The sequence below is a fragment of the Notamacropus eugenii genome, chromosome 1 (assembly GCF_028372415.1).
Source record: "Notamacropus eugenii isolate mMacEug1 chromosome 1, mMacEug1.pri_v2, whole genome shotgun sequence".
Lineage (NCBI taxonomy): Eukaryota > Metazoa > Chordata > Mammalia > Diprotodontia > Macropodidae > Notamacropus > Notamacropus eugenii.
In genome coordinates, this window is record NC_092872.1 from 567,747,451 (window position 1) to 567,990,254 (window position 242,804).

A 242,804-nucleotide genomic window follows, 5' to 3' on the forward strand; every position below is an offset into this window, starting at 1 on the left:
TCTTGTGCCAGTGTCTCCCATGTTGCACAGTCAAATCCTAAGTTCTTGAGAGAGACCTGAGAGTGTCCTTGTTCTCCATAAAATAATCTTTTTGGCAAGTGTACATTTTGCATTCAAACAATGTGGCCAGCCCATCTAAGTTGCCCTCTCTGAAGCATAGTTTGAATACTTAGCAGTTCAGCTCCAGCAAGGACTTCATTGTCTGGTACCTCATCCTGCCAGGTGATCCTCAGGATCTTCCTAAGACAGTTCAAATGGAAGTGATTCAGTTTCCTGGCAAGGTGCTGGTAGACTGTCCATGTTTCACAAGCATATAACAATGAAGTCAACACAACAGCTCTGTAGACCTTCAGTTTGGTAGTCAGTCTAATACCTCTTCTCTCCCAAACCTTTCTTCAGAGCCTTCCAAACACTGAGCTAGCTCTGGCAATGCTTGCATCAACCTCACTGTCAATGTGTACATCCCTGGAAAGTACACTACCAAGGTAAGTGAACTTATCCACAGCATTCAAAACTTCTCCATTTGTTGTAACCAGTGGTTCCACATATAGATAATGTGGTGCTGGCTGATGGAGCACCTGTGTTTTTTTGGTGTTAATTATTAGGCCAAAATTAGCATAGGCAGTAGAAAATTGATCCCTACTTTGCTGCATCTCAGCTTCAGAGGCTGCACTGAGTGCCCAATCATCTGCAAACAGAAATTCATGCACCAACACTCCCTCTACTTTGGTCTTGGCTTGTAACCTTTTCAAATTGAAGAATTTACCATGGGTACAGTAGTTGACCTTGATGCCATGTTCATCCTCATTGAAAGCATCTGAGACCATGGCTGAAAACATCATGCTAAAAAGCAGGGGAGCAAGTACATAGCCCTGTTTCACTCCATTGGTGACTCAGAAGGCACGAGAGCTTTGTCCATTATCCAGAATCCAGGCAAACATGCCATCATGAAATTGACATACGATATTGATGAACTTCTCCAAGCAACCAAATTTTCACATAACTTTCCATAAGCCCTCATGACTAACAGTGTCAAAGGCTTTTGTCAGATCTACAAACATTGTGTGCAGACCTCTGTTCTGCTCCTGGCATTTCTCCTGGAATTGCTGGACAGCAAACACCATATCGACTGTTCCTCAGCCCTTTCTGACACCATACTGGCTCTCAGGTATATGCCCATATTCTAGGTGAAGGATCAGCCTATTAAGGAGGACTCTAGCAAGAATTTTGCCAGCAGTGATTAAGAGAGAGATTCCCCTGTAATTGTCGCAGAACAATCTATTCCATTTACCCTTATAGAGATGGACAATGGAGGCATCCTTAAACTCCTGGGGGATAACCTCCTCTTGCTATATAACCTGGAAAATTTCAGTCAGCTTTTGTATGAGCAATGGTCCCCTTGCCTTGTAAATCTCTACTGGAATAGTATCAGCACCAGGTGCTTTGACACATGAAAGGAGCCTAATGGCCTTCAAAACCTCTTCTTCAGTTGGAAGTTCAACTAAGGAGGGATTGACTTCAACCTGAGGTAAATGGTCAGTGGCCTCAGCACTGATTAATGATGGTCTGTTGAGAACACTATGGAAGTATTCAGCCCATCTCTCTAGGATCATGTCCTTATCACTAATCAATGTGACTCCATCAGCACTGAGTAGTTGTGATACACCATAGGTTTTTGGTCCATAAGTAGCTTTCAGGGAATCATAAAAGTGCTTTGGATTGTTACTATCTGCATAAAACTAAATTTCATCTGCCTTCTTACTGAGCCAGGAACGCTGCATCTTTCTAAGCTTTGCTTGTACTTTGCTTTCGATGGAATTAAATGCTGCCTTCTTAGAGGTGGATGAACTATCCTGCTGGTACATCCTGTGGAGTTCTCATTTTTCATTTATTCTGAATTTCTGATTCAGATTCTGAATTTCCCCATCATTTTCATCAAAGCAGTCTTGGTGTTTACAAGTGTTCTGACCCAGATGAGCAAATGCAGGCTGTACACCAAATCTCTGAGAGTTGCCCACTCTTTTTCTGCTTCACTGTTGCCAACTGTGTGTTGGCTCAACTTTCCCTCCAAGTCAGCCTCAAAGTGTTCACACTCAGAGAAGAGCTCTAATTTGTTGACATTGTTGTTGTTGTGTTCATCCTTCATTGCCAAAGAAGACCATGCCATCAGAGAAATGATGACATGACTTGCACTTGATTTTGTTTTGAGTGAGGGAGCACTGTGCACCAGCCTCGCTTCTCCTCCTGAGCCATCTGAATCCAGTGACCAGATATTCATCAGTTTGACTGGAGATGGCCCAGGATGCACTGGGAGACCTTGGCCCCTTTAGGTCAAGGCTTATTTGGTACTCACTTAGGGTGAGGTAACGTCCATTCAGTGAACAGACCTGTTTAAGAAGTAATCAGGGGGATGGCCCTTTAAATGAGACAATGGAAATTTGAAGCAAGTCTCTCAACTGAAGAAGACTGATAAATCCTGTGCAATTAATAATCTTAAAGAGTTACTGAAATACTGATAAGTAATTTGCCCATGGTCACAAGGGCAGCGTGTTTTAGAGGAGGGTTTTGGACTAAACTTCTCTTGACATTGAGACTATTTTATTTCCATTGTACTGTTCTGACTTTCTATATTAAATTAACCTCTTCAATTACTTTTAGAGGTAGAAAAAAGTAGGTCATTTTATCCTATCAGTCATTCAGACTAAAAAATATCAACTAAAACTCAGTCCAAATATTTCCTAAAACTAGGAATTGGTGAGTGGAAAAAAAAAAGTGGAGTTCATAAGTCTGAGGCTTTGAATGATCAAGTCTCCAACCATGAGGCTTTTGTTTGTTTGTTTTTGATTTACTCCACTGTTCCCACCTTTGACTAGTGCCTTGAACTGACAGACATGTTTAATAATGCCACTGTTATTTAAATTCAGCAACAAGGAGAACTCAGAGATAAAGAGCATTGGTTTTGAATCCCAGATCATAGGTTTATGACTGGAAAAGGACCTTAAAGCTTCTGGTTTAACCCTTTCCTTTGATAGATCAGGAATTGACTTTATTTCTTCTAGTAATCATTTTGCCTTGGGGGCAGTGCTTTTGATGAATGCAAATATTTAGCTTGGAAAGGATAAGTCTATGATCAGTCCAGCACTCTGCACCACACATTGCCTTTGTCTCTCTCACATTTTGTCTGTTTCTTCTCCTTACAATCACATAATCTATTAGATGCCAGTGTTTGCTGCAAGGGTGCATCTATGAAGTTTTATTGTGTTTAAGTAAATGGAAGACAGTGTTGGTGATGAGAAGGTCATGTGATGCACAAGTCTTCAGCAGTAAATGACCACTGCTGTTGCTGTTTCCAACTCCATTCCTCCCTCGGACTCCCTACCAAGTCTAGGAGTCTGAGCCTACTCTAGCATTAAAGGTATAAGAATGAAAAGCTGAGGATGACAAATGAGATTCTTTTTTATATATTCTTTCACACTTCACTTTGAAATCATACTATAATGTATTTGATTATTAGGTGCACTTTGAGAAACATTCATTTTCCAAAGTCTCACCTTGATTATAACCCATAGGTTTTCTTTTTTGTTTGTTTATGTTAATTATTATTTTATTCTTCAACAAATAAGTATTTTTATTAATTTGTCCTTTCACTATCCCCTTGCAAGGCATATTAAAAAAAGAAATTTGAAAAATAAAGCTCTAAATGTACAACTGCATAAGATGACACTGAGTTTGCAAAACTGAGTGATTGAAAGAAAGATTGTTCTGTCATCCTTCGTTCTCAAAGAGGACTGATTACATAATAAATCACAGAAATACTGAAGACAGGAATGGTGCTGGATTTTGGGAACAAAGATGCATTTTAGAATCATAAAATATTCAAGCAGAAGAGGATATTTGAGATTATCTAAAGTAATATGCTTAACCTTTTTCCATTTCCCGCAGGTGAAGAAACAAAACATATGCCTCTCTCTAATGTCATGTACTGGATAAGTCTCATTGCTACAACCAGAGACTCAATTTCTTTGTTAGTCTGAGTAAATTTTCTAAGCCTTTACCCACTATATTGTTTAAACTATCTATTATAGATGATTGGTTTTCACATTCACATTTATATTATAGATTATTGTAAATTTCACATTTACAGCAACCACAATTAATATTTATGGATGGTATAAAAACAGATTTTTAGCATTTTTTATTAGCCTCTTTTTGCTTCTCTACTATCATCAGTCCAATTCAATTTGATTGAACAAATATTTAGTCAGCAAGTGGTGGGTGCTGTAGATAAAAAGACAAAAGCAAAGTTACTCCTGCCCTCAAGGAACTCATCTCTGTTAACATGTAAACTGATGCTTGAAATGAGGCAGAATAAGCAACTCAGAAGAAAGAGCCACATCCATTTAATAGACCTTAAAAGGAATAACAAGTGACTGTCTCCTGGACCTCTCTCTGATTTACAAAAATGCATAGAACATAGTTTACTTTTTCTTTCTGGAACTTTCCATGAGGGTAGTTGATGCAGCAGATGTGGCGGATTTAAAAACTAGGGTTTGCTTGGGCTGGCCTGACTTTGGGCTTTGGTCCTCTGGATGCATCTTTTGTTTAGAATTTGCTTTTCTGAGCATAGGTAAGCAAACAGTGATCCTGAGAGATGGACTTTTTATCCTTGAGCATCTTGCTTGAAGAGCTCTTGGGTTCATCAGTTTACTCCAGGAGGTGCCCACTGTGTACTATGTTTCTTAGAGGAAGAGGAGTTCTAATAGAAGTATAAGCCTAACCCATGGCCTGCCTTGACAGAGATATGGATATTGAGGGAGATAGTGCAGAGCTGAGGTGAAGTTGAAATACTGATTCATCAGTCCCTCAAAATGCTTCATGTTTTAATGTTTAAGTATCATTATAAGTATTATTCTCCCAGGAGAGCAGAATATAAGTTACATTATTGCTTCATGTTTGAGTCTTGACCAACATACCTTTTTGAGTCTTTCATGCTCTTTACCCTTTGTTTTGTGTGGAGGAAATGAACAATTGGCTTATACATAATATTCATCATACCCTAAATACTTACATACTCTATTTTTTGGGGGGACACCCTAGACATGAATAATACATAAAATTTAAGTGATTTCCCCCTGGAACTCTTGATAAATACTTGTTGACTGATTGACTGATTGGAGGTGTAAAAAGCCAGAGTTCAAGAAAAATAGCCTAAGCCTTCTTTTCTAAGGCCATGAACTTGATCCTCATGTGTGGGTCCAGAATCAGGGGCCTCTTTGAAGGGGGTAAGTAAACTTTCTAGCACCCTGGTCTCTAAAGCAGTTCTATGTTGTTCTTACTATATCTTTTCTTTTTGCATTTACTCCTTAATTTGCACCTCATGGTCTCCTTCCACTTTTGTCATGAAAGCTTCCAAGTAGTAGAGGCTGCTAAGAATCATTCCACTTTTAGTCTATAAACATTTTTGACACTTTCATATTTAAAAACAAAAAACTTTTTTAAAAAAAATTTCCTCGTGTGGATTGGACTAAATGACTTCTGAGATTCTTCTCAGCCCTAGGTTTCTAAGATTCTAAAAAAGAGTATCTTACTCCACAAATGTTTCATTTTCCATCTAACACAGACCAAAAACAACTGCTCTACATTTTAGTAGTTCTTGATTTCATGAGATGCTGTGGACAAAAAAAATTAATCATCTGACAACTCACCTAATTCAGAGCTATTATAAATGAATTAACTTTGTCTCAGTAGCTACCGAACTTTTCTGAGACTGTTTTCTCATCTGTAAATGGAGAAGGTTGAATCAACCTCTGAATGTTCATGATTCATTCCTTCTCCAAGATTTTTCTGTAGTCCCAAAGGAACAAATCCAGTTTTATCTACAATGCTACCATCTGCTGGTGCTCATGAAATAATGCAGTTTGTGGCTGAGCCAGGACTTTTACCCAAATTTTCTGATTCCTGCTCCAGTGTTCTTTCTATTACATTACACTGCTTTCTTTAAGAAGCTTCATCTCCTCCTCCTGCCTCCTTCCAATCAGGCTGAATACATAAAAAGTATAACTGATTAGCATGCATAAAGTAAATCCTCTGTTTGGCTGTTAAAAGTTCTTCACTGCTTACTGGCTTCAAGCTTCAAGGCTTACTGCACATTATGCCTCCTCTTTCACTTTATACATCAGTCAGGCTGGCCTGGTTGCTGTTCCTCTTACTGAACATTTTGTCTCCTGTCTCTGTGACGATTTATAAGCCATTCCCATACCTGGAAAACACTCCCTCTCTCTCTGTCCTTTATAGAACCACTCGCTTTCTTCAAGGTTCAGCTCTGCAGACCTGTCCTGATGCCCCAGATATTGGTATGCTCTCCTCAGAAATTACTTTGTATCTATTCTGCATTATTTAAAACTTAATTTTCTTTATGCTATTTTTCCCCCTCTTGAATAATGTAAGCTCCCTGCGGGCAAGAGCTTTTCTTCTTTCCCTTCCTTCCTTCCTTCCTTCCTTCCTTCCTTCCTTCCTTCCTTCCTTCCTTCCTTCCTTCCTCTGTCTCTCTTTCTTTTTGTCTTTGTATCCCCAGTGTCTAGCACAGTGCCTGGCATTTGAAAATATACGTTGAATGAAAAATCTTTATTAAGACTGTTCAATCGTTCTTACATTTGTTTGCTCCTTCCCCCTAAAGCCCAAAATTATTATTTTTATTGTAACCACATTCACTTCCTAAAATTGAGATCCATTTATTTGTTTTTTGGATTGAGTACTGAACATGAGAGTTGAGGGGTTTTTCTCATCACCGAGTGGCATTTCACCCCCAAAGATGTATAGAAAATCTCATGTATTGGGAGGCAATGCAGTATAGTGGAAAGAATGCTGCATTTGGAGTTGAATGACTTGGGTCCAAATCTTGCCTTTGTCACTTGTTATCTTTGTGATTTAACTTAGTAACTTCACCTCTTTGGGCTTCATTTTCCTTACTTGTAAAACAAAGGAGTTGGACTAGAGGACCTCTAAGCTCTTTCTAGCATTAGACGTGATCTTCCAACAGTCAAAAACTACTAAGAAAAAATACACTAAACATGTTCTGTGCCAAAAAAAGTGGGAGATGTTAATGTGTTGTACTAATGTAAGCATTCATCATCATTATCATCATCACTGTGGTCATCACAGAGGAGTGTGTGTTTTAGAAAATTGTGCTTCTTTTCAAGACAAAGGACCTAGATTTCACCTTGGTTTTCCCACTTATAGCCAGCATGACTTTGGGCCAGTCCCTTAACTTCTCTGGCTCTCATTTTTTTCATTTGTTAAATTATGCAATTATACTGGACAATCAGTAAAAGTCATTTCTAACTCATGAATATATCATTGAAAACAAGCATCTGTCTATATCAGATGGCTAGGTGTACAGTGGTTAGAATACCAGCCTAGGGTTAGGAAGACCTGAGTTAAAATCAGACCTCAGATACTTGCTAGCTGTGTGACCTTGAGCAAGTCACTTAGCTTTGTTTGCCTCAGTTTCCTAATCTGTAAAATAACTTGGAGCATGGAAATGGGAAACCACTGCAGTATCTTTGCTAAGAAAACTCCAAATGAGATTATGAATAGTCAGAAGTGACTGAACAACAATCTATCTACATCTTCAGGTCTTTGAGACCTCCTACTATGTTTGAGGGGTGGTGGTGGAGTAATCCAGATCTGTGATTTCATGAATGTAGCAAGTAGTATAGTACAATGTGATGGATGGCATTGAGAGTGACTTGTCCATTATTACACTGCTAGTTTGTGTCAGACAGGACTTGAAGTCAGGTTTTCTTAACTATCTACAATATCAAACTGCCTTTCTCTTTGAGCTACAAGGGAAAATAATTCTTTTGATCCCATAAAAGGAGGACATATAGTATGAAGAGACATGTTCTTATTGTTATAGTTCATTAGACAAACAATGTGGATCAGTGAATAGAAAGCTGGCTTAGAGTCAGAAAGACCTAAGTTTAAATACTACTACTGACCCATACCACCTATGTGACTTTGGATAAGTCATTTAACTTTGCATTAACCCAGCCAGACTCTCTCATACTATGCATTGTATCATAGTTGCTTTTCTGCATTGGTAGAGGGAGTTGTCTCATTAGGTGGTTCCTGTACCAATGAAATTGTAGGTCTGGTCTATATTCATTAGAGATGGAAGGGAAAATTTGATTGAGTTGTGAAAAACAACTTATATATAGCTCTTACCACTTTGTGTCCTTCAAGTAATATAACTTCAATTCACAGCCATCAGTGCCACAATCAATAAGGTAAGAGACATTTCTAAGGAGCCTTTGAAGAGGATAGGAACTAATGCATGGGGTATATGGAGCCTTAGCTATAATGCTGTATCAATTCACATTTGACCATAAATTTGATCTATGACATTTTTCCTAGTGTCCCTTTGATTCTGAATATCCTTGCCTCCTAGGGAAAATGATGAAATGTGTTATTAATTCTATTTTATGAAAGCCATTTTTCAAATTCTAAAAAAGGTGCATAGCCCCTCATTTATTTTGTATTATATTAATTCTATGGCTTTTAAATGATCAAGCACCTATTTCTCTCCCTCCTACTCCCTCTACCCCCCACTAGAGGAAAAAAGAAATATAAAATTCCCACTTTTCTGTCAGGAGGCAGACAATTCTTCATCATCAATGCTTTAGAACGATGATTTATGATTGTGTTGATCAGAGTTCTTAAGTCTTTTGGAATTGTTTATTTTTACATTATTCATGGTACAAATTGTTCTAGTTTTCACTTAACTCTCTGCATTCATTTATACAAGTTTTCTGAAGTTTCTCTGAAAACATCACTTTTTTTCTTGTAGTACAATAATATTTCATTGTATTCATTATTCATCCCAGCTGATGGGCATTCCCTTTGTTACTGGTTCTTCATCACTAAAAAGAGCTGCTAAAATATTTTTGTACATGCAAGATCTTTTCTTCTTTCTTTGATATCTTTGGAGTATGAGCCTAGGAATGGTATGGGCTTAAAGGTTGGGTTCAATGGCATGTATAGTTTAGCAACTTTTGGGGAATAGGTTCATATTTTCCTTCATTAAAAACAAACAAAACCCTTGCACCAAAAAGGGCAAATCTATCTTCTATCTCACTTCTTTAAAGTGTTATTGTTCAGTGCAAGGTCTTTTTAAAAATTTTTTTTAATATCCTGGGCTCTAGTGCAACAGAATGGGATATGGTTGATACTTTGATTCTTTAATAGACGCCCATTATGACAAACAGAACTTTATTGAGAGTCTTGTATGACACGTTTATCAACGTAAATTTCATGGAAAATTCGTAATGAATTGAAACAATTCAGAGCATCTATTGGTATATGTATGTATGTATGTATGTATGTATGTATGTGTGTGTATGTGTGTGTATGTGTGTGTGTGTATGTGTGTGTGTGTGTGTGTGTATGTGTGGTTCAGATACTCCTTTGATACCTCCATAAGTGTTGAAGATGGGCTTTGAGGTCTCAAAGATTATGCCGATGGAACAGAAACTCTGCCAGGTCCTAACAAGCTGGGAAGCTTTTGAATGTGGTCCCAGTAATACCAGTTTTAGTCTAAATAGATTGGAAGAGCTTCATCATTAGGTTCAATTTAATTCATTTCAGTTAAATCTTTATTAAGCACCTATAGTCCTATGTGCCAGGCACTGGGGGTGCAAAGAAAACTATTTTTCTGACTTCAAAGTCTCTGACTTCAAAGAGCTTACATTAAAATGGCATACATTATGCATATATGCAGGCAAGTGAATAAAAAGATAATTTGAAAAAGAGGGCAGTAATGGGAGGGATCAGGAAAGGATTCTTGTAGATGTCACCTGTGTGAAACCTTGAAGGAAGCCAGAAATTTCTAGCATTGAGGATAAGGAAGAAATAGGTTCCAAGAGACAGCCTATTCAAATGGAGGGAAATGTGGGATGGAATGTTGAGTTTGGGGAATATATTATAGACCATTTGCGTGGAATGTAGAATGTGGGAAGGGTAGTAATGTGGATAAATAAAGCATTTATTTTGCACTTAGTATGTGCCAGGCATTTTTCTGGCTGCTGAGGGGGCAGCTAGGGGGTATAGTGGAAGAAATGTTGGCCTTGGAAACAGGAAAACCTGAGTTCAAATCTGCTTCAGAAGTCTACAAGCTATGGACTTTGGGCAAGTTAACTGGTTTGCCTCAGTTTCCCCAACTGTAAAATGTGGATAATAATAGCATTTACCTCTCAGTGTTTTCATGAGGATAAAATGAGATATTTGTAAAGTGTTTGGCATATATTATTATTATACAAATAGAAACAAGCAAGATAATTCCCACTCTAAAGGACCTTACATTTTACTGGGCAAAGACAACACATAAAGTAATTCAATCAACAAACATTTTTAAAGTACCTACTATGTGCCAGTCGTTGTGCTAAACACTGGGGATATAAACAAAAGTGTCCTCAAAGAGCTTACAGTCTAATGAGGAAGAAAGCATCCAAACAACTATGTATGAGCAAGCTTATAAACAGGCTAAACTGGAAATAATCATCAGAGGGAAGGCACTAAAATTAAGAGAGACTGAGAAAGCCTTCCTATAGAAGGCAAGATTTTTATCTGAGAACTGAAGGAAGTCCAGGAAGCCAAGAAGCAAAGATGAGGAGGCAGGGCATTCCAGGCATGAGCAACAGCCAGAGAAAAACACCCAGAGGTGAGAGATGGAGTGTCCAGTGACATTGTAATGCACAGTATGTGGCTGGGAAGCAGGTTTGGGAGGGGGGTAGGAAAGAGACTTGGCACACTAGATTTATTTTTCCTTATTCTCCTTATTATTATAAAGGTGTCGTGAGAGACTTGGTCCAATGCCTTGGCAAAATTGTTTCATGCGCTTCTCTGATCAAGTAGTATAGTATCCTTATCAAAAAAAGAAATAAGATCAGCATGGAGGCTGATGTGGAATAACCTGTTGTTTCACTAACTCATTCTGGCCATAGGCACCCAGTACTTCAATTTTAGTGTTCACAAACCATAACTCTAATAATACATTCTAGAATGTGGCTAGAGATAGAAGTTAAGCTACTTAGTCTATTCTTTCTTTTGCATATTTTGTGTCTACTTGATTGTATACATGTTCCTTCCCAGGCAGAATTTTTTTTTGTCTTTTATTTACAATATCTATGGCACACAGTGTTGGCTTAATAATGTGTATTGGTCCATATACCTTCTTCCCTAGGAGAATCTGAGCAATAATTACCAATCTCCAGTCTGATAGCAACCTATCTTGACTTCTACGCATTTTCAAAGATCACAACTGGGTTCTGCACCAGCCCACGATATCTGCAAGTTCTCAGTATCCCAAGATATACTTCATTTAGCTTTGATAATGAGAACTCACTGAAGGCAGCTAGTTGCTCTTCTAATGATTCTTCATATAGTATGGATTTCAGTTCCTTCTTGCCCACTTTTTTTGGTCTGTATTTTTAAGACTGAAGATTATTCTCTTTGACAGAGAAAACAAGTAAAGTAAGTAGTTCAATCTTCTTTGTCATCTGCTTCTAATGTGTTGTTTTAGCAGTAGACCTATGGAGGCTTTCAACTGCTATATATAGTCAGTTATTACTGTGATTGAATTTAATACAGAACCTTAGGGCTAGAAATGACCTTAATGACAATCTACTCTTTTTGTTGTTCAGTTATTCAGTCATGTCTGCTTCTTTGTGACCCTATAGAACCTTGCACACCAGACTTTTCTGTGTTCCACTGCCTCTCAAAGTCTGTTCAAGTTCATATTCATTGTTTCCATAACATTATCTATCCATCTCATTCTTCTGCTGTCCCCTTTTCCTTTTGCCTTTAATCTTTCCCAACATCAGAGTCTTTTCTAACCATCTCCTATTACAAATGAGGGAACTGAGGTTCAGAAAAAGCAAAGGAACTTAGCCAAAGTCAACATGAAATTGGTTCGAGAGCTGGAACTGGGACCTAGTTCTCTCAGTTCTTAATCCAAAGCTCTTTTTATTATGCCAGCACAAGTCTAGGTTTCCTCAAAGTGTTCTAAATTTTGTAAGAGCTAACAAAACCAACATCCTATTGTGTTTTTGATGCCATTGGTAAGTCTGAAGAATCTTGGCTCTTAAGTACTGCATTTGCCAGTTTTATAATGCTTTTATTTTGCAGGGTTCAAGCTGATATCCAGTCACCTGTGCCTTTCTAGTGTGGAGACATGAGTGATTTTTCACATTGTTTTTAGAATCAATTCAGTATAGTCATCTCAAAGGTGAATAACACAGTTAACATTGTTTATATAATAGAATGAGAAAACATTCCACTATAAAGGAAATCAGTGTATAAAATTATTAGTCTTACTGATATCTTTTATTTTTACATTGAAGTCAATTCCATAAATCCTACTACCACAAGTCTTCCCTTTTTACCAAAGAAAAGCACTTAAGCAAAACCAACTGTGGCATCAGAAAGAGTGGGGCACTCTATTTTCTTTTGACATGTGTAATGCTATTAGAACAAGTTTCTATTTTAGTGTTAAATTGGCAACCACACTTAACCCCTATGCTTCATCTTCCTTAACCTTGGTCCTTATGCAAGGCTAATCAAAAGCCAAACAGAATCCACCTTATTTAGAATCCACCCTTTCTTGAATCCCTGAAGCCAACAGTAGACTAGCAGATTAGTCTTTCCTCCCCTAAAATATAATAAACTGCTCCCAAGGTCAATGACTATCCTGTTGTCATCTGAGCTGGACTATGTGTTTTATGTATACTGTAAATGCCTATGGGGAATAACTTATATTAAGAATAGCTTATATTGTCTTGTAGAGACAAACTTGCCTGTGTACCAACTGAAGCTTTTCCCTGTCTTGGCCTTTCCTGACTGGGCCTACAAATCAGAGGCCTCCCCTGACTTTTAGGCGATCCATCTATGGCCCTTAATCTTAGAGCTGCTGCATAAAAATTAATGCCAAGATGTTACTGTGTGGAAGATCAGCTATGTCTTATTTGTTATAAAATACTTTGATTAGGTGGCATGATGTGGGATGATGAATGATTAATTATAATAAAGTAGATTTTCTCTACACTTAATAATCTTCACAATAATCATGTCTGAAAGTATATATGTATCATTTGATATCAATGGTTCCCTTCTTCTCCAAAGAAAGGAAAGAAATGTATTTTCTCTTCTATAGGAACAAGACATCCCTGAAATGATACTGTGTGAAACATGTTTCAGTACTCTCTTCATTCGCATTATTGTAACTATTTTGTATCTTATCCTGGTTCTTCTTCCTTCACTTAGCATTAGCTCATATACATCTTCCCACATTTCTCTGTATTTGTTATATTTGCCCTGTCTTACAACTCACTAGTGTTCCATTACATTCATATACCATAGTTTGTGCTTCTGAGTACTTGCCTAAAAGAACAATGAATTTCCCCAAATAAAATGATGACTTATGCTTTATTTTGCATCTGACTTGATATATAGGTTATTTTGCCCTCTGTTTTGCCAAATGAGATCACATTATGGCTTCAGAAAGCTATCCTAATCTTATCTCTCCTTACTGTAAAACAAAGTCAGCAAGATTCAGAGATGTCCCAGAATTAACTGACCTAGTCAACACTCTCATGCTTCAAGAGATAGGTCAACAATGAGAGTGTGGAAATTCTTTTTATGCCATGGCATACTCCCTAAACTAATTACACATTTACCTTACTTAAGCAAGAATAAATGGTTCTTCTAATTAAAAAAAGTTTGGTATTTTAGGAGGGAATAAAAATAACTGCCATTTACATGTAAGACTTGAAATTTTATAGTTCTTGTCACATATTATCCCACTTGAACCTCACCACAGCCTTATGTGGCAGGTACCATTGTTATTATTTACTGCATTTTGCAGTTAAAGAAATTAAGGCAAAGAGGTTGCATGACTTACCAAAAATCACACATTTAGTAAATGTCAGCACTTAACACAGTGTACCAGGGTACATGGCAGCCACTTAATAACTGTTTGTTTATTGATGGATTGGTGTGGTAGGAGCAATACCCCACTCCCCCATCCCCACACACATATAATTTAGGTTAGTTTTCCCTCTAAAAGGCAAGGAAGCCATCTTTGAGAATTGCTTGGTTCAGACTCACCCTGGTCCTATTGACCTGGCTCAATGATCACCTGAAAGCATAAGAGGACACCCCACATGGAGTCAGCGCCCTTGAGATTTGGCAGGTGTACCATCCCTGGAGTCATTATATCCTCCCTTGCTGCTCAGATCAGGAGGGCTGTGCCTTCTCAAGCAAAATGCCCTCTTCTTGTTGAGTTTCTTATCCATACTATGGTCAATAAACCTTTGACACATGCCTCATTTCATTCAAATCCAGATCTGGCCTGTGTTAGTCCTAGGTTGGATGTGAACTCCAGTCTTTCTGTCTCCAATTTCAGCATTCTTGCTACACTGAGGCAGAAATACAGACTCTGAATTTTATCTTGCCTGTGGATATTGTTCTAACACCACTATAGTCTTCATTCAATACTTCATTGTGGCATGGAGGTGATTTGAGGTCTTCAAAGTTCAGTCAACAGAGCACAGACTCTGACAGGTTCTCCCAGGCTGGGAAGGCTTTGAGTCTGAGCCCATTAATAAACTGAATTTCATCTGAGGATCAGCTTAATTACTTTCAGAGAGGCTTGCCATCAGCTTGGCCACAGAGTGATGAAAGCTTCAGCCACTACCACTTATGAAGACCAGCTTCTAAGTCTTTCAGGGGTTTATGATTAGTGTTAATAGAAGGAATACCCACACTCAGGAAATTTCAGATCCTTGAAGAATTGAATAGTATAGAGAGTAAATACAGAATCACCTTTCCTCAATAGGGCTCCTAATATAAAACATCCCTCAAGGCAATAGAATTGTAAGTAGAATGTGTAACATTACAAATATCAATGTTCAGGTAAGCTTAAAAAATTGCCCTCTAAATTTTTTCTTGAATTTGAAATGAGTCCTGACTTAAAGAATATGTCTCAGTCAACTAATATTTAAGTGCCTACTGTGGTTGTGGTTTCTCCCTTGTTCTAGAAGAGGACCATGACATCAGGGAGATGATGATATGACTTGCAACAGATTTTAATTTGAATGAGGGAGGGCTATGCAAAATCATGAGCCTCATTTTCTCCTCTAGAGTCATCTGGGTCCAGTGGCCAGATCTCAGTCAGGGTGACTGGAGATGGCCCAGAATGCAATAGGAGAACTTGGCCCATTTAAGATAAGGATTTTTTCAGGTTCTCACTTTGAGTAAGGCGATGCTTTAAGAAGTGAGCCAAGGGATGGGAGAAGATCCTCAAAGTAACAGCTTTGTCATTGGTTAGCTATGATGACTTTAGGCAAGTCATCAGAGTTCTCTGAGCCTCCATTTCCTCAAGTAAATACTTAACATACCTCACAGAGCAATAAGAATTAAATGAGATAATGCAAATAAAGCATTGTGCACCCACAAAATATGATACAAATGTTAGCTATTTAGTAATTATCACAGAATTAACTCTTTATTTCTCACACATCATTTCCCTGTGCCCTCCTTCCCCCTCCTGTCCTTGTTTTACAGCTTCCTTTTGTGTGTTATCTTCTTCCATTAGACCGTAAGTTCCCTGAGGTCAGGGGCTGTCTTTCTTTTTCATATTTGTATCCTCAGCACTTACCACTGTACCTGGAATACAGTAGGAATATAATCAATTGCAAGTCATGTCATCATCTCCCTCATGTCATGGTCCTGTTCGAGAAGGAAGGACAAAGTACAATCTGTGATTAGTCTGAGTTGCCTGAATGGGGATGATCTCGGAAGAAATGAATGGGCAAGAAAGAAGGATGCACTGGGAGAAGGGGGAATGGATCGGAAGAAGGGAGGAAATTATCTCACACAGATGGGACCTGTGAAAAAGAGCTTTTATAGTGGAGGAAAAATGATGGGTGGGGAGGTGGGCAATACTTGAACCTCACTGTCATCTGAATCAGTTCAAAAAGGAAAGAATACACACACACATACACACACACACACTCATCTGGGTATAGAAATCTATCTTAACCAACAGGAAAGTAGAAAGGAAAGGGGAAAGTGATGAAAGGAAGGGCAGATTATAGGAGGCAGTGGTCAGAGGGAAAAGAAACTTTTGAGAGGAGAGAGAGAGAGAGAGAGAGAGAGAGAGAGAGAGAGAGAGAGAGAGAGAGAGAGAGAGAGAGACAGAGAGACAGAGAGAGAGAGAGACAGACAGAGAGACAGAGACAGAGAGACAGAGACAGAGAGACAGAGACAGAGAGAGACAGAGAGAGAGGAGAGAGAGAGAGAGAGAGAGAGAGAGAGAGAGAGAGAGAGAGAGAGAGAGAGAGAGAGAGAGAAGAAAACAGGATAGAGGGAAATGCACAGTTAGTAATCATAACTGTACATGTGAATGAGATGAATTCACTCATAACATAAAAGTGGACAGTAGAATGGATTGGAAACCAGAATCCAACAATATGTTGTTTACAAGAAACACACTTAAACACAGACACACACACACAGAGGGTTAAAATAAGGAATGGCACAGAATCTATCATGCTTCAGCTAAAGTTTAAAAAAACAGCAGGGGTAGTAATCATGATTTCAGCCAAAGTAAAAGCAAAAAATAGACCTGATTAAAGAGATAAACAGGGAAACTACATCTTGCTAAAAAGGGATGCCACAGACAATGAAGTAATATCAATACTAAATATACATGCACTGAACACAGCTAAGGGAAAAGTTAAATGAGTTACAGGAGGAAATAGTAAAACTATACTAGTAGACCTCAACTTTCATCTCTCACCTAGATAAATCTAAACAAAAAACTAAGGAAGAAGTTAAGGAGATGAATATAATTTTAGCAAAGTCAGATATGATACAACTCTGGAGAAAACTAAACGGGAATAGAAAGGAGTATATATCTTTTTCTTGGCTATACATGACACTTTTATAAAAATTGACTATATATTAGGGTATAAAAATTTTACAAATGCAGAAAAGCAGAAATACTAAATGTACCTCTTTCAGACTAATTCATCAAAAATTATATTTAATAAAGTCCCATGAAAACATTAATTAAAAATTAATTAGAAACTGAATAATCAAATCCTAAAGAATGAGTTATGGAAAGTCATTAATTTTTGTTAAAGATAATGGCAACAATGAGAAAACATACTAAAATTTTTGGACGCAGTCAAGGTAGTGTTTAGGGGAAGATTTGTATCTCTAAAAGTGTATATCAAATAAGAGGGAGAAAGAGTAGATCAGTGGATTAGACTTGCAACTAAAAAAACACCTAGAAAAAGAACAAATTAAAAATTTCCAATTTAACTCCAAAATGAAAAAACTGAAAATTAAAGGAGAGATAATGAAAACTGAATGTAATACAAAACAAAGCATTGAACTAATAAATAAAACCAGGACATGGATTTATGAAAAAAATAATCAAAAAAATAAACCATTGGTTAATTTGATTTAAAAAAGAAAGAAGAAAACCAAATTACCAGTATCAAAATGAAAAAGATGAATGCATACCAAATGAAGATGAAATTATGAAGAGTCATTTTGTCCAATTACACCAGTAAAAACTGACAATCTAAGTGAAATAAATGAGTATTTACAAAAGTATAAATTCCCCAGGTTAATAGAAGAGGAAATGGAATACTTAAATAACCCTATCTTAGAAAACTAAATTGAACAAACCGCAAATGAGTTCCCTAAGAAAAACACCCAGGACCTGATGGATTTAGAAGTGAATTTTATGAAACATTTAAGGAACCATTAATCCCAATGCTACATAAATTATTTGAAAAACTAAATTAAAAAGGATTCCTACCAAATTCTTTTTTATGACACAAATATGGTTTTGATACCTAAACCAGGGAGAGCAAAAACAGAGAAAAAGAACTATAGGCCAATTTCTCTAGTGAATAATAATGTTAAAATTTTTAAATAAAAGTACTAGCAAGGAGATTACCACATTATATCACAAAGATCATACACTATGACCAGGTGGGATTTCTACCAGGAATGCAGGGCTGGTTCAGATTATGAAAACTACAAGCATAATTTAACATATCAATAAAAAGCCCAACAAAAATCATATGATTATATCAATAGATACAGAAAAAGCTTTTGACAAATACAATACCCATTCTTATTAAACAACACTAGAAAGCATAGAAATAAACATAACCTCTATTGAAATAAGTAGTATCTCTCTAAAACCAAGAGAGCAAGCATTATCTGTAATGGGGATAAACTAGAAGCCTTTCCAGTAAGATTAGGGGTGAAGCAAAGATGTTAATTATCACTATTATTGTTTGATGTCATAATAGAAATGCTAAGTAAGACAAGAAAAAGAAATTGAAAAAATAAAAAAAGGCAAGGAGAAAACAAAACTACTGGTTTATGCAGATGACATGATGGGATACTTAGTGAATTCTAGAGAATCAACTAAAAAACTAGTTGGAAAAGTGAGCAACTTTGGCAAAGTTGCAGTATTTTAAAAAAATCCTCGTGAATCATCTGCAGGAAGAATTAGAAATTCCGTTTAAAATAAATGAAGAAAATATAAAATATTTTGGAGTCTATCTGCCAAGACAAACCCATGGACTGTATGAACACAATTATAAAGCACTTTTCATATAAATAAAGACAGATCTAAATAACTGGGGAAATTTTAATTCTTCATGGGTAAGCCAAGTCAACATAATAACAATTCTACCTAAATTAATTTACTTCATTGTCGTATCAATAAAACTATTAACAATTATTTTATAGTGCTGGAATAAATTTCTCTGGTGCTTCTCCAGTGAAGATTTTACATATGTTGAGTCCTCTAACCTAAAATTCTAAAGAAAATGATCTCTTAACCTATAGATGAAAAGATAGAATAAAGCTGCTAGATAGTACGGTGGATAGAATCCTGGACCTGGGATCAGGAACCCAGGAACTCACATTTCCAATGTGACATCAGATATTTAACTAGCTGTGTAACCCTGGGCAAATCACTTGATTTCCATCAACTTCAGCTTCATCTTCTATAAATTGGGGATAATAACAGTATCTACCTCCCAGGGATGTTTTGAGAATCAAATAAGATAACATTTTAAGAGTGTTATATGAATGCTATTGATTATTTCTAGCTATTAACTCTCACCAGATGGCTTTCTTCTCTAACTTCTTTGTCCTTTACTTCTTAAGGACTTGTCATTCATGAGTTACTTCTTGATCCTTAGGGATGAGGTGGGAGGGGAACATTTATCTTGATGAGAAAAAGGAAAAGGATCAACAACTGGCAGAATCTATTCTCCTGCTTCTAACTGTTGCTTGATCTTCTCTGTCATTTGTATTTTCCAATCAAGATAAGAAATTTCTACTCAAAAAAACTGATTGGAAAAGCCATGGCTGTGAATTTAAATAGTTTATATCAAGTGATAACTAGGAGGCACAGTCAGTAGAGTGTTAGAACTGGAGTCAGAAAGACCTGAATTCAAATTTGCCCTCAGACACTTGTGTGACCCGACAAGTCATTTAATCTTTTTCAATCTCAGTTTCCTCATCTATTCAATGGGGATAATAATAACACTTACCTTCCAGAGTTGTGAGAACAAAATGAAATAATATTTGTAAAGTGCTTTGCAAAGCTTGAATCACTATACAAATACAGGCTATTTTTATTGTTATAAACTGGAAATCATAGGTAAATGTAGTATTTTATTCAATTATTCAGTATATTTGTATTGATCTGATATTATGTGCCACTCTGATTATATCATTTATTCAAAAATCTTTAGCAAATCCCCACTGCCTGTTGAGTAAAATATAAACTTTGCTTGCTGACAAAGCCTTTCACAATTTGGGTTTAAGAAAAGAACAGAGGCTTATTTCAGCTTTATTTCCCACTATTCTTTTTTCAGCCAAATTGGCTAAATTTCTGTTATTCATCTTCATCACTCCTTATTCTGAATCTGTGTCTTGCTCTTGCCTTCCCTGGGTACCTGGAATGAACTCTCTCTAACCAGCCTTTTCTAGGCTAAATTCAGGTAGCTCCTTGTCCGTGAAGCCTTTATTGCTGGATATCTGGTCACTGGATTCATATGGTTCTGGAGGAGAAGTGAGGCTGGTGACCTGCACAGCCCTCCCTCACTCAAAACAAAGTCAAGTGCAAGTCATGTCATTATTTGTCTGATGGCATGGTCTTCTTCGCCAATGAAGGACGAACACACACACACACACACACACACACACACACACACACACACACAATATTGCCCAACTGAAAAAAAGATGTCTTCCTCTCAAATTTCTCACAGTACTTTATCTATACTTCTCCTTTACACTTGCCTCACTCCTTTTTGATAGGTTTTTTGTTTTATCCCTCTTACATTATATCTTATGATCTTAGATTACAAGATCTGTTTATGTTTGCATTTTCCAAAGTGGATCTACTGAATTCTATTCAATTGAATAAATCTTCTTTTGAGAGGAGATTCAATAGAAATATGTCATAAGATTGTTATTTAGAGTGAAAAGCAAACATGTTGGGTGGTTTTTCAATCATGTCTGAGTCTTTGTGACCCTATTTGGAGTTTCTTTGCAAAGATACTGAAGTGGTTTGCCATTTCCTTCTCCAGCTCATGTTACATATGAGAAAACTGAGGCAAACAGGGTTTAGGTCTGTCCAGGGTCATACAGATAGTATGTCTGAGACCAAGTCTGAATTGAGGAAGATGAGTTACCCTGACTCCAGGCCCAGCATTCTATTCACTGTACCTACTACCCAGCTGCCCCTGAAGCAAACTTAGAATGCATCTCGTCCAAGGTTTCCATTTTAAAGATGCTTTTGATCCTTCCCAGCATCCAATCCAGCCATCCTCTTTCTATCTGTCTTACTGTGTGTGGTTTTCTCTGGACCATTGACTTCCTGAGACCATGCCATGGGTGACTTTATCCACTTAACTTTGAAACTGACACTATTACCATGCTGCCTTGATTGCTGAGTCAGTCAGTGCAGATACATATGGCCTATAATATATGGTCAACTCCAGACCCTAGACCTTGCTTCATATCCCATTGCATCTCTTTGCCTTCTATTACTTCTTTACCATTCTTTTTGCTGTTGCCAAGTATCATACACTCTTTCTTTCCTCCTCTTACCATGGGAGAATCTGAAAATTTCCATGGTATAGTAGTTGATAGACAGCTGGCCACAGAAAAAGAAAGAAATAGATCCCAGTACTAACTCTTATAATATATACTGTCTTTGTGATGACTTTGTGTGACTCTGGGCAAGTCACTTAACCTCTTGATACTGAGGTTATAAGATGATAAGTTTCAGAGAAGAGGTTTCTATATCAATGAGACCATAGTTCTAGTCTCAATCCACTCCCTCTTCTGGGAACAGTCATCCCATCAATAATACCATTGCTTCTGGAAAAAGCGTGTCAGTTGACTTCCCTGTGGCTCTGCTCACCATCTCTGTGACTCAAAGTAAGTATCCTTCTCTTGCTACTTCTCCCTCTACTACTAAAATATGAGCACCTTTCCTGGGCCTCAATTTCTTATGAGATGGCTTCTGAGATCTCTTCAGAGTTAGCTCTGTGATCCTATGAAATTCCAAGCTAAGTGATATTCCTGATATAAAATCAATATAACCTTTTAGGCAGTAGATAGAGCAAATGATAGACGAGTTCAAGCTGGCCTCAGACACTTATTAACTGCATGACCCTGAGCAAGTCAAGTAACCTTGTTTGCCTAAGTTTTCTCATCTGTAAAATGAGCTGGAGAAAGAAATGGCAAACCACTCATATCTTTGCCAAAAAAACTCCAAATGCATTCATGAAGAGTCAGACAGGACTGAAAAATGACTCAACAAGATTTCCTTCCTAGGTGTAATAACACCTAACAAGTGGGTATTCAGCCTTTGTTGAAGACCTGCAGTGAAGGAGAACCTGTAGACCTCCTGCGGAAGTGCATTCTACTTTTGAATACCTCTAATTGCTAGGTGCATCATATTTACATTTGCCTCTTTGCAATAAATAATAATGAAATAAAATGAAAATAAAGTGAGTGCCCATCAATTGAGAACTGGATGAACAAAATGTGTTATGTGAATGTAATAGAGTACTTTTTTTTCAGTAAGAAATGGTAAGGAGGAAGAATTCAGAGAAATGCGATTGTATGAACTGATGAAGAGAGAAATAAGTAGAACTGAAGAATATTATTTACAGGAGATAAAAGTGTCTATGAAAAGACACTAAAAGAAAGCTAAACTCTGAATAATTTTTATAATAAATCTTGGTACTTAACAGATAACAAAACATAGACATTGTCTCCACAGAGGAACAAGAAATCTTGCATGCTATTATCAGTTTTTTAAAATTTTGTCTTGTTTTGCATAACTGTTTTGCTTTTTTACAAGGGAAGCTTCAATTTCAGCCTAAGTGAGGGAAAGGGGGTGGCATATCTAGAAATGACTGATGTAAAAAGAGATGACTGTAATAAATCTTATTTTGAAATGTATAACTCTGCTGACACTATATAATGGGCTATCAACATCAAGATGCCCAGGAACTCTCAGCTTTTAACTGCTGCCCACTTGCAGCATCAAAGGGGAAGGGAGGTTACCGCTTTTGTCTAGGATAGTGGCAACAGCTGCTGCCTTTCTGTCCCTGATCATTGTAAGTGGTGCTTTCTTTAGGAGAACTTCAGTTTCTGGGCCTCAAACACTGTTTATATTTCACCTACTTTAGGAGAGGGTTTCTTTTTAACCTATAGATATTTTAGAGAGGTTTATGGAGAGAAAGAGGGCGAGACAGAGAGAGAAAGAGAGAGGGAGAGACAGAGAGAGAAAGAGAGAGAGACACAGAGACAGAGACAGAGAGAGACAGAGACAGAGAGAGAGAGAGAGAGAGAGTCAGTAGAGGCAAGGTGGTTGTGGCAATGACTCTAAAATGCCCTGAAGCATGAGCTTGGAATATCTTTTATGTTCCTAGTTTAATGTATTTCTAACAATTGGATTTTTCATAAATGTTATTGATTGATTGGACATTCTAAATTTGACTCAGCCCTGCTCCATGCCAAATGAAGTCTTTGTGCTCCTCTCTAATTATAGCTATTCTTTAATGGCCCTGTGTCTTGAGATCGCTGTCATGACTGGCCATATATGTATTTGTGTTTTCTCTTGTATATGAAGCTCTCCATTCACCCTGGACACTGTTTTTATGCAGGTAGTTTTCTCATGTCACTCTTTTCCATTCACATGGTTGCAAATGTATAGTCACACCCAGGTAGTATTGTAGAACCACTGGACCTGGATTGAAGAGAACTGGGCTATTGGTCTACTAACCAGGTGCCTCACAATTCGAGTCTCCAAATCATCACCTCATTGTTCTCAGTTTTCATTGCTTTAAAATGAAGGGTTTTGTCTGGAAGATCTCTAAGAAAACTTCTTTCAGTTAATAACTTCTCTTTACTGAGAGGTAGGTAGTGGGGTCTTGACTCCCAGTTTAAGAAGTGCTGAAGGGGTCTAGAGTGGAAAAAGTTTAAGAAGCCCTGGTAGTAGAAAGAACATTGTTAGACTTAGGATCAGCAGTGTGAATTCTTCAAAATTTACCAAATATATTATCATGAATTAGTCACTTAACCTTTCTGGGTTTCAGTTGCCTGTAAAATCTGTAAAATAGAGACAATAAGATTTGTACTATCTACTTCACAGGGGAAGTTGTATCTGCTTTTTGAACTGAATAATCTTCTAGGCTGATTTACAAAGCTGTTTGGATTACACAGCTCAGTGGTCCTTTTCTCTTCCTAGATTCTGTGTATCTATAGTACTATTTCTATAATCTATGTCCTATTATTATACTTTCTACATGGGATGTACTGAAGAGAAGCCTAGGTCTTGTGGCAGGAAGACCTGAGTTCAAATCCTAACTCTAACACTTAAAGGCTATGTGACCGTAGGCAAGTCCTTTGATTTATCAGTGCCCCCAAGATAGTAATTTTTCTAAGAGTATATAAAAATAGATAATTGCTTTTTTACATGGGAGTGGGGAGTGTGGCAAATAGATGAAAATATAGGTCTGGACAAAAGTGGTTTCCTTCTCCGATTAAAAAGCAGTTGCTTGTTTGCTTCCTTAGATACATGCCTTTTTTTTTAGTAACTTTTACTGGTTTTTTAATCTAGAATTGTCATTTTTCACTGCAAAATCTATAGTAACATTGATTTAGAAAATGTTGTTTTAAGACTTTCAAGTAATGGGGAAAAATCCTTATACTAAATTTAAAAATAAAAGCTTAGGATTATAGATTTTTGAGTCAGAAGCGACCTAGAAGTCATCTAGTACAAACTAATTTTGGAAAGGAGGAAATGGAGGCCTAGGGGATTGCGCTGCTGAAGACCTCTTAGCTGAGAGAGCCAGGATTTGACTTCAGGTCCTCTAACTTCAAGTGCAGTGCTCCTTCTCAATCACTGTGGCAAATGTCTGAAACAAGACAGAGGGCTGGCTTTTGAGACAGGAATGTTTGGATTCAAATATTACTTCAGACATATACTAGTCCTTTGACTACGGGCAAGTCACTTAACCCTTAGGTGTTCCCTTATAATTTTCTAAGATTATAAATTATACAAGGTGACTGATCTGCTGAAGCTGGAGTTTTCTTGACTGGAGTCCCTCACATTGACGAAATTATAGTCCTGACCAAATAAAAACAAAATCCCTTAACATTGGAGATTGCATGCTCATTGATGGCATTTATATAACATGTGACCATGAGCCAAGTTGTTCTGGATCTTCCTATTTATGTCTCTGTTTGTGAAGGCAATTCACAAGAGGTTTTTAAAAAAAATATTGTTAAGGTTTTTAAAATATAAATTCTCATCACATTTGATTTCTTTTGGGTCAATTAAACCGGGAAATTTCAGGTGGGGACATTCTCTCTACCAACTGTATCACAACTGAGAATTTAGAGAGTTGCTTGAGGATATTGAGAAATTAAGTAAATTGTCCTGAGACACACGGCCAGTATGTGTTGAAAACCTCATGAAAATCCGGAGGCTGGTTTTTTGTCCATCACACAGCCTCTTGTTATCTGTTACTTTTCAAAAAAAAAAATTTTTCTCAAAAGTGTTATTGAATCTTGTTAAAAGAATGATCAACTAAAGGCATTCTTTAAAGAAAAATGAAAAACTATTGTGGTGGTTTGTGGCTCCATCTAGTGGATAAAGGTCAAATAAACCAGCCAGGTTGTTGAAATGCTTTGTTGGTAAAATGATTTATGGAAGGCTAGTTAAAAAAAAGATAAAAATAAATACATGCATCCACCTAATCCTAAACAGCAATGATATTACTTAGAGACTTACGTTTTCTAGTTCAAATTATTTTCATTTACATAAGATGGAGTTTCCAAATTAAAAAATCAAAATTAAAAAAGTTTTGAGATTCAGAACCAACTTATGCTAAAATGACATCCTTTGTAAATTTATCACAATTCAGACAGGACTAGACAGAGTTTTATATCTCTGCTCTTTCCATTGTTTGCTAAAAATGTTGAATGCAAATTAGTGTGGTTGTACCCTATTCTTAAGCTCTTATTTGACAAAGCTTTTCTCACTTGTATATAGATTTGTATATAGACTTGTATATAGAATACAAACCAGCTTTTCATTAATTTGGTCTCTTCCAGTTGGAGTACGAACTACAAAATTCCCTCTACCTTCACTGTTACCAAGATGTTTCTGGAAGCAGCTCCAGGTAGCTGGTATTACTTGGCCCACTGCCCTGAGAAAAGTCTGGTGATGGATGTTCAGTCTGGATCAGACACGTTCCTCTTGAGGTAAGTGCTTTTACAAAGGGAGATCCATCATACTATCAGGGTACTGGAGGAGAGAGGAGGCAGAGTCACTATGAGCCTACATGGAACTGGATACTGAGACTTGTTTTTGATGAGGTGAACACTATCCCTAGCGTGTCCTGGAAACCTGTTTCATATGACTCATGAAGGCATGAGAATTGTGTCCAAAAAATGATTTAAGAGAAATGGAGATGTCTTTTTGGTTGAGCGTTCTTCCTATATTGGGGCAGTGACTGAAAGACTGATCCCCAGTGAAAGGTCAGAATGCCATCCACTGAAGGTTGAGGAGAAGGACACCGTCATGCAAGCTACTTCCTCCTAGGATCTGGGAGAGCTCCAGGAAAGAGGAGCAGAATCAGGATGCTGGGTTGTGGAGAAAAAAGAGTGAAACAGGTTACAAAAATGACCATCACCTACTAAGAGGGAGGGCTGTGGAGGACAGCAACATAGAACAATGATGAGATGTTGCCTGAAAGTAGCGAGAGGTGAGAACTGTGGAGAATTAGAGTGGGAGCACGGAAAGAAACACTGGGGTGGAGCAAAGCCTGACCAAGCTCTTTTAGAACTCTACCAAGGAAGCCCTAGAATCTTTGAGGCTTTACAGATTTTATACATGGGAAGTTGCCTTTACAATTAATGACTCAAGTATAAATACTGTTTTTGTTAGCTTCTAAATGAAATTGTGTTTTCAGCAATATGGCTCTAAATGGTTATGGAGGGAACTGACTGCCCCTGGGATATATTAGGTACTGAAATTTTTTAATCATTATCAACAAACCAGAGAAATGGGAAGTTCCCCCCATATTCTGGGACCCTTTGTGTCAGGGAAAACTTTGACATAAAGATTATATAGTTTATTAACTTTCCCGGGGATAAAATGAGAGTACGTCCCATAGGACAAATCATAAATCTCTGCAACAACGATTTTGTAAGATAAATGTAAGTGTAGTGAAACATTGATTAGAAGATAATTAATGTAATTATATTGTTTTGAGGAAGGGAAATGAGAGGAGTTGTTTATCTAAGATTTTATATATATATATATACACACACACACGCATATACATGTGGAAATCAGGGCTTTAATACCTAAGAAGTCATAACTTTAAAATATTAATTATTTAAAATATTAAATAAGCTTCTCAATATTAGAAGAGGAACAGGCACCAAGCGGAAACCAAGGAGAACTGGTTTCTAGACCCCACTTTGTTGTGTGACTTTGGGAAAATAACTTGATTCCTTTGGACCTTAGTTTCCTCTTGGAATATATAATCTCTAAGACTCCTAATCACTCAGCCCAGTCCTGACATTTTACAGCTTAATCTGCTAAGAGAACCCATAGTATTTTGGTCTCCTTCCCACACTTAAGGTCATAAATAGTTTGCCTGGGACTCTGCATTTAACAGTTACTGGTGCCAGTGGCATGAGCGCTTAAATCTTCATTACATTTCCATTATGTTATAATGGCCACATTTATAGCACACACTCATGCAATTATGTTGGTTATAATCTTGAGCCATTAAGTATTTTCAAACTCAAATGTTTTCTTGGCATGTGTGTTTGCTTCCTGGGTCCTACTTCCTAAATCCTGCCCTGAATCAGATAGCTGGTCAAATTATTTACATGCATTAATGTACCTTCACACTAAGCCTTGATCCTACAGGAGCAGTCTCCTCCTCCAACCATATTTCTGACAGATTAAAACTACCTAGAAATGAACTTGCATTTGAGAAAGGATTACAAACCTACTGATATCAATATGTGGGGCTAAATCATGTGAGCTGAATCTACATGAGAAAGTATGTCATGCTTTTAAATCAAAATCAAATCAAAATGATTAAGCAGTGTAGAAGAGTAGGAGGAATGAATTTGGAATCATAGGACCATGGTTTGAATTCCAGTCGTTTCCCCTGGCTACTTTTATTATCTTGGGGCAAGTTATATAAATTCACATGAACTCAATTTCTTCATTGCAGAAAGAGGGAGTTGGATTAGATTATCTTGGAAGTCATTTCTATCTCAAGATCAGGGGTTATTAAACTTTTTTTTTCAGTCATGGACTTTTTTTGTAAGTTTGGTGAAATCTACAGACTCCTTAGAAAAACGTTTTTGAATACATAAGTAAATTACCTAGGATTATGAAGGAAACCAATTGTATTGAAATATAGCTATTTATCATCTATCTATATATATATTTTAAATTTCATGGACCCCAGGTTCATAGACTTCTGCTCTGGATCTGTGATCCTGTTATTGAATACTTACTCTGAGCAAGGCATAGTTTTGGGCACTTTTAGGATACCATTACTAATCCCTAAGTCAGTGTTTGAAGTTACCTGGCACACATCTATTAAGGAATGTAAAGCATGATCCAGAATCTTTGTAAGTTTCTTATTTCTTACAGTTGTCTTGTCATATAATCTTAAATTTTAACAAGGAGCAGAGCTGGTGTGCTGCCATAATGCTGAAAGAAGTAGTGGAAAAAGAATAACACAGACATTAACCTTTGATGTGGAATCCCTGTCTATCTCTGGGTATCTATTCCTAATGTCCTCTTAGTCTTTTCCATTTACCCAAGACAACTTTGTAGATCACACTGTGTCTTCCATGACGGGTGCTGCTGACCTACACAAGCCAGGAAACTTTCTTCTCAGAAGTGAGTACAGCTAAATGTAGCTGCAAAGACAGGTTGTCCAGGCATGCTGAACCCAATACTCTCATCTCCTTGAAGAACAGCAAGGAGGTCATGCACACAAAACAGACTGTGAACTACGTCTGCTTAAAGCATGTTTGAACCTTAGAGAACTTGGCCACAAGCTCTGTTTTGATTTATAAAAATGGAAAAACCTTCAGGCACTACTACATAGCTATTGTTCAGTGCCCAAGAGCACACTTACTAATAGGGTCTTGACTTTGCCATTTGGAAGGAAGATCTATGTTTCCCCTTTACCAAGTTCATTTTGTTAAGAGTTAAGAGAGAGATGTGGTTATAAAAGTTTTATTGATTTGGGGCATAAAAGGATATTGGCATTAAGGCTTCTGCCGCCCACAAGAGCTTTATTCCCAGGCCTGTCTTGAACTTTAGTGTCTGGATCTTGGTTCCCATAAGACATCAGGTCAGTTAAAAATGGAATGTAATTCCTTAAAAAACAAAGAAACAAAAAACCAATTGATAATGGCAAATAGAAAGTTGATAGGTAGCTCCAAAGAGGCAGAATAATAGATGCTTTTAATGTCTGAGGAATTTTTAAGAAGTTCAGTTTTTACTAAAAATGTCAATTATGATAGATATGGGCTTAGACACAAGGTTGGGGATAGAGGGATGGATTAAAAAAACAACACAGTTGGAATGGAAAAGAATTGGTGAAAGATTACTTAAAACAACTTGATATAAATCATATAGTCAGGGGCCATTGCTTTCTTATCTGCAAAAAGAAGGGATTGGAAGCCAGTGATTTCTCAGGCCCCTTCCAGTTTTAGTTCCATGATGGATGGGCACAATTGAATCTGAGCCAAACAAATGGCTTAAAAAAAGTCATACATCCAAGGAACAGGGAGAGCATATTAAGACTAGCTTTTGAGGCACCTAGGTGATGTAGTGGATAGGACTTTGGAACCAGAGTCAAGAAGACCCGAGTTCAAATCCTCCCTCAGATAGTCAGATAGCTGTGTGACCCTGGGTGAATTACTTAACCTCTTCTCACTTCAATTTCCTTGTCTGGATAATAATAGCACCATCTATCTGCCAATGTTGTTGTGAAAATCAATTGAGATACTATTTAAAAAGAACTTTGTAAATGATAGCTTATTATTATTACTTTGAAAAAAAAGGTACAGAAGTGGTTGGACTGATAAAAGCTTCCCAAATAAAAGCTTCCCAAATACATTCCCTAATCAGTGTGAAAATATCACATATAATCACAAAGCAACAAATAAGATTCTGAAACTAGTACATTGGGGATGTATACTCACTCCACCAACCATGAAGGACATGAAATACCTTGGACCTGATGAAAACAGGGTCACTCTTAGGGAAAACTATAAAGTCTAGTATCTCCCCATACTCTTTCCTTTTTATTGGCATACGCCTCCTACCTTCCTATACCCATTCCTATTTCAGCGAAAAGGTTTGTTCCTTAGCAAAACACTCAAGAGTCATCAGCAAAAAAGGGTATGATTTGGAGGAAGTGGTTTCCTTGCTTTTGAAGTCATTCTATGAATGATTAAGGTCAACTGAAGAGGCAACCTACTTTTCTCTTTTTGAGATATATGGGAGGAAGGAGTGGGGTCATTGGTCACCTTCCCTCTCTCCCCCCCATCAAATACTTTTTTTGCCTTCTAACACCAAGGCAGAGTGGCAAATCAGAAGTAATAAGAATTGGACAAAATTGGACCAAAAAATACGGTATTGCTATATATTTCTCACTGTGAATTGAATATATTTTCCTTTACTTAGGTGCTATGTCATTTTGTATCTATTATGTATGTATATATACACATATGTATGCATACACATATATATTTATTTAGTATAGTTTCATTATTTATGGTGCCATTAAGAACAACATAGTTTCCCTACTGTTGCTCGTCTGAAGTTCTGACTGCTATGTCTGGTTTTGAAAATTCATCTGAAACATGATAAACTCTGCTTTAACCCCTCATTTCAATTGTATGAATCTTAAATTTTCAAGGATGTTTCTTTTAGACAACGTATTATTACATTCTACTTTCTAACCCAGTCTTCCACTTTATGGATCAGTTTATTCCTTTCACAGGCTCTGGTTGTTAACTGTGTTTCTCTCTCCATCATATTCTCTCACCTTTTCACTTCTTTTTGCTCCATGACTCCATCCTTGCAAGTAAAAAAGTGAGGAAAGATAAGGAATGAATTCAACACTGGACATCTATAATCGAAATGGTGATTCCACTTTTCTGCCTCTCCTTTGTTCGGTCTGTTCAGATACCCAGCTCTGGTTCTTATACTTTATGTCCTTTGAATTCCCTGCTTATATCCTTCTCTCTGAAGTTGAAGTTTGTTTTGCTTATAACTACTTCCTCTCCAAATCTAGTTTCCCTCTTAAGCCCCACTTTTTTTCTCTTGTCCCCATACTTTTCCCCTTTTGAACCTAACTTATTTCTCATATGTCATAAGAAGTTAAAAAGATATACTTTCATAGAAACTTGGGAAGACTTGCATCAATTGTTTTAGAGTGAAATGAGCAAAACAATTTATACAATGACAAAACATTGTAAACGCAAACAACTGTAAAACACTTAACAACTCTAATAAAGGAAATGACCAGTCATGGTTTTAGAGACTTATGCTACCTACCTCCTAAGAGAGAAGTGAAAGATCTAAGGGCAGTGTAGGAATGTTTTGTTTGACAATACTTATTTGTTAGAAGTTATAGGGCTAGGAAGGAGAGGAAATAAATGGTTTTTAATTGAAAAACAAAGTAAAGTGAAAAAAAGATAAATTCATGTATTTCTATAGAAATTTCTGTATATGTATATTTAGCTGTCTTTGCCCAATTCATACAAATAAGTTTCATGAGATGCTCATTTTTCCTACTCTCATCTTTTTATATTTTACTTCTGGTGGACGCCAATTGTGAGATATAAATTGTACCCTCTTTCTTTTTGCCTTCCATACAGGACTGTTTTCATTCTCTTTTCTTTTCTCCCTTAAAGTCAACAAAATTGAACAAAACCACCCTCCCCATCCGCCCAACCTGATTTTTGTCTTTATTCTCTTTGTGATCCTTGAAGATAATGGGTTTTTAAAGGTACAATTGTCTCTTCTCTTCTATAATTATGTAAGGACGTGATTATCATTCAACCATTTTTAACTGCTTAAATGCATTTTTTTCATTGTTCAGTCATTTCAGTTGTGTCTGACTCTGTGGCCCCATTGGGGTTTTCTTGGCAAAGAGACTGAAGTGGTTTGCCATTTCCTTCTCTAGCTCATTTTGTAGATGAGAAAACTGAGGTAAACAGGGTTAAATGACTTGCCTAGGGTCACACAGTTAGTGAGTGTCTGAGGTCAAATTAGAACTCAGATCTTCCTGTCTCCAGGCCCAGTGCTCTATCCACTGTGCCACCTAGATGCTCCTGCTGCCTAGCTGCTTCCAGGTAAGCTGCATTTTACCTTTCTAGAATTCTCTCATCTCTTGTGATGGTGTTTCAAAGAGCCAACTAGTTCTGTTTTTTTCTTCAGGCATACTTGAAAGTCCTCTATTCTAATTTTAGCACTACTCAGAGGCTACTTTCCCAATTCCCACTTGTACACTTGTGTTGGAAGGCTGAGTCCCCAGAGGGACAGTTGTTACCGCTCTCAGAGTTCTAGGGGATAATCCTGAGTTTCTAGTACTGTCACTCAAGAGCTTTCTCTTTCCTGTTAATAATCAGCCAGTAGCCTCAATTAGCTTTTAGAAAAGGCATTCACTAAGATAGTATAGTAAAAACATATCCTTCTTCCCACCCCCAACCCCAAATCTGGGCCACTCTCTCCCACAAAATACATGAGCTCTATGGAAAGAATGGGCACAAACTTAAGGACAAAGATAGGAAGATACAATCTAGCAATTTCCTCCAATTCTTTGATTCTCGCAACTGTAATTCTTATATCATTAGACTGGTTCACTGCTAGACTGACTGATATTTTTGTGATAAAATCCACTTAATCCTCTCAGATTGATTAAAGACTTATTCATACAATTTATACTTTTTATTGATTGATTTAATCATTTCTGGGTCTTTGTAATCATATTAATTGAATTGGAAACTTTACATATTAAAAGTTCATTTTCATCCCCACACTGTTGTTTTTTTCCTTCTGGAAAATCATATTCCAAGACTTCCTTTCCTCCATAGCAGTTTCCATATAGTTTTGGGTAATTCTAATTGCACTTTCTTCATATTTTCTGGATGCTAACCATCATTTTTCTTTGACCTTGAAGTTCTATATTTTGATCAAGGCATTTCTGGGTATTTTCAGTTTGAGATTTCTTTTTGGAGGTGATCAGTTTGTCCTTTCTATTTTTACTTTGAACCCTGGTTCTAATACATGTGGTCATTTTTCTTTATAATTTCTTGAAACAAATTTCCTTTGTTTGGTCATGGTTTTGAAGGAATCTAATGACTCTTAAAACTTTCTTTTTCCTTTATCTGTTTTCCAGGTCCACTGTTTTTGAGAGTAAATACCTTACATATTCTCCTAGCTTTTTTTTAAAAAAAAATTTGTTCTAAAATTTCTAGTTTTTTTTCACTGAGAAATTGAGCTGTGTTTTTCTCCATTCTACTTTTCAGGGGCTCTATTATTTATATAAGGCTTTTCAACCTGATCTAAGCTATTTATTCTACTTTATTTTTTTTTTTGAGTTTTAATGTCATATTTTTTTACTTCTTACTTTATTTCTTCCATCCAGTATTGGAGTCCTTGAGGTCAAACCATCCTTTTCTTCTGATTTTCTGCTTGTACTTGTGTTAATCTCTTCTGAGTTTACCTTTTGAACTTTGCTTAAACCATAATAATTCTTCATTGTCTTCAGAGTTTCCTTCTCTTTGCTTGTACCTTCAGACTCAATTCTTGTGTTGGAACTTTGTATCAGGGCCATGATTCATCTCTTCTTGAATTCTTGGATGAGTTAGACAGTCTCTGACTAGTTCTATTTCCTTTGAAGTCAGAATGTTGCTGCTGTTTCCTTGTCACAGTTCTGGTTGTGGTGGCTGGGACTGGCTTTCGCCTTCTGCTCCTTTATCTTGAGTCTACCTTTCTGGGTGGCCCAAACTGAGTATTGGCCTCAGCCTCCTTTACTATGGCCTTGATAAGTTTAGCTAGATGTTGTGGTGTAGGATATGATCAGAGAAGACCTCTGAAGAAGTACCTCTGGTGTAAGGGCTGCCAAGTCCTTTTCAGGGCTGTTCATTCATCTTTGGTGTCCACCTGATTCACCTAATTCTCACCTTTTCTTCAGTGGGTGGATGAGAACAATTTGTTCCATTGACTGTGAAGGCAACTAAAGAAGGTGCTGTGGAGCGTGTAGAGCTTGGTTAGACTTTTGAAGACACCAAGGTGGCATCCTGGCCATTACCAGTAGTCTTGGCTTTATCTTGCCACTGGTCTTTGACGATTCTGGAAAAGAGTGAGGCCAACAATTTTGTGCAACTTGACTTCACTTAAACCCAATTTATGTACCCATCAAAAGGCATCATCCATACCATTTTACCATTTTTACCTATTTCAGAGTCCTGTGACAACAGGCAAATGACAAAACAGTTGGTCTGGATACACTGGGGGCTATAGTCACAACTCTGCACATAGGCTGCCCAGGCCATAGAATTGTCTTCTCAGTCTCTCAGTGGTTTTGGCAGCTCCCTAGGTATCTGAACAGCCTTTCTAAGGATCACACTGTTCACCTCCTGGTGTGAGGAAGGGGATAGAAAAGGTGTTCTAAAATTTGTCTGCATCCAACCCTGTACCACTCACTGTGGCAGATGGGGATCCTACCTTGTGGTTGAAACACAAAAACAGTACAAAAACTTTTGTGAATATTATTCCACTCCCATCAGTATATGGAATGTTTGCATACTTATGGACAACATGAAGTCCAGTAGACCTAAAAGATGAATGTTGAGAGATAACTCAGCAGTTATCCTATACAAATAGTAACCTTGAGTGAAACAAGGTTGGCAAATGAAGTCCAGCTTACTGAAGCCAGAGCTAGGTACACTTTTTTTGAATAGTTTCAGTGATGAGTTGCACCATAAAACTGGCATAGTTTTTGCAATCAAAACTGTTAGTCAACAAGTTTGTAGGCCTACCAAAAGGAATAAACAATAGATATGTCTGTTGTTTGCCCCTTGTGATTGCCACTTGTGGAAAAACACCATGATGCCATCATTAGTGCATATGCTCCAACCAGGTCAAACCAGGCCCAGATGAGTAAATGCGGTGCTTTATACCAAATCTCTGAAAGCTGCCCACTCCTTTTTTGCTCCACTGTTGCCAACTATGTGTTAGCACACAATTAACAATGAATTGTTCCTGCTCAGAAAAGTGCTCTAATCTGTTGCCTTAAGTTTTCTGGTAGTCCTCTTGCCTTAGGGCTGCTGCTTTTGTTGAATGTGAATATTTTAACTTGGAGAGAATAACTCTATGATCAGTCCAGCACTCTGTGACACACATCACCTTCATCACTCTCATGTCCTGTCTCTTCTCCTTTCAATAACATAGTCTATTAAATGATAATGTTTGTTGCAAGGGTACATTCAGGAAGTGTAATTACATTTAGGTCAATGGAAGACAGGTGATAAGAAGGTTATGAGATGCATAAGTCTTCAGTAGTGTGTGACTGTTGCTGTTTCCAACTCCATTCCTACCAAGGACTCCCTGCCATGTCTGGTAGTTGGTGCCTACTCTTGCATTAAAATCACCTCTTTCAGTATATTGATGATAAGGGTCTTCAGAAATTTTTTCTTTGACCTCATCAGGATTTGTTATGGTGGGAGGATGGAAATGGCATCAAGGTCCGCTACCGCATTGATAGTAAAATATTTAACTTGAAAAGACTACAAGCCAAAACTAAAGAGGAAGGGGAGTTGGTGCATGATTTTTTGTTCACAGATGATTGTGCACTCAGTTTAGCCTCTGAAACTGAGATGTAACAAAGTATGGATTGATTCTCTGCTACTTGTGCTAATTTTGGCCTAACAATTAACACTAAGAAAACAAAGGTTCTCCACCAGTCAGCACCACACCATCCATGTATAGTATCATTGGTTACAGTAAATGGAGAAACATTGAATACTGTAGATAAGTTCACTTATCTTGGCAGGATATTTTTCAGGGATGTACACAGAAATGATGAGGTTGAGGCACACATTGCCAGAGCTAGCTCAGCATTTGGGAGACTCCAAAGGAAAGTGTGGGAGAGAAGAGGTTAGACTGCTTACCAAACTGAAGTTCTACAGAGTCATTGTGCTGACCCATTGTTATATGCCTCTAAAACCTGGACAGTCTACCAGCATTATGCCAGGAAACTGAATCACTTCTGTTTGAATTATCTTAGGAAAATTCTGAAGATCACCTGGTGAGATAAAGTCCTTACACTTAAATAGTTTCTTGAGCTAAACTGCCAAGTATTCAAACTCTACTGCAGTGATTGTAACTCCAACAGACTGGCCACATTGTTCAAATGCCAAATGTGCATTGACCTAAAAGATTATTTTACAGGAACTCACACAAGGTAGGTAATCATAGGTTGGTCAGAAGAATTGATACAAGGATACTCTCAAGGACTCTCTGAAGAACCTTGGTATCAATTGTGTGACATGGGAGACACTGGCAAAGCATGGGGTACCTGGATCAAAGAAGGTGCTGTGCTCTATGAGTAAAGCAGAATTGCAGTAGCTCAAAAGAAACATGTGATGTACAAATTTAGAGAAATTTATATTCCAAATATTCATACAGACTACTTGTGCCCACTTTGTGTAAAGCCTTCTGAGCTCATATTGATCTGGTCAGCCACAGTCAACATACTATACCTTGACTCTAACATAGTGATGTCATTTTGATCTTTTTTGAGAATGAAAGACAACAGCCAACCAACCAACCAGCTAAATATTGGAGATCACTCTGATTTGCAAGCTTTTTGGATATCTTTCCTTTCTCATCCATCCTCCTTCCCCCAGGTACCTGGATTGTGTGCCTCCACATTTTTTTGGACAGCTACTTACCAAGAACTGAATTGCTTTAGGTTTCTTGGAGGACCCTGAACTGTTCTCACACTGCATTGGTGTAACCAACTGGTTTCTTTGTGTATTGACATAGTGAGATTTGGCCTAATTTTCTGCTGTCCCTGACTGGCTAGGGCCAAGCTCCTACTGACTTAAGACCCCCATACTAGAGATGGTGTGGACTTTTATGGTACATAGGGTGTAGCAGGTATTCAGGAAGGATTAGCACCTCTAGGATGAAGGCTTGCTAAACCCTTTTCAGGGCTACTCATCTACCTTTGGTGTCCACCTGTCAGTCAACTCTCACCTATGACTCCAAGAAGCTACAGCATACACAGTAGCTATACCCCAGTAAAACCATCTTAGCAGATGGGATAAATCATGTTGGGGGTAACTGACAGGTCTCAGCCCTATCTGTGATGTAGGAGGAAGTCTATCCCAAGCATATGAAGACTTCCCCTGGTGGAATGGGTGTTTGAGAATTAATTGTTCTAATGACCAAGAAGGCAGCTGAAGCAGGTGTTGTGGAGTGCTTAGAGTTTGATCAGACCTTGGAAACACCAAGGTCATTCACTACATCCCAGGCCATCACCAGTTATCTTGACTTTTGTCTTGCCGCTAGGCTTTGATGACTTTGGAAGAAGGAATGAGGCTGCCAACCTTGTGCAATTCCTCTCCATTTAAATCCAATTCATTTTACATTCACATGATGTCTTTGGTCCTCTGAAACTGAAGGATGAACAATATGGCCCATCTCTCCTCAGAGCACCCAGAGGTTTCAGTTTATCTCCTTGTGCAATCCTGGATTGGATGAAGAGCTTAGTCATTTTCCTTTTGGTTTTATTGCCTATGACTTCATCTGGTACCCTTTTACATTTTTGCTGTGGTGTTTGTAAGGGGAGCTGGATTTGGCTAAGCCTGTTTTAACTGGAAGTCTGCTGGAAGTCTGAGAATTCAGAGCTAAAACAATACTTAGATGATGAAACATTGGCAGAGGGCATTAGTGTATAATCAACATATGTAGATTATACATGTATAGATGCTAGTAGTCTACATGTATAGTATATATGTATTTAAATGTGTAGATCTCTCTATATTTAAACACATATTGATGTATGCATATACATATACACACATATATTCATTTATGCTAAATATGTACAAGCGATATATTTCTCTGTATAAAATACACATATAGGAGTGAAAATGTATTTTTTAAACACTATGTACCAAGTCCTGTGTTCTCTGTTAGGAATAGAGAGACAGTACTTTCCCTCAAGAAGCTAACATTTCAGAAGGGAGAGACAGTAAACAACAGTTGTTTTTAGGAAAGGAAGTTTTTCTAGGGAATCACAGGGCTAGTAAGTTGATTGGTAGGGGAGCAACAGTAGGATTAATTTTATTACTGTGCCCAGAGCAACAGGTTGGAAGGAGGAGGCAGGAGGAAAGTTTGTATCCTATGCCTTGCAGGCAGATGGCAAGATTGCCTGGGGTGGACAGCTGGATAGAATGTGAATGTAAAGAATTGAGGATCTACCCAGATGTGAGCAATAAAATAGTGAAAAGCTCTAGTGCAGAACCTGTAGTAAACTTTAGAAAGTTTGGTATGAGAACCAACTAAAATGATTCATCAAAAAGGACATTTCTACATGAAACTGAAAGAAATACAAAAAATGGACACAATATGGTGCAGATTTGCAATAATTTCTATAGAGATATAGTCTAATCAATGACAGTAAAATTGTAATTTGGCAGTCTTTGATGTGGAAATAAGTAAATTTCACTTATTAACATGAACCTTGAAAGGGTTTCTGTACCCTATCAGCTAGAAGTGTGTGTAGAAGGCAATGTAATTTTATGACAAAAGTTATTACTCCTAAAGAACACACATCAATAACTTATTGATACCGTAGCAGCTGTTTGTGTGAAGTCAAGTTTTTCAAGGATTATTCAAACCCAAAACCAGTTTTACCAAGGCATAAAACAGAACAAAAATGAAAAGAAAAACAACAAAATTGACATATTACTACCGTGAACAATATAAACAATTCACAGAAAACCAGCCAATGTCTTCCAAGAGACCTGGCAAGTGGAGGGGTTGTTTTAGATTCTGCTAAGGTGGGGCTACATGAAGGTAAAAGAATAATGCTTAGACCAGTAAAACAAGCAACCATTCCTAACAAAAAATCCTGTGAACTGTTACTATTGTGATAAAACCCTTACCATGGCCAAGATAATACAAAGATTGGAGTACTGATTTAAAAGTGCAATTTTTAGTGATAAAATTCACTATTTTGTTCAAGGCTATGCCATAATCTATGTCAGAAGAACTACAGGTAAGCCTATGCAATCTGGGCAATTTTATCAGGATGTAAATTATCCATCACCCAAAATATTTAAAAGGTTTTTTTTTCACATGAAATAGACAATGGGATCTTGGCTCCATTGATGGAATGAGAACTCTAATAAATATATTGATAAACTTAGAAATAGAACTGTTCTATAATTTTAGAAATTCCCCAAAGGAGATATGCTTAGGATACAGGGCCTGGTACATAATATATACTTGATAAAACCTAGTTGACTGACTGAATACCATAACATGGCCTTGTATCATGCCACATTTCACAAAAGATTTAGAAATTTATCCAATAGATGGAGAGTAACATCCTACAATGACTTGGGAGATCATGTGATTTAAATATGGAAAAATGTACTGTTTTCAAAAGTAAGGTTAATATCTAATGTGATGATACTTTTACAATAAGTGACCCAGAGGCCTGTGGTTTTTGAGCTCATATTCCTGTTTCTTTTATGACTTTAAACTCCCTTTAGGAATCACAGACTCTGGTCTGGAAGGGACTTTAGGTTAAATACCTCCTTATTATATGGGTGGTGAACCAGAAGTCCAAAGACCTGATGTGACTTAATAAAGGTCACACAGCTTGTGGTAGAGCTGGGAATAGAATGAATTTCTTGATGCCCAGTGCAGAGTTCATGCTGCCTCTCCACAAAATCTTCTAGTTCTGCTTCTGTGCCTATCCTTTCCAAACATCTAATTTTCCATGGAATCAGGATCCAAACAGCCACATTTATAAGAATCATATCTAAAATGAGAATGAATAGATTCCAAAAAAGAGAATGAAGAACTTTTCTATAAATAAAATGCCTGTACATTTAGTGTGAATTTTGTGACATCAGTTTGACCCATTTCTTTTAAAAAATTATTATTTCTTAATTTGAGTATATGTTCTGAATTAGATTCACTGAGTTCCCCTACTTGCCCTCCAAGGAATGATTCTGATACCACCCTCTCCATGGTTTTCCCACCCAGAAGTAAGCATTTCTTTCCCATAAATTTCATTGTACTTTGTACTTGTTAGGGACTTTTCATACTCTAAGTTATCCTTTAGCTGTCCTTGCATTTAATAGACACTTAAGATGCATTTGTTGAATGAATGTACAAATTGTTTTGTTTGTATCATTTATGTAATGTGGACACACTACGTGTCCTTTTTTAGATGCAGTATGTGACAACAGCTATAAATAAAAGATAATTTTCATGATGCATAGGGGACCTTGCTGGTTAAAATTCTTTAAAAAACCAGACAAAACTAATCTGGGATGAAAGCACGTGATGCTAATACTGATGACTTGGAAAACATTTGAATTCAGCAAACCAAGGCCAGAAATTGGAATCTTTCCCTCTTCTGATTCACAGAGGGATTTTTTATTTGTTTGACATGGCTTAACAAATGGCAATAATGTTTATTGAAATTGAAACAGTCATTAAAGACTCATCAAGGAGTGTCATTTTACATGCCAGGGAACCACAGTGTCTAAATCGGAGGGACTGACATTTGGCTTAGAAGGCTTAAAACTCAGCAGTGAATTCACATTTAACAATCAAAGTTTAAAAAAAAATTAAAAATGTTTTTTTTACCCCTCACACTTACCTTCCCTTATTATAATCTTTTATGAAAGAAAGTACACATATGTTGGAGGAACAATAATGATTAATTTTTCTTTCTTCCATCCTTTCCCTTTTCTGAAGTGTGTTCAATTTAGGGGAAAATTTGTAATAATTAGGAATCTGGAAGATCTACTTTACTTAAGATTAGTTCTAGAATTTATTATGTAGTTGTCAATTTTGGGAGAAGATCTCCCTCTATTCTATATATAGCATACCCTCTGGCCATAAATGGGGAGGGAATGGGCAGGAGCTTTCAAGACAGAAATTATTTTTGTTTTCCTCAGCTAGAGCTTGGTGAGCTGGGTGGGGAAGATCTCCTCTTCTCTTGGGCTATTTAAATTTCTCATTAGGTAAGTTTCCTTTTCTTTCTTTTCTTACACAAACTTGATGTAGCATAGGAATAAATAATATTTGGGTGAATGCTTGTATGTAAGGCTCTCTCATAGTGGCAAACCTGAAGATTTTCAGGGTAAGCAAGGATTAGGGATATGTATGCCTGGGGGGGCATTATTAGAAAGAGAAGTTCCAAAGGTCCTTGGGGGATAGAAACTCTTTGACTAGGTTTAAATAATATTTATCTACTTATATTCCATAGTGATGGTCATTATTATTTCAACATTCCAGTGGCTCTCTAAAGTAATTTGTACTCTATACTTCTATTTGGGAGACTTTTATAGTACTTATAGGCGGTACTAGACAGATAGATGGCATTTGGAATTTTCCTGCAATTATCTGAATGAAAAAAATTTCCTAGGAGAATACAGGACGGAAATAATACAAAGTAGAATACTGTGCTGCCTACCTGGGGACTTAGATTATTCCTTTTTGACATACGAGGAGAAAGCAGATGAAAAAAAGAAAAGAAAAGAAATACAGATCATTTAGTCTAGGCTCCTTAGAAGGGGGTAGGAGGAAGAAAGTAGTACTTTGGTCCTATTAAGACTTTTCAAGTAACTGCCTTAAAACTTTAGCCATTAGAGAGCTGATTTCTCTTTCTTTTTTTCTTTTATTTCTTTCTTCTTGATGTGTTAAGAGATTTCTGAAATTTTCAGCAAAATTACTTCTAATAGAACCTTTGCCTAACCTAAGTAAACTCTGAAACTATACCTGGCAAAAAGAGATAGTGGAATTGGATGATTGTACACAGAGACAATGAATGGACACTAATGAAAGATAACAGGGATTGCAATGGTTGGAAGCACCTAACATTTTGTATCTTACCTCATTTCATATACTTTATTCCTTGGCTAGAAAGATAGTTGTATTTACAGAGCAAAGAGAATAACTAAAATTTTAAAAGATATTCTTGGTAAATCTCTTTAGTAGATGAAGTTAGGGCATTTTGCGTTAGGTAGGCATTAAATAAGGTGGACTTAAGGATGTTGTTTGCTTGTGTGTGTGTGTGTGTGTGTGTGTGTGTGTGTGTGTGTGATTTTGTTCTTAATTTTGGTTTAGAATTATGATTTTCTTGATGTGGGAAACACCTGACATGAAAACTCTTTCTAACTTTCATCTTTGCAACTCACTATAACTATATGATTATATATAACTATATATGTTATATGTATATAGTCTTTGAGAGCTGACTGAGGCTTTGAGATGGATAGCATACATGAATGGTAGGACTTGAACCCACATCTTCCTGAGTCCAGGACTGGCCCTCTGTTTTCCATGTTGCAGTGACTCTTAATGGCTATTATTTAATTAATGCATAAATAATCCCTCTGAAGATCATTATCATATAAAATATAATACGTGACTACTTTTAATTCATTCAGTTTCTGAAATATATAAGCATTATACCAGTTAATAGGAAAATGTACCTCTTCTGAAAATGATAAATTATTCTGTCTTATCTATACTCAGTTATTCATTGCTTAAGCATTTAGGTGGAATACATGATGTACACTTAAGCTTTGGCTTCTTTATAGCAAAAATACACTTAGTTGAAGACATTCCTGAAATCACCTATCACATGACTCCAAAATTTTATTAAGTGATAATATATTTGGAAAAATATTTGAGAAATACTTTGAAAAATGCCATTTTCCTAAGGTCAACCATCAAATCCCAAAGGAATTTATCACTGAGGATTAAGAGAGGCAGTAAAGTACAGGGGAAGGAGCCTGGAGTCGTGGTTAAATCCCGGATTAAAATCCTGGCTCTGACATTTACTACCCATGACCTTGTGTGAGTTATGTCCCCTTTCTGGGTCTTGGTTTCCTCATGGGTTTCTTTCAGCTCTAAAGATATGATTTTTTTCTAAGTTTTGCACATAATTGCCACCCTTCTAAGGTGATTTTTTTTTTTTTTGGAAAATACTTTTAAAGAATTTCACTAAATTAAATAAGGACCCATAAGGCATCCTATGGCCCATGGTGTAGTGGAAACAATGTTGGAACTGAAGTCAGAACAACTGGATTTGAATTCTGGCTCTGCCACTTACTTCTATGAACATAAAAACGCCTTTTAATCTTTCAGCTGTGGATTTTTCCTCACCTGCAAATTAAGAATAATACTAATTAAGCAACCTACCTTATGGGGTAACTGTAAGAAATTTATTTTGCTCAGCTCAAATTCCTACAGAAATCTTATGCTAATTATTTACTAGAGGTAGATTGTCTTAGATGCAAAATAACATTTTCACTTGGGCCTTCAGTGTATTTACTTAAATTCAGATTTTTACCTTTATACTAATTGGCCATTGGATTCAGGAAGACCGGGTTTATATCTAGTCTTGGGCACTGCCAGTGTGACCTTGGACTTAATTTTATCTTCTATAAAATGAAGAGATTTATCTAGATGACATTTGAGGTCCCTTCTGGTCTTAAAGATATGGTCCTATGATCTAAGTCATAAATGGGTTGTGACCTGTATGAGGGGAGAGAGTTCCCATTCCAGGAGTTCCATCACATGGATGAAATCACATATCCTTCACGTAAGCATGGGATAATAGCTAACTAACTCAGCTTATGAATGATTCTTCAGTACTCATCAAACTGAAATAAATGCTTAGCAATTCCCTTAAATTTATATATTAAAATACTTTCATAGAATCACAAAACCAGAGAATATCAGAATTTAGAGGGACCTCAAAGGCCATTTAGTCCAACTTATAACTGAACACAAATTCCCTTTACAACATTCTGGACAGCTGGTTTACTTGAAGTCATCCGATGACGGGGAAATCTGCTTTGTTGCCAGGCAATCCATTCCACTTTGGCATATCTCTAATTGTTAAGAAGGTTTTCCTTACATCAAGGAGAAATCTGCCCCCCGGTAACTTTCACCGATTGCCTCTGACTCTTTTCCTCTGTCTTTAGATGGCATGGGAGAGCTGGTCTCAAAATATTCCTTGCAGAGTGGAATGAATGCTAAGCATAACATTGACAAACAGTCCTCAAAATTTGATGACAGCGTAACATTTCATTCTGATGTTGTAATTCCTTAACCTGACTGGGGTTTTCTTTAAGAGTCTCTAGGAAGCAAACTGAACCTAGAAGCCACATGCTATTATGATTTTTACTTTGCTATTTAGGGGACCGGGGAGATACACTCCCTATTTGCACTGCATTTTGTTCCCTCTTTTGGAAAGGCTTGTAAAAAGTTAATTATTTCTTCCCTATAATTTTGATGAAGTGCTGGCCAAAGAACTGGAATTTTCCTTCTAAAATATAATTAAGAGATAATTTTGAAGAGGTAGGATGGTGTATAAAGATCACTGTATTTAGAGCTTTTACCTACCAAGACTGTAAAAATGTGTTTTTTGAGACTTGGGTTCAAGTCCTGACTCTCAGAAAAAACAATTGATATTTCTGAAAGCCTTTCTGGTAAAAGGAGCAAAAATCTACTGCAAATAGGGAATGCACTTCCTGGGCACCTTAAATAGGAAAAAAAAGCTGTAATAACTGGCGTACTCTAGACTCGGTTTGCTTCCTAGAGACACTTACAGAAAATCCCTGTCAGGTTAAAGAATTACAATATCAGAATAAAATGTTATAGTTATTAATTACTGACAATGGTTTGTTGCTGATATGTTTAATACTGAGTCCACTGTGCAGGGAATCTGTAACCCTTGGGCAAGTCGCCTAAGGACTCCGAGCCTCAGTTTCCTCATCTGAAAAACTGAGGAGTTTAGACTGAGCAGGCACCCAAGTCCCTTTCAGTACTAATATTTTGAATTCCAAGAGGTCATTTAGAAATGACACCAACTGAAATCCTTCTTCTCTTCCCCATGGTCCTGTTCAGGTATAGCTACCTGCATGATGCCATTTAAGAGATGTTTGAAAGAACTAGGGATGTTTAGCCTGGCAAAGCCAGTGTAGACATAGTATCAGTCTTCAAGTGCTTTGAAGGCTTGTTACAAGAGTAGGGAATTACATGGGTTCTTCCTGATCCCAGAGGGCAGAATTAACTCTAATATATGGGTGTCATGAAGAGACAAATTCTGGTTCTTTTAAAGGGAAACAAAAGAAAAACAAAACTTTTCTTTTTTTAACAGTTAACTTTTTAACAGAAGTGGAATGGACTACCTCAGAAGGTCATAGGTTCACTTCTAGTAATGGTCTTTGAGCAAAGGCTGGATAACTCAATTTTGTAAAGTGACTTTTTCAGGACTAGATCATTTTAGGTGATCATTTATATCCCTCTTAACCCTGAATTGTGGTAGTATGACTGACTACCTCCTTATCTCAGACAGATATACTTTCCCCCTCCTAACTTTACCGTTAGTGTCTTTCTATATGTAACACAGTCTAATTTATATTTGAGTTTAGTACTAGGTGGCACAGTGGATACAGTATTGAACTTGGAGTAAGGAAGACCTGAGTTTGAATTCTGACTCAGACACTTAATTGCTGTGTGTCTGCAGGCAACTCATTTAACCTGTATTTGTTTCAGTTTCCTCATCTATAAAATGGAAATAATAATGTACCTCTTGTCAAGGTTGTTGTGTGGACCATGTTTATAAACTGCTTTGTAAACTTTAAAGCACAACGTAAGTACTAGTTCTTACTTCAATTACTTGAATCTTTCCCTTCTCTCTCCTAATGGATTGTAAACTATTTGAGGGTTAAAACCATGTCTTATTTTTCCCCAGCATGTGGCACTGACTTCTATATATATGGTAGACAATAAATGTTTGTTGAAATGTTTGTGGGAAGGGAAAATGCATAAAGTTCAATAATAAAAATGTCCCAAAAGCCTTAGTGCAGTTCAAAACTATTAAAGCTTAAAAAGTTATTTTAGCTTAAAAAGTTTTTCAAACTTAAAAGAGAACTAAGACTTCTGGGACACACTGTGTTAGAAAATAGATACTGTCACTGTTCTGATGAGCAAAAACTCCTAGTGACTTATAGAATTGACAATCTCATGTCTATCTAGAATTGCTTTTCCCAGCAAAGGAGAATTGGGGTAAAGGAGGATTTAATTTGAAAGAGAGCTGTTGAAAAGGGGTTTAGGAATGTAGGAGGCACAGATGATAAAAAAGGAATTGTGGACAAGTGGCAGAATAGTCTCTCCTCACAGACTGAATCATTCTGTGGTTCTCCACCACTATCCATCCGATTTGAAATTGTGTAGTTCTGCATGCAGTCAGTGCGGTGTAGCAAAAAGGCTATTGAATAAGGAGTCAAGATCTTCATTCTGGTCCTGGCTCTGCCACTAACTGGCTGTGTGACTTTGAGAAAACCATTTCCCTTCTCTTAGTTCTTATTTTCTCCCTTGAAAAGCAAGGGGGTATGTACTGGAGGCTCTCCAATGTTCTCTCTAGTCTTAAAAAATGTAGTTCTATGTTTTACACTACAAGGGATGCCTTTCCAAAAGACTATCCTAGCACTTGACTGGGTGTGGAAGCAGTCACCATGGCAGGGACTGGTCTGTGTGCATAGACAGTTTTAGAGTCCTGCTTGGCAGAGTATCAATAAGAGGTAGCAACGATAGCAAGAGCAGCTGTGTGTTAGCAGACTCAGGATGTTTGGGAGGAATTCAGGATGAGGTCAGCACTATACTGTGAATCTCCATGGGACATAGGACCAAGCAAAGTAAGGGAAAAAGAAACATTCCGGAGCAGTAGGCACATTTGTAGAAGAAACATTGAATGGAAGACTTAGAAAGGACCTTACAGACTCTTCTAGAGCAACCTGTACCTCACTAAGAATTCTTCCTACAAGTTCTGGAGACCATAGAAACTGAGCCTAAACCATCAAGCTCAGAGATCAGAACTGAACTCAGGGTTGTATTTAGCCCATGAAACCTTACTTCCAAGGATGTAAACACGTGCTGTACTATAATTATCAAAGGATGTCTGAGGCACACCTTAAAACTTTTGCTTTGCCTATGTAGAAACCACAGAATGAATGTATAATTTATCCAAGTAATGGGTCTAGGAATAAAAGGAAGCTTTCTTTTAATGTAGCTGTATTCCCCTCATGGCTAGAAAGTACACTCTGAACTTCTGTGCATGGATTTGAATAACTGCGTGTCCACACATTGTTTGTGAAACTAAACAAGTGTCAAATTGAGTTGACAAGTATTTATTGAATGCTGACTGTGCCTGCCTGTGGGAGGTATGGTAAGGCTTTTTTAAAGGTACCTAATCAGCTGTTTCCAGAAGGCTTGAATAATGCTGACCTTTTTACCATGGGTATTGCCTTCAAAATGGGAAACTAAATATAATCATTGGGTCATATACATTTTGTGGCTTTTCTGATGCAAATTGTAAGTTTAAGGTTGTCCTGACCCCAATTATCCAGTGCAGTTTTGGGTCACCCCTTTTCCTCCTACTGCCACAAGGGAAAAAAATTAAAATAATCAAAATGTAATTATGAGATCATAGATTTAGAGATCATCTGTTCCAATATATATAAGGAAATTAAGGCCCAGAAAATTGACTTGTTACCATGGATCACATTTTTCATGACTGAGGCAGTATTTAAACCTGGCTGTTTTGATTCAGAATCTGGAGTTCTTTATATTTCATTATGTAGCCTATTTAGAAGGTAAATCTGCTGAAAAAAAAAAGACTGCTCGCATAATGCATTTTAATTCAAATATTAGTAGAATGTCCTGGTGTCTCATTGTGACAAAGAGGTAAATGAGTTCTCAAAGGATATGATCAAAACAATATAAGCTCTTGCTGATTTCAGAAGCTCTGACTTGAAATGGGACTCAGAGGCCATCTAATATAACCTATACCAGATTAATAAATCCAATGCATCATTTACAGTGGGTGGCCTGGTCGCTGCTCAAGTAAAATCAACCATTGATCTTAATTCTTGAGTCTCTAGCAATTGAGAATAAGTCTGGTCTCATCCAAATAAATACAATTCTACTATCTTCAGGTACTCCATTCCACTTTTGAATAGTTCTGATACGTCTTCAATGTGATAACCCTTCAGATAGTTGAAGACAGCTGCCATGTCCCCCTTAAGGACTGTCTTCTCCACATTAAACATTCCAAGTTCCTTCAATGGATGGCATGACTGTCATTCCTCTCACCATTTTATTTCCCTTTTTCTGAACAAATCCTACTTTGTCAATATTCTCCTGACAATATGGTACCCAGAATTAATGCTGATATCGCCATAGACCTTGCATGCCATCTGGAACAATCCTATTAAGGTCCCTATATTTTCACTTCTCTATCTATGAAATAGTTAGAAAAAATTATAAAACCCAGTATGCTCCAAATGGATATGAGACAAAAATATTAAAAAATTATGCAATAAAAATTGGATTAAAAATTCTTAACCAAACAAGAACTAGAATTCATGAGAGAAAACATACAATTTCATTATGTGGAAGTGAAAGCTTTTACATAAACAAAATTAGTATATCTAGGATAAGATGGGAAAACATCAATAGAGAAAAATGTTCTAATCAACTATCTCTGATAAAGGTTAAATTCTAAGATATATAGGAAATGAACATAAATATATGATCAAGAATCATGACAAATTATCAAAGGATATGAACAAACAGTTCACATGATTGAAAATAGAGAAGTATAAATCATTAAAGAGTCATATATAGATCATTCCAAATCATTAAGATAAATGCAAATTTAAAAAATTCTTACATTTCATTTTAAACTCAGTAAATTGGTAATATGACAAAAATAAACCATCAATATTATAAGTACTATGGGGAAATAGGCACACTAATTGTTGGTAGCAAAGCTTAGAATTTATCTGACCATTTTGGAAAACAATTTGGAATTATTTGAGAAAAACAATTAAACTATTCATTCTCTTTGAAATGTTCCTTTGATTATTTACAGATGCTTTGGGGAGTGGGACACCACCTCTTCTGATTTCAGGGAATTGCACCTGTTTGCTCTTGCCCTCTCAACTTAAAAAGCCCCTAATCTTTCATCCCATTAGAAATCAAATTACCTAATATTGTATTATTTCCTTTTAATTATTTGGCCTTAGTTGATTAATTGTTTTTAATGTATAAAAGTCTCCTGTATTCAGGGTCCAGGAATAAGCTGAGGAGGACTGGTCCTGATTTGTTAATTCCCTCACTCACTAAGATACTATCCTTTTTCAGGGGTTTTTTTTTTTAAACCTAGTGATCTCCAGGCACTCATTGATTAATGGAACTGAAAGGAATCTTACAGGGTCATGTAATCCAGCCTTATTTTACAGGTGGGGAAACCAAATTCCAAGGAAGAATAAAAGAGTAGTATCTTTTTAAAAAAATTAATTTATTTTTAGTTTTCAACATTCATTTTGAATTCCAAAATTTCCCCCTATACTTTGCCTCTGCCCACCCCAAGAGGTTATGCATTCTGATTACCCCTTCCCCAATCTGCTCCCCCCTTTTATCATATCTCTTCCTTCTCTCATCCCCTTCTCCTCTATTTTCTTGGAGGGCAAGATAGGTTCCTATACCCCATTGCTTGTCCCCAGTTGCATGTAAAAACAATTTTTAACATTTGTTTTTAAAACTTTGAGTTCCAGATTCTCTCCTTTCCTTCCTTCCCACCCATCCCCACTAAGAAGGCAAGCAATTCAATATAGGTTATACATGTATAGTCATGCAAAACACTTCCATAACAGTCATGATGTGAAAGAATAACTGTATTTCCCTCCATCCTATCCTGACCCCCATTTATTCTATTCTCTTTTTTGACCCTGTCACTCTTCAAAAGTATTTACTTCTAATTATCCTCTCCTCCCATTTGCTCTCCCTTCCATCTTCCCTCATCCCCATTGATCCCCTCCCCCCACTTTCCTGTAATGTAAAATAGATTTTCATACCAAATTGAGTATGCATGTTATTACCTCCTTAAGTCAAATTCAATGAGAGTAAGGTTCACTCTTTCCCTCTCACCTCCCCCCTCTCTTCCCCTCCATTGAAAGAGCCTTTTCTTGCCTAAAAGAGTAGTATCTTAATGAATTTTAATTTATGTATATTCTTTGAATTATGTAAATCCTCCCATATCAACCCATTAACTTATATTTTATGGCCATAATGCACATTAATACTATTGGCTAGAGAATCACAGATGCATTTGAAAGTCCTCATTAAAGCAACACTAAAGTGTCATTCCTCATTTCCAGGAAGAAGCAGAAATGTCATCGGTGGCAGTCCCCTTCTACCAGAAGAAACACAAACACTTTGACCAGTCATATCGCAATATTCAGACACGGTATCTGCTGCAAGAATATGCAGCCAAAAAGTAAGTTGAAGTTCCCTGGAAGTCGCTCCAGAGTTTATCCCAAGGTGCCCCAAAATGCAACTATGGGAATTGGGGGTGGGAAGGGGAGAGGGTGATAATAAAGTCACAGAGCAGAGGAAGAGGTAGTCGTACCAGATATACTTTTCTTTCTGCTAGGAAAGGCAGGGCATTGTGAGGAGAAGGCAGATCACATGGCAGCAAAATCCAATTTGGAGATCTGTTAGTTAAGATTTTGAGATAAGAATAGGTAGATCAATGATCTATAGGTAGAAGGGACCTCAGAGGCTTTCTTGTCAAACCTAATCATTTTACAAAGGAAGAAACTGAGTCCCAGGGGTGTCAAATGACTTGCCTAAGGTCACACACAGATAGCATGTGAAAGAGTTGATCTCTAAAAGTGATAAGGTTCTGGACTTTTAGTGGCTTCTATACAAAAGCATCAAAGGTGGGATTTGAACCCAAATCCTCTGACTTTAGAGTCATTGATGTTCCTATTGTACAAGATATTATTGGTTACTATTATTAATATATTATTAATAATACACTATATCATAATATATACTATATTATGTAATTGTATATTAACATAGTATCTATACATTATATAATAACATTAACTACATATCATTAACACTAATATAAACTTTAAAGAGCTAGCTTTATAGGATATAAATGCTAGCTATTATTTTTGCCATTATTAATAATTTAAAAGTTATTTCTTATCTATAATATATTTTATATATTATATAATACTTATACATATCTATATATAATTATTAATAATTTAAAATTATATTTTATATATTATTGTGGGCAGCTAGGTGATGCAGTGGATAGAAGGCTGGGCCATGTATGAGAAAGATTCATCTTCTTGATGAAGATCTGACCTCAAACATTTACTAGCTGGGAGATCCTGGATGTTTGCTTCAGTTTCTCAGCTGTTAAACAAGCTAGGGAAGGGCATGACAAATCACTCTAGTATTTCTGTGAAGAAAACCCCACATGAGGTCACAAAGAGTTGGGCATGCATGAGGTGAATGAATTAACAACAACATATTATTTTTTATCATACTATGTTATTATTAATAATAATAGCAAACCTATCATTTATGTAGCACTTTAAAGTTTTTAAAGCACTTTACAAATATTACCTCATTTTATCCTCCTATCAACCTGTGAGATAAATGCTAGTACCATTTCCATTTTACAGACAAGAACGAGACACAGATTAAGTGACTTACCCAGGGTCACACAGTTTGTAAGTGAGGCTAGATTTGGACTTGGATCTTCCTGACTTCATCTGCCTGTTTGTTCCACCAATTGTTGTTGTTCATTTGTTTCAGTTGTGTCCAACTCTGCATGATTCCATTTGGGGATTTTCTTGGCATACAAACTGGAATGGTTTACCATTTCCTTCTCTAGCTCATTTTGTAGATGAGGAAACTGAAGCAAACAGACGTAAGTGATTTGCCCAGGATCATACAGTTAGTAAGTATATGAGGCTGGATTAGAACTCAGATCTTCTTGACTCCAAGTCTGGTGCTAACCACTATGCCACCTAGCTACCCACTACTGATCGGAGTTTGATAATTTAGGCCCTGGATACCTGGCCATTATAGGATGTGCCTATTAAATTTAATTGTTCTGCCTTCTCCCCCCATCCCCATCATAATAGAATGGTAGAGTTTTGAATATGAAAGAGACCTTAAATATAATCTAATCTAACACCTTCATTTCACAGATATTTCTCAATATTTCTTCCAAATTCACTATTAAAATAGGAGTAAAATAAAGATGACTATATTGAAAAGGGAAGCTAATGGGATGTATAATAGAAATGGAATGGAGTCCAACATAAAAATTATCACAGAAAAATATTCATGTTACTGTGGCATGAAGTAGATTCCATTAATTCTTTATTCCTTTCCCAAAGTGTAATCTTCCCAGTAAAGCTCAATCCAGTCAATAGTATTCATGCTTTTATTGGTTAAGGTTTCATTCCTGTACTCCAGTTGCCTCATCCTGGGTCATCTCCAGTCATCCTGATGAATATCTGGTCACTGGATTCAGATGATTCTGGAGGAGAAGTGAGGCTGGTGACCCGCACAGCCCTCCCTCACTCAAAACAAAGTCAAGTGCAAGTCATGTCATCGTTTCTCTGATGACATGGTGTTCTTCGGCAATGAAGGACGAACACATACTCTTACTGGGATGGGAAGAGACACAACAGATGACGGTCTCTGGTGTTCACTAGCTAAATAACCCTGGGGTGTGCTATTATAATTCATAATTCCTGTAATGATTTTAACTGACCTGAGGCAGGATAGTGTAGTGAAAGAATTTTGAATTTGGCATCAGAAAATCAAGAGTTGGAGCCCAGCTGTTCCACTTACGACCAGGGTAATCTTGGGCAAGTCACTTAACCGTTCTTGTTTCCATTTTCCTTAGTGATAAAATGAAAGATTTGAACTAGATGATCATTAAGGTCCTTTCCAGGACCTTATGATCCTATATGACAGCTTACTATGTATTAAACATTGCATTAAGCATTAGGATTACAAAGAACTAAGGTGAAATCATTCTAACCCTCAAGGAGCTTCCATTTGAAAGGAACCGATAATATGTTAATATAGATATATGTGGAAGATACGTATGAGATAGATAACTTTAGGGGGATAGGCACTAATGGTGAGGGCGATCAGGAATGGTGGGCTTGAGCTGAGGGAAAACCAGTGATTAGAAGTAGAGATGAGGAGGAAAAACATTTCAGGCATTGCCAGTGCAGAAACACAGAGATGGGAAAAGGAATATCATATGTGATGAACAGAGTAGAGGGGTGCAATGTATCTCACTCAGCTTACACGTGTAACCCAAACACATGTAAGACTAGCAAACACACTCTCTTGGGGAATACACACATATGCACCCATGGTCCTGGAGTTTGTATCCCATGGATAGAATCCATAGGAAACCACATAAGTTACACATAAGGCAAGAAAGAAATGAAATTCACATTGATCTAAAGGCAGAATAGGTTCATTAACTACTTTACCGAATACCAATGAATCATTTCTGAACAAGTACCCTGATGCTGGTAGCTAGGGAGAAAGGATAACCATCACCAGGACCTACCTGCAATTGTAGGCAGCTGACTCTAGGCCTCTAGCTGTCATTACCCTCCTGTCTGCACATTCACTCCCTTTGTCAGCAGCTCTTAGACCATCATGGGAGTGTGTGGTCACTAATCCCCCATGGCCTTGTTTACCCACATTCTTGACAGCTATAACTTATCAGACTACTTGACAGAGATAATAGAATTGACACTACTCACATGTTCCTGATGGAGGATGCTGGGGCTTGCAGGGAAAGAAGCCCTCCAGCCACTTGGGCTAAATCTATATCTGCTAAAACACCCTATATTTAGAAACATTTCATTGCAGTCATGTTTATATTGCTATTCCAAGTAGAAAACAAATCAACAGATTCACTTTCACTGCCAGTGACAATGGATAATTTCAAGGGCATCAAAAGATAACTCTGTACAGACCTTAGGCTTAAAGCCTCAGTATGGCATGGGCTGAGCATGGCGAGAATAAGGACTGATAGTGTAGATCGGCTCCCAAAGTCATGGTAGGTTCCTCAGTGGCCATCTAGTCTGACCTGTACCTGATAAAGAACCTCCAATACACTATATATCTTGTAAGCCCCCAGTTTCCAGAAGCAGAAGTAGAGGCCAGACACTTGTCTGAAAAAGAGGAAGGGCTGGATTTGAATCCCAGATACCCTGACTCTAATCCTAGTCATTTTTTCTCTATGTTACTGCAGTGACCTTTCACCTGAGTGTTACTGACTCTCAGTTAGGTCAGTCTCTCCCCAAAGCCATCCTGTTTGTTTCTAGGAGCCCAGACTGTAAGATGAGGGTCTAGAGGATCATGTCTCTACTACCCTCTTTTCCTTCTCTTCTCTTTTATAAGGTAAAGGAACATGCCCTCCTTCAAACCCCATTGGTGGCAGGGATGGGAGCTCTTCCACAGACCCTATTTCCTTTGTCCCTTGGTCCTATAGCTTCCCTCACCCAACTCAGACCCAGGCTTTTTGTTCTTCAGGAAGTAGAGGTGTGTGTGTGTGTGTGTGTGTGTGTGTGTGTGTGTGGTGTGTTCTTTACATAGTCTAGAAACTGTATTTTTGACCACAGGGATCATAGCATCATAAATGTTAGATTTAGATCTAGTTGGGACTTTGGAATTTATATCATAGTTTAGATGTGAAAAGGACATTGGAAGTGTACTCTAACTACTCCATTTTGCAGATGAGAGAATTGAAGCTTAGATATGATAAATAACTTGCCCAAGATCATACAACAAGTAGCAGGGTCAGGGTTTTAATTCAAGTCTTCTGATTTCCAGTCTGGTATTCTTTCTACTGTATTATGATACCTCATCCTGGGGTTTATTCTCCCTTGCTCATAAACTCTATTTTGAGGTCCATGTAATTTCCTACCTGGGATGGAGCAGAGTGGGGAGACTCACAAATATTAGCTCCCTCTTGTCACTCTTTCCAAATGTATGGGGGAGCACAGAGCAGGTCCAGAGAATGGAGTGAAAGCCCTGGTTCTACATGTGGAGATTTTTTTTTAGTAAAGGAAGATAATTTTGGTTTCATCATTTCTTTGATCTATTATGATTTTTTTTCTATTTTCCTTAAGGAGAGCTACCACTCAGTCTTCCTCTTCCCAGAAGTCATCTTCCCAGAAAGCTTCTAGCAAGACATCAATTGGAAGAACAACCTGCAGACTTTGTGAAAAAAGGGTGAACACCTCTGAAGAGGAAGAACAAGAAAGCAAAAGAAGGTAATATCTATCTATTTATCTATCATCTATCTATTTATCTATCTTTCATTCTCACCTGCAGTGAACAATGCTCCACAACAGTGTTTCAAAACACAGTTGAAATCATAGAGACAGTGCAGTAAAGAACCTTAGTGATCCTTTAATTTAGTCCAGTTCTCTTGGTTTGTAGATGAAGAAGAGAAAGGTGCATCACACAGTCAGTTATTAGCAAAGCCTTGATAAAACATTAATATTTCCTAATTTCCAGTCCAATTCTTTTTTTAATCAATACTAGTCTGTTTCTCCCAGATCAGATTATAAAAATGTACATCAGAGAATTTTAAATGTAATTGAAGGTGTGAAGCATTTACAACATGTTCTTGAACTATAAGAATCCCTGGCTTTTCTAGTTCTAAAACAAAGAAACCCACATCCTCCCCCACCAATGGAAAAAAGAATAGGAAAACAACTGAGGCCAACTAGTAAGAAACCTTTAGAGAAAATAGTCTGTTTTCTGTTGCCTGCTTACAATTACTTCCATCCTTTCTTTTCAAAATATATTAGGGGCATAAAGAAATTGAGTAGAATGGTGTGGACCAGAAAGCCAAAGTAGAATTATGGTTTTTAAATACTTATTAAGTGGCAGTCACTGCACCAGGTGCTTGGAATACAGAGAAAATAGTTCTTGCTCTCAAGGAATTTACATTCTGTTGGGGAGAAAACATGCACATTTATACAAAATCAATACAAGACATTTTTTCCTCAGGGGGCTGATGCTACCAGTCAGGTGAATCAGCAAAGTCTTCATGTAGGAAGTGTAGCTTCAGAGATAAGAGGTCTGTTCAGAACTTGGCTAGAACTTACATGTGACAGGATAAGACTGAAGAAAGGTCAAAGACTAGCAATTGGAAGAAGAAGGGAAGTGAGGTTTGTGCTATGAGTGGGTTGTGGGGAATTTTACAAGGTTTTTTAATTTTGCTAATATATGAAATACTCTATTCTTTCACATATGGTAGAGATTTTCTTTACCTTCTCAATGAGTGGGGACAGCCTTATATGGAAACAAGGTGGGTGGCTGTCCTTGTGGTTTTATTTAAGAAGACTTCCTGCCTGAAATACCTCCGTTAGAAAACTCTTCCAGGAGAATATAAGCTTCTTGAGGGCAATGTTTGCTTCATTTTGTCTTCAGATGCCCAGCACCTAGCCTCATATGACACATAGTAGGCTCTAAATAAATGCTTTTTGAATGACATTGAATTTTGAAAAATCGCCTAATAAAATTGTAAATACCTCTGAGACAAATAACATCTTCCATTGTTTATTGAATCACAGAATGCTAGAGTTGTGGGGGACCCTGGAGATCAGGTCACAGATAAAGAAACTGAGCCTTAGAATGGTTTTTCGAGTGCATCAAAATGAAAGGCAAACTCAGGAGTGGTCCAGTCTCAGTCTAAGATCTTTCCTCCTATACCAGCCTGCTTTCTACTTTACCTTAGTTCAACCTTCTAGTTTGATAGATGAGGAAATATGCACAGAGAAGGCAAATGAGTAACTCATGACACAGCTTGACTGTAGTAAAACAGAGCACCTCAATGTTTTCTGATTTTTAATCCAGTTCCTTTTCAAGGCTACGTCAAGCTCCATCTCTCAGACTGATTATTTAAATGTATATCAGAGAATTTGAAATATAATTGAAGGTATTAAGTGAAATGTTGTTGTCTGGAATCATATGCCATATATCTAGGAAGGACCTTATGGATTGTTTAGTCCAACCATTTCACTTTACAAGTGTCAAAACTGGGAGACTTGGAGCTTATATCTTTCCATTCCTAGAACTTTCACATGCCCTCACCCCCAGTTCTCATTTTTACCAGGGCTTCTTTTATCAAATCACTTTAGAGTCTTTGTAGTTATCTGAAGGTCAGTCCCTAAAAGGATGGGACTCAAGAGAGGTGTTTTCCAGTGGCGGGGGAAACGGGGATGCCAAGAGAACCCAAGACAACCGAGAAGCAAGTTGGGAAGGTGCCACAGATAAACTTCAACCACTTCATGGTTTTGTTATGGGTTGGCCCTGGAACCGAGCATTAATGGAATGTGTGATAGATGCTGACCAAGAAGAACATTTCATAAGGGCGTACGTTTTGTTTTTTTTTAAGACTCATGGCATAGTTTATCTTTAGCAGTACAAGGTACATCTCAGGCAAAGAAGCTGCTCTGATATTCAGGTTCATAGGATTTAAAGGTGTAATGGACCATAAGGATCATTTATTCAAACCTACTCAGTTTATAGAAGAGGCAAGGGAAATGAGATCCCAAGTTAGGAGAAATGAATTTCACAGTAAGTAGAAAAGTTGGAGATGGAGCTCTGATGCCAGATATGGGCCTTCTTCTACATTGTACTGAATCTTCATAGGATCATAGATGTATATCTGGAAACCATAGCGATAAACTAGTGAAAACCTCTCATTTTTACAGATGAAGAAATGGAAGCCTAGAGAACTAAGTGACTTACTCAAGGTCACGTTGGTAGGAATTAGCAGAAATGAGATTTGAACTTAGATCCTTTGACTTCAAATCCAATGCTCTTTCCGTGGCATTACACTGTCTTGTTTGTTTTCCTTCAAGGATTCTATTTGTTGAATCAATAAATGAATTTACCCTGAGACATAAATGACTATCTTCTTTCCCCCAGATGACGTGTATTTTAAAAGGAACTAAAATTTAAAACCAAAGACTAAATCTCTAATGGTAAAATTTCAGGGAAAAGTGAATTGAGTTTGGAAGAGCTATTTGGAAAGACAGGAAAACCTTCCTGAACCTATGAAACCTTACCACATCATGGGTTGCTGACTCTACCACATTGTGTCATCCTTTCTGTTCAGCCTTCTTTTCAACTTTCTTCCCTATAGAACCAGTACTATGTGTGATTTACCAGGATTTTCTGTCTTACTCTGCTTTATTTCTTTTACAATCTTGTTATGTTACATAAATGAGAAAATCCCATGAGAAAAATAGATTGAAAAATTCCCCTAGATGAAAATATTCACATGAAATTACTAGTTCTAAGCACATATCCCTGGACCCTTAAGGTGGACTTTTCTGTTATACAGGAAAATCAGACACTGAGAAGAGGTATCCCACATAATGTTTGTGCACATAGAAATTTATAGGTAGAAGATGGTGGTGATATCACTAGTTAGAACACCACACTTGGAGTCCCGAAGATCTGACCTCAGACACTTACAAGTTGTGTGACTGTGGGCAAGTCATTTAGCCTCTGTTTTCTCTTTTGTAAAATAGGGTTGATAATAGCACTTACCTCCCCTGGTTGTTGTGAGGATCAAATAAGTACAAATAGGTACTTAGCATAGTACCTGGCACATAGTAAGCACTATTTAAATGTTAGCTATTATTACTGTTATCATTAGATATCAGTGTCTTGGAAAAAAGACTGTAAGCACAGTGAGGTAACTGTGTGATTAGGTAGTCAAATAAACCAATGCACTTTTAAGCTTAATTAAAAGTCGCTGAGGCTGGGGCAGGAAGTGAACAGGAAAGTATGATATGTTTCTCCCAGTCTCCATCACACCATATCTGGAATGTTTTGATCAGTTTTGAGCATCACATTTTAGAAAGCTGGAAGAAAAAAATGAAGAAATCAAAAAGCAACTGGGATAGCGAAGGACCTTGAGATCTTACTATCTGAGGACTAGTTAAAGAAACTAGTGCTGCTTATCCCAGAGAAGAGAAGAGATTGAGGGAAAGGTAGAGCAGAGGGGAGAAGATGGACATGATTGTTGTTTTCAAGTATTGGAAGGCATGTAACACAACAGAGAAATTAAAATTACTCTGTTAAGCCTCAGTGCTCAGGACTTGAAGTGATGGATGTGGCCTGAAGGAGACACTTAAAAACATCGTCGTCATCATCATCATCATCATCGTCATCATCATCGACAACAAAGCTTCCCAACAGCCAGAAGCTATCCTCAAGTAGACTAAGCACTAGCTTGCTTTGGGGGTTAGGGGTTTACCAGCCATTGCAAGTTTTTAAGCAAAGGTTGGATCCCCACTTGTTAAGTTATATTGAAAAGGGAATTCTTTATGAGCTGAACCAGAGGGATTTTGATATCCCTTCCAGCTTTGAAATTATGCAATTTGGAGATGCTGATCATGGGGTTATTCAATTGTTTAGTCATTTTTCAGTCACGTGTGACTCTTTGTGACCCCTTTAGGGGTTTTCATGGCAAAGATACTGGAGTGGTTTTGAAGAGGTTTGTGGTACTGGGACCCTGAAAATGCCAAAGTAGAGTTGGCTGGAATGAATTCACGCATTCAAGCTGTCTTTCATTAAGATGCATTTTATTATAATGCCAATAGAAGCAGGCAAAGTCCCTTTGAGGAACTTGAAAGAGAATAAGGATGATGCTGGGGTTCATATGGAAAAGGGGCATGTGAAAGGAATGCCAGGGATACTAATTAGGTAATCTAAGGGTCCAGGTGTCTTCAGAAGCTATGGAAAGGAAGGTTTAGGGAGTACGACAGATACTGAGGGAGTTGTGAGAGGCATAGACCTTGGGGATCTGGTGGGAAGGAGAGTCCTTGGGCCAGCTAGGGACAAAAATACTTAGGCCAGGCACCCCTCTGTCCTGATAAGAGAATATGTTCTGCGACAAGAGAAAGTTATCTCACAGGACAGGGGCCTGATGAGAATTTGGGAGGCTTCCAGAGACATGATCTTAGGGCTGGGGCCTGAGTGCCCATCATTTTTGCCATTTCCTTCTGCAGCTCATTTTACAGATGAGGAAGCTGAGGCAAACAGGGTTAAGTAATTTGTCCAAGATCACACAGCTGGTAAGTGTTTGAGGCTGGATTTGAACTCAGGCAGAAGAGTCTTCCTGACTCCAGGCCTGGCACTCTATCCACTTTGCCACCTAGCTGCCTAATTATGGGGATAAGTCAGTTCAAAGTAAGAAAAGTAAGAAAGTAAGAAAAAATGCTTAACTGAGTCATAGAATTCTAGCCATGTCCCTTCCCCTAAAGTGGCTATCCATCAGAAATGAACATTGACAACAGATGCTTGCTAATGCTTTTATGAATCTTTAAAAGAGACTCTATGTGATACACATGAGTGATAATTGCACAAAAGAACAGTATGGTTACAAAGGCACTAACTGCAAAGGGCTGAAAGGGGTAAAGTGACACATTTCTAGGAAAATCTGACAATTCTGCCTTTGATTCTTTGCAGATTGTATGTGCTCATATGGGCTATATGATGAGAGAAAAACACACAACTGAGAAAACCAAATACCTTTGCATCCCATTTTGAGCTATTTCCTCAAAGGATAATGGAAAATACAGGAGAGACACTCCAAATACAGACTGTCTGAGAAAATGACATTTTCACGGGGAAAGTTCTACATGTGTAAATTGAGGGAATATAGAAGGATTCTATAGACAAATCTTGCTTCACATTTCAACAGTTAGCTCTAGAAGGGAAGGTGCCATATGAACATGAAGGATTAGAGAAAATGTCAGTACTCACATTATTGTCAGGTCAAGACAGAACAGCTGGTGATGACTGAAAACTATTCAAGTCACCATACCAAAGAGTTAAAGGTCTTAGGTTATTTATCTCATGCTACTTATTAAGCTTAGTGTTGTTTTATTTTTATTTTCTCTCTGTTAATTAAAAAAAGAATAAAGCCTAGATGAAAAACATATCATCAGAGAGTGGTATTTTGTATTTTTATTTATACTGTGACAGGCGAATCTACCACAGAACAGGAGTACGTGGTTTATTCAGAAGTTTTCCCCTTGAAGAGTTGTGTATTGGTTTAAGTTTTATAAACTGAATTGCATTTTGAATAGCTTATAGTAGCTTTGAAGGTTTCATTTGAGAAACTGAAGGATCCTTTTGCAAAGCAATTAATCACTTAACTAATTTGTCTGTTTTGTAAATATGTCTTTAAAATATCAGGTTTGCTTCAAGTGATGTGCAAATTTTATATTCAATAGTTAATTGGACTGAGTAAGAGACCTGCTTTTGAGCCCCATTTTTTTAATCAGTTACATACTGGTGTGACCTTCAGCAAGTCATGACTTTTCTGTGTTTCAATTTTCCCACTAAAACATAGGGACAGTGATATAGTTAAACCTGTAGCAAAAGGAATGTGTAGATAATTATTATCTGGTTATCACAATTTTCTGCATAATTGAGGGTTAAATGAGTTTCAGCCCTAGTTATTTTCCTTCCTGTGACATATATAGCTATGGGACCATGGATAAACCCCTTAATGGCTCAGGCATCTCTATAAGACTCTAAATTATAATAAAATTTACAGCCTGCACTGCTGGAGGAAGTTTCCACCCTGGGTATTCCCTTCACCAATTACATCACAGATCTAGAGACTGTCACCTAAGTTATCCTGTCATATCATTTAATAATTGCCTAAAGTTTTTCATATGATTTGCTTATAGTTGTACAAAATGGAAAGAAAAAAAATTCAGTTATTTGAGGGTTTTGAGTAGTTGAAATTCCAGACACATAGAGGTTTCAGTCTAGTGCTGCCAACGCCCCTTCATATAACAGTATTGTGTGTATGAAGGAGCAAGAACTTTTCCTAAATTTATTGGAGGTATAAGGAAAATTCAAACTCTTATAATGAGATTTTTTTCATTGCTTTTGCTAGCCTGAAGTTTTATTTATTCTGTACTTCTGCTGATAGTTATTAGTCTAGGATCTGAGATGAATTGCACTTGTTTAAATGATGAGGAAACTACAGATATGCACCTATTTAAGAGACTGCTTATTATTTGATGCATGGTAATATTATAGAGAAGGATGTGATCTGACAGATGTGACCATGTCTTTCTGGAAGATATAGAAGATTAAAAAATATTCCTTAGATGCCTTTAATTCTATTTTGGAAAAAAATGTATTGAGGATAAATATGCAGGTTATTTCTGTGGACTTCAAGAGTAAACAGATGAGGGGTGAAGCAATTCTGTATTGAGTAATGTTAGACTAAATTTTGGCATTTAGAATGGATTTCTGAATGTGCTGGAAAAGAGTATTTCAAGGGAGAGATTCCTAAATGGATATAGATTGAACATTGCAAGATGGAAATGTGTGGTGGTGCTATTGGCCTAGGAATAAACTCGACTTTGAAAAGTAAAATCCACACATTGGAGGAGAGTTTTCAGTTAGTACAGGTGAAGGATTCTGATCCTTCTTAAAAAAATCACATTTGCTTCTGGGATATCTGAAGACCAGCCTTTCCTAATAGCATATTTCAATAGCACTGACTGTTACATTCCATTAGAACAAAGATCTCTGCTAAGTGACTAGTTGTTAATCTGATAAACTAAGACCCACTAATGTGTTAAAGGCCATTAATGTATGGCCTTCCTGGGTAGTACATGTATACTTTAAAGGAGGCTTTCTGGAGACAATATCTTCATGGAAAGAACAGTTCACTAGTAAGAATTTAAGGGATTTAAAGGACAGTGTGGGAGATATTTCTGAGTGATCAACTCTTGGCTATCCAAGATCATATTACATTATGTAGACAGCTGTCTTTTCCAGTCCACCATTCCCCCTCCTTTACCCTCTTACCATCCAATATAGTCTCACCTTGGTCCAGGAACCATACCAACTACTACATATGTTTCTTGAACTTCAGAACTGAGCACTTAGCGTGACTAAGGCTTTGGAGTAGATACCTGTATCAATAAGCACCCCAACATATGCAGGGGCACCTGCTATCACAAGTTCTTAGATTTGCATTCATGAAAGGAAAGGCCACTTTAGAGGGATTAACAATCACTTTAATCAAACACATGTCATAGTCCTTTAGTCAAGCACATGTATCATTCACCTAGTTCATAGGAATCAATACCCTGAACCCCAAACTACTCAACAGACATGGCTTCCTCTGTCTGACCATAATTCAACAGACCAGTTACCAGAGAAGGAAACATGACAATCTGGGCTTTCAAAGCTGGGGGGCTCTTTAGCAGTCTCCCAGAGTCCTCATCTGGCCCAACAAACACTCTTACAAAAACTAAGCCCCAAAATAAAACCTCAACCTCAGAGTATTTATACACTTTTCAGAGCCAGAGGGCATAACCCTCTGACTCAGTGCCTCCATAGAAAAATCAAAACAACTCCCCTACTGGGCAGGCCCATCAGTGGATGGGAAAGATCCTCCCCAATCACATTATTCAATCAGAGGCACTTTTAGTAAAACAAAAACAGCAAAAGATTTTAATTTGATTGCCATTACTTTAACTCCTGGGAAAGATCTTTATCTTATACCTTAGTTAAAGCTGATGGGTACTGAGATAGTATGGGGTTCTGCATCTTGGATACTTATTAGCTCTGTAACCTCAGCTAAGTCAGTTAACTTTATCGTGAATGTTTCCTCATCTGTATAATTTGAGATGGTCCAAGCTAATGGTCTTTAGCTTTTATTATATGTACATGAGTCTGAAATTTTCAAGGTAGATGTTATTGATAATTGGGTGCTTACACTTACAGTCTGGACTGATGATTATCGATAACTCATCTGGCCGATGACAAAGAACATGAATTCCTTTCCCCTTCTTTCCCATGATTAAAAATAAAATGGTTCAAAGAGCAATCTGATAAGGCAAAGCTCCTATCCTATAAAGGGACTTGGTATATTCAGTCAGGGCCCTTTGGAGCATTGCAATCTGACCAACAAGGAGGACAGGAAGAGGGAGAGGGGGAGAGAGAAAGAGAGAGAGAGACAGACAGACAGACAGATAGACAGACAGAGAGGGGGAGAGAGAGAGAGACAGGGGGGGGGGGGGAGAGAGAGAGAGAGAGAGAAAGAGATCCAAATTTCTGCAGCACCAATGGATCGATATTCACACCAATTACAGTAGCTATGAACATGCCAGCACAGTTCTGAATCATAAGTATAACAGACTCTGCACATGGAAGACCAAACCAAAACATTCATTCAAACACCAGAAAGGCAAATCCATCATAGCAACAAAGAAAGCTACCATGGTAAATAAGAAGTCCATACACGTTAACAGGCCTTCCCACAAACAAACACCCTCAACCACAACGCCCTTCTCTCACCCACAGCCAGCTGCCTGCTTCCTCTCTCTCTCTCTGAGATCTCACTAGTCTGACAACTTCCTCTCAGCTCCGCCCCTTCCTGCTCCGCCCCTTCCTGCTCCGCCCAATCAGCAAGCTCCTCCCACCACATGTGACTTAGGCTTTCGTGTGATTTAAGCAGGTCAGAGGGGCCCATGAATGGATGGAAAAGATCTTCATATTAAGAAAAAAGATACATTAACAATATAATTTCTTATGTGGGTATATTAGAACGGCTGAGCCTTCAAGCTGGACAGGTTCAGATGTCGATTCTCTGCTTTTGACTTTTGTACAAGGCAGACCTGTTTTTACCTCTGCTTCTGCTCATTCAAAAGCCTCAGATTTAATTTAATGCCCAGACATAGACCACAAAACAATCTTCTGGAATGCTAGGCCAACCAAGTGGATCACATATTCAAGGCTGGAAGGGAACCATCTTAGCCAACCCTCTCATATGATGGATGAGGAAACTGAGGCCAACGGAAGTTAAATGACTTGCCCAATATCACCTGGATTTGAACCTCTGACCCTCTGTTTGATCAAGCATCAATCTGTGTGTGATGATGATGAGCCACAATGCTCCTGTGCTCAAATTAGATCATTAAAAAGAAAAAAATGAATATCTAAATTTCTGTATAAATATTCATTCATTAATATCCCTATTATGAAAATGAAATAAAAATAATAAAATTAAATTATTCAAGTGAAATCACTAAAAAAAAATAAAATTTCTCTGACATTAACTGGGTATGCATCATAAATCTAGAGCTAAAATTTAGTCCAGTCTCCTCTGTTTTCATGTGAGGAAACTGTGGTCTAGGTAGGTTAAGTGATTTAGCTGAGAATCATGCAGGGAATAAGTGTCTGAGACAGAATTTGAATCCAGGGTAGTTGGTTCCAGGACCGGTGTCCTTTCCACCATTTGCAATTGTGTAGGAGCAGCAACATACTCTATGCCTACTTAATTAAGTTGACAAAGATGCTTTTGGTTTTACAGATCTCTGTTGTCTTCTTATGGAGAAGCAAGGAGACAGCGTTTTCTCAATGAACTGAGTTTCATAGAAGAAGATGTGCGCCTGGCTCGGTCTCATGCCAGAGAAAAACTGGACAAATATTCAATTCAAGAATTGGTAAAAATACTTTAACTTTCCTTCTACAAGTATAAATTAAATAGCCATTGAATAACATACCACTTGGGTGGTTTGATATCGAGAGTAAATTTCGGAGCAGTAATCATTTGCAGCTTTCTGCTGATTCATCTTTATTTCTTGGGTAACAGGTGAATGATAAAATGGCCTGGGAGAGGCATCTATCTGAGGAAAGGATAAGTCGAGCTCCTGAGATTCTGGTGCGACTTAGGTCCCACACTGTCTGGGAAAAGATGAATGTGAAGCTTTGTTTCACTGTACATGGATTTCCTACTCCTGTGGTACAGTGGTCAGTATTTTTTTTTTTTTTTGACATTCCAATGACTCAAAAATAATGTTAATGGTTTTGCCTTAAGGGATTATATACATCTGCTCAAAGGGTAATCAAATGGGAGCTAAAGCATAAACTTAACTCCTAACCATTTTCCCATTCCCCTCCTGAAATGAAAAGAGTTTCACGCAACTCTGGACACAGTATATACTTCTCAAACCTCCCAATACACTAATTCTAAATAAGTGCTAACATTTTTATTCTAGTGCAGCTCTATTAATGATTCCCGATAGGGTCATCTACTTAAGAACAGACTCTTATAAGTGACATGAATTTAAATGAGTGGACTTTCATCAGGTTTGCATTTATGTGGTGAGTGATTCCATTAACTGAGTCTTTAGACACCGTGGGATTAATTTTGTTAGGCCACATAGTGTGTGGTAGTAAACTTTTATCAGTAACCAGAATGCTTAGGGAATGGGATGTTTGGATTAACTGAGTTACCTTAAAAAATTGTAATTGATAACTTTTGTTTTTATAACACCTACATCTGCCAGCATGGTACTCCTCCCTTCTGCTCCTAGAGAGTCATTCGTTATAACAGATTAAACAAAACGAAACAAAACAATTCAGTGAAACTAACTAAGTCAACCAAGTATGGTATTAAATGCAGTGTTCTATACCCATAGTCTCACACCATCTTTCTCATACATCTACTTTGGGGACAAAATTAGTTGGTATATGAATTATCTTTTAAATGAAGATTTTTCTGTATTTTATAAAACAGGTTAAGGCCTCAAACCTTTTAGTTTCATACATTTTTGTTTGCTATTTTCCCCCAAAATGTATTGGATCACTTTCCTGCCTTAGTAAACAGGGTACACTCAAAAACACATACTTCACATTACACCGCATCAAAGAAACAGTGCCACATTGAATGGACTAGGTGACAGGATGATTTGGGCTTAAATTTTGCCTCTGACCCTGTTCAAGTCCTTTAAACCCCAAGTGCCTCAGGCAACTTAATTACCTATGTCATAACTTCTAAATCACTGATAGTGGGGAACTGGATCTATATTGGAGAATGGAGTTCCTAAATTGGGATATCCCTATGTGATGACAAATACTTTCACTAATTAATTTTTTAATTTTCCAGGGTTCAGTATGCCAAACATCCCTTATTATTGCATAACACTGAGGATCATAATGAACATATTCAATTGACCAGAGCACATTCTTCCTCCCTTTGCTAGTCAATTGAGGTTTTACTGTAACATACTATATGTACTATGGCTCCTTTGAGAAAAATTGCAAGTGGGCTGATTTCTGACTAAGTGTGTGAAGAGATATTTAGGACTATCAAAGCTATTAGAACATTGGTTCTGACTTTAAAAAGTGTTGGATAAAAACTCTTCTATATAAATGGAGAAAAAACTCCATTATTTTAAGGTATCAAAACCTTAAAGTTTCACAAATGGGTTTCTTGCTTATTTGAAATGAAGGTGACTTCTGATTTGCATCACTGTTACATGCTTCAGATGTCATTAGTTTGTAATGTGTATTATGATTTCAGTTACTTTCTATTGACCTTCACAATTTTTATACACTTAGAGATATGGAACTGATTGACCCATTTGCAGATAGCCACTGTTGGTTTTCCTGAACTATTTGATGTTTACATGTATATGTAAATAAGTATGTTTACATATACAAATGTGACATACATGTGTGTACTATGTATATTATATGTATGTTAAATGCAATGAGTATGCATACATGTCTGCAAACAGATATACATAGAAGGTTGTTTTTTGAAGGGATTTTTGAGATCAACTGATCCAATTCCTTTATTTTACAGATGAAGAATCTGAGTCAAAAATAGAGGATATGACTTCCCAGATTTAGTAAATGTCAAAGTTGGAATTTCAACCCATGCTCTCTGAAGAGTTCTTTTCCTACTACCTGCAGATCTCATAGATATATTGCATATATGTCATATATATAGTGCATATATGCATATATCTGATTCACATACCATAAGATCATGAATCAGAGGTGGAAGGGGCATTGGAGGTCATTGAGTCCAACTGCCTCATTTTATAATCGAGGAAATTTTGTGTGGGAAAGGTTTAGTGTGGGAAAGGTCTCACACATTTAGTAAAAGTCTGAAGCATGATTTAAATTTACATCTTATTGACTTCAAGCCCAGTGCTCTGTCTACCATGCCACCTAGTTGAATCTCTCTCTCCCCCGAGATTTTGGCAATATACGTACACATATACACATGTGGACATATGTACACACATATATGTACACATATGTTCCATGAATGATAAAGAGAAACAGACATGACATATGTGGCATATGTCTGAGAAAATTCAATATCTATCTATATATATCTATATCACCCTTAGATCTGTATTTCAACTCTAATTCTCATATTGCTGAAAACAAGAAAAAGAATATGGCTTTTAAATATCAACAATACTTGACATGCTGTATAGTATTTATTAGTTCTTCTAAGAAGTCATATACATTTTAGAACTCAATCCCTGTAGAGGGCTTTATCTGTGAGACTGTGAATTTGCTTTTTCAGTTCATAGGATTCAATAGAGTCCTGTGTGTGTGTGTGTGTGTGTGTGTGTGTGTGTGTGTGTATGTATGTTGATTATGCTAACAGGAATGTACAGCTGGAAACATTATAGATGCAGTTCTAGCCTGAAGTACACATCAAATACATTGCCATTTGATCCAGTCACATTCTTATGGAAAGATGTCATTGTTGTAGTTAATCGCTATTATATGATCAGAGAAAAACAATTTCTTTCTTAACCTAATAAATATTACTTTTCATCTCTTTCTGTTTGTGTTGGTTCCACTGCCACCATCATATCCCAGTTTTTGGACCACATGTCAGAGTTTACTTTATACAGTTTAAAATTATATTACAATCATTGGATTTAGAACTGAAAGGAGCCATAGCCCTTATCTAATCTATAATTTTATTACATAGTAGGGAAACTATGTCCCAGCAAAGGTTATACAAGGTGATAAAGAGGTCCTCTGACCCTCAGTTTAAGTGTCAGTCTCTTATTCATGAGCACCAATGAAAGGTCCAGCAGGTCCCTGCACATGACTACTATACAAAATGAGCTTGTTATCTACTTGGTTAGGGGAGACATATATATATGTAAGAGCAAATAAGATCGTGTATCTGTCACAGACATACCTGTATGACTCTAGGCCATTCTTTTCCCCTTTGTGAGTTGCAGTTTCTCCATTTGTAAATAATGACTGGCATTAGTACCTTTGTCTGCCTACCTTTACTGAGCCCAGCTACTTGAACCATTAGTAGTGATTCAGAACTTCCAAAATACTGCTTTTACTATGACTGGTGCAGAAATGGGGCACTTGGTGTCTTCTACTCTTGCTACCATTAGGGCTGCAACAGGGAAAAATGTGTTTTTGGCATATAGAGTTGCAAGTCAGAAAGAGCCATGCAATGGAAGGAGTGCTGTACTTGAAGTCAGAGGGGCTGCTCTTAATTTCTAGATTTGTTGTTTTCTGCCTATGTGAAATTGGCAAGTTAAAAAAAATCTCTGAGCTCAGTTTCCTTATTTGTTAAATGAGGAGGATAGATTGGATGACTTTTTAGCCTCTTCCAGTTTGGAGTCTATGATTCAGCGAGGAAATAATGATCTAAAAGTTGCTAAGGTTCCATGTTGCTATAAATAAGATTATTCAGTTACATACTTCTGTGAACCTGCCATTTTAAATATGGTCACACCATATTTATTTGCCCATGAACAGTGCAAACCAGGCACACCTTCTCATCCCATGTGATTATTATTCAGGTTCTTTCATAAATCCTTCATAGAATATGTGATTACTTTGCCAGCAAACTTCCTCCATGTCTCTGACAATTTCTTTTTTTTTTACTTTGTGATTTATAGTTTCTTTGTTTTTCATTTTTAACATAGTTCGTATCATATAAAACAATTCTAACTTTTGATCAGGTGATACTTCTTTTAAGGCATTTACAATACAGACCACAAACGAATTTTTTTTAACATTAACCAACTGAGACACAAATAATAACTATGTGTGTGAACTTCATAAACCCTTGACCTAATTGTCTCCACACTATTACTAAGAATTAAAAGACCCTAACGTTGTTGGTCTAAAGTCCTAAGCCTAATAGCTTAATTTTAGACTTAACCTCAGATGTTCCTCTACCAACAATCTGTAATTTAATAGATCTGGTATTAAGCTTACAAACCTTTTGATTATAGGAAATTGCCACTAAGAGCAGGAATGTTGCAGGCAAACAATATCTCCCCAACCTCATGGCAGTTGCAGGCAGAAGTAGATTGTCAGCTTGCATTCAGTCAGGCTTAAAGTCTGCCAGGTGTCAGTGGGGAAATTGAGTAAGGAGAATCCTACCTCAGCCCAGGCTGAACAGCTGGTCTCCCGCCCTTCCCATGAGATCACCTTTTTCAGTTCACATCAGCATCTCACAGGCTTACTGGCATCATGGACTGGAGGCTCAGACCACCTTTCTTGCTATCCATACCTGGAGTTAGACTCAGAGGAACAGTTAGTTAATAGTCCCATAGAGTCTTAAAACAGCAAGTTCTAATAACCAGGTTTTAGATATAACTATAATTTCCCATTGGCTAAGGAATATCTTTTGAGGCAAGTCTTAAGTGGCTTACATGCCTTTCTATACATGTTCTAGTTCCTGCTTAAATAACAGTCATAAAATCAAATTTACCATTAAATTAACTTTTCCATCAATGCCGAATTTTACCCGAGGTTACCTGCCTCTAGGAAACTTAGACTAAAATTCTTTTCCCCAAACTAAAGATGTCTCTGATTTAGTCTCAGTAATTAATTCAGTCGATTGTTTTAATACTAATTGCTTTTACCTCACTTTGTAACATATCCAATTTTTCTCCCCATGTCTCCCCTCCCCCTACCCCCCAATACCTTGCATTCTGATTACCCCTTCCCTCAATGAGCCCTCCCTTATATCACACCCCACCCTGCCCTTATCCCCATCTTCTCTCTTTTCTTGTAGGGCAAAATAAATTTCTATACCCCATTACCTGTGTTTCTTATTTCCCAGTTATATGCAATAACAATTCTCAACATTTGTTTCTAATACTTCGAATTCTGATTTCTCTCTCTCCCTCCTTCCCTACTCATTCCCACTGAGAAGGCAAGAAATTCAATATATGTTGACTAAATATATGTTGCTTTGCAAAAAACTTCCATAATAATCATGTTGTGTAATACTAAGTATATTGCCCTCTATCCTACTCTATCCCCCCTTATTTTTTTATTCCCTCATTTGACCTTGTCCCTTCCTAAAAGTGTTTATTTCTAGTTACTCCCTTCTCTCATTTGCCCTCCCTTCTATCATTCCCCTCACCTCACTTGTTGCCTCCTCCTCTACTTTCCTGTAGTATAAGATAGATTTTCATACCAAATTTAGTGAGCATATTATTCCCTCCAAAAGCCATATGTAGAGAGAGTAGCTTCACTTTTCCCCTCTCCCCTCCTCCTTTTTCTCCTCCATTGAATAAGACTTTTCTTTATCTCTTTTATGAGTTATAGCCTGCCCCATTCCATTCTTCGCAGTATTTTCCTCCCTCACCCCTTAATTTTTATTTTATTTTGTGAATATCATCTCTTCTGATTCAACACAACCTGTACTCTCTGTCTATGTGTGTGTGTGTGTGTGTGTGTGTGTGTGTGTGTGTGTGTGTGTGCAATCCCTCCACCTACCCAAACACTGAGAAAAGTCTCAAGAGTTATAAATATTTTCTTTCCATGTAGGAATGTAAACAGTTCAGCTTTAGAAAGTCTTTTATGATTTCTCTTTCTGGTTTACCTTTTCATGCTTCTCTTGATTCTTATGTCTGAAAGTCAGATTTTCTCTTCAGTTCTGGTCTTTTCATCATGAATGCTTGAAAGTCCATTATATCATTGAATGACCATTTATTCCCTTGAAGTATTATACTTAGTTTTGCTGAGTAGGTGATTCTTGGTTTTAATCCCAGTTCCTTTGACTTCTGGAATATCTTATTCCAAGCCCTTTGATACCTTAATGTTGAAGCTGCCAGATCCTGTGTTATCCTGATTATATTTCCACAATACTCAAATTGTTTCTTTCTAGCTGCTTGCAGTATTTTCTCCGTGACCTGGGAACTCTGACATTTGGCCACAACATTTCTAGGAGTTTATCTCTTTGGGTCTCTTTCAGGAGGTGATTGGTGGATTCTTTCAATATTTATTTTGCCTTCTGTTTCTAGAATATCAAGACAATTTTCCTAGATAATTTCATGGAAGATAATGTCTAGGCTCTTTTTTTGATCATGGCTTTCAGGTAGTCCCATAATTTTTAAATTGTTTCTCCTGGATCTATTTTCCAGGTCAGTTGCTTTTTCAATGAGGTGTTTCACATTATCCTCTATTTTTTCAAACTTTTGGTTTTGTTTTTTAAATGCCTGGTTAATCTCATAGTCATTCATTTCCCTGAACTCAATTCTCTCTTTCAGAGAACTATTTTATTCAATGAGCTTTTGAAACTTCTCCTCCATTTGACTAATTCTGCTTTTATTCTGCCTTCTTCTCCTCGTTGGCTTTTTGGACCTCTTTTTTCCAACTGAGTTAGCTTCTTTTTAAAGCTGTTATTTTCCTCAGCATTTTTTGTGTTCTCCTTTAGCAGGCTGCTAACTCCCTTTTCAAGCTCTTCTATTGCTTGACTGCAGTTTAAGTTCCCTTTGGAGGCCCTGGAGGCAGGGCCTTTGATTTCCTGTGACAGTATGCCTTGTTCTTCCTCATCCCAAAAGGATGGGAGGAGATACCTTACAAGAAAGTAACCTTCTCATTACAAGAAAGTAACCTTCTGTGGTCTTATGTTTTTTCCATTTTTTGGGCATTTTTCCAGCCAGTTACTTGACTTCTGAATCCTTTGTCAAGAGATTCTACTGAGCTGCTGGGTTCCCCTGGGCATTGGGTGGGGTTGGGGCTGCACTCAGGGCTGTGGTTTAGCTCAGCTTCTCCCTACCACCAGAGACTTTAAGCTGAGCTGCCTGAACAATGGATCCAGGTTGCTTCCCAGCCTTAGTTGCTGCTTGCAGTGTGCTGCCATGACCTCTGCCATTGACTGGGGCTATTGCTGGAGAAACCCTGTTCTCGCTAGCCCAGCTGGGAAAACTCTCCCCCACTGACCTTTGCAGCTTTCTTTGTTGCTTGTGGATTGAGGTATCTGAGACCCTCCCTGCCGGAGATTCTGCCCTGGAGGCCTGTTCTGGTCCTGTTCCTCCCTGTGCCACATGGCCAGGGCTGGGCTCTGTTCCACTCAGCTTCCCATGAGATAGACCTTTCCTACTGGCCTTCAAGGTTACCTTCAGCTGGAAACCTCTTTCTCTCTGTTGTTCTATGGCTTCTGCTGCTCTAGACTTTGTTGAGAGCTATTTTTTGCAGGTAATTTGTGAATTGTGAGGGAAGTGCTAGAATATATGTGTCTTTCTGTTCCACCATCTTGGCTCCGCCTCTGTCTCTGCCAATTTAATGAACACCAGTGCAGAACTCAAGTTATTGGTTGGTTATTCTTCACTGTTTCTGCCTGACTAATCCACCTCCTATTCTGGTCATCCAAATCTCTGATCATATCTTTTATCTTTTTGTGTTCAAGTAATTTTTGGTAATATACAATTTATTTAACTTACCATATGTCTAGCCATTGCAATCCTGTGTGTGATGGACACATACCCCCCCAATACACAATATATGTATATATGTACTTATATATACATATATATGTATATATACATATATGCATATATATACATATACATGTGTGTGTATGTGCGTGTGTGTATATATATATATATATATATGTATATATATATATACTCTCTCTCTCTTCACATACACACACACGCACGCACACACACACACACGTCAACAAGCATTTATTTAGTGCCTACTATCTGCCAGGCAAAAAATGAAATGATCCTTGCTTTTAAGCAGTTTATTCAGTTCCACTTTGTATTACATAGGCTTTGGGGGGCTGGTTTGGGAACGTAGCTACCATTTATAGCATTATTTCTATAGAACAATGTGACCTGACTTCCAAATCACTTTTGTGGAATAAAACTCATGTGTAAATTCAGGATGATTTGTTTCTATTAGACATAGGTGTATTTCTTTGCTTTCAAAAGTATAGCATGTGCTTTACTCCTAATAGTATGTTTTTTTGGTAATTAATAATAAAGAGATATTTAAAGTCATGACATACAATATTAGCAAAGCCCTAGAGAGAGCAGAATCAAAAACTAAAAAGAAAAACCATGCCATTAATTTTTAAAACAAATCTCTTTTCTATATTTTAGGTATAAGAATGATAGTTTGATTTGCCAAGCAGGTGAACCAGGAAAGTATAGGATTGAAAGCAACTATGGAGTGCATACACTGGAGATAAATAGGTAAGATATTCACATGAACGGGTTTTTTTTTGTTTGTTTGTTTATTGCCTAGTATTGGATAATTAACAGAAGTTGAAGGGAAGAAATTGAGAAAATACTAGAGCCCAAATATCAGCGAGTGTTGTCCTGTAACTTTAAGTGTGTTCAGTAGTAACTTTAATTGTGCTAGCAGGTCTTCTTTGAACATCCTGGGTGTGAGGCCAGAGGAATTTACAATTAATGGGCAACCGTGTCATGACACCATTCTTGTGAACAAAAGGTTTGAATAGTTTAAGTGGAGATAATGACTTTGCAATGTAAAAACTACAGTGGATTCCAGCTGGAGCTAATTTGTTTAGTCCTGAAACTGTAGCTGATTCCCATGCCCCAGGAAAAGTCCTTTTAAGAAATTTGTAGTGCACAAAAGATTTATTCAGATTTCTTAGACCAAGGAGCTTTTACAATTGTATTTAAAAAATTAATTTTCACTTAAAATGTACTGTAATCAAAGTGTCCAAGATTAACAATCAGAAACTCCTGGTTCTACTTTTGGTGTTCTGGCATTTAATAGCTGTTTGAGCTTGAGCTTTTCTTATTTATTTTGTATATGGGATAAATGTTTGTACATGGTTGTTTGCTGAATGTCTTCCCTACTGGACTGTGGACTTCTTGAGGGCAAGAAGTGTTTTTTGCCCTTTTTTGAATCCCCAGCATTTAACAAAGTGTCTGGCACATAGTAGACAATAAATGTTTTTTGATTGACTGATTTAGTTCTACTGAGACTAATTGTGAAATGGGACTAATAATCCCTGTTTTGCCTTTCTTAGAGGGTAGTTATTAGAATCAATTACAAGGAGATATGTAAAACAGATTGAAAATTAAAGTGTACTAAATGCTTTGCACACCTTAATATCTTATGTAAATCCTAGCTGTTATTATCATATCTAATCTATCTATCTATATGCACAAAAATACATATACAAATAAGATTTCACCACAAGTCATTTGAAAACTGTTGTAAAAATTGGATTGCAGTAAAGTTCACTGAATATTTTTCTTATTTAATATTTAATTTTTTCACAATTACATATAAAAACAATTTTACCATCCTTTTTTTTCTTTCAAATTTTGAGTTCCAAATTCCCATGTAGGAATATAAGCAGGTTAACCTTATTAAATTCCTTATGATTTCTCTTTACTGTTTACCTTTCTATGCTTTTTTTGAAGCATATTTGTATTTCAAAGTCAAATTTTCTATTCAGCTCTGATCTTTTATCAAGAACACTTGAAAATCCTCTATTTCATTGAATGTCTATTTTTCCCCCTGAAGGATTATACTCAGCTTTGTTGGGTAGGTGATTCTTGGTTGTAATCTTAGCTCTTTTGCCCTCTAGAATATAATATTCCAAATCCTCTGATCCTTCAATGTAGAAGCTTCTAAATCTTGTGTTATCCTGGCTGTGGTTCCATAATGATTGAATTTTTTTTTTTTGGCTGTTTGTAGTATTTAATTCTTGATCTGAGAATTCTAGAATTTGATTCTAATATTCCTGGGAGTTTTCATTATGGAATCTCTTTAGGGTGATTGGTAGATTCTTTCAATTTCTATTTCCCTCTCTGTTCCTAGAATATCAGGACAGTTTTGCTTGATAATTGCTTGAAAGATAATATCTAGGCTCTTTTTTTTTGATCAGGACTTTCAGATAGACCAATAAGTCTTAAATGATCTCTCCTAGATCTATTTTCCAGGTCTGTTGCTTTTCCAATGAGATGTTTCACACTTTCTTTCATTTTTCATTCTTATGATTTTTTTTATTGCTTCTTGATGTCTCATAAAGTCATTAGCTTCTGCTTGACCAATTCTAACTTTTAAGGAATTATTTTCTTAAGTGAATTTTGTATCTCCTTTTCCATCTGGCCAAGTCTACTTTTTTAAGGAGTTCTTCTTAAAAAGTAGTTCTTCTTTAAGGAGTTCTTCTCCTCGGTGAATTTTTGTATGTCTGTTATCCATTTAGTTAATTCTGCTTTTCAAGACATTCTTCTCCTTATTGTTTTTTGTACCATTTTTTAAAATCATTTGGCCTGTTCAGTATTTTTTTGTGCCCACTTTACCAAGCTGTTGACTCATTTTTTCATGATTTTCTGGTATTCTCATTTGTCTTCCCAATTTTATTGCTTCTTGATGTCTCATAAAGTCATTAGCTTCTGCTTGACCAATTCTAACTTTTAAGGAATTATTTTCTTAAGTGAATTTTGTATCTCCTTTTCCATCTGGCCAAGTCTACTTTTTTAAGGAGTTCTTAAAAAGTAGTTCTTCTTTAAGGAGTTCTTCTCCTCGGTGAAATTTTGTATGTCTGTTATCCATTTAGTTAATTCTGCTTTTCAAGACATTCTTCTCCTTATTGTTTTTTGTACCATTTTTTAAAATCATTTGGCCTGTTCAGTATTTTTTTGTGCCTACTTTACCAAGCTGTTGACTCATTTTTTCATGATTTTCTGGTATTCTCATTTGTCTTCCCAATTTTTCCTCTCCCTCTCTTACTTGACTTTAAAAATCCTGTTTGAATTTTCTCATGACTTGAGACCAATTCATATTTTTCTCGGAGGCTTTGGATGCAGGAATTTTGACTTTGTTGTCCTCTGGCTGTGTTTTGATCTTCCTTGTCACCATAGTAAGTTTCTATGGTCAGATATTTTTCTGTTGTTTATTTATTTTCCAGCCTATTTTTTGACTTTAAACTGTATGCTAAAGTGGGACTCTGCTTCCCAAGTGGAGGAGACATGGTCCCAAGTTTCAGGATTTTTGTGCAGCTGTTTTTAGAGGTAACTCTGGGGACCTTTAAGTTTTTGACTCTTGCAAGGTGGTATGATCTACAGAAAGGTGAGTTTCCTACTTTCCTGTTTAGTGCACTGGTTTGCGAACAAACATAAGCACTCTTTTCAATTCTGGAATTGTGACCAGAGTCCCTGTGACCAAAACTCTGCTGTGCTAGTGTTCCTCCTCAAACTGGAACTAAGACCCAGGATTATGACCCAGATCTGAGTATGGGAAAGCAACAGTATTGCCCCTGGTACCAGCAAAGGGACCCCTGTAAATCTCCTTCTGATCCGTTATCTGATCCTCTAACGTCTGTGGGATGAGAGGTCTTGAAATCACCATTTCTGCCTGAGCCCTGCACCTGGTTTACTGGGGCTGCATCTGGACTGTGATGGACTGTGCTCCTCTCTCACCTTGGTGCAACAGACCTTTCCTGCTGTCCTTCTAAGTTGTCTTGGAGTGTAAAATTGTTTCATTCTGCAGATTCTGCCACTCTAGAATTTATTTTGAGTCATTATTTAAAGGTATTTGGGAACTTTGGGGGAGAGCTGAGGTGAGTCCCTGCTTTTACTCTCCCCTCTTGGCTCTGCCTCCTCATTGAATATTTAAATAGATGTATTCAGTAATTCTCACTGTTACGCTTATGAGTATCAAATGTGAGGGAATCAAAATCAGTATATCCATAGAATTTTTTAATTTCATGAAACATTCAAGTTCAAGATGAAAAAGGAAGTTTTTCAAAAGCATTTAAAAAAGATCTCTCTAGGATACTAGCATTTCTTTACAATGATTGTGATCTTCAAGGTTCCCTCCATTTTTTAGCTGTCCTCTAATGCACCTGGCAAGTAATGTCAGCCATTGTAAGAATAAATTTATGTATCTATCCTGTCACTCAGCTAGAGGATATGCCTCATGAGGGCATGAGCAATATCTAATTCTAATTTTGTCTTTTTCAAGCATCAAGTGCAATGCCTTGGACACAATAGGAGCTTAATGTCTGTCAAATTGAATGGAAGTTGCCAACATATGCTCTGGACAATATTACTTCTGGCACTTCAGCTCCCTTATTCTCCTACCATCTTTCTATTTTTCCCTACCTTTTTCTGTCTCATTCATTCTCCTTCCTAAATTCTCTGTTGCAACCTGAGAATCAGCCAATCCTTGCAGGAAACCCTTTGTTCTCAACACTTCAGACATCTCAAAAGAAGAATACCTACCCACAGGGATTAGGTATGGTTGAAAGCAAAAACCAAAACCATGTGTCTAGTATCAGAATCTGAGTGTAAATCTATCCTCTTGTAATTAACAATCTGTGTGATTAATCATGGCTAGTCATTTTGCTCTCTGGATCTCACTTTCTTAATAGGTAAAAAGAAGGTGTTTGACTATAATGATCCCTAAGTTTCCTTCTAACCTTGAATACTGTGAGACTACAAATTAATAGGAAGATACCAGGCAAAGGTGCAAGGAAGATAACTAAGTATGCCTTTTGATTCCACACAAATCTTTTGTTTTTTCAGTGTTGTGTGTGAGCACTGTCCAGCAGTTATGGGCTCAAATAGAAGCGGGGGGCAGGAGAGAAAAGACTGTTCCCATTGTGGTAAACTGAAAAGGGTGCCCAAGGACTGTCTTTTGTATCTGTTGACCATGGATTCCATTGCTCTGTGAAATCTATTAACTTTGACTAGAGAAGATGAATCCTAGGATGAAACCTAAGATGAAAATATTCAGCATCTTTTGAGGATGGATGTGACTGTGGAATTAGTTCATTTTCTATCTTTAGGAAAATTTCTTTCTTTTTGAGTGCTATGTAACTCATTTCCTTTTTAGAATCATGAACGGCAAACATAATGTTCCTCTTTTTTTCTGAAAGTGGTAAAAAAAGTGCTTCCTTTTACAGTAAATAATATGGTGCAATGGAAAGAGTACTGTACTTAGAATCAGAAAACCTGTGATCAAATCCTACTTCTGATTTCGACTACTTGTATGACCATGAGCAAATCACTCTTTCAGCCTGTTTCCTTACCACTAGTAGGACTGATCATCACCCTTTTCGATTAAAAAATTTACTGATACCTCTAACAAACATAAATAATCAAACAAAACACAGAGTGAATTTTCTTATGAGACATTAAAGTTTGAGTTCTCTATATTTTTATTTTTAAAAATAAAATAACATGAATTTTTGCAAAATAATAAATATGTCAACTTCTTTGTTCCATGCTCACTTCTGAATTTCCTATGTGAAATTGGGTAACGTATTATGGATGAAATGATTCAGTTTTCTGATATGTTTTAAAATGTTGTATGTACCTAGCAAGAAACTTCCATCTGCTATTAGGCTTGATGGCTAAACAAATGTTTAATTGAAAAAATCTGAAAAACTACTGGAAACTCTCCAAATCAGCTTTGTGCTCTCAAAATCAATCAATTAATTAATTAATAATCAAAATAAAAAAATTAATAAACATTTTGTAGTTCTGAGTAGATGGAATGATTATACTTTTTAGAAATAGAATCACCGTGAGTATCACTAATTCTTGGGCTCTTCTCAGCTGTTCATACCAAACTGCTGAGCTGCAGTCTATCTGATCTGTGGCCATTTTGCATCGCTTGGAATGTATTGGCTCCCATTGCCTGCTGGTAAGGGAATTAATTTTTCCTTCTGATGCAAGTGTGATATTTATTCCTATGAATGTCCTTTGGCTGTGGTGGAAAATTTCTTGGAGGGCTGAAAAGGAAGCATAAATTGCATCAATTTAACATTGTAATCAACACTTTCCTATGCTCTTATGTTTTTTTCTCTTGGGCCTCATAAAATTATGCCCAATCTTCAAAGAATTTTTTTTTTATTTGTTCTTAGGAAGTCTTTAGGACAAATAGTTTTGTGCTTTCCAATGATAACTTTCCATCCTACAAATGTAGAGCAGTGTTAAGTCTATTACTTTGGTTAATATTCTTACACTTCATATTTAGCCTTTAACACTAGAATTGTCATTTTAGCTAAGCCTGACACAACATGACACAGCTCAGAATCTGAAAACACTGAGCCTTGTTCTATCCCTAAATTAGTAACTTTTGCTTTTCGCAAATCTTTTCATAATATGGCTTCCTTTAACACAGGTGTGATAACATCATTTTCTCTCATGGAGTTGGTCTTAGCTACATCTCTGGGATTATAAAGGAACCTCAGATAAATCTGCTCAGATAGAGACCAAAGAACTTTTGCTGGGCATCTGTCCAAATGGAAAGAAATTAGTTGCTTAATCAGCAGATTACAAATTCTCACAGGACAGAGTAAGGGCCAAGGATAGGGACAGGGATATGGATTAGAACTATAATTATATAGTATTGATACATGGATGAAATTCCCTGTACCAATGCAAGTTGGCACTGTCTCTGCAACGTAGTCTTATAGAGTTACTTGAAGCATTGAGAGATGACTTCCCTATGTTTGCACAGGCAGTATATATATTTAAAAAAGGGACTTGAATCCAAGTATTCTTATAACAAAGCCAGTTTTATCTATTGTGGCCCAAGTGAAGTCTAGACCAAAATTCTGATGATCAAATGCTTACCTCTGGCAACATAAATAATGCTCAAATGACTCTATTTTTGCAGAATGGATTAGGAAAGAGAGGAGGGAGAGGAGAAATATAAAATATCAAAGGAAGTTTCTGTGGGAGTGGACCTTCTTTCTCAGAGTGTTCTAAGCAAAAATGTCATGTAGGAAAATTCTTTTGTGACCTCTCTTTCTTTCCACCTTCTCTTTCTAGAGCACTTTATCCTCTTTCAGATCTCTCTATCCTTGGCTACTACTGTGATGTCCCACAAAGAATGTGGCAACAACTCATATTCTGTACCTTTTCTTACCTTATTTATCCCTACTTTCTGTCCTTCCTTGGATCTTTTTATTTTTTTTAAAAGGAAATCACTTTTTATCCAGTAGTATGGTTTCCATTTATTAATTTGATTCCCATCCAAGAGAATATTAAATGGGTAGAATTAATCATTTACTGTTCATGGACTGCTTTTGGAGATGAATCAATCCTGATCCATACCAGGGTTGATCCTCCTCTGCCCTTTCTCAGTCTTTCTGTTTCTTGGTTCTTTAATCTCAGGTCACCTTTGCAGCTTCTGCATGTTCTTTCATAATTCTGTTCAGGAAGGCCTTATCTAAGGAGCTATTCACTTCATTAAAGGGTGTTTGAAGTATTCCCAATGTTTTAGCCCATTGGTTCTTGAGTATTATTCCTTCAGGGCTTTGCTTTCTGCTCAGGGGCAACTGTGCTAATTGGGGACTAAAATGAGCTAATCACTGCTAATGTGTTAGCCAGCTAATATCTCATCCTTTGCCTACAACATAATTCCTTAGCCTTATTAAAGTGAATGTGTTTCCTGATGGCCACTCTAAGGGTAGGAATTTGGATCTCCAAGGTTGGTTGGGGACAGAGTAATAGGCTGTTGGCCTATGCAAACATATTTCTGGCCCTGTTCCTTCTACTTTAATCAATCAAAGAACATTTATGGAACATCTACCTTGGGCCAGGCATTGTGCTAAGCTTTGGGGATGCAAAGACGTAAATGAAACAGTTTCTGTCTTCAGGAACCTTATATTCTATTGGGGAGGAGGACACAGGAAGAAGAGACATACACATTATAAGTAAATATAAAATATCTGTTGGTTCAGCACATATATCACTATTTTCTTGAACTCCTTTTCTACATCCCCAGGTAAAGAATAGTGAGATTACAAATGTTCAAGCCTTAGAACTCTTAAAGAGTAACTTGTTTGCTTGAATATTTCAGGGAAAGTTGAGGAGAATGTCTTTATTCATGGCTTCGTTAGTGATCAACAAAGGGAAAAGGGCCAGATGATGCCAGGATCATAGGATTAAGAACTTGAAGAAAATATAGGCATAGTTTAATCCAACTCCCTCATTTTGCATCTGAGGAAACTGGGGACCAGAAAGAGGAACTGAATTGCTCAAGATCCTAGAGGTAGTGAGTAGCAACACTGATTCCCTTTCTGAACTTTTCACTTGTTGAGCGCAGAATTTCTTCTCCTCTAATCTTACCCTCCTTTGAAGAGGGTTTGTGACAGCTCTGTGAAAATAGAAACCGAAATTTATTGATTGTTTAAGGTATAAATGGAAAAAGTAATAACAACTTACTTTTACAAAATTATTGATAATAGATGACTGATCTCACTTTAAGGTTTGCAAAATGCCTTACATCAGGGGTGGGGAATCTCAGACCTTGAGGCCACATGTGGCCCTCTGGTTCAAGTGTTGCCCTTTGACTTAATCCAGACTTCACAGAACAGATCTCCTTAATAAAAGGATTTGTTCTGTAAAAGTTGGACTTGGCCAAAAGGCTGCACCCCAGGACCTAGAAGGCCACGTGTGGCCTTGAGGCCACAGGTTCCCCACTCCTGCTTTATATTATACTGTCTCATTTGACCTTACAATTCCCTGTAGAAGTACTATTTCTCCCCTTCCCCCATTTTATGAATAAGGGAACTGAGTCTCAGCTAGTTTAAGTGGCTTGTCTAGGCATATATAATTTATAGCATTATTACTGTAGTATTACTATAGTAATGCTAGTACTATAATGCTATCCCCTTAGGATTTAGGGGGAATTTGAACTCAGGCCCTCCATTCTCCAACTCCAGTGTTCTACCTATTATGCCAAATTACTTTTAACATTATTCTTACAGAGTACTTTAGTAGTACTAGTTGCTGCTTCCATTTATGGAAACTTTTGGGTAAAAAAAGTGCTTTATATACATTATTATCTCATTTAAGCTTGACAACAATCCTGTGAAGTATGTAAGAGATGTCAACTATCCCCCCTTTATAGGTGACTTTAAGTAAAATATTTACAACCAGAATCAAAGATGAGATTTGAACCTAGGTTTTTCTAGCTCCAAACATAAAATTCTATACAATATCTTATACTGCCACTGAATGGAGGACTTGGATACAGAAAGAACTGAGTTTAAAACCTGCCTCAGACATTTACTAGCTGTTTGTCTCTGGGAAAGTCAGACTTTATTTTCCTCATCTGTCAAATGGGGATATCTTAGAGAATTGTTTTGAGGACTAAATGGTGTCATAGTCTGTGTATAGAAATTTATCATTTAGGAACTTGTTTAATATAATTATAGTATTATAGCTTATTTTTAGGTGGTAAGATACCTGAGAATTTACATCTTGACTTCTCAAAAATGATGTAATGAGGAATTCCTTTTATAAGTCATAAAGTTTAAGACAGAGTCAGTGTGCCATAATGGAGAGAGAGTCAGCTCCAGGGCCAGGAATATCAGGATTCACGTTCTGCCCCTGACACATACTGGCTTTGTTACCCTGGGTAAGTCACTTATCTTTTCAGTGCTGGGTGGCTTTCTAAGCCTACAAGTTACAGAGAAGGTATCAACCTACTTTATTAGAAGGAGGATAGGAACTATCTTTTATCTCTTTTTGTATCCCCAGTACTTAGCACAGTGCCTGGTACATAGTAGGTGCTTAATAAATGTTTATTGGTGGTGATAATGATGATGAATTTCCTCACTGGGAGTTCCCTTTACCCATGAAATCAGAGCTCTAGTCCCTATCCTTAGGTTATAAGGCACTGGTAATGACAGTTTTTAGTGATTAATATACAATGCATGTTAATAAGTGTTCTCCCTTTAAGGCTTATTCCTTCTAGAGATGCCACTGTTTCTAGATCCTGGTGGCTGTTATTTACTGGTGCCAAGGCTATACCCCCTCCTTTCTCAGCTAGTTCAGTACCTAACTCAGTCTTCCTTGACTCAAATCAGGGATTTTGATATATATCATGACTTCTCCCCGACGTCTAGTTTATCAGCTTCTTCTGGTCCTATGAGATTCATCTTGACTCTTCAACCACACACAGGAATATTCACACCCCATCACTCACAGTCTTGAACTCTGTCATTATTCTATTGAACCCTAACCTCCCATTCTTCTGTCTCTCCATTTGCCTCACTCCACCCCTTAACCTATTGCCCACTAATCTTAAGTTATTCAAACCATTGCTTTTCCGGGTCCATAGTCTCTGTTCATGCCTCATTTTCTTCTCTTTGAAATTTTGATATGAGAGTTAATGACTCCAGCTTCTATCTGTCAAGTTCTGTAACTCTGTGGTTCTATGAATAATGCTCTTTCTTCACCTTTGAATTTTCTGTCCTTTAAAGCCCAACTTGAAACCTCACTTGATCCTTTATTTTTTCTACTTTCCCCCTTGGATCAACCAAAGTTTTTAACTTTGTAATGTGTTTACATGTAATAAAATTGTTTATGAATGTGTTTGTCCCTCTATTAAGCTTTTAGTTTCATGGGCATATGGATCTTAGATTATCTAAACTTTGTATCTCTCTTAACTCCTCCACAGAGTTCTACTCAGGGCATAACTGCTTAATAAATATTTATTGAATCAGATGATCTATGTTCATATTTCACCTGTTACCACCTATGTGATCTTGGGCAAATCACTTAGCTCTTATGGACGTCAATGTCATCACCTGTAAAATCAGGGAATTGGACTAAAAAACCTCTGAAGTTCCTCCCAGCTCTGAATCTTAGGATGCATCCATGATAAATGCATTCTAAGATTGCTTTCACTTCAAATTCAAATATCATGGAACCCAGTTATTACCACATTGGAGGACAAAGTTAACATCTGCATTGTAGTTTATTTTGTCATAATGAGAGAGTTGGCATATCATTGCGTACCTGGGGAGATGATTTTACCTGCAGTATAACTAAATTAGTGGCAAAGCAAGGTGCTTTGAAGTAGGGCTTGGCTGCAGTTTTACTTTGTATTGCTGCCAGTTTTCCTTCAAGGAGAACAACCAGATGATGACCTTGATGACTAAACCCCTGTATGCTTTAGGTCCTGGTTGCCTGTCACACCAAATCTCTCCCCTGAGCTGTGGCAATTAAAGGAGAGCAGATGGCTTTCAATGGCACTTCAGATCTGCATTTAAACTCTACAAGAGAGGCAGGGAAGTTCTTATTAGAGGGCACAGGTCCCTGAGACTTTATTCTTCTTGTGTGCTAAGACACTATGTGCTCATGGGTAATGGAATTTTTTTTTTTTACTCCATGTAGAACTAAGGCCAGAAGTGAGTTTAATAAGGGTACTATAAGAGTATCTCAGTTCTTTCTTACAGAAGCTCACATGGTATGGCAAGTAGAAAAAACACTAGACTTGAAATCCAAAGACCTAGGTTCAAGTTGTGGCTTGAGAGGTACTGACTAGATGACATTGGTCAAATTTCTTTACCAATCTGACCCTCTGTTTCCTCTTCTGTAAAATGAGGAGCTTGGTTTGGATGATCTTCTAAGGTTCTTTAAAGTTCTATAGTATTGGTCTTAGAAAAAAAGGGCTAGACTGCCCTCAGTTTTTCCAGTTGGCATTCTAGGCAGACTGTAAAATTGAGGACTATCTCATGGCCATAATGCATGGGTGGTGGAAGCTACTTTAACATGATTATTTATATTCTTATGTGGAAATTATGCAAAATTATGGAGGAGAGATCATGGGATCTTTAAAACCTCAAAGCTCAATTCAAATGCTACCTCTTTCTCCAAGAAGACTTCCTCTCTTCCTATGGTATGTAATTACTTTCTCTCAAAGAGCTCATAAAATTTGTTTTGTACCTCTCCAACGCAGTAGTATCAAACTCAAATAGAAGCAGGGACCATTAGGCCACATGTAAGGACTGCGGTGAGGTGCATATGGAGTCAGTTTTAAAATACAGTATTATCTATGATTTGTTGCATTTTCATTAATTTTATTACATTGTAACGTGGTTTGGGCCATCCTCAGAAGTGCTGCGGGCTGCATGCTGCTTGTGGGCAGTGTGTCTGCCACCTCTGCTCTAAAGGACTTATCTTGTAACTATCTTTGCTGGTGCCATCTTTCTCCTAGCCTGGAAGATTCATGAAGACAAAGGCAAACCAATTAAAAAATTTATTGTGTTTACTATGTGCCAAGTACTATGCTAGATTTGGAGATACAAAGGCAGAAAGTAAAGGAGTCCTTTTTCTTAAAGAGCTTATGGTTTTATCCATAATTTTTTCCTCCTCTTGCATCTGGTAAGTTGTTCTATTCATAGGAGGCACTTGGTAGATGTTTATTTGAATGCATCAAGAAATGAAAAAAATGAGTAAATTGGGTCATATCTTTGAAACAAAAAGGTTACTCAACTACATTGAGGGTCACAGAGTCATCTGGGGATGAAAATTAAACCCTTACAGAATGCAAGACATGCTTGAGTTTGCAATGAGTCTGAAAGTTCCAGAAGACATCCTGTGTGGGTGGATTTTCCAGTCCAGGAAATAAGGATGCCAGAGAGGTAGAACTAAATAAGATTCTTCCAACCCTGATCAGATGGGTATCTTACAGGGGACAGGAAACTAGAGTTTGCACAGACAGTGCTTTGAGTCCTTTGGGATTTTGGTGATTTGACAGTTGCCTCTGTCATTCACAAACTGGATATGTCTCCTGGTATTTGTTTTTCTGGAGCACCTCAATCTTTTCAGCACTAAGCTCAAGGCAAATTGTTTTCTCACCCTGTCACCTGTAACTAGATCTACCTGAATCTGTCTTCTCTTAAAACCTGTTTACTTCTCTTTGTGTCACTTGGTTTGGGAAGCTTTTGTGGCCGGCCATCAATCAATAAACATTAATAAGTATGTGTGATATATCAGACGCTATGCTAGACGCTGGGAATGTAAAGGCAACAATGAAATAATCTTTGCCCTCAGAGATCATTACACAACATTACAAGATAAATTCTTTAGAGAGGTACAAAGCAAGGTGTTATTCCAGATCTGTGAGGGAAAATCATTAGAGACCATCAAGGAAGGCTTCTATTGGAGGAGAGACATGTAAAATGTGTCAAAACATCGAAAACATATACAAACCAAATACAAAGTAATTTTTTTTTCACCGAGGCACTAGTAGCTGTCAGGTTCAGTAAGGGCTTTGTATAGAAGGTAGTATTTGATATACTTTAGTAAGGTATGCAGACTTTCCTTTTCTTTTTTTAAATTACTATTGATCACTGAAGGTCAATGTAGTGGTGATCAAAGTAAGATCTTTGTAAACTACAAAAACTCTGTAAAATTGTAAACTATTACTAGTTTACAGTAATAAAATGGACATGCACACACACACACTCTCACACACATTCATACACACACACACACACACACACACACACACACATACCCCCCAAAGAAGCTATTTCCCAAACTCACTGCTACATACATGCAAACATTGTTATAATGCTAATGAGTCATCGTTCCATTTTAGGATGTCCCTACACCTAGTTGTAATTTCTATGCTTTGTCAAGTTTTTATGTACTCAATCACACTATGAGTCTATCAGTACAAAAATTCTTGGAGGTATGTTTCCCAGTTTTCACTAGTCAGTACCAATCTTTTCTTCGACATTAGAAATGGATGTGGTTTTTTATCAGAGGAAATGAAATGAATGAACATTAGCATTGCTTTTCCATTGCACGTTAAGGAGCATAGGACGTTTTCATCTGACTTTCATCTGAAACATGCTACAATATTGTCTTTCTCCATTACAATGTTAGCTCCTTGAAGGTCAATTTTTTGTCTAGATGCTCACGTCTTAGCACAATGCTTGGCTAATAGGAAGGGCTTAATAAATATTTTTATTCATTCAGTGAACAGTCAAGGGTCAACAACTAGACTTTGAAGTCAAGAAGGCTTGTATTTAAATCCTGTCTCAGATACTTATTAGTTGTGGGACCCTGTGTAACTCACTTAGCAGTCAAAAGTCAATAATCAATAAATTAAATACTTGCTATGTACCAAGTACCGTAGTTAGTGCTGCTGATACAAAGAAATGAAAAAGTAGAATCCTTTCCCTCAAGGAGTTCACATTCTAAATGGAGAGACAATCATTCATTTCATTTTCATTCGTTCACTGATAGTCTACAGTCTGGGAAAAGCAGTGTAAAATACAGGGAAAAAGTTAGAACATAGTCTGGATTTTCCTTTTGGAATTAATAAGGATTTGTCATTATCTTCACTGGCCAAGATTAAAGGGTTGCCTATGTCTATAACTAATGTTGTGGATCTCTTTGTCATGTGAATTATATCTGGCATTTTTTCCCCCTAAAGTCATCATTCATTCATCACTGTAAAGGATCTAGGTCAGAAGCTTCACTCTCCAGGAATACTTTGTTCATCAGTTTGATCCATTCAGCATTAGATGATGTGACTATGATGTATTCCAACCATTGTTTTATAATGATTGTTCTCTCATTTTTTCAGAGCAAATTTTGATGACACTGCAACTTACTCAGCTGTGGCAACCAATGCCCACGGACAAGTCTCTACCAATGCTGCTGTGGTTGTTAGGAGTAAGTATTAAAATGGGAAGAAATCTGCTTCTTTCCTCCCTCTTTCTTATTTGCTTTTGACAAACTTCAATGAATTATTTTGCAGGGTTCCGAGGAGAAGAAGAACCGTACCATTCTGTGGGACTCCCCATTGGGTGTAAGTCTTTTATTTTTTCTTTTTCTGAAGGACGTCAGATGCTGCATACGAATCATTATTTTACAAATCAACATTTTATCTGATATCAAGTAGCGAATATATTTCCAAAGTTTTTCAAGGATGGTTTTCATGCAGTCCAAGATTTAATTAGCTTCTTTTCTCCCAACCCTGTGAAAGACAGGATTAAGTGATTCTTAAAAATATGAACTGAAAAAACCCCCTGTAGACAAAAGGATGTTACTGTATTTAAATCAAAATCTCTGTCCAGTGTGTTTGATGGGGTAGGCCAATACCATTATGAATAAAGTTTTAAAAAACGATGAAGCATTTGCTATATGTCAAACTTTATGCTAAGGGCATGGGATAGAAATGAAAAAAATGTGATCATCCCCATTCTGAAGAAACTTGCATTCAAATAGGGGAAAGCATCATATACAGGAGGACATGACCAAATGGAGGTATTTTTCTTGGTTTGTTGCTATGGGCTACTTAAAGTATAGGGCAGCTTATTTATAAATCCCTTGGATTTTGTTGGCCTACAGGAGATAAGAAGTTAGATTGGTCCAAACCTGTTCTTAGCAAAGTCCTATGAATAACTTCCCCCTCATTAGTCCATGAAATTTGAGTCAACATCTTTCTGACTAGCATAGTAATTTTTATGAACTATGAAGGTTACTGGTAGCCTAGTGGGAAAGTATCTAAAGATCAAGTCTGGCATAAAGGAAAAGAGAGAGATCACCTATAAGCTACGTACAGTTTAGCCTCTCCCTGAAAATGATTGCATTTGCCTACAATGGTTTTTTGACTTTATTCCAGTTTCACAGTTTGAATATTACAAACCAAGGGTCTGTATATGAAAAGCCAGAAGTAAAATATTTTGTGCTTCCACAGAATAAATCAGTAGCAATTCCAGTGAAATGAAAAGATATTCACTAAAAACTATACACTAGAGCTGCTACATAGGCTTTGCACGCTGTTAAGTTCTAAATCATATCTGGATGAATTACCAATGGTTTGGCATAGTGGACTGGACTTGGAGTCAGGAAGACCTGTGTTTAAATACTGCCTCAGACATTTACTGACCCTGGGCAACTCATTTAACTTTTCTGTGCCTCAGTTTCCTCATCAATAAAATGATAGGGTTGGATTCAATGGACTTTAAGGTCCCTTTTAAATTTATTTTTCTATGATCCTTTGTATCCTGCTGTAGGCTTTTAGGTTGTCAATTCATAAACTTTCCTGACATTCATAATAGTTTTTTTCAAATGCTAGATATACATGCGGAAATGGTGAGTGAGCAAATGTTTGAATGTGTCTTAGGTTATTCCCTTGACTATATTCTTAGGTCAAATAAAAATTAATTGATTTGGGAGTTATCTTAATAGTGGGGATTATGGAGGGGCCTTAGAATTTATCTATTTTCCAAATTTTAAAAACCAAGTCCCAGTGTTATTAAATGATTTTCCAAAGGTCTTTTAACTAGATAGTGACAGAATCAGGTCTTCTGCCTCCAAGTATGGTTGATTTTCCATGAATTATATCAAATAACCTCTTATACTCCTTTCTCTGTTCCCATCCTTAGAATAGGTAATTGAGAGACAATCATGTTTCCTGATTCCTTAGAAGTAGTTGTTTTTGGATACTCTTGTACAAGTGGTAGCTCATACTTTTAAGTAATAACACTGTAAAGCAGTATTCTAAACGACCTAGCTTATGTCTTTTGCTTTAAAAATCTATGTGGACTGCCTATCATTCTTACAGATGCCTGTTACTCATTTTTGCAGTGCCCTTGTCATCTGTAATTCCTTATACCCATTTTGATGTTCAATTTCTGGAGAAGTTTGGGGTCACCTTTAAAAGAGAAGGTGAAACTTGTACTCTCAAGTGCTCTCTGGTGGTTACTCCTGACCTGAAAAGACTGCAACCTCGAGTTGAATGGTATAGAGATAGTAAGTACTTTTACTTCTGTCCTTCTGAAATCTGTGATTTTGTTAGTATGAGTATCTCCTCTAACAACAGACATCTTCTGGTGGCCAAGCATCTCTGACTTTGGCTAGGCTTGCTCTCAGATGGTAGTCTATCCCAGGGTCTATTCTCAATGCCTTTCCAGTTTGGTAGGACCATGCAGTTTTCATTTTTTTGTCATTGTTTTTGAGAGCCCAGTGTCACCTCCACTTTTTACTTAGGCATCAGAAGAGGACTTTAGTAAGAATATATTTTTTAAAAGTTGGACATGTGAACCTACAGAAAGGAGATTATTTGGGCAGTTTCTCACTTATCTCCGAGTTCTATGCATGGAAATCAAAACTGATTCATTTGTATGGATTTTTGCAGCACTTTTACTACTTTTTCAGATAAATATTTGACTACACCATTACCTGAAGGCAGCCAAAACTGTGTTGAGTGACTAGATAGAATTTGGCAGCAATGTAATTGACCTTGAGAGCTATCCAAAGGAATTGTTGACAGGTTAACTTTGGGGACTGAATTTAGATGAGTTCCCAGAAAGGAATTTCTATTGCTACTTAAGAAGAATATCTACCTGACAGCCGCCTTGAGCCAAAGAAGTGTCAGTTGTACTGTTGTTTCCCTTGGCATGGTAGTAGGAAAAGTATTCTTTACTTGCAGATTTTTGAAGATCAAAACCAATCTGCCTCACTCCTGGGTTTTTCCTGAGTTGTTGCTAGATATTTGAGGGAAATATTTACCACTGTCGTCATTGTCATTTGGTTTGTGCATTTCTCCATCCAAAATACCAATATTCATAATGTAATACTATGTGCAGAGCATTGTTCTGTGGTATGAGCAAAATTTCAAGTACTTGCTTTATGTATTAGGCCTCCTGTTTTTGTTGTTGTTTTTTGTTATTGGTAAGGAAAATCCCTCAGCTAGTGCAAGTTGACCTGCTCTCTCTGGATAGTCTTAGAGAATTTCTGATAGCACTGAGACTTACCCAGGGTTACATAGCTTGAATATGTGGCAGACAGGACTTGAACCCACGTCCTCTCAACTTCAATATCTGACAATAAATATTTTAGTAGTTTAGATGGAGAAGGAAAGCACTAGGGACTAGAGACGTCTAGGAAGGGTTCATGGAGAAGAAGAAGAAGTTTAAATTGGGTTATAAAAGTAAATTTAGGGCTTGAAGGGATCTTAGAAGTCATAAAGTCCAATCTTCATGAGAAAATTTAGGATGGGAGAAGTTAAATTACTTGGCAAAAGCCATACAAGTGTTAAATGAAAATATCATGTGTCAGATTTTAGAATTCTAAATTCAGTGCTCTTTCCATCAGTAATATTTTATTTTGTGGAGAAGAGGGATGTTAAAAGAAAATCTTTGTTTGGTCCTTGCCCTCAGTAATGAAGCAAACCCAGGAAGAGAAAATTTAAAGGAGTTTATTGTAGCATCCAGGGCAGCTAGGTGGTATAGTGGATAGAATGTCAGGCCTGGAGTCAGGATCAATTTGATCAATTTGAACTTCATAAGTTCAAATCTGGCCTCAGACACTTATTGTGTGACTCTGGGTAAGTCCCTTAACTTTGTTTGTCTCAGTTCCTCATCTGTAAAATGATCTGGAAAGAAATTGAAAACCAGTACAATATCTTTGCTAAGGAGAACCCAAATGGGGTCACATAAGAGTCAGACACAACTGACATGATTGAACAATAACAATGAAAATTGTAACACCCAAAACAAAAGTGCGTTGTATAGGGCCAGGTCACAATTTCAACATCCACACATTCCCCCTTCCTCCCACTCCCCATCCCTTTATTGTGTTCATCCTTCATTTTTGAAGAGGACCATGACATCAGAGAAATGATGACATGACTTGCACTTGACTTTGTTTTGAGTGAGGGAAAGCTGTGCAAGGTCACCAGCCTCACTTTCTCCTCCTGAGCCATCTGGGTCCAGTGACCAGATATTCATTAGGATGACTGGAGTTGGCTTAGGATGCAATGGGAGACCTTTTAGGCTAAGGCCTTTTCAGGTACTCACTTAAAGTGAGGTAGTGCCCATTTAGTGAATAGGCCTCTTTAAAAACTAGTCAGGTGGATGGCCCCTTGAATAGAAAAGAAAAAAAACACTGGCAGGGGCAGGAGCCTCACGGTTGTTGTTTGGAAGAGAAACTGTTACTATTGGCATTCACTCTAAGCTAGGAGGATCCAAAAACAGCTATTGAGTGGAGATTGGACAGGAACTCCTTGTTGTTCGATCCATGGGCTGCAAAATGTACTGGGTTTTAGGGGAGATGAAAGAAAGAGGGGAGATGAAAGAAAGAAAGGAAGAAAGAAAGGAAGGAAGGAAGGAAGGAGGAAAGGAAGGAAGGAGGAAAGGAAAGGAGAGAAGAGGGGAGGAGAGGAATCTAGCCAATGTACCCCAAATTAACTGGGAAGCTTCTGGCTTTATAGGCAACTTTTCAAATTAAGAGCAAGACAGTTCTCATAGTTACCTGTTTTCAAAAGGGGACATGCCATTGCTCTCAGCTACTCCCTCATTACCATACATTTTAGGGAAATGAGATGAGAGATAAAAGGGATAGAATGAAAGCCCATGAGGCTACGTGCATACTAGCAGGTAATGCCAAGGACCAGGGGATGGAATCAAACTATTTTTGGGGGCACTCAACAGACTAGTTGACACAAGAAGACAAGAAAGACTGGGAACAATGGGGTCATTCTGACTGAGCATGGATTTCAATATGGGGAAGGATTTTTCCAGGGAGGAGGAACAGTATATAGAAAGGGAAGGAGACACAGAAGTGCAAATGCTTAGTGGGATTTCTGGTTAGGTTATTTATAAACATGACAATAATTTCATATTAATTATAAAAGGTTGCTTGAATGAGGGGAAAATCCTCGTGGATCTGTAGCATAATTTGATGCGGGTTAGAGAAGCGGAGAAAATACATAATTTGTTGAATTAGAATTTCAACAGGAAAAAAAAGTCCCCATAATACCTAAAAATGATACTAATATCAACCTTTGATGGTAGAGAGTGCCTGGATTTCAGATTCCAAGGAACTTTAATTAACTTTGATCAATTTGAGTAGAATATATTTATAGGAAAATTTGCTGAATTTACACTCCACTTTCAGTCATTCTTGTGATATTTGAACGTGATTTTGCCATGAAAGCTGCCCATCATAACCAGTCATAATCAGATCTTTTAGATTTTGCTATTTAAATGTAAAGCTATAAGGACAATTGTCTGTGGTTTGTTCCTAGTCATTAAAATGCAAGAGGATATTTTTACTATTTCAAATTAATAAGCTGCAAGCCACTTGATGGAAAGTAAGCCCCAGAGGCAATGTCAGTCAGTTGAGTGAAATCCTTTAAAAAAGTATGGAGAAATGGACTATGCAAATTGGAAATCTGATATTAAAGACAATTTAAAATGAATCAACCCTCTGAGGCTATCATACTAAAGCAGTCACATAAGAAAAAATCCAACAAACTATTTACATAAAACCACTCTTTTTGGTTGACTCAAAGTCACTTTGGATATTATTTCTGCTGCTGATGTTGTATTAATGACACCATTACAGCACACAGATATAAGTCTCAATTCATAGTTCTGGTTTTAAAAACCTTAAAAATTCTGACTTCTTAAAAAACTCAGTGACAATGATGAGCCGTGAATTGGTTCTAGTTTAGTGTGAATACTGGCTGCAAATTTTAATAATGGTCTTTTCCTTTAGTGTAAATGAGGAACTCCCATGAACAGGAAAAAAAAAATCCAGATTTTTTTTTTCTATTGATAATCATCACAGAAACATGGATAATTTGCAAATCATTTACAATGTCCATTTCCTCAGGTTCAGCAGTGGTGACCTCCCAAATTAGGTTTTTCTGTGCATAATCTTTAGCAGGCATTAAATGAATATATGCTGATTTGAACAGAGAGGTCCACTATCTACATACATGTGGAATATCTATACTTATGTATTGTAGTGAGCTAGATGACATTTATAAAAGTGAGATATTTTCTGATAAATAACTCCAGGGGAAGTTAGGTTTGTTGTAAGAAAAGTACCTTTGTAACATTAAAATGTTGGTTGTTTTTTTTTTTTTTTTAACACTCCCTCAGGGTTTACTCTCCCAATTTCCATTTGTTCTAGCAGACTGGTTTTCTAGAAGGCAATAACTACTTCTCCTCTCAGGATTATAGGGCTAATCCTGAGGGACTGGGTCTATTTTTCTAGCTCTTTTGATCACAAGTCCCTGTCTGATCTTTTACTCACTGATTACCAGCTATCCTGACCTAATTAGCTCTTAGAAAGGAATATTTTCTGAAGTGGTATATTAAGAAGTTTGCACAAAATATGATCACTTCAAAATGGTGGCATGCTCGTAATTGAAGTAGAGCCCAGGGAGCAACGAACTCAAGCTTAAAGATCTCATGTGCCCAGAGAGAGAAGCCTGGTTTCTGGTAATGGATATCCTTGTCTTCCTTCATAGAGGACTTAGAAAATTCCCCAAAGGACCATTCTTTTCTGGCCTCTGAGGGTTGGTGCCTCTGTAGAGTCCATAGCTCCAATTCCCTCTGCCCTGAAGGAGTCAACTCTCAGAAAGCTCCCTTTCCTTGGTGTTTCTAGTTTGTCCTTTTTTATGTCCTGGCTGAAAGTATTTGCTATTGCTCTAGACTCTTGCATGACATGGTCTAAATGTGGGGATGACACTCCTTCTGGCCTTATTCTCCACCTCTCCTAGCTACCCTTTCATTAAGCAAAGCTGTCTCCTCAAAGTACTTGGAAACATTCTGCTCCCTGCTGGAATCCCTTATTTGATATACATAAGCCCAAGGCTAATTCTGTAAGCCAAAAGGCAATACATTGGCTAGGTATTGTCTGATTTCATCTAACACCTCAAAGTATTTCACTTCTCCCAAATTGATTAAGGACTTGTTTATACTTAGTTATACCTTAGAGTGATTCTGTAACGCAAAGAAGTATTCTCACCAGATAAATGTATCAGGGTGCAGAATTCTTTGTATAGACAGTTTGTACTGGTGATTGTTTTCCTGAGAGTCATGGGAGCTGGGTGAATCTGGCCCATGCTCTAAATGCGTCATGTCAATCTTTGTAGCTATGCTTATGTGGAAATAGGCAATTCACTTGGAGAATCTCAAAGTTGCTATGGTCACAGGATTGAGTCAGAAGAGACTTTGAAGGTCAGGTAGTAGAACCGCTTATGTTAGGGATGCAAAAATTGAGGTTTAGAGAGATTCAAGTGATTTGTCCCAGGTCATAACTGTCAGGATTCTGTTTGGAGCCTAGGTCCTCAGATTCCAAGTCTAGCTCTCAGTCCTCTGAACCACACTGCTTATTGTAACATTTCTTCCTTTATTAGACTGTAAACCTTCAAGGAGCTGAAATTAAGGACTTTTCTTTCTTTATGTCTCTTCTCAGTATCTAATATTGTTTTCTGAAGGGAAAATCTGTTAATTAGAGAATTGTTCAAATGTCCAGGTAAGTTGTACAGAGCTAGTGAAGAAAGATTATAGTGTTGTTCAGTGGTTGAATTAATGAGAGTCATGTGTGTATTCGTTCTTCATTGCTGAAGAAGACCATGCCATCAGAGAAATGATGACATGATTTGAACTTGACTTTGTTTTGAGTGAGGGAGGGCTGTGCAGGTCACCAGCCTCACTTCTCCTACAGAACCATCTTAATCTAGTGACTAGATATTCATCAGGAGGACTGGAGATGACCCAGAATGAGGCAATTGGGGTTAAGTCAGTGGCCCAAGGTCACATAGCTAGTGAATGTCAAGTGTCTGAGGTGAAATTTGAACTCAAGTCCTCCTGACTCCTGCACTGGTGTTCTATCCACTGTACCACCTAGCTGCCCAGCTAATGAGAGTCATACATTTGGAAGAAATGCAAAAGAAAGTCTCTTTCCTCAAATTATCATTATTGTTCCTAAAGTCTAGGATAGTTTAAGCCTAGAGAGACAACTGTACTCCTTCCCTTTTATTTCTAATGAGAGGAAATGCTCAGATGTATGATGCTCAAGTATATATCCACACTTGTATATGTATATATGTATACATACACATATGTTTCTTCCCTATGGTTGGCAGGGTCATAGATCTGGAAGAGACCTAAGAGACCATCTAGTCTAAGGATGAAGAACCTATAGCCTCGAGGCCACATGTGGCCCTCTAGGTCCTCAAGCGTTGCCCTTTGACTGAATCCAAATTTCACAGAACAAATCCTTTAAGAAAAGGAATTTGTTCTATAAAACTTGGATTTAGTTAAAAGGCTGTACCCAAGAACATAGAAGACCACATGTGGCCTTGAAGCCAAAGGTTCCGTACTCCTGATTCTGGTCAAACTCTCTCATTTTATAGATGAGAAAATTGAGTTCTGGAAAGGTTAAGTGACTTTGCTAAGGTTAAACACTTTCTTCTCAGATTATAGCAGTGGGGATATTTTCAACAGAATGAAATGACTGATTTCCTCCACAACTCTTTTTCCCCCTCCCTTTTCCCCTCCCCCAGCCAATCTCTTCTGCTTGGGCCTATATGCACTAACTACCTATTTGATATCATATGGAAAATTTCTTAGTGGAGTCTTAACTTTTAAAAGCAAAGATCTATGTGTAGTAGAAAACATTATGCCCACTAGCCTCACAACTCTTGGAAATTACCACAAGCAGCATCAGAATGAGGGGTAACTAACAGAAAAGCCTATCTCCTATGTGACCTGCTTTGAAGATGGCTTGAGTTACATCAGGTTTAAGAGAAAGCTTGCCTTAATGTGTCAAATGCTGAGCATGTAGTCAAGAAGATCTGAAGTCAAATTTTACTATAGATACTTCCAGGTTGTGTAAACTTGGGCAAAATATTTAATGAGGCTTGGTTTCCTTAATTTTAAAATAAAGACACCATACAGAGTTATTGTGAGGATGAAATGAAGTAATGTGTATAGAGTGCTTTGTGAACCTGAAGTTTTATATAAACGTGATTATTATTATTTCACGTTGAGGATTTTGGCTATCAAAATTATGCTCTCTAGATTAACTCTTTAGTAATCATTTAAAAAAATGATACAGATGAAATAATCACAGGACTTAAATCCCAAATGGACATTTGAGATCACTGAGTCCAAATCTTTCATTTTATAGATGAGGAAATAGGAACCTAGAGATAAAATGATTTGCCCCAGATTATAAAAGCCAGGAGTCTCTCTGATAAAATATGCTACCTCTCACAAATGTTAATTCAATACCATCTAATTAAACACACATTCATTATTAATAATCAAATAAGACAGTATTGTAAAGTGATTAGCACACTGCCTGGCACATGGTAAGTGCTGTATAAATGTTTAGCAATATTGTTGTTGTTATCAGCTACTACAGACAAGGTTCTAAACTCAGGGACTGAGGTGACAAAGGGAGTACAAAAAATATAAATCCTGCTCTCAACTTCTGATGTAGTGAGGAAATTACACACACACACACATATGTGCATATACATATAACATATACACATGTGCATGTGTGTATATACCCTTTATGCATGTAGTATATATGCACACTATATACACATACACATACAACTGCATACATACACGCATATATGATGCCATAAGGCAAAGTTGGAGGCAGCCAAGCAGTTCAATGAGTAGAGTGCTGGGCTTGCAGTCAGGAAGATTCCTATTCCTGAGTTCAAATATACCCTCAGACACTTACTAGTTGTGTAACCCTGGACAAGTTCTATTTACCTTGATCCACTAGAGAAGGAAATGGCAAACCACTCCACTATTTTTACCAAGAAAACCCCAGGGAGAGTATTGGCATGCTGTGGTCCACAGGATCACAAAGAATCAGACATGACTGAATATTTAAACAGAAATACAAGGTGGTGTATGACTCAGTGGAGATGAGTGGCACAGACATGAAGAGCTATGAATTCATAAGAGAGACATATCCCTGTGTTGGACAGGAAGGTTTCATGGAAGATGGAAATGGAGCAGGGACCTAGCATTGATTCTGTAGGTGTATGGATAAGCCTGTGTGTTACATTAATGTATTTGTTACAATATTAGTAAAGAATGTTCTAGAATTTTAAAATATGGAAATATATTCAATCACAGAAAAGAGAAAATGAGAAAGCAACCCCTTCTAAACTTAAAATAATAATTTAACAGACTGGTTAGTTTGCTGCTTAAATGTTTTTGTGTGTGTGTGTGGAGGAATTTGAAAACTGGGAAGAGAAGCAAATATCCCCAGATAGCCTGATGCCAATCTGAAATCTGAATGTTTTCCAGGTGTATTGCTGAAAGAATCTAAGTGGACAAAAATGTTCTTTGGAGAAGGACAGGCCTCGCTGTCATTTGGCCACCTGAATAAGGATGATGAAGGCCTTTATACTTTAAGGATCATTTCAAGAGGAGGCGTGACTGATCACAGTGCTTTTATGTTTGTGAGAGGTAATGCTTTTATTGTCTTACTTTTATCTTCACTTTATGGATCTGTACTTACTAGAGGCTAGGGTTTCTTACCTTGTTTTCCGATGATGGACCTTTCAGACAGTCTGGCAAAACCTATGGACCAAAGGGAAGGGAATAAGAGGAGGGAATGATAAAAGGGAGGGCAAATGGGAGTGGGGGGAAGGGGCAATTAGAATGTATGCCATCTAGGGTGGGGAGAAACTTTGGAACTCTTGTGGAAAAGAATGTTGAAAACCAAAAATAAATAAATAAACAAACGCACAAACAAACAAAATACCTGTGGACCTCTTCTCAGGATAATTCTTTTATATGTGTAAAATAAAATACAGAGTTACAAAGGAAACTAATTATATTGAAATATACTTGTCATAACATAAAACAAAAGTTCCTAGGCCCCATTATTAAAGGATATTACTTCCTCTGCACCTTCTTGTCCTGAAAGATTCCTGTCCACCTTTTCCCCTTAATTTCCCATGAGACATTTTCTCATTACACTATAAGGCAGACCTCTGCTTCTTATTTTTGGTTCTATGTATATATAAAATTTATTTTCAGTTTTCAACATTCACTTCCATGAGATATTGAATTCCAAGTTTTCTCCCCATCTCTCCTCTCCCCCACCCCAGGAGAGTATGCACCCCAACCACACTTTTACTCAAACTGCCCTCCCTTCTATCACCCCACCCACCTTCTCCCATCCCTCTCCCCTCTATTTTCCTGTAGGGCAACATAGATTTCTATACTCTGTTGCCTGTACAACTTATTTCCCAGTTGCATGCAAAAACAATTTTTAACATTCATTTTTAAAACTTTGAGTTCCACAGTCTCTACCTTCCTCCCTCCCCAGCCACCCTCACCAAGAAGACAAGTGATTTTATATAGGTCATACATGTGTAGACATGCAAAACACTTCCATAACCGTCATGTTGCAAAAGACTAACCACATTTCCCTCTATCTTGTCCTCCCATCCATTTATTCCATTTTCTCCCTTGACCTGTCCCCCACAATAATGTTTGCTTCTGATTACCCCTTCCCTCAATCTGCCCTCCCTTCTGCTATCCTCCCTCTCCTATCCCCTTCCTCCCACCCCACCCCCCACTTTCCTGTAGGGTAAGATAGATTTCCATACCCACGTGAATATGTGCTATTTTCTCCTTAAATGAGGGTAAGGATCACTTATTCCCTCTCACCTCTCCCTTCTTCCCCTCCATTGTAAAAGCTCTTTCTTGCCTCTTTTATATGAGATGCTTTACTATATTCTACCTCTCCCTTTCTCTTTCTCCCAGTATATTCCTCTCAATACTTAATTTTATTTTTAAAGTATCCTCCCTTCATATTCATCTCACCCTATTCCCTCTGTCTCTCTCTCTCTCTCTACCTACACACACACAAACACACACACATATATACACATGTACATACATATGCATATACCTTTACATATATAATATACAAATACATATATAGACACATATATACATATAACCCTAACCCTAAATGCACTTCTCCTCCACCATCTTTGCCCTGCCCTCCAGATCTCTGGTTCTTTTAATGTTTCTTAGGTACTGGTGCATCACTGGAATTTACCCTTATTGGCCCTCACTCATATGTGAGGAAAATAATGGTGCTGCCTAAATAGACTCACCTGACAACTGGAAATTATGAAATGTTCATTATTATTTTTATACTTTAGAGACTAGATCTAATGGCCGCAGTGTTAAATGACACAGTAAATGCTATTCTAACCTGGTAGTTCTACTTGCCGAGGAACTATTTCTTGGGCACACCAAGCTACAAAATATATATTTTGAAATGGTGAACCATAATCATAGCATGTAGTAGAGAATTAGGATGTTTGGAAGTAAGGAATATTAATTACACATATATGCATATATATGTATATATGTGTGTGTATGTATATGTATATACATATAATGTGTGTATACGTATATGTATATATAGGATGTATCTGAATGCTTCCTACTTTCTTTTTTAAAATGGACTTCATTGATGCCTTCTGTTTAATATGACCTACATTTCCACCTGTATATTCTTCCTTTCTCTTGTCCCCAGAAAGCAAATTAACAAAACCAATCAACACATTGAAAAAAAAACTGCTATATGCAATATTCTACACCTTTGCAAAAGTAAAGGAGAGAATGAGGGCTGAGATATCTTTTCATAGCTCTTATTTGGCCTAATTTACCTTCTCATAAACACCTAAATAATTGGGAAAAATAGTCAATGAAGGAATAAGGTTCAGTTAGTCATATAGAATTTTCCCCAAAATCTTATAACTTGAAATATTTCCCAATCACATGTTTGTCTCTTGTACACTATCAAATGGTGTCCTTGTGTGTTATAAGAATCCATGTGCTTCTCCTTCAATTGGGTCTTATGTCAGGGTGAATACAGCCCAATACTATTAATCTGTATGTTATAGAAACCCACCTAAGCATCATTGATGCATCTTTAAGATAGGGACAATAATAGTTCTCCCATCTACCTCATGTGGTTGTTGTGAGCAAAGGTTTTCTTTTTTTATAAACATTAGAGCCCTACAGGAATGCTAGTTATTATTATTTTTTACCATCTTTTTTTTCTTTTTGGATGGACCTTTGATTTCATTTGTGTAGTGAAAACCTCATGAGAAAACTCTTCCCAATGCAAATCAGTGTCTGTTGTTCTATGAGTCTTAAAGAGGTTTCTGGGTTATTGACTTGTCCAGGGTCATACAGAAAGTATATGTCAGAGGGGACTTGCCCCCTTGGAGTCTTCCTGACTCCAAGACTCAGTTTTCTATCCACTCGGTTATCATGTCTCATCATTATCATGCCTTTCCTGCTTAAATGGTGAAGGTCTTCAATATTTCTTTCAAAATCCTTCCCTCCCATTGCACTTCTGTCTGAATATAATGCAAATTAAAGTATTTGTGACATGCTTACAATATGCAAGGCACTGTGCTGGATTGGAGCTTCAAAGAGGAAAGAAAAATAATCCTTGTTTTCAAGGAGATTATGTTGCGGAAGGGAATAGGTATCCAGATAAGTAGATAGAAGGTAAATTGAAAAGACCAGAGCTCTAAAAATTGGAGACCAGGACAAACTTTAGATAGAAAGTAACATCTGAGCTGAGGTTACAGGGAAGCTAAGGGTTCTAGGACATTTAGGTGAGGAGGGAGGGCATTCTAGGCATGTAGGAGTGTGTTTGTCCTTTGTTGTCGAAGAAGACCATGCCATCAGAGAAATGATGACATGACTTGCACTTGTCTTTGTTTTGAGTGAGGGAGGGCTGTGCAGGTCACCAGCCTCACTTCTTCTCCAGAGCCATCTGAATCTAGTGATCAGATATTCATCAGGATGACTGGAGATGACCCAGGATGAGGCAATTGGGGTTAAGTGACTTGCCCAAGGTCACAGCTAGTGAGTGTCAAGTGGCTGAGATGAGATTTGAACTCAGGTCCTCTTGACTCCTGCTCTAACCACTGCACCACCTAGTTGCCCTAGGCATGTAGGACGATCTGTGATAAGACATAGAGAAAATAAATGGAATTTTCTTTTCAGAGAATAGCTAACAGTTCAAGCTGATTAAGACAGAGAGGGGATAAAAGGGAATAATGCAAAGTAAGTCTGCAAAAATAGATTGGATGAGAAGAAAATAACTACTCATGGTCAAAGTGGCATCATATGACCACTCAGAATTATGGGTCATGGCTGTGTGTCTCAAGTAAGTTCCACTTCTACATGCCATCATCCCCTTCCCCTTCTGCCCCCTGCCCCCTATATCCTCTGTTGCATACACCTTCCATACTGCTAAACATAGAAAGTTGTAGAATATTTTTTACTTAAAGGAGGTCAGTCACAGCTGAACATGAGACAATTATTGTCCCTGAGGTTTTCGTTACTTTATAAAAGATCTGTGTCCTAAGTCTGCTTCTCTTTTCTTGTATCTCTAGGTCCTGTCTAGCCTCTGGGGCCCTCAGATTTGCCCAGCATTTTTGCCCTAGGGTATCCCTCTTCCCTGGATTATTAGAGATGGAAGAGGCCTGAGAGATAATTTAATGCAAGCCCTCTTTTATAGATAAGAAAACTGAGACCCTGAGAGGTGAAAGACTGACCCAGCTTGAATGGTTAAATCCATTCTTTTCACCCACATTCTCTCTCCTCTTGTCTAGCTGAGGTGCAGTGGTGTCTACAGACACCCATAGGAATATTTGTACATTCTCTTTGACCTTGTCTTATTACTTTCCTTGCTCTATGGAGGGAGAGAAAAGGAGAGTGCGACCTGAGCAAGACAATTTTCAGATCTGCTTCAAATGCATTTGGAAGAGGGACCCCTTAGTAAACTGTTGACTTTACATGGTTAGGAGAGCTCAGCCTCATATCTTTGTAAGGTTACTTTAACAAATAAAACTGCCTGATAGACATTCAGGGTTTTTTCTTTTGGGATAACAGGTAAATAGAGGAAGACAGAAGGAGAAAAGACCTTTATATACCTACCAACCTCTGTAAATTTTCCCTATTGCCACCCAACTCCCCACCTCCCCACCCTAACTCCAGACTCCTAGGATCTCATGTGCCTTTCCTTACAGGAACCTCTGAGATGAGGTTGATCCTCCTCCTCCTTGTTCTCCTCTAGCATTTTGTAAGGTTTGCAAAGTGCTTTTTATTTATTATAATCTCCTTTGATCCTCCCAACATTTCTGGGAAGTAGGTGCTCTTATAGATGAGGAAACTGAGACAGAGAGAAGTTAAATTACTTGCCCAAGGTCATGTTACTGGTAAGAATCTGAGGCTAGATTTGACCTCTGGTCTTCCTAAGTTCCTAAGACTTTCTCAGTTCAGTGGTTTATCCACTGTACCCTCTAACTACCCTCATGGGGTCTTCATCAATGTGCAACAACAGTTGTAGGATTGGGATATTTTGCCTTTTATGTGAACATCCAGAACATAGCATAAGAGAAGAAACTCATTAGCAATAAATGGCTTTAGTTTGAACAAAACAGGAAAATATAAACTTTTAACGTCAACATTAGGCAATTTTACTACTGGCTAGGTAGACATTAAAATGTACCTTCCATTTTGTGCACATAGCTGATGGTAAGACTCCCTCCTACCCCTAACCCATAAAATGTAATCAACATGGCATCGTTTAAATTGTCTTGCTTGTTCAGCACCACCAAGAAGAAGAAAATGATGCAAATATGGGGGAGTGAAACCATTCAGATTATTTTTTTCCTGTATATTTTAAATGAAAGAGCAAATAGCTGGCTCAACAGTAAGATATTCTAAGCTTTTAATCTGCTAAAGGGAATTGTACAAGAAGCTGTATGTTTACATGGTTAAGTATGCATAATATAGCCATGGATATGTGTAGAGATACATATTTTAGACTAGACAAGTAAGCATGTTTCAGTAAATTAGTACACTAAAGTAGATTTGTTGACTTTCAGCAGATTTGGACTTAAAATTTAAAATGAATGAAATTCAAGACAGAGGGTCATAAAGAGAGAGGAAGTGAATGAGTGAAAGGCTGGCCCAAACATTGCTCAACATTCCATAAAACATGATCAAACTTAGAATGGTTTAGGGATTTTGAAAAAGAAAAACATCTGAATGGATTTTTATCATGCTTTGACAAGGCGAACTGTAGCACAAACAAACAATGATTCCCCTCGCTGCTATTTTATTCTAACTGGAAACAGAAGAAATGGAAATATTACATTTTATGCTTGTGTGATTTTCCACTTTTTGGGTCAAATGATGAGTGACCATGGAATTGGGAGTTTGTGGAGAAGATACAAATGTTGTGAGCTTAACCAACCAAAACTCTGAAATAAGGTCTTAAAGCTTTCTCATCAAAGGTTCAGCTTGGTAACTGGGGTTTGTAATTTTTTTTAGAGGAGTTTGCTTAAGAGGTAACATTAGAAATTATACAGTAAGAATAATTTTTCCCCCTCAAAAAATCTGACATGGAATTCTGTAACAAGGGATGTGTAATTTTGGGTACTAAATAACAGGCCATTATATTAAAGCAAAATAAATATTTTGCTGATCCTATTTATTTGTTGTTCTAAAACTATGACTATTAAATTAATTATGTTCTGGAAGATAGCACTGTAAGTGGGCTACATGGTTACCCCTCTGACTTGACCAGAAATACACTTTTTCCTGTCTGTTCCAGATGCTGACCCATTAGTTACAGGGGCCCCAGGAGCCCCCATGGATGTGCAGTGCCATGATGCCAATAGAGATTATGTCATTGTGACGTGGAAGCCACCAAATACAACTAGTGAGAGTCCAGTAATTGGCTATTTTATTGATAGGTGAGTAGACATCAGATTTTTCTGAGACTAAAATGGCATCCAGAATTTTATCAACAATCTCATGAAGGCTACATTAGAATACTTTGCATATTAATTTTTTGTGCCACTCCAATTGAGTATATGGCACCCTATGGTTTAGTATTGTTATTTGCCCTGTGGAGAGCAATTTTGGTCACTTCACTTGTCCAATAAATTGCATCAACATGGTCACACTGTTTGTGTATGTATTAATGGGTTAACCTTCCCCATTAACACACACCTCCTCATTCCTCCTAAATCTTCCTAGTTAAGCTTTATACATTTATGTGTGCTAAAGGTCTAAGCTTGTTTTGATGCCATATGGAGTTGACACTGGGTTCTCAAAGACTATGCCATTAGAGCACGCACTCTAGCAAGACTTAGAATGTGGATCTAGTGATGAAATGTATTTCTGTTTTACAAAGAGCAGCCTCGCTATCCAGAGAGAACCTTATAATACCATTTTGGACAATGTGTGCGTGTGCGTGTGTGTGTGTGCGCGCGCGCGCGCGTGTGTGTGTGTGTGTGTGTGTTTGGCCACAAACTGCTTTAGAGTACTTTGTACTAAGTTATAAAGGACTTGTTCTCTGCATTTGCAGAGAGGACAAGAACTGATGAAATTATGAATCTCTAAAATATTGAAATATCTGTAATAGATAGAAATGAAGACTTGCTTTTGAGGACTTTATACCAAACCCTTTCTTTTATCGAAGGTCCAAAATTCAAGCATAATTGCATGTGATAGCTAATTAGTGAGTTTACAGGTTTATGCCGTATTTCTCAATTCTTTTCTTGCTCTGTTGAAAAATTTCAACGTTTTTCAAGAGATTTGACATGGAGCTTATGCAAATATTAAACTAATCATTTAGTCCTAGAAAAATTAGCATCTTTTGGCTAATTTTAATATGAGAAGAATGATGTCATGGAAAGAGGAACTGGCTATGAGTCAGTCAATAAACATTTATTAAATACCTGCTATGTGCCATATACTGCATTAAGCACTAAGGATACAAAGAAGGCAAGAAACAGTCCCTGTTTTCCAGGAGCTCACAATCTAATGGGGGAGACAACATCCAAACAATTCTGTACAAAGCAAGCTACGTAGAGGATTAATAGGAAATACTGGAGGGTAAACACTGGAATTAAGAGAGTTTGAGAAAGGCTTACTGTAGAAGGTGGGATTTTAGTTGTGACTTGAAGGAAGCCCAGAAATCCAGGAGGTAGAGGAGGGAGAACATTCTAGGCATGGGGGATAGCCAGAGAAAAGTCCCTGAGCTGAGAGATGGAGTATCTTGTCTGTGGAACAGCAAGGAGGCTAGTGTCACTGGGTCAAAGAGTACGCAGAGGGATGTGATATAAAGAAGGAAGAAGACTTGAAGGGTAAAGGAAGGGTAGGTTATAAAGGGCTTTGAAGGTAAATAGAGGATTCTGTATTTTAACCTGGAGGTAATAGGAAGCAATTAGAGTTTATTGAGTAGGTGAGTAACAGGATTGAAACTGTACTTTGTGAAAATCACTTTGGTGGCTGAATGGAGGATGGTCTGGAATGGGGAGAGACTTTTAGCAGGCAGACCAGACCAATCAGAAGGTTATTACAGTAGTTCAGGTATGATGTAGTGAGTGCATGCATTAGGTTAGTGGCAGTATCAGGGTAGAGAAGGGGACATATTTGAAAGATATTGCAAAGATGAAATCCATAGGCCTTGGCAACAATTTGGATATGCAGAGTGAAAGATAATGTAGAATCAAGATTAGAACCTAGGTTATGATCCTCAGTGACTAGAAGGATGATGGTGTCCTTGACAATAGTGGGGAAGTTTGAAAGGGAGAAGGGTTTTTGGGGAAAGATAATAAGTTCGGGTTTGGATATGTTGGGTTTAAGATGTCTATTGTATGTCCAATCAGAAAATCTGGACATTGTTCCTGGCTTCAGCCTAAGTAGTAGAATACTGGACAAGTCACGAACTCTTTGAACCACAATTTCCTTTATTGTTTTATAAGATAATTTTTTTCTGACCCATCTCACAAGATTTTTGTAGGGGTCAAATGAAATAAAGATTGTGAAAATATTTGCTAAATTTTAAAGCATAATAGAAAAGTATTATTATTGACTTAGCGATAGCAGGGAAAAAAAGGAATTTGAACAAATCCAGTGAACTCATTCTACTACGTAATCTCTAGGACTCAATGCGCAATCACATTTCAAACACATAGTCTCTCTTATTGCAATCAATGACCCATTTAAAGCAAATACTCTTAGAAGTAGGATTGTAAGAACATTGTTGCCTGAAGTAACAGGAGATAAATTTCAAATGACAGGTATTTAGTGGATCATAGAACTGGGATTGGAAGGGATCTTAAACATCATCTTTTCCAATGCTCTCATATGTTAGGTAAAGAGATGCATGCCCAAGTGGTCAAATTATAACTCCATTAAATCTGTGTCATCATCACTTGAATACAGACTCCAGAGGTATATACCTTCTAAGATTTCTCATTCTATGTGACTCTGATCCATGTTCTCTTCGAAATCCACCACCCAACATGATAGGGGCCTTCCTTTAGATCTCTTGACATTAAGTAGACACTAATAAAATAGGTTGTTGTTGAATTGTTCTATTAAACATTTATACCAGCCACATATCTCTCTATTGCTCTCTGGTCGACCAACAACTTTAATTCTTGAGAGACTATGGTATTCTATATTTTACAGCAATATCACACTGCCAGATAGGTAATTGAGGCAACTATAACCGGTAATCACATCAGTTAGTGAGCTTCATGTTGGCAAACTATTTGCATTTTCTACCTTTCAACTTGCTATTCTCGCACCATGTAGAGCCAACTAAATTAGGAGTTACCCTTTCTATGAAATAAAATCATCCACTTTCTCTTTTCTATCTCCTTTTCTGCTTTTCCTTCTTAGGCTCTTTTTCTTAATTTGTCTTCTCATCTCTTTCTTCCTTCACTCTGCCTCTACTTCCTTTCTTCTTCTTCCTTTTCTATTTTTCCTCCTCTGTCTCTTCATTCTTGAGTTATCCCTTTTTGCCCTCCATTTTTCTCTTTTTCCCCTTTCTTCCTATACCAACCCCTCCTGTTCCTGATCCTCCTCTTCTGGCAACTCTGGCATCCTTAGCTTTCTGCCTTTCTTGCTACTAGGCCCCATCCACACCCACCTAAGGACACAGAATTTTGAAAGAAACTTGAAGCATATAGGTTCTAGAAGTGTGTCATTCTCTTCTAGGAAGGCAGGGTTCAGAAAGTTAGGATGAAGGGTGTCAACTATCTTTGACCTCCTCACTGCCATCTCTATAGTTGTCCTGAGAGAAACACATCTCAAATATATCGGAATAGAAAGCCATTTCTAGCCACAAACATCTGTTGGAAAATCTCTACTTCCTCTTCCATTCTGAACTAGAGAAAATACACTAGTATTCTCACCCAGGAAAAAAATTTCCACAACCCTGAAGTCTTTGGGAGAAAAACCTGCCTCACTAACCATAGTGGAATGGTTACTTCTGATTAGGTCAAACTCTAGAAGATGACACATGCTCCAATGATGTATTTAAAACTCCACCTCCCTCCTCAACTCTGTCCATGCTAGAATAACCTTGAAGGATTGAGCTCCTTGCATCAATGAACTTAGACACCTCTGAGTCTCAAAGTTCTTTTTCTCTACTTTCCATATTCCCAACCACTTTAGTTCTTAGCCTGAAGCCTCCACACTCCCATCAGCAGCCACTTGTTATCAGAGATATAGCTTGTGCTTACCTTGAATTGTTTGAACTCTGAAATTGTTCTGTAAAGTTCTGTAAAGCTCAGCTCAAGCATCCCATTCTACATCAAGCCTTTCCTGAACACAATTGTCCTTATCTTTCTCTGCAATTACTTTAATTGATTTTTGTATATACTTAAATATTCATATATCTCTCCAAACAAGTATAAGCTCCTAGGAAACTAGGTAGCACAGTGGATAGAGTGCTGGACATGGAGTTAGAAAGACTTGAATTCAAATCATGCTTCAATTGCTTTCTAGCTATGGAACTCTGGGCAGTTTGTTTAATCTCTCTCATCCTGTTTCCTCAAATGTAAAGTAGAGGTAATAATAGCAACTGCTATATAGGACTGTTGTGCTGTTGTGACTAAGATGAACAGATGATCAAAAGCTCTTTGCAAATCTTGAAGCATTATATAAATACTAGCTAGCTTGTAGACAGATACACTCCACTTTGTGTCCGTAGTCCTGCCTTTTTCAGCTCCGCTAAACAAGTTGTCATAGCTAGAGTAAGCTCATCAATACGAAATTCATCATCATGCTGCTAACTCAAGCCTTTATTGATTCCACCTCCCTCTGCCTACTCTCCTCATTTTTTTGGAGGGCAGAATATTAAATTCCATCCAATGTTTTCCTTTATTGAGGGCAGAAACTAGACTTAGTTCCTTCCATTTTGCCTTTGCTGTTCTGCATGGTTTCAACTCTATGGAATCCAGGTACCCCCTGGTATTCCATTATACTCCTCACCATTTCCTGCCTCCTTTTGTGTGTTGTCTCTCTCTTTAGATTATAAGCTATGTGAGGGCAGGGGCTTTAAATTTTTTTTATTGTATTTCCAATGCTTAGCACAATGCCTAGAACATAATAGGCACTTGACATAAGTTTATTGGATTTGGATATTGTTGCATTTCTGTCTTTATATCTCTGCTCTGTCTGGCACTTAGTAGGTACTTAAAGAATACCTATTGATTACTGGATTATTTGATTCTGAATTAAAATAAATCCCTGTTCTGTACAAATTGGCCATCCATTTGAAAATCAATGAATTTTCCTAAAGATTATGAAGCATAAGAACATAGATTTACAAACTTGTTGCTGATATGTTCACTTCAATTTTTCAGTTTCTGATGGATATGCTAATTTTGTTAAACATTTGGGGTTCTAATTACATCTTAATACTTGTAAAAGGCTTGGCAGTTTTTATTTCAGAAATGTTCTGAAAAGCCAGGTGTTATTGTTATGTAGAGCAGTTGCTGTTATGATTTTGGATTCTAATAAGAATATCAATTAAGCACCAAAGATTCTATGGTGTGGTGAAAGTCACAATGTATTAGGAGATGGGGAATTTGGGTTCTAGCTTTACTAGCATTACCTTGGGCAAGTTTTTCTCCCTAGGCCTCAGTTTCCTCATGTCTAAAATGAAAGAGGAGGCACCATAGTACAGTGGAAAGAGTGCTAGATTTGGCCAGTTATGAACTATACAACTTTGGGCAAGTCATTTAACCTCTCTGGGCTTCAAAATTCTTATATATAAAATAAAGTGACTGGAATAGATGATACTTAAGGTTCTTTCCAGTTCTAAGTTCTATAATACTGGAGAGATTGTGTGTATGTGTGTGTGTGTGTGTGTGTGTGTGTGTGTGTGTGTGTGTGTGTATGTGTGTGTGTGTTTGTAAGGGGAAGAGCATTTTATTTTCTAAGTCACTGCAACACTGTTATAGCAACACTGTCTTTACTTTTTTGAGGTCTACACTGGTTGAGCAGAGAGAGGCACATTATCAGTAAGTTGACTAAATAAATTCTTTGGCCAGGGCAGCCCAGGAAATAAAGAAAAATGCAAAATGGGCTTCCACTCTGTGTTTCTACAGTGATGGGAGCAGAGCGTCAGAATAAACATTAACTGAACTGTTGGTGCTTTAAATGTGAGATGTTTGTCTGGTGACTAACAAATAGACACGACTGGAAGAACTGAATTGCAACAATACTGTCATTCTTACTATAAATGAAACAAAGAGACAAAGGGAAATTGTAGGTAATGGAAACATTGCTCAGGTTCTCCTTGGGAATGGAGGGGCAAAAAAAGAAGTAGATAAAGTTGGTCTTGTTGTGTGTACAAATGCAAAAAGGTTATATTGTCTTGTTGTAGAGAATGAAGGAGAGAAGTTACATGAAGAAATTGATATCCTTCAAGTTAAAGTAATATATACTTTGATGCTCAGTGACCTCAATACAAAGAAGACAGTGAAAAATATGTTAGAAAATAGTTCTGGAGTATGGAATAAGAGTTCCAGAAAACTTGTACATTACACAGAAGCTTCATATTTATGCATCATAAATACATTTTTTGAGAAAAGAAAAGAAAGATCCTGGATGTGTTGAGCACCAAATAATCTTTTAGAAATTGAAATATTGTATATAGTAATCAGGAAATAATGCCTCACTAATGTAGGAGTCATTTCTGAAACAGCCTGTTGTTTACGGACTACCAACTTGTTTGAACAGAGATAAAGAGTATCCCAAAGCTGAGAAAAAAGTTATTTAATTAAAATAATGCCAATGTAACATATTTAAAGTTTTTGCTGACAATTAAAAATGGAAAATGGATGGAGAAAAGGACATTAACACCAATTAAAACCACATTATAAAGAAGTTTTGCTGATATAAATTAATCACAGTAATGAGACCAAAAGGACCTGTCTTAGTCATCTAATACCTGACTTACTTCTTGAATGAAGAGATGTGGAAACTAAAAACAACATTAAGTTAGAATATAATCTTGTCTTAAAATGTTGCCGAGATGGATGGGAGAAGGTTATGAGCAGTATTACCTCATAAAAGAAAGAGAGGTGATAGAAAGGGAAAAACAAGTTTAAAAGAAATTTGGTTAGAGATCCAAATAAGGAAGATCATCCAGAGGGAATTTAAGGATGAAACTGGAAGTAGGACAAACAAGAAAAATTGGGAAAAAAATATTTGTGTAAATATTTTTATAACTAACTCTTTTCATCCTAAAATACAGTGAAATCTATTTAGAGAAAGTGGAAATGACACTGAAGAAAACCCAAGGATGAGAAAAGAAACTGGATGAGAACAAGTTCATAAAGAAGAGATTCATCTTGAATGCACCACAATTTTAGGCAATTAAAGGATTGCATTTCATGTTATATGAAGGATGAAAAGATATCAAAGACATGGAAAAAATCTCATACATTATCATTCCAAAAGAAGACATCCAAGAGAACATAAATAACTACTCACATTCATATCTATATCTATATCTATCTATATATCTACCTAACTTTATAAGAATAATCTAAAAATGCATCAAAAGCATCTTTGAAAAGAAAACAGGTTTCTTTTTGCATTTCACAGTATTTTATTTTTTTCCAATTACACATAAAGATAGTCTTTTCTTTTTTGGGTAAGATTTTGAGTTTCAAATTTTTTCCCTCCCTGTCTTCTCTCCCTCTGCCCCAAGGCAACAACCAATCTGATGTAGGCTATACATTTCAATCATGTTAAACATATGTCCACATCAGTTGTGTTGTGAAAGAAGAATTAGAAAAACAGGGAAAACCACAAGAAAGAAAAAAACAAACAACAAAGAAAGTGAAAATAGTATGCTTTGTTTTGCATTCAGAGTGCATTTTTTTCCTCTGGATGTGGAAATAGTATTTTTTATTATTAGTCTTTTGGAATTGTCTCAAATCATTGTATTGCTGAGAAGAGCTAAGTCTATCAAAGTTGGTCATCTCACAATGTTCTGGTTCTTCTCACTTCACTCAGCATCAGTTCATGTCTTTCCGGTTTTTCTGAAATATGCCTGTCATCATTTCTTATAGAACAACAGTATTTTATTACATTCATATACCACAACTTGTTCAGTGATTCCCCAATTTATGGGCATCCCTTCAGTTTCCAATTCTTTGACACTATAAAAAGCTGCTATAAATATTTTTTACATGTAGATCCTTTTCCCCTTTTATGATCTCAAAGAACAGTTTTCAAAAAATGTGATGTTTCATAACTGACTGTATTTTGACTATTATATAATTGACTGAGAGATGTGGAGAATGCAAGTATACTGAGTGTGCTGTTTATTGACTGTAAATAAACATTTGACTCAATACAGAAGAATGCCCTTGAAAGCTTTGCTCCAACAATCTGTCTCTCATGCATATGTCAAGATTTTATAAGATTCTCCGAAAGATGCAAAAATAAAGATAACATTGTTTGATGACCCTCTCATAAAGTGAGACACCAAAGATATTCTCCATTGTCAAAGAGAAGATCCAGCAAAGAGTTTTAATTGAAAAGAGATACCTTTTACGTCCTAGATTGTGAGGTCCTAAAAGTGCTCCTATTCCTGATAACATTGGACCTATTGAATCAAAATTTGGAATACTGCACATCCTTCTAAATTATATTCATGTTTCTTCAAAAGTTTGTCGGGTATGTGAATATATGCATATGTACATATTTATATGTGTGTGAACAAACATTCATGTGTATATACTGCAAGTGGAATTACACAGGAGGAGAAAGTTGGCTGTATTTCTTTTGGAAAATTCCAAAGTTTTTTTAATGACCTCAAACTTCTCTTTGAAACAGTGATCTTTTTGATGTCAGTATTGTCCCAATGATGGTGTCCGGCTTTAAGTTATGGAATGCTCTATTCTCTGAAGAATTAAAGTAGAGGATCACCCAAATGGCAATGGCAAGAACTTATGGAGGCTGTGAACAGGAAGGACGTTACTCATTAAGAGTGAAGAATTATAAGGAGATTATATAAATGATCTAATGAAAGAAATGGGTAATTGAAGAATGGATAATTAAAAAAAAATATGCACCTGTCACATGATGAGAGCAAGGGGTAACTGATGAACAGCCACATAGGTGTTCCCTTGTTGCTATTATATGTCAAGAGACAGAGAGGAAGTTATGTTCCATATCTTTGTAGAGGCATATTGATGAGATCACAAATCCATGTAGAAAGCATGCAAGCTAAGAGGTCTTTTCTAAAACTGTAAGGCTTAAGAAAAATAAAGGACTGTTGTATGAAGTCCTCTATACATTTTTACATTCATTGGAATTTCCATTTGTACATATGTGTAGCTTTATTAGTGTAGACTTCATTGATTTGATACATTTTTTAGTTATTAAAATAAATTTGCACTTTTTGTGTATTTGTGGGATCTTTAAAGTTTGTGATTTTTTTTAACTTCCAAGGTGTGAAGTGGGAACTGACAATTGGATTCAGTGCAATGATGCACCGGTCAAAATCTGCAAATATCCTGTGACTGGACTTTTTGAGGGCAGATCCTACATGTTTCGTGTAAGGGCAGTTAACAATGCTGGAATTAGTCGACCTTCTCGGGTCTCTGAGGCAGTTGCAGCCCTTGATCCTGTTGATCTCAAGAGATTACAAGGTAGGTAACCAATTAGTGAGGGTCTGTGCATAATTGGAAACTCTCTTTCTCTTTATGTATGTAAATATATATGTATGTAAATATAGTATGTGTGTGTGAATGTGTGTATACTACACAGATACATGAGTATAAGTCTTCTATCTTGGTTTTATCCATATATTGTCCTGTTTTTCTTATGCAGTTCTACCATTGACAAGTCATGAGAACTGCAAAAACTGAGCCTAACAACATTCATTTTGTTAATCTCGTATTCCTGTCAATGCCACTTAGTAAATGGATAAAGCCAGGTTAACATTTTACGCTGCTAAAACCAAAGCATTTAACCTTCTTAATAGTACTTGTGGGAAAAATCCAATTAAATCACAGCCTCACTTGGTTTAGAATTAGACTTAATAAATTCTTAACCATTGGTGGTATAATTCCAAATCCCAGAAACTAGGACAAAACCAATGTAACCAAGTGACATTTCTGAAATGTAATTTCACTGACATTGACTCTTCAAAATTCACTGGACTTTTACTCATTTATTCTAAGTGGATAGCTATATTTTCTGGTGTGTTATGCCAGTATGCTTACTGAATAATTTGATTGATGGTAGAAAAGTGGGTTACAATTTATTAGGACAAGCTCCAAAGGTGTCAAACTCTATTGCAATGGAATGGGTAATTCTAATAACAGAACAGAAAGATGCAATCCTGGCAAAGAAGCATTTGAGGGACTTGATCTTTCCTTATGAAATCTCTTGGTTTTAAGAATTTATCAACTTTTCCCTTCTGTCTACAGCATTTCATTTGGAGGGAGACAGAGAAATTGTAATCTACCAGGATGACCTTGAAGGTATGTAGCTCTTCATGATTTAATTTCAGCTGCTTATATCTAAGGAATTTAAGATTATAATTAGAGTCATGAGAGCTGGAGGAAAAAATCCACTTCATGAGCAAATTCTTTATATAAATAAAGGGAAAGAGCAGTCACTGAAGCTTGCAAACCTCATGTCAACAGAGAGGTGGGGAAAACACCAAGGCTGTAATAGGAAGTGAAAGCAGGAATCTAACTGTTGGCTGGATTGTTTTCATTCAGGGCTCACAAAAGTGTTTTTTTTTGGTGACTTGATGCAAAAAGAGAGCCATACAGTCTCCAGTGTGACTGCCTGAAGGTAGCTTTGAGTCAGCCTTCCATACTCTCTCCACTGGGGGTCCAACATGACTTTGAGGGTAAAATGTGAATCTCTAGTCCTCTGCTGACTGCAGTTTTAACTGACATGCATTTAATCTAAGCAGATGAATGCTTCTTAATTAGACTATTCACATTTCTTTTTCCAATGTGAATATGACTTTTAATGACATTTCTCCTGCTTGCTGTGCCTTCCAGATATACCTGGAGAGAGAAAAACATGAAGAATGAGCACTGGGGCCTCTTGATCAGTAGTGCTAAAGATTTTAGTTGAATGTGTAATTAGTCTTTTTAAAAGTTCAATAGTTAAAAACTTAAAAAGGATTGGATTTTACATGTAGCTCTAGCTGAAGGAAAAATTAAGAGTACTTATTTAACACAAGGAAAACTCTCAGCTTGCTGTCCCTAAGCATACCATTGATCCTCACTTCCAGAAGAAGCTCATAAATACTGTTTGACATCCCTTAGGGGTCTTCCCATTGTATCCTAAATGGTAGCTTCTGTTCTCCTGATTGTATTTATAGTATTGCCTAGAGATAGTTCAGACAGTAATGAGCATGCCAATATGTTCCCATAAGAGTTATTACATTGAGAATTCCAGAATTCTCTCCGAACAGAATTCTATACCTCCTTCTAAGGCCCCCCTCCCAAATTCTGGAGATCAGGTTGAGAAGTAATTGTGGTTTAGTGGAAAGAATGCTGAAACTAGGGTCAAGAGGCCAGGGTTGGAACCATGGCTCTGGTGCTCTCTCACTTTCTGACTATGGACAACACATCTCTCTTAAACTCAGCTTTCATCCTCTATAAAGTGTGAAGAGTAATCCATATATTGTACTGTTGGACTATGATTTGTAAATCATAAAGAACTACATGAATGCGAATTATCAGTATTTATCTCAATGACATTTAAAAGGTAAGAATCACAGAAATCAATCTGATTTATCTAGTGGCAGAGGAATAAGGAAACAGGAAAACTACTGGATGCTAATGAAGACTGAGATTTGGGGAGAGCCAACCTGTCAGAAACCAATCACCAAGTGTATGTAATCTGGAGGCAACCAGAAATCTCCTGAATATAAGGGACATCTTTATAATAGATTAATTTATGTCAAATGAGGTCCTCAGGCATGGTCAGTGAAAGGAAGTTCTCTTTTAATAATACTGACAGTTGGCATGTATATAGAGTTTTAAGGTTTGCAAAGCACTTTACATCTGTTATCTCATTTGATCCTTGTGACCCTATGAGGTGGGTGCTATTTTTATACCCATTTTACTGAGAGACATTTAATCACTTGCCCAGAGTCCCAAAACAGTTAAGTATTTAAGAAAGGATTCAAACTTAGGTCTTCCTAGCTCCAAGTCCAACACTATCCACAGAGTCACCTAAGTGCCTCACAATTCTGTAATGTGTAAATTGGATCAGTGGGGAGGCCTGTTCACTGAATGGGCATTACCTCACTTTAAGTGAGTACCTAAAAAGGCCTTAGGCAAAAGTCCAAGGTCTCCCATTGCATCCTGGGCCATCTCCAGTCATCCTGATGAATATCTGGTCACTGGATCCAGATGACTCAGGAGGAGAAAGTGAGGCTGGTGACCTTGCACAGCCTTCCCTCACTAAAAACAAAGTTAAGTGCAAGTCATGTCATCATTTCTCTGATGTCATGGTCCTCTTTGAAAATGGATGAACACATGAGTGTACCCTTAGGCATTTTTCTTTTTTCTTTCTACAACTCAATGATCTCATCAGTTCCCATGAACTTAGTCTCCATCTATCTATCTATCTATCTATCTATCTATCTATCTATCTATCTATCTATCTATCTATCTCCCAAACTTATACTTCTAGCTTTAAGAGCTCTCCTGAACTCTAGTGACTTTTTTTTTATCAACTACTTGCTGGATGTCACCAATTGAATGTCTAGCTAACTTCCTTTAAGGATCAGTCCATGTACCAACTCTCCCACTAAACTTTTCTCAGTCTTCCCCAGTGATTATCTTTATATCCCTTCTTAAAATATCTTATATTTATTTCTCTCTGTGCATATTCTATCTTGCCAGCAGAATGCATATTCCTTGAGGGCAGGGATTTTCTTCTGTCTTTGTATCCCCAAGACCTAGCACAGTGCCTTATGCACAGCAGGAGTTAAATGATGATTTGAATTGAATTACTTTAGGAAAATTACTCTCCTCCTGGATCACTGTCTTGTTATTGTTGTGGGTCTTGTGTAACTTAATGAAACCATGAGCTATGCTGTGTAGGGTTATCCAAGAGGGACAGGTCATAGTGAAGAGTTTTGACAAAAAGCGATCTACTGGAGAAGAAAATGGCAAACCACTATAATACCATGGACAGTATTAAAATAACATTGCATATGACACTGGATATGACTCTCAAGTCAGAATGCGTCCAACATGCTTGTGGGGAAGAGCAGAGGGCAACCACAGGTAGCTCCTGTACTAATTAGTGAGAAGGATGGGTCAAAGCCAAAAGAAAGCTCAGCTGCAGATGTGTCTGGTGACAAAAAAGAAAGTTGAATGCTATAAAGATCAACATTGCACAGGAACCTGGGATATCAGGATCTTGACCCAAAGTAAGCTCGATGTGGTCAAACAAGAGAAAGAAAGATTAAATATTGACATCTTAGGTGTCTATGAACTTAAATGGATAGGAATGGGTGAATTTAATTCAGGTGATGACTACATATTCTATCATGGTCAAGAATCTCTTATAGAATAATATAGTCATGATAGTCAATAAAAAGATGAGAAAAGCAGTATTGGGGTATAAATGCAACAATGACAGAATAATATCTGTTAAAATCCTAGCCAAATTGCTCAACATCACCATATACAAGTCTTTGTTCTAACCACTGATGATGAAGAGGCCAAAGTTCATAAGTTCTATGATGACCTAGAACATCTTCTAGAAATAAAACTAAAAAAAGCTGTGACATTTATCATAGAGAATTGGAATGCAAATGCATTAAACCAAAAGATAATTGGAATAGTAGGCAAGCTTGGGGAGTACAAAATGAAGCAGGGCAAAGACTAATAGAGTTCTGTCAAGATAACTTGCTGGTCATAGCAAATACTCTTTTCCAACAAGCCCAGAGGTGACTATCTATGTAGACATCACCATATGGTCAATATCAAAATCAGATCGATTACTTACTTTGCAGACAAAGGTGGAGAAGCTCTATAAAGTCAGTTAAAACATGACCTAGAGCTGGCTGTCACTCAGATCATGAGCTTTGAATTGAAATTTAAATTGAATAAAGTTGGGAAAACCATCAGTCCATGTAGATACGACCTAAATATTATTCCTTATGATTATAAAGTGGAAGTGATGAATAGATTTAAGGGATTAGATCTGGTAGATAGAATGCCTGAAGAACTATGAATAGAGGTTCATGATCCTGTACATGAAGCAGGAACAAAAACATTCTATAGAAAAAAGGACAAGAAAGCCAAGAGACTGCCTGATGAGGCTTTAAAAATAGCTGAGGAAAGAAGGAAAACAAAAGGTAAAAGAGAAAAGGAAAGATATACCCAAATGAATGCAGAATTCTAGAGAATAGCAGGGAGAGATAAGCAAATGCAAAGAAATAGAAGAAAATAATACAATAGGAAAGAGAAGAAATCTCTTCAAGAAAATTAGAGATATCAAGGGAATGTTTCATGCAAAAATGAGCATGATTAAAGACAAAAATGGAAGTGACGTAAAAGAACTAGAAAAGATTAAGAAGAGGTAACAAGGACAGATAGAAGAATTATATAGGAAAGATCACCAATAATCAGGATGGTGTGTTTACTGATCTAGAGTCAGATGTCTTGGAGAATTAAGTTAAGCAGACTTTATGAAGCACTGCTAACCATAAGGCTAGTGGAAGTGACAAACTTCCAACTGAGCTACTTAAAATTCAAAAAGATGATGCGGTTAAAGTGCTGCACTCAATAGCAAATTTGGAAAACTTAACAGTGGTCACTGGATTAAAAAAGATCACTTTAATGTTCCAATCCTAAAGAAGAATATTCCAAAAAATGTTCAAATTACCAAACAATTGTGCTCATTTCACATTCCAGTAAGTTTATGCTAGAGATTCTGTAAACTTGGCATCTGCAACATGTGAACTGAGAATTACTAGGACAGGCTGGTTTTTAAAGAGACAGAGGAGCAAGAGACCAAATTGCCAACATTTGCTGCATTATGGAGAAAGTAAGGGAGTTCCAGAAAATCATCTACTTCTGCTTCATTGACTACACTAAAGACTTTGACTGTGTGGATCACAACCAAATGTGACAAATCCTCAAAGAGATGGGGGTACCAGATATCTTATTTGTCTCCTGAAGAATCAGTGTGTGTGTCAAAAAGCAACAGGTAAAACCAAATATGGAACATCTGATTGCTTTAAGACTGGAAAAAGAGTACCACAAGGCTGTCTATTGTTACTTTGTTTATTTAACTTATATGCAGAGTATGTCATGTGGAATACTTGGCTGGATGAATCAAAAGCTGGAATCAAAGTTGCCTAGAGAAATATCAACAGTCTCAGGCAATACTATTTTCATGGCAGAAAGTGAAAGAAGTCTCTTGATGAGGATGAAAGAGAAGAGTGTGAAATCTGTCTTTAACAACATAAACAACCAAAACCCTCCAAAAACCAAACCAAAACCAAAACCCTAAGATGTTGGTAACTGGTCCCATCACTTCCTGGAAAATAGAAGAAGAAGAAATGGAAAAATTGTCAGATTTTATTTTCTTGGACTCAAAGATAACTGTAGATGGAGATTGCAGTCATGAAATTTAAAACAAACAAACATTTGCTCCTTGGAAGGAAAGTTATGGCAAATCTGGACAGCATATTAAAAAGCAGGGATATCACCTTGCAACAAAGGTCCATATAGTCAAAGCCTTGATTTTTCCAGTAGCAATGTCTGGCTGTGAGAGTTGGACTATGAGGAAAGTTGAGCACTACAGAAAGAGTGCTTTCAAATTGCGGTGCTGAAGAAGACTTTTGAGAGTCCCTTAGTTAACAAGGAGATCAAATCAGTCAATGTTTAAAGAAATTAACTCAGACTGTTAACTAGAAGGTCATATTCTGAAGCTGAAGATTAAATACTTTGCCTAGATAATGAGAAGGCAGGACTTATTAGAAAAGACCCTGATGTTGGGAAAAATTGAAGGAAAAAAGGAAAAGGGGATGGCAGAAGATGAGATGGACAGAGAGTGTCATGGAAGCAACAAACATAAGTTCGGACAGATTTCAGAAGACAGTGGAGGATAGAAGGGCCTGCCATGATATAGTCCCTGGGTCATGAAGAATTGGACATGATTGAATGACTAAACAACTACGAAGGGAAGATTACTGGTGTATCACTTGATTCATTAGATGAATTGGAAAGGGGATGGACCAGGACAGAGTACAGTAGTGAAAACAATTTTTTTAAAAAGTCTTTTTAAAATATTTATTGATTATGTACAGGAAAACTGTTAATTAAAAAATAATTTATTTTTTGACAGGAAAACCAAATTGGAAACTATTACCACAGGTTAGCTGAGAAGACTAAAAGGTCTCATATCCATTAAAAATGATAGCTGTGCAAAATAGCGTTGCCTCAGTGCCATATGAACAAATCATAGAATGTTTTAGGATAAGGAAACCACCCTAGATTTTTAATCTAACCCTTTGATTTTATGGTAGCAGACAGATTCCATGAGGAAAATTGAGCATCCACCATAGCTAGTCAGTGGCAAAATAGGAAATAGATTCAAGGTACCCTGACGCTCAATCAAACCTTCTTTGTAATACTTCATACTCTCTAAGTCATGATTTTTTGAGGGTGTTTTGACAGTTTTTACAATAAGAGTTAGAATAACAGCTCCTGATCTCTTCCATAGAGTGGTTAAGAAGTTTACAGATATAAGTTCTTTTATCCTCTTTGCTATTAAAATATATTTTTGTGTTTGGATTTTTCATATCCTGTTTATTATCATAGTTCTCTTTTCTTATAAGAAAAAATGAGGAGGGAGTGTCTTACTAGTTCTCTGGGGCTATATGTTATAGTAACCATTATTTTAGCTGGTGTGGCTGTGAAATTGTCAGCTTTTATTTGTAGTTTGAGGAATGCTTTTGAGTCGATGTGTATGTAGCAAGTAAAAAAAAAAGGTGTAAATTCCTAGAAGAAATAAAGTTCAGTTAGGGCAGGCCATTGACACTGCTGGGAATTAGCAAGGTGGTTTGACTGTTTGATCTGAAATACTGAAGTGTGGAACTAGCCACACATTCCCAGGTTGAAAGAAAATGAATAAATGAATTGACCAACAAGGATTTGTTAAGTGCCTACTTTATTCTTAGCATGGTGCTAACTGCTGTAGGGAAGAAGGAAGATCAGGAGAGGCTTCCTGTAGAAGCTGAAGCCTGAACTGAGTCTTGGAGAATGCCAGGAATTCCCTTGAGGCAGAGGTGAGACTGGAGTTTGTTTTAGGCATTGGTGAAAGACAGAGATGAGAGGTAGAATGTCATGTGTGAGGAACAAATGATCCAGCTGGGGATGGAACATATTATGTGATATAGAATAAATACAATAAACATAGAAAAGTAACCTGGAATTAGATTCCAAAACAGTTAGAGAAAAATAAAAGGAATATGGTTAGGCATTTCTCCATATTCCCCTTACCTTGCATTGATTTGGCATGTTTTTCCATTCTGATTGTATTGCTCTAAACTGTGTAGTTGTTCAGTTGTTTTTCAGTTTTGTTCAATTCTGTGACCACCTTTGGGGTTTTCTTAGCACTGTTATTGAAGTGGTTTGCCATTGCCTTCTTCAACTCATTTTACAGATGAGGAAACTGAGGCAAGCAGGGTTAAATGACTTGCCCAGGATCACACAGCTAATAAGTGTCTAAAGCCAGATTTGAACTCAGGAAGATGAGTTTTCCTGGCTTCAAGGTTGGCACTCTATCCATTGTGACACCCAGCTGCCCTCTAAGCCTTGAGCATGTCACTGTTAAATAGTATTCAAATCTTTTAGTCTGCTTTTGAGGCTTCCCAAGGTCATTTTGAATTCTGCATAAGCTATCTTTCCCAAACCTGGACAATTTTCAGAAAGCAAAGGAATATGCAATTTTATTGTTTCAACTATGGCTAAACATATTAATTAGTATAAGAGTTTTTCATTAATCAAGCTGAAGGTGTCAGATCTCTCTCTTCACCATATCAGAGCAAATATTTTTTATTTCCTTTAAAATATTTATCAGCTCTAAAGATAGGAAGAAGTTTGAAACCTGAAATTCTGTAGAGTCTAATTTTATTTTCAAGAATTACACTAATTTTTATTATTTGCCTTCTCTTTCATTCTGTTGGGTTGCTTCATGTGTAGTTCATGACATTAGTAATGAACCATCATTCAATGTTTATGTTCCATAGGACTTGAGATTCCATGGGTCAGTGTTCCGTAACTCACATCTCTATGGATTTTTCTCTCTCTAGTTCATTTGGGTTCTAGATGAGCAAAGGATTTCTTGGAAATTAAGCACACACACACACAAGCATGGGGATTCAAAGCATGCCAAGGGAGTGGTTGATGCTTCCCCCCCATACACACCCCCTAATGCCCTCTTGGCACTATAACAGCGACATTCTGACTCCTGGCTTGCAATTCTACCCACTTGCCAGAAATGGTCTTCCATAAAAGTATGGCTAGTCTGTACCAACTAATCATCTCTCAGATTTGGTGTATGCTTGTAATAAAACCATTCCAAAATGAAACGTGATCTTTCAGAGGCACTGTTTGGATGTGATGGTACAGTTGCTCTTTTGAGGCTGAGTTCAGGGATGGAAATTGAATTTTAAAGACATTTAAAATATCCTCAGGATGTCTTCTCAAAATTCTCAAATAATATTAATTTTAAAAATTGTGATTATAAGAAGAATAAACCTAGAAGGGGTATATCTCTTTCAAAAACTTTTATTCGCCCTTGATCACCTAAGTTAGAAAATAAATGTATACCAGAACAGAGATAGTCAGGAAACCTCATAAGATGATCTACTGCATTAATTAATTGAAGAAGTCTTATCAATAGATACCCAGAATCTCAAATTTATCAGTACAGGTTAATGTGCTAAGCATTGTGAGACTCTACTAAGGAGAGAAAAACAATGTGATTTAGAAGTTGTTATATATTTTAAAAGCACTGAGTGCATACAGCAAGAAGAAAACAACCAGAGAGAATCATTAAAGATAGGGCAATTGCATTCTGTAGTGGTTTCACATTGCGGAGCACAAACTGTTAATGCTCATGTTTTTGCACAAATCATCAGTTTAGTTAAAGTTTCATTTCTAGTTAAAGCACTTTTCTCTGTGTGCCACTATTGCTGCTTTTAATTTTTTTCCCTTTAGTTCAACTTAAAGTAATAACTTGTGGATTCATTTCCTTCACAAAATATAAAATGCATGTGATAAAATACAAATAATAATGTGAGCTTCTGTGATACATTGTACCTTGACTCTAAGTAAAGCCAAACAGCACTTTGCAATTTGCATTCCTGCTTTCCAAAAATAGCAGTGAAAGCCTGCTATTAAACTGTAAAACTGATATGGTTGTCCTTAACGCCCTGGCAATGCACCTCCAGGAAAGAGCTCAGAAAACTGAGCTGGAGCATAAGTGCTGACCTGCAGGGTAATCTACTGTTTAACACTCACTAAGTTTATTACTCCTCTAGGCGATGTTCAGATTCCAGGACCTCCCACCAATGTACATGCTTCAGAAATCAGCAAAACATATGTTGTGCTCAGCTGGGATCCACCTGTTCCCCGTGGCAAGGAGCCATTAATGTATTTCATTGAGAAGGTACTGTGTAGTTACATTTGCTTGTATGGTAAGCCTTTGTACAATCTCATACTTTATCTCCAACCATTTTCCTAGAAGAGAAACCACCAGACTAGTCATTTCTCCTGTGTGGTACTTAGTTGTGCAGCTATAATGAAATTGAAAAATATAATAGAAAGTAATAATAGGACATTGTATTTGGATGACATCAAGGATGAATATTCAGATTCAATTTAGTTAAAAAAATCTAGTAAATTTTTTGGGATCTACGGAAATAAGCAAAAAGTTCTGATCACTAAATACCCTAGGGGACTTACTACCCAGATACATAACTAGGGCATGATGATGGGGACTTTGGCCTAGGACACTAGAATTTAGACTCTCTGTTATCATGTAGGCTGCTTCATCAATTTGGAAATAATAGAACTTAGCAAGAATAATTCATTAAGACAAGAAGCTACCAGATGGTTTGTATGTCCTTCCCAAGCATCGCCCCAAGTAAGCACTTCCCAGCCTAGTTTCTCTACCTCCTACAACAGAATTACTCTTAAAAATTTTATCAGAGGGTCTGGTTCATGCTGTTTGACTTTGACCTATGTTGTGAAGCTTTACTTGAGTGTCAACATTGTTGGTTGTAGATCTGCCTCATTGTCCTTTCCTATTCTCAGGAGGTAATAACATCATAGAATCATAGATCTGGTTCTAGGAGGAATCTTAGAGGCCATCTGAATACTTATTTTATAACTGAGAAAACTGAGGTCCGGGGAGGAGAAAGTATTAAGATTCACATACAACTTTTACTCTCCAGAGAGTTTTTATTTTATGTACAATAGAAGAGTGAGGTTAAATATCATTGTTTTTTATTTAATATTTTATTTTCCTCCAACTACAAGTAAAAACAATTTTTAACATTTGTTTTCATGACTTTGAGTTCCAAATTTTCTCTCTTCCTCTTTTCCCCCATCTCCCTCATTGAGACAGCAAGCAATTAGATATAGGTTATACATGTTTAGTCATGCAAAATGTATTTCCATATTAGTCATATTGTGAAAGAAAACAGACCAAAGCAAAAACACCTCAAGAAAAATAAAGTAGAAAAGTATGCTTCATTCTATATTCAGACACTATTAGTTCTTTCTTTGTGGAGAGATAGCATTTTTCATCATCAGACCTTCAGAGCTGTCTTGGATCATTGTATTGCTGAAAATAGCTAAGTCATCCATAGTTGATCATCAGTGTATGTCACTTTGCAACAGTTTCTGTTAAGTTTTTTCAGGTTTTTCTGAAAACATCTTGCTCATCATTTCTTATAGCACAATAATTTTCCATCATAATCACATATCACAGCTTGTTCAGACATTCCCCAATTGATGGACATCCCCTCAATGTCCAATTCTTTGCAATAGAAAAGAGCTGCTATAAATATTTTTGTATATATAAGTCCTTTTCCTTTTTTTAAATCTCTTTTTGGATACAGAACTAGTAATGGTATTGCTAGGTCATAGGATATGCATGATTTTATAGCCCTTTGGGCATAGTTTCAAATTGCTCTGTAAAATTGGTCACAACTCCACCAAAAATGCATTAATATTTCATTTTCCCACATCCCTGACAACATTTGTCATTTACCTTTTCTGTGCTATTAGCCAATCTAATAGATATGAGGTAGTACCTCAGAATTGTTTTAATCTGCATTTGTCCAATCAATATTGAGGTAGAGTATATTTTCATATGGCTATAGATAACTTTGATTGCTTCATCTGAAAACTGATCACATCTTTTGATCATTTATCAATTGGGGAATACTTCTCATTTTTATAAATTTGATTCCTTTTTCTATATGTTTGAAAAATGAGATCTTTATCAGAGACATTTGCTTCAAATTTTTTCTCAGTTACTATTTCCAGCTGTATTTCCCTCTATCCTATACCCCCATTTATTCCATTCTCTCTATCCTTTCATCCTGTCCTTCCTCAAAAGTATTTTGCTTATGACTACTGCCTCCCCAAATCTACTCTCCATTTTATCATCCCCACTTCTCTTGTCCCCTTCCCCACATATTTTCCTGTAGTGTAAGATAGATTTCTATACCCAATTGAGTACGTATGTTATTTCCTCTTTGAGCTAATTTCAATGAGAGTAAGATTCACTCACTCATTCCCCCTTGGCTTCACTTTCTTCCCTTCCACTGTAAAGGTTTTTTCTTGCCCCTTTTACATGGGCTAATTTACTACCTTCTACCACTTCCTTTCCCTTTCTCCCAGTAGGTTACTCTCTTACCCCTTAATTTTAGGTTTTTTAGGTATCATCTCTTCATATTCCACATGTGCACTTTATATATACTCCTTCTAACTACCCTAATAATGTGAAAATTCTTATGAGTTACAAATATCATCTTCCCATGTAGGAATACAAATAGTTTAACGTTATTAAGTGCCTTATAATTTCCCTTTCTTGTTTATCTTTTTATATTTCTCTTGAGTCTTGTATTTGAAAGTCAAATTTTCTATTGAGCTTTGGTCTTTTCATCAAGAATGATCAAAAATCCTCTATTTCATTGAATGTCCATTTTTCCACAGGAAGGATTATACTCAGTTTTCCTGGGTAGGTGATTCTTGGTTTTAATCCTAGCTGCTTTGACCTCTGGAATATCATATCCCAAACCCTCTAGTCATTTAATGTAGAAGCTGCTATCTGATTATGTGTCAACAATACTTGAATTGTTTCTTTCTGACTGCTTGCTGACTCTGGAGTTTGTTTATGATATTCTTGGAACTTTTCATTTTGGGATCTCTTTCAGGAAGTGATCAATGGATTCCTCCCATTTCTATTTAACCCTCTGGTTCTAGAATATCAGGATGGTTTTCCTTGATAATTTCTTGGAAGATAATGTCTAGGTTTTTTTTTAATCATGGCTTTAGTCCAATAATTTTCAAATCATCTCTCTGGGATCTATTTTTCAGGTTAGTTGTTTATTTCTAGTGAGATATTTGACATTGTCTTCTATTTTTCATTCTTTTGACTTTGTTTTATTGGGATGTTTTTTTTTTTTATTTCTCGTTAAGTCATTAACTTCCATTTGCTCTTTTTTAATTTTTAAGGAATTATTTCCCTTGAGGAGTTTTTGGAACCCCTTTTTTATTTGGTCAATTTTGCTTCTCAAGGCATTATTCTCATCATTGGTTTTTTTTGGACCTCTTTGACCATTTGGCATAGTTTGTGTTTTAAGCTGTCTTCTCCAGTGTTTTTTTTTATGTCTCCTTTACCAAGCTGTTGACTCTTTCTTCATAATTTTCTCATATCACTCTTATTTCTCTTCTCAATGTTTTCTCTTCCTCTCTTATTTGATTTTCAAAATCCCTTTTGAGCCCTTCCATGGCCTGATTCCAATTCATATTCTTTTTTGAGGCTTTGGGTATAGGAACTTTGGCTCTATTATCTTCTTCTGAAAGCATGTTTTGATCTTTCTTGTCACCATAGTAACTTTCTATGGTCAGAATTTTTTTTCCTCATGTTTTCTCTTTTTCTCAGTCTATTTCTTGACTTTTACCTCTTTGTTAAAATGGGGCTCTGCTTCAAAGGTAGAGGGTGCATTGTGCCAAAATTTAGGGTTTTTGTGCAGCTGTTTTCTGAGATACATCTAGGGACCTGTAAGTTTTCAGTTCTAAGGTGGTATGATATAGGGAGAGGTAAGTTTACTACTCTCTTAGCTTGTGCTCTGGTCTGTGAGTGATCACAAGCACTCTTTTCTTCTATGGAACTGTGGCAAGGGTTCTTCTTCACTGTCACCTGTAACTTCTGATGGGCTAGTACTCTTCCTTGCCCTGGGACTGCGACCTAGGACCACGACACAGATCTAAACATGGGCAAAGCAACAGAGTCCTGCCTCCCAGTATCAGCAAAGAGATCCCTGTAATCTTTTGATCAGTTTTTCAACTCCCTTACCATCTGTGGGCTGAGAGCTTTGGAAGTATCTGTTGCCACTGTTGATTCAGTGTCTCCCAAAGCCTGCTACTTATTTGGTAGTGCTGGTTCTGTGCTGGTACAGCCTGTGCTAGATTATGCTCTACTTTCACAAGGCTGTGACAGATCTTTCTTGCTGGTGTTCTAAGCTGTCTTTGGCTGCAAAATTATTTTACCCTGTCCTTTTGTGAATTTTGTTGCTCCAGGAATTATAGCATTATTTAATGGTGTTCAGTGGGTTTGAGGGAGATCTCAGGTGAGTCCCTGACTTTTCTTTGCCATCTTGGCTCTGTCTGTATAGATGATTGTTAAATTAATTTACTCTAATTTCCATTGTACAAAATAGGCTTACCAAGGTCTGTGGGTATTAAGTGTACGGGTCAACTTTCTGATGAAAAATATTGTCACCATTGGCTTTGGACAACGCCCGAATTATCCAATATTAGCATCATTGCTTAAAGGCTAAAATCTGGGATAAGAACACATCAGTGAATTAGCACAGTAGGAGAGAAGGATTAATTTATTTGATTAACATATTACCACCTGCTGTCATGTAGTAGGAGAGTAGGAAGCTGAAGCAATGAGACGCAGGGCAGGTACAATTGGATGGAAAGATACAAGCTTTTAATACAGCGTATACTGCAGACTTTGTTTGGACACTGCACTGGGGGGTATTGAAGTACTTTGCATCTATCAGGGAGAGGCTTCAACATATATAAAGGGGACAGCAAGTTTAAAGAAGTAGTGAAGATAAAATTTACTTACCCTACAATTTATTTTAATTTAAGTCCTTTGTTTATCTTAATCCACCTGGGACCATTTGTCATTCACATATTCCATATCCATTTGTTGTACACCTATTATATGAAAAGCATTGTACTAGGAAGGGTTATTCAAAAGTAAATGAAACATGGACCCTGCTATCATAGAATTTATAAGTTATCAAGGAAAAAGGCTTATAAAAATATCTGTCGTGCGAAGTATTATATTCATAAAACAGTTGCAAAGAACTAGTAACAGAGTTCTGTGTTGGAAAAGATTCTCTTTTGGTCATTAGGGATGAATTCATGGAGAAAGTGGTACCTGAGCAAGGTATTGAAAGGTGGGAATGTTTGGAACAGGAAGAAATCTTGGTGAAGGAATTCTAGATATCTTTCTGTATGTGTGACTATGAAGGTCAAAGAGGAATCTGACTATGGAAGAAATGTAAGATTGATGTCATCATTTATTTCCATATTCTCATTCTGTTTGACAGCCATATGTAATATTCAATATAAAATGAAGATAAGTTCAAAGCAGTCTAGATTTTATAAAGTAAAAGAACATAAAATACATCTAGGTCATTAAATGGGGAAATGTAAAATCAGGCCTAGGCTTGGTCTTATATCAAATTTTAGTACATACTCTTAAACATAGCTTTTCCAATATAGAAAAGATTTTTGTCATTTTCAAACTTAACTGAATAGTGTTTTAAAAAGTTTTTTTAGAAGTGTGACATTTGTTATAATTTGATATGTTTAGGTATACATGTTCCACACTCGATTGTTTATCTTCACCACATTAAAACACACACAAAAATACAAGCAGTAAAGAGTACACTATCATTTTTTGTTAAAGTCTTAAAGAAACACCTAGATACAGTGTTATACATTTCTAATATTATCCACTTTTCTAATGCATAATCTTAATTAACCAACGACTATTAAATTAATACTTACTCTAGGAAAAGAATTAAGCTAGATTCTGTGAGAGATACAAAGATGTGTAAGACATTGTCAGTATATCTTAGGGAGATTACATATAATTTGTTTGAAAGACAAGATGTATATGTGTGTATTTATGGACACAAACAGATAAATAACAATACAAGGGAATAGAGTTACAGGTTTTAATTAGACTGTGGCTTTGCAACTTCAACACACTTTCTTGAATTTAAAATCAAAAGCCTAAATAAATAGTGTTCCTTATCAGGAGTGAGGTTCTCCTCTGAAAAGAGCTTCTATTGGAAGAAAGACTAGAATTTCTCTTTTCCATTTGCTGTCTGTCTCCTCATTTTCCCCAGCTTATAAGTAGATTTTTTTTAAGAGAAGAAGATTCTAAGACTGCTAGGTTAATTGGCATTCTGATAACATATACTCTTGTGAATAATTTTTTTTTTAACAAAAATAAAATAATTCCCTACTTTAAATGAGGAAACAATCCTTCAAGGAGCAATCTAACTCTTAGCTGTTAACTCTAGATAGGAATATAGTCATTTCTCTTAGTTGTTCCTTGTACAAGCATCTCATCTCCAACTTTTATGAGACTGGATACAAATTGTTTCAGCATAAACATTCTTCAGAGATGTTTTTAAAGCAACATGTCTACTTTACCAATGAGGTTTAACAGAAAAATGCTTAAAGATGTTTACAGATTCATAGAAATCTCTGACTCTTAGAGTTAGATTAGCATTCCAGAATACCTAATTCATAGCTTGAACCTTACACAATGTACTTGATGAATGGTCTTCTAGTGTTTGCACAGATATATCCTGTGAGAGGAAACCCATTACCTACATACCTCACACTCTTTCCCACCTTTGGACACTTCTGATCCTTAGGAAGTTTTTCCTTATTTCAAGAATGTTTGATATCTAGAGTTCTATGAAGCACAAATCTAATTCAACTTCCAAAGATAGCCTTTCAGATATCATGTCCACATCAATCTTCTTTTCTCCAGTCTAAATATTCCCAGTTTCTTCATATGACATGATCTCAAGGTCTGTTCTCATTCTTGTTGGCCTCCTCTGAATGTTCATCAATGTTTTTTCTAAAATGTGGTACCCAGAACTCAATACAAGACTATGAATGTGGTTTGTTAACAGGAATATAACCTCTTTAGGTTTGAACACTATCTCTCTGATAAGCCTGAGATTGTTGTACTAAGATTATTGTACTTTTTTTTTTGGCTGCCATATTGTACCGTTGACTCTTATTAAGCTAACTATGCACGGTAATCTACCCTCCCCCCATTTTTAAGAGGAAATGCTGATGAGCTGTGCTTCCCTCTACCCCTTCCTGTGAAGTTTAATTCTTCAACCTAAGAATCAGACCTTATTTTTATCCCTACTAAATTTCATCTTATTACTTTTGGTCTAAAGTTTTAGGATATCTCAGTCTTTCAAAATCCTGAATCAATCTCTCCCAGCTTTATGTTGTTTGAAAATTTGATAAGCATGGCATATTTTTCTTTATCCAAGTCATTGGTAAAAAAAGATAAAGCATCATCATCAGTTTCCTAATATTTACTTAATTTTACGTGCAAGCAATATCATTTGTCCGTCCAATTCTTTAACTTTTATTTAGTGCATGCCAATTGTGGTCAATAATTTACTTTTAGGCAAAATACAAGTATAAACTAATCAAAGAACTATTTAAATGTGATTAATTTCCCCTCACCAAAAACAATTTTATAATTGTATGTAAAAATGTCACTTAATTAACCAAGAAATAAATAGGTTTATAAAATGTTTTTAAGAGAGCCTGGCAAAACTTTTCATGTAATTCTTGCCTGTATATTTAAGAAATATTTAGAAATAGAGGAGTGGTTTTTTGAAATTCAAGCTTATAGACATAGAAATTTTAATTTTTATAAATTTATCAAGTTTTTTAAACAACTTTTTGTTGTTTTTAATTGCTGATGCAGTCTATGGTTGGTAGTGGGAGCTGGCAACGGGTCAATTCCCAGACAGCGGTGAGATCTCCTCGCTATGCTGTTTTTGATCTCGCAGAAGGGAAACCATATGTGTTTCGAGTTTTGACAGCAAATAAACATGGCCTCAGTGACCCTTCAGAAATTACTGCACCAATTCAGGCACAAGATGTGATTGGTAAGTTATGACAGTGAGTAATCAAAAACTGAACACAATCAGAAAATAACATGAAGTTGAGGAAGTATTAAAAATGCAACTGTTTGTTCTTTCTTTCCTTATCCTACTTTTTTCTCTCATATTCCTTCATTCCACCCTTTCTCAAAGCCTTTCTCTGTAGATTAGTTGTAAACTTTATGCTATGTAATGTTATATAAATTTTTATTTAAATTTATTTAAGACCTTAAATTGTAGTGGTGAAAGTGCTGGTCCTTGCATCCAGAGACCTGAATTTAAGACCTAGATCTAACATTTACTTAATGCATGATTGTGGCTATAACTTACCCTCTCTATACCTTAATTTTCTCATCTGTAGCATGGAAATTATAATATTTATATTACATATCACCTGAAATTGCTGTGAAAAAAAGCACTTTGGAAACTGCAAAGCAAGTCTTATCAATAAGCATTTATAAAGCTGCTATTATGTATTAGGTGCTGTGCCAGTCTCTGGATATTTAAAATACCTTAACAGTTTCTACCCTCAAGGAACTTTCACTGTAATTGGGGAGACAATTTACAAAGAACTACATATAAATAAGATAAATATAGAATAAATTGGAGTACTATATAAATTTGAATGATTAGAATGCAAATTATTTTGAAGATGACATAAATTAAGTAGCACATGGCACATTTTTAAGTCTGTGAAAGAAAATGTAAATGTATAGTGATGAAATTTCTTCTACAAACATTGGTTAGTTTGAGCACTTTAAAAATGGAGTTCAATTGCAGGGCTAAGATTACCATATTTTGATTAACACATTTTTAATATAGATGAAACAAACTTATTCTGGAAAAGGATGCCTTCTACAACTTATATTTCTGAGAAAGAAAAAAAAGTCATCCTTGATTTAAAGTTTCTAAGGATTGCCTAACCCTTACATTGATTAGCGAATTATACTTTGTTCATTATATGAGGATGTGGTCATACAAATTTGCTTAGATGTAGATAAAGTTCTCCTTACCCACCAGTGTATGTATGAAGATTTAAAGGAAGAGTAGAGAGTTCAGTTTATGCTGCCAAAATATTTTAAACATAAATAAAAACATTTTTGTCATATTTTCAATCTAAACTTATCTTTAAGTATGATATTCAGAAATTTTAAAATCTATTCAATTTTTCTTTCTATACTTCATTACTTTGTAATAAACTTGAATCTGAAAGATATGTTTATTATCCTTTGCTCTTATATTAATGAACAGATTAAATTATTTAAATTTTTTCATTGCATATTTCTATTTTACTGAAACCAGTTACCATATTTTACATATAAATATAACTGAATAGTGAATATTCAAATAATGTGACTACTTCACAGAATTCATTATTGGAACTAATTGGGACCTAGCTTTAGTGCAACTCCAGGATATTACAATCATCAGAGCACTTTTGAAAGGATCAGAAAATCAAAATCAAAACCAAAATCTAAAGTAAACCAACCCAACCCAACGTTAATTGTAGAAATATGGTATTCAGAGTTGGAAGGTACATCTGAGGTTATCTTTTCTCTTTCAATCCATGGGCAATGTTCTAAAATATTTAACAAATGGTTTTTCATCATTCTCTAGGAAATCTTTAGTAAGGAGGAACTTGCTACCTTCCGAGGTAGCCTATTCTTTCTTTGGGGGGGCACACCTAGGCTCTAATTGTTAAGAAGTATTTCCTTATATGAAGCCTAAATCTGCCTCTTTGGAACTTCTTTGATCTGTGAGAATAAAGAGAATAACTTTAATCTTTTTTTTTTTCCTGCACAATAACCCTTCAAATATTTCATTATAATGATCATGTTTTCCTTATGACTCATTTTCTTTAGGAGTCTCATATTTGTTTGATTGGGGCAGCTAGGTAGTGCAGTGGTCTTGGAGTTAGGAACACTTGAGTCTAAAGCCAGCCTCAAAAACTTTTCTAGATGTGTGGGCAGGTCATTTAACCTCTTTTTGCCACTGGAGAAAGACATGCCAAACAACTCCAATATCTCTGCCAAGAGAACTCCATCAACAGAGGTCAACAGGGTCAGGAAGAATTGCACATGGCTGCAAACGACTGAACAACAACAAAATTTCTTTGATCCAAATATTGCATTATTCGAAGGCCCTTCCCCATCCCATTGGCTCTACTTTGGGTGTATTCCAATTTGTTGATCTTTTTAACAATTGGCACCCCAACCTAATAGGTTCAATGTTTTTCTAAATGTAGGTTAGCACTTTTGACTGACATAGCTTGTTGCTTTATATTGTCTTTGAAGTTTGCTAAAATTCCAAAGGCTTTTTTCAGATGAGCTTTAGTCATCTCATTTCTCACATTTTGGATTTAGAAGGTTGATATTTTTGAACCCATCTATAAGACTTTATATTCATTCCTATTAGAGGCAAACACATTAGATTCAGTCTATTGTTCTGTCCTTTCAGGATCTTTTTGCATCTTCTATTTCTTCCAATTTGTGTCATCTGCTAATTTAATTCTATTCATGATAAAATGTTTAGATAATTCAATTGTCTTGAAATCCATTAGAAGTTGATAACTAATTTTAAACAAATGAAGTACTGGTAACTCAGTTAACTATAATATTTAAGTGACCTAAAGACCTTAACCTTCAACTATTCTGGATAAATCTGCATGATTTGGGTTGTTTTCTCTTTAGTGAGGTAAGATTAGCAAAATTCACAGAAGGTGATTTGTAAAAAAAGAAGTCTTAGGATATACCACCTCTTTAATCAATTTTTAGAGACTTCTTTCCCAATCCTCATATCCTATTCTTTCTTCAATTTTCAAAGATACTAACCACAATATACATCTGACTCTGTTGTGGACACATATTTGGCTTTCTCTTCTAAACCATTGCTCCCATAATTGTCCCATAAGGTAAACAATAACCACAAAGCATGGATATTTTGTCTGTATTTATTTTATGTTCCCAATATAAGACTTTTAAAATCCTATCCGTGTAGTTGCCCCTTCTGCTCCTGGTCGTGTACTTGCTTCAAGGAACACAAAATCATCTGTTGTTGTTCAGTGGGATAAACCCAAACATGAAGAAGACCTAATAGGCTACTATATTGACTGCTGTGTGGCGGGGACAAACCAATGGGAACCCTGTAATCACAAACCTATTGATTACAACAGGTAACTAATGATGCAAAATTTTCCTTTCTTGTGTGATGGAAGTTACTATTGTAATGAAATGCCCTTCATATTTGCGAGAAGCAAAATGATAGTTTGATTTTAAAGAACTCTGCTTACTCATTTATCATCCAATTATTTCATACTTTCAAGGCTTGGCATGTAAATTTGATATGTTTTGACAATATTTTTATTGAAAGAGTGACTAAAATGAATGTGTTTGTTCATTTATGACAGAAAAGGACAAAACATCAAATACTTTTTTTCAAGAGCCCATAACCAAGATGCAAAACTTTTCTTTGAACAAATGACTTGAAAATAATGACTAAAATATAAAAGTAGTTTTGGAGTTTAATATTCTCTTACTGATTTTCATGTTTTCCCTGATATTATTATTTATTAACAAAAGACTTTGAGGCCCACAAAGGGACCTGAAATGAAACAGAATCTGATCACCAATTAAAAACATTTATTGTTTGATATGAAAACTTGAAGATCCAATAAGGGAGCAGGGAGGGAGATTAGAGTTCTCAGCTGCTCAAAAAGAAGTGAAAAAAGGGTGAGATATAGTTGTGCAAGTTTTTAGGCAGGGAGCGAGATTTAAGGAAGAGGACATCTGCAGACACAATAAAGCAGACAGGAGGAAGTTTAGAAAGTCCTGAGCAAGGTCTTGAGTCTGTAGCTTTGGCTCAAGATTGACCTTGAGCTGATCAAGACTGGTTCTATGCTTCTGGCAGCTATGGACATCTCCAAATTTGGTTAGAGTTTACTTGCAAAGGATCACTGGTATGTCAAGCAGCTCTGAGCCTCAGAAGCCTTCTAATTGGCTCTTTGTTGTGTGACTCCATTATCCTGCTTCCTGTGAAGAAAGGAAGTTCTAACATATAGTATAGTCATTACAGAGCCCATGTTCACAGTATGCAATCAGTGCAATTTCCATATCCTAGATTGTTATAAAGCAATCTGAGGTAAGCCTCTATGGTAGAGATAGTCACTGGAAGAAGAAATGGCTATCACAACCTTCCATCACATTGGGGAAGTCATGACTTTGCACGGAGAGATAGAATCGTCAGTTGGGAAGAGTAATAGATTTGGGGTCAGAGGCTATATATTCAAAGCCCCCCCCCCAATATGTACATTTTACCTCTATGATCTTTGGCGAATCACTTATTATTTCTGTGCCTTGGTTCCTCATCTGCAAAATGAGAGAGAAATCTATCAGAAAGTTTCTTAAGGTTCCTTCCAACCCTAAATCTATGATCCTATGACTCTGTGTCTTTTCCTATGGGACAGATACTAATTGTACACATGGGGCATTCTCCCAGAAACTGAAAAAAAAGGAAAAAATCTATACCACTGGTGTTTTTGGCAAGCAAGAGCAACTGAACGGTCACTAATCCTCAGTGCCTGAGGATCTGTCTGAAATTGTCTGGACTAGGTCCTTCTCCCTATTTGTGGGTAGAGTTTCCTTAGCAGCTCACCTTCTTCTCCTGGGGGGTTTGACTTACCCTCTCCAAAATAATTTCCCTTCCTTTTTATAGGGAAGTGGCTTTCTTTACAAAGTAAATAAATAAAATAATTTTCTGTAAGGTGAAATAAAAATGCCTTAACTTTGCTTTTGTTTCTTTTTGTTTCTTGCAGCCTGGGATTATTATGTAATTAATTTTCTTCTTTTAAAAAAAATATAGTGGTATTTAGGTTTTAGGATTCCTTAACAGGCTTGTTTCAGTTTAATATGAATCTCCTCTCTGTCCCTACTTTGGCCCAATGATGCTGCCCCATGCATCTATGCTACATATTTTCTATCTCAATGCAAGGAAGGCTCTTTTTCCCTTTCACTTCATCTATATAAATGAAGAGTTAATAAAATATAATACATAGCTTAGAAACTTCCGATGTCTAACAGTGTTTTATGGTAGGTAAATGAAGCCTAAAGGGAGAGTATATAGTTTTTTGTTGCTTTGCAAATTTGCTCCTCAGTCATTTTGATTAGTAACTGGGAAAGGAACAAGTAGTCTTCTGTTTTGTTTTGAAGCAGCAGTGAACACAGGATCAGCACCAGCCTTCTGATATGCTCTTAGCTTCCAAGAACTTTGGATGCCTGGTACTGTTCCTTGGTATTTTTGAGCTCTATCTGTCCCTTCTCCAATTCTTTCTATGATCCTTACATGATCAGGGACACAGAGCTAGAGATGAAAGTTATAAAGTCAAAAGTAGAAGGCTGTCATTAGCTGCCAACTATAGGTGACTTTTTTTTCAAAGCACACATTAGCTATATATAGGAAAGAGACTCATGGGAAATAAGAGCGGAAGAAGCATTTTCTCCATCCAGCAGAAGATTCTACCTTTCATAAAATGAGATATTTCAACCTAGGTTCTAGGTCCTTTGCTTCTCAATTTTATTTTTAAATTACCTTTTGTTTTGCAGTCACAGTCATAACCGAAAATATCCTCCTCCTGTCCCAGCTCATTTTAGCATTTTTATTTTTTAAATGAAGCAAACCCATTAAACAAAAGTATCCAATACAGTGATCAAGCTGGGTAACATTCTTTCCTGCTAGTTCCCTTCCTCACTGCCAAGAGGAAGGAAATATGTTTCCTTTATCTATTTCCATTATCTGTTCTCCTCAACCATTATTATTTTTTAAATTATTCAGCATTTGGCCCCCTTTTTATAAACCTTTCATTTACATTGTTTTAGTCACCATACTCTTTATTTCACTTTGCATCAGTTCACACAGAGCTTATATTTCTGAGTTTATCATATTTAAAATTTCCTATTACATAATAATATCCCATTACACTTACTTTTATAAATATGCAGTAAATGTTTATATCTCAGTTTATTAAACCACTTCAGAACTGATAAGCACCTACTTTGTTTTCAGCCATTTACCACAATAAAAGGCATAATTATGAATATTTTGTTATATATTGAGCCCTTTTCCCCCTTTGATTGTCTTACAATATATTTTGAGTTGTGGGATTGCTGAGTCAAAAGTGTATGCAGTTAGTCAGCTTTATTTTTTTTTCAATAACCAAATTAAAATCCAGAATAGTTAGGAAATGTTGCAATGTCACCAATAGTTTTAATTTAGTTTTCATAGGTTCATCTATAGTTTTACATTCTTTTAAAAGCTATTCATATCCTTTGACCACTTATCTATACAGAATGGGTTTTGTTCTTATATAGTGGTGTTAGTTCCCTATACTGGATTTTCATCAATGACATTTGATAAAAAAGGCTCTTTTTTTACTTCAATTTCACTAATTCTTTAAAAATGATAAGGCTTTTGATTTTTAGATTATTTATGTATTTGAAAATTATTATGATATAGGATAATTATTATCATCTAATCCTTATTTCTGCTAAATTACTTTCCAGTTTTTTCTTTGCTTCTTGTAAGATTTTCAGGTATTGAAATAAAATGAAATGAAATAAAAATCCTTCTAAATGGTTTTAAATGTTATAATAATAGCATTTCTCCTCATATTCACTTCATAACAAGACTCATTTTTTCACCTTTTTAAGAATTTGACAATAGAGTCTAAATGTGTAACATTCAAGTTACACAGTTTGGACAAAAATGAGAGGAGCTGAATTTTTATCAGTTGTCTGGTTGACATATTTAAAAGGAGAATGTAGCTCCCTGGGGAGTATTTGTCAACACGTATTCACTGCGATGGTCTTAAACATATTTTATTTTTGTTTAATAACTACCCTAAGGAATTGTTTAAAACTGTAAGTGACAGATAAACTGCCAATCTATATTCATTGAGATCATTTCCACGTGAGAAATTCCTTATTCTAATGAAAACAAGCATTCAGAATAATGAAACACCTAAAATATAATAGTAATTCCTAAATAGAAATTATTGAGTATGTTTATATTTTGTGTATTCTAGTTATAGCATTGTACATTTTGTATTGTATTACTCATGTAATTATATCTCTGAGTAAATATTGTTATTTAAGTTATTCTACTTAAACTAATACAATAATGGCACAGCTCCATGTAGTAATAAAAGTATTATCCTAATCATTACCATCACCCTATCCTCCAAGTAATTTATGGTAAATGTCTTATTGAATATGTCATCTATTTTCAAAGAGCTTATAGTTCAAGGCAGTCATGGCATAGAAAAATCTCTCTCTCTCTCTCTTTCTCTCTCTCTCCCCCCCCCCCGTATATATCATCTCTCTGTCATTATATACATATTTAAATCAAATAATTAAAACCCACAGTACTTAAAGTACTTTTTAGATAGTCACACAATCTAATTTCAAAATATTACCTTCTTCTTTTGGTTGGTAGTTTGATTAAGGTAATAATGGCTTTGGGGTACAAGAATATCTTTTAGTATTCTTTTCATTCGGTATCTTCAGAGTGAAACAAAATCCAGAGAATGTAGCAAGAAGGGGAAGTCACATTGAAAGTGACTACCACTATTAGTTTTCTAGACTTTCCAAAGATCTCTCAGAGGAAAGAGATGCCAAAAGTTCTGGTCCACATTAAATGAGTAGTAACATCATTTTTAGAGAGAAGGTGATTTGTATTAGAACCTGGTAGAACTGAATGCTTTTATCTTTTATTTTGATCCTGGCATATTGACTTTAGTAGACTTAAAATCGTTGTCATGGAAAAAAGAAATTAGATATGCAGTGTACTATGTATAAGGCATTAAAAAGTGCACTTCATTTCAGTCCAAATGAATAATTTTTATGAAGCATTGGGAATGATTTCTGCTCATAGCATAGGAGAAAATAGATAAAATATTGAAAAGAAAATCCTGATTCATGTGTTTTTATCAGGTTTGTTGTCCATGGTTTAACTACTGGAGAACAATACATCTTCCGTGTTAAAGCTGTTAATGCAATTGGGACTAGTGAAAACTCACAAGAATCTGATGTAATAAAAGTCCAGGCTGCCCTCAGTAAGTAATTCATGTGCTCTTTGGCTTCCATGTTCAATTCTTCAATAAGTTTTAATTTCTGCATGAATAAACATTTATGATGCCATTTGGAATATTACCAGAGGAAAAAGGAGGAAGTAAATTGTTGTACAGAGAACATACATTCCTGTTGAAATGTCTCATCAATTGGCCACTTGTCCTGAAAATGCCAGTGTGAGAGAGAGAAATGATAATGTGCTAATAAAGTGCAAATTAAAAATAGAGAAAAAAATGATTAGAGGTCACATTTATTTCAGAATGGCTCTACTGATAATAAAAGTTATAGTAGAAGCTTTAATGCACTTGTCTTCCCCAGATGTATGCAAGAATTGCACTGCTTCAGTAACTTTCTGAGTCATTCTTAAATCAAGGTACTCCACTGTGGCACTCTAGTGAGTTTATAATGTTCATGTAATTGAGCTTTTATTATGCGGCTATGTCTACATAGCAGGAGAAATTTACAAATTATCCAGGTAGCTTGATCAATGTTGCTAGTCAAAGAAATTAATTCAGGTCCTAAATTTCAGAGATGGGTGAAAGACCTAGAGTAGTTTGTATCCTGTGATCTCACAATTATTATTTTAGTTATTCCTTTTATTATTTATTGTAAGCAAATCAAAGTTAATTTACACATTAGCAATAAGATTTTAGAAAATTTTCCAGGAGATAAATTTTATTAATAATCATATCCTAAAACCTTCTTGAATTTCTTATAGCAATTTGCCTGAATCTCTCCTTGACATTTTGCTCACTCCTGCCAATTTTACAACTGTTTGTGTAATTGTTATTCAACTTACTAGATTTTAAGTTCCTTGAGAGAAAGCTCTGTTATCACTGTCTTTTTACCTCTAGCACTTCATTAATTGTTTATGGATGTGAATTGAATTCTAAGAAAAAATATTTCTATCTTCTACCTTCTGAATTTCCCAAGTAAGTTTGGAAACAGATTAGGAAGGGTATAATTTCATCTTAACTATATGTCTTTACTGACATTGTTTAAGGAATTTTGAACTGATGCTATTTCAGTCAATATGGCAGTGAATGCTATATTGCTTTTGAGGCAAAGGGTCATTCTTTTAATCCCCCTTTTTGATTTCCCATATGTCATAGGTAGCATTAAAATATTCCCATTCACCACTTTAAGTGATTCCTAGTAAATCAATGCCAATTTTCTGATAATTTATTGTGTAATGAAAATAACTTCTATTCTACTCTCATTTATTCAAGTTAATGGGAGGAGGGAGGAGGCTGTAAGTAGAACTTCCTCAAAGACACAGAATATGCCATTTAGGGACCAATATTTAGCATTTCAATTTAACCTGCTGGGTAAATAGTGCTTATTTGTAAAATGGAAGCTCAATTAAAGGTGAGTACAAAGTAATACTTATGTAAATTATTCAAAAGACTCCACAGGATAGCAGACTAATAGGAAGCCATGTGCAGTAAGAAACATAAACATCATTAAGTATAGAGCAGTCATTTGTTATTCTTTATGCCAGTAGATCTTAATTTATACCCCTCTCCTTAACATACTCACACTGAAAGAGATCTGCTTCAAGCTTCAAGCTTCCAGAATAGACAAGGTAATTCAATGATTTTACCATGCTCTGAGAATTCTGTGATATAGTATTATGGACTGTGGATTTGCATCAGAGAGTTTGTGTTTTACTACCCTTCCGAAGATGTAACCTTTAAGATTCCCTACAGTTCTGAATCCTAAAATACAATGAATGATATGGGAGCATTTGTCAATTGAAATGAATGGGGTTTGAGTTTTCTAAGACTCCCTTTTGGAATCTATCTAAAGGAGATCTAAAGTAGAGAAATGACCCACACTTGGATAAGACAGGACAAAAAAAGAAAGTCTAGGAAAAACCATGAGTGGGCCATCTTCCGGAACTTTGTTCTAATAGGTTCCTAAAAATAATTATATTTGGAGAACATAATAATTGTGGAAAGCCATGGCCTATCCTCTTTACACCAATGTAACTCACTGACAAAAATGGCAATCAGCAAATGGGCCAGTTGGGAATTGCTGTAAATGCCTACTTTGCCAAGGTGGCTGGCCTGCTGCTGATGAATGGCTGTTGGAAGATGACAAGAGGCGAAGACAATGTAACATGCCCTATGGATTAGATTCAATGTAACTTGCCCTCTGGGTTGGATCCTTCTTCATCATTTCTCCATCATCAAAGCATAACTTTGAGTATGTGTGTATATATCCTTGCCAGCTTATCTTTCCCTGCTGGGGGAGAAGGATCTGACTTAGAGAGTATGTTACATTCAGAGTGCTGGGAGATCAGGAAAATTCTTCCTGTTCAACATGAGAAGGTCCTGTGTAGACTCAGAGGATTCAGAGTATACACTATTACTTCAATTATGCAGGAGGACAGTAACCCACTATCCAATTCTTAGAGTGCTATTTAGAACCCAAATGAGGGTGGGGGAGAGAAAGAGTGAAGAAGGGTACTTCTAGCTGAAAACCAGGTAGTAATTCAATTCAACTAAAAAACTATTAAGGATTTACCCTTTACCTGTGGCCTAGAAACTAGGTAGAAAATTTAAAAGGAAATAGCCCTTGCCCTCAAGGAACTTATATTCTGTTAGGGAAATTTTATAAAGAAAATAGAGTTAAGAACTGCTGTGAATACATCAGGGAAGATCTCACTTAGGCATATGAAAAGAGCATAGTAATCTCTGCTATCCCAATGACTATAGTATTGTATCAGGGCAAAATATCAATTGGATAATTATTTCCTTATTAACCTGGAATTCATTATTTGATAAAGTTTTGAAAATGAGTATTAACTCTTTATACAGTTTACAAAGAGGTAGGCAGTATATTGTAGTAGGTTGGGTACTGTTTTTGTGGTCAGAAGTTCAAGTTCTAACTCTACCACTTGTGACCTGTATGACCTTGGGCAAACAACCCAGCTCCCTTAGTCTCCCTTTCCTCATCTATAAAACAGGAATAATGATCATGGAACCCTACTGATCTCATAAGATTATTATGAGGAATGAGATGAAAATAGGTGAGATATCTGTTATTTGCAATTTTCCACATATATTTGTTCTTCTAGCTGTTCCATCACATCCTTATGGAATAACACTTCTCAACTGTGATGGCCAGTCAATGACTCTTGGTTGGAAGGTGCCAAAATTCAGTGGAGGATCACCAATCCTTGGTTACTACATAGACAAACGGGAGAAACATCATCATAACTGGCATGAAGTCAATTCTTCTCCAATCAAAGAAAGGATCTTTACAGTTTGTATCCATTTAATTTTTCTCTTCTATCAGTCTGAACAACATTTTGATCTTTTTTGTTTTTGGCAGTCATTTAAAACATATCAGATGTTCCAGAATTCGCTGAAATTGATGTGACACATGGGTACAATTAAGTCTCCCCTCTCCCCCCAAAATTATGGAATCATGAAATCAAATGAGAATATTTTAACATTGTAAGAGATCATCTTGTCTAACTCTCATTTTACTAAAAGAAACTGAGGCCCAGAGATGCTTACCCAAGGCCATATAATAAATTAGTGCTTGAGACAGTGATAGAAAGCAACTTTGTTACGTCAGTACTGTGTTCTTTGTACTGCACCAGGCCAGCTACACCATGGCTCAGATCCCGTCGGTCACTGGCATTTTCCTAAGCCTCTCCAGTTCCATTTGGGGTCAAAATCTTTCCTCCTTGTTTTTGTATAGTAGTCCATCCTCAATATCCTTGTAGAAAGTATCACTTGGCTTTAAATCATAAAGATTATAAGTCATGGATTGTAGAACTGAAAGGGTAGAGTTGAAAGGTATGGAGTAAATGGAAAAGGATAAAGCCCTTAATTGGGAATAAGAAACCGTGTCTGAATTTTGGCTCTGTTCCTTATTACTTGTTTGACTTTGGGCAAGCCTTTTAGTATGTCTAGTTCTGACTAATAGTTCTTAATCTATATCCTTAAAAGTATAGATTGTGTTATATCTAAGGTCCCTTTTAGGTCTAAATCTCAAAATCCTGAATGTGACATGACTCAGGCCACTTTGTTAGTTTGTGATGCACCCAGGACTACAATTCAGGTTGTCTTATCCCAGTTCTTTCATCTTTGACACATGTAGGACTTTATCATTTTGTATGTTGTATCAAAACTTTCCCTAAATTACCAGTACACCTCACCAGTAAGCCTTGGTAATTATTTGTAGCATGTGGCAAATGAATTATAAGCACTCTTTTCCACTGACTTGTTATGCAATCTAAAATCTCATATTCCTTTTTTTATTTATTATTTTTTTCCAAAAATAGGTGGAGAACTTGACAGAGCAAGCTTTTTATGAATTCAAAATTGCCGCCATCAATCTGGTTGGTATAGGACAGCCATCTGATCCCAGCGAGCACTTTAAGTGTGAGGCTTGGACGATGCCAGAGCCTGGTAAGAGGTTTCTGTCACTTGTAGGATTTCTGTGCGCTGATGTACAGATAAAAATAAGCAGCTCGCCAAGGACACTAGGGCTCTTTCTTCATGCTTATCTAACTTATAAGCTTATTTTTTACAGATAATTTTTTAGTATCAATATAATGAGATCGGATAAACAGCCCTTATTGATAGAAGGGACCTTAGAGTCCATTTCCCTCATTTTCTGAGTGAAAGAATTGAGGGCTATTGTGGTTAAGGGACTTTTCCAAGATCACACATTTAGTAAGTGGCAGTTAAGTTTTAGATAGTAAAATTTGGAGATGAAAGAGACCTTAGAGGCTCGAAGTTCAACTTACTCATTTTTCATATAAACAAAGTGAGGCCCAGGTTGGTGAAGGCATTTGTCTTGTTATAAAGCTAGCACATAACCGCACTGAGGTTTCAGCTGAATGATTCCATATTCAATTTTCTTTGTATTACAATGTATGTTCTCCTTTAAAATCCTGAGTGTGGATATTCTGTCCACCAATGCTCGTAAGTAGATGTATTTCTTGATTTTTTGGCCAGAGTAATCTATCAGTAATCTTTCCCTCTCCTCTCACTTTCTGGTAATGAATTTGTCACAGTTCACTATGGGATTCAGCCTGGGGTCTTTTCATGTTACTATGATCTGCCAGAAATTATACTCTTCTGGTATAATTCAATTGAACCTAAGAGTCACTTTTATTCCATGATGAGTTATAGAAGATGGACTTAGTAGAGGCTCTTTGTGAAATGCATTATATATTAGAAGTTACTGAGCTCTGTTCAATATTACAAGAATTTTTAAGTTGGGAAGGCAAAATAAGGTACAGACAAGAGTTCTAGAAAGAACTGTAGTTAAATCCTGTTTCTAATACTTACTGAGCATATGACTTTGGACAATTCCCTCAGCTTCTATTGGCCAGTTTCTTCATGTATAAAGATATAAGAACAGGGCTATGTAAACCTTAAATCAACATAAATGGAAATCTTTAAAATTATTTAAAATTTTCCTTTGTTACTGTTGCAACCTAGATATTCTGTTAATTCAAAATTATTAGTAATAACTACAATTAGCTGATGGGATAATGAGACACTTGAATGGAAGAGTCTGATAGTGCTGTGTATTTTACTTTCTTAGCATAGCTTAAAGTGGACCAAACATACTGGTCTTTAGCTTTGACAGTATTAACTAAAGGTCTAGATGTTGACCGTTATCTATCTGTTTATCTATCTATCTATCTATCTATCTATCTATCTATCTATCTATCTATCTATCTATCTATCTATGTGTATGTGTGTATACAAAGTCCTGTTCTGATGCCTCAGCTTAGCATGGGGATGACTACATAGTCATCCCAGAACTATAATTGAAGGGTTTGTTCTAGCAGATCTTATCATGCTACAAAGGCTTTAAGCACAGTCATAGGTCAGGGTGGGTCTGCTCTCTAATAAGCTAAACACAGAAGCCTTGCTAAGTACAAGAATGACGATTATTAGAAAATTGACTAATAGGTGATGAATTTTTAGAAATGGAAACTAAACAAATAACACTACAAAATGACTGCCAGCATTTTGTGGCCTATTTCTGCTTCTAAAGGGGATAGTAGTAGAGTGATATGTGAATGTGAGAGAGTGCTATATAAAATAAAAGGAAATACATAATTGCAAAAAGAAATGGAAAGATTTATATGAGATGATTCAGAGTGAAGTAAACACAACCAGCCAAACAATTTATACCATAACATCCATATTATGAAAATGAACATTTTGAGGACTTCTATAAACTAATGAAGAATGAAGTAAGTGAAGCAAGGAGAACAACTCTTATAATAACAAAAGCACTGGAAAAACAATTTTTAAAGTTGTAAGAATTATCAGTGCAATGACTATTCATGGTTCTAGAGGACCAAAGATGAAACATGATGTCTATGATAGAGAAGTGACAATTTCAGGATGTGTAATGGGATATAGCCATGTATACAGCCACTATTCACATCTGTAACAAGGATTTTTTTCTTTTTTTTTTCAAATGGGGTAAGGGAGGAAAAAATAGATTTCTGTTAATTACAGAAGCATAGAGAGTTGTGTGTTTGAGGTGCTACAGATATGGAAAATTTCATATGCTTTCAGATAAAGTCACTGGATTATTAGTTATACTTAATTGTTTTACTTTGTTACACAAATTTTTATATGGAGTGGGGGATAATATGTAAAATTTTGTAATGTATAAGCAAAACATATTAATAAATCCTCAAAAAAATTTTAAATATAGCAGACGTCACTAAGCATTCTAAAGTATTTAGACTGTTTATAAACCCTACAATACTATAGGTAAATTTGAGATCTTTATTCTGATTATGGGACTACTGTTAAAGAATAAGATATTGATAATCTCATGATAAATAAAACCAGAAGACAAAAGAAAGTTGGAGCTAAATGGTGCAGAAGTCCTTGAAGAGGCACAAAAAGTGTTGGAGAGAATTGGCTACATTGTGTGCTCATAGGCAATAAGAAATATATTTTCTTTGAACACTTTGTCATTTTGTAATTCAGCACTTAGAAGTAAAATATCATTGCAACTTATGTGCCAACATCTGTTGCAAAAAATTATTAAGTAGAGGAATCCTATGAAAAAACTGATAAAATCCTTAAAACCAAGTCATATATACTTTGAGAGGAGCATGGTGTTTTGAATAGGGTAAAAGATGGAATCAGGAAGACCTATCTGGTTCAAATTCTGCTTTTGACACTTGATAATGGACTCTGGGCAATTCATAGAACCTCATTGTTCCTCAACTTCCTTGTCTGTAAAGGAAAGATAACATCTAATATGCCTAGATCATAGCAATGTTGTGACACTCAAATGAGATGATTCATATAAAGTGATCTGAAAACTTTGCAATGCTCTGTAAAAGTCAGTTAATATCATAATTTGATACTTGATGTCTTCAGTGCAAGAGTGGGTATAAAGATACGTGATGAAAAATCTGTTATAATTATGGTCTGTATTTGAAAAATAAAAGACACCCAAAAGTGCTAGGAAAACTGAGCAGAAACCAGGGTTACACCATCTTACACTATGTAGTCAGATAAGCTCCAAAGAAAAACATGAATTAAATATAAAAGGATATGGCCTGATTAAATAGAGGAGCAAGGGAGAAATTACATATAAATGTAAAGGGGAAGAGTTCACAACTAAGCAAGAGACAGAGAGGATTGGATAAGATAAAATGGATAATTTTTATTATGTAACATTAAAAAGTATTTCACAAGCAAATCTAATAAACATTAAAAGGGAAACATAATAGGGCAAGAAAATCTTTGCAATAGTTTTCTCTGATACAAGTTTTGTATCTAAGACATAGAAAGAATTGATTAAAATTTGTGTGATGGGGAATGCCATTTCCCAAAAGATAAACGGTCAAAGGATCTGAATAGTTTTTAAAGGAAGAAATGTAAATGATCAACAATTATATGAAACACTCTAAATCACTAAAAGAGAAATGAAAATTAAAGGAATTTTGACATTCCACCCCAAATCCATGAAACTATCAAAGATGATAAAAGAAGAAAATTATTGAGAGATTGCAGGGAAACAGGAACAGTAGTATACTGTTGGTGGAGTTAATTGTGGGTATTTCCCAAGCCCTTCTTTTGGACCTTCTTTTCTTTTTGCTCTACACTGTTTCACCTGGTGATCTTATTAGCTCCCATAGTTTCAATTATTTTCTCTTTGACAATGATTCTCAAATCTACTAGTTAAACCCTAACCTCTTTCCTAATCTTGTCTGTTATCTCCAACTGCCTATTGGATATTTCAAAATGGATATCCTCTAGACATCTTAAACTTAACACATCCAAAATTGAACTTATTGTATTTCCTTATTACTGTTCAGGGTCTCATCATTCTGCTTCACCCAGGTTCTAATCCTAAATCAAGAAGAGTGGCTGTCTATACCAAACACATCCTGAGGAAATCTTTGCTGGCAGTGACACATTCTTTAAAGCATTGAACAATCTTTTCACAATCTATGCCAAAAGAATGGGAAAATCATCTGCTGAACTGCTAGCCCAAAAGGCAAGAAAGAGAACAATTGACTTGTATATACCTTCTCATCTTTTTCAAATCTTTATGAGAATGCTATATACCCATTTTGTTCAATAGATCACAGCCTTACAATATGACACCTAAAAGTTGCAGAGAATACAGGATTCTACTGTTAATTTTTTGAGTGAATAAAGAAAGATGATTGTGTAGAGCAAAAGATAGCATTAAAGTATTTCCCCTCAAAGGTGTTTTTCATGCATATGTTAAGATTTTACAAATCCCCCCAATAAATGTAACTACAGAGAAAATTTTTTAGTGACCAATGATGAATAATGTTGAATGAATATAAAACAGAGATATATACTCATTTAAGGTTTGCATGGGGGCAGCTAGATGCCACAGTAGATAGAGTGATGTGCCTGGGATCAGGAAGACATCTCCTCAAGTTCAAATCCAACCTCAGACACTAGCTGTGAGACCTTGGGAAAGTCACTTAACCCTGTTTACCTCGATTTCCCCATCTATAGAAGGAACTGGAGAAGGAGATGACAAACCACTCCAGTATATTTGCCAAGAAAACCCCAAACAATGTCACAAAGTGTTGGGCACTGCTGAAACAGCTGAACAACAACAACCACAGGAGCAACGACAAACCTTGCATGCCGTGGAGGCTGACTGGAGCTACGTCCAAGTAGAAACAACATTCCCTATGCATTGTGAAGACTTCCAGATGCTCTTATTTGCCGATATTGTGCTTTTTTTCTTTAAGTCTAAGGATGTTAAGGGACTTCCTCAATGCAATCCACACATATTCAAAGGAAACGACCTCAACAACCCATGCAGGAAAAAACATCAAAATGTATGAAAAAATTTATCATTTAGATAATAAAATACAGTTGGGTGTGTCCAATCCATTCAGTAAATGTATCAGTACATATATCTATCTGAACAATGAATTGGTCCCATAATTAAACGGGAGGAAGAAAGCAGACTGGATTGCATTTGGAAAAATTTATATTAATATTTCCAAGATGTGCTCCAATGTGGAGCTCTATCTGTTTTAATACAGATGTTTTCCAAGCTATAGCTTGCAGTTAGCAGGGCCATCTACAATCATCTACATCCATATCTTGCCACTGGATCCAGATATCTCTGGGGGAGAAAGTGAGGCTGGTGACTTTTCACAGCCCTCCTCACTTAAATCCAATTCACTTGCAAGTCATGTCATCACCTTTCTGATGTCATGGCTCTCTTGGAGAATGAAAGACAGAAGACAACAACAGCTTGCAGTTACAAATATTGGAAGTCCACAAACTGAGAAATCAAAATTTTTACTCATTCAAAGAGCACTGGGTACAAGAATAATGAATCATATTTCCTATTTTGATTTATGTGTAAGAAGTAACAAGATCGGGGAAATGTACAGTTAGAAAAGCACATAGTAAAAATAAGGGATACCCAGACAAAGAGATAGAATGCTATGCTGGTGTCCAAAGAATATAAAATGTCTTAGAGGAAGGCCTACAGAATTTTGGACTACTGTGTGTTGCAGGGGATAGAATGCCAGGCCTGGAGTCAGGATGGACTAAGTTCAAATTTGTCCTCAGACACTTACTAGCTATGTGACATGTCATTTAATTCTTTTTGCTTCAGTTTCCTCATCTGTAAAATGAGCTGAAGGAAATGGGAATGTAGTCCAGCATCTATGCCAAGAAAACCCCAAATAGAGTCATGAAGAGCCAGACATAATTGAAACAACTGAAGAACAACTCTAGAATTTGGAGTGGATCCTCCTTGGAGAATACATAGAAAAATATGAACAAAATCCCCACATTAGAAGGTTGCAGTTTGTACCAATGGAGGGAGCAGTCACATTAATAATATCCATTAGGCTTAGGGTATCCATTCACATGCTGATGGGCATCTAGATGGCTCCATGGATACAGTGTTGAATTTGGAGTTAGGAAGAGCTAAACTCAAATATGACCTCAGGCCTTAACAGCTGTATGACCCAGGGCAAGTCATTTAACCTTTTGTTTGCTTCTATTTCCTAAATAATGCCCTTTTTTCCTCCACCCCTAGGGTTGTTTTGATTTTATCAATGCTATTATTATTATTACTAGTAAATGCTGACATACATGAAAGAAAAAAAGACTAGATATGACTGATCCCAAAAGTCATTGTGGAAATCAATTCAAGTAAAAAAAGTCAATTAAAGTAGTTTTATATTGAGTTTCCTGAACTTACTGATTGAGTGGAAATATCATTTGTTTCTAGCTATCCTATGGCTTTAGGCAAGTCATTTCACCTCTTTTGTTCTCAGCTATTAAATTAATGGGTTGGAATGGATACTCTTTAAAATAGGTGGCTGGTACACAGATTGCGGGCTTGGAGTCAGGAAGTCCTGAGTTCAAATACTGTATTAGATACTTACTAGCTGTGTGTCGTTATGCAAAACATTTAACCTCTTAGCCTCAATTTCTTTATCTGTTAGGTAGGGATAACACTTGCATTTACCTCCCAGGATTGTTGTAAGGAGCAAATGAGATAACATATTTAAAGTGCTCTGTGAAGTGCTAAAAGTGCTATATTAGTATTAGCTGTTGTTGTTGGTATCTGAGTGGTTAATTCTCCAAATCTAGCTAATATTGAACTATTGGTTAATATGCTAAGCACTTCCATGCTGTAAGGATGCATGATTTCATTGGCATTTCCTCCATTGAAACCACAACTTTAGCTTTTCTATCCCTTCACTGATGGTCTTCATTCACTGCCATGGTCAAAAATCTTCGTTACCTATGATCATTGTTCTTACCTGATTACCAGCCTCTTTGAACTTCAATAAACTGTATTCAAATGACAGACGTATTACATCCCTGGGATTACATTCAAAATTTTCCAGCTTGTAGATCCATCAGAGCTGGTATACTCTTTGAATTACCCTTGAGAATACCACAATGTACTGTTAGAGTTGTGATTCTAACACTGAGTATAGAAAACAAATAGAAGATATGTAGTTAAAAAAAAAAGCAATGCAACTCTGAATTCTAAGCTAACTTTCAGTCCTATGGCCTGATAAGATTACTCTGACTTTGTAGCTACCTGATTCAGTGAAATTAATTTTTGCCTCACTGAAAAGCTAATGAAAGAGCTATATAAGTAACAGGGCTCTTTGAAAGTTGTCATGGAAACAATAAGTCAAAGAACAAAGTATGATTTAATTTAGATGAGGAGTAATATATATATGTATATACATATATATATATATGTATATACATATAGTCTGTAAAGAAGATAGGTCAGTCATGTAGCAAGAAAAAGGCATGACCAATGAACAGCATGTATGCTTCTTTGGGAACTACACAATGTTAAAAAATAATTAGGAGAAATTAACACATTAGGTAGATTCCTTAAAAAGGATTTTTGGGAATATATAAAAAAGAGTCATGTTAGATAAGCAGGGATATATGGCTTTCAATTTACATTTTTGAAATGAACACCCACATCATTGAATTCATGTATTTGTGAAAATAAAAGAGAATGAGCAAGAATTTTGCACTTCTATGCATGGACATATTCCAGACTTGACTTGCCATATACTTTTGTCATTGTTTTGATGTTAGGGAATCTACCAGTGAGAATATTAATGTATTTATGGAAAGAGGGTGAGGTCTGACACAGATGACCAAATTCTTTTAATGATTTTTCAGTGAGATTCAAGTATTTCCAATCTGGTGGGTAGGAAACATGCCACAGTTTTCTTTTCTTCACAAATTTCTTGAATGACATACTTACATGAACACCTTCTGTGAGCAACATTAATTAATGAATTACTTCTAAGAAAATCAACTCTACCCTCAGTGACTATTAGTGAAGATTTTAGATAGTAATCAGCGAGATTTTTCCTTTTTCTCTCCTAGGAAATAGATTCTGACATGATATTGATTACACTTGCTCTAGGACTTCATTCAGGGGGTTCAAGATGTTATCGATGTTCTATATCCCTGCCACCATGAAAATCACAAAAGTTCTACACTTGTTTGATCCTTATTTTTGTATTTCCATAAATATTCCATATAAAATCTACTTGACATACTGAGATCTATCTTCTTGTTCTTTCAATATTTCACAGATCATATTACAGTACTTGATCTGACCATCTGATATCACTATTTGCACTGCTAGACTAGATAATACTTTTTTCCTCTTCATATTGCCAATGTGATCCTCTGGAAACAATGACACAAATTTTAAAGGAAATTAATATAGTGTTGATTAATGGGAGGGACATTCATACATCCAAAGTTTTTAATAAATGAATAATAACTTGATGGATATGAGATTTATCCCTCTAAAACTCTCATTTTGGTTTTCTTTTTTGAATTATCACACTAATTTTTATAAATGATCATTTCAGGCCCTGCCTATGACTTGACATTCTGTGAGGTCAGAGATACATCCCTTGTTATGTTATGGAAAGCACCGGTGTACAGTGGAAGCAGTCCTATTACAGGATATTTTGTGGATTATAAAGAAGAAGGTTCTGAAGAATGGATTACAGTCAATGAGGCTACAACTAAAAATCGTTATTTAAAGGTATTTATTTCTTTGGTCCTTGAAATTTTATTTCATGTCTGTGGTAAGCAAATTAGCTCCTGGTCTCAAATATAAACTTGTTCAAAGAATTATTTTTGATGGGCTAGTCTTATCCTAGAGATGAATTGTATCTCTTTAGGCAAGTTAACAGCTACTGAATATTTCTTGTTAAAGTGCAAGACTTGCACGTCCATATGTTACAAACATATCGCTTTCTTATGATGATTTTTGAGATTCTGATATACCCCCCTCACTTCAATCTGTGACTTTTCTTGATTGACTTGTATATTTCTATAAATAATCTCAAGAATATAAATTTATGTATTTGCATATGTATATATTTATGTATTTTTATGTCAACTTTGCATATTATGTTTCATTGCTGCCCAATGGAAATTTGCTAGTTGAATGAATGCAACAATGAATGAATGAATGAATGGAAGAAAAAGTGAGTATATAGATGGATGAATGAATGGGTGAGCGGCTGCATGAATTGGCATAATTACATGAATAGATGGATGGATGAATGAGTGAATTGATAGGTAAATGAATGGAAGGATGAATAAATGGACGGATGAATACAAGGCATTATACAATCAGTCTATCTGATTCCAGGGAGCTGGAGCACAAGCAGAAGTAGCAGCTGGAACAGGAATAAATTGATTATGTGTAACTCCAGTGTTGTGGATTAAATTTTTATTTTAACTGCTCAATTTCTGATTTCCTTCAGACCTCACATAATTTCTTTTAGATGTAAAGTCCATTATCCAGGGATCATGTGCCTTTGGGTAGAGGCATTCTTATTTTAAAATTTTATTTCTATGCTTAGATTCAGACATGTTTGTACTAACTGCTTAAACTCACAGAGAAGGTAAACTATATAGGTAGCATGTTTCTTATGTTATTTTCAAGGTCACTGATCTGCACCAGGGTAAGACCTATGTCTTCCAAGTCAGAGCAGTAAATACAAGTGGTGTTGGAAAACCATCAGACACCTCTGAAGCTGTGCTTGTGGAAGCTAGACCAGGTATGAATTTAATTATTTACATGCTGTTGAACTGTTCAAATTCTTTTAAAAGAGTCTTGTTTTGTGAAGGAATGCCAGCACCCATCACAAGCACCACTTTGAAACAAATAATGTTTCCTAGATAGGAAAATCATGCTCATGCTCATGTTAGAAGGCTGTCCACTATTTTTCTTTTGAAGTGACTAGGCCATCAACATTTCTACAGTAAGGACTACATTTACGTCAGTATAGATTTCTATTCAGAAAATGAAGAATGAATGAATAAATGAATTTGTTAAGTACTTAGTATTTATAAATTATGGACAGCTAGATGGTATAGTAGACGGAGCACTGGGTGTCGAATCAGGAAGACTCATTTTTATGAGTTCAAATCTGGCCTCAGACACTTACTAGCTGTGTGACCATGGGCAAATCACTTAGCTCTGTTTGCCTCGATTTCCTCATCTGTAAAATGAGATGTAGAAGGAAATGGTAGATCACTCAGTATTTTTGCCAATAAAACCCCAAAATGGGATCATGGAGAGCTGGACATGACTGAAATGACTAAACAATAACAGTTTGCAAAGTATCCTACTAAGGATTAGGGATTCTATTGGAAAAACAAGACAACCCATGCTCCTTTGGAGCTCTTTTTCCAAAAAGAGGAAACATACATACACACACACACATATATGTGTACATATATGTACACACATACATGTACATACATATAGGTGTACATATATATAATATACACACTTACACATATGTATATATATGGTTTTATCTGCAAGTCAGATGGAAAGTCCTAGTGGTCCTTAGGTTGCAGTGGTGAAGCAGATGCATGATCTTTAATAGCATTTCCACCAATAGAGTCATATCTGTTTCTGAAGTTGAACCTTTTGATAGGACTTTGGTAGAAGATCATGCTTCCTGTTGTAGAATCCACCTTTAAAAACAACTCTAGCATTTATGTAGCAAAGCGTTTTACCCTCTAGGTATAGTAGTTGTTGTGACAAACTTCCTCCTTGTATTTCACATAGTATGACATTTAACAGGTCTCTAATATAAGTTATCACATAATACTATGTCTTTATAGTCTAGCATTTTCTTATCTCCCTCCCAAACATATTCTTGAGCAGACAGTCTATACTGACAACACTTGGAAGTCCTTCAGTAGTATAGAAACAGGTATCTGTTAGCAGGTAGCTAGCAAAAATGAGTAGTTAAAATAGGAAGCTATAAGATATTATGCTGAATAAGCTTCTTTCATTGATCTGTTCCCCTCTTCCTATCCCTATCCCTTATTTGTATTTACATGGTGGTGTCCTTAAGTTGCTACTTTCTATGTCTCAACCTTGAACAGGGTGACAAATAATCTGACTCATCTGAGGGTGTACTTTATGACACATGCCCTAGATGAGGTTTTTGGTATTTGTCCCAAGTACCAAAATTCCTAACTATTTCTGTGATAACAGGAACCATGTCTAAGGTATCCTCCCCCAAATCTATTGTGGTCCTCAAAGCATTATAGGCATTCAATAAATGTTTGTTGTATCAATGCTTGAATGAATCCACCAGGGCAATTCCATTCAGATGTTAAATTAAAAATTCAAATTCAATATAAAATTAGGACACAGTAAAACACTACCACCACAATTTTAAAGACTATCTTTAAGATGCTTGAATAGTATTTTATCTTGCAGGTATTAAAGAAATAAGTGCAGGTGTAGATGAAGATGGCAACATCTATCTAGGTTTCGACTGTCCAGAGGTTACAGATGCATCTCACTTCACTTGGTGTAAATCTTATGAAGAAATTGATGATCCAGAGAAGTTTAATATAGAGACTAAAGGAGACCAGTAAGTCCTGAACATGTTTTTGTTTTTAAAATATGAGAAAGTTCTAATATAATAATATATTTTTCTATTTTTAGCTCTAAATTATACCTGAAAAATCCAGAAAAATCAGACATTGGGACCTATTCTGTGTCAGTTAGTGATACTGATGGCATTTCATCTAGTTTTGTAATGGATGAAGAAGGTAAGTGATGAATAGTATATATGTGATCCTTCTTTAGTATTAAACTTATTGCATTGCCAAATGTTGGCTTAAGAAAAGGGAAACATAAAGTTTAGAAAAGAAGTAATAAAAAAGTATTTTTCAAATATTTGGGCCTGAATATTATCTTTTTTCAAAATGTGAGCTATAGATGAGGCTGGTTTGTGGCACAGTGGATAGATCACTAGGCTTGGAGTCAGGAAGACCTAAGCTCAAACATGGCCTCAGAAACTTGATCTGTGACCCTAGACAAATTACTTTAACCTCTATTTCCTTTAGTTTCCTCAGCTCTAAAATGAGAAAATAAAAACACCTAACTTCCAGGATTATTATGAAGATCAAACATGATATTTATAAAGTGTTTAGCACAATGCATGGCACACAGTAGGCACTTAATAGCTATTTGTTTTCTTTCTTGCTGTGCTAAACCTTCCTTTGATAGGATCTAAATTTATGGATAAAAGTTTATGCCCCAAATGTAAACTAAAATCAGCTGTATAGGCATAATTTTCAATGCTAAAAGTAGTCTGGTAGTGAGTATCATTTTAATATTTTTATTATATACTCAGAATGGCAGTATAACATAACATAGTGGTTGCCTTTGAAGTTAGGAGTTAAGAGAACTTGGGTTCAAGTCTTGCCTCTGGTACATAATAGCTGTGTGAATGTACCTCTCAGTACATCAGGTCACTCTCTAAGGCTATATAAATTGTGGAGGAATAGCTGGTCTTCATTGATGGAGAGAGTTCGATATATGGATGAGATCTTAGGTCTGGAAACTATCTCTCCGCCTAGATCTTCCCACCCTTCCTATCTTCTCTCCCAATCATATAGTCATAAAACAAAAAAGTAAAAGTCCTTAGAGATTATCTGGTCATCTACTCTAATTGTGTCACTTTACAATGTAGTCTAACTTAAAAAAAATAACCATATGTCACAATGATAAATGATATTTGTGACAGGCTTTCTGGTGGACTAGAATTTACCAAGGAGTTCTAGTCAGAAAATCTAGGTTCAAGAAATAGCTAATTTAAGGTTTGTGTGAGGCACAGTGGATACAGTGCTAGCTTGGAGTCAGGAAGATTCATCTTTCTGAGTTCAAATCTAGTCTTAGACACTTATTATCTGTGTGGCCCTGGGCAAGTCACTTAACCCTGTCTGACTCATTTTCCTCATCTACAAAATGAGCTGGAAAAAGAAATGGCAAACCTCTTTAGTATCCTTGCCAAGAAAATCCTTAATGGGGTCATGAAGAGTTGGACATGACTGAAAAACAACTGAAGAACAACAAAATTATCTCTACTGATGCAGGCTAAAAACCACTCCATGTTTTAGTAGACAATCTTCATGAGTTTGCCATGAGACTAGCCACCTAATAATAAATGCAAATAGGCCCCTTTCTCTAAGCCTTTATAGAAATCTGGATGTTCCAGAGTTTATATCATTTGAGAATCCAAGTTCTTCATCCAGGTCAGGAATGTTAGGTGTTAGGATTAACACCTAGATCTAGATCTTCTTACTCTAAATCTTGTGATCTTTCCATGATATCACATATGTATGATGTCTACAATGGCTTTGTTTTTAATCCTACATTTATTAAGTATCCTGTTTATTGTAGTCCATTGTATTACTTACCCTAGGTAGTGATTGACAAAGTAACAATATTAATTTTCAGTCAGTTTGAGGTTGGGGGTTGTGGGAATTCCAGTTTAAACAATTTATCAAGTTTACACTTCTAATAAAATTCAGACAAGATTTTCCTTCTCTCCACAAGTTTAATTTTGCTAATATGAATTAACTGTTGCATTTCAGAGTTTTAAGTTATTATTTCAATGCTTTCTCTTAGATGGCTTGAAAATGTCTGAGTCCTTTGGACAAAATCAATTAAAAACTCAAACTTTTTCTTTATTTTAGAGCTTGAACGCCTGATGGCACTCAGCAACGAAATAAAGAATCCCAGTAAGTAAGCCTACAAACTGCAAATCTAATATACAATCATAAATGGGATAGGATCATGTGTATTACAGTGGGAAGATCTCTAAGGAACAACTCTGGGAAACCAACGGCCTCATTTTTATCCTCCTCGCTCGCAAGCTGATAATCTATTCATTTAAAACAAATATTAGCTTGTACTGTAGCTTGTAGGAATATTTGTCATTCAAGCAGTCTTTTGAAATCTGGGTTTAGTATGGGCCATGCTTAATCCTGGTGGGATGTCTATCAAAAGAAATCCTCAGCCATTGTATTAAATATATATAGAAAGCTAGATTGTGTTCACACACACATAAGTCACGCAGCATGAGGCTTTAAAAGCAACAACAGGCTAAAGCATAGTTTGATTTTTTTTCTGGTTTTCATAATCCTATTCAATACTCCAGGGTTTTGCATTCTCCAAAAATTTAATAACCAGAATTGATATTTTCCTACAAAATGCCGGTATTCTTTCTCACAAGGATTCATGCATTATTGACGTGATTTCTTTTCTTCCGGTAGCGATTCCTTTGAAATCAGAACTAGCTTATGAGATTTTTGATAAGGGCCAGGTTCGTTTCTGGCTCCAGGCTGAGCACTTATCACCGGATGCCAGCTACAGATTCGTTATTAATGACAGAGAAGTTTCTGACAGCGAGGTAAGGTCACATGTGGACATTCTGGGTTTTTGGCGAGGGCTAAGATTCACAGTGGTAGGGTAGTTGTTTATATCAATATTCTCTGTTTATTTTCAATACTTACTGAGCTGCCAAATGTGGGGGTGGGGGAGGTTGGTAAGATGAATTAAACTTTCATATAATATGTAGAGTGTGGGTTTAGTTTAGATAGGAAATAATAAAAATGATCATTTGTTTATATTTTCAATTGTAAATAATTGAACAATTACTTCATTTGATCTTCTCAACAGCCCATTCATGCAAAAATCCCAGTTTTATGTATTAGAAAACCATAACTCAGTGACTTCTCTAAAGTCACACAACTTCTAAGCAATATAGCTGAATCTCAAGCTCAGACTTTCTGACTTCTTTCTGCTATGCAGAATCGCCAAAATCTTGGAGTTGGAAGGGACCTCAGAGGTCAATTAATTCAATTAACAGTTAAATACAAATTCTTTCTACTACACTCACAGCAAGTGGTTTGCTTGATGACCACCAGTGAGGTAGAACTCCCCCCCCCGCGCCCCACTTCCTGAGTTAGTCTGTTAGACTTTTCGATAATTGTAATTGTTAGGTTTTTTCCTCTTTCTTTAAGCCAAAAACAAATCTGCCTCTTTGCATCTACTATCCATGGCTCTTAGTTGTGCCCTCTGGGACCAAGAAGAGCATGTTCCTCCATGACAGCATTTTAGATACTTGAATACAAGTGTTATCAGTCCACCCTACCCTCCATCCCTCAACCCCAAACTCTTTTCCAAGTTAAACACTGCCAATTTCTTCATTGTATCCATATAGGATAAGGTCTCAAGGTTATTCCTCACCATCCTGATCATCCTATTCTGGGATGATACTTTTCAGCTTATGTCCTTCCTACAGTGAATTGTGCCATGCTCTATATGTAGTCTGACCAGAAATTAAGCATAATACTGTATCTAAAAACTGGATTGGTTTCTCTGTGTTTAATATCATGGTATATTGTTTATCAATACTGGTCTTACAGTTCCTGAAGCACCTTTCCCTTCAGTTTTTTTAACCACTAGTCTTTCAGAGATGAGAAATACTTTAAAAACTAGACCTGTGTGAATTTGAAAATGGCAAATGATGTTTTATTATCTCTATGGGGAAAAAAGTTCAGATTGGATTTGATTTTGTGAAAAGATACAAGTTCTTTGGGGATAAGTTATTTTTTAATAAATCTGTTTGTCTGTTCTTGATAATGACATTGATTCTGCTTGATTCAGCATATCATGAGTGATGACTTCCTTCCAACAAGATCTTTTCCTAATAGGAGGGACATTGTAGCCACTGGTGCCTATAAATTCCTTTGTCATTTAGATTTACTCCTAGAGATAGAAGGCTTGAGTTGAAATGATGAGAAAGAATACAAAAAGTACATATTTTTTTCTGTGTTAGACAACGTTTTATTTTATGCTGCAATTCAGCCTTTAATTTTTTAAGTCAAAAGGTAGCATTGCTACATGTAGTGTGCAAGGTAATAACCATCTTCTTTGGATAATAGCTAGCATTTATGAAGCACTTTAAGGCTTGCAAAACAATTTTAAATATTATGTCATTTGAGTTCTCACAAGTCTATGAAATAGGTATTATTATTATTAGCCCCATTTAACAGATGACAAAAGTGAGTCTGGAAGAGGGACAGGGGTCATCCAGCTAGTAGCTCGCTAGTATTTATATAGGACTTTAAGGTTTGCAAAGTACTTTACATGTATAATCCTGTTTAATTCTCACAACAACCCCATTTTACAGGATCACATAGCAAGTAAATTCAAACTCCTATGTTTTTGAATCCAAGTTCAACTTTCTCTACGTCATGCCACCCAACTGTTTTAAATAGGGTAGGATCACAGAGTGACAAGGGACATCAGAAATCAAAGAATCACAGAATGTAAGAATTGCAAGCAACCCCTAAAGTAATCATATTAAATTTAGATGAACTAGAAGGTATGCCTTCTTTAACATATCTAGAAAGGAAGAACCTCAGGAAGGAGGAAACTATTAATACTCAAAGCAGCCTATTCCACTTTTTGAAAGTTCTAATTTTTAGGATTTTTCCCCCCGAAATCAACTCTTGATTAATCTCTTTGCACCTTCCTCCCATTGTCCAAGATTTTGCCCTCTAGTCAAGTAGAACAATCCTAATCCCTCTTCTGAATGGGGACCCTTCAAACCCTGGAACATAGCTTTCATGTCTCCTGTGAGTTTTCTCCTTTCCAGGCTAAACACTCCCTGTTTTTTTAACCAATCCTCATATGGTATAGACTCAAGACTCTTCACCATCCTTCAGACTTTTTTAAAACTTATAAATATCCATTTTAAACTATCTCATCAGAACTAAAGTATAACGTCTTATGCATGGGTACAAAAATATCTTCATACGGGTAAGAGAAGTGGATAGACAACAATTTGTCTGAAATGATATTCAATATGAGAACTGAGGAAAGCAGAGTATAGTCAGACTTTCTATTCCTGGAAAGTTGTCTCTCTTAAAGCAGCTCTAGATTGCATTAACCTTTTTGGGTGATCCACCACACTGCTAATTTATACTGAGCTTGCAGTGAGCCTAAGTCCCTAGATTCTTTTCAGTCAAATTCCTGTCTACCATGCCTTATTAGTACTTGTGAAGTTGATTTTTTTTCCTTCCAAGTACAAGACTTACAATTTTACTTATGGAATTTCACTTCATTAGATTCAGTCCAATGCTTATCTAGTTCACATCTCTCTATCTTCTTTACCAGAATAGTATGAGATAGTTGATCAAATATTTTGCTAAAATCTAGACAAATTATATCTATAGCTTTCCCTTCCATTATCACTTTAATAACTCTGTCAAAAAGTAAATACCATGAAATGTCCTCTTCCTGATGAAGTCATGCCTGACTTTTCTGAAATTATTGCTACTTTACTGTATGTCCAGCACTCCATTCATTATGCCCTGCTCTTTTTACCACCATACCACACTACTGACTATGTAGAGCTAAATGCAATGCCCTTGGTCTCTGCTTGAAGCACACTTGGTTTATTTAAACTCTTCTTCATGGTACACACAAGGTTTAAGACAGAATTCTAAAAAAATAGATATTTTGTGATATCCCCACTTGGCAAGTTCTCATTCTTTTTACTTTCTCTCTCTGTCTCTTTGTCTCTCTCTCTCTCCACACACATATACGTATACACACATACACATGCATGTGTATATGCATACATATATACACACAATATATACAAATACACAATGCATGTATATATGTATATACATGTGTGGATATACATATATACACATATGTATATATACGTATGTATGTATACATATATGTATATACATGTATGTATGCATATACACACATATACATACACACATGTACATATACACACACATATATAATAGTGGCCAAAGAGTCAGGAATCTGGATGGCTTGGGTTCGAGTCTAGCCTCTGATTTTGATACCTAACGAATGTGGGATTCTGGGGAAATCAGCTTAATCTTACTGTTCCAGGCAACTCTCTAAAGTGCTTAAGATTCAGAGAAGATTCTATCGTGCATGAGTGGAGGGAGTTTCCTCGCTGGGAGCTCTCTATATTGATGAAATCATAGGTCCATTCTGAGAAAAAAAAAGGCAAGACTTTCTTATGGATTGAAATCTGATATTTAAAGTCTAGTTAATATCTCCCAAAAGAAAGATGGCACTTCTTTATAGAACTATATCACTGAGGGGGTGACTGATTTCTAGGTCACCTTTGGCTTCTTTTTATTATTTAAAAGAATAATATTAACTAAATGAAAAATGTCTTGGACATGGAGTAGAAGATTCTTGGTTCAGGTCCTTGTTTTACCACTTATTTTATTTTTACTTTTACCATGTAATACCATATTTAGCTACGTGACTGTACAAATCCTTTTGTTCTCTCTGGATCTCAGTTTCCTTATTTGTAAAATAGCTAAGTTGGGCCAAATTGTTTTTGAAATCCGTTCCAGAGTTAAATCCTATGCAATTTAGCCTAATTTAACATTATTTACATAGTACTATTTGATTTTCCCTACCTGCCCTTAAAACTGATGTCACAGCTACACATCTAATTTTCCAAAGTGCAGCTCTCCTATTTCACTTTTTTAATTAGTAACCCGCAGGTGACTTTTACATCTGAAGATTGATGCTATTTTGTGAAAGTCACATAAAAGCTCATATTTACGGCACCCATAAAATCATTGAACTTTATCTTGCTGCATATTGGCAATAGAGAGCAGTCTAATTATTTTCTAAAACTGGCCCAGACACTGCAGTGTAGTTGCTGAATACATTTCAATAGACTATTGTACTGTTGAGAATTTTGTTTGATTCTTGTTGCCGGCTAGAGATATATTTTCTTTCTTGAACCTAATTAGAATAAGGTGCGATAGTTACCTTCTTAAAGATGCTTGAAATAAGCTTAATGGAATCTAAATAGCAGCAATTCTGTTTCTACGTTTTAAAAATTCTACCCTTTGGCCCTAGAGAATCAAGGATTGGGGGAAAACACTAGACTGAACACTCATTACTTCTCTCATATTCCATCCTTTCCCTGGCTCCTGGGCATCTTGATAAACAAAGTTCATTTCCGGAGCTGAGTCATCTAACTCTCTCTCTAGATAATTATCTCATTCTTCACACTGTCTCTTTTTAGTATTCACCACCTTAACCTTCTCCTTCACCTAAGCATCTTTGAACCCCTGCTCCTCGTTTCTTGTTATCCTAATCTCTCTTCCAATTTTCTGAGACAGAGAAGGCTAAGTGATCTTATACAAATACAAAATGTGTGAATTGCATTCATATTTGATGATATTGTAATTTCAGTTTTAAAAATGATCTTCCAGCTTTATAATAAATAAAACGCCAAACTCAAATCCATATTTGATTAAGCTCCCCATGGCAATGGGCATTAGCCTCAAATGGCAATTAACACATGGCAATTAGACTTACATGCCAATTAGCCTCAAATAATGCTTTTTAGGCCATAATACTTGGAATCAGAAGAACCTTGTTTATCCAACCTGAGAGCGATCTCTACTCCGTAATCGAGCAGTCATGAAGCATTGCTTCAATGTTAGCTCTGTGCTTAGTTCTGTGCAGAGAGCTATGATTCTGTTAGATCTTTCCTGATCTTAGCTCCTGGTTAGACACACTTTCTATTCCCTCAGAATGCTTTTGTTTTATGTGTGTTTATTTGTATGTGCACACTTAGCATACCTCTAGTAGAAAGTAAGCTCTTTGAAACGGATGTTTTTTTCTCTTTGTATCTCATAAACTTAGAACAGTACATTGTGCATATAATAAAAATGATAATGCTGATAATCACTACCATTCATACACAATGTTTGCAAAGTGCTCGGCATGTTTTCTATTTTGAGCCTCAAAACAAGTAGGTACTATGATTATTATCCCCATTTTAGAGATAAAGAAACTGAATCTGAGAGAAAGTAAATGACTTGCCCAGGGTCACACAGGTAGTAAGTATTTGAAGCAGAACTGAAATTCAGGTCTTTCTTACTCTAGGTCCTGCATTCTATCCGTAATACCACCTGGCTGTGCCTCGTAATATGCACTTTATAAATATTTGTGAATTAAATTGGATAGACTATGTGGTATTTTTAGGTGTTAGAGATCAGAAAAAGAGGTTATAATTGAAATTGTCAGGAAGGTTTGCTAGAGGAGCTAGGATCTGAACTGAGCTTTAAAGGATGAGAATGATGAAAAAGATGTTTTTGCAGTCAAGGGGAAGAAGATGTGTGAAGACAGACATATGAATAATCATAATGTATGATAAGCTTCAATACAATTTAATATGGCAGGAGATTATTGGGGCATAAAATTGGACAGAAGAAAGAGAGTTAGACTATGATCTTAAGAGTAAGCCACAGAAGTTTAGATTTATTTGGGAGGGGTAGTAGATGAACTTTGTAGTTTCCATACAAGGTTGCTATTGTGATAATGTTTGACATTCTAAATATCTGACTGAACTAACATTGAAATATCAGTACAAATATGCAAAAATGTCTTTTGCTGAGTGTAGTTGTAGCAGAGAAGTCAGACAGAATTCATGACTCAAACTGTTCTCCTTCAGGAAATAACCCAGTTTAACAAATTGTGTGTTCCACATAGCATTCTTTTCCCACTTCTACAAATGAAGCACCTTATGAAGATATTCCCTTTAAGCTACTGAAATAGAATTTGAGTCTGATAGCTTTCAACAAAATTTGCATTTCCTATGTATTATTTGGGTTGCCAAAGTATTTTGTAAAGAATAGTTCAGTCTTTGATAACATCTCTTTAAAGGTTTAATAGATTATGTAGCTGTCTGAGGTAAAAGGACATATCTATATCTACACATACATACATACATACATACATATGTATACATATGTGTGTATGTAAATATTAGAGTTACATTGTGCAATTATATATTTTGTTTCCTCCTTTTAGACACACAGAATTAAGTGTGATAAATCAACTGGCATCATTGAGATGGTAATGGATCGATTTACTATTGAAAATGAAGGCACCTATACTGTGCAGATCCATGATGGAAAAGCCAAAAATCAATCTTCATTAGTTCTCATTGGAGATGGTATGACACATCCAATATTAGCACATGCCCATAAAAGGCACTTTAGAGTAAATACATTTGAATTGCTAAATGACTAAATTCTGTTTCCTGTCTTTTCTTCTCACTGCTGAATTTTAGCATTTAGGGCTGTCTTGGATGAGGCTGAATTCCAAAGAAAAGAATTCCTCAGGAAACAAGGTAAATAGTTCAATTGGATGTTCCCTAAAAGACCCAAATTAAACTGAATGTTCTATTCAAAGTGGGACCTATATAAAGCATAGTAATTCTAAATAAAGGCCATTTAAATGGTCTAATTTCCTTAATAAGAACTATTTTATTAGATGACTATACTTATCCTTAGCAAGGAGAAGATTCACTCATTAATGGCTCCACTATTCTCTTGGGATAGTCCCCAAATTTGGTTGTCATTTTTAGCATCTCTTTTCCTTCACTTCTCCTGTCTGATTTATCATAAAGTTACATTTTTCTGCCTTTGAAATAGTTTTTTTTCCACTTTGCACTTCCATTGCCACCACCATTTTGTCATGCCTATATCCTTTTCCTATCTACCCTAAACATGAGTGCCAGATTCGTTTTTCTAAAAACTGTTGTGCTATCATTCCTTTCTTCAGAGACCAACAAAATAAAGTCCCAACTTTTCAGACTATCTTTTAAAGCCCTCCACAATATATTTCATTTTTATATTCTTAAAGCCTAGCGCAATTCCTAGCATATAGTATAGATAACAAGCATTTATTAAACAGTTACTATATGCAGAACACTGTGCTCATACCACTGGTTGAGGATTGGGAACATAATTGGGTTTGCCTAATTGACTTTGCAGTTTATCATGGGGGGAGGGTAGAAGACAGATTAAAAAAATGTTACTTCTTATAAATAGGACATTTAAAGGAAGTTGGAGGGCATCAGGAAAGTCCTCCAGAGGAGGTGACCTTTGAATTGGGCATTAAAAGATGGGGAGAGATTCACAAGGTGAAGAGAAGGGGAGGAAGGTATTTTCAATTAAGGAAACAAGGGAATGAAAAGGAAGACATTCCTTTCCTAGTGCTCCTCAACATAAAATTTCCACTCCTTATTGTCTTCTGAACTCATTATGTTCATTCCCTTGTGAAAAGATTGCCATTGTTATTATCTTTGCATGGAGACTTTCACCCCTCCTATCTCTCAACTTAAATTATATACATTCCTACAAGTCTTCTTTCAGCCCTAAATTCTTTGGTAAGCAGCATTGCCTTACCACTTTAGTCCTCTGTTATCTCTTCTTTCTGTGAACTCCTATGCCACTCTGTTCTGCTACCTATGGTTTTATGGGAACTCATATCCTCTTAGATTGTTAGTTAATGATTTCTTCAACATGCATGATGCCTTCCCAATGGGATAGAAGCTCCCTCTCGGCAGGGACCACATGCATTTGTGCATTGTTCTGTTTTTGTTTTGAACCATATTTTATGCTTCTTTTAAACCTTTTATAGGATTGAATATAGTGCTGACCACATAATAATCCCTAGGCAAATACTTGCTGACCTGAATTGGCAGCTGAATACTTACACTAAATATAAAAAGATTCTATACCAGGGCTGATATTATAGTCATTTCCAGCAAAATGTTCTTTTGCAGATAGATTGGCCTACCTTCAGACATCCAGATGATACCTGAACAAGTTTATTTTGCTCATTAGAAAATACTTCTGAGGTTTCACGGAATCACAAAATTTCAAAGTGAAAAATAGGCTTAAGAATTTTAGTTAGATGATTTTAAAAAAGCAGTGGAAGTGATTTTTATTTGGCAGAAATTTGCTTCTTTTATTTAGTTCAAGTCAGTCATAACTTTGTATTTACATTGCTATCAACCTTCTTTCAGAAGTCATAAGATGTATATGGATACTCTTGTTTAATTTTATTTGATCCGGATGATGATTTCTTCAGGATGGGGGACTTCTTGTGTGGAAACTCCTCCCTTTTAATGCAGATCAAGGATTTATTTGTGACTTATAGTCTTATAGAGTCACTCTGAGCCCTGAGTCCCAAAGTAATTTCTCCTTAGTCATGCAACTAATAGGTGTCAGAAATAAGACCTGAACGGTGGTCTGTGTTACTGACTCCAAAGCTGGTCACAGTGCCTTTAATTACTAGAGCTACAAAGAAAAAAAATAATTTCAAAAACATATTTATTATGGTCTCAAATATAGTCTAACTGTTCTTTAAATTATTTATGCAAATGAAACCCAGAACACTTTTGTATGCACGAAAGTAATACTGTACTATTAGAAAGTAGGATTTATTATACTTAGCATGCCTCATGGAAATCAAGCTTGCTTACTTTTATTCAGGCTTAGTTCATATTTCTTAGTGGACAAAACTGTTTTACTTTATCTGTTTCCATATTGTGGATCCAAGCAACTTAATGAACATTGAAGGTAATTTCTTATAACAAACTGCTATATTATTGGGAACATTTTATATATGCATTAAAAAAAAATGAAAAAACCTAAATACTCTCCATCTCTTCTCAATTTATATTTTTATGTATTATAGTAATACTATGCTTTAATACTTGCCTATCATTCACTTTTCCATTTTATTTTTTACAAAGACTATTTATTAAAAACAAAACAAAAGTTGCTGTCATTTATTTTCTAATTCTTTACTGGTGAAGTGTGATATGTGAGGAGCAGTGGTAGGTTAAAAGCTTGTTTATCTCTTCTCTGCTAATTTTACCATTTTAGATGTTTTATGCATTAAGCCGTTGAATATTCAGCCATAAATATGCCTTGGGCAATAAAATAAAGTTTCAAGATTATTCTTTCTAAAGGGAAATAGATATTGGATGTCAGCAAGAATGAGAGATAAGACTGTAAGTTTTCTACTTGGCAATACAAAGTCCAAAAGACACTCAGCACTAGGCAAATGGTAGCCTGAAAAATAATGATCTTGGTTTTAAGCTGCACAACAATTTGCCTTATCATAAATGCATATACTGGTTCTTTGGTATAAATTCACAACTTTTTATTTTTCCTTAGGTCCTCATTTTTCAGAGTATTTACATTGGGATGTTACAGAAGAATGTGAAATTCGACTCAAGTGTAAGGTGGGAAATATATTAAGCAAGTGTTATGAATCCATAGTCCATTAAGACAGATTTTCCATGAACAATATTACTTGCTGATCAATTACTTATAACAGTGATACATTGAATCATGTGGCTTTGAGCAAAATATCAAGACATTTTTTATATATTCATTCATTTACTTATTTATCCATTCTGAGATCCTTCATGCTTATCAACCAATAGGTACTTGATTTAAAACTGAACTTGTTTTCTAATGAAAACAACATATTATTTTGGAATGAAAAAGTAAGATGAAGAAATTTTTAAAGTATACTTGATACATTTTACTTAAAATTTTGGTCATTTGAATTCAAGAAGGAATCTGTGGGCATGAAATTCTTTTAACATATCTTCATGGTCCTGCCTCTCCTCTTTTGTATAGGATTTCCATTAGGAAATGAACAGTAGATTTGCTAAGAATTAAATGATCCTTTTTGGTTAATAACACAGTGATAAAAATAGGTCTTCATTGCTAACAAATGTGGAAATATGCATTCCATTTTATGTTATCTTTGTCACATATTTATATGTATTGAATTAATCTCAAGGACTATTCTACAAGTCATTAAAAGGGTTTTTTGTTTGATTAAAAGTCTGTTTTCAGGAATACATAGCTTAGTAGTGTAAAATTTCAGTGGTCCTAAATTAATATAAATATATCTTTTATATAAAAATATGGAAAGGACATTAAGGTATTTTTGTGGAAGATTTTTCCTATGAGAGGATATTGTGTACTGTAGTAGATAGATTGCCAAACCTAGAGTCGGGATGAGCTGAATTCAAAACCTGTCTCTAACACTTGAGTGTTAGTTGTTGAGTGACAATGACCATGTTGAGTGACAATAACCTCTCTGAGGCCCAAGTAGCTTCCTAAGATTTATTTGCTTAGCTATAGTGGATTTATAATCAATATCAGTATTCTACTGATAGAATCAATTGATGTATTTTCCCGTAAGAATCCTTTACCATAAGTTTAGTAACAACTAATATTGTTTTCTTTTTTCCACATTGAAACAATGGCAAATTGTGAATTTTGAGCAAAGTTGAATGGAGAAACTAAGAAGCAGGGCACTTTGTCTAAAATTTCAACTAAAAATCAGTTTCCTTAAAAATATTTTGTCTCATGTTAGCAGCTCATTCAGTGTATGCTGCTTTTCATTATTTTTGCTTTTGCCATGACAAGGCTTTCTATTTTCAAGCACTTTGTAAATTTTAGCCTACTGATATAAGGTACAATAATTCAGGGTTTAGAAATCATGACTCTAAAGTATATTACATTACTTTAGGCTACCACAAATCCCACAGTTTTTTCACCTGTGTTTATCAGTTTGTGTTCAGGTAGAATTTTGGAAAATGAGAATGGAAAGTTCTTATTCAGTCAGGTTAACTAACCATACTTTGAGAGAATGGGAACTTTCTCTGACCTGTGGGATGGTGCAAAGTGTAATCTTTAATTCCAAATGGAAATTAGAAGTTGCATTTCATCTCATTTGCCAGATAACTCACGTTCTAATCAAGCTCTCTAAGCTGGAATTGTTGAGAGGTGAGCCAGTCTATATAAACTATTGCCTGAAATATTCTCCCTTTTTGTAGTCCCTTCTTTTACCCATAATAAAAAGCCTATGCAGTTCTCTAGATCTCTAAGGGAATATAATTCTATTTAGAAAATACAAAATAGATTGTATAATGCCTTTATATATGGCATTGTTGATTATTGCTGACTAATTTCATGGAATGAAAACTCAAATATCTTTTGGCATGAAGTAGAGAGGGTTTAATTATCTCAGAAGCTTTAACTTTAGAAGTCTTCTCCCCACCCCCCCCACCATTGCTAGCAGAAACAGAGTACATAAGAGCCAGTTGGATATAACATGCTAATTTGTAATTCAACATCAAAATCACATTGTTTTAGGTGCTCTAAGACAATGTGACTTATGTTTCCAATCTGATAGGTGGCAAACACAAAAAAAGAGACAGTTTTCAAGTGGCTAAAGGATGATGTTCTTTATGAAGTTGAAGCCTTACCTGATCTGGACAGAGGACTGTGTGAACTACTCATACCAAAGGTATAGTGGATTGAATGACTTTTTTTAAAAATTTTTTTAGAATAAAAATGGAAATGTTTGCTAGTAATATTAACTCATAAAAGATACATTATTTTCCCAGTTGATTAAGACTTTGAATTTCATGTATATTTAATGAGAAATTATTAGAAAACTTAACTCCTATATTTTTAATTGTATATGGCTATATTATAGAGCTCTAGAAATATGAGGTACCTCAGAGGTTCTGGTCTAGTCCCTAAATCCAGTAGATAAACATCTGCTTAAAAAGTGATCCTCTAGTCTCAACTCAGAGATCTTCAGGGTTAATTTCATACAACTATAACATGCTTTATTTGTAGTTGTCCAAGAAGGATCAAGGTGAATACAAGGCAACATTGAAAGATGATAGAGGCCAAGATGTATCTACTCTTGAAATAGCTGGCAAAGGTAATGTTTTTTAAAAGCTTTCTTTGTTCTACAAATATATATATGTATATATATATATATATATATATATATATATATATATATATATATATATATATATACATATACATATATATATTCATTTACCCAGTAGTAGATTGTAAACCATAAGAATTACATTCATGTGTGTTTTTAGATAGAACACCTATTCTTCCGTCAGATGTATTAAGGTAGAAGAAAACATATGTGTGCTTTGTTCCCTTCAAAATTGTTTTGATGTTTTAGGGGAAGGAGATAGTAACTAGTGCTTATGCAAACTGCTGTGGCAGAACATCAGTCTGGAACCAAGGTTCCTCCTGCCATTGTCATTAGGAACATGATGCAAATAACAATGAACCAATTCAATTAAATATTGAGTTGAATTTATAAGAAGTAAAATGTTCTTGTTCCTTGTTTAAAAGGTGGGGAGGCACTAGCCTAGAGATGATTTGACCTTTTTATGGATAAATATCGCTATTTTTATGTGCCATTTTTCAAACTAACACGACAATTTCCTGTATCAGTTTAATTAAATTAAAAAAAAACCCTGCTTTCTGAGAAGATTATACATTGTAATGGTACATTTCCCTTTTCCATTTTAGTGTATGATGATATGATCTTGGCAATGAGTAGAGTCTGTGGTAAGTAAATGCTTTCTAATTTTCAAGTCGTTTTTGGTGCTCCAGCTACTATATCCTGAGATAGGCATTCGCTTCTGTAGAGGAAAGCTAATGAAATTCAGTCCATGTCTAATAGGAAGCACTCAATTCAGTCTCAGTGTTATGATGTGAGTTGGTTCAGAGGTGTTATTTTAAGCAAGTTACGCTTTTTATTTTACTTTAAATAATTGGGTTTAGACTCCATGATTAGACACTTTATTTAATTTGTTTTTAAGATTATTCAGATATTTATTTGCTTTGTGATTGCTTGCAAGAAAAAAGCATATTAGAGAAGCAGGCACCATAATATATCAGAGGCAGTGTAATATAGAGAGAGGACTGTTCTCAAAATCAAGAAGACCTGGTTTCAAGTCTTGCATGTGACATAAACAACTGTGTGACCACCTCGGGCAAGTAACTTAAATTTCCAGTGTACCAGGCCAGTCTTTAAGACTATTAAAATGTGGAGATGGTGTTAATAATTGTACTGTTAAGGAAACTTCTTAATAAGCCTAGCTCACTGTATATTTTCAGTGCTTATCCAAGGAATATGTGTTGGGTATAATGGATAGAGAAATGGGTCTGGAATAAGGAAGACCTGAATTCAAATCCAGCCTCTGATATCTTACTAGCTATGTGACCTCGGTTTGTCTCAGTTTCTTCACTTGTAAAATAGAGACAATAATAGCACCTACTTCACAGAGTTGTTGTGAGGATCAAATGAGACAATATTTGTAAAGTGCTTAGGTCAGTGCCTGGCAAATAGTAGGCACTTATAAAGGATATTCTCATTACTATTAATGCTATTTATTCTTGTTGGTGAACTAATTCAATGAGCTTCCTAGTCAATTCATCCTCATGTAGTCGATGTATATTTTGTATACACAATTTTTCCTTCAGGGTTTGCAGGGCCTGTGGTTTTTGGTGGTTATAGATATCACTGAACAACAGTGTGGTGTTGTGGGCCATGGTGTGATCAGCACAGCATCATACATTAAATGGAAGCATCTTAAGATCTTCACCATTTATAGGGAAACTCTAGTTCTACTTAGACTTCATTTAGGACATCTGCCATGACAGTGTTGGTTACTTATTGGCAAGGATTTGCTTTCTAAGTCTTAATTTTGACTTGCTATTGATGAGAGTTATCATTGTGTCTTTCTGCCTCATTTAAAGTACATTCCTCATTTGACTTCAGAACAAGCTTATGAATTATATTGGATAGGTATAATTTTATCCCTAAACTGCCTAATGAAAGAGACTTTCTCTAAACCATGAATTGAATGGGGAATGGGTGAGGGGGCTTTTAATTAATAGGTCAGACACTACCCCAAGAATAATGAAGCTTCCTTTTGAGTGTAAATTAAGCCCCTTTAAAGGTACGTTAACTCCAGTAGGCCACTAGGGTACCATTGCCTAAAAGACCATTCTAGAATGTTGTTAAAAGGTATTGTTTCAATGGCCTGAATGGTACTGCACTGAGAAAACTAATTCACATTCAAAAGGGCCTTATGTGCCCAAATGATGGTTTTCTCAATTTACTCAAGAAAGAATAGATTTAGATCACAGTGGTTATTTTCATGAGGACTTTTGTGGTAGCTCTTGCACATACCAAGAGAAATCATCACATTAAAACAAACAAAAACTAAATCCTCAAGGAAAATGTCTCTTGCAATTTAGCCCACTCAGGTTGAAAAGGAGTGCTCTTTCATCACTAATCAGTGACTCTGTATTATTTAAAAGGAGCCTTGTCATGTTAAAGCTAGCCAAGGAATAATTGAGCTTTGATCATTCTTGAAATATCTAAGGGTAATGGTGATTAATGCCATCCTCAGTGGAAGGCTGTAAGTTTTATAAATGTTGATTTACAAAAGTTACATCACACATATTAGTATGTAAGGGGGTGACGTGTGTTCTAATTAAAAATAATCTAGCATCTCCTTGTAAAGGTGATTTCATCAAATATTGTACTTGGGTATAGCTAATACCAGGAGATGCCAGTGTGGTGGAATGTTAGCTCCTTGAACATAGGAACTATTTTGTTTTTGTCTTTGGTATTCCCAGTGCCTGGTACATTCTAGGTGCATGGTACATGCCTGTTACATAAATCCAGTGACATCACTCCAAGAACGTATTGAGCTATGCTAAGGTTAACATTTAAGGAACTTTTCCTTATTTTCAGTTCCCTTGATTTCAGTTCTGTTATTTGTAGTCAGAAGGTGTATACAGGATTTCCTGCCTGCACCAGCCAGAGTCCAAGTGATAGATATAGTTTCTTTGTATTCTATCTCTTTGGAGTATGCAAAATTTTTCTTAATGCTTTAATATTTTTGCCACAATCAATGAAAAAGAGAAGTGGAGGTGTGAGACAGAAATACATCAATTTTTCTCCTGTCAGACATTTTGAAAAGCAGGGAGAACTTGACATTGGGGTGATATTTATTAACTTGTTTTTAGATTGTAGAAATATAGGTGATTGTCTTGGAAGGAGGAGGGTCAAGAAAGTCATCCTTGACAGAACAATGGGTGGCTTTCTTTGTCTCTTCATGTTTGTACTCTTTTGTGTTCTATGTGTGCCCTTGGGAAAGGCTTTGTGCATTGGATTGTGCGTAAAGCTGTCTGAAGCATAAATACCGATGATGGTGGTAATGAGGTGATGACTGTATGTCATTGGGTCAGTGACAGCTACTTTCTTGACAATATTTTCTGAGACATTCCCCTTTTTCTTGGTTCACAAGACCTAGACTTACAATTACTCTATATTGCCATATTATTGTGCAGTTATTTTTATCTTGTAGTGAAACACTATACATTTATAAATTTAAATAGAATTGTATTGGGATAATTTAAACATAATCTATTAATATTAATGATACTATTTTGTCTGACTTCTCAATGTATGCGTCTTCTGCTGGATAGGTACCTTGAATGTGTCTATAAACTTAAGCTGTTATTCATAAGCCTCAGAAACTGTCAGAAGATTGTGCTGTGTACCTAATGGTATGAAGGTCACAATATACATGAACATAGTTCAGCCTAATCTGTACCCTTTTCACCAGAAAAAGAACCAGCTTCTTTACTGACATTTTTTTTGGGGAGAAGTGGCAGACCAGATCTGTGATTTCCTTGCTATAGAAAGTCCCCGATAAGGAAATGCCCTCTAGAAAAGCAGATTAGTAGTTGCTCTGCAACTCACAGAATTAGAGAGCTAGCTACTTGGGATACTGAGAATTTAAGTAATTTGCTCACTATCACACAACCACTACGTGTCTTCCTGACTCTGAAGCCAGCTTTCCATCCACCACAGTAGGGTGATCATGCCATATTTCCCTATTATATCCATGGTATTTCGAGGGCACTTTGTAAATGTTTGAGGTTGCCTTCAAGTAAGTATATCATTTTCTGAAGGAATCAAATCCTTGAGCTAGTATTATCATGTACAGGACAGAGTAGATATATGAGGCCAAAGTAATGCATTAAATTTAGCATCATACAATTTTAGAATTGAGTGTGTATATATTGGTTAAAGATCGTTTAGTCCATCTCCCCTTAATTAACATATGAGAAAATGAGCTCCCTCCCAAAATTTAAAATTTGATTTGTCAATAGTTATGCAGCTAGTACAACTAGTAGATTTCTTATTTCTAGGCTTTTTGTCTTAGGCCTTCCTAACAACTCAAGCATTTTTATTTTTTTCATGTCAATTCTAAGAAATCTTCCACAACTGAAAAAAAGGATAGCTAGGGAAAAACCACAAATGGTTGTGACATTTAAAAAATAAGTGATCCTAAAACTGGATGTTGAAAGAATCATTTTTATTAAATGTCTGTGATTCTGTTATCACATACATGGTCTGATTTAAATGGCAAAGGCTATACTTATCTGATGAATTAAACATTCTTAGCAGTAGCTACAAAAATTCAGTTTTTTAAAACCTGGTCCACTGAAAATTTTAGCCATAGCAATTTGGAGGTGCTCTATAGATAAAACAACATGTTTGACTGCATCTTGTACAATAAATTTTAAATGTCAAAATACTGAACATTTTTTTTTCCAGTTGCTTATTTGCATCAACTGCATGATGAGTAAGTCAGAGAGTAAAAATTCTCTTCACTAGTTAATGCTATTCATGGTCAAAATGTTTCTTGGAAATTAGGCACTTGTAATCTGATTACTCAGGAAAGGTATCCTGTGGTTCTTTCTTCTCAGTGGCTGACAAAGTTAATTACCCACTGATTTGCTAGTTATAATGAAGCCCATATGTTTCTATAGAGTGTATTTGAACTCAGTATGTGAGGCTTTATTATTAGCATTTAGGGGAACTACTTGACAACATTCATACGTGTTGAGTTTAGAGATTTTTTAGAATTTTCTTATTCTATAGAGTCTTTTTTACAGAGGAAAACAGAGGAAAACTGTTTATATCTATACCCTGAAAAAGTACTTAAAACTACTATGATGTATCTTAAAAAAATTTTTTTTTCGCATATTCCCTTAATATACTAGGTCAGGTTCCCAGTGGTCTAAAACTATTATTTTCATGGATTTCATTCATTTATTTTTCATTCAACAAATGTGTATTGAGTATGTACTATGTATAAAGTGATACACACCTATCAGAGAATCATAGACTGTTAAAACTAGGAGTGGTCTTAGCATGGGAGGCAATATGGTGCGGTGGAAAGATCACTAGGCTTGGTTTCTGTGAAGCTGGGTTCAGATACTGACTCTGCTGCTTACTATACACATGACTGTAATTCTCATCCCTTCTAGGGATTCCAGTTTCTTCCTTTATAAAAATGAAGGGGTCAGATTAGTTTCTATTTGTAAATCCTCTGAGTCTAATTAACTACTGTGATATTATCTAACCCAACTCTCTCATTTTGCAAAGATGGAAATAGAACCACAGGATATTAAGTGATTCTGTCTTTAGTGTTGTTAATTAGTCACCATCAAGTGGAGGTGGGTAGGACAGACTTTACTTTTAGTTATCTAACCAAGCTTTCAGTATTCCAGGTCATTTATTCTCCATTGTCCAGAATTTTCTTGAGAGAGGGGGTGGACAGAATAAGGAAATATAACATTCCAAATTGTCTTTTGATTGGAGAGGTAAAGAAGGCACACTCTCTCAAATTAAGGCTATAGTAAAATCTTTATATGTGACCCTGTTCAGGAAGGTTAATAGAGGAATTCCATTATGCTGTCACCTAACCCATTCATGTCACTGGCATTATTTTCTTTGTCATTTATAATTTCATATCAAAGAAAATATCTTTTCCCTCCATTTAAATGGTGAATGGGAATAGGTTCATATCTACTGTCTTCTTCCTCTCCCTCTCTCCCTCAAGAACAGTTGGGAGACAACTCTGAAAATGCTGTTTCAAAAGTCAGCAGTGTCTCCTTATTATCAAATCATCGCAGTATCCTCTTCTTAGCTTTTGTCATCATTATCTTAGTATTTACTGTAGGTGCTTATTCCCTTTGTTATTATGCTTTGACACCACAACCTCCTGGTTCTCTCCCTGTCTCTCTGATTATTCTATGTGGTGTTTCCTCTGGCTCGACCTGCTATATTGGGCTTGTTTATTAAAGTTCCTAGATCTTTTTCACATTCACTCTTATCCAGCATCTCTCCTCCATCCTGTAATGGTTTGATTGGTTTTTTTGAAATGGAGTGACTGCAAATTGAGCCTTGTGTTCACTGTATGTACTATCTTTGTACCTAGAACTTGATTCATAAGAACTTGTTTGATTATGTAATTTAAATAAAATCACATAAATGATGCAGTACATAGAATGCTGGATTTGAAGTCAGGAAGACTCCTCTTCTTGAGTTCAAATCTGATCCTAGGCACTAGCTATGTGCCCCTGGGTAAATCATTTAATCCTTCTTCCCTCAGATTCCTCATCTGTAAAATGAGCTGGAGAAGGAAATGGCAAACCACTCCAGTATCTTTGCCAAGAAAACCCCAAATGGGGTCATGGAGAGTTGGACACAACTGAAATGATTGAGCAACAACAATGAAAACAACAATTAATACTCAGTTAGTGGAACAATGGATGTCCTTCCCTCAACTTTTTTTCATCTCTCCTCCTTCTATAAATCTACTCACCTCTCCCCCTTTCTATGACCTGACATTCAGATCTTGCACCAGATCTTCAGCTAAGTCATCAACTCCACCCCCACCCCAACAACATTAAACTTCCCTCACCTGTATTACTTGGGCAATCAATTGACTATTTCCTTCATCCTAGACTCCCTCACTTTTTTGATTTTTTCCTATGGTCAAAATATCACTCTCCTAAATTGGATCCTTTCTACAAATATTCTAGATATTCTCTTTTTACTTCAAGCTCTATTCCCTCTACTCCCTCACTTATGATAGAGGACCTTAGCTCTCACTGAAAAAAAATTGAGGATGTTATTTTCTTCTTCATCTTTATGACTAGAAACATATTTTAATCTTGTCCCTAATCCTAGAGAAAAAAAAAATCTATCTTCTTCTTTTGAAGACTAACCCCTCGACTTGATCACTGGTTTCCTTTTCTATTCCTCCAAAAGGAAGTTTATTCCATACTTAACCTCTTCCCTCACCAGCACCTTTAATACTTCCTTGGCACTGGCTTCTAACTCTGCCTTCATTTGTACTTGTTCTTCCATTTTGGAAAATTAAAAACAAAATATTTTGGATATTCTCCATTTTAACTACTGTTGTTTATATTGACTTCCAAAATGTGTTTTTTTAACCTACTGCCTATATTTCCTTTTTAACCTTCATTCTCCCCACATACTGAAACTTCCTTCTCCATCATAATGAACCAATGACCTATTTGTCAAATCCAAAGACTTTTCTCAGCCCTCATTCTCCTTATATCTTTGTTAATCACCTCATCTTTCTCTTGGCTTCTATGATGCTACACTATCCTGCATCTGGATTTCTAGTTCTCACCTTTTGTCTGAGTCACATTGTTAAATCTCCAGTAACCCGCTATACATTTCCTTGACTTCACAGTGAAAAACAAAATCAAATTCACAACTTCCAAAACTGACCTATTTCTAACTTCCTTAATTCTGTCAATGTGATAGTCATTCATCACTCACCTAGATATATAATTTTGGAATCCACTTTGATTCTTCCTCCTTTTCCTCATTGTGTGTACCTTACCTATATTGATTTGGTTACCAAATCCTTTGATTCTTTATGAGATCATAAGATTTAGACCTGTGAGGGAATTTAAAGATCCTTTAAGGAAATCAGGGCTTAGCAAAGTCAAATGACTAACCTTCCCTAAAATCACACATATAATAAATAGTGAAACCAGGATCTCTGGATATATTCTTCCTTTCTGTCACTTCTTTTCCATTCCTAAAACTACTGCTCCAGTTCAGGTACTTGTCACCTCACATTTAAACGTTTCTTATAGTTTTCTAACAACTATCTACTTGCTATGATCTCTATCCCATGCTGTAACTAGAATGCATTTCCCTATTGCCTACAGAATGAAGTACAAACCCAGTATGGAGTTTTAGTTTCTTCACTGCTTGGCTTCTCTTTGGCCTCATCTATTACTTTATCAAATGAACCTTCCCCTTGAGCCAAACCAAGCAACTCATTGTCTTCCAAACATACCATTCATATTCTCACCCTCTTGCCTTTCATCGTACCTTCGTTAGTGCTTGTAATGGTACCTTTCCCTTCTCTGACTTTCTAAACTTCACTCATCCACCAAAACTGAGCTCAGATTCCACTGGTTCAAAGCAAACCAATTTTCTAATGCTTATGATGGGTCAAGAACAATTCTCTGTGTTGGGAGGTACACATATGAGTAGATCATGATTCCTGCCCTTCAGGATATTTCCACTTATTTGGAGAAGCAAATGAAGAGCTGAAATAAAGCATTTTATTAATCCCTAAAGTTGCAGAGGTATCAACAAAGAGTTATAAGAAATCCAAGAAGGAGAGTTCACTTCTCTTTGGGGAAACTTTTCATTTGGGAAAACATTCTGCAGAAAATTACACAGGACCTTGAACTTTGAGGGACAGAAACATGCAGAATTGGAAAGGAAGTGAAATAAGTTCCATGCATTGGAGACAATGTAAGTGAATTCAGAGAGGCAGGGTAAAGTTGAGATGAATTTTAGAAATGTAAGTTGAGTTGAGCAGAAAAAAAGTTTGAAACAGTCATGTAAGACAAGGCTAGAATTCAAACCCAAGTCCTTTGAACCACTTCATTTGCCTCTTCAAACAATGAAAATATTAACAAGGTTTTGCTAAGTGCCTATTATGTCCTAGTACTATACTAGGTGGTGGGAATTCAAAGACAAAAATGACATGGTACTTGCTGACAAAGAAATCATACTTTACTGGAGGAAACAATGTGTATATATCTATGAGTAGGGCAATTTAGGTGGAACAGTGAATACATAAAGTGCCTGGAGTCAAGAAGACTAATTTTCCTGAGTTCAAATCTTGTATCAGAAACTTACCAGCTGTGTCTCTCTGGGCAAATCACTTAACCCTGTCTGCCTCAGTTTCCTCATCTGTAAAATGAGTTGGAGAAGGAAATGGTAGACCACTTCAGTATCTTTGCCAAGAAAATCTCACACGGGCTCATGAAGAATCAGACACAACTGAAAAATGACTCAAAAACAACAACATATATCTATGAGTATATTACACAAATATATTTATGCATTTATATTATGTATATAAAATATAAGTAAAGATAAATGCAAGGGAATATTTTGATGAAGCTACTAGCATCTGGTGGGTGGAGAGGGAATCAGGAAAGGTTTCTTATATCGTAGAAGCTGCCACTCAAATTAAGCTTTAATGCAAAGCTTAAGTTTAAAAAAAATGCTATCGTGTTTCCAACAAGGATTCTGCTCAAAGCATTGAAAGAATTAAGCATATTTAGTCTGAAGAGCAGGAGATTCTAGGAGAAGATGATAATGTGTAACAGCTTTCAAGTATTTGAAAGGCTGACTTGTGGAAGAGGGATTGATAGAAGGAAAATCTTGCTAACTACTTGAATAATTCCAAAGGGGAATGTACCACCTTAGGAGGTAGTGATTTGCCCTTCCCAGATGTAAACAAAGCCTGGATTACTGTTCTTTGGTGATATTGCAAGGGGGATTCTTTGTCACCTGTGTGTTGAGGGAGATTATCTGAGGTCCCTTGAAATTCTGCAATTTGTTAATTATCTGACTCTGTGATACTCTTCAATGCATAGCATGGGGTTACTCATGTATCTAGTCAGTACATGGTGAACACTTGTTGAATGATTCAATGAATGAATTTTCTTTGAATATAGAAGAATGCATATTTGCATTGGAATAAACTTTAAAATATGCAAGAATCCTCATTTGTTTTGTGAATGAGAATTTTGGAGTGTCACAGTCGAAAAATCTGGCCCTAACACAAATGTTTTCTCTGCTCAGATTCTTTTCCCCAGGTCTAAATATGTGTTTTTTCTGCAGGCAAATCTGCTTCTCCATTAAAGATACTCTGTACTCCAGAAGGGATAAGGCTGCAGTGTTTCATGAAATATTTTACAGAGGAAATGAAAGTGAACTGGTATCACAAGTAAGTAAATGAGTGCATAAATTTCACATTAGCAATAGGCTGTAGCCCTGGTATAGCCCCTGGGGGAAAGGGTTGCCACGAGTAAATGCTGCACAGAACTGAAAATGGGAAATTATCAGATTCCTTTCCAGATGTCATCATTGTATAATATGTCATTTGCCCTCTTTTTGCCCTTGTCCTTCCTATATTTGAATGGAGAACACCTCATTGAAAAGTTACATATATGTACAACTAAATATCCTGAAGTTTTAGACCAGCAGGCATTTATTAGTTGCTTATGGAAGAACAGATGCTTTATATTTGCCAACATGCTTATTGACAGGTATTAATTGTATATTTCCTCTTAAGCCATTGCACATTGCCAGCAATGACTTATATGCAAGAAATGACACTTAAGATATTCTCTAGGAAGTCCATGATCAGCAAAAGAGGTAGATCAGTTGGGTGGGGAAAGAAAGTTGGACAGTCCAAGTTTGTCATACTTAGGTTAAAAGACTTAGAGGTGAGGTTTTCAACGTGTTAGGTGGTTTCTCTAAGGAAGATTTGTAGGAGCAAGGTATAGGATGAGAAGTTATGGGTGGTTTGGCTCTGTACCATTGGAAAAGTAACCACATTGATGAATACTGAAGTTTTTTTGTTTGTTTGTTTTAAGTATGACATCTGTGATATTTTCAGTCTCAGAAGTCTGTATCTTAGAGTGTTGACACCTTGTACATGTATTATTTAGGAGGCCATGAACATTCTGACTTTCTACAGTTATTCTCACAGTTCCCTTTACTTGTTCATTGTGCATACTGTAGCCTGGAATTGTTCTTAAAACAGAGGTGCTGATTTCCTTTGAGCGAATTTTTGTCATCTTCATTCAAATAACGTTAATGAGATGTGCCTAAGAGCAAGGTCCTTTGTAGACTGATTTCCTATTTTGTTTATGAGTCTCAGGAATCGAGCATGTAAACAGGGTATGCTTTTCGTGGATTTGTGCATTGTTCCAGGTGACTTTATCAACATGAGTTCTAATTGTCTATCCTCATAATCATGATTGACCTCATGAGTAGGTAGAGTCAACAGTGGCTGTTGTTTACTTGTTGGTGAAGGTGCTAGCATCTGGCAGGGGTGGTGGGAAGTGGGGGAGAGGGAATCAGGAAAGGTTTCACATATAGTAGAAGCAGGTACCCAAATAAGCTTCAATGCAGTGCTTAGCTTAAATAATGGTATCTTATATTTCCTACAAGGATTCTGCAGAAAGCATTTGAGTGAATTAGGCATATGTATGGGAAATTCTTAATCACCCATGTGTTGAGCTAGCTTATCTCTGAGGCCCCTTGAAATTCTGCAGTTTGTACAGGGTACTTAAGGAGGGGTTCCTGCTCCTACAAATATTTCTCACCAGGTAATTCTGTCGATTCTTTAACTTCCACATTACCTTCCTCCCTTGTTAAAATGCCAACACTACTGAGAAGACTCAGCCAATATTTACACTTTGGTGTGAGTATTTTATCCTGTGGTCAGGAGAGAGGGGGGAGCGAACATTGGGCATCGAGTAGGAGCACTGCAGCAGAAAGGAAGGGTATAAGAATGCTTAAAGTACTAAAGATAAATTCTACTGATTTAAAATTTGCCAGTCACAAGTTCTGCTTCTTAAAGATTAATCAGGGGTCTATTAGCAAGTTAATGGCAAAATAAAGGTTAAAAAATATGCATTGTATTTTCAGTCTCCCATTTTGCCAAGGATTGATTAATTCCAAAAAGCATACATGACATTTGATCTAAAATATCTACCATCACCCCCACCCAAAGTAAACAGCAAATAAAATTATACCTGCCTATAGAAGATTCTCCTTTCTCTTTCTGTATTTCATATCATTGGCTCTACAGTCATTCAGAAAACTGTGGGGAAGAATGTTTTATTAAAATTACAGAATGCTGTTTCATTTTGGGAATGAACACCTGGGTATCCTTTGGTCTAACTTGCTATCAATTGTTTTATATATCAAGTCTATTCATACCACTGATTTCATAGATTAGATTCATGCCTCTACCATGTTCTTGTCAGGCTTATGGATTAAGTCCATAGTTCCCCCAAATCCTTGCCATCTTGGTATCCCAAAGAAATATAGTCCAGTGCTAGACTAAAGGGAAACCTGTTTACCCATGTATTGTAATTTTGATAATTTCCTTACTCCAGAATACATGCCATTTTGAGTGGTGTCATGTAAATGTGAGCATAGTATGCAGGATTACAAATGGAGAGATAATTTACTTTTCTGTGACTCAGTTGTGCTATACGTGTGATAGTATACTTGAAACCCATATGTGTGATAGTATACTTGAAAAATTCAAAAAAAAATGATATATTGGAAGCTCCCTGTAATGCTACTATATTTACCCTTGATAGAGCCCTTCCTAAGGGTTACCTAGTGAAATATTACAAACTTTCACTCTCAACATGTGTTAATCTTATAGAATTGATGGACTCTTTTCTGCAACTAAGTTCAAATATACTTCCATGAAATAATGGTTTAAGATATTAAGGAAAGAAAAACAGCTGGGCAAAAATATATTCTTTCCTAAATCAAACATGAGATAATATTCTGCTCTATAGTTATTTATGCTAAGGAATGGAGAAGTCAATAAACCTCTAACAATACATGAGTCCAATTTATCCTATTAAGGAAGAAATATACATTTTGCTCAATTCATGAGGTTGCATAATTCACTTTAGTACTTTTCTTTAGTGCTTAGTATATGCAGAGCTCTATGCTTAACACTGGGACTTCAACGGTAAAATGGTAACAACAACAACAAGAAAATATAGTTCTTGATTGCAGAGTTTACAGTCTAATAAGGGAGGATATAACATAAACAAAAAGATGACAAAATGGAGAATGTGAAAATACTGAAAGGGATTTGGCCAAAGGTCCATGGAAAAATTTGAAGAGGAGTAGATGATTTATCTAGGGGTGATCAGGGAATACTTAACAGAGGAGATTGATATTGAAGGAAAAGAAGGATTTTAATAGGTAGAGTCTTGGAAAAAGCAAGTTTCATCCATGGAAGAAAGCCTTCATGAAAGTACAGAGACAGGAGATGTCACGATGAGATCAGGGGATAGCAAGCTGTTCAACTGATCTGGAATTTAGGACATGAGTTTTTTGGGGGAGAGGTTGTGTGTATAAATCTAGAAAGATATATTGAATATATATGTGAAAGGCTTTAAATATCAAGAGAAGGAGTTTATACAGGGTGTGCCAAAAGTCCTAGTGGATTTTAATCTCTAATAACTTCAGAAGTATACATGCTACTCTTCAAAAAAATTAAAAGTTTAATTGCTTACTTTAAAATATTGATGCATTAACCACCATCTTGTGCTATACATTGCTCTAGTTGATTATCAAAGTTTGTAAAAAAAAACCCAACAAGGTGGCTCAGTGGATAGAGCACTGAACTTGAAATCAGGAAGATTCATCTTCATTAAGTTCAAATCTAGCCTCAGACACGTATTAACTATATTATCTCCAAAGTCTGTTATGACTTCAAATCTATGATCCCAAATGCCTATGATGTGGCAATTAAGATGGTATAGGAACCTTTGTGAGAACAATTTCAATCAAATGGTTGAACATAAAGAGAGACAGAAAGAGAGAGAAGCAGATAGAGACAGATATAGAGAGAGACGACAGAGACAAAAAAAGATATACAAAGAACAGAGACAGAAGGAAGATAAAAGAGAAGAAAGAAAAGAGAAATAGAAAAATAGGAAGGAAGAGATAGTGGAAGGAAGGATAAAAGAAAAAAAGAAAGAGAAAAAGAGGAAAGAATACAGGGATGGTTGAAAATAGAGGTATTTGAGGTATATAGGATAAGGTATGGGAAGTTTGTGACTTGTTCTTTAGTCATTTTTCAGTCATGTCTGATTCTTCATGACACCATTTGGGGTTTTCTTGACAAAGAAACTGGAGTGGTTTGCCATTTCCTTCTCCAGTTCATTTTATCAATGAGGAAACTGAGGCAAGCAAGGCTAAATGACTTGCCCAGGGGCAAGTGTCTGAGTCCAGATCTGAACTCGTCTTCCTGACTCCAAGCCCTGAGCTCTATCCACTGCACTACCTATATATCTCATGGGGAGTTTGTGATGGATGATTTCAATTGCCTCAGGAAAGAAGTCCATGTCATCCTAAAAGAAAGGGTGAGGTGTGAAGAGGGCTTGAGGGGAGAAGAGAAGGTTAGGAATAGTTAATGGAGTGTGATAGAAATCAGATGATGAAAAAAGCTGTAGTGCCTCAGAGCCCCCTGGACTTTAGATAACACAATAGCTGTATACCTTGTCAGTAATGGAGACAGTAGAATCAGTCATACAACGTTGTCCTTTGGAGCAGAGAAAGTGAATGATGGGAGTCATACATCACTGAAAATAAACAGAGCAGGTATAGTGGAAAGATAAGGGAGTCAACAATTCTAGTGGGTAAGGTGGTGTATTATGGGGCTAACCAAATAATATCATGCATATAAAAATCATTTGAGGTAATACATTTCACCTTTATTCCTCTTTTCACTCCAATGGTAGACCCTGGAGGCCACAAATGGTGGGGATTATCACCAATACGTGGCAAGGATGAGGAGGCTAAACACAAGGGAGCCCTGGGAGGTCTCAGATTCCAGTCCTTAGCTCAGTTCTTCTCCAATGACAATTTTATACTGACAATTACAGTAAAAATAATCCTTTGTAGGCTCAGATGGCAGTAGTCCTCCACAGTTGTTTACAAAGTCAGTATACACCATTCATATCCAAGACAAGAAACCTATCTCATGAGGGGCAAGAAGTATGCTTCTTTTGTAGGTCAGTCTATAGATAATTTTACATTGCCATTACTGTGCACAAATTATACTAGACACTGTTAAACATTGGTTGGTTGTCCTTTGTTCTCGAAGAGGACCAAGACATCACCATGATAAAATGAAGTTCCGATGTGTACAACTGTGACTGATCAGACCAATATGAGCTCAGAATGCTCTACCACAGGTTGGGCACAGATAGTCCGTACGAGCATTTTGGGTGGTTACTCCAAATTTGCGCATCCTAAGTTTCCTTTATAGTGTTTCAATTCTACTTTGCTCATAGAGCACAGCACCTTTTCTGATGTGGACACGATCCTTTGCCAATGTCTCCCAGGTTATACAGTCAAATCCAAAGTTCTTGAGAGTGTCCTTGTATTGCTTCTTCTAACCATCATACGATCGCTTGCCCCATGCAAGTTCTCCATAAAATAGTCTTTTTGGCAAGTGTACATTTTGCATTTGAACAATGTGCCAGCCCATCAGAGTTGCATTTTCTGAAGCATAGTTTGAATGCTTGGTGGTTTAGTTCGAGCAAGGACCTCAGGGTCTGGTACCTTATCCTGGCAGGTGATCTTCAGAATCTTCCTAAGTCAGTTCAAATGGAAACGATTCAGTTTCCTGGCATGGTACTGGTACACTGACCCTGTTTCACAGGCATACAACAGTGAGGTCGACACAGTGGCTCTGTAGACCTTCAGTTTGGTAGTCAGTCTAATACCTCTTCTCTCCCAAACCTTTCTTTGGAGCCTCCCAAACACTGAGCTAGCTCTGGCAATGCATGCGTCAACCTCATTGTCAGTGTGTACATCCAAGTACACTACCAAGGTAAATAAACTTATCCACAGCATTCACAACGTCTCCATTTGTTGTAATCAATGGTGTGGTGGTGGCTGATGGAGCACTTGCGTTTTCTTGGTATTATTAGGACAAAATTAGCACAGACAGCTGAGAATTGATCCATACTTTGTTTCATCTCAGCTTCAGAGGGTGCATTGAGTGCACAATCATCTGTCAACAGAAAATCATGTACCAACACTCCCTCCACTTTGGTCTTGGCTTGTAGCCTTTTCAAATTGAAGAACATTGTTGAATATTAGAAGAGTTATGAAATGAGGTTAATATTTCTTAATGATTTTACCATTTAGTAATTCCTATGCTGGAATATCTAACTAACTATGTGACATAATATAGAATAAACATGAAATGAGAGGTAGACACAGCAAATCCTGTGGGAAAGATTTGTTCAGTTATACCATCTGCTGTGTAGGCTGAGAGGACAAATCAAGTTGGGGATTCACAGAGTTACTCAGGAAAGCCTGGGAGGATATCCTAGGGTATTCAGTTATGCACAGGGCCTTGCTCACCCACAAGGGCTCTTTCTTTCAAAGGGAAGAATCAGTATTTTCTTTTAGAGAGAGAGAGAGAGAGAGAGAGAGAGAGAGGGAGGGAGAGAGACAGAACTGTCTGAAGATCGTAGATCTATCTGTAGAGGTTGAAACCTGTAAAAAGATATAAGATTTACAAACACTGAATTGTATATACAGCCAAGTGATGTATTGAGTCCAATTTAGTGTATCCATATAGAATGAATTCACAAGTTTCACGATTCCTTTCCTCATCCAATACCAACTACTAGTACTTACCTTCAGAAATTATCTCGCATTTAGTTTTTTGTGCTTGTGTTTATACATATACACAAAGCATATATACATACACATACATGAACATATACATATGTGTGTATATACATACAGAGACACACACACACATCCACACACATATATAGCACAGTGACTAGAACAGAATAGGTATTTAATAAGTGCCTGTAGAATAATGGAATGGGATGGACTAGAATGGAATGTTTTCCCCAATAGAATGTAAATTCCTTGAGAGCAGAAACCTTTTCATTTCTATCTTCATATCCCTAGCACCTATAACTGTCAGTGCTAGACATAGAGTAGGCAATTAAAAGTTTTTGATGAAATAAAAATTCAATCTATTGTGTTTACAGAACAAATACTGTAATAGCAGTGTGTTTTTATAACAGCAGTGTTGTGTCTCTATGTCTCCCGGATGCCAGGCATTGTGTTTGACTCTAGAGACAAAATTAAAATAGTTACCATACTCACAGAGTTTACAATCTACTTGGGGATGGGCATGAAGCACTCAAAATGCATGCTTATAAGTAAAAGCAAATCTACAAAGTAATACACATGTGAAACCTCCTTTACATAGTGTTGACTTTCATATTAGTAATAGTTAAAAAAACCCAAAACTAACAGCACAGCTACTAATTGTAGATATCTAGGTATTTCTATGCCACTTTACTAAAAGTTTTGTCTCAGATATTTTTGAATGGCTATATTTTTTAAATTAAAAAAAAATTTTGGTCAAATCTTCTCTAGAAGCTGGATGCTTAATACTTTTTGTGATGTTTTTGTAAACATTAAATTTTGTTAATAATATCTTTGGAACATTCCCAAATCCTCAAATCCTTGAATAATTTAAATATGCACATATATGCCTATGTGTTTATTATATATGATGATGTTTATAAATCTGTAAGAGGTGAAAATTTGAGATATTTATGTTCTGTTTTTATTTTTGTTTTAGATGTGTTTTCCATTTGACACAACTTAAGAATTATAATAATATATGTAAATATAAAATAATTGCAGGAAATTAAGGGTACTAACACTGGGAAAGTCCACTAAGCTTTGTTAATATGTTAAAATATTTCTTTGGCATTTAGTGTTTTAGTTTGTTTGTTTGCTTGTTTATTTAAATTGTTAAACTAATTTCATGAAAGAGCAAATTAACAAATAACGTAAGATTCCCTTTACCTCCTCAAAAACAGACTTTTCTTTGTTAGGCTACATGTACACTACTTTAAAAAACCAGGGACACCAGTGAAAAGTAATTATTGAAGGTGCACTGCACAGACACTAGAATGTTTTTCGTTAATGTGCGACATTAAATCAATAGAGCATGATGAGAATTTTGTGAAATGCTAACGCAAGCAAGGACAATTGTTCTTTAGTTTAAAATGCTGAGTAATACGTCAAGAAATGTTGAAAATGCCACTTTAAGACTTGGATTGGAACCTTATTCTGAATGAGTTAGAAGGGAACAATGAGGAAACTCAGCAAAAAATGTGCTTCTGAAGAAAGATTTTGTTATCTTGCTCAAAGGTGAAATTAATATATCATCCAGAAATGGCTAAACCTCAGAATTGCTCATCTGTTATTGACAATCCAGAGTTTAGTGTAGAATTGGTCACTAAAAAAGAGCATGAGTATTTTGCTGAGACCTCATGGAAGAAAATGAAAAAATAGTTATTTGCATGAGTAAAGAATATGGAGACTGTAACTAACAGGACTTTCACTTTGACTATGTGTGCATCAGACCTATAATATCAATTGACATTTTGATTAGCTATGATGAAAACGTACAATGTCCTGCTGAATATGACTTCAGTCATTGGTTCTCTAGTTTTGTTTTCCCTGGAGGATTATTAAAGGGGTAGGTGCTCTGATAATTTATGAGTTGAGGTGAGGTGGAAGCTGTCAGCTACCCATGGGGAGAATGGGAGGCAGCAATTTCCCCCATAATTCTCCTCCTTAGATCTTCTTGGCATCTTAGCAATCAATTAGTTAACCGGTATTTATTAAACATTTATACTATATGTCAAACACTGTGCTAAAAATTGGAGACACAAAGAAAGGCCCCACAGATTCTATACTCAGAGAACCTGCAATATAATAGGGGAGAAAATATGCAAATGACTACATACGATTAAGATGTCAACATACATATATGATACTATCTAGATTGATATCAATCTAGACATAGATGTAGATAGATATAGATATAGTTATGGTAAATTGGAAATAATCTCAGAGTGAAGATACTAGAAGTGAGGGGATAGGAGTGGGAAAAGTCTCATGTAGAAGGTAGATTTTGAGCTCAGTATTGAAGGAAGCCAGAGAAGCCAGAAGGCAGAAGTGAGGAGGGAGAATATTCCAGGCATGAGGGACAGCCAGTGGAAAGGCATGTCGTCTAGAGATGGAGTGTAGTTCCTCATGTAAGAGAAACATTAAGATCAGTGTTGCTGGATGGTAGAGTAATAGAAAGGTATGAAGTGGAAGGAAATTGAAAAGGCAGGAAGGTAATGGGTTGGAAGGAAAATAGTAAGGCTGGAACTGCATCTGTGGCTTTACTTCCTTGTCCTTTGTTATTGGAAATGCTGTTTTGACACTAGGAGAAGGACTCAGTTGTTGCTATCAGTCTGCAATTGACATATCAGTTGATATCTACTGGTTAATCTCTCCCAAGGCATTGACTTGTCAGAAAGTCTTCTGCTATGGTGGGATCTCATATCAAGTATTACTTCTTGGTGTTATATTTAGTAAGGATACATAAACTATCACAGAAGGGCAACCAGTATGTTAATAAGCACATAAAATTATAGATTTCCAGTTGGAAGGGACCATTCTGTCCATACCTCTCATTTTACAGACAAAGGCACTGAAGATGAAAGAGATCTGACATGCTTAGGATCACACAGACCGTAAGAATATGAGACAGGATTCAAACTCAGGTCTTTCTGACTTTGCCTTGTGCTCTGTCAATTCTATCGTATTTGTCTCTGGAAGAAGGACTTCAGACTCACATCATATGAGAACTGATTAAAGCAAATGGGATGATTAGTCTCTAGGAGAAAAGATGGTGGAGGACATCATAGCTGTCTTTAAGTATTTGAAGGCTTGAGGAATTAGAAGTTTTCTGCTTGACCCCAGAGCACACTACCCAGAGACGCAGGTAGAAAGTGCAAAGAAGCAAAGTTAAAACTTCAGTCAAGAAAAGCTAAACAAAAAGTTCGCTTCCTAAAAATTAGAGAAATTCTCAAGTGAAATGGGCTATCCCAGGAGGTAGTAATTTTCCCTTCACTTGACGTCTTTAAGCAGTGGCTGGTTGATTACTTTTTGGCTACTGTACTCTTAGCACTAGTGGAAATTGCGAAGACCAGCTACTGTTTGGGTATATGGCCGGCAGATAAGATTCTTGTTTGTATATGGGTTTGACTATGATCTCTTGAGGGCTCTTCCAATTCCAAGATTCTGTGAATGATATGGCAAAAATCAGTCACATTTTTGAGGACTTCTGTGACAGCAGCATCTTGAGCTATCTTGTTCAAAAACATTTGTGAAATCATCCCCTTTGACCTCTCTTCTTTATGTTTCCCTAAAAGAAAGAATGTGTTTTATTTCATTCCCTGAAGTCACTATTTTTTGTTTTCACTTCAGTTTCTCTATATCCCTCTTAAGGCATGGAAACAAACATTAGATATTGTCCTTGCAAAGGCTTGACTATCTCTGAGACCAGCCAAATGACCCATTCCAAGCTCTTTAGGATCATGTGCCTATTAACAGCAACACCCTTTTAAATCATATTTGACTTGGAGTAAGTTTCCTAGCACTCCCAGATTTGTTTCTACTCTGTGTGTGCTGGATCAGACATTTCCATCCTGTATCTGAGGATAGTTACACAGCTTTTGGATTTGGGTACTTGAGCGTAGTAAATTTCACCCTGTTTTCAACAGATGATATTTTTAACTTGGCAGGCAAAAATCAAAGAAATTGGGCCTGTTTATACTTAGTGTGGTACAGTGGGAAAGAATAGTAAGGTCAGAATGGATTCAAATTTACATGATATTGGGGAAGTTACTTTAATTCTCTGAACCTTTTCTATGGATACACAAGATAGATAACAGTGTTGCTTTCACCTAACCAAGCATGCACTACAACCAGTAGCGATAGCCTAAAGGTAATTTGGAGATGTATTCATCACAGAAAGAACTTTTGATGATAAGCAAATCATTTCTTTTTTTTTTTTCCGGTCAAATCATTGGTTGGAATGAACCTCTGAGGCCAATTAAGTGGCCTGGTAGACCTGATACATATTTGACTTTTGAGACTAGCTATGTAACCCTAAGCAAGTCACTTAATCTTTGTCTGCCTCAGTTTCTTCATCTGTAGAACGAGAATACTAATATCACCTACCTACCAGTGTTGTAGGATCAAATAGACACTTTCTAAAGTGCTCAGAAAACTTGAAATGCTATAAATAGGAGTGCTTTTTTATTCTTATGTAAATATAAACTCTATTTTTACTATAATTTTATTAGTCTCATCAGGTGACATCATATCTATATTTATTCCAAATCAGTAATGTTTTGTTACATTAATGAATATCCATTAAGAGCAACATCTCCTTTGTAAGAAACACAAATGCACAGAAAAAAATAATTTTTCAATACTTGCAATTTACTAATTCTGTGAGTAGAAGAGATGCTGTTGTGATAGGATACATGTTAAATTGAACACAAGTGTCTCAAAGAATTGACTTGTCAGCTCTTCCAGTAGCATTTGTTAGGTGAATTTGAGGGTCAAATGAGTTTCACCTTTCAAACAAAGCTATATTAGATATGACCGATAAAATAAAAACTCTATTAACTTTTCCCCTATGATTCTGAATACATCAGCTTAAACTTTCAAAGCATTTTTCCCACCCTTATCCATCCCCTAGTGAGGAAGTTCTAGAATATTAGACACACACACAAAAGAATAGCTGTATGAACTTAAAAAAAATCTGTAAATGATGATAGCAGAACATGTTTGGGGATATAGATTGGCCCTGGGACTACGATCTATTCTAAGTAAATGAGATAAGCAAGAGAACGTTACATCCTGAGAACCTCTCAGAATGAGGCAATGAAATAAAACAGACCAAAGTAATTGGTTCTTCCTTTAAATGAAGCTCTGACCAGCTTTACCTTGAACACAGGGAGTTTAGGGAATCCATGTATTTCATACTGTCACTGTCTCAGTATGTAGAATAGGATGCAAATCCCCAGGCATGATTGAAAATCATCTCCTTCTCCAGCAGAGCAGGGACCACATTACAACTCCCAGAGCAATATCCAGGCATTGCACAGAAGGGAATCGAATATTATTTCCATCACACTATCTAGTTAGTTTGGGTAGGCAGAACTGAGATCCTTATGAATTTTGGGCAGCTAACATTGAAATCCTTGCCTCATCAAAATACTTGTGCCTCCTTTGGAAGCAGAATTAGCTATACCATTTACATCTATATGTCTCTCTCTATATGCATACACATCAATGTATGCATACATACATATGTGTACCCACACGTATGTATGTATGTGTGTCTATTCTCTTTGAACCAGAAGTTGCAGTTTACCTTGATACCATTAGTTTAGACAAAGTTGTGGGAGCAAAGGAAGCCCAAAATTATTAATGTCATAAATAGAAAACCTCTTGCAGTATTCTGGCACAGAGGGCAAAAACACTTGTTGCACTTCTCCTTTAGGGAACAAATGATAGTTTATCACATAAACTCTTTTCAATAACTCGTATCTGTCCTGAACTGCAATTAAATTCTTGATAAGCCCAATAAAATTTCCAAGTGTAAACAAGTAGAGGATGTAAATTTTCTTACCAAATCATAAATTTATTTTGTGTGGGTCTATGTCTAACACTGTATGCATCCTAGCATCTTCTGCCAAATTGGGATCAATTGGCAAAGCAGATGCATGTAGCATTCTGTTTGTGAGATTCAATCCCTGGGATGTCCTGAAAACTCTGAATAGAAAAATGTGTTATGACATCTGATTTTCTCTTTGTATATGAGACAAATAGCTTATCCTAGGGATATCCCACATACTTTTAGAATGAGGTGAATATTCCCTCACCTCACATCATCTCCTTGTGATGTTCTCAATCCATCAAGTGACCCCTGAATGTAAGAGCCATGTTGTTCAGTCATTGTCGTTTCTGTCTCTTTGGTACCCCATGGACTATAACATACTAATACTCTCCATGGGGTTTTCTTGGAAAAGATGCTAGAGTAGTTTGCCATTTCTTTCTTCAATGGATTAAGGCGAAAAGAGGTTAAGTGCCTTACCTAGGGTCACACAGCCAGTAAGCATCTAAGGGTGGATTTGAATTCTAGTCTTCTTAACTCCAGGCCCAGTGCTTTATGCACTGAGCCGCCTGGTTGCCTCATGTAAGAGTCACAGCTCTTTTCATATCTCACCTTGAACCCCGCCTTCTTTGTGAGGCCATCTCTGACCTCCAAAATCATCACTTCCTGGAAACAGGGAATTGCTTTGTATTTATTTTGCATACATTTTATACTTAGTTATTTGTATACATGTTGTTTTCCCAGAGTAGGAAGTTCAAACTAATTTATTTTTGTCTCTGTATAACGAGTGCCCAGCACAGATCTTGATGTAATGGATTCTTAATGAATGCTTGTTGAATTCATGGGGTCATTGTGTTAAAGCTAGTTGAGATGTTAAAGGTCATTGAGTACAAGTTCTCATTTTACAGATGAGGAAACAGTCTCAGAGAGATTAAGTGACTTGTCCAGAGACCTACAGCTAACGTATTTGAAGTGGAATTTGAACCCAGGCCTTCCTGACTGTATCTTGCTAAGCACTATGTACCACCTTATTTCTAATTCCTGATAATTCTTGGCAGAACAAAAGACTATTAATAAATGCTTGCTTGCAGGCTGAATGAATGGTAACTTGGAAAGAAATGTGTCTGGTATATACAGCAGAACTGGGGAACTACAATAATGCTTGTGAATGGAGCCAATACAGTTAAACTGTTCATTAACGCTAGAAAGGAGTGAGACCACAAGTGGTGGTATATTCCATTTCCATTCTTCAATAGAGAATGCTTAGCTAATGAGGAGGCAACTTCACTATCTCCAGCAAGGAAAATACTAGAGTGATCTATTCTATTAGATAATAAATTCCTTAAAACAAGGTTTGGGTCATGTCTGTTTATAGAACAAAGCACAGTGTCTTGCCCTTTAGTAGGAACCTAAATTGTTGCTGTTGTGAATAAATGAATGAGCCTGGTAGGCCTTACACTGAGAATCAAAAACTTACGTTCAAAATCCAGCACTGACATTTACAACCTGTGTGACCCTGTGGAAGCTAACACACCTTACCTGATTCTCAGTTTTCATATCTTTAAAATAGTGACAATACTTACACCCTCTATAGTATTTTCACAAGGAAACACATTGTCAGTCTTAAGGTACTATCTAAATCTCAATATGCTATATAAAGACGGCACATTATTGCTACGATTTCTAGCAAAATGGTGAAATAGACACCTTAACTTGGAAGTCAATGAAGATGTTGTAATATGGACTAGTGTCATGAAATCAAAAAGATCTCAATGATTACTAAAAAATGATTATGAGTCTGTGCTTAATTTCAAAGCCTAACCATGAGAACATTATATAATTCTAAGCCTAAGACCAAATTTTAAATTTTTTGTGGCTCCATACCACTCTGCACACTAAATTCTGTCTATAAAAATATTTCATGCCTTTACTATAACTTTGGCTAAGAGGTCTTCTAATCTTGTTCTCATACCAAAAAACAGAAGGGCCATGCTTCTTTTAAATTCCTCTCTCGTCATTATATCACTCTCCATGGAATGGAGACTATAATATATATATATATTATATATATTTATATATAATATACTATATATATTTAAAATTAAAAAGACAGTAAACCTGCTGCAACTGCCAATAAAACTATATTTAAGAAATATCAGATGTGTTGTACTGGTTTTGCTGACTTAGATGTAAGCTCACAGAAGATAAGCTCTGCAAAATTTTTAGGTCTGTATGTGTATATATATGTATATATATTTACACATCTTTTATATGTACTTTATATATGTATATATAAAATTCATGATGTGTTACTCTCATTACTCAACATATAATAAGCTATCATATAACTTTTACAAAAAAACTACTGGATAAGAAATTTTAAAAAATTCCCAATTTGTTCAAGACAATGAGGATAATGAAACTTTGCCTAATATAGTGAATAGAGGGCTCTCCTTGGTACCTGGAAGATCTATATTTAAGATTTGTCTCTGACTTACACTAATAGCGTGACCCTCAAGAAGTCACTTAAGCTTTTTAGTGCCAGGTAAATCTCTAAGACCAGAAGTTGCTTATCATCATTGATAGAGGTAGTTTCTATTGTAGAAATTCCCTCAACTAATGCAATTAGAGGTCAGACCCTTCTCCCCCAAATAAGGCAAACTATCTGGTTGAATTTGTAATATCTTAGAAGAACTTTCTTTCCTTCTGAAGATATTTTATATGTGATATGATAGAGACCAGTTGTCTATAGTATGGGCACGAAACATGAAGATGTATTTCTATTCATTTCTGAAGAGATGCGAAGATTTCTTCCAGTGACCACACGAGAATTGGGGGTAGTGAAGAGATGGCCTGGATGCAGATCTGTGAGCCTACTGAGAAAGATAAAGGAAAATATACATTTGAGATATTTGATGGCAAAGATAATCATCAAAGGACCCTTGATCTCTCTGGGCAAGGTAAGACATTATAATTACTCAGCATGTTACAATTGCATATTTAGTGGTTTATTTAGGACCAAATGAGGGGCAGAGTTCAATTGGAGTTGAGAGAGGAGTGTTCAGATCTTGCCTCTGATTTGCCTACTGTAGCATCAACACATGAATATCCTGGCACAATTCTGAATCATAAAATACCACAGACTCCACATGGAAGACAGAACCAAAACATTTATTCAGACACCAGAAAGCCAAATTCATCACAGTTACAAAAATTTATGCCCAATAACAATGCAGAGAAAAATGTCAGCCCCAAGCCTTCCCCCTGCTGGGCTTCCCACAAACCAGCTCCATTAGACATATCACAAGCAGGCTCCCTTAAACAAAATCACAAACAAGCTCTTTCACTCACACTAGTCTGCTGCCTGCTTTCTCCTTCAGTTCTGACTGCTTTCTGACCAATTTTCTTTCAGCTCTGTCTTTCCTTGTTCCATGTGACTTAGATTCATGTGACTCAGGCTTCCATTTGACTTAAGCAGGTCACATGGGCCTATTAATGAATGGGAAAGAGCTTTCCATTTAAATTACCATTACACCTACCACCTGTGTGACTACAAGCAAAATTATTTAATTTTCCCAAGCCATACACAAATTTCTTATTCATAAAATGGAAAGAACAATGCCTGTATCACTGGTAATGATGAAGATCAAATGAGATAATGTTTTAAAGGATGTCGAAAACCTTAAAGTACAGTATACTCATATACTCAAATAAATCCGTATATAAATGCAAGCTTTGCTTAAATACTTTGTCAGTCCACCAGGACACCAAAGCACCAATTTGGGATCTTGCACAGATAAAATTAACTTTATGTACCTCTTCTGTTCATTTGTTTTTTGACTAAAAAAGGAAAGTCTACTACTTAAGATTTTAGGTAACTTTGGAGAGAGAATATAACATTGAAACAATTCACTAATAGATGAAATATTTCTTTTCAGCTTTTGATGAAGCATTTGCAGAATTCCAACGACTCAAGTAAGATTTTCATAGTTTATTAATATAGCACAAGATTAGTTCCTGTAGCCCCTGACTCCCATGACACCCCTTATCCCTAGTCAAATTTACTTTCTGTGATGATACCTATGAACTTCTAGGGTTTGAAAGCTTGTAGGATGGAGATAACAATGGAAAAGTACATCAATGATTTATCATATTATAGGAAAGGAATCCTATTAAAGTATAAATGCATTTAAGAACTTAGGGTTATGAAAATTCACATTCAAAATTGGGAATTAAAAAAAAAGTTTGCAGTAGTGGCAAACATTTCCCCAGAGAAGGGAATGGAATGAGAGGAGTGAGGAGTTGCTATATTTTAAGAGGTTCCTCAGGATATAGACTCTAAATCTAAAACAAACAGTGAAAGATTGTGTTTGAATGAGCAGTGTTTTGGAATCAGAGAATTTGTTGAGGTCTTTATGACTGCAAAACAAACAAGACCCTCTGCCTGGTTTTGGGTAGAGGACAGTTTGAAGCTGTATTCTCCTGAAATCTTCAGTGGGATACAGGATAAATAATGACTTTGGTGTCAGAGGACTTAAGGCCTAATTCTGCCACTTACCCACTGTGGGCAAGTCACTTCAACTCCTTGAGCCCTAGTTTCATTATCCATAAAATGGGAATATTAAGACTTACATTATCTAACCACATTAAAGGGTTTCTGTGAGGATCAGCTGAAATAATGCACATAAAGCACTCTGTTAGCTATAAAGAGCTCCACAAATGTAAGTTATTTTGTTAATCAAGCAACTGGTTGAGATTTTCTACTTTTCACTTGGTGGCTTTGACATCAGGTGAACAAAACTTTCAAGGTCCCAAATCCAGGAGGTGCAAGTTATCAGGAAACGGATAATTTATTTTTGTCAATGAGTTGACAAAGTATTATCATAAAAGCCTTAATTCCACCTCTTTTAACCATAATTTCACATTTTCCTCAGTCAAACTTCATAAATAAAAGATTCATTTTCTTTGTCAATATCCTTTTTTGTAAACTTTCTTCTCCTCTCCTCCCCACCAATTTTTAGGGCAGCTGCATTTGCAGAGAAAAGTAAGTACATTTCAAATGACAGCAACGGCTAATTATTAGCACTGACTGGAGATCAATATTTTAACATATGCATGAATTGGTGTTGAATCTTAAGCATTTCTGCTCATGACAATTGGGTAATTGCTCTTTACATCTCCTAGATCGTGGCAAGGTGATTGGTGGGTTGCCAGATGTGGTAACTATAATGGAAGGCAAGGTAAGAATGATAATTTTTGTGCAATCAGAGGGAGTTCATCATTTTGCCATTCCTAACACATGAAAATGACTTAGATACCAAAGGCAATCCACCTTCTCTTCCTTGTTGCTGCGTAACAAGAGTACTTCAAAAGCTGTGGCATGATGACTGCCATTCCTAGGTATATAGGACAACTTAGTGCAAGGTGTTCTGGGGGATTCCATAGACATTCAAAGGAATACCATAATGGAAGAGAAAAAGAGAGGGAAAAAGGGGAAATGGGAAAGGGTAAGAGAAGGAAAGAAGGAAAAGGACAAGGAGGAAGAGGAGGAGAGGGAGGCAGGAAGGGGTAGAGAGAGAGGAGAGAGGAAAGAGAGAGAGAGAGAGAGAGAGAGAGAGAGAGAGAGAGAGAGAGAGAGAGAGAGAGAGAGAATAGGTATTTTGTTTGGGGAAGTTATAAATCACAAATATAGTATGTGGAGTCAATACTCTTTTCAGAGGGAATATTAGCATTGCTATATATACTGTTCCCAGAGCAAGAGGTAAAAAACTAAATGTGGAGGGTGGGAAGGGATGGTGAAGCTCTTACTAATCAGGATAATTTGAATCAAAAGAATTTAGCAAACCAAAGTATGTTTAACTGACGTCCCATTTGACTTATCTTTTTCTGTCTTTTTTCCTTTTCACTCATTCTCTTTAAAAGACTCTGAATTTGACTTGTACTGTATTTGGAAATCCTGACCCAGAAGTTGTCTGGTTCAAGAATGACAAGGACATTGAACTCAGTGAACACTTTGTGGTCAAAGTGGAACAATCAAAGTACGTCAGCTTATCCATCAAAGGGGTGACCTCTGAGGATTCAGGAAAATACAGCATCAACGTTAGGAACAAATATGGTGGAGAAAAAATGGATGTTACTGTGAGTGTGTACAAACATGGTGAAAAGATACCTGAAATTTCTCCTCCCCAGTCAGCTAAACCAAAGCTGATACCAGCATCCTCCTCAGCTCCAGAATAATAAGAGAAACACACCCCTTAAACTGGGGAAATGCTCAAAAGGCAAAATGCTTTATCTAAGTAGCATATAATTAAGCTGTAGTGGAGTGCTGTGTAGATAGAGAAGTGATTTAGAGTTATGCTTTGAAGAGTGTTTCTGTTTGCTTCTGTATACAAACCTAAAATTCTCTCTGTCTATAGGGGAAATCAACCAACTAACAGAAATAATTTAATAGGAAGAAACATGTAACACCTGACACTGAAAGTCATATGAGATGACAATTAACATTTTCATCTTTTTCACTATTGGAAACCAGCATCTGAGAATACCAATAGAATTTTGTGGTTGTGTGGACACCCATAGTCTAAGCTGGTGGTGTTATTGTTAGATAGTCTTGGGTTTTCAGCAGTATGTTCGAAATCATGCCTTTAGAGTCCCTGAAAACACAGGTTACCTGGATATACATTGTTTTTCTTGCTTTGGGCTAATAAAGCTTTAAAAGGCACCTTGTTGTGGGTCTCCCTATTCCAAATCACACTTAACTACTTCTGTTTATTCTCCCTGCTTGTTTAATTATAGCTTATTGTTCAATTTCACAGCTGGTAGCATGCAGACAGTGCACTTACAATCCGGAAGGCAAATGATGGTAAATCACATTTACTGTATAGCACCTACAGACAGTATTTCACCTGTTAGGGAACGGAATCAGGCAACTGAAACTGGCATAGGGAGATATGCAAAAAAAATCATAGTTTTCTAAGAAAGCAACAGATGTTAATGTCATTATAGGTTCTGAAGGTTAAAAAATTGCTATGTTCAATATGAGGTCAGGTGGGTGGATGGAATATTGATCATACTAATTGATCATTCTAACTATCTCTCTAGAAAAGAGGATCTTAACCCAGGGTTCACAGACCACTAAGGAGTCCATGGATAGATTTCAGAGGATATGTGAACTAGGACAAGACAAAAAGTCCATCTTTATTTCAATATAATTGAGTTCCTTTGTAATTTTATGTATTTTATTTTATTAATCTAAAACGTTGGGGATCACTGGACTGCCAAAAGGGTGTTTGAAAGAAAACTCAAATCTAGAAATATCTGATCACATAGTACTAACTAGACACCATTCTAAGTGTCAGGGATTCAGAGAAAGCCATAAGATACTCTTTACTCTCAAGGATCTCACAGTGTAATGGAAAAAAGGTCAAGAACCCCTATGACCTTTCTTGGCAAACAAAATAACAGCTATATTCTTTTTTTACCCCAAATGACATTTAAGTTAGTGAAAAATTTGTCAAGAGAATATATCAGTTCATTTGAAATGACCACCATTGAATGGCTATTAAAGGAATCCATTCTCCATAACTTCTTCAGAGAATTTTGAAAAAAAGTATGTGTGAAATCTTCCTTAAATCATTTTTTTGCTCTTTCAGGAGAGACTGTCCTTTGAGATACAAAACCGCCTTGTATTTAAATAGAAATTTCACAGTAAACCTGTTATTTTAAAAACACCAATTATACCAATGACTGGGAATATTCCATGCAGCTGTAACTTTAAATGCAATAAAAATTCTATAGATAATCATATTCGTCCCAATTCCTTGAAGTAATATTTAACAACAAGAAGGTCTAAATCTGTTTCTCATTCCCCAAGCAACTGAGCAGGGCTCCATTGTAGGTAAAGTGAGGATTAGGAGAAATCTCATATTCTTCCCTTCTTCAATGCAAAGGTTGAATTTAGCTGAGCTTATCACTGCTACATGGGTTAGCAATTTTCCTAGGTCTCCTTCAACGTAGCATCCAAGGTTAGACTTTTTTTTTGAGTCAAATTTATTCTAGTTGCCCATTTGAGTTAAATAAACTTCTTTTCATTAAAGTAATGTATCCAGGAATATCAGGTTTGAGTAGAAATTCAGTCCACAAGGCTATGACTGAAAAGTGTATGAGATTGTAGAATGGTCAATATCCCTGTAGACAGGAATTTTGGGGGAAACTACTTTTTTCCCTTGTAGAAAGTGTTCACTGGCATCAATATACCAGCAGCAGTGATCTGGGGCCATGAAAGCCCTTTGGATAGTGATCTGTTTCTTTTATAATTGTAAATATTTGTCATTTTAAATGAACCTGGAATGAAAAAGAATCTATAGATATTCAGGAGCTGTTATTTAATAGAAGTATTCCTACTAGATTTCTTTAAATGCAAAGTATTTAAATAATTTAAAATTTAACTATTGATAAAATTTTAACTATAATTACAATGAAAAATATGGGAGAGCCCTTTAAAATATTTTCCTTAGGTGTCTAGAATTTCAGTTTGTTCCTGAGACTCATGTTTCAAAATCAATTACAGTAAGTTTTAACAATGATTAGCATATAGCTTTCATATAAACCAATATTTCCTCTACAAAGTCATCTGAGCTGAGAATGCAGTGGAAATCCACATATGAACTGTAAGGACTCATGAAAATTAAAATTGGTAAATAGGTTTGCAAATTGATTCCATAAAACAAGTATGTTGACAGTGATGATAGTATGAAACAAATGAATATTTGTAACCTTGTGACAAAAGAACCAATAAGGAGAGCTCATTATAAGTGCATATTATGAAAGGAGCTTTTATTATATTTATTCAATCCATTTATTAACTAAGGGAAAATTGATTGGACTGTGTACCTACAAATGAAAATCTTCCACAGATTCTTTGTCTGGGGGCCTCCGAAATAACTGCAGAGGGAATATATTAATACCATTACGAAATGGATAGCAACAGATATTGTTTTTATCACTATGAATTACTAAGTAATTTTTAATGTTTCATATATGTCTGTTAAAGTTCCATTCTCTCTAATTCTTCTCTTCATATATTACTCTTTAAGTGAATCAGGTGCAAGATTACATGGAAGGAATTCAGTCTAAAATACCCTGCCCCTAGATATTTATCAAACACTGTCATTGGCTGACCTGATTCATTTGAGGTCAATCTGTTAGTGACACGAGATGCAGGAATGACATTAGTTATGCATGGGAATTAGGAGACTGAAGTACAAATCCCAGCTCTGACACTGAATAACTTTGTGACCTTCAACTTGACTTCTTTGGGCTTCCATTGCTTCTCATGGAAAATTGGGAGACTGGATGATCTGATCTAGTTGGACTAGATATCAGATTTAGCAATTGACAAATACATGACTATGAGAAATGGAGGGCTTGGGAGTTTTATTCTGCAACTCTCACACGCATGATGAATCCAGACAAGAAGGTCTCAAGGCAAACGAGTGAATATTCAAATTGTTAGCTTAATGAGCACCATAGAATCCATCAGCTATTGCTTAGTGTTTCCCTCATCAGCTTAGAAGGCATAACCAATCAGCTCTACCAACTTAGTGGTGGATTGAAAAGGAATCTTCAGACTATGAGTCCCTGGATCATACACACACACACACACACACACACACACACACACACATACACACACACACACACACATTACCCTCCCTCCCCAAAGTCACACAGAAGTAGTGAGGAGGCCTCCTTCTTAATCACTTGCTCAGGATTCTTTTATGAATATGTTGATTCTAGAAAGACAGCCCATATGCACTTTCTTATATCCCCTCACAGATTCAACTATTCTTCCTGCATATAGCTCTATATGTGTACCCATATGTGTATATTGTGTGTTTCTCCTTCCCAGTGTCTGACATTTATTCTCTAAACATTTACTTTTAATACATACATCTGTGGTAAAGGAGATGGAGTGAGTTGAGATCAAATGAGAAAATGTACGTAAAGTATTTTTGCAAACTTGAAAGCCATATGTAAATGTTAACAATTATCATTCCACTCAAATCTTGGTCTTAAAACAACAATCATAAATGACAAACTACTCAGGGAAAAGGGGCTTCCTGGAACAACAAAGACCATTTTTAAAGAAATTATGAATAATGCAATTAGGGCTCTGTCCTGTTCCATCATGTTTCACTATCCAATAAAACATGAAATAATGTTAATTACTCCAACATAAAATCTTCCACTAATATCTAGTTTATATTTATCAGACATTTGATACTTGTGACCATCCACAAATATACATGACATTATTTGGTTTGAAATACTTAACATGGTGATTGGTGATCTCTTAAAGCCATTGGTAGACATGCCAAGGGGACTAAAATAAACCTTGTTCTCCCTTTCTGGGCACTCCTCATAGCACACTATGTGGCTAGCAGGGCCAGAGGACAGATAAGATGTCAGCTGGTCATGCTGAATGAAGGTTCTGAAGTTTCTTTCCTGGCTGTCAGGATAATAGGCTGGGCTGGGCTGGCCTGGCTCCATTAGACTTTTTCTCTAAGCACCTGCTTCCCTTGAATCATCTTTGATGTAAGCCCTGTTTGTTTGAAAGAACACTCAGTATCAAAGCCTTCCCAAGGCCAACTGAAGGCTGGCACTTTGTTTGGACTTTTTAATGGCTTCCTTTGTTTTTAGTGAACATCTTTTCCCCAGATCACAGAGTTCAATCTCATTCCAGTCTGCTCGGAAAGAAAGGCAGTATTTTACTAGACTTGCTTTCAGAATAAGGGTTCAGAGATAGTAACACCTTTAGTGGTATTAATCCAAGATCTCTCACTCTCTCCCCTTTAATTTTTTTTTTTTTAAGAAAGGAAAACAAAATCTTCATTACTTTCTCCTGGTTCTGGAAGACCTCTAGGTGGTGCTCAAAGAATAAGCTATTAAGGTCTTTAAGGCTTGCCCAAATCAGATCCATTTTTTTGATGCAAACACATCACTTAGTGAAGGGAAGATTATTAAAGGCATTATACTTATGCTAGTGACAAGGACGGGTCCAGCAAATTACTGTCTCCAGGAAATAGCAGGTCATTTTGAAGGCAATAATATTGCCTCTTAATCTTCACATGATACACATTAGGAGGAATAAAACATACCTTGTGAGATATTACAAGGCTCTTATTACATCAGTGAAGCCATAAAAAAAAGATGTGATCTATCTATACATTAAGTTTGGGGTATGAATTTTAAATATTCCATGTTTCAAAAAGGCGTGTCAAAGGCAGCAGGCTTCCTCGTTTTTCAAGGCAGTAAGTCACAGCAATGAGAGTTTCCCATTAAACTGAGGAGACTGCAAAGCCCTCATGCAGGGCTGAGTGGAGGGGGATGCATGTGATCCGTCCTCAGACTGCATGTGCCCAGGTGTACCTTTTCGTCCTTGGATATGGTCTTAAGTTCTCCCCTTTCTTTGAATGTTAAATTAGTCATTTTCATAGGAGGGGAGGTTCTTACACTGTGTCATCTTATTTTGGGGATGTTTTCTAAGGAGAAACTTGTATCCAAATTGGAAGAGTGCTGGGCTAGTATCTAGGAGACCTGGTCCTGCAACGAGCCAAAAAATTTAATTATGCAACTTTAAGCTGGAAGACTTATTTAAAGTCCAAGAGGCCCTGGACTGTGGTGTATTTAAATTACATGAGCTAGAGTGGTTAAAATGCTTTCCAAATCTTAAAGCATTATATAAGTGAAAGTTATTATTACATTGGAGAGGCTTCATGTTATATTAGTTGACTTCAGAACTGGGATTTGAACCCAGAGTCCTTAAACTCTGAAGACATATCATTTCCCAGTTTTATTCTGCATTCCTTGAAGTCAGCAAACAGCTATTAAGTATCAGCTATTTTTAGGCACAGTCCCAAACCCTGAGGATAAAAAGAAAGGAATGAAAAAGCCACCCCCTGCCCTCAAGGAGTTCACAATCTAATCTTCGCTGAACAGAGTTCTCCAAGGGGTTAGGGACTGTTGTTTTCTTTTGGAGATCCTCTCACGTAGTGCAGCAGAATTCTGAGTGTATGCTAATTTTTTAGGAGGCAGCCTGGTGTAACAGATAGAAAATGAGACCACTGTTGATCATCACAGATGCTTAGACCTGCTCAGTTTCTGACCTGCGCTGGTTCTTTCCTCCTTGGGCAGACTGCATCCTTACCATACTGCTGCAGGCTTGGTGCAGATAAAGCAGACAATCTCACAGGGTTGTTGTTAGGATCCAATAAAATAATTGTAAAACGCACTTACTTGGCACATGGTAGACCCTATAAAAATGCTTATTGCACCCCTTTTAGCCTGACTGCAACTCAGAACTCCCTGGCTCAAGGGATCCATGAGCCTCAGCCTCCTGAGTAGCAGGGATTCTAGGCATGTATCTCCTTATTAAGCCCTAGTTCTGTGCTTTTCATGGAGCAGCAACCTCACATATTTCTGTTGAATTGAAAAAAATGTTAAAGTTGCTAAGATTAACCCTTTCATTTTACAGGTGAGAAAATTGAAGTGAAGGGACTTGGCTCAGTTAACAAGTATAGCAAATGAGAGAGACAAGAGTCAAAACTAGGTCTTTTGGTTCTCGTTCTAGTGGTTTTTTTTGAAAATTTATTTATATATTTTTTGTTTTGGACTAGGTCTGATAGACTAACTTTATGACCTTAGGCAAGTTCCTTCACCTCTGTAAGTCTAAACTTCCTCATCTGTAAAATAAGGTGCCTTCTAGCTTTCTGAGTCTACAAACTGAAAGATGGAATGAGAAATTGAATATGCATGTCTCATTTTTCACTTATTTCAAAAATGGCATTTTAGTCAGGAGGGTTAATCAAGCACTTAAGCAGAATTTCAAAAAACATGACTTTTATATTAAAGGTAAGAGAGGGTAAAACAAGTTTGTCCATAGGACAGGTTTTTTTTTTAAGTTTTCATGCAAATTACAAGGTAAATATCATAAGCTGTTGCTGATTCTATTTTTTTTCTTATCTAAGTTCTCACCTCACCTGCATCACCAGTGCACATATTACTTATTATCAACGAGACTGAATCATTTTGTTCATTTGTTAATAAGAAATTATGCAATATATTTTGCTTAAAACAGAAATAGAAAGGGCACTAAAAGAAAAATATTATTAGAATAAGAAATAGCCAAGACCTCTTCTAACTCTAAATCTTATGACTCTATTAAGAGTGGAGAAATGGAAGGAGATCTGGGTTCTAGGGGCATAGGCATCAGAGCTGAAAGACTCTATAGATATAATCTAGTTCAAAACCTTTATTTTTTTGATGAAGAAATTGAGATTCAGAGAAGTTAAACAATTTAGTGAAGGTCGTACAGGTAGTGTCAGAGCAGAGATTTAAACCAAGCTCTTATGTCTCCAAATCTAGTGGTTTTTCCATTCTATACTGACTCGAATTAGCTATATGACCTTGTACAAATGTGTTCACCTCTAGCCTAATTTTATTTGTCATCTTAAAATGCACATTTTGATGGAAAATGACCTTATCTTTATCATCTCATCTGACTCTGATGTGCTATGATTTTAGCTTTGTTTTTTCTCAGTTTGTTAATGAGGCACTTCATCCTCTTGGCTCTTGACATTTATGTGGGCCATGGGATATACCAGACTGAGATGGAGAGGAGAAAATTAGTATGTTAGCCTCATGGCTTATCAAATTGGATATGCTTGTTCAGGATGATTTGGAAAGTACTTAATTTCATTAGAGATTTCTTTGTCCAATAATAAAGAAACAAATAAAGAATTTTGATGTACAGATGGTTCCAATAGCCATCATTATTTGATTTTTAATGAGGAAGAAGAAAAGAAACTAACTGAAACCACAAAAAATTTTTTTTGAAGAAACATGGTTGGTGACCAATACAGAATCATGATAGATGATATACTTGAATTTTTGAGTTCACATAACTATTATTTTTGGAAATAGCTATACTGTGAGGCTAAAAAGCAGGGAGACAGGCCAGATCTGATGAGATCTCCAGTATGATTTGAGATCTTATTAGAATTGTAAAATTTTCAATCCAGAAGGGGCTTTAGAGGATCACGTTGTCTGCCAGGCCTAGAGGCCTGAGGGCTACCCGAGTCTTCCCTTACCTCTATCGGAGGTCTTTGGTTGGCCAAACCGGATGCTCGTATGAGAGAAAGGACGTTCCAGAGTCGAACAAGAGTTGAGCTTTATTTCAGGGTCTAGTTACAAGTGCAGGGGAATTCTTCCTTAGGAGGGAGCGAAGAATCTCCCAAGGAGGCAAAGATCTTACAATAAGAGATTGGAAGTAGAAGTATAAGGAGGGAGAGAGGGGGAGGGGAGAGAGGGGAGAGGAAAAGCGGAGCCTTCTGTCCTGTCCGCTCCGCGCCCCTCCGCCCAAGAGAACTTTCAGGCTTTCCTGATCCTACTTAAACTCTCCAGCAGCATAGTTTGCATCTGAATACCGTGCTGTTAGATAACAATAGTGTGCCCAGATCCGGGACAATCTCGAGGGCGGGGAGAGCTCTCTCCCATCACGTTTCTCACGGGAAGAGGCGGAAATACACGAGATAGCTCGGTTCACCTCGATTCCCAGTCGTTTCCTGGGGGGGCCTCGTGAGAACTCTAAGATTTAGAAGTTCCCACCTTTACCCGCCCGAGACTGTCCACATGGACAGCAGTAGTCCATTCTAATTTTAGAAGTCAAGGGAAACAGGGATATGACCAGATCTATAACAAGGGTAGTTGCTCTTAGGAACTGAGATTTTGGGAAAAGGGCATGAATAGTACTTTTAGCCCTTCAGCAGCATAGAAATAACTAAACATAGTGCCTATTTAACAAGAATAATTAAATTAGGAAGCTAGCAATGCTACCAATGGCAGTTTGCTTTCCTTAGCAACTATTACCCAGATAAGGTCTTCTCTGATTTGGACTGAAGATTTGAGTCCAGGTTTTTCCTGATTCCAGGTCCACTATGCCATGCTGCCTCTCTAGTTCAAAATATGAACACAAAAAATTTGAAGTGCTAAAATGGGAGCCAAGATAGCAGACTCTAAGTGCAATTGAATTAATTCATTTATTTGTTTAAACAAACTGAATAAAGAGGAGTTAAAATAAATGACATAAGTAAACAAAATATAAAGAGGAAGGATGCTCTCATCCCCAAAATGGTAATCTCTGTGGAGCATGTTCTTTTTAGCTTCCTGTAGAATCTTGTTCAATAGTTACGTTCCTTCTCTCATACCTCTTCATATATATATATGTATATATATATAATATATACACACATATGTATATATCCATTTTGCTATTAATTCATTTTCATTTGTATCTAAACATGTTTCTTTCCATGAATGCCTATAAATTAGTCTTTTCTCTGATATTTCTATATTATTCTTCTACTATCCCACCTTTCTTCTCCTCTCTTGTTGAACTACTTAAAACAAATGACTATCCTTTATTTTTCTACTTCTTCATTATTCACTGTTAGCTGCTTGCCTGATCAGTCATCCTTGGGATTGCCATAAATTATCATCCAAGACTGAGTCACCTTCTAGCTGTTTGAAATGGAAAGGGGTGGGAGAAAAAAATAACCTCTGCTCTTCTCCTTCTCAGCTTCAGTTAGAATAATATGTCTCAGGAAAAAAAAAATTCATCAACATGAGTTAGAAGTAGAGTGGGAAGGCATTTTTTTTCATTTGTTAATAGGACAAGGTCCCCCTTCATTCAAAACTAACCTGTCATTTGAAAAGGGACCCTTAGTGCTTGGGACATAAAAAAGGTAAGGAGTTGCTTCTAATCCTGAAGGGAGCAAAGCCGAGTAGAACTGTCTGTTCTTTAAATATCTGTCCTTAGCCCTCTTCTCTGCTATCATGGCATCCTCTCTTTTAGCAATCTCATTCATTGCCATGGTATCAAATGCCACTTCTACAAATATCTATTCTAAATTTCTCTCTTTAGTCTTGATCTCTCTCTCTCTTCCTAGTTCCACACTCTTCTCCAATTGTCCTGAGCACATACATGTCCCACTGGCCCTCCAAATTCAATATGACCAAAACTAAATGTATCATCTTTTACTCTAAACCTATTCCTCTTTCTGACCGGGTTATTTGTGTCAACAAGAACAACTCCCCACATTCACAGACTTGGGATTATCTTTTACTTTTTTCTTCTTTCCTTATTCTGATATCCAATCAGTATTCAAATCGCAAAAATTCTACCTTCTCTCATTTGAACGTTGCTTTTGCTCTTCTGTCTTTGTCCACAACTTTCCAGTGCCTAAATTTTGTTCTTTATCTTTTCCATTTGGTAAATTCTTACCCACAAATCACAGAATCACATTGTCTATTATCTAAAGCATGAGTCAGCTTGGACCTGCTCATGAAGCATCCCTGATTGGCCCTGATAACATGATTTTATGGTTGGACCTCAAATGGTACTTTCTTTGACATCTCTCTAATACATTTACTAAAGCATCATCATTGTTGTTAGTGTTGTTGTTCCATTGTGTTTAATTCTTTGTGACCTTATTTGCATTTTCTTGGCAAAGATGTTGGAGCAGTTTGACATTTCCTTTTCTGGCTCATTTTACAGTTGAGGAAACTGAGGCAAATAGAGTTAATTGACTTTCCCATGGTCATATAGCTTGTAAGTGTCTGAAGCTGGATTTGAATTCAGATCTTCCCGACTCCTGACTTGGTACTTTATCCACTACACCACCAGGTTGCCCCTAAGCAGCATTTTATGTCATACTTATTTGTGTTTGTACTTTGTTCCACTCTATGACTGAAAGCTCTATGACAGCAGAGACATTATATCCATGTTGCACATCCCTAGTGCATAGCACAGTGCTCTGCCCACATTAGACACTTAACAATGAATGGATGATTTAATGAACAATTAGAATATCTTAAAAAAACTAGACTGATGACCTTACACTAGAAAAATTAAACTTAATAATGATAAATATAAATCCTATATTTAGGTTAAAACAAAAAATCATTTCACAAATGCTGAATGAGAGAGGAAGAGCTGACAATTCATGTGAAATAGATTAGGGTTTGAGTGGACTATAAAATTAATTTGAGCAAATAGATTGATATGACAGACAAATAATCTCATATGATTTTAGTCTACATTGAGAGAGACAGTGCCCAGAATTTGGGAGGTAATATTCTGCTATGCTTGACATGGTCAGACTACATTTGAAGTATTGTAATCATTTTTACATACCACATTTTATTTAGAAAGAAAAATTACAATTTTAGAAAGTGTAGCAAAGAAGGTAACAAAGATGGTGAGGGGTGTTTTCAGATTGTCATATAAGTTCTACTTGAAGGAATTTGGAGCTATTTAACATGGAAAAGGGATGATTTAGTTGGGGATGGGGGGTGGGTGTGAAGGATTCCATGTAGAAAGAATATTTTTTTCTTTTTGGTTCTAAAAGTAGGGGTAACAGATGAAACTTAGAGAAAAGTTAAGGTCACTAAAGGAAAAAAAGCAGTTCTTTTTAATAATTAGAGTTGCCAAAAAGTATAATTGGTCATTTGGGGATGATGTTGAGTTCCTTCTTATTAAAAGTCTCCAAGTAGATTCTGGATGACTAATGTGGGATGCTGTAGAAGGGATATCTGTTTGGGTATGGTATCTCTTAGAATAGGTGGTCTTGGGAATCTCTCTTCTGAGATTCCAAGACTCTTGAAAGTTTAGGCAAAATAAAAGTGATGCTGCAGTACAGTGCGAATGGGATTGGATTTAAAATCAAAGGACCTGAGTTTGACTCCAACCCCTGCTATTCACTCCTTGTGTGACCTTCAATAAATCATTTAACCTTTCTGTCATCTAGCCTCGATTTATTCCCTGCAGCATAGGGGGGTTGGTTTAAAAGACCTTCAAATTCCTTTCCAGCTATAAATATATGATCCTTTGAATCTATAACAACAACCAAAACTAAAAGGCTACTATTGCCTTTGGATTTAGCTTGAGCTTTCAGGAAGAAGTATTATGAGGTTTAGAGAAGCATCCCTCATTCTTTACCCTATAGAGTACTATTCTGCCACCATAAGCCTATGCTGTTTCCTTCTAAGTTATAGACACAATAAAATACATATTTTCCACTAAAAGCCTTTCTTCTTGCTCTCCCTCCTTCTTCTTCTTCCCATCAGAGGCTCATAGATTTATATCTGGAAAGCTGTCTTAGAGAGCATATAGCACAAATTCTTAATTTACATGTAAGGAAACAGGCTTTCATGGAGGTGAAAGGTAGTTCTATGGAAATGGAAATCAAAAACAAATGGTTCAAATTTTCTAATAGTTTTTTTTGGGAGGGAGCGACAATACAAATGTCTCTCTCTTCTTTCACACTTTTAACTCTGTTGCCTTTATTTCCCCTTGGTATGTTATTTTATCCCTTTTACATTCATCTCATTCTCCTTTCCTACCTTCCCTGTTTTCTCCTAACTTCTTTCTTAGCATCTCACCAGTCCTGAGGGAAAGAAAGGAGAAATGGAACATCATGGAAATCCTGTTTGGTGAGCAGTGATGTGAGGGTACAAAGGGTCAAGAAAGCTCTCAAGGGACTAATGGGATAAAAATTTTGAGAAAGAAATCTCACTGAAGACTGAAATATACTGGTTTTGCAATACCTTCTTTATTATGTATAGAAAGCAAATCTTTTAGCACCAGCTCCAAAAGGCACCTACTCAGTCACAGGAAAAAAAGAAACCTTTTCTTGGGAGAAAAGGCAATTTACCTTATCCATACTAGGACCAGTGGGGCTTATAAAAAAGGTACAGAGAAATGAATATGAATTTCTGAGAAAATTGGAGTCTGGATAGCAAAGGTGTGATAGTTCTGTTCTCAGTATCTAGGTTTATCAGACTGAGGGGATGCTTTCTTATGGTAATTTAAAGATGGTCCTCAGAAACCATCATGGTACTTTAAGTCTCAGTGAGAATTTGATTCAGTGTTCTTGGTAAAAAAAAAAACAATCAGATCTAGGTCACTGTTTTTGGAAATCTCACAGGCTATTCTATTAACCCATACATTGCTTTTTGTAGTATGAATATCCCTGAATTTTCAAGTAAGAATATACTTGGTTAATCTGCTGGGTTTTATTTAATGGTGTTCTATATTTAAAAGGGCTTATATATAAGCAGACATATGTAGTATAAAATATGTATGTAAGAGCTTATATATGGCCATATATACATATGTATTCATGTGTGTATATACATTTGTGTATATGGCCATATATAAGCCCTGCCCTTTTGTGGTTTGATAAGCTCCTACAAAGATGGGGCTTTCAGCACCTTTGAGATAAACAGAAAATGACTGATCTCAAACATCATTTACTTTGGAATTGAGTTTTATTTATCAGCCTGTCTTTCTATAGCTGATTATTTGGGAATTTATGGTTCTGACTCCTGATTAGAAACCAAGGAATCAAAAATGAGTGAAGCCTCGTGGGACATGAGGAAATATCTGAGGAAAGTTGAGATGAAAATAAAGAAAACCTGAACCATGGTGATATCATGTGGGTAGCAAGAAGGCCATAAATGCAAGAGATATTGTAGGAGTAGAACTCTTAGAACCTGGCAACTTATTGGATATTTGAGATGAGGGAGAGGTAAATGTTAAGAATGACTCAGAGGATATTAACACAGGTTCCTCGGAAGAAGGCAGTATTATCAAAAAAAAAAAAATAGTGCAGTTTAGAGGAAGGGCAGGTTTAGTAGAAAGTTTTAGTAAATTTTAGTACATGTTACATTTACCCACTATTATACAAATAACTGTTGCGTCATTGACTAATACATTTTTCTCTTCTAGGGTTTAAAGAAAGTAAAATAAATCATTTCAAAATTTTCAAAACTGTCTAAAGATCTTTTTCATTAGAAACCAAAGAAATAAATATTAGGGGTAAAGTGCTGACTCCAGTTATTCCAACTAATTTGGATTGTGTTCAATAACTTGCTATATAACTTAAAGGTTATCCTTTATTCTTGCAAAACAGAAAACATTGCCATATATGCATGGCATGAGGGAATAATACAAACTAGACAGAATAAATACCTTGTAGAAAGATAAGATAGCTTTCTAAAATTTACTTTTTGTCCACATCCATGGGATCTTTCATTAAGGACTATTGGTATCTGTTCCACACTTCATAAACTTGCTCAGCTCCCATTCACTCCTTAGCCCCTTATACGCTGATTTCCATCTCCACCACACTCTGAGGTGACTCTCCTTAAATTGTCTAATGTCCTTACAAAGAGTTAAATTTAGTGAGATTATAAAGTAGATAAAGAAGAGTAGGATAACATAAGGCCAGAAAAAATAGTCAGGGCCAGATTGTAGATGATTGAATGCCAACTAAAGAATGTATGCTCTATTTACTCGATAGTGGGTAGTCACTGAAATTTTTTAGGACAGAAGAGCCATAATTACAGTGATAAACTGGAGAAATATTCTAGCAGTAGTGTAAAGCACTGCTTGGGGAGGGGATAAAAGAAGGGAACTAGCAAGGTGAATTAAAAGGGCATTATGTTAGCCCAAATGGGACCAAATCCAATAACATGCTTTTTTTCCCCATTCTTTAGCTTACTTGAGCTATCTTCAGTATTTGACACTATTGATTACCTCCTCTTAATCTCTCCTTCTTTGACAGTGAAACCTTGGGATTCTCTTCCTACGTCTGACTTTATTTTTTTATCTCCATCCTCTCCTGTCCCTTAAATAAGACTGTATCCTAAAGCTTTTTTTTTCCTCTCTCTGTTCTCTTTTCTTCTCTATTTATAAATTTTCCCTTGGCAATCATTGTCATTTTAATGACTGCAATTACTACCCTTAGACAGATAATTTCAAAATCTTTGTATATACCCAAGACCTCTATGCTTTAGTCTCATCTCACATAACTATGATTTGGCCAAACTGAATTACTCTTCCTCTGTCATTAGCATCCCACCTTTTCTCACATTTATGCCCTTATTAGAATGAACTACTATTTCATCTTCATTGAAATCCTTACCTTCCGTTTTTAGACTCCGAGTTTTCATAGTCCATGTCAAGACTACAGGTGAGACTGACTCCCCCATTCTACAGAGGCACTAGACTGATAACCACCAGAGGGAGTATGAAATGCACTCAGAACATCTGATATCTTCTTACTACCTTTTTAGATGTTTGCAGTGAATGTCAAGACTAAGGAATAAAGGACAAAACGAAGTTGTAGATTGATTTCTCATTAAAAACAATACAGCAGAAACACTATAGTTTAGGAAGCACAGTGTTTATAGCATTGCTATTAAATAGTTAATGAAGGTATACAGACGATGCAGCTTGCTACTGGATCATACAAACTTGGATAAATCAACACTGTCCTCTCCTTGAATTGATGCTTGTAGTGGATTTCCCCACTTCTGGGATAAGAAACTTATCAATGCTCAGCAGCTGAAGGAGACTGTATTCCCCACTGCCTCCTATTTACCCCTGGCTTTCAAACTTTTTATAACTGAATTTGTTCTGGGCACCAGAATACCTACTTACGGTTCTGAGCCTCAGCTCTAGAGCTTAGGTTTGCTCAATGATTGGAGCATTTTATCAGTGCTTGCTGGCTGGGTTTAATCAATTCAACTTCTACTAGAGGTTTGTAAATTTCAGTATAATGCTACTTCTACTGAGTAGCTGATTCCTAACACTTTCATATCCCTTGACGTGGCTGGAATTTAGTAATTTGTTCTGAGCAGATTTAAATTGCTAAAGGATTGGAGTGAAATCTTTTTAGGTAAGAATAAAACACAGAGGTTACACCTGAATGTCATGACACACTGTTGTCTTGTTGGCTATTGGTAAGATACTGGCATAATGCTGGGGTGCCACATTCTATTGTGATACATTTAGTTAATCTCAAAAGTTGGGCTGTGATTCCCCTGACTGACATTCAAAAGTTACACAGAGCTTCATTGTCACTGCATGATAAAGACATCTTTCCAAGGCCAAGTTAAAATTAGAGTTTTAGCTCACTGGTTATAAAAAAGTGGTATACCTCAGGTTCAGCAATCTTGTTGATTACATTTGGACAGCCTCCCTGAACACTGTGATTTGGCTGGCCTTTCCCCAAAGTGCTGATAGCTTCCTTCCCTTCTCTAATTGTTATCAGAACATCTTATTTCTCATTTGCTTTGGGGTCATGTGGAGTTGGCTTTTAATACAGTTGCTAGGATGTTGACAATTTTAATTTGCCACAGTTGTTCTATAGGTTATCTCCTTATCCATTCAAATTAGCTAGATCCTGACTTGATCAAAATCAATAAAATAATAATAACTTACATTTGTATAGCTCTGTCGGGTTCATAGAACAAGTTCAAATATATCATCTCATTTAATCCTGCAGTGAGGTAGACAGAATGGACCACTACTATTATCTCTACAATATGGATGAAGGAATGAAGGCTGAGAGAAGAAAGTGACTTACCTAAGGTCAGAGAGATAATAAAGATTTGGGTACACATTCGAAGCTAATCCTCAGTGACCAAATCTAATTTTTATGTCGCTAAAGCATGGACATTTTCCAGTATAATTTGCTCACAAAAGGATATTCATTCATTCATTCATTTATTCATTCACAAGAGTAATCATGTGGTAGTAGATTTCAACTAAGCAATCCATCAACAAGCTTTTGTCAAATATCTATTATATGTGAGGAACTACTCTACTGCTGAGGGGGATACAAAAGACAAAAATGAAATAATTCCTGCCATCCGGGAAACTACATTCTGTTCTTGGGGAAAACACATACATATATAGAAGTATATACATACATATATATATATATATGTGTGTGTGTGTGTATATGTGTGTGTGAATGTTTATATGTATATTACATATAAGATAAATTTTTGTGGGGGAATGTACTAGCAGCTGTGGGATCTGGAAAAGTTTCATACAGAAGATGGGTTTTCAGCTGAGGAAATAAGAGAATCTAAGAGTGAGGAATTTCAGACACTGCTAAGAATGATTATTAAGGTATAGAGAGATATGAGAAACGGAGTATCACATGGGGGAACATCCATAAGTTGGCCAGGCTGAAGACTACAGGAAGGTGAATGAAGTTTGGAAAAGTAGGTCAGGGACAATTTATGAAAGTCTTAAATAGGTTAAAAAGAGAAATTTGTGTTTGATCTTAGAGACAATAGGAAACCATTGCTGTTTTTGAGTAAGGGCGTAATATGGTAAGATCTGTGCTTTTAGGAAGCTCACCTTAGTAAATATAAAGGGAGATGGCCTGGAATAGAATGAGATCATGAGATTTGAGTCATGAAGATGATGAGAAAGAGAGAGAAAGAGAGAGTTGTCTTCCCTCATGAGATTATAAGCTTTTAAGGGTAGGGTCTCTCTTGTTTGCTTATATTTCTTAGTAACTAGCAAAGTGTCTGGCACATCACAAGCACTTAATAATCTCTCTCTCTCTCTCTTTCTCACTCTCCTCCCCCCATATATTCACAAAGCCACAAAGATAGGAGATGGCAGGCTGAGAATAAGCAAGAGCAGATGATTTTGGCTAGAATGTATATTATCTGAAGGGAAATAAGGTTAGGTGGGTCGCTTGAAGTCAGAATATGGAGGACCTTAAATGCTAGGTTTAAAAGCTTGTATTCTCTGCTAAGAAAATCCCAAAGGAGAGTTGAACACAGTGGAAAAATTACTTACTTACTCACACACATACATACACACACACACACTTGCACACTCTTGGCATAGAGAATGGAGTGCTAAACTTTGAGTCAAGAAAGTCTGAGTTCAAGTGCTGCCTTTGACATTTACTAAATATATGACTTTTGGCAAGCTACTTGACCTCTCTCAGTCTGTTTACTCATCTATGAAAGGGAGATAGAAATCCTAACTACTACACAGAATTGTTAAGAGATTGAGTGAAAAAATATATGTAAAATGCTTTGCAAAGTTTAAAGTAGTAAATGCTAGCTATTTATTCTATAGGCAATGAAGAGCCACTGAGAGGTTCTGAGCAAAGTAGCAATATTGTATTTCATAAAATGGAAAAGAAAGGGCCATACTTAGATTTGTGCAGCAGTATTGTTTCCTTTCACACTAACATCATAGGTTTCCAGTGTATAATGATTACCCTGAAGACTTAAAATTCTAGACTTTCATTTTCTCTAAGGTGGCCCTCCAAGCTGCCTTGTCTTCCCTGACATTGTGTGAATGGCTACTCGTTTAAATTTTTCATTTTGTAAATATCAGGAGGCATTTACTTTCACTTTCTTCAGCTAAGATTCAAGAGAAAATTCTTCCACTAAAGGTACATTTTACTACTAAAGACAGGCCTTCCTTTCTAACTACGTCATTCTTGGCACTGACTACTCTCCCAAGGGCAGAAACTGGTTGTGTACAAGGAAATTTGATTTCTCATTTTTAAAAAGGTTGGGCATTTGACACTTTGTTCCCATCTCCTGTGTGGCCTCTCTGTACATTTGAATATATGGAATGAGGGAGAGCTTGATTTTAGCGGCTATAATAGTCCTGGGTCAGCAAGGGTAATGAACAGAGTGCTGTGTGTCAGGCCACATTTATGTCAGCTTTATGGCAGGTACTAAAAAGAAGCGAAGGGTATAGTTGACAATTTTAACAGGAACTTATCCAACATGACATAAAAGATCTTAGCACGCACCAGGTGTCCTGTCTCATTCTATCTGATGGAATGTATCTGTCAGCATTCTTCCTTTAATGAAATTTATATCTATGTGCCTTATGTAACTTGGCAAACCCTATAAATACTCTTAACCAACTTTGGATCTAATAACTTACTCCTATACCTAATACTTTGTGGTGTTAGAACTCTTCCACTAAGCTTGCACGACCCTGAGCAGTTAGACTTATCAAAGTCAAATGCCTATTTCAAAAGGCCAAGTTGATGACATAGGACTCCTTCCTTTATGTCCTCTGTAGTTTCTTCTAAACTTCCTTAAAGAGCCTTCTTTCTAAAACTCTTTTCACTGCCCTACAAACAACTTTCAGAGACTCAATGTTTGTTGGAATCCATCATCATTCATGGAGTTTGGATCTGAGAGCAAGGCTGTATAACAAGGGTAAGAGAATCAGGGTTGAATTTGGTGAGGAGGTTTAGAAGGAACTGCCAGCACTTGTAGCCCTTCAACAGCATGGAAAAAACTGAATATCTAGTTAGTAAGAATAGTTAGTTAAATTACAAAGCCATAGAATTTCAAACATCTCTTCTTCCTTTTCTCCTTCCTCCAGGGAGTCTACCCTGTGAAGGAATTCCTCCCTCTCTTCATGCTGGCTTCCCTTACTTGACTGTATTTGTTTCAAATAAACAAAGTTTATTTGAGCAACAATTTATCCTGTTTTCCCATGAAGGAATATTTTGAAGTTATGGCTCTGTCAAGGAGGGTCTAAGTGAAACAATTAGTGTGTGTGTGTGTGTGTGTGTGTGTGTGTGTGTGTGTGAGAGAGAGAGAGAGAGAGAGAGAGAGAAAGAGAGAGAGAGAGAGAGAGAGAGAGAGAGAGAGAGAGAGAGAGAGAGAGAGAGAGAGAGAGAGAGAGAGAGAGAGGGAGAGAGAGAGAGAGAGAGAGGGAGAGAGAGAGAGAGAAGACATTGCCATATTACAATATGGAAGAAAATGCAATAATGTATACACCTATACTTCAATATTTCAAAGAAGTACATTCTTGCTACTGATTCTGACCCAGTCTTTCAATGACAATAGAATATCCTCAGATTATTGGCTTGGTGTCAAATGTAACAGCAAGCAAAGTAATTTCTGTTGCTGTTTGAGTTTTAGCCAATCAAATGCCTTTGATTGAGTCTTGCCTTTGATTGAATCAATCAAGAGTCTTTGATTAGAAACAGCATATGTTGTAGAGAGAGCAGTCAGAAGCAGAGCTAAAAGAGAAGCAATCGTGAGCTGGCTAGGGGAACTTGCTTGTGAGGAGGCCTAACAGAAAGAATGTTTGGCATGTCAGCGCTCTATTGATCTGTGTTAATTAGACAGAATAAAATAGACAGAATAAAATAAAATAAAATACACAAGCCCTGTCTATTGGTCTGTTTTGATTTCTCAGACAGAAGCCCTGTCTGTTGGTCTTTATGAGTGGATTGAGATGATGGCACTGGTAATGTGTATAAATATTGTTATATTCCTGTTAAGCTTTATTTTCCTAGAAACAAGGAAGAGTTTGGAGTGGAACAGACCCCATGAATTGAGACAAGGAGCAGGAAGAGGGCTGCCTATGTGTGAATTCAGGCAAGAGCTGGGAGGGGTCAGCCCACAGAGGAGTAGCTGTGGGGTTTAGAAGTCAACCTCTAGTCAACATGAGACAGGACTTTACTTGGACACTTGATATTGATTAAGAAGATTGTTCTTACTGTGACCTAGGAGTAGATAGTGTGGTATTTTGAAAGAGGACTTTACTTGGATACTTTGTATTGATTAAGGATGTTACTATTGTTATGAAATATATGTATCTGATGATATATTTTGTTTAAGGATGCTGGATGAATGTTAAGCTTTGCTTTATTGAACACTGTTTAGTTTATTGCTGAATAAATAGAGTTCATTATACTATGTGATTAAAACCATTCACAGCAGCAATCCTCAGGGGTTCTGCCATGAATGGTGTTATGCCAAAGTGGCCATTTCCCCTGGTGACCAACTTGATCAAATCTTCTATATTTGATCTCAGACAATTGTCATATGGTTTATCACTGGGCACATGTATGTATTTGAAGTGGCAAGTAGCAGGACTCTGAATACTTTTGTAAAGAGAGAAGCAAAAAATGGAAACCATTCAAATTTTTCTCCTTATCTCCATCACATCTTATTCTCATGTATGCCATATCTTTACAAAAGTAAAGTGGATGATTATGTACGTTTATAAATTATATAAATATATATAAATTATGTATACATATATTACATACACATATATAGACAAATGATATAGAAACAGGTAGTTTTTCCCATGTCATGATTAATCTCAGTCATCATTTTTTATAAACAACTTGTCCTCATAGATTTGGTTAACAACAATTTAAAGGGAAATCTAACAAATGGTTGAATAGTCATAAATATCCATCTATGCATAAAAACTTTATATTGATCTGTCACTGTACTAAGTTCTAGACACACTAGACCACTGCCATCAAAGACTTTGCCCCCCATCCCCTTCTTTTTTTCCCTCTTTTCTCAAGAAGTAATATTCTAAATAGGTGATTTAACACACACAGGGGAGGAGAAATCAGGGAAGGAAGTTTTTGCCAAGGGCAATAGATTGTCATATCCTACCCATTAGCAATGTTAGGTTCTGGTGTCCTAGTTGATGGCTGGATAAAATATGAAGTCTAGCTATAATGTGTCAGGTGATTTTTTTTTTATTTAACCACTCACCATTCAGGACAGATCATCCCAGGATGGGATCTCAGAGCTGAGTGTGTGAGTTGCTGAAAAATAACTGATTTCTTATTTTGCTACATTTCATTTTGTGCAAGTTTATGTTTTTCTAAGATGATCAAGCTCATTATTTCTTATAGCACAGTGGTATTCTCTCACAATTATATATCACAACTTGTTCAGCCATTCCCCATATGATGGGCATCCTCACAATTTCCAGTTCTTTGCCACTTTCTGGATGTTAGGCTGGCAGTGATGGCCAGACATGATCCCAAGCTATGGCTATGGGTAAGGAGTAGCAAACACATGCCTAGTGAGTGTGTTATCACAGGGAGCAAAAGCATTTTGGGGATCACATGTCTGGGGACCCTAACTGTAGCTTAAGAAAGGAGAGGAGTGTCTGAGGTTGGGCTCTCATTCAGAATTCAGAAAATAACAATAAGGAGGATCTGAGGCCTGGCACACCATTAAGTATAAGTCAGAATTAAAAGTGAATTACAATAATAAGCTGCTAAAAATAAAATAAAACAAAGTAAAAATGAAAATGAGTAAACAAAGGAAAGAAAAAAACCTGATAACCAATAGCCGCTATGATATGAACAAAAATCTGGGTTCATATTCAGAGCAAGATAGGAAGGTTAAAAAAAAGTCACTTCTACCCCAATGAGTAATGTCAAGTGGTTGCAAGCCTAAAAAGATTCCTTGGAGGAACTTAAAAAAGGAATTCAAAACTCAAAAAGGAGACATCAAGGAAAATTAGGGAAAATAACAAAAGCAATCCAAGAAAATCATGAAAAGAAAGTTAACTAATTGGAAAAAGAGATTCAAAATCTTAAGAAAATAACTCCTTGAAAATCAGAATTGGGCAAGAGGAATCAAATAATGTTATAACACCAAGAAATAATGAACTAGAAAAAAATAAGAGAATATGTAACATCTCATTAGAAAAATAACTGATCTAGAGAACAGATCAGGGAAAAACAATATAAGAATTGTTAGATTACCTGAAAACCATTATTAAAAAAAGAAGCCTTATACAATATCCTAGAAACTATTATAGGAAATTACCCTGAAGTTGTAGAACAAGAGGGTAAAGTGGAAATAGAAAAAAAATCTACCAAAAAAATCTACTTTTTTCGATAAAAAAATAAAATCCACCTGACAAGGATTCCAGGAGGAAACATCATAGCCAAGTTTCAAAACTTCCAGGTGAAGGAGAAAGTGTTGCAATCAACAAGAAAAAAACACCACAATTTCAATACTGTGGGGATGCAATCAGGATTTCACAAGACCTAGCAGCTTCTACACTAACAGACTGTACTTTTCAGACCGTTATGTTTAGAAAAGCAGAAAAACTGGGATTCAGTCTAACTTAACTCAACAAAGTTGAGTGAAAATCCTGAATGAAAAATATGTACATTTGATGATAGATAAGATTTTGAGAAATCAAAAACATTTTAAGTTCAAATCATTTTTCTGTTATCCATCAATGTTTTAAAGAACTTGTGATCAATGTTTTCCATCCATATTCTCATGAACTTATAAGGCTTATGAAAAACAGTACCTCATAAGGATGGAGTGGTATGAGCTCAGGCTCCACCTCTGACACATAGGGCTGTGTCACCATAGGCAATTCCTGGGTCTCTTTGTGCTTCAGGAAACCTATAAGGACAAATCTACTAAATCATAGTTTTATGAGTTCCTTCATATTAGGGAGTTCCCCATGCTGATAAAATCATAAATTCTTCATATGATCATAGAAAAATTACTGATATAATAATGCCACTGATAAAAATACTACATTTACCAGTAAAGGCATGATTTTCAATTCTTTTGATGGGGAAAAGGTAGAGAAGAAGAAATCTTTCTATTTATTCTGCCCTTCTCTTTTCCTCTTCTTGCTCTCTTCTCAACTACCCCACCCCTTAATCAAGCTCTGACACACTTACAACTTTTGAAATTAACAGTGTGTGAAGCTTGTGGGATTTGAGAATATGATCTTGTGGATAGAAAAGTCATGCACCATTATCAGCTGGCCCTGTTCTGTTTTATCCTATTTAATTAAAAAATTTATCCAACGATCACTATATCTATATATTATGTTGTCAGGCTCTTTCTCTCCTTCAGAGTCATCGAGGTCCAAAGTCCGGTGGCAAGGCAAAAGTCAAGATGACTGGTGATGGCCCAGGATTCAGTAAATGACCTTGTTCTCTCTAAATTAAGGTCTTTCCCAGATCTCAGTTTGTCAGAGGGCCACATCCAATCAATGACTAAGGGCTAAGTAAGAGTTGAGACAAAGGAAGGTTCAATTTACCATCACAAAAATATCAATTTGTGAGGGGAAGACCCTCAGATTTTCTGACAAGAAAAGAAAACACTTGTTTTTTACACCCATTATAAATCATCAATAGCTTAAACACTGCCAATTATATGAAGATTCAATAAATGTTTATTAATTTAATTTTATAATTATATCTTGTATTCAAGCGAAGAAATGAATGTTGGTACCTATAGAATACAGAGATGCAAAGAAGAAACATTTTTTTCAGGGCACACTAGCGTGAAAAAGGAAATCCTGCAGAAGGAATTGTAATGTCAAATAATTTGCACATACTCTGTGCTTGCAAAAACAAAATCCAGTTTCTTTGTATGTCACATTTTCCCTAGGATAGTACCTCCAGTGACATTTGTATACATGTACATATTGAATTCCCATTGAATTAATCCCATCCATTGCTACAAGTCAACAGCTCCTCTGTAATTTAGAGTCTTGAACAGTTGCATGGGGCATTAAGAAATTGAGAGACTTGCTCATGTTCACAAAGGGGCACAAGGAGGACTTGAACACAAGTCTTACTGACTTCAAGGCCAGCCTTGTATCAACTATTCTGCCTGGACTCTCCGGTAGTAGACTCTGAATAAATATTTGTTGAATTGAAATTGAATATGTTGGCTAAATTCATGAAACATATTTAAAGCATTGAGCAACATTTCCCCATGGGTAGAATCTTAAGAATATGAGCTAAGAGTTACACAGGATGGGCAAGGATGAGTGGGATTTTGATTGCCATCATTGGAGGAGATCACAGATCCAGAGGAGATTGGATTTTTAAAAAAAGATATCTAAATGTAAATACAAATAAAGACTAAAAAAAATGCCTTTTTTAAAAGGATGCATATTTTCTATTATATATATATATACATATATATATGTATATATATACATATATGTACATATATACATCTCCAAAGTTTGGTCAGGGTGAACAATAAGGCCTTTTTAGGTGACCTCAAAGAATTCTTTTTATTGAGACAGACTTCTCTAAGCCAAGCCAAGTAACTTGGTGCTTAGAATTAGGAGCAACATACCTTTAAATACTACTGATTAAATGCTCACACATACAGGATGTCACGCAAAGAGAAGGAGAAGTGATAGAAGCGATAGCAATGACTTTGGTAAGCTTATTAGGCCTGACATAGCAATTAATAATATCCCCAAAGTGCTGGGTATAGGAGTTCTTAAGCTGTGTGTGAATGTGCATTACTGAATAGACACGAAAAGCCCCCACACAAAGAGTATTCCCCAGCCAATTTTATCCATATATGAATATTCATTCTCCAAGCTCAGTTATATCAGAATACTCATTTGTCTACAGATATGGCCAATGATCTATGAATGTATTTGTTCCTCAAAAGGCCCTTGTAGAGTACAGTTGTAAATACTGTTAAATAATTCATTTACCCTGAGTGGAAGGGAGTTAAGAATTTAATTCTGATTAAGTTAATGCAATAATTACTTAAACGCTACTGTGCACATCTAATTTTCATCATGATGTATTAGCAAAGGCACTGTATTTGAAGTCAGAAAGATATGGGTTCAAATCTTAACTTCGTCACTTAAGAGCTGGAAGCCAATGAATGAGTCATGTCCTAGAGTAACCTTATCTGAGTTTCTTCCTTAATAAAAATGGATAAAAATAATTATATTACCTATCTCATATTGTTTCATAGATTTTAATTGATGTAAGGAATCTTAATGATAATTTCATTCAAAGTGTCAAATGTAGGAATTTGTATTTTGTTCAGTGCTTTGTAATCATAAAGTGACACATCTATGTAAGGAAGGAAATAACGATTGGTTGGCTACCTACTATATGCCAGACACTATGCTAGGTGATTTATAATGATCTCCTTTGGTCCTCAACAATCCTGGGAGGTAGGTATTATTATCCCCATTTTATTTTTGAAGAAACTGAGGCACATATAGGTTAAGTGACTTATTCAGAATTACACAACTAGTAAATGCTTGAGGCTGGATTTGACCTCAAATCTTCCTGAATCCAGGCCCAGTATTCCATCCACTGTGCCACCTAGCCATGCATTGTAATCTGAGTTATTACAATCAATGCACTAACTTCAAAACTTTTAAAAGTCCAGACACTGATTTCATTGGTGTATTAACTCCTGGTAGTGACATGGACAGTTTGTCAATAAACTGCAGCCTTAGAAAGGTGCCTAAAGGGATGTTGTAAATGGTTCATGGTCACACAGATAATATGTATCAGAGATAGCACTTGAACCCAGACCTCATGGCTTCCAGGGTTGACACTTCCATCCGTTGTATCACACTGCCTCTCTTACTAATAAAAACTTATTTATGTTAACATGTAATAGATTTAGTATTATTTTAAAATCTATTAATCAATTTTTGACCACTTTTAATTTCTAATATGGTAAATATCAACATATAAGCCATATAAACTAAAGAGCTTTTGATCTCTGGGATCATCAAAAATTTTTAAGGGAGTAAAGGTATCCTGAGACCAAAAAGTTTTGAGAACCTACTGGATTAGATAATCTCTAACATCACTTTTTATGTATATACACTACAATCACTCACTACACAGAGTGTTAAAGGGAAAGCAGTCAAAGATTTGTAGGTGATTTACAGACCAGGAACATTTTTTTTTTCAGAAGTTATTCCTATTTTTAAAAGAATGAAGGAATCTTCTTTCTGTGTGTAGGTGAATAGGGGTGTGTGTGTGCGTGAGTGCGTGCGTGCGTGTGTGTGTGTGTGTGTGTGTGTGTGTGTGTGTAGTTATAGAGCCAGGAGCTACTTCCCTAAATCACCAGTCTATTCCTGCTTTCCTGTAGCCCTGAAAGGTTGCTAATATATGAACTAGAGCATTGTAGCCTTAGATCTTACAATGCTGCTGTGTCCAGGGCAAGTTCATGGAAACATAGATCATCAATTGAAGGGAATTAGAGATCAATTAATCTCACTTCATTTTCAGGTTAAACGAACTAAGAGAACAGCTAACAATTTTTCCATTGTATTCGCCTCCAGTAAGTTAATGTGATTTCACTGATTATCTTTTTAATGAAGGAAATGAAGGAAAGATGTTAACCCTTATAAATCTCCAGGTTTCAGTAATCAATAATTACTGTTGCTGGTTTCCGTAATCAGTAATACCTTTGAGTTCCTCTCTCTGTCTCTGTGTGTCTGTGTGTCAGTCTGTCTGTCTCTCCTCTCTCTCTATGTCTCTTTCCCTCCCTTCCTTCCTCCTCCCTCCCTCCCTTCCCCCCTTTCTCCCCTTCCCCCTTCCCTCCTCCCTGTAGGGGGGAGACAAAATGGACATATTCACAAATTGTGTTTTTGAGGACCAGAACTTGCTGTCCCTCTATTTTATTATTTAAAAATGGAGCTTTTCAGAGAAACTGGCAACACATATACATTTTGAAATTTAAATGAATCAAACCTCACTAGAGTTGCATGTAATTAGTTTACTCCAGCACAGTGCATAAAATGAAAATCCTTTTGGGGAGGGTCTAAGCAGATTTCTCCTCCTTGATCATATTACAGCTAACCTTTTCTTATTGTATTTATCATGCTAACATGTAAAGCAGATGGACATGAAGTTACTTTGAGATTGAGCAAGGTTAAACCCAGTCAGAGACTCAGGGAGAATTTTTATATACTTATATCCTGGATAAGGGATTTTCTCCCACTAGGGTTCAGCTTGCTCATTTTCCACTTAAATTTAAATCATTTCCCTCCAGCCAAAGAGGTATTTCCATAAAGAATATTTTATGCTTTCAGCACAGGGTAGCTACACTAATCCTGACAGAACTATGAGTAGTAAGCACTGTACATCAAATCTGAGACACACAGGAAACGCTAGATTACGTTTTTGCCTTTATGTGAATTTAAGATGCTGTTCCCAGAAACATGGTTTGGAACTGATATATGGGTAGTGTGGAACATGGAGCAAGTTATTGTTTTAGCCTTTGAACTATCAGTGACTTGAATCTTCCCATTAGGCCTTAGAGACCTACCAATGACTCTTAAGCTGGAAGCAATAGAAACTCCTTCTTCCTCTACTGTAACCCTAGGTTCATGTAACCCCAGGCCTGCTACAAGCAGTACTGGCATATGGAGAAAAGAAAACAGTGGTCTGAGTCAATCCTAGATGAGCCAATAGCCAGGTTTATGACCTTGAACAGATCTATTCCTTAGATCTGTCTTATCTGTCACATAATCAGTTTGGACTAGAGGCTCTTTAAGGTTAAATTCAGCTCTAATATATTGATATAATAAAAGAGAGAGATAGTGGTATGTGTGACTTTTTTTTTTTTTTTTATTAATTGCATCCCCAGGGCTTAGCACAGTTTCTGGCATATAGTAGGCACTTAGCGAGTATTTATTGGATTGAGTTTTATGTGAAAAGAGCATCATATTTGAACTACAAAAGTTCTATAGCTTTTGAATCACAGATTATTGATTTGGAGATGAAATGGATCACAGAAGTCATCTAGTTGAACTCCCTCATTTTATAGATGAAGAAACTGAGGCTAGAAAAGTTAAATGACTTGCCTAAGTTAAGTGATTTACCTACTATAAGAAGTAAGTATCATATCTTGGTTTTGAAAAGCAGTCTTCTGCTCATAATTCTGGGCAGAGTTAATGTAGTTACTGTGTGCCCTCTGGCTTAAGTACTTACTAGCCACATGACCTAAAGCCTCAGTTTCCTCCTAAGTAAAATGAGGATAATAATACTTGCCCAACCTAAGCTACAAGGTTGTTGGGAGGAAGGTAGTATGTAAATGTAAACTTTAGTTGGTATTATGGGAGGAACTCAAACAAATTTTTGAGTCTCAGTCCATTTCTGGTTCTTCCTGCATTTCAGTAGCCACAGAGGCAGTGGAGTATGGTGTATTAGATTTTATGTGTTAAATTTAGAGTCAGGAAGACCTAGGTCCAAATTTTACTTCAGATGCTTAACTGGCTATGAGATCAGGGCTAACACACCTTTCCTGAGTCTCTCTGAGCCTTTATGACTGTAAATTACAGATGACTTTTGTTTTGCATAATGCAATATCCAAAACTGTGTGGGACACAAGACCCTTACCCAAAAGTTTATAAAATAAGGAGGTATCTCGTAAGAACAGAAAGTATTTTATTCAATTCTCCAGAGAAAGAGGTGTCACATCCATCAAGGCTGATTAGTGGAAGGAAGCAACTCACAAAGAACAAAGCACCGTTATGGACCGAAAGGCAACGGATTATGGATTATGGATAACGAAGGCAAGGGGCAGGGGAGTTTTACCTTATTTGGCAAGCTTAATTTATACATGGCAGTAAGGCTCCATAGATTAAGTAATGTCCAGTGAGTCCTCACTGCCCACAGTCTCATCATTCCCTTATATGATAGGGTCTTAACGCTGAAATAGCATTAAGAAAAGAAAAAGGGAGGGTGTGTGTGTGTGTGTGGGGGGCACTTACTGCCCCCAGACTCTGTATTCCTAGAGACTAAATACCTGAATCTTACAGAATCAATTTCCAAATTCATTTTTATTCCATATTTCTATCATGTGAAGTCTTCACTAAAACTTCATTTCACTCAAAAACTTTTGTTTCTTTCAGAACAACTAATCTCCATCATAAGACAGAGATCGATTTAGAGATAGATTCAGAGCTCGAAAGGACCTTAGACTTTGTCTAGTTGACCCCGTATTTTACAGCTGAAGCCCAGTGTTGAAGTGATTTGTCCAAGGTCACACAGGTGGGTGGTGGAGTCATGATTTCTTTGATTTCAATCCCTTCTTTTCACCGAATGACACTGTATTCACACTGAGGAATAATGAAGAAAATGCTTACTTTGGCCTTCCCTTTTCCAGAGGCTAATGATAATACTAACAATAAAATAAAATCAAGCTTTCCAAAAAATGTCTCTCTGATTGACTCAGTTGTGAAAGATGAACTTTTCTATACTGGGAGCATATATATCATGTTGTTTCTTCTGAACTAGCTTCTGGAGCTTAATGAATAATAAAGTGGCTGTTTTTATGTTTCTCTCTAAGTTCATGGAGATTTTAAATGCTGCCAATGTGTCTCTGCTAAATTAATATGCAGCATTAAAAAACAGAATGAAATGATTAAAATGCCATTAAAATGATCTATAAATCTTTCATTTTTAAGAAAGGGCATCACACATCCCATTATCCTCACCATATAAGTGGGAAAAATTAGTCTCACTTCAATTAAAATTTGAGTTATATATATGTTGCTGGATGCAGTCTGATAGATAGATTTTACTTTCATTTTTATTGAAAGACAAGAGGCAATGCCATGAAGAGCTTAGGCTGTTTAGTTCTATGACAACCTCAAAGGGGATTTGAATGTGTGGATATTTTCTCTGCATTAATATTTTATAGTATTTAAACACATGCTCCAGTGTCATTTTCTCAACCCCTACTCATATGTCAAGTCCTCAGAGGTCACCTGCTATATTTCCCTTGAGGATTCAGAATAGTTCTGAGAAACTGGCTGGGGGAGTGTTCTAATAATGTAGCTCATTAACTCCCACTGGTGATCCACATAATTATCAATTTATATCAATTAGTTAATTAGATAATTAGCTTTTACACATACTTATTTATTGAAGCTGTATAAGAAAAGCAGTATAACATTTTCCCTCATCCCAAATTCCTTCACTAGTACATAGATAATCCAGGAGAAGTGAGCTCATGTTTATAGAAAACATGTGGCAAAGGGCATTCCCCCATCATCTTTATCCTGGAGGATAATAACATCCTTCTAATTAGTCTTCCACCTTAGTTTCTCCCCATTTCAATCACACAATTGACAAAATTATCTTCTTAAGGCATAATAAGTTTGGTCACACCCTTCCTTTGCTCAAAAATCTTCAGTAGCTCTCTAATTATTTGGGGACTGAACTGGAATCCAAGTCTTCCTATTAATAAGTCATGTGCCCTTTCTCCTACACCATTCTGTTTCTGAACCAAACTGGGTACTGAATGTATTTTAAATGTATTTATAAGCAACACAGTTGCCCTGGTCAAGTTTTGAGAGCACTTCTTGTGTCCTCAGGAATGTGGATAACAACCAACAATGAATCAACAGGGTGTTATTTATTACCCTGAAAAAAGATACCTATTGAATGCCACTCTTGTGGCTTAGTTGAGTTATGATTAGAAACGTCTAAGAGGTTAGGGATTTATTCCTAGGGTAAGTTTACTCAACAGAGTAAATATATATCCAATATATCCATTAAGAATCATATTTTCTCCAGTCTTCTCTTTATGCTATGGTCTTTAGCCTGAATAAAATTCTATTTGTTTTCATTTATATATTTATATTATATGGTCATTGTTTCAGAAATCTGGGGGAGTAACTAATGTCTGTGGCAGAAATTGATTGTATCCTGCCCACTTTTACTTTCCTCCTTCCTAATTCAACATTCTGAAACATATTTGTTCATGTTTATAAAGGTCTATGAAAAGAGAAGGGCAGCTAGGTGGTGACACAGAGGATAGAGTACCAGGCTTGGAGTCAGGAAGATTCTTCTTGAGTTCAAATCTGGCCTCTGACATTGACTAGCCATGTGAATCTGCACAAGTCATTTAACCCTCTTTGCCTAAGTGTCTTCATCTGTAAAATGAGCTGAAGAAGGAAATGAGAAACCCAATATCTTTGTCAAGAAAACTCCAAATGGGGTCATAAGGTGTCAGACATGACTGAAAATGACTAATCAAATGAAAAGGTAATAATATATTTTCACCTCTGTGCCAAAGTCTACAATATCTTTTACCTGGGATGTCTTTCCCCAGCCTCTATTTATTCAGGCCATATTTCATAACTCCATTCAAGTCTTATTTCTTCCAGCAAATTTTTATTTTATTACCTTTACCCACAACTGCCTCTCATCTCTCTCTCTCTTTTTAACATTTAATTTCTATTTTATTTTTTCTCAATTACATGTAAACAGTAATTTTTAATATTCATTTTAAAAAGAATTTTGAGTTCCATATTGTCTCCATCCCTTCCTTTCCTACACTCTTTGAGAAGTCAAACAGTTTGATACAGATTATACGTGTAAAGTCAGGAAAAAATTTCCATATTAGTTATGTTGCAAAAGTAAAAGCAGACCCCCATAAAAAGAATAATAAAAAAAAGTTTTTAAAAGTATACTTTGATCTGCATTCAGATTTTCTTTCTCTCGAGCTGCATAGCATTTTTCATCATAAGTCCTGCAGAATTGTCTTGAATCAATGTATCACTCAGAATAGCTAAATCATTCACAGTGGATCATTATATAATAGTGCTGTTACAGTGTACAATATTTTCCTGGTTCTGCTCACCTCACTCAGTATCAGTTAATATTAGTCTTTCCAGGTTTTTCTGAAATCTACCTGCTCATGATTTCTTACAGCACAATAGTATTCTGTCACAATCATATACCACAACCTGTTCTGCCGTTCCCCAATTGATGAACATCCTGTTGATTTCCAATTCTTTGTCACCACAAAAAGAGTTTCTATAAATATTTATGTGTGTGTGTGTGTGTGTGTGTGTGTGTGTGTGTATATATACATATATATATATATGTATATATATATATACATATATATATATATATATATATATATATATATATATATAGGTCCTTTTCTTTTTTCTTTGATCTTTTTGGGGTACAGAGCCAGTAGTGATATTGCTGGGTCAAAGGGCATGCACAACTTAAACATAGTTGCAAATTGCTCTCCAGAATGTTTGGATCAGTTCAGAACTCCATCAATAGTGCATTAGCGTCCCAACTCTCCCACATCACCTCCAACATTTGTTCTTCTCCTTTTCTGTCATATTAGCCAATCTGATAATTATGAGAGGGTACCTGAAAGTTGCTTTAACTTGTATTGCTCAATTCAATACAGAATTTTTCATATTACTATAATAGTTTTGATTTGTCTAACAACTGTCTTTTCATAGCCTTTGATCATTTATCAGTCTGGGAATAACTAGTATGCTTATAAATTTGGGTCAGTTTCTTTTATATATAAGGAAGGAGGCATTTATTAAATAATCTCACTATAAAACTTTTCCCCCCAAAGTTTCCTTTTAGTTTTGGCTACATTGGGTTTTTTTGTGGAAAACCTTCTTAATTGGATGTAATCAAAATTATCCATTTCACATTTCCTAATGCTCTCAATCTCTTGTTTGATAATAAATTCTTCCCTTACCCATGAATCTGACAGGTAAAATATTCCGTGCTCCCCTAAGTTGCTAATGATATCATACTTCATGCTTCAATCATGTACCCTTTTTGACCTTATCTCAGTATGAGGTGTGAGATGTTGATCTAAATCTAGCTTCTGCCTAACTGCTTTTACCAAATAGTGAATTCTTATCCCTAGATCTTGGATCTTTGGGTTTATAAATATATGGTTACTATGAACATTTACTACTGTGTATTGTGTACCCAATACATTACACTGATTCACCAACTCTTTTTCTTGTATAGTGACAGATTGTTTCGAAGATTATTACATTGAAATACAGTTTGAGATCTGGTACTGCTGTCACCTTCCTTCACATTTTTTTTCATGGATTCCTTTGATATTCTTGACCTTTTGCTCTTTCAGATGAATTTTGTTATTATTTTTTCTAGCTGTACAAAATAAATTTTTAGTAATTTGGTTGGTATGACAATGAATAAGTAAATTAATTTATATGAAATTGTCATTTTTATATTGACTCAGACTACCCATGAGCACTTCTCCAACTGTTTAGTTCTGACTTCATTTTTGTGAAAAGCCTTTTATAATTGTGTTCATGAAGTTCCCAAGTTTGTCTTGACAGGTAGACTCCAAGTTATTTTATATTGTTTCAGTTATTTAAAGTGGAATTTCTCTTTCTATCTCTTCTTGATGTACTCTCTTGGTAAAAATAGAAGTGCTGATGATTTATGCATCTGTGCTGAAGTTAATTATTTCAGACACTTTAAAAACTGATTCTCTAAGTATACCATCATACCATCTGCAAAGAGTGAGCTTCATTTAGTCATTGTCTATTCTAATTCCTTTATTTTTTTCCTTGTCTTATTGCTATCATTTTCTCTAAATCACAGCATTGAATATTTGGACCAGTTACTGGCCACTTTCCATATTCATATACATACATATTTTGGGATTGTTAATTCAGTGTTCATAATTAATCAATATTTTTTATGTACTTACCATGGGCCAAACACTTCTAAACACTTAGGATACAAAACAAAACATTACACATACAAGCAACTTATATCTTAATGAGGACACAATATATAGACAAATATGTATGTATAAGATATTTTCTGAGTAGATACTATAAGGTATACCTAGAACGAAAGGCACTATGAATTGGGGGTGGGTGGGAGTATGGAATGGGAAGATAACTTTTTAGAAGATGGTGCTTCAAGTGAGTAATGTAGAAAAACCAGGTAGTTTATTTAAGAAGTAGAAGTAAAGGAGTGCATTATAGATATGGGGTACAGCAAGTACAAAGGCATGGAGTCAGAGATGGAGTGCCTCGTGTTTAAAATGAACAAAATTGGGCAAGATACATGAACTGGATAATTTGTGGAGAGGAGTCATGTACAATAAAATAGAAGGACAGCAAAGGGTTAGGTTATAAAGTTTTAAAGGCTAAACAGAAAAGCTTATATTTGATATTAGGGGCAATATAGAAACACTGGTGTTACTGACTAGAGTGGTGGTACTGTCAGATTTGTACTTTAGGAAAAGCACTTTGACACTTTATGTGAAGGATGGATTTGATTTTTAAAAACCTAAAGGTAGGGAGGATTAGAAGGTGATGATAATAGTCCAGATGAATTGTGATGAGGACCTGATCTAGGGTGGTGGCTGTGAGAGCAGAGAGAATGGGGATGGATATGAGTGATAATATGGAAATAAAAATAGCAAGATTTGGTAACCTTTTGGATAAGTGTGTGAGGGTGAGTAGTTGAGGGTGAAATTGAGGTTGGGAACCTGGCTGACTAGAAAAATGGTCATGTCATTGGCATTAATAAGGAAGTTTGGAAGAGGAGAATATTTGGGGGCAAATGATAATGCTTTCTCTTTTGCATTTTGAGATTTATTTGCTTATGATAAATCCAGTTTGAAATGTCTAATAGGCAGTTGGTGATGCAGGGCAGGAAGAGATTAGTAGAGTTGATATATACACATATATATATGTGTGTGTGTGTGTATACACAGATATATGTGTATATATGTATGTGTATATAAATGTGTGTGTTTGTGTGTGTACATACACACACACAAACACACACATACAGACATATGAAGATCCAGCAGTGGAGACTTGAGAAGTATTCAGATAGGTAATAGAACCAAGAGAGACTGTCATAAAACCCATAGAGGAGAAAGCATCTTTGAAAAGATGGTGGTCAGTGGAGTCAGATGCTACAGAAAGATTAAAATGGATGAGAACTGAGAAGAGGCAATAATAGATCTTTGTATCTTTAGAGAGATCCTTTTTTTTAAATGATAAGGTTAGAAGACAGATTATAGAAGGGTTAGGATAGAATGATAGGAGATTAAATGGTGATACCAAATATTTGCTTTCTTCCAGGAAAATAGTTGAGAAAGGAAGGAGAGATTTAGGATACATACTAGCCAGGGTACTAGGATCTAGTGAAAAGTTATTTGATTTTTGTTTTTAGAATGTAAGAGACATCGGTATGCTTGTAGGCAGTAGAACTAGGAGCTGAAGAGTGACTAAAAACTATAGTGAGAAAGGATGGTGGTGTGTGTGGGGTGGAAAGAGAAGGGAAGAAGCGAGGTGGTGGTAATATGTTGGAGATGAAAAAAAAGGCAGTTTCAATATAGAGTAGAAGTAGAGGGATTAGCCTCAGCAGGAAGAAGGGTCATCTCTTCATTAGAGGCTAGGGTGAAGGAAGAAATAGTGGAGGCTGATGTCAGAAGGATATAAGATGAGAGAGGAAACACCTTGCTGTCAATGGAAACATAATAAAATCATAGCTATCTGAGGATAGGAAAGGTTAAGTAACTTGTCATGGTTTACACTGCTAATACGTGTTAGGGGTAGGATTTGAACCTACCAAGACCAGCAGTTCATCGTTATGCTATGTTGTCTTTCATGTCATTGCCTTAAAAGGTTTGTAATGAAGATCTCAAAAGAATGGTTTTGTGAGAGTAATTCATTATTAATTCTTTCAGGAAGTATTGTCCTAAGTGGATTTCCATCAGCTAAAGATTTAATTAAAATCAAGCTGCTATCTTTAAGGAAAACAACAACAACAACAACAACACACTTCCAAGTGTGAATCACAAGCTTAGGGAAGTGCAACACTGAGTCTCCAAATATAGAGACTTTTACATATCTTTTACACCTGGGTTTACACATCTAGTTTGGCGTATCTTTCCTCCATAAATATGCACATATTCCTTTCCTGTCACACAAAGATTGCTTGAGTGTTTGGGCTCCTTTCAGATTTATGTACTTCCTTGAGCATAAAGCTGAGGAATCATCTGCAAGAAAAGTCATGTTACATGATTCATGAGAGGAAAAGACTATCTGTACACAAATCACATCTTATGATATTTGTGACATAATTCTGACCAAATTGGAACAGTGACACATCAGTTATTTACAGAAGTAACAATGAATTATTACTAGGTTGTTGTTTTAAGCATTCCCCAAAGCACCATTTTCCGCTGTATTTATAGGCTACTTTTACAGTGATCTATTGAAATGCCAAAATGAAGAATCCATATTTGTGGGTAAAAAATGCATATTTCTCAGAATTTAACTGAACAAGATTTTTTAAAAATTATCTACTATGTGCTAGGTGTTTTGCTAAGAATAGTAGGGTGCCTAGAGTGGGAAAGGAGGAGGGACATTATAAACATGACAGGATCTTGGCCTGTTAGGAGTTAACAGTTTTTGGGAAGACATTCATTATTTAGCAAACTTTTCCTATTCTTTTCTTATCACACATGATTAAAGGCCACATAAAGCTCTCAACACACCTATGATGGCACTTTTACAGTTTACAGTGTAACTTTATCATATCATATGATCCTTATAATAATATTATGATGACAATAGCCCAAATGTTTTTAATCTCCTTTATCAGATATGGAAATTGATGCTTGAAGAGTTGAAGGTATGTCTGAAGTTACCCAGGATTGAGGAGGATCTTTCAAGGCCTAGGTTAAAGTTTAGCTTATCTATGAAACTCTGAGAATACCCCAGCCCACAGTGATTTTTCCAAACTCAGTTCCTAAAATCCCTATCATTCATACTGCTCATTCAATAAATATAAACTAAACCACTGTATATGTTAGACTCTAGGGGTTATTTAGCAATATTAAAAATCATATAATTTTCTACAAGGAGTTTCCAGTTTCACAGGAGAGACTTAAATGTATGGTGCCAGTGTGGCCACCTCTCCTTCTCATCAACTCCAAAGCGAATAGCTCTTTCCAAAGACAAATAATTCCCCTCAAAAATATTTTCCCCAAATAATCTCTGTGACCTGGAGTATTACCTTGAATAGTGTTCCATTAGGAATGTTGTTGTTCTTTGTCTGACTCTTCGTGGTCTTATTTGGGGTTTTTTTTTTTTTTGACAAAGATACTGAAATGGTATCCTTCTCCAGATCATTTTACAGATGAGAAAACTGAGGCAAACAGGGTTAAGTGGCTTTCCCAGGTTCACTCAGTTAGTAAATATCTGAGGCCATATTTGAACACAGGTTTTCTTGACTCCAGGCCTGGAGCTCTAACCACTGTGCCACCTAGTTGTCCTCACTTAGGAATAGTAGTACTCATTTCCTTATGTTGTTGCCATGATCTTCTACACCATGGTTCTTGCTTCTTTCGGATCTTTCCTTTTAGCAGGTGTCAGTTCCTGTCTCATGTTGAAATTTTTCTGTGCTACCCCCTTCCATCTCTTAATAGGTGGTGGTATTCTTACCACCATCTCTGCCCTCTGCAGCCCCTGCATCTTGTCAGTCAACAATACTTTATTTCTTTTGACAATCATCTCTATTTCACCAGATGTGCTTATCCCCTAATTTAGGACTTTGTAACATTTCCCACATTCCCATTCCCTAATACAGGATTTAAAGATGGAAGTGACTTTAGAAGTCATTATCCAGCCACTTTTTTAGTAATTAGACCTGCTTTTGGCTATTTAGTTACTGTTCACTACGATCTGGTGTACCTCTCAAACAATAGGATCGCTAACATCTCATTTGAGACAGATCACTAAGTACGTGATTTTTTTTTCTTTTGCTAGTTCACATGCCTCATGCTGTTCACCTATTTAGGGAAATAGGAGAATTTCTTGTGTGTGTCTCAGTGGGTCAATATAGGTAAGATAAGTTATTCCTACCTGCCTCATTTCCCCTCTAGCAACTAGGTGGTACCTCTTGTCTATGACAGTGCCTCCCTCTAAATATTGATATCTAGTTCTTTTCCTAATTTCCTTCTATTTGCAGTCTTCTCAAAGGGCTATAGGATAAATTATTTTTTAGGTGTTTCTTGAAGGGAAGGCCCGGTCTCAATGGTGACCTACTGCTGCTTCCCCTTATCTCCTTTGACTCTTCATCCTGCCTGTTTTCTCCCCTTCCTTGTCCTCTTCCCTCCTCTTCTCCCTTCCCTCCCTCCCCATTTTCACCCTTCCCTCTATTCTTTCTCCTTCCTCCCTTCCCTGGCCTAGACAATGCTATGGTGGAGAAGGCTGAGGAGGTCACGGAGCCCACCAAGGTGGACATCAGGGGACTGTGCCAGGACTCCTTCTCCAAAATGGCCATGTATCTGACAGAGGATCTGACAGCCACCAATGAAGACTATAAACTTCTGGAAAATAGGAACAAACTAACTAGCTTGAAGTATCTAGAAATGAAAGATAGTGCAGTAAACAAGTAGAAACCAGAAATATACAGCACTTCAGCTTTATCTGAATCAGATCACTTTAATTGAAGAGTATGTAGTAACTCTTGATCAGGCAGCCTACAAGTTGGATGCATGTTCAAAGAAACTATGAGCAAAGTACAAGAAATTAGAAAGGTGATGAAAGACTGCTTTAGCACATGGACTTTAAGTAGGATGGAACTTATCACTATGCTTCAGTTCCTAAAAGAAAGCAATCTTGATGAGCCAAGGAGCATCCCAGCTCTCACCTCTGGTTGGATGTGTAACTTTGGCCACCCCCAGATGTTTTCCTTAACCTGTACCCTCTGGAATCCCATCTTATTGCGGGCTTTGTTGTGTGCCCTGGACCAAGGCTCAGAAATCAGGAACAACCCCGTCTAGAGCAGACACAGATGAGAGGCTCTCATCTCCCTGTCTCCTCTCTTGTTCTCTCTCCCTTAGGCCCCCCAAACCCCTTCATATCCTCATCTTGGTCTTAAGTAATAAATGGCAACTACAGAAAAAGCACAATATTCATTGAAATATCTCTAAGAGAGAGAGACTGAGCTTGTGCTCTAAGTGTGGGTGCCGGAGACAGAGAAAGGGACATTTTTAGTCCCTAACACATTAATTGTGACTTAAGTTCTCCTGAAGTGTGGAGGATTTGGGTGTTGTTCTTGACTGAAAGGATCAGGGAATGCAGTCTGGACAAGGCCCAATTTGACTTCAAAGGATCATACTTTTCAAGCCATGAGTCATCTCTGAGGTCAGATAGTTTAACTTCCTAATTTTACACACTATAAAATAGGTTCAGAGAGGTTAAACAACTTGCTTAAAGTCATGGTATTATTAAATAGTGCTTCAGGCTTTGAACTCAGGGTACCCGAGTCCAGACCTATTGCTCTTTCAATTGCACCATATAATGACCACAGGTGAGGGACATCCAACTTGATTAGGAGGTTGTGAGCAAGGGAGAAGACAGAAAGACTTTAGCCAAATAAAGAGAAGAAAATCATGTCAGTGACATTAAGGGGTTTGGGTTGGTGAAATATAACAGAATTTGAATTTGGAGAGAAGAAATATTGAGAAATTGAGAAAAATCTGAACCATATTTAGGCCCAAATGATGATAAAGATTATACTTAACAGTTGGGAGAATAGCTAAATTAAGATAACTAAGGAATATGAAGATATATTAAGGAGTAGATTCTGAAAAGGGAGACTCAAGAAAAGAAGGTAGTTGACAAAATTAGACAAAGTAAAGTAAGAAAAAAATAAATGATCAATTTGGTAGGTGAGGCAAACTGGTGAAACAAGAGTATTGGAGGACTGAAGGAAGATGAATGTGGCTGTGGAGTTGTTCAGAAAAATCAAAGGATGAGTTGGGATATCATGTTATTAGGAGACGATTGTTCCATGTAAAAGTCTTGCTTAGGTGTGTAGGCTTAAAAGATAAATATATACAAATTTATACTTTTAAAAACAAGGTTGGAAATTTCAGAAAGTATGGAGAACAAGACAAATTGTTGCAATGAATTTATAGTTCTGCCACAGCCAAATGGCTGTTGTTTCCCAAGTGTAGGCTGATTTCTTCCTTGGTGGAGAAGGTGGAGGGGTTCTAATTGTCTCATTTCTGCTAGGTAGGAAGAATTAAATGTTCCTAAAGAAAGTAGAAGCAAGGTTTCTATGGACAGAGGGAGAGGAGAACCAAAATAAATGGCATCTTAGGTAGGGAAGGGGAGGTGACCCTTGCCAAGATGTTGGATTACATAGGAGAGTTACACAGAAGAGAAAAAGAAGGAAACATGCTGCTGTAATATTGCAAGTAAACACAGATTTGAAATTCTTTCACAACAGTAGGAGCTAGGTGCTCTGAGAAGGAAAAAGTTGCTTCTTCATCAAATAACTCTATAGTAGAGTCACAGAAGACATTAGGTTAGGGGTCATGCAATATGTATCTGACAAAGAGCAGAAGGATAATAGGTATTCAGGGGCATACCGCTTGACCTGATAACAAGAGGTCTGTTGTTTTCCTTGGCATGTGTTCAAGGCAAAACAGAGAATCTTTCAAGATTTATTAAAATAGATGACAGCTACCTACTATTTTTCTATGAGGAAAGAGGGAATGAGAAATTTGGAAAACAGAGCATAAATATGACACAGAGACATATTATAAAAGTAATAAAAAAGTGGTATTATAAAAGTAATCTAGGCACATGCTGAATTATCTTTCTCTTCCAAAATCAGAACAGCCAATAATTTATTTTATTTACTTATTATGAAGTGATATTTTCATTTTTCAAAAGATGGAGAGACCAACAAAAGGAATTTCTATTCTGGATCTGACTCTTACCAATAGGGAGAAACTAGTTGTTTGGATGAAAATGATAGGAATAAACAAGGGTTGGCTAGAGATGTTAAAGGAAACAATAAAACTTTTATTGTTGTTATATGTGGAATGAATGGAGGACTGAAAGCAGAATTAGACTTTTGCCGGGGGTGTATGGGTCAATGATAAAGGAAGGATGAATTGCCCAAGTTTTTTTTTGCTTCTATTTTCTTTGCCTTCAAGGACAGTGGAAATGACTGAACAAATATAAATATGAGACTTATTACTCAAGATGGGTAATGCAGTACTTAGCTTTTCCATCTAGTGGACATGAAAGGGAAGGAAAAGGAGGAGAAGAAGGAGAGGAAGGAAGAGAAAAAAGAGAAGGAGGGAGGAGAAAAAAGAGAAGGAAAAAGAAGAAAAAAAGAAGAGGAAAAGGAGGAAAAAGAACATGAACAAGAAAAACAACAGAGGATAAGAACAATGAGTGGGGTGTGTTTGTCCTTTGTTGCTGAAGAAGACCATGACATCAGAGAAATGATGACATGACTTGCACTTGACTTTGTTTTGAGTGAGGGAGGGCTATGCAGGTCACCAGCCTCACTTCTCCTCCAGAGCCATCTGAATCCAGTGACCAGATATTCATCAGGATGAATGGAGATGACCCAGGATGAGACAATTGGGGTTAAGTGAGTTGCCCAAGGTCATACAGCTAGTGAGTGTCAAGTGTCTGAGGTGAGATTTGAACTCAGGTCCTCCTAACTCATGCTCTATCCACTGTACCACCTAGCTGCCCCTTAATGAGTGGAGTATCTGCAAATTAAAGGCCAAAGATCTTGACTTGGATTTCTGGGAAAATGTTAGAATAGATCATATAGAATGTATATGCTGTCAAACATCTAGAAATGCAAATGGTGATTACAGAGAGCCAGCATAGCTTTTTTTGAGCAGATCACATCAGATTATGAAATATAACGATATTGTAAGAACTTTTGTACAGGATTACTAAATTAGTAGATAAGGAGGATGCTATGGATATAGTTTATCTGGATGTTATCTAAAAAAGTAAACTTTTCATGAAGGATCTCGAATTATTCTTGTAGAAAAAAATGAAAAGAGACGGAGTAGATAGAAATGATAATATAGTAATATGTATTTAGAATTGGCTGGATGGCTAGACTCAATTATCTCTATAATGTTGAAGGATTTTATATCTATATCATAGACATTAAATATTTTTATTGATATCTTTTGTTTTTAATCACCAAAATTTATCCCAGTATGCCTTTTTCTCCCTTCTTCAAAAAGTCACCTTATATAACAAAGAATATTTAAGAGAAAGAAAGAAAATAAAAGAGAAATATCCATGTTGTATGATCAGTTCATAAAAATGGAGATGCTTAGTCTGGAGAAGACAAGACTCCATGGAGACATAATAACTTGTTTCAACCTTTGTAAGGCTGTCTCGTGGAGAAGAAATCATTCATGCTTTATTTAAAATTAGAGGAAAAAACCAGAAAGAATGGCTGTAAGTTTCAAAGGACTAGATTTAAAATTGATGTCAGGAAAAACTTCCTAGCAATTAATGATTTACAAATAAGGAATGGGCAGTCTTCTTAGAAATCTTCAAGAGGAAGCTGTAGGACCACTTGTTTATTTCA

At 36.4% G+C, this 242,804-nt stretch overlaps 1 protein-coding gene across 1 annotated transcript; it reads left to right on the forward strand.

Annotated features, from left to right (window-relative positions):
• Nucleotides 1–40,865: 40,865 nt before the first annotated feature.
• MYOM2 (myomesin 2) lies at nucleotides 40,866–201,928 on the forward strand. The gene is made up of 37 exons (XM_072634369.1): nucleotides 40,866–40,968; nucleotides 50,185–50,303; nucleotides 55,009–55,152; nucleotides 65,259–65,391; nucleotides 65,541–65,698; nucleotides 74,086–74,178; nucleotides 88,319–88,407; nucleotides 88,493–88,543; nucleotides 90,328–90,492; nucleotides 98,820–98,981; nucleotides 105,187–105,328; nucleotides 114,351–114,550; nucleotides 115,334–115,387; nucleotides 124,447–124,574; nucleotides 132,201–132,384; nucleotides 135,376–135,550; nucleotides 140,361–140,482; nucleotides 143,581–143,768; nucleotides 144,799–144,925; nucleotides 153,400–153,578; nucleotides 154,491–154,605; nucleotides 156,291–156,447; nucleotides 156,522–156,628; nucleotides 158,561–158,605; nucleotides 159,140–159,276; nucleotides 165,771–165,915; nucleotides 166,033–166,092; nucleotides 168,935–169,002; nucleotides 170,976–171,089; nucleotides 171,428–171,515; nucleotides 172,136–172,174; nucleotides 181,674–181,779; nucleotides 196,921–197,084; nucleotides 198,063–198,099; nucleotides 199,146–199,168; nucleotides 199,309–199,364; nucleotides 200,047–201,928. Exons 2-37 carry the CDS (start codon nucleotides 50,197–50,199, stop codon nucleotides 200,359–200,361), a joined length of 4,377 nt encoding a protein of 1,458 aa, XP_072490470.1. The 5' UTR covers nucleotides 40,866–40,968; nucleotides 50,185–50,196; the 3' UTR covers nucleotides 200,362–201,928.
• The last annotated feature ends 40,876 nt before the right edge of the window (nucleotides 201,929–242,804 follow it).

Bases quoted from the DNA above. Each gene is read 5' to 3' on its own strand.
- MYOM2 (XM_072634369.1), top strand. From the start codon at position 50,197: ATGTCATCGGTGGCAGTCCCCTTCTACCAGAAGAAACACAAACACTTT. The intron at 88,544-90,327 runs GTAAGTCTTTTA...TCATTTTTGCAG, and splicing joins TGTGGGACTCCCCATTGGGT to TGCCCTTGTCATCTGTAATT. The intron at 98,982-105,186 runs GTAATGCTTTTA...TGTCTGTTCCAG, and splicing joins TGCTTTTATGTTTGTGAGAG to ATGCTGACCCATTAGTTACA.